This window comes from Phocoena sinus, chromosome 6 (assembly GCF_008692025.1).
Source record: "Phocoena sinus isolate mPhoSin1 chromosome 6, mPhoSin1.pri, whole genome shotgun sequence".
NCBI lineage: Eukaryota > Metazoa > Chordata > Mammalia > Artiodactyla > Phocoenidae > Phocoena > Phocoena sinus.
The window spans coordinates 64716056-65004413 of NC_045768.1; the positions used below are offsets into that span (position 1 = coordinate 64716056).

The window sequence follows — 288358 nt, forward strand, 5'->3', positions numbered from 1 at the left end:
AGGAAGATCAATAAAGCAGTACCTTAAATTTTAAAATATGTCGAATCAGTATTTTCTTTCCCTTAACCAACTGTATTAACAAATAAAAAACCTGAGGGAGACTTGGGGCAAAGACTGGAAAAAGTATCTTGGATGAATTACGTAAACACACAGCTAATACATCAACACACTTATAGCTCTCTAAAATACATTTTTATGTGGTGATTTTTACTAGTGTTTTTTTCAGAAATATTTCCTATAACATACAATTTACCATTTTATAAACATCTTTATTGGAGTATAACTGCTTTACAATGGTGTGTTACTTTCTTTTGTATAACAAAGTGAATCACCTATATGTATACATATATCCCGATATTCCCTCCCTCTTGTGTCTCCCTCCCACTCTCCCTCTCCCACCCCTCTAGGTGGTCAAAAAGCACTGAGCTGATCCCCCTGTGTGATGCAGCTGCTTCCCACTAGCTATTTATTTTACATTTGGTAGTGTATATATATCAGCGCCACTCCCTCACTTCGTCCCAGCTTACCCTTCCCCCTCCCCGTGTCCTCAAGTCCATTCTCTGCGTCTGCGTCTTTATTCCTGTCCTGCTGCTAGGTTCGTCAGAACCTTTTTTTTTTTTTTTAGATTCCATATATATGTGTTAGCATACGGTATTTGTTTTAATCTTTCTGACTTGCTTCACTCTGTATGACAGACTCTAGGTCCATTTACCTCACTACAAATAACTCAATTTCGTTTCCTTTTATGGCTGAGTAATATTCCATTGTATATATGTGCCACATCTTCTTTACCCATTCATCTATTGATGGACACTAAGGTTGCTTCCATGTCCTGGCTATTGTAAGTAGTGCTGCAACGAACATTGTGGTACATGTCTCTTATTGAATTCTGGTTTTCTCAGGGTATATGCCTAGTAGTGGGATTGCTGGGTCGTATGGGAGTTCTATTTTTAGTTTTTTGGTTTGTTTGTTTTTTTGCGGTACGCGGGCCTCTCACTGTTGTGGCATCTCCGTTGCGGAGCACAGGCTCTGGATGCGCAGGCTCAGCGGCCATGGCTCACGGGCCCAGCCGCTCCGTGGCATGTGAGATCTTCCCGGACTGGGGTACGAACCCGTGTCCCCTGCATTGGCAGGCGGACTCTCAACCACTGCGCCACCAGGGAGGCCCTATTTTTAGTTTTTTAAGGAACCTCCATAGTGTTCTCCATAGTGGTCGTATCAAATTACATTCCCACCAACAGTGCAAGAGGGTTCCCTTTTCTCCACACCCTCTCTACCATTTATTGTTTGTAGATTTTTGGATGATGGCCATTCTGACTGGTGTGAGGTGATACCTCATTGTAGTGTTGATTTGCATTTCTCTACCGATTAGTGATGTTGAGCATTCTTTCATGTGTTTGTTAGCCATCTGTATATCTTCTTTGGAGAAATGTCTATTTAAATCTTCGACCCATTTTTGGACTGGGTTGTTTGTTTTTTGATATTGAGCTGCATGAGCTGCTTGTATATTCTGGAGATTAATCCTTTGTCAGTTGCTTCATTTGCAAATATTTTCTCCCATTCTGAGGGTTGTCTTTTCGTCTTGCTTGTGGTTTCCTTTGCTATGCAAAAGCTTTTAAGTTTCATTAGGTCCCATTTGTTTATTTTTGTTTTTATTTCCATTTCTCTAGGAGGTGGGTCAAAAAGGATCTTGCTGTGATTTATGTTAAAGAGTGATCCTCCTATGTTTTCCTCTAAGAGTTTTATAGTGTCTGACCTTACATTTAGGTCTTTAATCCATTTTGAGTTTATATTTGTGTATGGTGTTAGGGAGTGTTCTAATTTCATTCTGTTACATGTAGCTGTCCAGTTTTCCCAGCACTACTTATTGAAGAGGTTGTCTTCTCTCCATTGTATATTCTTGCCTCCTTTATCAAAGATAAGGTGACCATATGTGCATGGCTTTATCTCTGGGTTTTCTATCCTGTTCCATTGATCTATATTTCTGTTTTTGTGCCAGTACCATACTGTCTTGATTAGGGTAGGTTTGTAGTATAGTCTGAAGTCAGGAAGCCTGATTCCTCCAGCTCAGTTTTTCTTTCTCAGTATTGCTTTGGCTATTCAGGGTCTTTTGTATTTCCATACCAATAGTGAATTTTTTTGTTCTAGTTCTGTGAAAAATGCCACTGGTAGTTTGATAGAGAATGCACTGAATCTGTAGACTGCTTTGGGTTATAGTCATTTTCACAATGTTGTTTCTTCCAATCTAAGAACATGGTATATCTCTCCATCTGTTGGTATCATCTTTAATTTCTTTCACCAGTGTCTTATAGTTTTCTCCATTCAGGGCTTTTTTCTCCTTAGGTAGGTTTATTCCTAGGTATTTTATTCTTTTTGTTGCAGTGGTAAAGGGGAGTGTTTCCTTAATTTCCCTCTCATATTTTTCATCATTAGTTTATAGGAATGCAAGAGATTTCTGTGCATTAATTTTGTATCCTGCTACTTTACCAAATTCATTGATTAGCTCTAGTAGTTTTCTGGTAGCATTTTTAGGATCCTATATATATAGTATCATGTCATCTGCAAACAGTGACAGCTTTACTTCTTTTCTGATTTGGATTCCTTTTATTTCTTTTTCTTCTCTGATTGCTGTGGCTAAAACTTCCAAATCTGTGTTGAAAAATAGAGGTGAGAGTGGGCATCCTGGACTTGTTCCTGATTTTAGAGGAAATGGTTTCAGTTTCCCACCACTGAGAATGATGTTGGCTGTGGGTTTGTCATATGTGGCCTTTATTATGTTGAGGTAAGTTCCCTCTATGCCTACTTTCCGGATAATTTTTTATCATAAATGGGTGTTGAATTTTGTTAAAAGCTTTTGCTGCATCTATTGAGATGACCATATGGTTTTTATCCTTCAATTTGTTAATACGGCATATCACATTGATTGATTTGCGTATATTGAAGAATCCTTGCATTCCTGTGATAAACCCCACTTGATCACGGTGTATGATCTTTTTAATGTGCTGTTGGATTCTGTTTGCTAGTATTTTGTTGAGGATTTTTGCATCTATGTTCATCAGTGACACTGGCATGTAGTACTTTCTTTGTGACATCTTTGTCTGGTTTTGGTTTCAGGTTGATGGTGGCCTCGTAGAATGAGTTTGGGAGTGTTCCTCCCTCTGCTATATTTTGGAAGAGTTTGAGAAGAATAGGTGTTAGCTCTTCTCTAAATGTTTGATAGAATTCGTCTGTGAAGCCCTCTGGTCCTGGCCTTTTGTTGGTTGGAAGATTTTTAATCACAGTTTCAATTTTAGGGCTTGTGATTGGTCTGTTCATATCTTCTATTTCTTCCTGGTTCAGGCTTGGAAGGTTGTGCTTTTCTAAGAATTTGTCCATTTCTTCCAGGTTGTCCATTTTATTGGCATAGAGTTGCTTGTAGTAATCTCTCATGATTCTTTGTACTTCTGCAGTGTTCATTGTCACTTCTCCTTTTTCATTTCTAATTCTGTTGATTTGAGTCTCTTCCCTTTTTTTCCTTGATGAATCTGGCTAGTGGTTTATCAATTTTGTTTATCTTCTCAAAGAACCAACTTTTAACTTTACTGAAATTTGCTATTGTTTCCTTCATTTCTTTTTCATTTATTTCTGATCTGATCTTTATGATTTCTTTCCTTCTGCTAACTTTGGGGCTTTTTTGCTCTTCTTTCTCCAATTGCCCTAAGTGTAAGGTTAGTTTATTTGAGATGTTTCTTGTTTCTTGAGGTAGGATTGTATTGCTATAAACTTCCCTCTTAGAACTGCTCATAGCATTTAAATTTTCTTAAATTTACCAAGGCTTGATTTGTGACCCAAGATATGACCTATGCTGGAGAATGTTCCATGAGCACTTGAGAAGAAAGTGTATTCTGTTGTTTTTGGATGGAATGTCCTACAAATATCAATTAAGTCCACCTTGTTTAATGTATCATTTAAAGCTTGTGTTTCCTTATTTATTTTCATTTTGGATAATCTGTCCATTGGTAAAGTGGGGTGTTAAAGCCCCCTACTATGATTTTGTTAGTGTCGATTTCCCCTTTTATGGCTGTTAGCATTTGCCTTATGTATTGAGGTGCTCCTATGTTGGGTGCATAAATATTTACAATTGTTATATCTTCTTCTTGGATTGATCCCTTGACATTATGTAGTGTCCTTCTTCGTGTTTTGTAAGAGTCTTTATCTTAAAGTCTATTTTGTCTGATATGAGAATTGCTACTCCAGCTTTCTTTTGATTTCCATTTGCATGGGATATCCTTTTCCACCCCCTCACTTTCAGTCTTTCTGTGTCCCTAGGTCTGAAATCGGTACCTTGTAGACAGCATATGTGTGGGTCTTGTTTTTGTATCCATTCAGCTAATCTACGTCTTTTGGTTGGAGCATTTAATCCATTTACATTTAAGGTATTTATCGATATGTATGTTCTTATTGTCATTTTCTTAATTGTTGTGGGTTTGTTATTGTCGGTCTTTTCCTTCTCTTGTGTTTCCTGTCTAGAGAAGTTCCTTTAGCATTTGCTGTAAAGCTGGTTTGGTGGTGCTGAATTCTCTTAGCTTTTGCTTGTCTCTAAAGGCTTTAATTTCTTTGTTGAATCTGAATGAGACCCTTGCTGGGTAGAGTACTCTTGGTTGTAGGTTTTTCCCTTTCATCACTTTAAATATGTCCTGTCACTGCCTTCTGGCTTGCAGAATTTCTGCTGAAAGATCAGCTGTTAACCTTATGGGGATTCCCTTGTATGTTATTTGTTACTTTTCCCTTGATGCTTTTAATATTTTTCCTTTGTATTTAATTTTTGATAGTTTGATTAATATGTGTCTTCACATATTTCTCCTTGGATTTATCCTGTATGGGACTCTCTGAGCTTCCTGGACTTGACTATTTTCTTTCCCATATTAGGGAAGTCTTCAATTATAATCTGTTCAAATATTTTCTCAGACCCTTTCTTTTTCTCTTCTTCTTCTGGGACCCCTATAATTCGAATGTTGGTGCATTTAATGTTGTCCCAGAGGTCTCTGAGACCGCCCTCAATTCTTTTCATTGTTTTTCCTTTATTCTGCTCTGCAGTACCTATTTCCACTATTTTATCTTCCAGGTCACTTATCCGTTCTTCTGTCTCAGTTATTCTGCTATTGATTCCTTCTAGAGAATTTTTAAGTTCATTTATTGTGTTGTTCATCATTGTTTGTTTGCTCTTTCATTCTTCTAGGTCCTTGTTAAATGTTTCTTGTATTTTCTCCATTCTATTTCCAAGATTTTGGATCATCTTTACTATCATTACTCTGAATTCTTTTTCAGGTAGATTGCCTATTCCCTCTTCATTTGTTTGGTCTGGTGGGTTTTTACCTTGCTCCTTCACCTGCGGTGTGTTTCTCTGTCTTCTCATTTTGCTTAACTTACTGTGTTTGAGATCTCCATTTCGCAGGCTGCAGGTTCGTAGTTTCTGTTGTTTTTGGTGTCTGCTTCCAGTGGGTTCAGTGGTTGTGTAAGCTTCCTGGTAGAGGGGACTGGTGCCTGTGTTCTGGTGGGTGGGGCTGGATCTTGTTTTTGTGGTGGGCAGGGCCACGTCCGATGGTGTGTTCTGAGGTATCTGTGAACTTATTATGATTTTAGGCAGTCTCTCTGCTAATGTGTGGTGTTGTGTTCCTGTCTTGCTAGTTGTTTGGCATGGGGCATCCAGCACTGGAGCTTGCTGGCTGTTGGGTGGAGCTGGGTCTTAGTGTTGAGATGGAGATCTTTGGGAGAGCTTTCGCTGTTTGATATTATGTGGGGCCGGGAGGTCTCTGGTGGTCCAACATCCTGAGTTCAGCTCTCCCACCTCAGAGGGACACCAGGCCAGAGCACCAAGACCCTGTCAGCCACACGTCTTTTGGGAAGTCTGAAGTCTTCTGCCAGCATTCGGTAGGTGTTCTGTAGGAGTTGTTCCACATGTAGATGTATTTTTGATGTATTTGTGGTGAGGAAGATGATCTCCACGTCTTAGTTCTCTGCCATCTTGAAGGTCCACCTACTGTGATAATGGGCTGATAACGTGGTTTCTCCAATTCCAAGAGAGGCACACTGTGCAGTACTGTAATTCTTTGAAAGTGACAAATATGTGGTGGTGACGGCAGTTCCTGCAGTCACTGTGAGCTGCGGGTGGCTCTGAGGGCAGCAAGGGCATCTCTGGATGCATGCCTCACGCGGTGGTGACCCTTTGGATACAGCCCAGCTGTGCAGTGGCCTAGACCTCAGCGTGGCTGAGGGCTCTGTGCGAGCCTTTACTATTTTAAAGTGTGCACTTCAGTGATGGTTGTGCAACCATCAGCACTATCTAATTCCAGAATATTTCCATTTCCTCAAAAAGGAACCCTGTACCTATAAGCAGTTAGTTCCAATTTCCCCTTCCAACAACCATCTGACAACCACTAATCTACTAATGTGGACATTTCATATAAGCAGAATCACTCAGTATGCAGCCTTGTGTCCATCTTCTTTCACTTACAATAATGTTTTCAAGTATATGGTTAACTTCATCATAATCATCATTGAAAGATATCTTACTTGAATATAATAAAACCATTTGCTCAGAGTGGTAATAAATACATGCGATAATTAGAAGAGATCCAGCCTACAATTTGGAAGACTGTAGCTTTAGTGCTGATCTCTTCCTACTTTTACTTCTGAGGACTTCAGTCTCCTCTCCTATACAAAAGGGATATTAGATGAGATGACATCAAAGGTCTCTCATTTTCATTCCTGTTACTCCAGGAATCTCAAAGACACACAGACACACACTTCTTGTCTTCTTGGAAAAAAATAATTGTTACAAAATTAATTACCTAGATTTGAAAACTTTAGTTCCCAACCTGATCTGGAGACAGAAAATCTGAGACAGCTGCTATCAGTAACACTTTGACCAGATTATATGTTCAGGAAGTTAACACCAGCTTCTTGATCAGTTGAGAAATAAAACAAAAGACAGCCTGAGCTGTTTGTATCAGTGTGGCTTTCCCTCCAGTTCTGAAAAGGGATAATGTAATCAATGATTTCCATCGTGACTTCCTCCCTGATTAAGAAAAAAAGCTCCATGCTTAAAAAGAACTATTAGAAATTTGCATATTTGCACGATGCGTTTATACTTTTACCTTCCTATCTCATTCACTCCACATCTCCAGTATCTAGAACACTATCAGGTACAGGGTTGGCACTTCATATTCAATATTTGTTGAATGGATGGTGGATGGATGGATGGATGGAAGCTGTATAATGAAAGGCTGATCCAAACAGTAAGGATGAAAAATACATGTTGACTTTTCTTCTCCGTTTTTTCTTTCAATGGGTAGAATAAATAAAAAATGTTAAACACTGAAGGGACAGTGATTCAGAACTAGAAATAAGTTTGTTTTATTAATTTTTATACAACACTAGATACAGTATATTTATTAAGCTGCTTTGTCGCAGAAATTAATCAGCACCAGCTTATGGTTTAAATTACACAGAACCATAGTGTTAATGAAAATATGTGCATATTCTTTTTGGCTGTCTTAAAAATAAACACAAACAAAAATGTAAGTAAATGTCACCTACTTCATTTTTACCACTCCTTGGAAGGAGATGAAGTGATTGTCATATGTTTTTTAAGTTTATGCTTAGCAAATATATACTATATATATATATATATATATATATATATATATATATATATATATGTATGTATGTTTTTGTTGAAGACCAACGGTACAAGATTCTGAAAAGCTACACACTATTGAGCTGAGTTAATGCCCTTGGATTAACTGAGACTTTTCCTGAGTCGGTATTCAAGTCTGGGGAGAAGAGTTGGGTGGCATTCAGGTCCTTCTTTCTGATGCTCTCTTTCTCAGCTACAAATCAACTCTCATCTCTTCCTCCACTCTCCCCTTTCTTCTCCTTTCCTATAACCTCCCGTTGCCATTCTACCATCACTCCATTTCCTTCCTTCCCACTCCCACCAGAACCTAAAGGATGACAGTAACCAATCAAGGTGGAAAGAACCATGACCATCATTTACTTCTATTTCCCCATCAGTCAAAGCCCAATCATGAGAAGGAGATGAAGGTCATGATGAATATTGCCCAGCACTTACACTTGCCTGAATTAATGTTTCCATGATCAAGAGTATTTTAAATATTCTTCTAGTATTTCTAGTTGCTATAAAAATCAAAGCAGTGTCTCTTTGTGCTAACATTTGCAATTACATTTAAATATCACTGTCATGGCAGGAATGTAAAATAAAATCTACCATGCTGATCAGGTTCTACATAGTTGCCATGGTTCTGGATTTCCAGTTTTAAATAGTTAATATAGTTCTATAGTTCTAATATATTCCTTATTCCTTGAACTTTTACTTTCCCTCCTAGGATATAGCCCTTTAGGTAAACAACTCTTCATTTCTTTATTCAGCATCCCACCTTTCCACATTGCGGAAGCAAGTGGATCAGAAGGGATTTGAACTGATACAGAGAATGGGTTTTACATCTTTTGGTTAAATACCAGAAACTACTTGTGTCATACAGGAGACCTGTGTATCACAGCAGTCCAGAGCCTACTTGTGATATCTAAGGTAAGGAGCCTCCCGACTCCACAAAGATGTTGGAATTTAATAAGACGTAGAATGTCTAAATCTCATTCCAACATCTTTTTGTAAATATTTCTATTAACCAAAATCTTGATAAATGAGCACAAATGAAACAAGCTTGTCATGTTTTATAACCAGAAACAGGACTGAATTTCTTCAGTCACTTTTAGTTTCTCTCAGGGTATTTTTATAATAAAACCTGCACCAAAACTTTGGTCCACTTAATAACTCCATTTTGATTCAGAAGTGACCCTGGTGCTCATATAGCAAGTCACAAGTGGCATAACCATATTATTCAGGGATTATGAAAAGAGGAAAATTTGAGTAAATTGTTTAGAAATTAATTTTTAAGTTCCTGTAATTAAACCTTGATTTCAGAAGGGAGTCCTTGCAAGGCTGCAACATGCATCACTGCTACAAAATGTTTCACTCAGCAGCCATTATAAATTAATAAGGTACCTTTTCATTACAGAATCAGGTTAACATGGCATTTCTACAAATATTAAATATTTAAGGGCTCAAAACTGTATCAAAATTCTTTCTGAGAAGATAGGCTTTCAAGAGCTCTGTTTTCAGTATTACTTTTCTTTGTTCATCAGCATAGTTCATTGGGACACTTTTGAGAAAGTCACATTTTTCTTCCATATGTTAATCATCATTCATATATGCTTTTTATTCCAAATGTCCTTGAGAAATGCCTGTCAGTACTATAAACATGAATGAAGAGAAAGACTCATGTTACTTCAAATTTCTCATGACCCTGTAAAGCTGGGGAAACCCAATCATTTGCTTTGGAATGGTGCACCATTCTTATTAGAAAAGGAGATCTGTCTTGTGAGTAGTGATGGGTAGACCTCTGAAGGACAGGTAGCCCCTGAATTCTTACCTGAACTAGAGCTTTGCAGATGAGTTTCCATCTGCCAGATTCTTCCATCTAAAGCCTTCCTTTTTCACCACAGAGAATTCTCCTTTTTATCCACAGCCTCTCAGCTTTCACATGTGAAAGGGCTCCAAAGGGACAAAGCAACCCTTTGCAGTTCAACCTTGACTTAATGAACTGGCAGGGTGAGCTTCCCTCAGATTGAAGTAGTAGAAGCACCTGCAATATAGATTTCAGAATGGACTCATTTGAGGTATTGGGACCAAAAGCATCCAAGGACCATGAAATTCGTATTGACTGAAATATGGAGTGAGGTCTCCAGAATAATCAAATCTTGTGCCATATAATACTTGGGGTTTTATTTTGGAAGGTATTGAGATACAAAAATTTTATCTCTTCCTATAAGTAACATTCATTTATCAATCTTCCTGGAACTATTTAACTGTGTTTCTTCTTTACTAGATAGAATCCTTCAAACACTATGATTAAAAAAAAAAAAAAAATGTACCAGTCAGTCATGACACTCTGTTTTCTACTGAGCCATGTGCACAAATCCTGGAAATAAATAGGTAAGAAATCCCAAGTGGGCACCTGTAGGGCCAGTTACATTTAGAGTTTCCTGGAGCACATATAATTGTGAGATCTGCCCTTCTTACAGTCCTTTGTTTGCCATTTTCCTTGTCTTTGAACCAAAACACAGTTCTTGCCAGGCTTTGAACGTTGAGGAGGCCCTCTCCTCCAGTTGGTGAAGGTCACAGGTTCACCGCCGATCCACTCCCAGTGGCCAGCATGCACTTGGTCATTCAAACCTAATGTGAACCAAAGAAGTGTGCCATAGGAGTTTATTACATTTACAATTGGATATCATATCAACCTGCTATTCAAAGTTAAGTAATCACATACAAATGTAGGCCTACGTTCTAAAACAAGGACTAGGACCTGGGAATCCTATAAGACACGAGCGAGAACACAAGGCTTTGGGGTCAGGCAGATTGGAATCCAAATCCTAGCTCCACCACTTGCTAGTTGAACATCTTTGGGCAGGTTATTTAACCTCTCTGAGTTCTCTGAGTTTTAGTTTTCTCAACTCAGAAATGTATATCTAAATATATCCAAGCCTGTTTTGAGGATTAAAACAGATAACTCATATAAAGCTCATGACATATAAGTGTTTAATAAATGGCAATTATTATTCAGAGTATCCTACAGGCAGAACTCCTATCACATTCTTGTCTATTCTTCTTCCTCACGATTTAAATGTCTCGGTTTTCATATTTGAAAGTAGCTTACTAAGTATTATTTTTAGTCTGGAGCTTAAGGTTTTTTCAATCTGCTACAGTTCTAATAAAAAGCAGCTTTTCTCAACTTGTCTCTCTACTCCCACTGGCAGTTTTTTGAAAATTACACTTCAGTGTTGTAAAGCTCTTGTAATTTTTCTTAAAGAAGCATTCCTCCTCCTGTCTTTCAGAATAGAAATAAAAATAATAGCATGAGAAAAGAATCCACTGCAATAGGATGGCCTGGCAGCTCCCAAACCAAATTTGACCATGAAAACAGTCTTTGTTACATAGCATGTAACCCTCTCCCCACTGGTTCTCATTCTATATTTTGGGGTAGAATAAAATGAAGTATTTTTGGTTGGGAATGACTGTCTCCTCTGGACTGTTTCTTTGAATTATTGACCTTGGGTGATGCTATGCCCAAGGACTTTTTGAGGATAGAGCCTTGACATCAGTCATTGTGGACATAGAGAAAATTTATCTTCCAGGCTTAATTTAATACTCTCAGATGATTTCAGAATTAGACGCTCACTGAGTATTACAGAGATTTTGAGAAGCCAAGAGTGCATTTATTATAATTCCCTGAAATACAATACCTTTAAGGAGAGATGGTAAGAATAGTGACTTCAGTGCACCCTGAGAATTCTATTTCTAAACTGGCTTGAAAAGATTTGTATTACTGTTAAAACTGTAGAAAATATTAAAACTTCAGAAAACAAAGGATAAAATTAAGATCATCTATAATTCTTAACTGGAGATACAAAATAAATTTCTAACTTTTTGGCTTATTTATTTTTATGTCTATACATATATGTATATCACACATATATACACTTCTTTTTTATTCTAAATTATTTCATGCTTCATATGGCTGTAGACAGTGCTTTTTCACTTAGCACCTTGCCACAAATGCAGTGCATTACATATTTTATGTACAATATGCATTCAACATTGAATGAATTCATAAACATAAGGTATTTTGTCATGTCTTTAATATTTGATGCCTTACAAAAGCATTAAATATTAACTATTCTTTCATATGGCTATACTATAATTTATTTCACCATCCCCTATTTACAACTGTTTCTAATTTTTTACTTTTAGAAATAACAATTTAAAAATTCTCTTACTTATAAATTGAATCACATTCTACATTATTTCTTGGAGCTAGATGCCTATAAATGAAAGTATTATGTAATTAAGATGAGTTTTAAAAGACAGACTGTCCAACTGTCTAACCATTGCTTATTACTGTAAACCACAATTATTTGGCCTATGGAAGGGAGACGTTCTCTTCGCGTTCTTGCCTTCCCCCTCAGGGCAGCGCGGATACTTGCCTATCCAAAAGGGCTTTCTTCCACTGATGTCCCAAAGCCATTGCATATGCTGCCTGGAGAGGACAGTTACAAGGCTGCCCAGGTGACTAGGTGCAAACACACGAAAATGAGAGTGTCAGTGACAAGGAGTTCAACATTTCTGCTGATATGAAATGCATAATGGAAATCAAAGATAGTTTAAAATAGAAAAAAAGCTATGTATGTAGAAAGAACTTTCCAAGATTTTAATACTCTATTTTTTTATATTAATGAGTATCTGCAGGGTGGGGTAGGTGACAGCAAAGAAAGTGATTTGTATTATAATATCTGGGCTTTAAAGCACAAATTCAATGGGTTTTAAACATCTTTTGAGAAAATCAGCAACTGCTTACTTATATAGATTAATTATTTAATGCCAAAAAATGACTCTTCTCATGGGAAGTTTCTCTCTAAATGGCATAAATTTGGCAATTTCCCAGTTAATTTGGCCAGTAAGGTAACCCAAACTATACGGATAAAATTACTTGAAGACGACATTTTGAGCTTTGCATGTTTAGTCAAATACCCCAATATTTGTGACTCTTTCATCCCACCCAGAGAAACAGGCTCAGCCTCACTGTCAAACCTTCGTATGTTGCGCAGAAGTTAAAGCACCTGTTCTTACAAATATATATAAACATTTTCCCCAAAATATAATTCTATTTTTAATAAGTTTAAGGTATACAGCATAATGACTTGACTTACATATATAGTGAACTTTGATTACCACGATATGTTTAGTTAACACCCATCATTTCATACAGTTACAAAAAAAAAAAAGAAAAGAAAAGAAAAAAATGCTTTTCTCCTTGTGATGAGAACTCTTGGAATTTACTCTCTAAACAACTTTCAAATCTACCACACAGCAGTGTTAACAATAGTCATCATGTTATACAGTACATCCCCTGTATTTACTTATAACTGGAAGTTTATGTCTTTTGATTACCTTCATCTAACTCTCCCACCTCACATCCCTCACCTCTGGTAACCACAAATCTGATCTCTTTTTCTATGACTTTTTGTTTTTAGATTCCACATGTAAGTGAGATCATATAGTATTTGTCTTTCTCTGTCTGACTTATTTCATTTAGCATAATTCCCTCAAGGTCTACTCGTGTTGTACCAATTGGCAGGATTTCCTTATTTTTATGGCTGAATAATATTCCTGTGTGTGCGTGTGTGCGTGTACCACGATTTCATTATCTGTTCGTCTGTTGATGGACACCTGGGTCATTTCCATGTCTTGGCTATTGTAAAAAATGCTGTTATAAACATGGGGGTACAGATACATCTTCGACATAGTATTTTCATTCCCTTCAGACATATTCCCAGAAGAGGAAATGTTGGGTCATATGGTAGTTCAATTTTTAACTTTTGAGGGGCCTCAATACTGTTTTCCATAGTGGCTTCACCATTTTACAATCCTACCAACAGTTTACAAAAGTTTCCTTTTCTCCACATCCTTGCCAGTGTTTATCTCTTGTCTTTCTGATGACAGACACTCTTAACAGGCATAAGAATTCCTTATGAATTATTTTCTCAGCTAGCTGAATTATTCCTATAAGCAATATTTGATTCTATCTAATTCCCCAACAGTGTTCATTAAAAGCTCTTTAAAATGCTTTAAGTAAAAAGCCAATAAATAATTATTTTTTTTCTTTTCTTCTTTTTCTAATACAGAAAGTCTCAAAAGAAACAAACAAAATCACCTTGATCTTCTTGCCTGGTTAATATCTACTGATATTTTAAAAAGCAGGAAACATCATTAGTAATACATACTTGTCACAACTTTAGACTGTTGAATTTTTTTTCATTTTGCCTGTATCTTTCCAAACTTTAGATTCATTTCTCTGCTTTTCCAGATCATGTAGAGTGAACATAATCTAACCTGTCTCTTAATGATTTTTTTCCTACTAGTACAGTAGTTTAGTTTTGTATGATGCAGTGGTGACTTCAGGGCCTTCTGAGATAGGTAGGTTCTTCCCCACTTTTCTGAATGTCCTTGGGCTGCCGGATCTGGGTTGTGTGACTTGGTTCTGACTTACTGTCAGCTCCTATCTGACAGTTACAGTAGATATGATAGCCAATTTTTCTCCCCTCTCTCTCACATCCAATATGGTAATTCTGAGGTGCTGCGGGTTTAGAACATGGAATATGAAATGTGTATAAAATATAGACTGAGGGAGGGCTTGAGGGGCTGCTTCAGTCAATGTGGTGTATTAGACAGAACATGGGACACCTGGGTTCCACTTTCTGCTCTGTCCCCAATTTCCTTATGGATGTAACTTCCGCCTCAATGTCTTTATCAGGAAGGAACAGGTTTTATTCAAGGATATTTAACATCTCCTCCTGCTTTAAGATCCTTGAAACTGTCTTTAAAAGATACTTTGTAAAATCCATTTTAGCTGGTGAAGTACAAGTTTGATTTCCTTTTTGATGCTATGAGAAGCAAAAAGTCCCAAAAGAGCAAGAGGGGAAAACAGCTGTGTTTAGGCTACGTAAAATGTTAGACCATAGTTATTTACAAAAAAAATATTTAGGCATTTGTATGTTGATTATTTTATAAAAATACCTTCATTTTGTTTTATACCCATATACAAATAAAATAGAGAATATTAACTATATAGATATGTATATATTATAGAGATATAAAAATAAAATAGAGACACACACAAATAAAAATCTTTTGACAGCTCTGAAAGTTGAAAGCATTCAAAGTGTAGTATTAAAAACAGAAACCTTAATTTTTTCAGCTACAGAAATAAACATCTACTTCTTTGAAACTTTTTGATTAAATATAGATGTATTTTAGACTAAATCTTTAAGGATAGGTCAGCAGGGGTTCCAGACACTCCTGTGGGAAAGCAAAATGGTTTCATAGATAATGATCTATAATAATAGAATTACCAAATGTACAATGACTGCCTAAGGAAATGAGCAGATGAGATTACAGTATGTAAATTCAAGAAATACCTAATCTAGAAGTCTGGCTCCTCTGGGCCAGAAAAATAATAAAACACCAATGGGGAGCAAAGGAGATTGGAGATAAAGATTGGGTTGAGTTAGCAATCTGATTAAGGACAAAGGATAGAGTAAAATTTGCTGTTCTTCTTGAAACACGGGTGCTGTAAATGACCATATGTAAAGGACCATCAGGTAGCAAGGGAGCCTGAAGAAACATAACCGAGAATTGAAAAATGGTCCCTGAGACCAAACAAAAACACTCTAGATGCATATTAATTCTAATTATAGAATCTAAAACCATCTCCTAAAAATATTCAGGAGAAGGTAAATAGCCAGGTTATAAAATGTTGAAACTATTAATTTTACATCCCAGAGGAATATTTATTTTTCAAGGGAAAGAGGTTGGAGAAGAGGACTAAATGAACCTGAAAAGTAATGGGTGAAGGGAAGCAGAGAGGCCCATAGAATGAATGAAAACATGTTGAATGACAGGGGAGGTCTTGGGGTTCAGAGAAAAATATACTGAGGAGGTGGCCTTGTCATCCAAAAGTGTTCCTCTTAAAATGACTGATCCAAAAGAATGTGCAGATCTTTTATTTTTGTTTTAGTTTGCTTTTAATCTGCTGCTAGGCATTTGCTGGAATGCCTGTAACTAGTATTAACTGTTCTTGGGATCATCATTCTTATTGTCCTTTTGAAATAAAATGCATATTGAAGTATCATACAAAAGCCATCAGGTCAAATATTTTTACCCATTTTTCACTTAAAATTTGAAAATTAGAAGCTTTTTATGATATTTTTAAAATCTCGGGCTTCCCTGGTGGCGCACTGGTTGAGAATCTGCCTGCCAATGCAGGGGCACGGGTTCGAGCCCTGGTCTGGGAAGATCCCACATGCCGCGGAGCAACTGGGCCCGTGAGCCACAACTACTGAGCCTGCGCGTCTGGACCCTGTGCTCGGCAACAAGAGAGGCCGCAACAGTGAGAGGCCAACGTACCACGATGAAGAGTGGCCCCCGCACTGCAATGAAGAGTGACCCACACTTGCCACAACTAGAGAAAGCCCTCGCACAGAAATGAAGACCCAACACAGCCAAAAATAAATAAATAAATTTATTAAAAAAAAAAAAAAAAAGAACAATCTGCCTAACAATAAACTGATTAATTTAGGAAAAAAAAATAAAAATCTCACACCAAATATATTTTATCTCTTACACACCCTGGAATACCGTCAGAAGTGGTATTTGATAAATGCTTTAATTTCTGGACCAATATGGTAAATACATAACATGTAAGTCAAAATAGTTTATATTACTGATAGATACATAATGTCACTCTCTAAAATATGATGGAAAAACTCCAGTTGCCCCCTGAAAACTTTCTCTTGTTCTGAAAGCTGTCTCAGTTTTACATCTAAAAAAAGGTCTCAGTACTACAGTTAAAACAATTCCCTGAAACCAGAGGTTTATAAAATTAACTTCACAATGATATGAAAAAGTTAGTTCTGAAACTGCTTATAACATAATGTTTGATCTGCTATATACGATCACTAATCCTCTTGAATTAATAGGGGAGATAGAAAATTTCCATCACTATTATACTGGATTTTATAATAGTTTACTGCAGAACAAAATACCTATTTATGTATTTCTTAATACCATTATTCTGAGATTATGATCTTCTAGGTTTTTGGTGTCAAAAAACATTTCTTATGAAATAATGGCAATTAAGGTAATATTGTTGATGTCTTCATTTTGACAATCCTGTATTAGTCGCCCAATATCTTTTTTATTTTATTGATCCACCTAATTACCCAAATCTGTTGTATTTCTATACACTAACAACAAAATATCAGAAAGAGAAGCTAAGGCAATAATCCCATTTATTACTGCATCAAAAAGAATAAAATACTTAGGAATACCTAATGAGGCAAAAGACCTGTACTTCGAGAGCTATAAGATGGTGATCAAAGAAACTGAAGATGACAAACAGATGGAAACTTATACTGTGTTCTTGGATTGGAAGAATCAATATTGTTAAAATGACCATACTACCCAAGACAATCTACAGATTCAGTGCAATCCCTATCAAATTACTGACAGTATCTTTCACAGAACTGGAACAAAAAAAAATTTTTTTAATTTGTATGGAAACAAAAAACACTCTGAATAGCCAAAACAATCTTGAGAAAGAAGAATGGAGCTCGAGGAATCACACTTCCTAACTTCAGGCTATACTGCAAAGCTATAGGAATCAAAAGACTATGGTACTGGCACAAAAACAGACACATAGATCAATGCAACAGGATAGAAAGCCCAGAAATAAACCCATGCACTTATGGTCAATTCATCTATGACAAATGAGACAAGAATATACAGTGGAGAAAAGACAGTCTCTTCAATAAGTGCTGGGAAAATCAGACAGCTACCTGTAAAAGAATGAAATTAGAACATTCTCTAACACCATATACAAAAATAAACTCAAAATGGATTAAATATCTAAATGTAAGACTGGATACTACAAAACTCCTAGAGAAAAACATAGACAGAACACTCTTTCACATAAATCGCAGCAATATTTTTTTGGATCTGCCTCCTAGAATAATGGAAACAAAAGCAAAAATAAACAAATGGGACCTAATTAAACTTAAAAGCTTTTGCATGGCAAAGGAAACCATAAACATAATGAAAAGACAACCTATAGAATGGGAGAAGATATTTGCAAATGATGCTACTGACAGGGATTAATTTCCAAAATATATAAAGAGCTTATACAGCTCAGTATCAAAAAAAGCGAAGCAATCCAATTGAAAAATGGGCAGAAACCTAAATAGACATTTCTCCAAAGAAGACATACAGATGGCCAACAGGCACATGAAAAGATGTTCAAGATTGCTAATTATTAGAGAAATGCAAATCAAAACTACACTAAGGTATCACCTCTCACTGGTTAGAATGACCATCACCAAAAAGCTCACAAATAATAAATGCTGGAGAGGGTGGGGAAAAAAGGAACCCTCTTATACTGTTAACAGAAATGTAAATTGGTGCAGCCACTATGGAGGTTCCTTAAAAAACTAAAAATAGAGTTACCATATAACCCAGCAATCCCACTACTGGGCATATATCTGGAAAAGACAAAAACTCTAATGTGAAAAGATTCATGCACCACGGGGTTCACAGTAGCACTATTTACAATAGCAAAGACATGGAAGCATCCTAAATGTGCATCAACAGATGAATGGATAAAGAAGAAATGGTATATATATACAATGGAATATTACTCAGCCATAATAAGGAATGAAATAGTGCCATTTGCAGCAACATGGATACAACTAGAGATTATCATACTAAGTGAAGTAAGACAGAGAAAGACAAATATCATATGATATCACTTACATATGGAATCTGAAAAAAAATGATACAAATGAACTTATTTACAAAACAGAAATAGACTCACAGACAAAGAAAATAAACTCATGGTTACCAAAGGGGAAAAGAGGGGGGGAGGGATAAATCAGGAATTTGGGATTAACAGCTACACACTACTATATATAAAATTGATAAACAATAAGAACCTACTGTATAGCACAGGGAACTATATTCAATATTTTGTAATAACCGATAATGGACAAGAATCTGAAAAAAAGAATATAAATATATATATATATGTAACTTGCTGTACACCTGAAACATTGTAAATCAACTATACTTCCATAAAAAATAAATTTGTAAAATAATATTTCTATATTCTAAAGAAAAAAATTAATTTATCAAGAAAAGAAAATTTGTCTATTCCCTTTTTGATGGAGAAAATATACACAATTCCTATAAATCAATAACAAGAAGACAAATGACCCAAACTACTGTTATTAAAAAGGTTACTAATGAAATTCTTGTCTTTTTAAAACATATATTATTATTTCTTTTGGGTAAATACCTAGGAGTAGAATTGCTAGGTCACAGGGCAGATGCTTGTAACTTTATAAGAAACTGCAAGACAGTTCTACAAAGAGGTTGTACCATTTTACAATTCCACCAACAATAAATGAGAATTCCATTTGCTCTACAACATAGTCTTTGTGATTTTAACTATTCTGGTGGGTGTGAAGTGGTATTTTATTGTGGTTTTAATTTGCATTTCTCTGGCATCTAATGGTGGTGGGCACCTTTTCATGTCTTTATTGACCAACTGTCTCTCTTTACTTGTGAAATCTCAAAGTCAATTGCTATTTTTTTAACATCTTTATTGGAGTATAATTGCTTTACAATGGTGTGTTATTTTCTGCTTTATAACAAAGTGAATACATATACATATATACATGTATCCCCATATCTCTTCCCTCTTGCGTCTCCCTCCCTCCCACCCTCCCTATCCCACCCCTCTAGGTGGTCACAAAGCACAGAGCTGATCTCCCTGTGCTATGTGGCTGCTTCCCACTAGCTATTGGTTTTACATTTGGTAGTGTATAAAAATCTGGTTGTCACTGATTTGTAGGAGATGTTTATATTTTCTGGATCTGAGACCTTTATCAGATACATGATTTGAGATGAGCTTTTCCCAAATGTGGTCTAACCTTTCGTTTTCTTAATAGTGTCTTTAGATGAACATAACTTTTAAAATTTGATGAAGTGCAAAATCTGACTGATATCCACCAGCAATCATGCAACTGATATCCACCAGCAATCCACCACTAGTCTCAATTTCTAGCCATGGAACATATTAGTCTAATTGCATTGCTTTGGATAATATCCAGGGAGGCAAAAAAGGAGGGTCAGAGATAGTTACCTATGCATTTTTAAAGTCTGCCTCAGCTAGATAAATTTTGTTGTCATTATCTGACCATGAGTCATCTTTCATTGAGTGTTCTGTTATCCAATCACCCTTTGTCCAACTCGTCTGGCTTCATAATCATCAATGCCTCTTACATTGTTATAGGCCTGATGCCATAAGACTTTTCATTGCTATATATTTTCAAATCAGTGGGCAGGAATTACTATTTGATAAATATAGAATCTGCAACACTGCTGACTCAGAGAATCTCCTTCTGACTTTCTCCAAAAGTTTAAGATAGAGAGGCTAAAAAATAGAACTGTGATATGGGGATATATGTATACGTATAGCTGATTCATTTTGTTATACAGCAGAAACTAACACAACATTGTAAAGCAATTATACTCCAATAAAGATGTGAAAAAAATAGAACTGTGGCAATGGCACAGTTTTATCATAAAAGAGCTAAGTCAAAATACATTATTAAGGTCAGCCCAAATCCATTCTGAACTACAGAGCTCCCTCCAAAATCCTAAAACAAAGCCAGGTAGATATCAGACACTCAACGCTTGAATGAATGAAGCAACATTACAGTTCCATGAGAAAACAGAGAAACATCAGCAAAGAAACATCAATCAAATGTGAAACAGGGTTTCTTACTGTTCCCTGCAAGCTTGGGCGGCTATGATCCAGGTGCCCTTCTGCTCTGTGATCAAGGAGTGGCAGTAGCCTAAGTGATGGTGCCACCCAGCTGGGCATGATTTATCTTCCACCTGAAAAATAGTGGTCCATGTTCACATTATAACGGTCTTTACAATCTAGAGTCTGTTCTCAGCATAGAGAGTCCTATGAGTCCCCTAATGTGAGTAATTTTGTCACCAGAAAGGAAGTCAGCCTTAACCCCAATCCTCTACTTTGAGAAATGCAATGGCTTTTTATGGAACACACTGGTAAAGTCAGCAGTGTTTTAATTTTACACTTTGACATTATGATAATTGAATAAAATAAGTAAACATCTTTTCAAATTGTATTGCTTAACTAATGTGTCTTGTGATTTTTAAATCACCAACTGGCCATCTTTTCCTCTTCACCTTCGAAGTGTAACAGAGCAGGCCGAGGTAGCAGGAGTGGACAGGGCACTCCCTCTCTCTCAGCTTATCATGAAACATGCTGCAAGTACAGGTACTTGGCTGCTCGGCCTGTGTCCCACCTTGGTGTGAGGGCTCCAAGATTTCCAGGCAATTCCATTGCACTTATACAGCTTTTGGAGGCTTTCTTCAAAGTGGAAGAGTCCCTTTAATTCCAGTGTGCAGTTCTTTGGAAATGAGGGCAAACGGTCCTATAGCAAAGAAAGGTGATTCAGACTTGATGTAAGTTGATCACACTTGTACCTCTTTTAGGTCATCATTTGTTGAGTAGCATTTGTGTTGCATCAACTATCCCCAAGCTTGAAGGCTGTTTTATGACCCAGAACACAGCTTGTTGTAAAGTGAATAGGAAGTGAAGAGATTTTCATACCTGTTGGGGGAAGTGTGAGCCGGTTGTGGATTCCTCCTTATCTGCTTGAGGCAGTTCTGCCACTTTGATTGTCTTTTGTGGATGACTAACAATGGATACTTTGGCCTTACTTTTGTGAGTTGAGGAACTGTCATCCTCCAGTTTCAGGGAAATCATTCCATGATACTTGAGGAAATCAACAAACAACAATAAAGAAAAAATAAACACCATGAGAGCAAACAAAAACATTTGTTGCAAAAATGAGCAATCCAAAAATTGGATCAAAACAAAAAGATAAAAGGTGTATTTTTTTTCCTGACCACCCAAGCTTCTAAAACAAATTTCAAAACATGTTTTTAAGAGAAATACATAAATATAACAGTTATGAAAGGTAGTTTCACTAAATATTTTGTATCCATAAATACAAGACATTTAGCAATTCTCTCAGACTATGCTTACATTGTAGATGATGTCTGTTCCATTTCTATAAACAGAGGATGGATGGACCTGAAATCAAGACAGAACAAAATATGAAAAAAATTGACTTGAATAATAGGGTAAAACCCTTCCAAAAAGATATTTTTAATGACTGAAAAAATTTTAAACATATGTTTTTCTTAAGATTTTCCATGCCTAAATCATTGGAATTTTTATAAAATCACTGGACCTAATGGCACTCTATCAATGTTGACTCATCTATTCTTAGTCCCAGTTAGAGAGAAAAAACATCCTTATTTTTTTGGTACATCTATAGTACACAGAGGTCCAAGAAAACACACACACACACACACACACACACCCATGAGTGTGTGCCTGGTTAGAAAACTAGGCTGATAATGTCAAAGCCATTGTTTCCACACCCAAGTAGATCATTTAATCTCATTCTATTTCAGCGTCACTGGTCATTCCCCATCTGTCTTGATCACAAAAGGAACCAAAGCAGAAATCATATGGATGAGTCAGAATATCTATCACCTCAGTCAGTACAATAATTGAAGTAGGTCAGCATTATGATATTTGTATACAAAAGGCACTTCATGATGCTATAAGGAACCGTGAAAATCACCATGGCCCTCAGTCACTGTGAGAACCAGAACAGCTTCCACAGTGTTTCAGAATACTTATTAAGATCTTTTGATCCTTTCAGTATGCACTCCACACATCAAAACCAAAGAGGTCCCCATCCTTACGCTTTTGCCATTCCCTTGGGTCCTAAGCTTCATGAGAGAAAGATCTTCAGAATCAAAGTCCCGCAGGGTGTCTCCCTTGGCGACTGCTAGCTGCTTGGAAGATGGAAGGGGTCTTCTTTCCGGATGAAAGGAACCAGAAGTGGTGCGTGAGGAAGCCCCTGGGGAGAGCAGGCTCCAAATGCCCTTCTCCCACGCATTGGGCATGTTTGCATTGAAGGCATATGAAGGATGGCACTGTCCTGGAGGCACACAAAATGGCAGGTCAGTTCATTTTACACAAACAGATAAGTGATCACATGGAGAAAGTCCCTGGAGCAGCTTGTCATTAAACCCAGACGGATGATTTTCCCACCAGATGTTGCCTTTCTGCCATTTGCCAGAAACCCCTTTACTCTTCATCAGTGTTCATCCAGAAAGGCTGTGCCCTTCTGCACATCTACAGGGTGACTATAAGTCAAATTGATTTCATGAACCACAGATGAAAATCACTCTCGTGATTTTATAATCATCCCATCTACTTGGGCAATAGCCTCCCTTCATATTATAGAACTCCTCCATATTATCAGGTTTACTCCCTGATCAAGTACCATTGCACAAACACTTTAAAGTGTTCATCCTTTCCCCAATCTCCTAGAGGGAGAAACTGGAATTGTTTGAAGATGTCAGTGAAATCAAGTTAACAGTTATAAAAATGAGCATTTAACTGTTACAGAAAAGATCCAGTAAATCTTAATGGAGCTCCTTTGATTAGAAATATTGCCAATTAGTATGAAAAAAGTCTAAACCTAGCAGCCTCGTCTGGATACTTTACACTTCATGCGTAAAGTGTGTATTTTATGTATTTATGTACTTAATGTGACCAGAAAATTCTACTGAAAAAGAAATGAATTTGGTGAGGTAAGGTGGTATGGGAGAGATGCTATGGTAAAGGAAAGAGGATAGTGTCTGTTTTTATTATAGGATGAGAAAGAGGAGATAATAAATTTCAGGTAAGAAAAACATACGGCCTGTTGGGTGTGACGTGTCAAAATAGGAAGGCGAGACCAAGCATAGTAACTGGACACTTGTCAACTGCTAAATAGACAAATAAGTAGAAGGTATTTGTCAGGAAAAACGTCAGAGCACCAAGACTTTGGGCTGCTCTTTATTTTATTTAGTTCACACGTTGTTCCTTAGCATATACTATCCAGGACCTATTTGGCTGTGCAACCCAAGGTTATTAATTAATATTCTCCAGCTGCTCCTGAATCCCCAAGCCAGCTGCATCTTTCACATCTATTTTTCTCCAATTCCTTCCTCTCAGAATTTTTGGGGTCACGCTACAGTGGGGACTCAGATTTTAGGCATTAAGAGCTCTCTCTAACAGAGGAAGATAATTACAGCCCTATAAACTCTGGGGGGAAAATAATTGTCGATAGATTCTCAGCGACATTGTTCCCCCTTGGTGAGAACAACAAACGGGTGAGGAAAAAAACAACGAAGCTCTGACTTGTTGCTTTTCTCAAACGGTCGTTCTTAGCAGGAGGAAAGCCACATGAAGCAGAAACCAGAATAAAGGGCCTACATCACGACTGAGGTTGCTTTCTTGACAAGAAATTAAGCATTTTGATTTGAAGGTGTTATCAAGCACACTGGCTGTTGAAAGCAAGCAGCTACAGTGCCAGGACTGCTCCTGATTTCAAGATGAGGATCAAAAGAATACCTCCTTTTGAGTCCAAAATTTTCACTGCAGTTTTTGTCTTTGTGCCAAGAACCGCATTCACGGGGGAGTTCAGAATTACTTCAAAGACCTCATCATCTTCCTCTAATCCGTCATAGGTAATTGCTATATTCCACATCTTAGTTGACATTCCTACAAGAAGTAAACATTTTAATTACTCTTTAATTGCTATTTCAATCACCTAGGTGTCAGAGAAATATATTAATTAACATGTCTACAGCTAGACTGCAGTAGCCTGAGTGAGCTATTGTACTGCTACCAACTCGCTGAAGTCGTGCTGTTCTCCTAAATAATATTAAGAGACCACATTTGTTCCTGGACAATGATGTTTCCCTTTAAATGCAAACACTGTAACAAAAAAAGCAAGCTGCATTAGGCAAGGGATGAACAAAAAATGGTGAGCAGTTGAGATCTAAGACAATTTTTTCCTGACCTGCCCCTTCTCTCCTTAAGAATAAACAAGTACTGCAATCTTTAAATCTTAATAGTTTGAAAAACCTTAAGATGTTGATGCAGACAGTCAGAAGTGATTATTGGATGGTACTTCATGCTATTCACAGAAATGATTGATTTCTAACGACAGCTGCTTCCATCGGCTGCCCTACTTCCTGAGATCCTTCTAGCCCACAAATGCTTTTTCTGATGATGTAATACTCAGGAGTTTGATATCCTCCTACAGAGAATTTATAGGCTGGGGGGGTTCTTGAAATAGACGGAGCCAATTTTTTTTTTTTTCTTTCTGTCTGCCCCTGTTCATGGAGTTACAGTCAAGCTTGGTTCACAGTAACTTTGCGAACTTAATGCAAAAGAGCTTTGATGTTACAAACATATCCCCAGCTATCCTGTCACCACCAAGATGGGACACAAAGCAACCCCAAAAACACAAAATATTAAAGTGGGAAGAAACTTCTGAAATTGTCAAATCTTGACCAGTTTCCATGACGTGGATAGCAGGACATCCCCCATGGGTTTATTTAGAAGAGTTGGCAGGAAGGAAAGAAAGTATTGTTTAGGGAAGAAAGATGGCTCAGTTTTAAGGGGAAAAAGATAAACTTATGGTTTAACCTTTGAGGACTAAGTTTTGAAACTTTATTCTGTGTCATTTACTCATTGGCTGTTTGAGTGATTTTATTCCCATAAACCCATCTATATAAGCAGTTAAACATTTTTTTCTAGTCTTCTCATCTGAAAATCGGATTCTTTTCTCCTTGCAGGTTGCTTTCTACAGATTTATGCCTCTCAGTTGTGCTAGCTAGATGATGGTCTCCTTCTTGAAGGTATGTTGCTTATAGAGTTCATCATGGAATCTAAGTCTCATCAATCCCCAACAGAATCCAATGGAAAGAGGAAATTGTTCACTTATCCTACTCTTGCCTGCACTGAGAGAGAAAAATTAAGGGTCTTTGAAATAATTTTATTAAAAAAAATAGGCTGACAGGTAAGTTGTTAAGCTTTCAGTATCCACTGAGTTTTTCTTTTTTTTTGAACTTTTTTTTTTAATGTTTTCAAGTCTCATCCATGTTGTAACATGTATTAGTCCTTCATAGATTTTTTTTTTTTTTTTTGGCTGCGTTGGGTCTTTGTTGCTGCGCGCGGGCTTTCTCTGGTTGCGGCGAGCAGGGGCTGCTCTTCGTTGCAGTGCGTAGGCTTCTCATTGCGGTGGCTTCTCTTGTTGCGGAGCACGGGCTCTAGGAACACAGGCTTCAGTAGTTGTGGCTCGCAGGCTCTACAGCGCAGGCTCAGTAGCTGTGGCGCACGGGCTTAGTTGCTCCGTGGCATGTGGGATCTTCCCAGACCAGGGATTGAACCCGTGTCCCCTGCATGGGCAGATGGATTCTTAACCACTGCGCCACCAGGCAAGTCCTTCCACTGAGTTCTTAAATCAATTACTTTCATAGTCTTTACAAAGACAAAATTTAAGCATTTAATATAAACTACATAATTCCCGCCTCGTGGCTGGATGAATCAGTCCATCAAAATATATATTTTGTATTATGTGCTTGCCTTTGGTGGATGCTAGGGAGAATACTAGAGGTATAACATAAGGAAGCCCTGACATAAAGGAATTTAAAACCTTCTTGAAGAGACAAGATGTAAATACCAGAAAAGTCAATTATTCCAGGTTGTGTATAATTAGCTGTCCAAAGGTACAGAATAGATGGTATAATACATGTATGTGGGCTCCAGAGTTGGAAGGACCTGGGAGGAAATGGGAAAGCAACAGAAGCAAAGTCAGTTAGATAGCAAAGCAGAGACCTTGATCAGGAGGGCTGAGCAGATTACCCGGCTGGAGTAGAGAGGTCACGCCAGGGAAGAGAGGTGGTAGGTATAGCCAGACTGCAGAGAACCCTCAACACTAGGTGGGTCAGACTCAGACTTTAAACCACAGGCAACAGGGAAGGCTCTTGAAAATGGATGTCTTAAAAACATGAACCTGAAAGTGTTATGTGGGAAGATTTAGGGGCCCAGGCAGACAAGCAAAGAGGCTAGAAGTTGGGAATCCACATAGGCAGCTGTTGTAATAAAATGGCATGGAGAGAAAAGAGACTTGACAATGAAGAAGGCATATGAATACTAAGGTTTTAATATTCAGAGAGCTGTTTTGACTCTCAAAGCCCATAAAGTTAAGTGTTATTCAAATAAAAATCCAATACAAAAATTTTTTTTCCTCAAGCCCCAACCATTTGCCTTCTTATTTTAAGAACTGTTTAATAAATTATAGTACCCCTTCCCCCCACTGCCCCACCCACCCCCAAAAAAACCTTAAAGTTTCTGTAAAACCTTATGAAGTAGAACCAGCTGGTTAGAGAAGATCTAGTCCAAGTTTCATTTAAGTACTTTTGATCGGTTTGCTGCATTTCAACTTTGTTTATATGTCTACCAGGTATGCACACAGGACCTCCTTTTTTAGGTTAATGAGATTAGAAATCAGAACTTTCTTAGTTTTTCTTTTTCCTTCCTCTCCAGCCTTCAAGGTGCAAAGTATTTGTGAAATCACGGTGATTATAAACAATTTCAGAAGGCATGAACTGGCCCCCTGTTCCCATGAAACAAAAGGTGCTGAAGAGGAGAGAGAGGTGTCAGGTTATGCAGACATAGCCCACTTTACAGAGTGAGTTAATTCCTGGATATTTTCCTGCAAAACACATTTCACTATCGAAAGACATATTCTCAATGTTTTTCAGCAAATGCCACGTGAGAGAGCTGTTCTTTGGAAAACATTTTGACTCAGGCACAATGAAGTCTCAATTAAGAATGCAGCAAACCTTTGAAGAACACTTATTTTAAAGGAAAACAATCATTTTCTTAAGAATATTTGCACTGTGACTCAAGATTATTCACAATAGCAGAAGGCAAAGTAGTCAGGGTTAGCTTTTGGTTTGGTACAAAGCTGCAAGGCAAGCTTATTTGAGTGTAGCTCACTAGACTGAAAAGTCCCTCAGTTTCTCTTCAGCTCTCTCCAAGAGCTCTCAAACCCTATGATATTCCACTGTCTTTGATTTCTCACTCTCTGTTTCCTCACCAATCATGGAAGCTGCTGTTTTTAAAGAAATGAACAGATTGCTTTGGGTGAAAGGGGTGAGAATGGGGATGAAGACACCAGATCTGAAAGAGGCAAGGATGAACAAGATGGGAGTAAATAAGTATTTACAGGACCTGTGGACACGGGGAATTCTAACATTCTCTAAAGGAAGACATCAGCTTATGAAACAGGTTCTGGCTAATAAGTTCCAAAGCAATGAACACCCAAGTGTTGTTTATTTTTCATTTATAAGCTATATTTATTTATTTTCTTAATATGTCTAAATAGGGACTTCGCTGGTGGTCCAGTGGTTAAGACTTTGTGCTTCCATTGCAGGGGGCACAGGTTCAATCCTTGGTCAGGGAATTAAGATCCCGCATGCCACATGGCATGGACAAAAAATAAGTCTAAATAATCTCTGAAATTATGACGATTTAGACCCTCAGAAGTCTTTAGTATCTACTGGAAGCAGGATGTAAACTATTGAAAGCAAATGGGCATTCCCTCACCCAGTGGGACTTGCAAAAGTTAGCTTCCAGGAGCTCCTCCAGTGTGATATCTTCTAGTTCCTATCAATCCAAACAGAGAACCTAGTGGGCTGCTCAAAATCCACCAAAAGCCAAAATCACTCCTTATCTTGTGACAAACAGACCTCAAATAATAAAGGTGATATATGACAAGGACTCTCGCCTCTTGAAAAGAGGAAAGGCTGGACCTGCCTTAACATGAAGTACATAAAGAGCACAGAGCCAATGCATCAAATCCTTTCATCTTAGGGTTGATCAGAACCAGAGCCTGCAGCAACCTGAGGGTAAACTTCAAATACATAACAGGAATAGCTCTTCTCATCAAGGGTGGTCAGTCTGAGGGACAAAATTATGCAAGTCAGAAACTTAAATATCACAGGAAGGAGGCCAATAACAATATCGGGATTGTTGCATGTCAAATGTAAGGCTCTCTGTTATAGGTTGAGTTGTGTCACTCAAAACTCCCTATGTTTAAGTCCTAACTCTCAGTACCTCAGAATGTGACCTTATTTGGAAATAAGGGCATTACAGATGTGATTCCAATGGAGTCATACTAGAGTAGAGTGGACACCTAGTCTATTATGACTGGTGTCAGTATACAAAGGGGAAATTTGGACACAGACACAAACAAGGAGAACATCCTATGGAGATAAAGGCAGAGATCGGGTGATGCAACAGAAGCCAAGGAAGGCCAGAGACTCCAGCAAAGCACCAGAGCATGGAAGAGAGGCATGGAACAGATTCCCTCTCAGCCCTTAGAAGGAATCAACCCTGCCCACATCATGATCTTGAACTTCTAGCGTTCAGAACTATTAGAAAAATAATTCTTGTTTTGAAGCTACCAGGTTTGTGATACTTTATTAGGGTAGCCCCAGCAAACTAATACAGTCACTAAACATCGTACAACTTGTGGTGAACTGCAGAAAGGCATTTCTTTTCTACATTTAATTTTTTTTTTTTTTTGGTTGTGCTGGGTCTTAGTTGTAGCAGGCGGGCTCCTTAGTTGCGGCTCACCGGCTCCTTAGTTGTGGCATGTGGGCTCCTCAGTTGTGGCATGTGAACTCTTAGTCACGGCATGCATGTAGGATCTAGTTCCCCAATGAGGGATTGAATCCAGGCCCCGCACATTGGGAGCGTGGAGTGCTAACCACTGCGCCACCAGGGAAGTCTCCTCTACGTTTAATATTAAGGTTGTCAGTTTTGGAGTGGTAATGGTATTCAGGCCATTTTGTTTTGCCTTTGCCCAAAACTTCATGTGTCAGTGGCAGACAATGGCTGAAGTCTTGATTGGATGGCCTATTCTCAGAATGCAGAACACCTCCTCTGCAGGGGAGCAGAAAGCCACACACCCTGGCTGCTTCTCAAGGCCTTTTCCTTTTGTCCTTGGACAGGTGATCTAGGTCCATTCCATACCACAGGGAAAGAGAGACAACCATGCAGTGCAGTGAAGGACAGCTACTGGTTCCCATCTACAGAAACCAGGGAAAGGGGGCATGGCTCCCGCCTTGGTGCTTAAGGCACAGTTAGCCAAATGTATGTCTGTCCTGCAGTTTAAGTCCCCTTTCTTCTGCTACCAACTCCCCTAGGAAGTCTTCCAGGATTTTCCTTAGCCAGAACAATGGCACAGCCTTGGGGTCAAAATGTACTCTATTAGTGAGTTGTTTTCATGTCTATATTTCTCACAGGATAGAACATCCTTGAGAACAGGCCCCATGCTTTTATATTCCCTTTTGCACCTAGCAAAATTTTTCCAAACGCTTAAAACAAAACAGGTGTTATCTAATTAAATAATAATTTCCCCTGGAATCTGTTCATATCAGCCTATTCCAAGAGAAATAATTTAGAAATGACCCTTTAGGAATCCACATGACTATAACATTCAAAAAATTTCCATTAAAATATGAGGCAATTACATGATTTCAGCTTTGTGTCAGACCTCTGAATAATTTTTTTAAATGGCATTTTTTCTGGATTTTTGGATGTTTGCCTTAATATTTTATATATTTTATTTGTTATGATCTCTTCTCATTTTAAATAAATACTCACTAGTAATAACATAAAATATGAGGGGCAAAGCCTCAAGTACAAACTCATCTCTCTGGGAGAGGGGTGATCCTGTGCCCTGAGGAGTTTCTAGTTGGCTGAAGTTGCATAATAGTCTGTCTTTTCCACCATCTCCAGACTTTCTTACAAAAACATGAAACAAAGTGTAGACGCAAAACGTACCTGGGTCAAACTGAATCAGCTTAGATGGAGTCATAGTGAAATCCTTTCCAGCTGTAGCTGACACTTGGTTAACCTTAAGAGGGGAAAAACAAAATCTTTTTTTTAATAAAAATAAATATTCTGTAATAGAAAAACATCTAGTCTGATCTCATACTAGACTAGACTCATGCTCTTAAATCTGTTTTTAACATTAAGTGGTTTTTTTATTCTAATACATCATTTTTGACCCATCTTCCTTAAAGTTCTTTTTCCTAGACTAATATCAATGGAAGTAAACATAAAACTTTATTTTTATCTTCTCCTTTATAAATGATTTGGTTATTGGAGAAAGTAATGTTAATTTTAAATAGTATATTTCTCTTTGTTGCAAATATCATTTTATTTCATGGCCTTCCCTCTACCCCAACCAGGTCCTAAAATAATGCCTTGAAGGAAAGGGAGAAGGGCAGTGAAGAGAAGGAAAAGCGGGTACTGCTGACAACCGGGGTGCTGATCTGTCAGCCAGCTTAGAGGTATCCTGCAAGCTCAGGGCACTGAAAGCCTTTAGACCAGATGAACTAAAACAAGTCTGGTCCATTTTTGCATCTGGATGAAACCATTCCTCTTCACAGGCATGAATGAGGGCTCTGTGGGGATGACAGTCCTGGGGAACAGCCACACAAAGGCCATCCACACCCAGAACCAAGGGCTTCAGAAGCTCCTTCAAGTAAGTTGTAAAAAAAAAAAAAAAAAAAAAAAAAATTGGTCCAGTCTAAAGAGACAATTGGCTGACCCCTTTTTCCCATCCCCCAGGGCTAAAGAACAGAGGTGATTTAAGGGCTCTGACATCTCGTGCCCTTAACTTCCCCCAGAGGAGCCTAAATATGTGTGAAGAACACATATTTAGTTTGAAATATGGTTGAAAAGGAGTTTGAAAAAGAAGCTTCAGCTGGTTTGAAAAAGAGGTCCTTGAATGAGATGTTCGGGAAAGTGAGTTACTCTATTCCTTCACTTTCTTACAAAGGGATGAAGGGCACAAGTAAAAACTTGCAAATTCCTATTTCTTTGGCCTCAGACATTATCTGCATTTCTAACCAAAGGCCCTAACATGTGCCAGTGGTCTGCAGTGGAAACATTTTGCTCAAGAAGAGTACTGCCTCCTAAGCTCCCATTTCTTCTTTCTCCACAATGCCAAGGCTCCTCCCCAACAACCTTTCCCTGTGGAAAGGCAGCCCATTGCACACCTGTACCCATCATATGCTGGGAGTTACATTTCCCCATGTGGTTCTTGCACGTGCAATTACCTAGTATTTACCACCACTGAGCTTACAGAATCCTACGTAGGAAAAGGAATGGGCTGAGTCAAGGTGGCTGCAGAAATGAGTCCGGTGCAGGTGTGTGATTCAAACCAGGGCAAACAACGTAGGGTAAGAGTGCTTTCTTCTCCCTCCTCCCAGCCAAGCAGCCAATAGGCTCCAGGCTAAAGCAGCAGGCTGTGCTGTAAGCAGAGTGGTCCCCGAAGGACTCGGGCTGTTGGCGAAAGGCCTGCAGACTCAGCGGGAGCTTCACTGTGTGCACTCAGCTTAAGCAGACAAAAGGTTCCGTCACACCACGTCTGTTGTTTCTACCTGCCGTGGTGAATGGTTCTGTGGCCCCAAACTCCAGACTGGAGCATATGGTGCTTTTCATGGAGGACCAGAAGAATATTAGAAAACCATCCAGGCGGGTTCTTTCTTTTTCCATAAACTATCTACTGGGAAGGTAGAGGGGATACCCAGTTAGTTATCTGATGATTTAACAATAATAAAACACCCCAGATCAGGGGAAAAGACCCTATGCCCACTAGAAAGATAAATACTGAGTCTGGATATAGTAGGATTTATGTGCTCGAGGTTGTGAGGGTGATTTGAACGTATTATTGTAATTGAGACTTAACTGAGATGGCATTTTTTCCCCAGAAGCTAGTATCACTGCTTTTTTCCTTAGATTGAGGAGGGGAGCCTTTCAGGCTCATTCACCAGCATTCGTATGTACAGGATTTTCATGCTCTCGTTCACTTGAAGTGCAATTTTTATAGTGACTCCTAAAAAAATCTTTCAATTCTAGAAGCCATAGGTTGTGCTTCACGGCCCATGGCAGTGTAAAGAAATAGCAGGTGACTAGTCCAAAAATAATTATTGAAAATTCCTTATATTTCAGGGCACCTGTATTGATACATGGTCTCTTAATTTTGCGTGACTTGGGTGAAGCTTACGATAGGTGTGTTCCCTGATTTTTTTCATCCACTGAGACCACAGGAAATGGTCCTGGTGCATACTAAGAGAAAGCCATTTGGGGACTTATATTTGCCTACAACTCTCCTTTCCAAAGCAGAGTTTGGCCCAAGTTCACTAGGTTGGATAGATCTCCCTTGTGAAATCAAACTTCAAGAGTTAAAGACCAGATTTAAAAACTAAAAATGGGTTAGAAACATCCTATCTAGGAGCTAATGCACCTAGATAAGTGATGGAGGGACAAGGAGGTTTTGTACTTAGACTCTCGGGAATAGTGCAACACTCGTGCAGTTTGAAATTTCCTTAGTTACTCTGAATTCTTCTAAAGAAATAATCAAAGGCACCAACCAGCAACCGAGGTTTTAGCTTGAAAATTGACAGACTTGTTACCTTTACACTCACAAAGGCCGAGTCCATGGAATATCCCTTTCTGGTAATTTCCAAGGGCAATATGCCCACATTCTCACAGACCTCATATTCAGTCTGTGACCACTCGATATGAGACCACTTCAGTTCCAAGCTATGCATGTAAGGAAAACAAGAAAGAAAATCATGAGAAATGCATAATGGATGCCCGGGGGGCTCCTCTGCTGGGTAGGAAGCTGAACCACTGGTCCACACTGGGAGACAGAAGTGGTTCATCAACCTACACCAATGCTACAAGCTCCTTACACTTGTTTGGGATGTTTTAGCTCACAAAGAACTTTTACTGTCACTGTCTCATTTATTGCTCTTAACAATGCTGTGATGTAGAGCACGGATAAGAATTCCATTTATAAATGCAGAAATAAGGTTAAACGTCTATCAGAGGTCTTACAATTATTAGTGATAGAAAAGAGACTCCTACTTGCATCTTCAGAAGGGAAAGGAGCAGGTGTTAAGTTCAAGGAGAAGTTCATTTTTGGAAAGGACACTGATATGCAATCTTCTCTCCTATCTTTTGGCCTCCTTCATCGATACAACAAGATCATTTCCAGGCACAGGTCTTCCCTGAACTTGGGTTCAGTTTAATAACAAGATATCTTTGAGGATGTGCCTAAGAGTTAGAATGTGCATGTGTTTTAAAGCAGTATCTGTCCCTCTGTGCGTATAAAAGGGCTATGCTAATATGTACCTTGGATGCAGCTATACAACTGAATAAACTTGCTAAATACAGGGTGGTCTTTTTTCCCACGCTATATTTAGTAAGCCCAACATTTGATGGAAACTGACTTCTTTAATCCTCATGGCATGGAGAGGGACTTTTTCTTTTCTTTTCTTCAGAAAAGAACACTGAGCTTAGAGAGGTTAAATCACTACCTCGAAGGCAAAAAGCTATGACAAAGCTAACAGACAGCAGAGATGGAATCCCCAGTATAAATCTGAAACCAAATGTACTATTCCTTCTCTACCATTCTTCTTCCCAACTGAAGTTCTTCATGACTCTTGCAGTCTGACCTCAAGCAGGGGACTACAATTTTATCTTTACCCTGAAGTGTTTCCCTTTCTGAGGTGAGAAAACTTGAAATGTTTCACCTGAACATTTCTCTTCAAATATGTTCTTACATCCTTTACCCCCTGTAACCTTTCAGCAATAAAGACATAAGCAATCTTCACTATGATCATTTAACCCACTTCCATTGCTTGTGTTTTATTCACTTCCCTTTCAGTCTCCATTCACAAAACCCTCAGTGGTTGCCTTACTATATTCCCAAAGTTTCACTTAGATTCAGGCTCTTTCCTCTAGACCTTTAAAGTTACTTTACAATTTTCTTTTCCTTTCAGAACTAGAAATTCTGGGTGCTACTATGTAGAGCACAGAATTCACAAATTTCACAGGGCTCTCCAGACTTTCCTGTAGATCATTCATATTAGAGAGTAAGTTTATCCTCTAATAATCACTGTATGTCCTTGTACCAGTCATGTGTCACAGTCACATCCTATAGATTAAGTTCACGAGCGAAACAAACTCAGTAGCACTGTCTCCTACTCCACCAACCCTGGGCCAGTGGGACAAGGGGCGTGTGGGAGTGTGGAATGAATTTGTATGAATGTTTATTCAATCAATACACATGAAATTTATTATTATTGGCATGCTGGGCTTCACAAAATTTTGACATGAAAATAGGATCCTTATATTCAATAGTATTCAAAGACCCCTCATGGGTCTTTGATGCAACTGATTTCAAATCAAGAAATAAAAAAATAAGTGACTATGCTTAAAGAATCACAAGATAACAAGCAACAAGGATGTTATAAATGCTAACAGAAATAACACATTGCAAAGAGTTCCTAAAGGATCCAGATAAATGAGAAAGGAGAACAAAATCAGTGAGAGGGATTGGGGGAAAAGACAGAAAGATAAAAGAGGAGGAAAGGGGAACAATGGGAAGGAGTGAAATAGATACACAGGGATGGATTTCAGCTAAGTCTCAGTAAGGTTCAAATGAGTTTCAATGTTCAACCTTCTAAGAATCCATTCATTGCTACTGCTAACCATGACCAGCAAAATTTCAGCAGTGTGGCTCTGCAGGTCCAGGTGACCCCAAGGCCTAAAGTGAAATGTGGTTTGATTGCTGATCTGGATCCATAAGGGGACCATGCAGAGTGCTGTTCAGCTTCAAAGCATTAAGGGTCTTGGTGTCTGGGAAAGTGCATGCATAACCCTGATACACCATTAGAATGCTTCATAATGCTTAGAGGTTAAGACTGTCATTACACAACGTTCTACTTTATTTTCTTAAAACTACTCCCTACAAATAATAAAGATCTATTGAAAAGCCATGAAATTTAAGCCGGGCTATATATTTTCCAGAAAAATACTTAAGTCATGAAGCACTCGCCTACCTAGAGGGTATGTGTGACACATGTTTTGAACGTGTTTTTTGTTTTCTGCAGTATTGTATTGAAGAAGATCTTTCTACACTGAGACTGCAGTTGCTAAAACTCTATACACAAACACCTGAAAGAAAAGAGATGTAGTCAATCATTTGGGAATTCTCCCTGAAAGAAGCCACACAGACGTATGCTTGGTGGTATCATGTAGGTAACCAGGTGCAGGACCCCCATGAAAGAAATGTGGGAAGCTCTGGATTGCGAGGTATCATGCAGACAAGAGTTGGTTCAAATCTTCACATTTTAATGATCCCTCCCTTCTATTATCACAAAGTAAAGCTCACTCTAAGGTCAGAAATTAAGTTTATAGATACACTTTCTGTGAAGCCCACAGGCAATCACTTCAAGTCACTTAGCAGGACACGAGCACTCCTTAAGGCCCTAGGTCACAGCTTCTCAAACATGACACTATCAACATCTGGGACCAGATGATTCTTTGTGGTGGGAGGCTGTCCTGTGCATTGCAAGAAGTTTAGCAGCATCCCTGGCCTCTACTCATGAGATCCACCAGATTTAGCCACACCACTCCCCTCTAGTTACAACAATCTAAACTGTTTCCAGAACTTTCCAAATGTCCCTCATGGGGAAAGTCATCCCCAGGGGAGAAACCTTCCCTAAGTGACTGTGGGGACTCAAAACAATAGAACATTTTATTTAATGTATAAGCTAAATTTTGGTTCCCAACAACTATCGTGAATGAAAGACACGGGATGGAGGAGTAGAAATTAAACGGGATGGGACTTCCAGTCCCTCTCTAAGTCAAGCACGAGAAAATCTGTTTAATCACTCAATTTAAAATCGCAATCCGTCCCCAAAATCCAGTGTCTGTGATCCCCCTTAATCTGACCAACTTTCATTTTCCAAAGTACATATCGTGTATACCATACTATTTAATTTACTTAGGTACCAAGGAACTTAGCTAAGTACTTAGGTACTTAGCTCCAAGTAAACAAGGGTCTTTGGTTCACTGATGTAGCACCAAGTCCCTTCTAGAGTGACTGAGACATAGTAAGAGCTCAATAAGTATTTGTTAAAGGAAATAATGAACCTTGTTTAGCTTCCTGTTTGAAAAGCTCAGTTGACCACTGAAACTTTTGTTCTCCCCAGCCCTATTAACATATTTCACACAGTCTGAAAAAAAAGCTAGACTAGATGATCCTCACATGTTTTTTCTAGCCCTGACTCACTCTGGATTCTTTAGCTCCTATTGGACTAGAGAGAAAGGTGGCATTGGTAAAAGAGCATTCTATCATAAAGCATGATTTCTTGTTTTCTAAGGCCTGTGCATGCTTCTCAACATTAGACAATGTCTAGAGACAGCTTTGTTTTTCACAATGGGAGGAGGGTGGTACTGGTTATTTAGCGGGTAGAGGCCAGGGACGCTGCTAAGCATCCTTCAATGTATAGGACACCCAACTCACCCTCCACCACTGCCCCACAGCAAAGAATTGTCTGGACCAAGTAGTCAATAGTGTTGAAGTAGAGTCAAAAATATATACTTCCTGATATTTTATTTTGTGGCTACTCGGTTCATTTATATGAAGGAACAATGGACCAGAAGAACCAGTTGGGATTAAAACTCTACTTTGGGATATGGGACATTAATCCAGGTTAACAAGGGTGTGTAAAAAAGGTACTTGGCTGCTCTATGCCTCAGTTTCCTCACTTCCCAAAGTGCAATAATAATGAGTCTGTACTTCAGAGAAGTTAAATGAACCTTAATGAATACTCATTAAGTACTTTGAGCTTCTCAGTGAAAGGTTTTATAGTAGCTAAAATTGTGATTAAATTATTCTTATAACTAGATCTTCACTTATAATCAAGTAGCACATGACTTAAGAAAATCGAAATGGTAAAAAATATTTTTCCAAGTGTTCAATCTAAGACATCAACTCAAAGGGGATGCTATTAAGCTCAGTAAAAATGCTATGAACACCTGCACTTTCATATTTGTCTTTCTCACATGATAATGGGGAAACAGTGTTTAGCCAGGAAGCAGCACAGCTGGTACCCCAAACAAGTGCCTTGGAGTCAGACACATCTCACAACCACTTATTAGTGTGTGATTATGGTCAGTTAGTCTCTCTGGACCTCAATTTTCATTATCTTTAAAATGAGGGGAATCATATTCACGTCAAATGATGCAAATGAAAATTTGTTAATATGTATAAAGCACCTGTACACAGTGGGTGTTTAATAAGGGCTATTTCCTTTCCCTTCCTCTGTGGTTTCTTAGATCTAGTCTGGAGATAAATACTTTTAACTTCTGGCTTGCAGGTAACATGAAAGCCGAACCTAACTAAGAGTTTCAAACTCTTCCCCTACAACGTGTTTCATAAAAGCTGCTAAAGCATTGCCAAGTTTGCCTGCTAGAAATTCCTTTTCTTTTTTGATTTCTTTGGCTCTTCTCTTTTAAGGCCAAGGATGAATAACAGAACAGCTAGAATGAGGGTAGCCAAAGGCAGGAGAAGAATCAAAGTGCTTAGAATCATGAAGCAGCTACTGAGTTATGCAGAACTTCAGCAAGGGTCAACTTTTCTTTTGAAGTTCACCTTTTTGCAGTGGGCACAAGAAAGAGGTCAACCCTGAATGCATGTTAAGAAACTGGCTTGGTCAGAAGTCAGCTATATTCTGTGGTCTGCAGAGGTGTTTTATGTGGTCCTGTGTAACTGAGTTTGGGTGGTATGCAGACCACCTTGAGATTCACATCGGACTAGAGAACTGTCGTGGGCGTATGAGTGAATCACGCCAAGGCGTGAGCCGATAAGATGAGCACTCACGTTGAGGTCAGGGTGCACCGTGGCCTCTGCCATTCATTCACTTAGTGACTTCTGGCCAATTAAATGCTTTGAGCCTGACTTCCTTATCACCCTCAGAGGATTGTGTTTTGTAGATTAAATTGGACAACATATGTAAAAGCGCCTAGCACAGTGCCTGAAATTCTGGCACTTAACCAAATCTAAATCTTGATGCAAATTTCCATGGATTTCAGTGTTCTAAAATAACTTCTATTTACAATAAAATGTCTCCCAAATGTATCTCTTGAAAAACTTGTTTCATGAGCTATTCTGGGGTAGGGTGGTCTTGGTTCTATAGTCAAATCAGGTTGAGATATGTTGTATACTATACCCCTCTCTCGAAGATTCCCAGTGCATACAAGCATCTTCGTGACTCTGACATTTGATGCATTAAGCAGCACGCAAGCTAGCTAGCAATAACTTGATTACATTAAGATTTGCAAACACTATTTCTAATGGAATAGAAATAGTGACCCTTCAGGAATGATATTCTATAGAAATGCTGCCATGGCAAAAACTTACTAGCAATCAAGATTCTGGGACAATTCCCCCTGAACATGGGTCCTTCTTGTTCTTTAAAGAGCCTCCATTTTGCTCCAGATTGTACCCACCTGTCTCTTCAGCTGTGTTATAGAAGGTCTCACCCCTTTAAACATGCAGAATATTAATCTATTAATACCGTCTAAGCCAGAAAAGGACACAAAGTTCCACAGCATTTAGCTGATTGATTAACAAGCACATGGATTATTCACTTTGTGAATCAACGCAGAGTCAATTTCTAACTAGAGGTGGGCTTGAGCTGGCCACCAAATGTCTCTGGGATCCTTCTTCAGTCAATTGTTGCCCCCTTGTGAATGAACAACAATAGTAATCACCACCACAGGTCACATTTGTTAATGACTTTAAGTATAGAAGATGCTTACATATGTTTTACCTCATTCGTTCCACTGAAGAAATTGTAGTACTGCCCCCACTTTACAGATGAGATAACTAAGGTAAGTAAGCCTTGACCCAGGTCAGTGGGAGAGCCAAAGCTCAAACCCTGTTCTTTGGCTCTCAGTCCAGTGGTTTATTGTGTATTATCTATCCCATAACCCCCAGTGCCTTAGCCATGGAGTACACACTCATATTGAAATGTAAACGTAATTTAAGGTCTTGAGGAGTAAGTATTCCCCCTTTCTTGTTGCTTTGGTGGCCAAAGACTGGAGAGAAAGAAGGGAGCTGAGTCTGTTGCTTCTTTTCCTATAGGCCGTTTCCGCACACTCATTAAAAGTGGGCAAAAAGTCCTTTAGTGCAGTGAGGAAAACCATGGACTCAAGAACCATACTTTCCGCACCTAAATCTTAGCTCCTTCACTATTTAGGTGTATGAGCTTGGAAAAGTCACTTCCTATCTCCTTTTGCCTCAGACTCTTCACCTGTAAATTCTGGATTATGATAGTACCTAACTTAAAGGTGGTTTTGACGATTGAACGGAGAGCAATGAACTAGAGCAGAAACCTACGTTGTAAATGCCTGTGATTTATAATGTATGTGTAAGTAGCTTCCTGCTGGTTGTCATGGGAAGACACACTGCTCTTCATAACATTTGTTTCCTGCTGGGAAAAAAAAGTTCTTCTTGTTCCAAAAAACATCTACTTACAAACGAGGTTAGGGCCAACTATATCCTTCAAAATGTATACAGATAAGCGCTGAGCAGTTTCCTCCTCCCCCCACCCACTCTAGAGGAGACAACTTAATATATGTCAGATCAAATCAAAGTTATCTGGGATTAACCATCAGTAGGCAGATTTTACATTATATTCCACTGGTTCCAATCATTACAAGCTGAATTAGAAACAACTCCAGTGTAAGTACCTGAAAAAAGGTATCCAGTACCAGTAGGAGCCTATTTTAAAAGCCTCAAGTAAGGCTATAAATTCTGTGAGTCTGCAATAAATTTGAGGATTATTTAAAATCATAAATCATCTTCAAAAACAATGCCCTTGGTAACAATGAGGACTGAAAAGGGTATGTAGGTGAAGCAGTAACAATCTAGCTCTATTTTGGGAAAAAAATTCTCTGGCACCTATGCTGTGTTCTCACGTGGAAGACCAGCAGTCAATATTTGATGAGCAGCAAGTCTGATCAATATTCTGAGGTTTTTTAGTTGAACTATTAAAAAGCAAGTGAGATCAATTTATTAATATTTTTGGAGCAGGATTTTTAAAAAAAATTTCCTTGAAAATTGGAAGACGTTTGTCTGAATTGCAAGTAGGCAATATATTTTCTATAAAGATTGTAATCCCGAGGCAAGAGCATTTTAATGGTAGGGTGGGCAGCTGTTTTACTTTTATAGCGCCATGATTGTATTTTAATGTCAGGGGACAGGACTTCCTTGCTCATACCTATTTCCCAGCTTCTTGTACTGCGCGCCTGGCCTATAGTAGCCACTCGGTAAAAATCCGGACCAGGTACTGCAGGCAATAGAGGTGGGACCCTGGGAACATGTTTCGTTAAAGACGTGTTTTTCTAACAATGACTACAGAGACCTCTGCTGGCAGATATTGGGACTACAATTCAGGATTAGAAAGAAAAAGCAAGAATGAAGGGAGCAGAGGTGAATTTCTCCATTTTTCTTTTCTTCCTTTGTCCATATTCTGTCATAAAAGCCCCGTAAAGGAGCTGTCCTCACTTATGCGACATAGTTTGACTAGGATAAGGTAAATAGTAAAACTAGGATATATGAACAACTTTCCTTTGAGGTGATTGGGAAGGGTATCAAACTTAAAAAGAAAGAAAAAACACTGCACGTGGACAACTGGGCTATGATTAACCTTTCTGTGATCATCTGACAGCTGGTAAGTTACTCAAGGTATACCTTCCAAAAAAGTTTAGAATAGGGACCTGGTGAGTGAAATTACTATGGTCTGTGAATATTGTTAATTTTGAGCGTTTGTTACTCTGGTTATTCTGAAAGACATACACTTTATACAAATTCTAAGTAACACTTAATATCTCCCCAAGTCTGTTTTCCTCTTTGTACTGTCTTCACCTTACCTGTGGTAGGTTTACTGACTTACAAAAGCAGTCACTAGTTATTGCTTGGGTTTTTGGGAAGAGAAGATGTTTTGCTAGCATTTCCTGACTTCCTCATTCTTCCCAGTTCTAGATATTTTAGAGATTTAGATTTAGGAAACTGTGGTTACTAACACGGTCCTAGAGTGACCTCTTGCTGCATGGTTTGTACATGAGCCTACAAGCTCAGTCCTGGATGCCAGTGAATCGTCAAGACAGAAACCTCTGTGGGTGTGAAAGGACATGCATTTGTAAATGCATGCATAAAATGAATGACCCAGTTAAGTTACTGAATTTAACTTTTTAACGTTTCCACATTCTGTGAAGCCACTGGCTTTCCCATTATCAAGCAGTAATAGAAGTTTCCCTCTCCAAAATCAATTCTGTGAGCTTGTGAAATAATCTATCAATTTGTCCTCTTAGATTCTGATTAAAAAATAACATTTCGCTTTCCTAATAAGATACATTCTGGACATTATATGCAGGACTATTGAATAAGCAAAAGAATTTACATTTGAGGAGTGGCAGAGTTCCCCATGGGGTCCATGACTTGAAATTCTATGGTATCTGAATTTACTTCCAAAGATGGGTTTATGATGTAAAGAACGGTCTTACTGTTTAAGTCCTTTTGGCTAAATTTCTCATGGATAAATTCACCTACAAAAAAGAAGAAAATGAGTTTCACTGGTAATCAAACAAAATATTAAGTAAGAGCTGATACAATTTTATGGCTATTTTATTTCAAACTCCTCTTTAAAAATAGCCAAAGTATATTTTTTAAAGAAATTAATAAAATGTAACTATCTTAAAATTCAAATTCAATGAACTTAAATTAGGCTTCCAAATTACTTTGTCTCAGAAATATTGTACCTTAAATATGAAAATAGAGAGGGAGTAGGAAGATATAGTAATAAAATCTAAAATTCTGTGCCATCCTGTTTAGTGACATATTGTGATCATTGTCTTCATAAAGCAGAAATAAGATACAATCCAGAGAAAACTTACACCAAAAAAATTGTTTTTAATGAACTTACATCACCTTGGAATTTATGATAGAAAACAATGAGTCACAAATATGAATTTGGTCCTGACAATGTGTGTTCCTGTCAATATATTACGATCTGGTTATTGAAAAAAAAGTTGTAAACAACACACAACTGTGTATTAGTATTTAGTTCTCTCACTCAAGATGAATTTAGGAAAACTCAGCTTCAAACCCTCTTTAGCAACTATATTGATTTATAAACTGCATCTATCAGGAAGCCCTGGGGAGTGTTTACCAAATGGGCCTGCACTTAATTAAATTACTGTCTAGCATTGCTAGCCACTGGGTATTTTAAAATGAGCAATTACAAGGAGTAAGGAAGGCAGTACCTGTTGTTGTATTCTCCAGATGTCCATGTTGGGGGCCTCGTAAAATCTTAAAGATGATCTGATTGCCATCAGTGTCGGGGTCAGATGCCTTCAACACGTGGGAAGTGATGTAAATCCCATAACAACCATTTTTCAGGAGCCCCACTTGAGAAGGGGAATGCAAATGTGTGATGTGGGGGGCTGCTTTGTCCACCTGGTCCACCTGCATGATCAATAATTACACACAGTGTTATACAAAGGCTTCTCATCCCCAAGCAACACAGGGCTTTAATGGTTCAACGATGACAAACGCTCCTGAATTTCAGATTCCTTATTGGTTAATTTCTGCTGAAAACTATCTTATTCACAATATTCTCAGCAAATATCATAGTGCCTGGAAGAAAGGCCAACTTTCTACTGTAAACTTTGACCCAGCTTTATTTATTTGTCCACGGTCTGACTACCCCATTAGGACCTAAACTCCCTGAGGGCAGATACATGTCTTTTTCTCCCCAACGATTCCCTGCACCTGGCACAATGCCCAGCTATAACAGAAGCTCAAGAAATACTTGTTGATTGAATACATTAAAACTGACCCAAGAATTGTATTGCAAACTTAATATTAGTTCTACAGAAGGATTTCTCCTTTTTCCCAGTGTTTGGTGACTTACAGAAGAAAACGTAAGGTTTTACAAATGCATTGAACATTTTTGTCATGTCTTTGTTAAGATAGCAAAAACGTTGAGTAGAAATAAAAATACCTCAGTAAAAAGAAGTGAAAGGTGCTTATCTATAGGCACTTGCATATTTGTTTTATTGACAGTGAGAACCGGGTAACTAAACAGGTAGACTCAATCTGTAAAGATTGTGATGGGCAACTACTCATGAGTGAAAGAGATATATAGTTTCAAACACTACAAAGGGCCTCATTCAGGTATCCTATGCAGCTCAGTCCCTCTTCAAAATGACTCTTATAGGTTACGGAGGGAACATTTTAGGATGAATTAGCACAATTCATCACTGATACCACAAAAGAGGTACAAGGACACTTGTACTTCCCTTCACTCCTAATCATTCAAATTTTAACTTTATTTACCTTAAATGATCCTCTTATAATTCTACCAAAGAGTGTCAATGATAAGACTATATATATTTTTGTGTATGATCATGTGATAAACTGCTATTCAGCTATTAATAAGAAAAGGAGGCAGGACAAACTAGAAACGAAAAATTCCCACAATTCAACGTTAACTGGTAAAAACCAAAAAACAAAACCCAGCGAGTTGTGTAATAGGAGACAACTACACTACCATTTTTGATCAAAACAAATACATATATATGTTCATACAGACACAGACAAAATTCTGGGAGCATTTACACAAACCTGTTCATTTGTCTTGGGATGAGGAAAAATTACCGCTTCTCCTTTGAGTATTTCTGTATGGAATTTTGTAACAACCAAATTTTTTTTTTCCTTTTAAGTTGTCAAGCTGCTTTTTGATTAAAGAACGTAATCATACCTCATGTTGGTAAATGTTTGAAAAAACAGACATTTTTATATTTTGCTGGTACAAATGCAAATTAGTGAAAATTTTCTGGAGATAAATTAGACGTATATGTATATTAAAAATGCACATATACTGTGATCCAAAATTTTCAGTCTTTGAATGTATCCTACAGAAATACATATGTACACAAATATATATATATGGATGTTGACTAAAATATAATTTGTAATAGCAATTAACAAAAAATTCCATAAAACATGAAAGTCCAACAGAGGATTTATAAAACACCTCTGCCTGAGATTGAGTGCCATGCAGCCTTTAAATATTGTGTTTTCAAGGAAGATTTAATGACATGAGGAAATTTTTATGAGTGGAAACGGGCAATATGCATAACAGTACATATAATATCATCCTTTTTTTATTGCAATTAAAGAATGCAAGGAAGCCACTGACAGCAGTAGGATGATGAAGGGTTATTTTTTGTCCTTTTCTGTAGTTTATGAACTCTTTACAACAGTTATTTTATAAGCTGAAATAGCAACAAACATTTTCAAAAGTTAGTCATTCTCCTCTCCTAAAAAAGTGTGGATGGCACCCTCAGAGCTGTGAGGTTGGGTGGGAGGTGGAGGGTCAAACACTTATCATGGCCATTGGGGGAGAAGCTCCAAGGTGACTAGTAAGAAGGATGGTCAATGTCAAGAGAGGAAAAATACAAATACTTCAAACCATGTAAGTAATCCTCAAAGTTGGTAAATACTTGAGTATAGGGATTTTTTTAATGTTATATTTTCCTTAAAAATAAAAGTATTACAAAATGAATAAATGCCTGTTGTGTTCATTTGTTTTTAAAAAATTGTTAATATCTACACTCTGGTTACATGGTCCCCTGTTGTGTCTTCAGTCCTACTTTGTGTTAAAATCTATTCTAGTCTTATTAAATTTCTAGTTTCTTCAAAAGCAGGTCTTTTGGATCAGTATAACAGAAGCATTTTAAAATATTGGAGTATAAGGCATTCTTTTAAAAAGGCTACATCCTTATGATCACTTGTGTTGGATTTACTAAAAATCATCTCACACTTGCCTAAACCTTAGAAAGCAGTGATGCTGGTCCTTTCTCCCTCACCCCCACTCCCATTGTCTCCTTTTAAGAAAGATTACAGGAATCATTACACCAAGACCACAAATCTTAGTCAGATATCTGGACAAAACTATATTCAAAAAGAAACATGCATCACTATGTTCATAGCAGCACTATTCACAATAGCCAAGACATGGAAACAACCTAAATGTCCATTGACAGATGACACACACACACACAATGGAATACTACTCAGTCACAAAGAAGAACGAAATAATGCCATTTGCAGCAACATGGATGCAACTAGAGATTATCATACTATGTGAAGTAAGTCAGAAAGAGAAAGACAAATACCATATGACATCACTTATATGTGGAATCTAAAATATGACACAAATGAACCTATCTACAAAACAGAACGAGACTCACGGACATAGAGAACAGACTGGTGGTTCCCTAAGGGAGAGGGGCTGGGGGAAGGATGGAGTGGGAGGTTGGGATTAACAGATGTAAGCTATTATATACAGAATGGATAAACAACAAGGTTCTACTGTATAGCACAGAGAACTATATTCAATATTCCATGATAAACTGTAATGGAAAAGAATATTTTAAAAAAGAAGGAATGTAAATATATGTATAACTGAATCACTTTGCTGTACAGCAGTAATTAATACAACACTGTAAATCAACTATACTTCAGTTAAAAAAAAGACTGCAGAATCTTGGTCGGATAGACATGATTTCCTACAAAATGAATGTCAGATTAGTGCCTGCTGGTATCAGTTTTGTGTTTAAATCCAGTAGCTTTGCCCTCAGTTAGCCAGGTTGGGACCCTAACAGTAGTGCACCCATGCTTAGTAGACCTATTTGGACCAATTCATCCCTCAGTGGTGGTTGACGTCTTATTGTCTTGCCAGAAAAAGCTCTTAAAAGCAAGAGACTGAGGAGGTCACTCTCCTGCACTGCTGGAGGGGTGAGTCATTTCCTAAATTGTTTGACTTCTTGGCTCAGAGACACCAGGAAGTTCAGGGGAAATGTGGGAGAAAGTTTGAGGCCTTCCTTGTGAGGTTTTTTGTTCGTTTGCTTGCTTGCTTTTTAACACACAAGGCAAGGAAACCCTTGTACTGTTAATGAAAAACCTTTACAACATGTATTGAATATTTCCCTATCAGTAAATTCTACAACTTCCAAGAGATATCTCTCCTATGATAACCATGTTCTTTAAGATATTATTGGTGTTGGGAGAAACCTGATTTAAGTTCTGGTACTCTCTTCAAACTGTACCCCCTTTTCCCTCTCTGTTCTGGAGTGCAGTGCAGAACTCTTATGCCTTCACTCAGGATTAGTAACTCCTACAAATTTGCAACCAAATAGACCAGAACATTATTCCAGGTTGGGCAGTACAGTGACATTTCTCTACATTGTGTGTGGGGTCAGGGGTCAAGAAAAGGATATTAACAGACTGAAGAGTGGGATGAAACCAACAACAAGTAAAACATAATTTAAAAAGAAACAGAGTAATTTTACTATGTACAAAGTACTTCTTACATCCTGTACCAATATTACCAACACCTTCTCTTTTCTCCTAGTACATCATAATTTCATTCCACTTTCTGGACCTCCCTCATGCCAAAGATTCATCTTGTATCCACTCCATGTGATCATAACTCCCCACCTTCCTCCTCAGATCCCACCTTAGATAAAGACTGTGATGGTTAATTTGATATGTCACCTCATCCGGGTTTGATGTCCAGTTGTTTGGTCAAACACCAGCTAGGTGCTCCTGTGAAGGCATTTTTTGTTTTTTAGATGGGACTAGTATTTCAATCAATTGCCTTTGAGTCAAGCAGATTACCCTCTATAATGTGGGCGGGCCTCATGCAATCACTTAAAGGCCTTAAGAGAAGACTGAAGTCTCTTGAAGAGGAAGGAATTCTGCCTCCCAGAATTACTGCCTTGGGACTCAAGACTGTAACATCAACTCCTGCTGGAATTTTCAGGCTGCTGGCCTGCGCTGCAGATTTTGGATGTGTCAGACCCCACAATTGCGTGAGCCAATTCCTGAACATAAATCAATTGAATCAATCTTTCCCTTTCTCTTTTTCTCCCCCCTCTCTGTCTCATAATCTATATGTATATAAAGTATATACATCCTCTTGGTTCTGTTTCTCTGGAGAACTCTAAGACAGAGATGAAAGAGCAAGGGAAATTTATTATTATTTTACATAATCAGAATGTATCCTGAATTAAGAGACAGATTTACATCTTTTTTTGCTGGTGGTGGAAGTGTGTAGAACAGGGTGAACTATATCCAAGGAGACTGGATTCAAGGCTTTGAGAGCCAGAACATACTTGATGTGTTTTGACTAAAAAAGAAACACACATTATGCCCTCCAAGAACCATCGTAACAGTCAACACAACTGTGGCGGTGTAGTACCACAGAAAGGACACGGTATTGGGGATCAAAAAGACTTGAGATCTTTATGTGTGTTTGACCAAACTTTTGAACTCCTGACCATCTATAAAATGGAGGTAATAAAACTTAGTTCATTGGATTTTTATAAAAATTAAATGAGATTTATGGAAAGCGGGTCCGACCTACAGTTAACACTCCAAAAATTGTAGCTGCTACCGTTATTATCCCCACCATTAATACATGTGTAATATTGATAATGCTTTGTAAGTTTCCATGTGTTTACTTGAAAACCATTAAAATGCCAGTAGATAACACAGACCAAAATGCATCAACATAATAGTGTAGTTAGATGTTGTTACAGTAATCACAAGAGATAGAATATCTGATGTATTTCAGGCAATATGCTAGTACCTTGGATACCTAATCTTATTTAATTCTCACCATAATGCGTAAGGATTGTTTCTCAAAGAAGGCAAAGTAGAATCAGAAGAGTCAAAGAACTCTTTTAAGGTCACACAGCTATTAAAATGTTTAAAACAGAAATTCCAACCTAGGTGTGTCTGACTCCAAAGCCCATGTTCTGTGGTCCTTTCTGTACCACCACTGACTCCAAAGGCCAGTCATTAGCCCGTACACAGGGAGCACGACTGTTTTGTTCGTATTAACATGCCTGGTGCCTTCCTTAGTGCCTGGCACACTGTAGACACACACTACACATGTGAATGAAAGAAAGAAGGAAATAAGGCAACAGTTCTCCTGGAAGTCGTGCTCTCCACATCTCTGGCCAAGGACCATGTATTTGTCATACTTGCCTGGATGGTGAATGAAACAGGTTCCTGCCACCTTCTCCCATCCACAAGAAAGCCTTGGTTTGTCCCATCCGTGGCCACAAAAGTAAAGCGGTCGGTGCGAGAGTGCCCTCCCGAGTGCCTGTAGGTCACATGCCCGCTGTCCACGTCCAGCTGAGTGAAACTGTGTGGAAGCGGCACTGTCCCCCGCAGGTAGAGCTGGCCGTGTCGTGGAAGCTGGGCCAAAAGGAAGGTGAGGTTCTCCGCTGGAGTGTCAGGGTCGGTCAGCTGAAGGAGGTCAGGGGAGAGGAGGCCCGTGGCCCCTTCAGCCAGTCTCAGCCCCTTGTTCCTGGTCACCACGGGTAAGGCTGTGTCCACAGTCTCCAGTGTGATCTCAAACACCCCGGGCTTGGTCTGCAGTCCATTGCTCACGATGAATCTGGCAAAGAGAGGCAAGGCAGCCTTCAACATGGATTCTTGTGTCACCATCTACTGGAATGAAATGATAACAATACACACCTTTACTAAAGGATATGTCGTGTTGGGACGAAAATGAAAACTCAAGGGCGGATCTTTCAGGAGGACACTATTCTATCCATTAAACCAATCACTAGGTAATGCACAAATGGACCATTCTAACTCCCAAAGTATCTTTTCATCAACATTGATGGTAACTCACATGATGGGGCAGAGTATGCCGATGATATTTCTCAGGCTTGTCAGTACTTAGTGTAATTCCTTGCCCCAAATAGGAATTTCACATCCTTTCAGATCCACTGCACTAGTTTGAAGAGTATCCTCGTTTTATATATACAGACTTTTGCAACTGTATTTTTTGGTGAGAATTTAATAAGCTAAACTTTTTTTTTAAACATCTTTATTAGAGTATAATTGCTTTACAATAGCATATTAGTTTCTGCTTTATAACAAAGTGAATCAGCTATACATATACATATACCCCATATCTCCTCCCTCTTGCGTCTCCCTCCCACCCTTCCTATCCCACCCCTCTAGGTGGTCACAAAGCACCAAGCTAATCTCCCTGTGCTATAATAAGCTAAACTCTTAAGACTGATCATTGGAAGCTCATCCAATAAAATGCTGAGTGGGCTAAATTTGGCTAATTCACTCAATTCATATACTTTTCTTTGAGCTTCCACATTTGCCCCTGAAAAGATATGGGGGAGAGCCATTAGACAACGATTATTCCCCTGCTTTAAAGAAAAGAAAATTAGAACACAAGGGTTCAGAAACGTGGCAGATCATAAGGCAGGTAGGAGATAGAGCTGGGACCAGAACCCAGGTTTTCTGACCTCACACCTTTTGCTCTTACAGAGTTTTTAATAAATGCTGGTTTAGCAGTCCACTAAGAAAGAGTTGTGGTGCCTGAGTACCACCGCAGACCTACAAAGAGAAAACTGAAATGATACAAACCCAAGGTGAGCAAAATCTTGCTTACAATCGCAGGTTCTGTGATACCATAATGTGTTTCTGATTATATTGACCACTAAATCACATTCCACCCAGCGCTGCCAATCTCAAAATTAAACTAATTGAAATGATCTTTAGAACATTTCAACATGTAATTTCTATTTGAAGGACAATTGAGACCATCGTGAAATTAAGCCCACAGAATGCACTATTAAAACTCCAACAAGTTAGGAAATCACTACTCAAATGGAACTGACACATTCACCGTAGGCCAAAGAAATGTACTTTGAAATAATCACAGAGTTGTGTCTATTCATTTTTCTCCATGTACCAGGTGCTTGAAATATTCATGGGGGAGAGAGATACTCTTATATTCCATGGATGTAAACAGGTCTAAAACTGTTGCAGTGGCATATAACATTAAATTATATAATAATTTACTTAGGAAGTTCTTTTTCAAAACTAGAGAAGATATGGGGTTTATCTTTACTTTACTAATCTGACAAATGCGACTACCAAGTTTTTCATTCTTTACAAAATGTGTCTTATCCTTCAGGGTTGGAGGGTGGATGCTTTGCTTTTGAACATGAGGGAACCTGAAACCAGGTTGTGTGGGCGTCATGTATCAGCCAGCCTGCCCGAGGCGAAGGACTCAGGGAAAAAAAGCAGCTGAACAAAAAGTAAAGGATGAGTTTGGCTGATACAGATTTTGCTTTGAAGGCTAGGCTAAAATTTTTGAGCTTTCTAATTATCTAGTTGATAAGACTGCCTACAAGGAAAATAGGATGTGATGCATAGAAATTCTTGTCTAAAAAGTTAAAACTGCTAAGTGAAGTACTACAGATAAAGCACATTTTTGACATTTCACACACCTTGTCTTGTAAAGAATATAACCTGGTTTTGTCCACAGCATTATTTTTACAGTTTGGAAAAGAATACTGAATTAACTTTAGAATTGTAGATTGAGCAAAATCACATAGCTTCCTTAAAACAAAACAATACATTTGGATAAATATATTCTAAGCAAAGAGGGCAATTTCATTGCTGGATCATGAAGTGTTTGCAAAATTCATTATTTTTTTAAAAAAGGAAAAAAAGCACACCTAGAAAAAAATTTGTGTGTGTACTTCAACTTTTTACTTACTAGTCACCTTGACAGGTTCAAAGATCAAGCGATATACATTTTTTAGGTACAAAAATCATGGTCTGTTTCTCAGGGGAAGCTTTTCGTGGAATTATGCCTTTATTCCACTGTTTTCCTGTTAACTTTTTCATGTTTCCTCCCTGGAGCCTATCATCTGACCAGAGGTAAAATAAGGAGACTAGGCATTCCCTCAGGGCCTCCAATTTCTCCTTTTTTCACTTAACCCCTCCAGAAACACATTTCATGCTTCCAACTTTGCCCTCTTTCACAATAAAGTGGCTGCCTATTCCCTACCAGATCCCTATATCAACACATGCTCTTGTGGAGAGTTTTAAATTAGCCGTTTAGAGTTGAGCAAAAATTTAAGCCAGAGGACATGTATTTCTAGTATTAGCATTAATTGTGGAATTAAAGTCTTTGTGCCCCGTTAAAAGCAGGTCAAATACTGGTGGAGAAGGAAGAAGAAGGAAGGGGAGAGGCAGCCATCAGGGGCAAGGAGGTGAAGGGGGAGGCCCAGCGACTGCCACAGGCTCATCAGAGGCAGTCATTTTGAGTATCAGATTCTGACTTTCTTCTCTGGAGACTGAATTCCAAAAATGCCCAACAAGCTCCTCCAAGCTCAGTCTCAAGGTGGCCGCATTTATCCGTGTGTGTGTGACCCGTGTGGGGGGCACTGAAGTTTTCTCCTGATCCAGGTGGTCCATCGCAGACTCCTCCCTGCCTCTGACGGGCATTTGACCATGTCGGAAATCGGCAGCCTGCCATCAGACAGATGGGAATGAGGGCGAGCGGGAGAGGGACCATGTAAGAGTAAGAAATATGTTTACTGAGGCCAGCGTTCCCAGCTGGGACCCCAAGGCAGCTGTCTGCACTGACTGAAAGCTAAGAAGCCAGTGGTGAAAAGGACACAATGTCTCAACAGGACTGGATCACACACATCATTCCACCTTCACCAGTAACAATGCAAACTACTCACAGGCAGAGAACATTATCAGAGAGAGAGAGAGACAGGGAGGATGGTCATGGTTGGTTTCCCAGTAAAAAAAAAAAAAGCCCAGCAGAACCAGTGAGACAGGGTCAGTGCTTCGTGTCTGCAAAGGTTGACCAGATGATCTTACAAATGCTGCACTACCACCCCCTCAAAAGAAACCTTCCAAACATATTTTCAAGTTCTGAAACAATAGTGCCATTGCTGTTATGGCATCCACTCCAAGCTTTAGAAGCTGGTGGTATCGAGGTAGCAGCTCCTTCTGTGGGTCCCATTTCCTTTATTACCTCCCCCTCCCTTGAGAAGAGACATAGCCAAGATGACCACTGTCTCATGAAATTTGGGGAATGACTCTTAGATTTGTCTGGGGTGCCTGCCTGGTCTGATTTCACCATTACCATGGTGCTTTCAAGCTTTCTGCATTTCCTGGCAATAGAGTTGGCTGAAGAATCTGCCATCTGTCATGGCATTTAAAAGATAAAAATGGAATCATAAATAGAGCCAGTTCTTCAGAAAAAAAAAAAAAAAAAAGTCCAGCCGGCATGTCAAAATGGAGGACATTAGCATGTTCTTTTAGTCCCCGGCTGCTAGCAGCTGAAGTCAGCTTGCTAATCACTTGGTGTCATCTGTCCCAGAATGCGATGCCAAATCTTTCTTCCAGGCCAGCAGCACCAAACAATACAGGAGAAATTTATGATTCACAAAATAGTTTTGCAGAAGGTAAAAATCTGACCATGAAACTCCCCCGTTTAATTAATGCTGCCATAGCTTACATTAAAAAGAGAAGGGGGAAAATTCTCTGCGGCAGAATTTATCTCTTCTACCCAGCCAAATTCCTTGCCAGATTTAACAGCAAGCAACATAAATTTAGGTGATTAGATTGGTTGCATATATTTAATTTTTAAAAAGCACCATAATCACACTTTCATTAAAACAGGCTTTCAGCTTTGGTTGAGCGCCACTTGACAAACAACACAGCAGTTGAGATGATTGGGTTAGTGAAATGACAAGATTAAAAGGAGGGTCTTCAGCAGATGCTAGGCTCTTCCACTATAAATATGTAAAACTGCTGGCCAAACATCAGAATGACACATTGAGAAGGTTCCTTCCCACAAGTACAAATTGTCCACAAATTTTTGGTACAATCAGGTATAATGGAAAGACCTCTCCAAAATGAGATCTCAGCCCAAGTTCAGCTCTGATACTTACTTATGTCAATTTAGGTGACTTTCTTTGTCTCTTGGAAACTCAGTTTTCTCATCCATAAAATGGGAGCAAGACACCTCTCTCAAGGTGGTGGTGTAAGGCTTAAGGGAAATGATATACATACAAAAAAGGGTCTAGAACATTGCCTGACGCATTACAGGTGTTCAAGCAATACTAGCTTTCCTATATATAAATGAAGGGATTGGATTAAATCAATGCTTTTCAACCCTTGTTGTTTGTTTACTGTCTCTCTATGGACCTGTTCCCTAATCTTAAGTCATTCAAACACCATCATCACAATTGTTGCCATTTTCTAGTATTACCTGTACTCTTATTACCTACTGTTTTGTTTTATATCAACTCACTTTTCTGCTTAAGTAAACGTACTTGAAAAGAAACCTTTTAAATACTAAAAGCTCAAAGTTTTCACTCATAAAAACTTAACCACTACAAATACTATAAGAATAAATACAGGAAAACAAACTGTTTTTCATTCTAGCTAGATATTGTTGGCCAATGGCTTGGAGCCTGAGGCCTGTACACTCTTTGCTAAAAATGGAAAACAGTTAATATTGAAGAGCTGCTAAGTACATATGAGCACAGGCCTGAGACTTCCTTCTAGAAACAGAAGGATAGAGAGAATTAAAAGGGAGTAGTTTCCCACTCTTGAATCCCTATTATTTATTGTCTCCTTCCTGTACCAGCCCACATCATTCTGCATCTTTGTATCATTGATGGTACTAATCACTCATTTTAGGAACTAGAACCACAGATTTTTTGCTAAAAGAAAACCTTGCCCAGAAGCTCAGTGTGCAAAACAAACTAAAAGTCAAACCACCAAAAAACTAAACCAAACAAAGTTATCTCAGAAAACTGGGATGTGAGCTGCAGAGTCCCACCAACTCAGCCCCTTCATTTTCTGTCTCTGGGAGGCCCTCAGAAGCCTCCTGTAAATCTTCAAACTCCTCAGAACATACTTGGAACAGTGGACTGGACCGGACTGGAGATGGCTAGTCCCAATAGCATCAGAATCACCTAGAGAGCTTTTAAAAATACAGATTCCTGGGCCTGAAACTGAACTTACCAAAGTCGCCTCTCTGCGGTAAGGCCCAAGAATTTGAATTTTTTTAAACCTCTCAGGTAAGTCTCTTCAGAATCTAGAAAGTTAGACATTCCTGGGGTGAATGATTTCTAAAACACCATCTAGTATGACTCTCTACGCATGTGAATTAGGAAACTGTTATGGTATCACCAAGCCTCACATCAGGGATTTTGTTTTTCATTTTCAGCTCATCACTACCATCTGCTTAAGACCTCATTGTTATTTCTCAACATCTTTACATGTTCATTCTTTGGCTTCACCCGTAGGATCTCTGGTTTCTCCAATACAGTCATTAATGTCTTCAACAGACTCTCCCATAGGCGTTGACGGGGGGAAGCAGGAATGGACAGGAAGAAGAAGTCCCAGAAATGGGTATCAAACGAAAAGCCCTGAATCTGGTATACCTAGGTTAAGCCAAGAAGCATCCACCCTCCATTAACAAACAGGAAAAAAAGAATCATCATTGCTCTTTATACCTTCTTTCCTCCAAGATTAATCTTAGTGGTGTAAAGAATGGAGAGAAAAAAATGGGGCCAAGGAAAGAATATAGTAAACAATGGTAACAACAAGAATGACAACAACAATAGTAACAGTAAAAATAGAAACCAATATTTATCTTGTTCTTCCTACGTGCCATGTATTGCTTTCAGTACTTTATGTACACAAGCCCATTTAAACCCCTCAGCAACTCTCTGAGGCAGCTAATACGAGCATCATTCCTTTTCATGGAAGAGTTAATGAGAGCGCAGGAGAATGTGTGACTTGAGGAGAACCAGAGATGTGATGTAATGAAGGCAGGAACTGACCCCAGGCCTATGCCTTCCCAAGCCAAAGAACCAGTGGGAAAAGTATTCCCCACTTCTGATGTTTCAGTTAATACTGAGCAACACTCAAGCACTGAATTGGTTATTGAGAGAGTGACCGACCAAATGCTTATCTGATTGTTAAGAACACTTGTCAAGGGAAAAAAGAAGGTATTAGTTCAAACTCCCCTGGATTTTTTTGTTTAACAGTTCAACTATCCAAATCATCTTTTCAAATCATCATTCCAAATGCCAAAAAGGGAAGCAAAATCATCTTTACTGACATTTAAACACTGTTTATCATAGCAGACATATTGAATTTAGATAGATAAGATATATGATAGAGGAAAGTGGTATTTGGACACGGGTATATCAGTGTAATTGATAGTTTATGGGAGCCGTTCAAATAACACAGGAGTCTGCGACATTTATGTTATTTTATAGCATTCTTTTGAAGGTTGTTTTCTGACATGGTAAAAATTATACTGGAGGCCAGAAGTCCTACGTGTATGGAAAATGAATCAATGCTCTCAGAGCTTCCTTTTTTTTTTTTTTCTGGTACTCGGGCCTCTCCCGTTGCGGAGCACAGGCTCCGGATGCGCAGGCTCAGCGGCCACGGCCCACGGGCCCAGCCACTCCGCGGCATGTGGGATCTTCCCGGACCGGGGCACGAACCCGTGTCCCCTGCATCGGCAGGCGGACTCTCAACCACTGCGCCACCAGGGAAGCCCCACGGCCTCCTTCTTAATTGGTAAAATTCAGGGTTAGATGTGTACCATGGTCCCCCAAAGGCTAGTCTAAGATTTCCGGGTTCTCATCCCAGCCCTGAGGTCCTTGGGGAAACTCAAGTTCAGCCAGCTTTGAAAACTGCTAAATGATAGATCCTCTGCAGTTTTTCTTGCTTTCTGTGACTGGAAACAGATTTCAGTACTTTAAATGAATGTAGACCTTCATTAATGTTGTATCTTTGCCTTTTCAACAGATTGTTATTCCTTCCAGTGATTTATTTGATATAGAATCCTTGAACAGGTGCACAGCCCCCAATTATAACACGGTTTCTATGGGGAAATACGATCCATTTTATGGCAACATGATTTATGATGTAGTTACCAGAACACATTGTGTCAAAAGGCACTGTCTGCTTATGCCAAATGTTTACTAGCAAATTCCTTTCCCTCAGATAGAAAAACATACTCAAAAAGAGGTAAATTACTTTTCCACAGCTCTCATTAGCGGGGATCCTCAGGTCTTCACATGTCTCTTCATGGAACAGCTTGCACTGAGATCTGCTGAGGTGTTTATTTTTAAACAACGAGCCCTAATTTTTTGGCTGGCTGCTGTCATTTTAATTGTGCACCTTTCCCTTTCTTCCATCGAGGGAGTGGATGAAGAGCATACTTACACCAGAGCTGGAAAAGGACCCATTTTTTTCCCTCCTTTGTCTTTCTAAGCACTAATCCAAAGAAGGAGTTCTGAAAAGTTTCCTCGGGGCTCACCTGAACGTGTCTCTGTGGGCAGCTGCCGTGCTCTTATGTACGTAGCAGACTCTCTGTCCTGCTATGTCCATTTGGCTGAAGCTTGTAATGGGGACCCCAGGATAGTGGACGTATTCGACCTGGCCATATCGCGGTGGGGAGGTGATGACGTAGAGAAGTTCCTCAGGCTTGCCTGTTCCATCCACAGCAAGGAGGGTGGTGGTCATCAGGAAACCTCTGTCACCTTTAGACACCGAAAGTGGTTTTGCCCGGATGACAATATCACCTGCGTGGCAGAAGAGGTTGTGGTCAAGAACCAAATTTTTAAAAATAAAATGTCCAAGGTGAAGGTAAAAAGCAAAGGTCAAACTGTGCAGAAGTCAAAAGTAATATGACATAGCAAGATTCCTATAACAAGGATTAATAAAAGAATTCAGCCAAAGACACGAGCAGATATCACAAAGAAGCATAACAATATGGCCAACAAAGGCACAAAAGACGCTCAGTCTCATGAATAGTCACAGAAATATAAATCAAGATCACAGTAAGTTGTCATCTTGTAACCCTCTGATTGGCAAGGATGTAGGAGCCTGATGATACCAAGTGTTGAAGAGGACGTAGGATCTTGCATAAGAGTCTGGTAGGAGGGTAAACTGGTACACAATCTGGAATTATTTTGTAAAGAGTTGGATACTCACCTATGCCTTGACCCAGGGATTCCACTCCAGCTGCATGCTGGAGAGAAACACATGCACTTGTACCCAGGAGATCTGTGCTAGAATGGTTGTAACTGAGAACAATGGAGACAACCCAAATGCCTTCTCAAAAGGTGAATGTATAAACAAACTGTGGTCTATTCATACAACTGAATTTTGTGCAGTAGCAAAACAGATGCACTAGAGCTATATGCAACCACACAAGATGTAGCTTATTAACATTTATTAGCTGAGTGAGCAAGTCCCAGAAAACTATAAACAAAAGTAAGAAAATTAACACAAAATTCAGGATGGTGGTTCTCACTGGAGGTTGGAAAGAGCACATAGGTAGATGTTTGATACTGTTAATATTCCAGTCCTTGTATGTGTGGTGGCTACATAGGTGTTCTTATGTTTAAAAGACTGTATGAATGAGTGTCTGAATGAGCAAAGGAGAAGAGGATCACACACACACAAAGGATACAGTGTTTCACAAACTAAGGATTATAATCCAATTTTGCTCACTTGAGGTTCATTAAAAAAATGATCACAACTAAAATACTATAGAGTTTCTACTTTGTACAGTTACAGGGTTAAGGTATTGTCATATTTCTCAGGCTATAAATGAGGAAACTAAGGTGTAGAAATGTTAACCAACTTGCTAATGATTACACAATTATGAAAGGTGGAGCTTGAATATCTGACCCAAGAGCACAAACTCAAACATTTTATTATTTTGCTTCCTTTCTTTAGTATATAAGGAATTCTTGAAAATTAACACTAAAACGGTGAATATCCAAAAGGAAATGTGTGTAAAATACATGCCAAGTCATTTCTGAATTAAAAATACAGTCAATAAAATCTTGAAAAGATATTTAGTCCTATAAGGAAACAAAACATCAAGGAGGTATAATTTTACCCCAGTGTTTCTCAATGAGGGACAATTTTGCCCCCCAGGGGACATTTAGCAACGTCTGGAGACATTTTGGTTATCCTATCTGAGACGTGCTACTGGCTTCCAGTGGGTAGAGACCAGAGATGCTGCTAAAAATCTGATAATGCACAACAAAGACTTATGCTTTCCAAAATGTCAATATTGCCGAGACAGGGAAACCCTGTTTTAGATGATCAAATTGGTCTTTTTGTATACTATGCTTTTAACTCAAAATGCTATGCAACTTATGTCCAACCTAAGAATCAATGACCAACCTAATTTTAAATCAAAACCTGAGCCCCAGATTCTTCAGAGGGAGTCAAGATGAATATATCAAGGAAGTAAGAAGAATGAACAAGGCTGGGGAAACAAAAATCATGCACAGGAGGTTTCACCAGGAGCAGAAGATACAGCTGAGTGGAGGAAGAGCATCTAGGTTTTGCCTGAACCCAACTTTCCAGCACTGTAATGACAGAGTATGGATCAGGGTCAACTATAGACAATGTCCTTCTCAACTTCTCCCAAAGATGTCCATGTCATTTTTGCCACTGCACATATCAGAAGACACAGCACAGTGGGAAGGCATAATGTTATTTATAATAGCTCCCAAATGGAAATAACCCAAGTGTTCAATATGCTAATATTAGTGTTGATTTAGTCTAACAATTCAGTATAGTTTCATTTAGAGATGAACAATTATGGCTATAAAGTTCTGAGAAAACTGATGCTAAGGAAGGGAGGAGGGAGCAAGAAGGGAGGGAGAGAGGAAGGAAAGAGAGAGAGAGAAAGAAAAGAAGGAAGGAAGGAAGGAAGGAGGGAAGGAAGGACAGCAACAGTGAAGGAGGAGGGGAAGGAGAGAACACTGTACAGAGATAAAACACCACTACGTTTAAAAAAGAAAAGAAATTATGAACTTCTGAAAATGTTAACAGGTTAATGTATCTACCTGATGTAAGTTTTCACAAATACTTTTAGAAAATAATCACGTGTCAATTGTAGCAGAGACTAGTGAGGCACTCACCAGCCTCAATGCCTTTTCTTCCTGGATGCACTGCTCCAGTTTCTACTGCCCAGACTCCTTAATGTGGCCCGTGACTGCAGTTCAGCCACAGGTACCCTACCTCCAAGCCTATCCCATGAAATTCTCTCATTATCCTCCATATCTCACTCTCAAAGTGACTCCGAGGACTTCCGAGACAAACGATCCCCTAGCTGGAAAGAATCCCCAGGTGGCTGCTTGGAACAGAATTCTCCTCCAGCATGCTCGGGAATGCATCTCGGTAAGGCAATGACAGGATAACCTGCCCTAATACATTAGGTGCATTTTACTTGTATTACGTTTTGCCTGGACAGATACTTATGATGAATGCAGTCTTACTTTTGCAGAGAGAAATAAATGTGTACAGTAACACGTAGCTTATCTGAGAGTCACTTATTAGACATCTTCAAGGAAACAAGCAAATAAACATCTGAAAATCAATCAAGCTAGCTTAAAATTTGTCTTAAAAAAATTCAGAACTGTAATTTTACCATACATATGAAGTAAGACTTTTACTGTACCTAAGCATCCAATTTAATTTAGCTCTGAGCTTCCTGGCAGCCAAGGCAAAAAAGAAAGCACTCTGTCAATCAAGCACATACTGAGGACCTAAGACTATGCTTGGTCCTAGGAATATACAGATCCTGGACTATACAGATGAATGAGATAGGATCTTTACCCTCCTCACATAAGCTCTAAGGAAAAGTATGGGGTAGTGAGTGACATGTTGGGAATCAAGGGCTTACACTCTCCCTTGCCGAGATTCCTTTCCAGTATTTTTTTTTTTCAATCTCTTCCTTCTGCCATTTATGTGCTGCTGAGTCCTATCATGCAAATGGTCTTTAATTAATTCAAGAAGATAATTATCTTACAGCATTCTCCCTTGTCCCTGAAGAGTATTGTCAGCACTTCCAAAGTGAACAGAGAAACAACCTCCAACCTTTACAATGACAAAATTCCTTCCTATTATTCTTTTATTTTAAGACACATTTATTTGTATTTCCTTTATTATTGTTGTATTGAAAATATTTTTCCTTTCAAACTCTGTTTTCAAGTAATAACTCAATCCCTGAAGATAAAACTAGAGTCATCACATTGATTTGGTAAAATTTTACTTAAAGCTTAAAACCCTGACAGTTAAAGTAGCTTGTGCAGCCTGTGGGCAAGGCTGGGTTTTTAATAGGCTTTTTGAAATACTGAAAATAACAAATGAATTGGCTACCCTCATAAACCTCACAGATCACAGGCAAAGCAAGTGAGGAGTCAAAGGATCAAATCATAAATGATGGAATTTCAAGATAGAGGATGGAAGGAAGAAAGGAAAGGAGGGAAGGAGAAAGGGTGGGAGAGAGGGAAGGAGGGAGGGAGGGAGAGAGGAAGAGAGGGAGGGGAAAAGCTTTAAGGGCTTACACCTGCTCACTTCTGGTTGTAAAAGTTGGTTCCAATAATAGAAATGCTTTACCTTTTCCCATATCCTTGATGGTGATGTGACAATTAAATGCAGGGGACCTATTGTCACCATCCCAGAGGTAGAAGGTGAAGCTGTCTCGGTTCTGGGAATCCACTGAGCCCGTGTGTGTGTATCTCAGCAAGTTCAGATCCACTTCTTCCTGAGTGCATTTCATGCCAGGATGGAGAGGGACCCAGTCCCTCCCTATCTGAAAGGTGTCAGAATTAGTCAGCTGCCCAGGGTTTTTTTCCCCCCACGTTGTGTCAGTGGACATCTTCCATATCCTCTGAAAACTTCCAATATAAATGATATTTCAGGAAAACTCTAGATTTAATTTTTTGCCATTCTGCATCATATTTTCCATTTAAAGAAATATATTAAAACAATTTCAGGCCTTGGGGAAAAAACGAGCTTTAACCAAAGGATTTTTGACAAAGTCATGTGGCAATTCAACTGCAGTGCTATTTCCAAGGTATTTAACACAAGCAATCATAGCTGATTAAGTATTTCAATTATTGAGAGCAGGTGGGTAATCGAGCTGTTGGAATTGATTCTTTAAAAATTAAATGTGTCTCATTTGGGGTTTCCTTTTTTGTTTTTAGTTCTTATCATTGTACAACTAATAAAACCTATTATTTCAAACTGGTTTGTCACTGGGCTTATCTGAAGTAGATAAAACATAAATAGAATGGGTGTATTTACTGTCCACAGTTTTAGGCTTCCAAAAGACCAAAAATGATCAAAGTCCCTATCACTCCCTACATTTATACCCTGAGTCAGCACGAAAACAACTGCAAATATCATATATGTGTTATGTATCATGCTCTTCTAATAATAAGCTGGCATTAGTTAAGCATATATTCTGTACAGAACTCAGTGCAGAAATTGTGGCATTTTCAATTAAAAGAGGTCGTTATGCTGAGGGAGAGCTGACAACTGAGACTATTAGAAAATACAATAATAATAAATCTGTCTCATTAATAATTCTACTGTTTTCTCTTAAAAATGCATAGCTTTCCCTAAGAAGGGCTCATAAAAGTCATTTGAAGTAATTCAAGCAAAATGTCGTCTTAAAAGTTTACTATATGATATTATCTTGTGCTTTTCCTGTCTGGTTTAAGAGACTATAACAGAAATTTAAACGATTTTTAAAAAATTTCCTTTGTCACATTATTCCACATGCCTTCTCTCCCCTCACTGTGTTACCACTTCCCTTTGTCATTCTATTTGATAAAGTTCCCTCCTCTTTAATGTTTGTGCCCATCTGATGTTTGCACACAGGTATGTTCTGCCCCAGTGCTCACTGGGTGAAAGTTAATTATATTATAATAATTAAGCACATTCTTTGTCTGCATCATAAGATCTGTTTGTAAATTTATTTTTAAAAACAGATTCTCTTTCAGGTTTTAAACCAAACAGTCTGCAATTCTATTTAATGTTTTTCTTTATAATCTCTTCCCAGAAAGTAAATACAGAAGATGATATCTTTTGCTCTCTGTCATCTCCATCTAATTCCCCACTTGCATTCCCAAGTGTGAGCTCTGACTTAACAAAATCATTTGCAAGCCCCAAAAGAGAAGGAAAATAAGATTCAGTCTCAAGGTGGGGAAAACGCAGGAAAGTCAACCAGAAAACCAGGATGCGTGAGAAAGTCCAGGAGGCCTGGTCCCTGGTCTTGGAGAGACTTGGAAAGGCCCTAGAGAGCTGGGAGAGAACTCGCTGGCGCCATATTGGGAACATGGACCCATCTGGATTTTCTCATAACCAAAACACTTCAGTTCCCATGTCACCCAAATGTGTGAGCTGTCACTGCATTTCTGCTTCATTACTCTTTGAAATGAAATAAGGACACAGCTGCACCTCAATTTAAATCTGTGATTGCTCTTCACTTTGATTCTCTATGGTGCCCACAATCTAAGACAATCAAGCTGCTCTACACAGAATGAATCCTTGCTGCTTTTCTCAGGCTGTACCTACATTACATTAAAAGTTAAGCATTCAGTCAAATAATCACATTGGAGATGGCTGGTGGTTACTGTTGCTAGCCTTAATCCACCATTCAAACAGACATTTTGATGGAATACTCAAGTGACCTTCTCAAGTGGCTGATCTATAATTTGTATTGGGTTGATTCTTGGACATCACACACACAAAGTCTGAATCAGACTGGTGAGCACCATTTGTGAAAAGACTACCTTTTCTCCATTGCATTACCTCGGCTGCTTTGTCAAAAATCAGTTGACTACACTTGTGTGGCTCTATTTCTGGGCTCTCTATTCTGTTCCATTGATCTGTTTGTTTATTCTTGTACCAAACCAACACTGTCTGGATTACTGTAGTTGTATATTAGTCTTGAAGTCAGGGAGTGTCAGCCCTTCAATTTCATTCTTCTATATTGTGTTAGATATTCTGGGTATTTTGCCTCTCTAGATAAACTTTAGAATCAGTTTGTTGATACCCATAACAACTGCTCTAAAAAATAAAGTCTATCAGTAACTAGAGAACTTGCTTTACCCCAGTAACTCCCTATGCTCCAACTTAGGTACAGTCCCAATGGGGAAGGAGCAATGATGAACCTTAATTTTGGTTGAATTTACCCTGAATTGAGGAAGTAAATTTAGAATAGTGTGAGTTCTCCCCAAACTAGGAAAATTAAATTTTCTACCTCTGAGCAAAATATGGCTATTACAGAATAAATTCAGTTATAGGAATCTGTGCATTTAGAAAATTTATACCTGTTACATTCATTTTGAAAAATAAAAGTAAAAAGGCCACTAACCTTAAGCTGAAGTTGCCCATTTTGGGGAAGACTTTCAAATACGTAGTAAATCTTCTCCCTGGGGGAGTCTTCATCTATGGCTGAGAGAACTGCACTAGAAATAATACGAGTTTCACCCATATTCACTGTAATTTCAGCTTTCCTGTAAAAAGGAAGATGTCTGGGTTGATATAAAAAATAGAAGACAACACCTTAGGAGGGGACACTCATGATGACTATTACAGCATTCAACCTTAAAAAATTAAGAAATGATATTCAATATCCAAAGTACTGAAAATGATGAGTCAGATTTGTAAAATATGCTTTCATTTCACCTTACATGGGAAAGTCCTAAGGACAATTAGTCAGCAACAATGAGTATGGCATGAGGTAATTACATACTTCTGTCTACTTGTATAGAACTTTATAATTTTCTGTTAAAATTTATTTTATAAACTGACTTTGTTTCCAAAATTTTATCTGATACAACAACAGCACCATGAAGTAAGTAGGCTAGGTATTATTGTTCTAATTTTACAGACAGGAACTTAAAGAAATGAAATGACTTATTCACGGGTGTTCTGGTACCCTTTATGATAGACCATTATGAACTTGGTGATATTTAGATAATCTGTAGCCCTCTACATTACTCTCCTCCTTGGTGATGTTCTGGGTAACTAGTGTTCTCTTCACAGTAATTCATCTTTTCCAAATGCTACAGCTGCCCGGTCAGCTCCTGGCATCTTGAAGAGAAGGCTGGGACAGAGAGCAGGTGCTGCTTCTACCATAAATGCTGCTGCTATGGGTTTTGTGTCTCCTGTAAAGGGCTGCTGCTTTCACAGCGAATATGGCTGTTTTCTCTGGTCCTACCAAAGAGAAGAAGAGATTTCTTTTCACCTGTGTTTCTAGCTCTTGGTTTTGGTCATCACACATGGCCTGTGTCCAACTTGACACTTTGTTTCTGAGAAAAACTGGGAAGTTTCCTTGGGATTTAGATTAAGGACATTTGTGTAGCATCAACTGGTCATTCTCAACAGCCTTCCACTCCTCTGCTGACAAGCCATAGCCCAAGCACCTCAGTTCTAACCTCTTTTACTAGGTTTTTCTTGCCTACTCATAACTGACATCTTCCCTGGCCATAGGAGATGACTTTTGTCCACCTCTTTACTAGAGAATATTAATCCTATCATTTTAGAAGGCTAAAATGATGGTTTAGGGCTTATGGAGATTAGTGGTGGGCATTTTTTTTTTTTTTGGGTCGTGCCACATGGCTTGTGGGATCTTAATTCCCTAAACAAGGATCGAACCCGGGCCCCTGGCAGTCAGAGCATGGAGTCCTCACCACTGGACCGCCAGGGAATTCCCAGTAGTGCTTTTTTTTTTTTTAAAACACATGACTGTGTGGAAAGGTCTCTCTTTTTTTTTTTTTTAATATTTATTTATTTGGCTGTGCCGGGTCTTAGTGGTGGCACACGGGATCTTTGTTGCCACAGGCAGGATCTTTAGTTGCCGCATGCGGGATCTAGTTGCTCCCTGACCAGGGATTGAACCTGGGCCCCTTGTTTTGGAAGCACAGAGTCTTAACCGCTGGACCACGAGGGAAGTCCCCCCAGTGGTGCTTTTAATATAGAAACAGATGAATCAAAACAGGAAGCCAATACAATGAAGATGATAAGGAGTCTGGTAGAAAGAAAGGGTCAGAATTAAATTTCAGAGGGTCCAAGAGAGAAGAAAGTATGTCATAGTCTGAGTTACCCTGAAAGGGACAAAGATCTTGGTGCAGGTAATTTATTTGGGAAGTGATCTCAGGAACAAGCGAGAGGGAGGGAGGAGTGAGGAAGGAAAGGAGGAAAAGGCAACGAAGGGTGTAGTTACTGCTATGGGGCTCAATCCTGCTGGGGATCCTTTGAAGAGCCATGTAGAATATGCCTCAAATTATGCTTCAGAAGGATAGGAGGCTGGGATACTTATCTTCTCCACTACCTTTCAGAGGTGGAGGGTTGCCCTCAAAGTATTCTCCCCTGTGCCTGGACATGGGCTGAATGAGCCACTGCTACTTCAGAGAAAGCCCAGAGGCAAAAAAGCAGAGCACTACAGTCACTTAGATGGGGCACAGACAGCGTGTAGGGTACGTTCCGTCATAGCTGCAACTAGAATCAGAGGTGGGCTAAGGGGGTGTAACCCCAGGAGCCAAAAGCACAGCATCTAAAAGGAATATCAAAGGAATGGTGTCAGATGACCTAGCAAGGTCCAGCAAGATGAGAAGAGCCATTAGATATGGTGGGAAATCCAAGGGTAACTTTTAAGGGAGGCTGGAGAGTGGGCAGGAATAGAGGAAGCAAACACGAGCTATTCCTCCAAATAGTTTGGCACTGAAATAAATGAGGGACTGGGTCATCGTTGTAGTTTTAGAATGAGAATACCTGCTTGGAAAAACGCTAATAACTGACACTTTTGAGAACTTAATAGGTATAGTCTCTGAAGTACCTTTACATATTTTAATTCCTTTAATCCTTTCAACAACCACATGAAGAGGATACTGCTATTATCGCCATTTACAAAGAAGTTGACAAAGAGGTAGTGAGAGGTTAAGTAACACTTTCAAGGTCACACCACTGATAAGTGGCTGAACCAAGGCAGTCTGGCTCCAGAATCTGCTCCCTTCACCACTAACTATATCCCTGTGTCTTATTAGCAGAAGGAATGAAAAGAGAGAGATGGAAGATGCGGTAGGGAAAAAATAATGGAGCAAGTTCTGGGAGAAGGCGAGAGGTGATATGCCCAAGGACACATATGGAAGGGAAAGAAGAAAAGGAAAAAAGAAAAGAAAGAAGAAGGAGGAATTTCGAGGCAAAGTTAGAGGAGCTTTGGTGATTCTGTAGATGAAGCTATGCCAGGAAGTTTAATAGCAAGAACATAGCAAGAAATAGTAAATCAGATAGGACTGAATGAGTGCCTTGTTAAGTTATTTTACCTTTCTGGTCTCAGTTGTCTCAGTGAGGATAACGACACCTACTTCACACAGTTTTGGTGAGGACTTAAGGAACAACTATATGTGAAAGGAGCCAACATACTGCCACATAGTAAGCACTTTATAAACACCAGTTTTCACCTCTCTCCCTCCTTTTTAGGTAAAATGAGGTCATCAGAAAGGAGGTTTCATAATACCACAATATCCTTCATATTTTCATTTTTATAAATCAAGATTTACCAATCCAAGATTCCAGCTAGAGAATAAGGAAATAGAAATTTCTATTGAATACTCCTTGTGAAACTGATATCTGAGATGCAATCCTCCAAAGAACTATCTCCAGTATTTCCCATAATGCTTTCCAAGGGCCTTGGTGGCCCATAGGGAACAGCAGGAGAATTGGCAGAATAAGGAAGGGATTTGTTTAAGGTCCTGTTTTCTGCAAAGTGGACGAGACTTTGGGAGTTTACACACTTCAGGAAATTGTTCACTTCCTGATAAAGGCTTGGACTGTCTACTCAATGCCCCTCACTGCTACACCATTAAAATGGTCAAAGAGGTACCAAGAAGCACACAGTTCTCTCCATCCAGCACCTGAGAAGAGTCGGACTTCCTAAAGTTCTAACCTTGGACAGTTCTGTACAGTTTCCAATAATAAGAGAAATGGCTAGAGCTATAGAAATATAACTGATGAAGACTCTGTACCCTATGACCAAACTCTGATCAGCTACAGAGGGAGACACCGAGAAAGTCTGCAATTAGTAATATCAGTACAGAATTTTTAAAAAGTGATCATTTTGACAACAGATGGCAAGGGGGCATTGATCCCTATGGAACACAGTAGAGGACTGGAGGACAATGAAACACCAAGATGATGACAGAAGTGTCAATGATATATTTCCCTCAGTCACTCTTAGTTCAAAGTTTGACCAAATCCACAGTGAGGACTGTCTGCAGTTAATATTACCACACTTTAATTGAATCTATGTATTAATTACACTCTGATATGTGTGCATGCATGTGTTTAAATATTTAGTACACTGTTCATTCTATATTGTATGTTTGGTTATTTTGAATTATTGACAACTAAATAAAACTTTTAGAGGAAAATCAAGTAACTGAAAGGTGGAGAAACCATAATTTTAAAAGATACATGCATCCCAGTGTTCACTGCAGCACTATTTACAACAGCCAGGACATGGAAGCAACCTAAAAGTCCATTAACAGAGGAATGGATAAAGAAGATGTGGTACATATATAAAATGGAATATTACTCAGCCATAAAAAGAAACAAAATAGTGCCATTTGCAGAGATGTGGACAGACCTAGAAACTGCCATACAGAGTGAAGTAAGCCAGAAAGAGAAAAAAACAAAGTATAATGTTGCTTATATGTGGAATCTAGAAAAATGGTACAGATGAACTTATTTACAAAGCAGAAATAGAGACACAGATGTAGAGAACAAACTTATGGATATCAAGGAGGGAAGGGGGAGTGGGATGAATTGAGGGATTGGGATTGATATATATACACTACTATATATAAAATAGATAACTAATGAGAACCTACTGTATAGCACAGGGAACTCTACCCAATTCTCTGTGGTGACCTAAATGGGAAGGAAATCTTAAAAAGGGGGCATGTATGTACACATATAACTGATTCACCTTGCTGTACAGCAGAAACACAACATTGTAAAGCAACTATACTCCAATAAAAATTAATTTTTAAAAGGATAATTTGAGAATTGTTAAGGAGAAGTTATATTAACTAATATTTGCACCAAAGGTTCTAGGTGCCTGATTAGGTGGGGCAAGTTGTAACAGGCAGGAGCTGTCAAAGACTTGTTTCTCTCTTGAGGACACACATTCCCTTTGCATCTAGTCTTCCAGACCTCAGAATTTTATACAGAATTTGAAAGGGACTCTTTTCAGGTAGCTTACTTGCTCAGCACTGGTTTCTCATCATTAACTGGGGTGACCTCTACAGAAATGGTTTTAAGTATCTTATGTTTCCCATCTGACAACTGGATTGTAAAGTCATCAGCAAGGCTCTCTGAGTCATCATGCAAATACATCAACCTCATTCCTGGAAAAAGGGAAAAAAGAGAGAAAGTAAATCTTTTTTATGATCGAACCACTTCAAAGCACGTCACAGATAATTTGTTTTAACCTCCAAGGCATTGGTATTAGCATTAGCTCATTAATCAATACAATAAGGTTGCATTGATAAATGCATAAACCAAACTGTTTTATGAAGTAAGAGCACCCCTCCTCGTTCAATAAAAGTTCCTATTTAAATAAGTTAGTATTTGATAAGGGTCTTATTTACAATCAGTGAGAAAGGATATATAATTTAATAAACTGCAGGAGAACAATGGTGACAGAGTGTTCAAATGAAACAGAAAATTAGTTCATTACATAGAGAAATTCATAGTTAGATCCCTACCTCAAGCCAACAACCAAAATAAACTCTAGATGAATCAAAACTTAATTATAAAACTATTTTTAAAAACCTATGTAACATTTATATGCAAATGCAAGAGACCCAGAACAGCTAAAACAGTCTTGGGAAAAAAAAAACAAAGTTGGAGGACTCACATTTTCCATTTTCAAAACTTACTGCAAAGTACAGTAATCAAGATAGGGTAGTACTGGCACAGAATAGATACAGATGAATCTAATAGAAGAGAGCTCAGAAATGAGCTCATACATATCTGATCAACTGATTTTCATCAAGGGCACCAAGACCATTCAATGGGGAAAGAGTAGTCTTTCAATAAATAGTGCTGGGACAACTGGATATCCATAGGCCAAAAAAATGAGATTGGATCCCTACTTCACACTATATACAAAAATTAACTGAAAATGGGTCATAGACCTAAACAGCAAGAGCTAAGCTAGAAAAACTGTTCAAAGAAAACATTTGTGACTTTGGGTTAGGCAATGGTTTTGTAGATAAGACACCAAAAGCACAAGTGACAAAACAAAACGACAACAAAAACATAGATAATTTGAACTCCAAAGGAAACCATCAAGGGAGCAACATGACAACCCACAGAACTGGAGAAAATATTTACAAATCATATACCTGATAAGGGAGGATCTAGTATCCAGAATGTATTAAGAACTCTAACAACTCAATAGTAAAAGACAACCCAGTTACAAAATGGGCAAAGGATCTGTGTAGACATTTTTCCAAAGAAGATATATAAATAGCCAAAAAACCTATGAAAAGATGCTCAACACCACTAGCTATTAGGGAAATGGAAATCAAAACCACAATGAGATAGTACTTCACACACACACACTAGGATGGCTATAATTAAAAAGACAGACAATAACAAACGTTGGTGAGGATGTGGAGAAAATGGATTTCTTATACGTTGCCGGTAGAAATGTAAAATGATACAGCTATTTTGGAAAACAGTTTGGCAGTTCCTCATAATGTTAAACAGAGTTACATATGACCCAGCAATTCCACTCCTAGATATATAGCCAAGAGAAATGAAAATATAGTATATACCCATACAAAAAACTTGTACATGAATGTTTATAAACGCATCATTCATAATAGTCAAAAAAGTGGAAGTGACCCTAATGTCCATCAACTGATGAATGGATAAATAAATTGTGGTATGTCCATACAATGGAATATTATTTGGCAATAAAAAGGAATGGAGTACTGACTCATGCTACAATATGGGTGAACGTTGAAAACATTATGCTAAATAAAACAAACCAGTTACAAAAGATCACATATTCCATTTATATGGTTTCACTTATGTAAAATGTTCAGAACAGACAAATCTGTAGAGGCAAAAATAGTTTAGTGGTTGCCTGGGGTTTGGGGGAGGGAGGGATGAGAGTGACTGCTAATGTGTATGGTATTACTTTTTTGGGGTAACAAAAATGTTCTAAAATCGACTGTGATGATGAATACACTAAAACCCACTGAATTATACACTTCAAATTGATGAATATTATGGCCCATGAGTTATATTTCAGTAAAGCTGTTTTAAAAGATTTGGAAGAAAATACAAATAAATATCTTATTCCTGGATGTAGAAGATCTTCCTAATATAAAAACAAAAGAAAAATACATAAAGAAAAGTAACAATAAATTTTACTACCTACAATTTTGACTTCTGTATTTAAAAACATGAATTAAAGGCAAATAAAACATGGAAAAACTTATTGTAATGTGACAAAAATACAAAGCCTCAGTATTTACCAATCCCTTATTAATCAATACGAATTGATGGAAAAATGGGCAATGGACATTATTGGGAAATTCACAAAAGATGAAACATACATATCTGGTCAATAAACATGAAAATATGTTCAATCTCACTCAATCTAAGAACTTCAAATCAAGATAACAATGAGAGACTATTAATTGACCACCAAGTTTGCAAAGGTTTTTAAAAATAATATCCATTATTGATTAGGACAAAAGGCATACCCAGGCACGTGGTAGCAATGGCATTCTTTTTCCCAAAAAGTATTATAAATGCTGAATTTTCTGTACCAAGCAATCTCATTATAAAAATTTATTCAAAAGAAATATTAAGAGATGGGCACCAAGATTTATGTTACATAAATATATGTAAAATATGTTTATTGATACGTAACTTATAATATCAAAATATGAAGTTATCTGCATATTTAAAAATAGGAGATAGTTGTATAAAATTACATTGCAGTATGTCCATATAATGAAACACTGTAATTATCACAAAGCATGTTCTCAATATTTAAAAGGTAAAAAGATGCTTATAATAATTGATAAGAAAAAAACAGATTACATAATATGGTAGTTTTTAAGTTCTGTATGTTTGGTGGAGGCAGAGGTTAGAATATACTAAAGTTTTTTTTTTTTAATGTAACCATAAATGAACCAAAAATAAAATACAGGTGAAAATCTAATCTCTGAGAATGTCACCAAAATATTAATTTAGATGAAAATTTTTTTCTTCAAAATGATCGTGTAGTGCAAACTTCACACAATATGCATACAATACTTATTTAACTTAATAATAAACAATGAATATTATTTTTTTTAAACTGACTTTTAAAAATTTTATTTATTTTATTTTATTTATTTTTGGCTGCATTGGGTCTTCATTGCTGCATGCAGGCTTTCTCTAGTTGCGGCAAGCAGGGGCTACCCTTCGTTGTGGTGCATGGGCTTCTCATTGCAGTGGCTTCTCTGTTGCAGAGCACAGGCTCTAGGTGCACAGGCTTCAGTAGCTGTGGCATGCAGGCTCAGTAGCTGTGGCACATGGACTCAGTTGCTCCGTGGCATGTGGGATCTTCCCAGACCAGGGATCGAACCCATGTCCCCTGCATTGGCAGGCAGATTCTTAACTAGTGCGCCACCAGGGAAGTGCCAAAAAACTGACTTTCCTGAGAGTAAAATTTGATTTATTTCTTTTTCCTTGGCCTTAAATTTGAAAAAAATATTGTAACAATATATTGTATTATTTCCTACACAGGGTTATTCATTTGGTAATACCATCATTTAAGCTCTGGAATTTCTTTCTTTGCAATTGATAAAACTGAGAAGTATGTTAATTAGCTTTTTCAATTCAAACATGATATGATATTGTGCAACTATTGCAAAATAAACTTTGGGGCAGGGAGCTCTAGTTGGGGAAAGGAAAAATTTAAAGACAGAAAAAAATGTGGAACAAGTGCTAGATAAATCAAACACAGAGAAGGAAGAGTTTGGAGTGTGCAGGTGGGATCCACAGGGAGGTCGATAGTGAACTGGTTCTGAAGGCTGGTACTGGGTGGCCAGGGGAAGGAGAGGGAAGGACCCCTCAGGCAGGGTAAACAGAGTACATGAAGGCAGGGCAGGAAGGAGAATGCAAGTAGGCAGTGATTCTAGAGCCAACACACTTTTCTCAAATATTTAAAAGCATTTATACATATATGTTAAATGGGATAAGATCAATTTTTCAGAAAGAGTAATGAAAGAATAATTCAGGCTGCTATTCCAATGTGTCATTTCCTTAAAGCGCAAATTATCTCCTCAGAGAATAAAGAGTTATTATATTTGTTCTATATTTGTTTCAAATATGGATGTTTGGGCAGACAAATCTCTTCAATTTAGTTCCACGATCTCAATAGTTTTAAAAAGAAATTTTTTTTATTATGACATTAAAAGCTTGGGGTAGGGCTTCCCTGGTGGCGCAGTGGTTGAGAGTCCGCCTGCTGATGCAGGGGACACGGGTTCGTGCCCCGGTCCGGGAAGATCCCACATGCCGCGGAGCGGCTGGGCCTGTGAGCCACGGCCGCTGAGCCTGCGTGTCTGGAGCCTGCGCTCTGCAACAGGAGAGGCCGCAACAGTGAGAGGCCCGCGTACCGCAAAAAAAAAAAAAAGCTTGGGGTAAACTACCAAAAATCACAAATACCATTTTTATTGATGCTCGAAAAGTTAAGGAAAACATATTATTTCTTTTTCAATTACCCACTATCTCTAGCTGGGGCTTCATGCCCTGCATTAATCCAGAGCCCAGAGAAAACCCTTGAGGGATAATGAATGTAGGTGAATGCCATTTCTTCACTTCCTCTTTCTGTGATTTATTATTATCTTTCCTGGGTTAAATTATTAAATCAACAACAAATTGAAATGAAGCGTGATATACCATTCTTGAGAAGTTCCATAGAAAAGTTGTAAACAAGTTCATGCTTCTGGCCAGGGTTGGGTGATTGCTTATGCTGAGGCAAGTCTTTGCTAAACACCCCGTTGATGAGGAGGCCATGACGTGGCTTCTGAGTGACGCTGAACAGCAAGGGGTCCTTGGGAATGTCCCGGTCAACAGCATTAATGAAGGAAGAATCCAGTTCTCTCATCTGACCCTCACACACCTAAACAAAAACAGGAAAGTCAGCTGCATGCTAAATAAAACCTGTCTTTTTTTTGGCAAACTGCTCAAAAAATAATTTTAACATATCCTATATAATTTTAAGATACCCATGCAAATTTTCCATGAGATGTGTGTGTAATGAGTCCTAAAAAGAAATTGCTGGTTCAACATGACCTTTGAAGACAAGAACAAATCTATTAATCTTTCTCACATTTTCCTTTTGAAGATGTCAAAGCACTTTATTTACATGAAGGACTAAAGGAGAGATACATAGAATCTCATATATATATTTCATAATTCAAAGGTTGGGGGAAAAAGCAACCAAAAGGATGCTTGCTTTCTGGAAGTCACCAGGTATAGACCCTGCCTTCAGATCCTAACCTGTTATTTTAATCTCCTGGACCTTGTTGCTTTCATAATTCTTACGTTTCTGTTTTAGAAATGGCACAAATATTTGCTATGCACACTGCGGGTATTAGGTGTTTTTAACTTCTGTCATTGTAGTAAAACCTTCTATATTTCAATTATAGTCAACAACAGTTAAGAGGATGCTTCTGGATGCACGATAGAATATATTTTAATTCTGGGTCCCTCATCTCTTCCCAGTCTTCACACCTCTAATCTTCCTGAACGACCCTGCACCCCACTTCAGGTTTCATAATCCTTTAAGCATAAAGAGAACTGAATGTTTTTCATTTCATGGAGGATCTAGTTATTTAAAACCATCAGTACCATTAGTACCACTGACACGGTGCTTAGTCATCTTTATCTTCTTTTTCTCATAGCAAGGGAACAAAGAAGTATTTCTGTTTCCTATTGTGAAATATAGCAAGATCTAAATAATATGAGTGTATAAGTTTAACATGTGCTTATTGGGCATTTGCAGTTCACTGGATGCTGTGGGAATACGAATACTCTAAAGCATCAAAGTCAGATGAGAATGTGACGGCCTGTCCATCAATAACTATAACACAAGGAAGAAAATATCTGTGCTACTAAATATGGATAAACAAGAAGTGCAAAAGAGTGGAGGAGCCCAGGAATGTCTTCGTGGCTGAGTGGACATTTTAGCTTTGAAGAAGACATACGGTTTAGATTTGTGAAAATGGCCTTTCCCTTCAGCCTCTCTTAAGGACTTTGAAGAGAGCCTTTCTGCAACCACTCTTCCTTGAACGTGCATAAAAAAGAATCATAATATCTGATATTTGGGCTAAAATTATGCTGGTTTTCTTATTAAAAACTGAGATGGCATCATAATTTAATACACAATGATAGAATTAGGGAATCATCTTTGATGATAATTTGCCTTTTTCTCCAAAAACTTTCATAAAGCAACTTAAAAAGATGTTCTAATTATCTGTCTTTATAAAGCTTGGGGCTCCTGGAATCACTGTATGGCAACTTTTCTTATTTACAAAATGCTAAATTCATTCAAAGATGACTGGGAAATTTTATTGAAAAAATGTGGGATTCTTTTTTGCACATTCAATTGTTTATTGAGATTATAAAAAATAGGTTTAGATCAAGAGACATAAAATACAGAAACTCACTAGTAGACAGCTTTGAAATGGATTATAATAACAAACTAAAACCTCAATTTTCTCTTTGCAAGTTGCAGCACAACTTGATGGAAGCCCAGCTAGCTACAAAATAAATACACTTTTTCACAAGAAGGCAAAATAAATATGACTATTTTAAAAAATCACTTGAAGCTTAAAGCCAGCTCTGCCAATAACACATGGGGCTCCATATTTGTTACTCTTCAACAGCTTCTCTAAGGAATGCACAGAAAAAAAAAAAGCACGATTGCTTTCAGAGAAGAGCAAGAGACAAATTCCCAGTGGCCTAATTATTTCAGAAACCCCAGTCCTAGACAGATACAAGACAATAGAGGTAGGTATAGAAGGAATCATCTGTAATTCTTTTCTCTCTCTCATAATTACTGAAGTGCTCTCTGGAGAAATCCATGTGCCAACAGAAGAGGAAAAGCAGGAACTGGCTCTTAAGTCTCATCCTGAGGTGGCTTTCATATACCATTAAGATTCAGTAGAAAATTAAAATCAAATAAAGACTTTTGCATTTAGAGTTTGATGATTTTTAGTGCAAAATAAGGCAAGATAATGGTTTCAAAATAGATAATATGTGCTTTGGTCAATGTCTGAAAAAAGATGACAAACATAACAAGACTAATACGAATGACACCTATTTATTAAGGGTTTTCTATGTGCCTGGCCATCATGATTGCCATGGCTACCCTAAACGAAGATTTGATACACGTTTTGCAGATGAGCAAACAGAAACAAAGAGAAATAACTTACCCAGGACCCTACAACTAGTAAACAGCTACACCAAGTCCCTCTTACTCCAAAGCCTGTGCTCATTCATTTAATCAGGATTTGCTATGTGCATGTCTGTTTTAAATAACTGTATAAACATTAGAACTGTTTAAAAAGGATTATATGCTGATATGAAAATATTTACAATATACGTAATTAAGGTTTTTTTTTTAAAGTAGAGTAGGGTATAGTATGATCCCTGATTTGTAGGTAAAAACATACAGAAAAATTCATATACACACACGTATCACTGGCATGTGCACAAATTATTTCCGTGGAAATTAATTACTAAGACCTCCACTGATGGGGAGTGACTATGGGTAGGGGCTGTTGAAGAGGGAGAATTTCATATTTCACTGTGTATGTTTCTCAACATTCTAACTTATTTAACCATAGATATTTATTATTATTTTTTAAGACAACAGTTGTTGTCTCAGCAGTGATATGCTGGGCCATTTTAAGTATATGTCTGAATTTTTAAATAAAACTAACAAATATTATTATGTAATATAAAGACATTTTCAAACTGCATAAAAATAATGGTCCAAATTGTATTTTTTCATTTCATGTATCTTTATAAATAGCTGTATAAAAAAAGATGCCTGTGATTCATGAATTAAGAGCCCTTGCTATTATAGCACTGGTTAAGAGGGCACTCTGTGGAATCAGAGCACCTGGGTGCAAATCCCCTACTTGCTACTTACTTCCAAGCTCTGTGATCTTGGGCCACTAACTTAACCTCTTAAGCCTCATTTTTTGCAGTTATTAAATGGCAATAATAATGCCACCACTCTAAAAGCCTATTGCGAGGATTCAATATGAATACATGTAAAGGGTTTGGAATAATACCTACAACCTAGTAAGTACTACATTCTCTATATATGCAACTATAATTGTAACCATACAATTGTTATATGTTAGCAATTATTATTATCATTACCAACATCACTATTATTAGAAAAATACTTTTCAAGTGATTGCATTACATAACAGGTTACTGCCTTCTCTACTTCTCATCAACTTCAAGTGTTAAGTGCACATAGACTAATGTAAATGGGTTAGGTGAAAATAAAAATTAGAAAATGATAAAAGAGAAATCGAAAATTCTGATATCTTTCTTACAGTAACATTCCGCACTATAAAATCAGGAGCTTCATCATTTGTGGGGTTGATTATAATGTAAAATGGTATCTCCAAGGAGCGTCGTTTCCCATCAGTGACATACACCATGAACTGGTCGGCTGTTGGTTCCATCCTCAGATGCCTGGACTGCACATAGTTAATGTGTAAAGCCTTCATGTCTTTCCACTGAAACGAAGCTAGAGCACACCAAGATGGAGCACATAAATAAGAAAAACGTATTTTTCCAAGTTACTGGTCCTTAATCCTTAATCCGATAGCCTATTTCTCAGCAGAGGAAATAAGAGGTCATAGCAGTTGACCTAACAATCAGCTTCAGGGGCTGCTATAATCACTATAACCATCAACGTAAAAACAGATATCCATAAATTATAAGGAACAATTAAAATTTTCATGGAGAACGGAAGGGCAATAACTGCTAACTAGGATTATAGGGATTTCATGACCATTCTTTATATACTTGGAATGAATGTCAGAGAGACTTTCCTTCCCTTGATTAAAACCAGTGTTCCTGTGTGAGCAGTTCTTGTCATGCTTGGACAAGAAAGGAACCATCTCTTTCATATAAAGGCAAAACAAGAGTCCATCAATCATCTGCCTACTTGACTACATATCAACTGGTAGGAATGAATGGAATTAACTGACCTGTTATTTTGGTATTCTGACATTGCCTTAAATCAAAAGATTAAAATGCTCTGTGTTGTGTATGAGTCACAGGAGAAACTGCATAAACTCTAATGCAATTAATCTTCCTTTCTTCCGACTTTATTGAGATATAATGCACATATCATTGTGTGAGTTTAAGGTGTATGACGTGTTGATTTGAAACATTCTATACCACAAAGTGTTTATCACAATAAGGTTAATTAACATATCATTCACCTCATATAATTACTATTTTGCTGTTGTTATGATGAGAACATCAAAGCTCTACTCTCAAAGCAACTTTCAAGTGTACAATAAGTATTGTTAATTATAGTCATCTTGCTATACCTTAGATACCCAGAATTTATTCATTTTATAACTGAAAGTTTGTAGCCTTCAACCGGCATCTCCTGCATCTCCTCACCCTTACCCTCGGCACCTGGCAACCACTATTGTACTCTCTGTTTCTATGAGTTCAATATTTTTAGATTCCACATATAAGTGAGACCGTACAGTATTGGTCTTTATCTGTCTGATGAATTTCACTTACTATAATGCTCTCAGAGGTCCATCCATGTTGTTGCAAATGGCAGCATTTCTTTCTTTTTCATGGCTGAATAATATCCTAATGTATGTGTGTGTGTGTGTGTGTGTGTGTGTATACACCACATTTTCTTTGTCCATTCATCCATCAATGGACATTAGGTTGTTTCCATATGTTAGCTATTATGAATTATCCTGTAATGAATATGGGAGTGCAGATATGTCTTTGATATCCTGTTTTCATTCTCTTTGGATATACACCCAGAAGTGGAATTGCTGAATCATACGGAAGTTCTATTTTTAATTTTTTGAGGAACTTCCATAGTGATTGTACCAATTTACATTCCCAACTAATGGTGCACCAGAGTTCCCTTTTCTCCATGTCCTCGCCAGCATTTGTTATCTCTTACCATTTTGATAATAGCCATTCTAACAGGTGGGAGATGATACATCATTGTGGTTTTAACTGGCATTTCCCTGATGATTAGTGATGATGAACACCTTTCCATGTACCTGTTCCACCATTTGTACATCTTCTCCAGAAAAATGTTTACTCAAGTCCTCTACCCATTTTTCAATCACATTGTTTGGGCTTTTTGTATTGAGTTGTATGAGTAATTTATATATATTAGATATTAATCTCCTACCAGATATATGGTTTGCAAATATTTTCTCCCTTTCTACAGGTAACTTTTTCATTTTGTTGATTGTTTCTCTTTCTGTGCAGAAGCATTTTAGTTTAATGTATTCCCAACTTGTTGATTTTTGCTCTTTTGCCATTGCTTTTGGTGTCAAATTCAAAAAATCATCATCAAGACCCATGTCAAGGTGCTTACTGCCTATGTTGTCTTCTAGGAGTTTTATGGTTTCATGTCTTATGTTCAAGTCTTTAATCCATTTTGAGCTAATTTTTGTTGTGTCATAAGATAGTAGTCCAGTTTTATTCTTTTGCATGTGGCTGTCCATTTTTCCCAACACCACTTCTCAAAGAGACTGTGCTTTGCCCATTGTATATTCTTGGCTCCTTCATTAAAAATTAATTGACCATATATGCATTGGTTTACTTCTAGGCTCTCTATTCTGTTCTATTGATCTATGTGTTTGTTTTTATGCTAATACCATACTGCTTTGATTACGATAGCTTTGTAATAATAGCTTGAAATCAGGAGGTGTGATGCCTCCAGCTTTGTTCTTCTTTCTCAAGATGGCTTTGGCTATCTGAGGTCTTTTGTGGTTCCATACAAATTTTAGGATTGTTTGTTCTATTTCTGTAAAAAATGCCATTGGGATTTTGATAGGGATTGCACTGAATCTATAGATAGCTTTGGGTGGTATGGACATTTTAACAATATTAACTCTTTCAATCCATGAACATGGGATGTCTTTACATTTGTGTCTTCTTCAGTGTCTTTCATCAAGACATCAATTCTATGTCTTACGGTTCTTGGCATATAAATCTTTCACTTCCTTGGTTAAAATTATTCCTAAATATATTATTGTTTTTAATGCTATTATAAATGAGATTGTTTTCTCTATTTCTTTTTCGGATAGCTTATTGTTCATGTATAGGAATACAACTGATGTTTGTATGTTGATTTTGTACCCTGAAACTTTATTGAATTTGTTGATTAGTTCTAACAGTTTTTGGTGAAGTCTTTAGGAATTTCTATATATCATATCATCAGCAAACAGAAACATTTTACTTCTTCCTTTCTGATTTGACACCCTTTATTTCTTTTTCTTGCCTAATTGCTCTGGCTATGACTTTCAGTACTATACTGAATAGGCATGATGAGGGTGGGCACCTCTGTCTTGTTCCTTATCTTAGAGGGAAAATTTTCAACCTTTCACTGTTGACTATGATGCCAGCTGTGGTGTTGCATATACAGGCTTTATTATGTTGAGGTATGTTCCTTCTATACACAATTTGTTGAGAGTTTTTAATCTTAAAAGGATGTAGAAATTTGTTAAATGTTTGTTTCTGCACCTATAGAGATGATCATAGGATTTTTGTCTTTCATTCTATCAATGTGGTGTATCACATTTATTGATTTGCATATGCTGAACTACCCTTGCATCACAGATATAAATCCCACTTGATCATGGTGTGTGATCCTTTTAATGTGCTGTTGAATTCAGTTTGTTATTGTTTTGTGGAAAAGTTTTGCATCTATATTCATCAAAGATACTGATTTGTAGTTTTCTTTTCTTGTAGTATCTTTATCTGTCTTCGGTATCAGGGTAATGCTAGCCTTGTAAAATGAGTTTGGAAGCGTTCCCTCCTCTTCCTTTTTTTTGGAAGAGTTTGAGAAAAATGAGTGCTAACTCTTCTTTAAATGTTTGGTAGAAATCACCTGTGAAGCCATCTGATCTTGGGCTTTTCTTACTTGGGAGGTTTTGGATTACTGATTAAATCTATTTACTGATTATTGGTCTGTTCAGATTTTTAATTTCTTCATGATCCAGACTTGGTAAGTTTTATGTTCCTATGTTGTCCAATTTGTCGGTGTGTAATTGTTCAGAGTAGTCTCTTATGATCCTCTGTATTTCTGTATTAGTTGTAATGTTTCCTCCTTCATTTCAGATTTTATTTGAGTTTTCTTTTCTTCTTGTTAAGTCTAGCTAAAAGTATGCCAATTTCATTTATCTTTTAAAAAAATCAATTCAGTTTCATTAATCTCTTCTATTTTTCCGTTCTCTGTTTCTGCTCTGGTCTTTGTTATCACCTTCTTTCTGCTAAACCTGGGCTTAGTTTGTTTTTGTTTTTCTAGTTCTAGTTGATTTACTTTTTTAATGTAGCATTTATCACCATAAAATTTTCCTCTTAGCACTGCTTTTGCTGCATCCCATATATTTTAGCGTGTTGTGTTTCCATTTTTATTTAAGATTTTTAAATTTCTTTTTTAAATTTAATCTTTGACCCATTGGTTGTTCAGAAGTGTGTTGCTTAATTTTCACATATTTGTGGATTTTCTAGTTACCTCCTGTTATTGATTTTAATTTCATACCATTGCGGTCAAAAAAGATACTTGGTACAATTTCAATCTTTTTAAATTGCTAAGACTTGTTTGTTGACTCATCACATGATCTATCCTGGAGAATGTTTCATGTGCACTTGAGAAGAATGTTTATTCTGCTTTTGTTGGATGGAATGTACGTATATGTCTGTTAAGTTCATTTGGTCTAACATATAGTTCAAGTCTAATGTTTCCTTATTGATTTTCCATCTGGATGATCTATCCATTGCTGAAATTGGGGTACTGAGGTCCCTACTATTATTGTATTGTTGTGTATTATCCTCTTCAAATCTATTAGTATTTGCTTCATGTATTTCGGTGCTCCAATGTTGTGTGCATATACATTTACAGCTATTATATCCTCTTGATGAATTAAGACTTTATCATTATGTAATGACCTTCTTTGTCTCTTGTTACAGTTTTGACTTAAAGTCTCTTTTGTCTGTTATAAGTATATCTACCCTTGCTCTCTTTTGGTTTCCATTTGCATGGAATATCTTTTTCCTTCCCTTCATTTTAAGCCTATGTATGTCCTTGAAGCTAAAGTGAGTTTCTTGTAGGCAGCATGTAGTTGGGTCTTTTATTTTTCTATCCATTCAGTCACTCTATTAATGCAATTAATCTTAAACCCAGATTCTCTCATATTTAAGATAGATATACCCCAAAAGGTGCTTAGAGAATAACTCTAAAGTGGTGCCTTTGGACAATTGTGTTTTTGGTGTCTGTTTTTGTTTTGGTTGTTTTCTTTTTGCCTGAAATACCAGAGATATTTCAGTATCTGAGAGGCATTTTGATTTCAAAATTAATGTCACTACCTTCAACATTCCCATGGTATGTTTCCTAATTTTTTTCTGCCCATATCTTTTAAAAGTGTTAAAAAAAAACTGTGAGAATGAGACCAGTGAGCCCCACCAGATTTATTCTATCACAGAATTCTGTGTTGCTATCAGGGCCTTTAAAAACATTATTTCTTCAATATTTATTCTTATATTTTTCATAAGTGAAATCTCCATTTATTTTGAAGTAAACTCCCATACATGGGGACATTTTAAATGAAAAATTAGAAAAAACAATAATACTCAAAAGCATTGGTAATAATAATAATTCCTTGAGTATATACAGTACTTTGAACATTTCTGAAGTCCTAACCCAGTTATTAAACATGATCTAACCAATCAGTCACAAACATAGGCTAATTATTGCTGGACACAAACCCATGACTTACCTATGCTGATGCCCATATTGCTTTTTTCAAAACCTGCAGAAGGTAATGTGTTTTCAAGGTAGCCGAACTGGGGAGGAGCAACCAAAACAAATTCCAAGTCATCTGCTGCAGTGTCGGCATCAGTGGCAGACAAATGGTTAACAGTAAGGGCTGCTGAGAAACCCTCATCTACAAAGAACATGGTACCTGCATACAAATAATAACACAATTATGACTTAGCATGAAATCCTCTAATCAAAATAGTGAGAACAAAAGGGAGTGATTGAAATTCCAATTCATAGAAGCATCCTACATGCAGATATACTTCCATGGGAGATATTCATTTCCTTTGGCATAATTCTCCTTACAGTGAATACATTCAGGGGTAATGGGGGGAATTTAATTTGACTTAACGGAATTATATTTTTTTCTTGTATAAGCAAGCCAGACAATAATAGAAAGACAACAGAAATACTAAATGCTTCAGTACAGCCCTTTAGTCACTCTCAAGGAACTCTGATTTCCCTTGTGTCTATAGAAGTGACAAATGAAACTAAGAATTGCCAAAATGTTTTAATAAGTCACTAAATGTGGTTTATGTACTCTTCAAGATCAGTTGTTGCCTCTGTTTGTCAGAGCGTTAACTGCCTGAGAACTATTATGAATTGCTCATAATGAACATTTTTTCATGCCTTGGTGCTTAATTATTCTGCAGGGATAATGCTTCCTCCCCAGAACATTGCTTAGGAGATACTTTGCAAATTACAATAACATTCATACATATGTCTGCATTTTTTTTTGAGACACAGAACATATACACAATGCCTATGAAGAGATGACTTTCTAAAAAGCAAATAAGGTCAACTATATATAAATGGTCTCAGTAATATACTCATTCAATTCTAATAGAAATTATTATGGATAAAATAAATTATTGGCTCTCCAGCAGGCAAATGATATTTTCCCATGTGAAATAAAACCAGAATATCTGAGGATTGCAATGTTGTCTTCATTCCCAAGTGTGTGCACACACACAGACACAGATACACACACACATACACACACACACACACACACACACACACTTGCATTCTCTCTCCACACGGATTTATCTAAATAGTTTTTTAACATCTTTATTGGAGTATAATTGCTTTACAATGGTGTGTTAGTTTCTGTGCTATAACAAAGTGTATCAGCTATACATATACATATATACCCGGATCCCCTCCCTCTGTGTCTCCCTCCCACCCTCCCTATCGCACCCCTCTAAGTGGTCACAAAGCACTGAGCTGATCTCCCTGTGCTATGCAGCTGCTTCCCACTAGCTATCTATTTTGTCTGGTATTAGAATTGCTACACCAGCTTTCTTTTGATTTCCATTTGCATAGAATAACTTTTTCCATCCCCTCACTTTCAGTCTGTATGTGTCCCTAGGTCTGAAGTGGGTCTCTTGTAGACAGCATTTATATGGGACTTGTTTTTGTATCCATTCAGCCAGTCTATGTCTTTTGGTTGGAGCATTTAACCCATTTACATTTAAGGTAATTATCGATATGTATGTTCCTATTGCCATTTTCTTAATTGTTTTGGGTTTGTTATAGTACGTCTTTTCCTTCTCTTGTGCTTCCTGCCTAGAGAAGTTCCTTTAGCACTTGTTGTAAAGCTGGTTTGGTGGTGCTGAATTCTCTTAGCTTTTGCTTGTCTCTAAAGGTTTTAATTTCTCCATCAAATCTGAATGAGATCCTTGCTGGGTAGAGTAATCTTGGTTGTAGATTTTTCTCTTTCATCACTTTACATATGTCCTGTTACTCCGTTCTGGCTTGCAGAGTTTCTGCTGAAAGATCAGCTGTTAACCTTATAGGGATTCCCTTGTATGTTATTTGTTGCTTTTCCCTTGATGCTTTTAATATTTTTTCTTTGTATTTAATTTTTGATAGCTTGATTAATATGTCTCTTGACATGTTTCTCCTTGGATTTATCCTGTATGGGACTCTCTGTGCTTCCTGGACTTGATTGACTATTTCCTTTCCCATATTAGGGAAGTTTTCTACTATAATCTCCTCAAATATTTTCTGACCCTTTTTTTTTTCTCTTCTTCTTCTGGGACCCCTATAATTCGAATGTTTGTGCATTTAATGTTTTCCCAAGGTCTCTGAGACTGTCCTCAATTCTTTTCATTCTTTTTTCTTTATTCTGTTCTGCAGTAGTTATTTCTACTATTTTATCTTCCAGGTCACGTATCTGTTCTTATGCCTCAGTTATTCTGCTATTGATTCCTTCCAGGGAATTTTTACTTTCATTTATTGTGTTGTTCATCATTGTTTGTTTGCTCTTTAGTTCTTCTATGTCCTTGTGAAACGTTTCTTGTATTTTCTCCATTCTATTTCCTAGATTTTGGATATCTTTACTATCATTATTCTGAATTCTTTTTCAGGTAGATTGCCTATTTCTTCCTCATTTGTTTGGTCTGGTGGGTTTTTACCTTGCTCCTTCATCTGCTGTGTGTTCTCTGTCTCCTCTTTTTACTTAACTTATTTTGTTTGGGGTCTCCTTTTCGCAGGCTGCAGGTTCGTAATTCCCGTTGCTTTTGGTGTCTGCTCCTGGTGGCTAAGGTTGGTTCAGTGGGTTGTGTAGGCTTCCTGGTGGAGAGGACTGGTGCCTGTGTTCTGGTGGATGATAGTGGATCTTGTCTTTCTGGTGGGCAGGACCGCATCCGGTGGTGTGTTTTTGGGTGTCTGTGACCTTATTATGATGTTAGGCAGCCCCTCTGCTAATGGGTGGGGTTGTGTTCCTGTCTTGCTAGTTGTTTGGCATGGTGTATCCAGCACTGTAGCTTGCTGGTGTTGAGTGGAACTAGGTCTTAGCATTGAGATGGAGATGTTTGGGAGGGCTTTCACCATTTGATAGTACATGGAGCCAGGAGGTCTCTGGTGGACCAATGTCCTGAACTCAGCTCTCCCACCTCAGAGGCTCAGGCCTGACACCTGGCTGGAGCACCAAGACCCTGTCAGCCACACGGCTCAGAAGAAAAGGGACCAAAAAAAAAAAAAAAGAAAGAAAGAAAGAAAGAAAATAATAAAATAAAAAATATTATATTATTACAAATTAAAAAAGTAATAAAAAGAAAGAAGAGAGCACCCAAATCTCAAAACAAATCCACCAATGATAACAAGTGCTAAAAACTATGCAAAAAAAAAAACAAAAAAACAAAAAAAAAACAGACAGACAGACCCTAGGACAAATGGTAAAAGCAAAGCTATAGAGACAAAAGCTATAGAGACAAAATCACAGAAAGAAGCATACACTCACAAAAAGAGAAAAAGGAAAAAAAAAAATATATGTGTGTATATATATAAGAGGGAAAGAGCAACCAAATCAATAAACAAATCTACCAATGATAATAAGCTCTAAATACTTAACTAAGATAAACATAAAACCAGAAACAAATTAGATGCAGAAAGCAAACCCCAAGTCTACAGTTGCTCACAACATCCACTGCCTCAATTTTGGGATGATCTGTTGTCTGTTCAGGTATTCCACAGATGCAGGGTACATCAAGTTGGTTGTGGAGATTTAATCTGCTGCTCCTGAGGCTGCTGGGAGAGATTTCCCTTTCTCTTCTTTGTTCGCACAGCTCCTGGGGTTCAGCTTTGGATTTGGCCCCGCCTCTGCGTGTAGGTCGCCTGAGGGCATCTTTTGGGAAGTCTGCGTTCTTCTGCCAGCATTCAGTAGGTTTTCTATAGGAGTTGTTCCACATGTAGATGTATTCCCAAAGTATTTGTGGGGAGGAAGGTGATCTCCATGTCTTACTCCTCCACCATCTTGAAGGTCCCTCAGATTTATCTAAATTTTTAAACAAGTAAACTCTTTTGCCCTGTAATCTTTCATAGATCAGGGGGTTTCCACAAATTGGTATTGAGGCAATTATTGGAAGCAATTCTGTATTATGGTTTTCTATTTTGACTATATGTAAAGTGCATCACTTCACTGGACCATGGGTATGACACTAGGTGAAATAATAGAACTTTAAAAGAAAAAATTGTCACCTATTGCAATTGAAGGTGATTGGTTGTCCACCGGATACACTGTGATGTTGAGATCATACACTGGAAAGGACTCACGACGAGGAACAGATGGATGAGGTCCATTCACAAAAGGGCCAGCTTCTGTGTCCGAAACTACCAACGTTATGGTGTCAAAACAAGGCACCAGGCCAATCTCACCACCTGGAAGACACAACTAGAGTTTAAGCCTGACTTTTAAAAACACAGAATACCAAGAGGAAACCCACTCACACTTGCTCTACAAGCATAAAATGGCAAGGGAAGGAACTTACGTGGTTAAAAGGTACAACTCAATTTTATCTATGCAATTAAATAGAGTCATAAAAATAACACAAAAATGCTTGCCCATCTGTTGCCTCTGGTGAAATCCCTGCCAGCCATCTATCACCAGATGGAGGGGCAAAACAGGACTAACAAGGGTCTGACAGTTCATAAATGAATAAGGGATAGACATGAAGCTTGACTCGTGATGGCTTTACTCTTCTCTCATAATTATTAGTATTAGGACCAACCTCAGGGAAAACAGAAGGCACCCTTTTCCCTCTGGTAATTGTCTTCCCATTTGCATTAACCACCTTAAATGAACAACCATTCACTACAGAAGAAGCAGAATAGGTGAAATACAAATATAATCCACATTTTTGTGATTTGTTTCAGTATTTTCCTCATTACATAATAGCCAAGATGTTAGCAAAATAGCAACAGCACCTGGAAAAGAAGTGGCATTTATTTTCATTTTCTGTTTACTCTTTAGAGCTTACAGCTATGGGATTCAAAATGGCCCCAACTTAGGCAAGGAGAGGAAGAAGGAAGAAAACGTCAGGACTAGATAGTTTACCAGTAAACAGAACAATCTGCTCTTGGATTACTAACTAACAGCACAGAGGTGGGAATGCTTGCTGTCCAGGGGACAGGAAAGTTCTGCAGATATGCTTTTGATAATTCTCAGGCATCACTCTGAAAGTGCCAAGAGGGAAGCAATTATGTGTGAAGTTCTGATGAGTCTAAGACACGAAAGATCAGGGATGTCTTCTCTTTTCACAAGACACATTGGTTAAATCTACAGAGCATTGTGTTTGGCATTATTCTACCTGTTTGAAAAAAATGACAAGGAAAAGCTCGAGATGATATTATTAAGCAACGAAATGATTAAAGGATGAGATAACTGGATTTATTTTTTAAAAACAGTGAAATTGAGAGAACTAAAACTAAACAATCTGCCTTCAACTTCAGGAAAATTTAAAAAAAAAGACACGTCTCATCTATTCATAATTATAAAAAACAAACTGGCATAAAGTTTGTTTATTCATCATTCACTTGATAAATATATACTTAATGCCTGTTATATGAAAATTAGTGTTCTGGCTGCCTCAGCAGAGAAAAAGGCAGACGTGTTGAAAACGTCAAAAGACAGTTCAAAAGAATGTCAAATGTCCAAAGACCTACTATGTGTCAGGAGCTGACACAGTCTAATGGTAGAGAAAGAAATGCAGTTCAGTTAGAACATCACAGATATGTGTATGTATTAAGTGGAACCATATGAAATTGCTACTATTAAGCCATTTTTTACCTATTAAATGGAAAATTCATCTATCTCAGCCTGATTATGTACCAGGTGCTGAGGGTGAATGAGGATGAGAATATTGGCTGATGATGGCATAGGGGGCAAGGCACACACACCAGAGAAAGTCAGAGAAGTCTTTTCAGATGGCCTTGCTGGCTTTGTACTGAGCATTAAAGGATGAGTAGTTTATAAGGCAGATAAGGCAGAGAATTGGGAGATGAGGAGAGAGGGCGTGTAGGGAGAGGGAGCCAGAAGAGAAGTAGAAAAATCTAGGAAATGAAAACAGCTTAATCAAAAAAGCAAACATAGTACATTCAATAACTGTAATTTCAATGTAATGGAAGCATAGGATACATTTACAGAAAGAGCTAGAAAATTTGGCTGAGGGTTAAACCACTAAAAAGGCTACAGCATTGGTGGAAGAATTCTTTACCTTGAAATGAAATACAGTCTAAAGATATAATTTATACTTAAAATAGTTAACTGTACTGCTATTTGAAAAAAAAATTTTTAATGACCTCATATATAATGTTTGGAGAATAGAAAATTAATAATGTAATTTTATATCATAAAATATTATTCAATTAGTAAAACATGTTTACAATAATTATATAAAATTTACTAAATATTTTAATAAACATTTTTAGGTGATTATCTAAATGAATAAAGGAATCTACAAAACTGCACACATAACAAGATTGCAACTATGTTAAAAATTATGATTATAAAAAAGAAAATACTGTAACACTGAAATGTTAACAGTGATTCTCTTTGAAAGGTAAATAAGGTAATTTTTTCAAAACTTCGTTATATTTTTTCATGTTCTCTGCAATGAGCGTGTACTGTTTTCATAATCGTAGAAATAAGATAAAATAAATCAATCGATGAAGTAAAATAATGGTGACACAATTGTTCTCTGGTAATCTTTATAACCAACGTATGGAGGAAAGAGCGGGGCCACTGAAACTTTAGATCCTAGAGTACTGAAGTTCTCTTTACTCATCCTAGAAGAGCAGTAAATTACTACCAACTGAGTAACTGAGTGAACATTACAAGAAAACATAATATTCAAATAACAAAACACCTTTTTGAATACAGTATTTCTGTTAATTAATTAATTTATTTTAACATCTTTATTGGAGTATAATTGCTTTATAATGTTGTGTCAGTTTCTGCTGTACAACACAGTGAATCAGCTATATGCATACGTATATCCCCTCCCTCTTATGTCTCCCTCCCAACCTCCTTATCCCACCCCTCTAGGTGACCGCAAAGCACTGAGCTGATCTCCCTGTGCCATGCAGTTGCTGCTCACTAGCTATGTATTTGGTAATGTGTGTATATCAGTGCTACTCTCTCACTTCGTCCCAGCTTACCCTTCTCCCTCCCCATGTCCTCAAGTTCATTCTCTACATCTGCGTCTTTATTCCTGTCCTGCCCTAGGTTCCTCTGAACTTTTTTTTTTTTTGATTCCATATATATGTGTTAGCATACGGTATTTGCTTTTTTCTTTCTGACTTACTTCACTGTATGACAGACTCTAGGTCCATTCACTCACCACAAATAACTCAATTTCATTTCTTTTTATGGCTGAGTAATATTCCATCATATATATGTGCCACATTTTCTTTATCCATTTATCTGTCAGTGGACACTTAGGTTGCTTCCATGTGCTGGCTATTGTAAATAGTGCTGCAATGAACATTTTGGTACATGACTCTTTTTGAATTATGGTTTTCTCAGGGTATATGCCCAGTAGTGGTATTGCTGGGTCATATGGTAGTTCTGTTTTTAGTTTCTTAAGGAACCTCCATACTGTTCTCCATGGCTGTATCAATTTACATTCCCACCAACAGTGCAAGAGGGTTCCCCTTTCTCCACACCCTCTCCACCATTTATTGTTTATAAATTTTTTGATAATGGCCATTCTGACTGGTGTGAGGTGATACCTCATTGCAGTTTTGATTTGCATTTCTCTAATAATTAGTGATGTTGAGCAGCTTTTCATGTGCTTCTTGGCCATCTGTATGTCTTCTTTGCAGAAATGTCTATTTAGGTCTTCTGCCCATTTTTGGATTGGGTTGTTTGTTTCTTTAATATTGAGCTGCATGAGCTATTTATATATTTTGGAGATTAATCCTTTGTTGATTCGTTTGCAAATATTTTCTCCCATTCTGAGGGTTGTCTTTTCGTCTTGTTTATGGTTTCCTTTGGTGTGCAAAAGCTTTCAAGTTTCATTAGGTCCCATTTGTTTTTTGTTTTTATTTCCATTTCTCTAGGAGGTGGGTCAAACAGGATCTTGCTGTGATTTATGTCATAGAGTGTTCTGCCTGTTTTCCTCTAAAAGTTTTATAGTGTCCGGTCTTACATTTAGGTCTCTAATCCATTTTGACTTTATTTTTGTGTATGGTGTTAGGGAATGTTCTAATTTCATTCTTTTACATGTAGTTGTCCAGTTTTCCCAGCACCACTTATTGAAGAGACTGTCTTTTCTCCATTGTATATCCTTGCCTCCTTGGTCATAGATTAGTTGACCATAGGTGCGTGGGTTTATCTCTGGGCTTTCTATCCTATTCCATTGATCTATATTTCTGTTTTTGTGCCAGTACCATACTGTCTTGATTACTGTAGCTTTGCAGTACAGTCTGAAGTCAGGAAGACTGATTCCTCCAGCTCCGTTTTTCTTTCTCAAGATTGCTTTGGCTATTCGGGGTCTTTTGTGTTTCCATACAAATTGTGAAATTTTTGTTCTAGTTCTGTGAAAAATGTCATTGGTAGTTTGAAAGGGATTGCACTGATCCTGTAGATTGCTTTGGGTAATAGAGTCATTTTCACAATGTTGATTCTTCCAATCCAAGAATATGGTATATCTCTCCACTGTTTGTATCATCTTTAATTTCTTTAATCAGTGTTTGATAGTTTTCTGCATACAGGTCTTCTCTCTCCTTAGGTAGGTTTATTCCTAGGTATTTTATTCTTTTTGTTGTAATGGTCAATGGGAGTGTCCTTAATTTCTCTTTCAGATTTTTCATCATTAATTTATAGGAATGCAAGAGATTTCTGTGCATTAATTTTGTATCCTGCTACTTTACCAAATTCATTGATTAGCTCTAGTAGTTTTCTAGTAGCATCTTTAGGATTCTCTATGTATAGTATCATGTCATTTGCAAACAGTGACAGTTTTACTTCTTCCTTTCCGATTTGGATTCCTTCTATTTCTTTTTCTTCTCTATTGCTGTGACCAAAACTATGTTGAATAATAGTTGTGAGAGTGCACAACCTTGTCTTGTTCCTGATCTTAGTGGAAATCTTTTCAGTTTTTCACCACTGAGAACGATGTTGGCTATGGGTCTGTCATATATGGCCTTTATTATGTTGAGGTAGTTCCCTCTATGACTACTTTCTGGAGAGTTTTTATCATAAATGGGTGTTGAATTTTGTCAAAAGCTTTTTATGCATGTATTGGGATTATCATATGGCTTTTATCCTTCAATTTGTTAATGTGGTGTATCACATTGATTGATTTGTGTATAATGAAGAATCCTTGCATTCCTGGGATAAACTCCACTCGATCATGGTGTACGATCCTTTTAATGTGCTGCTGGATTCTGTTTGCTAGTATTTTGTTGAGGATTTTTGCATCTGTGTTCATCAGTGATATTGGCCTGTAGTTTCCTTTGTGACATCTTTGTCTGGTTTTGGTATCAGAGTGATGGTGGCCTCATAGAATGAGTTTAGGAGTGTTCCTCCCTCTGCTATACTTTAGAAGAGTTTGAGAAGGATAGGTGTCAGCTCTTCTGTAAATGTTTGATAAAAATCGCCTGTGAAGCCACCTGGTCCTGGGCTTTTGTTTTTTGGAAGATTTTTAATCACAGTTTCAAATTCAGTGCTTGTGACTGGTCTGTTTATATTTTCTATTTCTTCCTGGTTCAGTCTCGGAAGGTTGTGCTTTTCTATGAATTTGTCCATTTCTTCCAGGTTGTCCATTTTATTGGCATATAGCTGCCTGTAGTAATCTCTCATGATTCTTCTGTATTTCTGCAGTGTCAGTTGTCACTTCTCCTTTTTCATTTCTAATTCTATTGATTTGAGTCCTCTCCCTTTTTTTCTTGATGAGTCTAGTGAGTGGTTTATCAATTTTGTTTATCTTCTCAAAGAACCAGCTTTTAGTTTTATTGATGTTTGATATTGTTTCCTTCATTTCTTTTTCATTTATTTCTGATCTGATCTTTATGATTTCTTTCCTTGTGCTAACTTTGGGGAGTTTTTTGTTCTTCTTCCTCTATTTGCTTTAGGTGTAAGGTTAGGTGGTTTATTTGAAATGTTTCTTGTTCCTTGAGGTAGGATTTTTTTGCTATAAACTTCCCTCTTAGAACTGCTTTTGCTGTATCCCATAGGTTTTGGGTCTTCGTGTTTTCATTGTCATTTTTTCTAGGTATTTTTTGATTTCCTCTTTGAATTCTTCAGTGGTCTCTTGGTTATTTAGTAGTGTATTGTTTAGCCTCCATGCATTTGTATTATTTACAGATTTTTTCCTATAATTGATATCTAGTCTCAGAGCACTGTGGGCAGAAAAGATACTTGATAGGATTTCAATTTTCTTAAATTTACCAAGGCTTGATTTGTGACCCAAGATATGGTCTATCCTGGAGAACATTCCATGAGCACTTGAGAAGAAAGTGTATTCTGTTGTTTGGGGATGGAATGTCCTATAAATATCAATTAAGTCCATCTTGTTTAATGTCATTTAAAGCTTGTGCTTCCTTATTTATTTTCATTTTGGATGATCTGTCCACTGGTGAAAGTGAGGTGTTAAAGTCCCCTACTATGATTGTGTTACTGTCAATTTCCCCTTCTATGGCTGTTAGCATTTGCCTAAGGTACTGAGGTGCTCCTATGTTGGGTGCATAAATATTTACAATTGTTATTTCTTCTTCCTGGATTGATCCCTTGATCATTATGTAGTCTCCTTCTTTGTCTTTTTTTTTTTTTTTTTTTTTTTTTTTTGATGGGTGGTGCTCTATTCCTGTCTTACTGGTTGTTTGGCCTGAGATGTCCAGCAGTGGAGTTTGCAGGCAGGCAGATAGAGCTTGATCTTGGTGCTCAGATGAGGTCCTCCAGGAGGCCTCACTCAGATTGATATTCCCTGGGGTGTGAGGTTCTCTGTTAGTCCAGCAATTTGTACTCGGAGCTCCCACCACAGGAGCTCGGGCCCAACCTCCGGCCTGGGAACCAAAATCTCACAAGCTTCATGGCACAGTAAAAAAAAAAAAAAAAAAAAAAAAGGAGCAGTACAATATCAAAGAATAAAAAACGAAATAAAATTGGAATGATAAAAAATGTATTAGGAAAAATAAAACTATAATCGAAACACCTGCAACAAGGTAAAATAAAACCACAACAGAAAAAAGAAAAAAAGGTGGGGGGGAACGAGCCAAAAGGAGAGAACAATAACAAAATATAAAGCATAAAATAAAATTAGAATAAAAGATTTACTAGGAAAAATAAAAATATAAAAGAATCAACAACAATGAATCAACATCGTAAAACAGAACCCCAATCTAAAAGAGAAAAAAAGCCTTGGCTATGGGGGTGGAGTTTAGGTGGGGGTGGAACTTAGGCAGGGGAGTGGTTTGGGGGGGGTGGGACCTAGGCGGGTGGGTGGGTGGGTGACGTTTGAGTGTGGGGTGGGGCCTAGGCTCAGGGCCCACGTAGCCAGAAAAGGCCCTAGGGGCAGGGCCTAGGCAGGGAGACATTCAGGCATGGGGCGGGGCCTCTGCTTAGGACCTGCTCGGAAGGGGAGAGGCAGCACATGAAAAGGAGGGCCTCTGGAGTGTGGAGTTCTGGAGTTTGGAGGTAAGGCCCTGGGGCAGGGTGTGTGGGTGGAGTTTAGAACCAGCGCGTTGAGGGGGTCTCCGAGTGCAGAGGTGGGGCCCTGGGTGGGGGGTGTAGAGGCGGGGCTTGGGCTCTGAGCAGCAGGAGGGAGGCTCTGAGGGCAGAGGATTAGGCCCAAGAGCCCAGTAGGCTCCCCGGTGCCTAAGTGGACAGGGAAAGCACTGGCTCCATTCCCTTCCATTCCTCCATTCCCCTCCCCCACCATCTCCCCCAGGGTCTCCCACATTGCCGCTGGACCCCTAACTGTGGGTGGGTCCCACTGGGTGTAAGAACTCCTCCCCTCCCCCAGCTGCCCCTCAGGGCTGCCGATCCCACTTTTGCTCCCCCTTCCCTCCCTCCCAGTCCCTCAGGACCTGCACAGCTGGAGGGGGCCTCAGGTGGGCAGAGGATCAGGCCCCGGATCTCAGCAGGTTCCTGGGGGCCCAAGTGGGCAGGGGAAACCTGGCCACGCTCCCTTTTGATCCTCTGCCCTCCCAATGGTCCCCCAATTTTCCCCTTCAGGCATGGGATCCCTTCCCCTCCCCCAGCCACCCTTCAGCAGGGGCTCCAGTCCCATCCCGCCTCCACTTCTTCTCCCCCTTCACTTCCCCCATACCTCGCGTCCTACCCAGTCACTGGGGGTTCCTCCCATCCCCTTAGGTTTCCGTGGTCCCACTGGTGCCTAGTAGGTGCCCTAGTTGTGAGGAGACGCGAATTCAGCGTCCTCCTAGTATGCCATCTTGACTCTGCCCCTCTGTTAATTTATTAACAAAAAAGTCTATCTGAAACGATTTGCCCCAGTGTCCCACTAGGTCTTATGAAAAAAATGTGTCAACACTCTCTTCTATGGCCACCACACTAGAAGAGAGTTATACATATGTACAACTGTTGCTTAACGTCTGGAACAAAGCGCAGGAAGAGAAGACAGATTCATCTCACCACTAATTTATCTATGCTGTGTGAGCCTGCCAAAGATGTTAAAATTATGTAAAAATCAACAATCACTGGTCTTTGGATCACTTTTCTGCTAGTCTGAGAACTACTGGGGAAATTAAAAAGAAGCACCTAGCTGTAAACTCTTGAGAGACATTGAGAGACATCGAACAAGTGGGCTAAGCTCCTCAGGACAAGGAAAGAGCCAATGAAACCTTTCCTAAGACTTAACATAAAGAAGAAGATAAGGAGATAGCATTTAAAGAAAAAAGATGTTTAGTTGAGTGATTAAGACCTGGTATCCCAATGAATCACTGTTTTTTAAAGTACACATAAAAATATTATTTCAAAATGTTTTCTCCCATGTCCAAATGAATCCTTTGCTATCTCAATCCCCCTCCTTGAATTCCCTCCCACCTCCCTGCTTGTATTCTCTCTCTGTCTCTTCAAATAAGAAAATGATTTGAATTCTGATACCTCTTATTTCTTGTATCACTCACCTGGCCTCCCACACCCAATCATACTTCCCCCATGGAATTTCCAGGTTAGAGAGGCATATGGATGAGTAAACGTGAAATTGTAATGGAGTGTGATAAAACTTAGGTAGAGGAAGTAGATGTATTATTACTGAGGAAGTGCCCCCAACCCAGAAATCAGATGTGGGAGGGGTGGTGATGTGGTAACGGGCAGATGTGTCACGCTGTCATCTTTACATGGGAATAATGTGTCTGTCTTACTCCTTTAAATCAAAAGTCCTTCATAGTAGGGTTTGGGTTATACTTCCTTTGTAAAGCCACAGTGCCTACTACTGTGCCTCGCAGACATCAGATGTTGAATTCACATCTTCTTTACATGAACATTTTACATAAGGAACAAATGCCATCCGGATAACAATATAATGCAATGCCAGAAATGTAACTACAGTGCTAATAAACTAGCATTTACTGTATCTCTCATCTATGTCCACCACTGTCATGTGCTGTGGACAAGCTACACAAAAGTGTAAGACACGATCTTTGCTTTTCAAGAACTCAAAGGTCAGACCGGTTTCTTCTTAGGAGCTAGCTGATAATCAGGAAACTTTTACAGTTAATAAGATAATTATCTTAGGGAGCCTACTTCAGGCATTTCTGTTATGATTTAGGGAGCCAGAAGCTGAGATGGTCAAATAATCTTCTTCATATTGACCAAAATAGGAATGAGGACAAGCCAGGGTGAATTGACGGTCTATGTGGAAGCATCAGGAGCAGAGCAGCAATAACACTTGATCTTTCTCAACTCTGTGAAATTCACTATATTACTGAGATCAAGAAATACTTCTGAATATGGTGATCATACTTGAAAATGGGAGATGGGCTGCCACTCTTTTAATGGAAGCAAGCATTAAGACTGTTAGATTATCAGAGCCCACAGCAAGGAGTGGGCTAAGACTCTGTCATGTTGCAGCATCCCCACTCTCAGACTAGTCACAGTACTGTCACTTACCTGTGTGTTTGTACGTCACAGCCCCTGCCATAACATCTCCCTGAGAAAACTGACGCACTGTGACCCCAGCTTTCCTCACTGTCCCACGCTGAGGTTCTCGAACAATCATGAACATCAGTTTCATATCATCACTGTCCACATCAGTAGCAAAAATGTATTCAGAGGTAATGACCACCTCTTCGCCCTCTGAGCAGTGCATCATGGGAATGAGGTCTGCCTTTAGGACCGGTGGCTCATCATTTACAGGCAACACCTAAGCAGGAAAAAAAATGCATGTTTTCAAGAAAAAAGAGCAATGACAAATTGCCCAACTGGTAACTCATAGCTCATAACTGGAATGACAGGCATTTTCAATCTTCCAGACACGTGAAACAATAGCCATGGAATTTGGCCAAGCCATCTGTATCTGTTAACTTTCCCCATATGAACCAACTTGCAAGAAATGACCCACATGAGAGACATTTTAGGTAGGAATGGGAGAGTATGGTTATGGTTTGGGACTCAAAGCTCTCGTTTGTTTCAAGACAGACAAAATATAAATGTGATATAAAGCATCCTTCACCCAAGCCCCTATCCTCCTTTGCTAAATTTACCCATATTCTACAGGAAATCTAGTCCTTGTGGTCTGAGCATTTACATTTACCACATCAAAGTTATTTATATTTCAAATTACTTGATGATTACAAGGCTTTCCTCTACTCTCAACTTCCTGCCACCCAGGAAGTTTCTTTGGACTTATAATAGCAGCAGCTGCATTTCAAACATTTTGAGTTAAATCTGAAACCCCACAGCCATTAAATCAATGCCAGTTTTCAACTTGATAAAACATTTTTCTCTCACTGTCATGAAAATAAATTTCCAAGTAGAAAGGGAAAAAAAGCAACATTGGATCACACTGGCTGTCCAAATTTTAAAAGATTTTGTAGAAATGTGAAAAAGTATGTCTTCTAAACAGGAATGAAGGACAGTCCTCCTCTGAGTTCACGACCACAACTCGGTGTGTGCTGCACATTTATTTATCAAGTCTGGCCTGTGAATACCGTCACCCCTACATTTCCTTGCCCCACTCTTTAGCCTATGTGATCTTTTTCAAACGTGGCTTTCATCAAGTCATCACACTGTGGGAACCTTCAATGGCTTCCCAGAGCTTCTCCTAGGATGTCTTCGGCTTCATCTCATGCTATGGGGTTCCTTTGCCACTCCTGTCCATTTCTACCCCCAAGACACTGTGTTCCACACATGTCATGCCTTTGCCCCGTCTTTGCATCTTCTGTCTGTCCCTTGCCTGGTATGTTCTCCCGTAGCTCTTTGCTTGGCTACCTCCTTCTTCAGGTTACATATGGATTCCTCCAGGAAAACTTCTTGACAACTCAGACTCACTTAGAAACTTGCCTTGTTTACTCTCTTTTAGTACCCTGTTCACTTGTAGAACACATCCACATTTTAACTAATTATTTCAGTGATAATCTGTTTAAAGCCTGCCTTCATCCCTTGCCCATAACTCTAAAAGAAGAGGAAGTTTATTTATCTTGTTCATCAACACAGCCCAAGAATTTAGCATAGGACCTGGCATATAGCAGGCACTTATTAAGTATTTATGGAATAAACGAATGAATGAATGTAACTACGTATATATGCCCTGGTTACCCTACTGTTTCAACAGGCTAACAACTCAACAACAAATATACATGAAATTATGAAGACCCCTTCCTTTAACAGGTAGAGAGATGGGGTGATGGAAACCCAGGTTTATTTATTTAACTAAAGATAGAAAAGTATGCAATGCTCTATTCCATTTTCTATTGACTTATTAGGAAACAATATCTTTGTTCAAGTCCTCTGCGTAGATTCAGTGAAGACCTTCTTTCTTATTGTTCTTGACTCCATCTGATCAATCTCACCAATTCATGCATGATCATCACCTTGCAGCAGTTCACAAAATATCCTCAGCTTTCAAATGCATAAAAAGTCCAAAGGCAATAGAATTAAAAACATTCCTCCTGAATGAAAAAAAAAATCACACATAATTGTCTAAAACTTTCCTGAAGCTCTGATTGGTTTCCAAAGGCTATGCCCTTTTGTCTCAAAAGTAATAATACACAAATTCTTTTCCCCAAATTCACTGCTTAGGGTCATTAATGAGAAGACGGTCATGGACAGAAGACAGAGTTGGGGTTTTCACCATAAATTTGCTTTTCAGGAAAAAAAATTAACTCAGCAAAGCTTTCTTTATATGTAAAAGTCTGCCAATAAAGAAAACTCTCCTTTTTGAGGCTGAAATAACGTACTGCTTTTCATCTAGATACAAGACCATCATTAGAACTAACTGGAAAAAAATGAAAAGAAGTGGCTATGCACTGTGACTGGCATGGATAAGTGCTCAGGAAATGTTAGCGAGCATGGTAATTACAATCACCTGTTAATTTAGATCTGGGCAGTGGTGAGGAGGAAAGAACGCTGGCCTGAGTACCAGAGTGGAGATGCCAGCCCAGGTCTACATGGTCAAGTTAATGGCTTTGGACAAGTCATTGAACCTTCTCAGACCTTTGCTATAGGATGGGGATAATTCCTTTTCTGTGTACTTCTTAAAACACTAGAATGATGTGATCATTCTTAATTATTAACTGTAAAATATCTTACAAACACGTTATTATGACCATTAATAATAATTTCATACTACAAAGAACTGACAGAATTGAAACAGAAATAGAATTTGGTACGGTAAGAATAATTAGTGGATCTTCAGGAAGTGTGGTAAGTCTTCTGCTGACCCTCCTTTGTCACTAACTATAAATACCTGCAAATCCTATGAGTTATGCTTGTGGACATGGATGGTCACCCAACAGAGAAACTCGGGGGTTCCCATCAGGCCTTTGAGCATGTACACAACCTTTATGTGCAGATTTTCCTTCATTTGTCAAAAGGGGGAAAATTATCATCTCAAACAGGCCAGGGATATATAGTACAGGAATTCACAAAGGGTCACATCGCACATATAGATATGGCTCCTTGCACACAACAGGGAAAAAGCCCAGCAATGCTAGCCTAACCTGTCCAACTGCTAAATAAATATTTCTGGGTGTTACAGATCAAAAATATCAGAAATAATTTATACATGGAAATGACTGCTTTTTAAATTAAGTCTCTGGGTTTGAGGTCAGAGTAGTTCTACCTTTAAACTGATTGGCACAAGAAACTCATATGCCCATTTCACCAATATAACTTTGCTCTCTATTACCTGTCCTGACATAATCAAAGATGTAAGCAGACACCTTCTTGCTTTGAAGTCCATGTGCTTCAGTTTCTATCAGAGACCCCAAGAGGCTTCCATCCAAACTAGAAGGTTTGTTTCTATATGAACCATGGAGCAAACTTACTACGTACCTCAATGTATAGCACACATTCTGCTGCATTTATGCCATCTGTGACCTCCAGTAGTATGTCATCCTGAAGTATCTCAGATCCATCATGCTGATACCTGTGGGGATGACAGCTGTCACTAACCTCTCAAGGCCACTGTGAGAGTGCACTGAGATTCCTGTCACAAGAGCTTTTCCATGGTTTTGGCCATATGTTCAACAAATAAATAAATAACCAAAACCCCAGCATAATCATGAAGTCACATATGTAACTACCATACTCAAGTATCCTTAAATGTAAAATTGCTCCACCCTGGAAAAATGTGTTTATGCATTCATAACTTGTCCCCAAATCAAAAAGCAGCTCTTCAAACTGTCACTGTAAAAATGGGAACCAGTGGGTGTAGCTCCGCCTACTTAACCGAAAACACTGCCGGGGCAAAGGGGACACTGAGACTGAGCAGTGACAGGTAAAAGTGGGACACTACGTGGATTTTGGTAATTCTCCCTCCTCCCCCACTTTTAAGGTTATTCCTTCTGCCTGTGCTCTGGATTGATTCAGCTCTGCCCTAAAACTTTATCTAGGGATTATTCATTGCCTCTCTCCTGCCACTTCCCCCTTGCCATTTACTAACTCTTTTCCTCTGAACCTATAAAGATTCTTGAATTTCTCTAGACTTAAAAGTATTTTTGGGGGACTTCCCTGGTGGCACAGTGGTTAAGAATCCACCTGCCACTGCAGGAGACACAGGTTCAATCCCTGGTCTGGGAAGATCCCACATGCCACGGAGCAACTAAGCCCATATGCCACAACGATTAAGGTGCGCTCTAGAGCCTGCAAGCCACAACTACTGAGCCCACGTGCCACAACTACTGAAGCCCGTGCACCTACAGCCCATGCTCCACAAGAGAAGCCACCTCTCGCCGCAACGAGAGAAAGCCCACATGCAGCAGTGAAGACCCAACGCAGCCAAAACTAAATAAATAAATTTACAAAAAATGTATATATATATTTTTTCTTGGTCTTGCCTTGACCCTATTTCCTTTTAATTCTCAGTCAAGTTTCTTAAATGAATTGTCTAATTCTAGACTTTCCATTTACTCTTCAGTCCACTGTAGTGATACACAGTAAGTTCTAAATAATTGTTGAATAGAGTCAAATTTTTAGCTTATCAGTGATCCGTTCAAGACACTGAGTTATGGAAATAAGTTCTAGGAAATGAAATTAAAAGTTGCTTTAGGGCTTCTCTGGTGGCGCAGTGGTTGAGAGTCCGCCTGCCGATGCAGGGGACACGGGTTCATGCCCCGGTCCGGGAGGATCCCACATGCCGCGGAGCGGCTGGGCCCGTGAGCCATGGCCGCTGAGCCTGCGCACGCGGAGCCCATGCTCTGCAACGGGAGATGCCACAGCAGTGAGAGGCCCGCGAACCGCAAAAAAAAAGTTGCTTTAAAAATTGTATTGTATATTGAACATATGTAACGTTTACATATGAAAAAATTCCAGGGCTAAAAGGTGTTTTACTCAGGACTAGACTCACCCATACACTAGCTAGGGATTCGATTCCAGTGGTGGAGAAAGCCCACCTCCTACTCCCAGTTTCCCTCCCAACACTGCCTCCTATGCTTTATTTTGTCATATTCCCTGTTATCTTCATCGAAAGTGGATTGATATGTGATAATGTGCTAATTCAAATATACTTACCATGCTAATGCCTCTAAAAGGGCCAAATAGGTCTAGGAGTACACATCCAAATGCATGGCTATAGAACCAAACAGAACTTCTTTCAAAACCAGAGTCCTGCACACACTAGCTAAGTGACCTTAACCTCTTCGTGTCTTAGTTATTTCAACTATAATATGAGAATAGAACCATCTACCTTGTCAGGTTTGATTGCTGTGAAGTTTAATGAAAAAAAACCATAATTCCAAGTCTCTAGAAGAATGCTTGAAATATACGTGCTGGCAAACACTGGTACTTTTTTTTTTTCTATCCATTGTCCATTCCCTACTAAGAATTACCTAAACAAAGCTCTCTTTCTAACAGGTAGGAAAGAGCTGAGATCTTGGGGGAAAAAGGAAATTTTAATGAGGATAAGAGTAGTGAAAAGAGGGTAAGATATTGGAAACTGTAAACAGTGTAACTAAACTGTTGGATGAAAATGATCTTCCTGTACACAAATCCTCCTTCCCCATCAATTTCTAAATGTAGAACTAAGCATTTGATGCCTAATACCTTCTACTACACTTTATCAAAAAGGACAAATTTCCCATTTATAACTTGAACTTGTACAAGTGAGAAATTAACCAGTATGTTTGTCTACCTGACCACTGCTTTTGAGTATCTTGCATTGTTTTACAGAGAAGATGTTTTACTAGATTTTAAAGAAAAAGTTTCTTAACATAACTGCATTAGGTAGAAGAAATGAAAGTCCTCAAGGTGAGGGGAACTACTGTAGGACCATGAGACAGGGATTACTCCACCCCTGACTGTAAGAGACCCAAGTACTCTTCCATATCCTACCTACCCAACCTACCCTACTTATTTGCCCTCAAATCCCCTCCCTGGTAGAATGGATTAAAAATTCACACCAAAGACTTCGATCAACCGAATTCTATCCCAGAGTTGCCAGGGTTAAGAAATTGGCTTTTCTTGAAACCAAGTTCAATTATGTAGATTAGCCTTATAGATTATTTCAGACTCTATTCATCTAGTTTGATTGTTACCCCTTGTGATATGTGCAGTTGCAGCAAATTTAATATTCATGGTAATCGAATTTTTGTTGCTCAAATATTCATAATGTCATTCCTACCAGTACAGCAAGCCAGAGGGAAAGAAAATGCCTTGGGGGGAAACTAAAAGGATTGTCATTTCTAATTTTCAACTGACCCTGGAAAAGTATTAGGTGGCATGTTGCTACCCCTGAAAGAACTGGACAAACTTCTTACACTGCCTCACAACTGATTCAGACGGGAGCCAAAGCATGTAAAACAAAGAAGCCAGGAAATGTTCTGACCTAACTTTTAAGGCCTGAAGGTCTCCCCAAGAAAATATGGCCCCTGTGTTTAGAGGAAATCCATTAAGCTCCACCCTTCCGTGCTGAGGCTGTCTCTGCAGGGAGAGGTGGATGTTGTCCAGTTTGGTGTCCACGTCAGAAACCAGGACATGCTCTGTGCTGATGACACACTGACTTCCCTCAGCCACTCTCAGAGGGTTGGTAAATACCTAGAAAGAAGGAAGGAAACATTTAAAGCCTTGTTCCATGAGGTGTACCTGAAGACAGAGCTCATGAAACCAACAGAAAACTTCCAGCACCATTTTCACATGTCAATCAAACTTTCAAGAATGTGCTAAAGGGAACAAGTTCATAGCTGAACATCCTGGCTGAAAAGTATTTTTTACTAAATGCTTCCAATTCTAAACATTGATGGACACAAAGAAACAAGGCAGATCTAGAAACCTGAAAGCATCTGCATTTCACTGATCTCAGACCCTGTAGAGTAGAAGCAGCAGTCAGATTTACCATCACTGGTGCTAAATTGAGAAAATAATAACATTCCTCATCGTGTCCACACCTACCATTGCTCGGCACATATGTACCTTAATCTACAAAATGAACAAAACCTACATCAAATTCCCCTAGAGAAAGAATCCATCTCTTTTTACACCCTAAAAATTCTTAAAGACTCGGGAAATTGGAGCTTTTAAGCATCAGGGTAGTGAGTGTTTTAGATATGGAAGTAGAACAGGGAAATTAAAGACTAGAAATTGAAGATTTCATAGGAAATAGATTTATTCAAGCATTAGACTTAAATATTAAAGCCATAAAGATAATTTTCTCTAACAGAAAAACTCACCGCTCAATAAAAATTTACTTGAAAGTAAAAAGCAAGTTAGAAGGGCTTGGGCTATTTTTTCATCACATTGGGAGTTGGCAAGAAGTGTTCCATGGTCAAACACATCTAGAAAATAGTCACATACGGTATCTTCACCTTGGAGGTTTATAAGATTCGTAAGTGTATTCAGCACTCTGAGACCCTACAGTAGGAAAATCTGCTAACTTTGTTTAACCTATCATTTTCTCACATTTGTTTTACTACACAGAAGCAAAAACAGGGAGATACAGTTGGGCTACCAAGTCATGGGCTCTGAAGGCTCCTCACACACGATCTGGGGTGAGCGCTCTGCTAACGTGAGGACACAGGGTTCTCCGAGGAAGCAGCTACTCTCTTCAGAGCAGCTGCCACTCCTAGAAAGGAGAGCACTCCCCAAGGCAAGAGCTGGTAAAGAGGACGGAGGCCCGAGAAATGGGCAGAGGAAAGGGAAGTGAGCAAGAAATCACAGCCTCCACCCAGAGCCCTGCTCCATCCTCCCACCCACCAGGGCACAGCCGCCCCAAGGGCAGCTCCTTGGATCATGGAAATGATGAGACCATGCTCCCTGGGACAGCTGCCTTGTATTCTGTAATAAACTACTTCTGCCAGCAAAGGACGACCTAAAGTAAGAGCCTTTTCTCCCTACAGCCACTCACCCGCACCCTTCCTAAGTGCCTTACTCTGATTCTGCCAAACCTACATTTTCACTGTTTGTAGGAGAAAGAAATAAATGGAGTTCTTATTTAAAGAGGATTATTACCACTGAAATATGGTCCATGTCCGCCAACCTCATTTTGTCCTGAGTTGCATCGATTAATATCCCAAGATGCTAAGTTTCAAGGAATATACTTTGCCTCATTAGACGATTTTTAAATATATATGTATTTCAGGACAACTTTAAAAAACTAAAAGCTAATTTGCCCCCCCCCCCATTAATTATTCACTTTCTAGTCCCTGCCTGAACCCAGTGCTTGGATTTCTGGAACTTCAGGTCAGCATGGTGTCAAGATCCCCTAACGGTTATCACTTAGCCCAGCGATAACTGGATTTTCACACCAGGAACCACTCCCATGACTAGGTTCACTGAAGCCACTCATTTAATTTTATTTCTACTATTCTCAGTTCTCTACAGTACTATTTCATTTGTCCCATCCACTGTAGAAAAAAGAAGCCACTAAGCCTCCTGAGCCCCAAGTCCTCGTAACTATTCCATTTACCTTCAAATGATGGAGGTAACTATTCACTTCACCCTTTCTGGTTTTTACCACAGATCATCTTTCTCTATCAAGAGGCTGGACAGCTTGGCATAAAAAACTGTTTCTCTGTGATTGTTCTATAACACACATTAGCTTCTTTAGATGCTGGGCTATTTCAGGGCATGTATCTCATACATAGAAAAGGATGGTCTGAATAAAATCTAATCAAATTAAGAGACATTCTGGGCTTCCCTGGTGGCGCAGTGGTTGAGAGTCCGCCTGCCGATGCAGGGGATACAGGTTTGTGCCCCGGTCCGGGAAGATCCCACATGCTGTGGAGCGGCTGGGCCCATTAGCCATGGCCGCTGAGCCTGCGCGTCCGGAGCCTGTGCTCCGCAACGGGACAGGCCACAACAGTGAGAGGCCCGCGTACCGCAAAAAACAAATAAAAAAATAAAAAATTAAGAGACATTCTAAACTATTTTTTATACAGGGAACATGATCTGGTCCCTGACAGGGAAGGAGGCAAAGAACATAGTTTACGTTCCTTTTTTGTGAGCTCTTGGGCCCATCTTCTACCAAATATTGCAAGCTCAGAGGCTGGCGGGGTCAAGCCAGTGATGTAAATGGGTGTCTTGAGTTGGGTGGGGACTTGGGTGACTGGGGAATGTGCCCTGTTCAGCTGCTGCAGGGTGAGGGTAGGGAAGTGGACTCAGTGTTGCCAGAGCTTCCAAATTTTCAAGAGAAGCCAGAAATCCAAACTTGATACAAAACCTCCTGATGTTTAAGTGTTGGCAACTCATTATTTTCAAATATTATTTAGACTCATCAAAACAGTTGTGTGGTTTGGGTAAGCCCCTTGGTCCTGCAGGGTGAGACCTCTGCTCCACAACTTTGGGCAGCTGTAGAGATGGTGAGGAGAGCAAAGGAAAAGGAGCATCCATGCTTTCCTGGCCATATTCCAGGTGGCTGCCTGGGAAGGTGGCCTCTTTCCTTAGGGATGAGACACATGTGAGTTCTAGTCCCCTCGGGTTCCTAATGAATGGGTAATCACACTTTCCGCTTTTGAGGGAAAAAGCAAACCTAGGAATAGCCACCCTCATTAACTTTAGTGCTCTGATGGGGAGGGAGCAGGTAGGGAACAAATTCTCACCATGAATCCCAGCCTCGCAGATAAGATGCACAAGGTAGCATCGCCTTTGTAGTTTGATTTATAATGAGAGACCCAAGTGCTTTAAAGCTTTACACAAACACTGGGGAGTGGAACAGCATAGGATACAAGGGTCCATCTTAATTCATTTTAGAAAATTAAAGAGCTTATTTAGATGACAGAACAGCATAGCTGGCCTGCGGAGAGAGCAAATAAGCCTATCTGGTTGCTAAGAGACTCCTAATTTAATCCCCTTCACCTGATCAACACATGAAACTCGGCAGAAAGGAAAGAGATTTTGATAAAGCTTTGAAAATAATGCCAAATTCAGCAACTAGAAAATCTCATCTTTTAGATAGAAAGTGCCATAGGAGGTGAAGGACTCCCCCTCCCCATGCTTTCTTTTCCTACACTGTAGCTGGAAAATAAAAAAGTTCTTTGAAAGAGCCTAAAGAGAAGTTAGCATTTTGAGTAAGTCTTTCAAAATCTTTCTTCCCTTAGGTCTTCCCCGCCTTTTCATCCTTCACATCAAGCATTACGCCTACCTCAGGGACCTGATTGTCCACCGGAAGAATCGTGATGTTAAAGCAGATCCCGAACAAAGTGCCACCGTGCTGGTTACTGACGGAAAAGGCAAACTGGACGTGTCGGGGGTGGGGGCCTATATCTTGCATGGGTGGCATGTAGGCCACTTTCATATAGTTCACAGCATGCTGCAAAGCAAATGAAGACGGACATGTGGGTGCCAATTTCCCAGGATGAGAGACATTTAGAGACCTAAGTCTAAGATACCCGTCTCATTCACTGATAGGGAACACTGTAAATGCCACCATCATTCATTTGAAGATCATAAAAAGCTCTATCTTACAAATCGCATTTTCTAAAAGCAGGAGGGAAAAGAACAAAGAAATTAAGTGACTACGTCAAGTGCTTGAAGCCAGGCAACTCTGTGAAAGACAGGAGACTTGCATTTTAACCCAGCTCTGCCACAAAGTAGCTGTGTGATATTGGTCAAGCTACTTAAACTTGCGAGGTCTCTGTTTCCTTACCTACAAAATGAAAAAAATAATAGTACTTAGCACATAGGTTGACATACTCATTTAATAACACCTCTAACTACAGTGAGATTCAGCAGCTCAGGGGTAGCTGCTGCCTAAGCCCTCATCATTACTGTGCCTCTAGTCAGGTCTGCAGAGCAGAGGCCACAGGAGCAGGGAGAGGGCTAATGAAGGACTTTGGAAAGCAGTAGATAGCATGCGCTGACTTATGTCCCCCACAAAAAAAAGATACGTTGAAGTCCTAACCCCCAGTACCTCAGCATGTGACCTTACTTGGAAACAGGGTTGTTGCAGATGTAATTAGTTAAGGTAAGGCCATACTGGAGTAGGGTGGGCCCTTAATCCAATATAACTCGTTCCTTATAAGAAGAGAGAGACTCAGGGAGAACACAGCCATGGCGTGACAGAGGCAGAGTGGAGTGATGATCTACCAGTCAAGGAATGTCAGATTGCCAGCAAACCACTAGACGATGGAAAGAGGTAAGGTAAGACCCCACTTCTCCCCGACCAAACAGGGTTTTGGAGGATGGTGGCCCTCCTGAGACCTTGGTTTCAGACTTCTAGCCTTCTAGCCTCTAGTTTCAGAACTGTAAGACAATACATCTCTGTTCTTTTAAGCCACCTAGTTTGTGGTACTGGGCTATAGCAGCCCTAGGAAACTAAGATGGTAGGATATTGGATGAACTTTGATGGAGTAAAAACATATGCACCAGGTCCCTAAATCAGAGCCCTAAGCCAGGGACCTAAACTGATGCAAAAGACTGTGTTGAACTATAACAAGATTTTACAATCATATCCAGCTTGATCAGTATTTTCAAATGTTACATGTCACTTGCTTAATGACATCAAGTATTTGTTGCTTGTGACATATGTCAAAGGTCAATACTCTCAAGTGCAATGTTAGGAGCACCGTACCTTCTCAGAGGACACTTCCATCATGTTTTTCAACATCTGAGCATAGCATCATACCTGAGTGAATGACTTCAACCCTGAAGCTGCAGGGTTTTTGGTTAGCCTTGGTATGCTGTCTACCATGAATAATTTCCCAGCATCCAAGTGTCTAAATAAAAATACAAGAGAACACATCAGCTAACTTTCCCAGTAAGAAAAATTAAATCAAATAGTAGCCCACAACCAAATTTTTTGAAGCTAAAAGTACTCACTGTAGGAAGAAATCAAATGTTCCATCTTTATATTCTCTCTTTATATCAAGGCGGGGGGAGGTTCTAGCCTTAAGTCTAGTATCATGAATGCCATTCTCATCATGACTGCAGAAAGTATGTACAGAATTTCTGCTCTGACATGATGAAAGGGAATCTAACTACAATAAGATGTAGTTAGATACTCATCCTAAAAACGTTTCCTCACTATCCTTTGGTAGATAATACAAATCTAAGGTATATTCATGATATTTTCTGGATTGGAATCAGAGAATATGACCACTTTTGTGGGCTGCAATATCTAAAAATAAAGCGATGAAGACTCAGTACATTTTACTAAAGAGAAAAAAAGTATTCTCTTTAGAAAAAGGGATTAAAGACTGTTTTAAGCCTCCCTAAGCTGAAGACACTACAAGCTGCAGGCCACTTGCCAATTAATATAGCTTTTGAAGGGAGGTATGAGACAAGTTTGAGATTAGAATAAATGCTGAATTGAATATAAGTTCATGTGTGACCAACAAAGCAAGTGAACCACAGTAGTATACACTGACACTTTCAACTCAATTCTAGAACGCAACCCTCAACTAATAGCCCAGGTGATGACTCTTCGTAGAGATACCTGCGGCTAGAGGAGAAAAATGGAGGAGTGGTTACTGTGTAGAGCAGCTCCCTGTCATATGATTCTGTATCTACAAAATGTAGATGTTTCTTAGTGATATACGCCACCTCCGTTTCCTTAACAACCAAATGTCGAGAAACTCCAGGAACCTCTTTTGGAAGCTGGTCATCTACTGGAGTGATATGGATTGTCACCACCTGGAAAGAAATTATCTTTACCATTAATTTGAAATACCAAAAAGACACCAAAGAAAGCCACCCCACTATCATCCAGTCACAGTTATGATTTTCAAAACCTGCCATTTTGTAAAACACTTCCAGTGAAAAGATTGGGGAGTTATCAGGAACGTGAAAAATGGAACATTCTCCACCCATTTTTCATTCTAACTTAAGAATATGATTATCACAATTATAGTTAATGCAGTCATGAGTGCTATAGAATAGGCATATAATACACAAAATATGTTCCTGGTTTTACTTCTACACCTCCCTTTACCAGCAACCTGGGCTTTCTCTTCCTCTTTCCACTCAGTTATAGATCCTGGAAACCTCGACATTACTTTTGGTTGCTCTTTCTCTACCCACATATAACACATCACCAAGTCCCAGAGTTTGTACTTAAAAAATTTTCTAAACAGTGACCACACCCTAGTCCCACAGCTGTCATTCACACTGTTCCTGACTTTACTCCAGTTTTCATAATTTCCTTACATCATCACAACGCTTTCCATCAGCCCTAACTCCAATAACTCATTTTGACTTTTCATACCTCTGGTGTTATCTTTTAAAAAATACAAGTCAAATCAGGTTATTCACTTCCTCAAAAATCTATAAAAAGATACAAATGAAGTTATCGACAAAACAGAAATAGACCCACAGACATAGAAAACAAATTTATGGTTACCAAAGGGGAAAGGCAGGGGAGGGATACATTAGGAGGCTGGGATTAACACATACACACTACTATATATAAAATAGATAACCAACAAGGACCTACTGTATCACACAGGGAACTACACTCACTATTTTGCAATAACCTCTACGGGAAAAGAATCTAAAAAAGGATATATATATATATATATATATATATATATATATATATGAATAACTGAATCACTGTGCTGTACCCCTGAAACTAACACACTGTAAGTCAACCATACTTCAATAAAATTTTTTTTTTTTTCAATAAAATTTTTTAAAAAAGAAAGTTAAAATAAAAATCTTAACCCCCCCAGGAGGGATAGAATTATTCAAACTCCTTAGCATGGTATTCAAGACCCCTCACAGTTTAAACACACTCTTTATTTCAACTTTATCTTTTATGACCTTTCAACATTAATCCAGCATCCTGATTGCACTCAGTGGACCCAGACCTAGTCCTCAAACATGCCTCTATGCTCTGAATCCTGTTGTTCCTTCAGTCTGGAATGGTTTTCTCCTGCTCTCTCCAGCAACCTGAGTCTTTCTTACCCTTGAAGGTTCTTCTTGAAACGTTCTCCAGTTTCTCAGTTGGAATTAATTTTTCCTGAATTTTGGTTATCCCTTGATAAACATCATTATTTCACTGTCTTGTATTATTAGTTAGTAGTTTACATGTAAATCTCTCCTAGACTGAAAGTTCCACGAGGAGGATCATAGTATAGTGCAAACCACATGGAATTTGGCAGTGAACAGACAGTTAAAGTCCTGGGTAAACCACTTAGTAGCTGTTACTGATCTTGAACAGGTTCACTCAACTTTTTTGAGTGTCAATTTTCCTATCTGTAAATTAAGCATAATATCAACAACCTCACAGAATTTTATGAGGATCAAATATTACCATGAAGATAAAATGTCTGGCATATATTATGTGCTCAACAAATACTTTGTTCATTTCTATAGCTCCACCATATCTGGCACGGTATTTTGTAGGTAGGAGGCACTTTATAGGTGTTTCCTCACTGAATGAGTCAACATGCCCTGTTTGTGATGTTAAGAATTTTCTCAAACATTCATAGGTTTGGATCTTGCAAGAGGGAAAGGAGACTTTGCCAAACAGCTTTTTACCATCACATTTATTTTTTTTTTACAATAATCCATGATTGGCTGGAAGAAAGCAATTACTCTCTCTTGAAATGGTACATTTGCTTGGCATCGTGAGTCGTTGCACAGCCTGATGCATGAAAGTATTCTGACTCTGGTTTTGATTTATTTTAATATTGTCACGGAAGTACAGATCAGCAATGCCAATTTTTTCTAAGATAATGGTGTTCACAATAACCAATTTGAAAATGAAGAGAATTTCTTTTTTAAGTTAACATACAAAGCAAAAACTAAAACATGGTTAAGCTTTTGCTATGATACAAAAAAGACTGGAACATCAGCTCAGCCACCTACAAACTTTGCTGCCTGGGACAAATAATTTAACCCTTTTGGGGCTCAGTTTTTCTCTCTTTACACTGGGAATAATAAGGATGACTATTATAGTGAAGTGCTGTCAGGATCAAATGAGATAGCTGATAGCACAGTGAGTACCTGGTAGTAGGTGCTCAATAAATTAATTCCGTCTCCATCCTTCATTACTTTTACAAAAGCATACAGCATATTTACTATTCCATTATGAAGCATTTCATTAATTAGAAACTAAACTCAGTAATCAAAACAAAGGAACACAATGACAGTCATTTCTCCAGTTCCTGGAATCTGTGTCATGATTTTTTTCCAGTTACAGTTTTTTGCTAATCTCTAAAGTTCAGAAATTCTCTATGGGACATCCCAGCCATGGTGTGGATCAGTGAAGCTCCATTTAATTGAAAAACTAGATTTAATAAGGAAACAATAGTTATTGTGCCTTCAAAGAGACCATTTTCTATGCTAATTTATTCTCCAGTGTGTTCTTTGTGCAAAAAGAATGTACAAGCATGCTTTTCTATACCCCAGTAGTAATTCATGGTGGGCACATTTTTCAACATGCTTTCTGATCGCTTAAGTTGATGTGACTTTACGTATTTATGCATGTCCAAATAATTATTGTGTCTGCGTTCTGCAGGCGAGAAAGATCCTATTTTAACAAACTCCATAGAGAAAGTGTTCTCATTTTTACTGAAATTTGGTTGTAAAAAAGACCTAATTAAATATCCATTCCCACAAAGTGGAAAACTAGGGCCCATACTAGGCACTGGGCTCTTGCTTGTTGCCTTCCTCTACATGCATCCAGTCTACTTATGGCCACAAGCACCCACAGACAGATCTGCAGGGAACTGGCACATAAAGTAATAAATCAGTATATAAAATGACAACCACTAAACTTGACCCTCAGAATACAGCTCACAATATGATACTCCACTGGCTACTATCTGCCTTCCTTGTAGACCTGGGTTCTTGATCCCTTCTCTGCACTGAGCTTTGCTTTCTGCCTGATTCCTTCTTTTGCATCTTCCTTTGAGATGATCCAGTGCTATTTCTCACCCCCAGGAGTTATTTCCAATGCTAGTTTTGCCCACTCCCCTTTCCGGTCTGACTTCTGATAAATGCCCACTCTGGGTGCCTGTTCTCTCCTCTGGTCATGTTGCACTCCTTCCTCCCACTTTGCCCCCAGGCCTTTGTGGCATCTGCTCCTTTCTTCCTGTTTCTTAGTCCTCTTTCTCCATTTCTCTTCTATCCTCAGGTTTCGCTCTCCATTTACTGCTAACGTTACTCTATTTTTCTTTTTTTTCCTTTTTCTGGTCAGGACTACTTTACATACAATGAACTCCATTCAGTTTAAGTATATAATTTGATGAGTTTTGACAATCTTATATACCTGTCAAGGCACCACCATGGTTAAGATACAGAATATTTTCTATGGATTTACTGGTATTTTTGGTTGGTTTGTTTGATAGTATTTCATCGTATAGATATAGTTTTTTAAACCAGTCTTCTGTTAATAAGCACTTGGGTAGTGATACAAACAATTCTGTAATAACCTAAGAAAATATTTTTTAAAAGCAAATTGAGGGCTTCCCTGGTGGTGCAGTGGTTGAGAGTCCGCCTGCCGATGCAGGGGACACGGGTTCGTGCCCCGGTCCGGGAGGATCCCACGTGCCGCGGAGCGGCTGGGCCCGTGAGCCATGGCCGCTGGGCCTGCGCGTCCGGAGCCTGTGCTCCACAACGGGAGAGGCCACAGCAGTGAGAGGCCTGCGTACCGCAAAAAAAAAAAAAAAAAAAAAAAAAAAAGCAAATTGAGTAGGTGAGGCTTTATTTGATGACAGTCATGACAACCAAGGTAGAAAGAGAGGGGGGTTCTTGCTAACATCTTGTAGATGTGCAGGTAGATCTCTCAGTAGGAGTATCTAGATGGAAAAGATGAGAAGTAAGAAGCATCTCCACTTATGTAACTTCCTTCCTGTTTTAAATAGATTCTCACCTGAGATCTTTGATTTCTGCCCCTATGAAAGGAGGTTTTCTCACAGTATGGCCAAAACAATCCTGGGCCTGAGTTTAATCTTCAGTGACTGGGGAACCTTCTGATCACAAAAGCTCCCATCAAGTAACCATTTCATCTGTACTTGTAGTTGAACAGCTGAAAGTTACAGATTTTGTTGAATATTTTAAATACATTTATATTTGTAAGACATGACTGGATACTCATCCACATTGAAGATGCAGTCATCAAACAGACCAGCTGATCATTTGAGTCCCTTAAAAATTGGAGCTTCAGTGATGATATCAGGGTTTTACAACACAGTAATTCTTAACAGCGCACACACATACAAAATATTTGTTTTGTTGTTATGCACACAACTAATTCCTGAAAACTCTGAAAACTAAAGCTTTACACTTATTACTTCCGCATCTTACTCCTTCCCCAGTCCCTGCCACATGTCTGGGTCTTCTTATTTCCCCCTCATTTCAATAAAAGTTAAAAGAACCAGAGTTTATTCTGGAACCAACACACATTTCTGGAGGTTCTACTCTGAGTCAGATACCAAGATCTAAAGGCAGAGAGATGAATAAATCAGGATCCCTGTCATAAATGAGCTCACAGTTGATCCAATAAAATAATGGCCTCACATAGTAATTTGATATCAGATTATATAAAAGGACCAGATGCTCAAGCCTGGGGAAACAGGTATGGAATAGGAGCATCAGAGGATGATTCCTGGAGCAGGTGATTCTATAGCTGAGTGCCAGTCCACAGTCTGAATGAGCTAAAGCTGCCACACATCAGAAGAGGGAGAGCTGGGAAAAAATGGACACTAGATGTACTCTACTAAACATACTGCTACTCCAACAATGAGTTTTAATTGTCCTCAATGAAAAGGCTGTGGCTGGGCTTCCCTGGTGGCGCAGTGGTTGTGAGTCTACCTGCCGATGCAGGGGACACGGGTTCGTGCCCCAGTCCGGGAAGATCCCACATGCCACAGAGCACCTGGGCCCGTGAGCCATGGCCGCTGAGCCTGTGTCCGGAGCCTGTGCTCCGCAACGGGAGTGGCCACAACAGTGAAAGGCCCTCGTACAGAAAAAAAAAAAAAAAAAAAGGATGTGGCTAATCTCGTCTATTCTTAAGAGACCATATGACAGATGTGGAGGATAATCTAGTCCAAAACGGATGAAGGCTGAGACTAAAGCAATGACGGTGGGGTGGGGAAGTAGAGACAGATGAGAGCAATTTCTCAAGTAGATTTATTAAGATTAGCTGACCAACTGGTTATGCAGATACGCGAGAGAAAGGGGGTAGGGATGACTTCAAAGATTCTAGTTATAGTGGTTTCATGCAAATTTTCAGGGAAATATGCTAAATGTCTTGTGAACATGTTGAGTTTAAACTGAATGCAGAGGTCTGCCGGAGCCAACGAGAACAGCCACCCGACTTCACCGCCACCTGGAGACGGCTGGCTGCAGCCGCCCACCAGCCAGAGGGGGCACCTTCAAGATGGCGGAGGAGTAAGACATGCAGATCACCTTCCTCCCGACAAATACATCAAACTACATCCACATGTGGAACAACTCCTACAGAACAGCTACTGAACACTGGGAGAAGACTTCAGACTTCCCAAAAGGCAAGAACCTCCCCACGTACCTGGCCATGTGGCCGACAGGATATGGGTACTCTGGCCGGCTGCCACCCTTAGCATCTGAGGTGGGAGAGCCAAGTTCAGGACACTTGTCCACCAGAGGCCTCCAGGCCCCACATAATATCAAACAGCGAAAGCTCTCCCAGATATCTCCATCTCAACGCTAAGACCCAGCTCCACTCAATGACAGGCAAGCTGCAGTGCTGGACACCCTATGCCAAACAACTAGCAAGACAAGAACACAATGCCACCCATTAGCAGAGAGGCTGCCTAAAATCATAATAAGGTCACAGACACCCCAAAACACACCACCAGACACAGTCCTGCCCACCAGAAAGACAAGATCCAGAGTCATCCACCAGAACATAGGCACCAGTCCCCTCCACCAGGAAGACTACACAACCCACTGAACCAACCTTAGTCACTGGGGGCAGACACCAAAAACAACAGGAACTACGAACCTGCAGCCTGCAAAAAGGAGACCCCAAACACAGTAAGTTAAGCAAAATGAGAAGACAGAGAAACACACAGCAGATGAAGGAGCAAGGTAAAAACCCACCAGACCAAACAAATGAGGAGGAAATAGGCAGTCTACCTGAAAAAGAATTCAGAATAATGATAGTAAAGATGATCCAAAATCTTGGAAATAGAATGGAGAAAATACAAGAAACGTTTAACAAGGACCTAGAAGAACTAATGAGCAAACAAACAGTGATGAAAAACACAATAAATGAACTTAAAAATTCTCTAGAAGGAATCAATAGCAGAATAACTGAGGCAGAAGAACGGATAAGTGACCTGGAAGATAAAATAGTAGAAATAGCTACTGCAGAGCAGAATAAAGAAAAAAGAATGAAAAGAATTGAGGACAGGCTCAGAGACCTCTGGGACAATATTAAGTGCACCAACATTCGAATGATAGGGGTCCCAGAAGAAGAAGAGAAAAAGAGAGTGTATGAGAAAATATTTGAAGAGTTTATAGTTGAAAACTTCCCTAATATGGGAAGGAAATAGTCAATCAAGTTCAGGAAGCAGAGAGTCCCATACAGGATAAATCCAAGGAGAAACATGTCAAGAGACATATTAATCAAACTATCAAAAATTAAATACAAAGAAGAAATAATAAAAGCAGCAAGAGAAAAGCAACAAATAACATACAAGGGAATCCCCATAAGGTTAACAGCTGATCTTTCAGCAGAAATTCTGCAAGCCAGAAGGGAGTGGCAGGACATTTTTAAAGTGATGAAAGAGAAAAAGCTACAACCAAGATTACTCTACCCAACAAGGATCTCATTCAGGTTCGGAGAAATTAAAACCTTTACAGACAAGCAAAAGCTAAGAGAATTCAGCACCACCAAACCAGCTTTACAACAAATGCTAAAGAAACTTCTCTAGGCAGGAAACACAAGAGAAGGAAAAGACTTACAATAACAAACCCAAAACAATTAAGAAAATGGTAATAGGAACATATGTATCGATAATAACCACTTAAATGTAAATGGAATAAATGCTCCAACCAAAAGATACAGACTGGCTGAATGGATACAAAAAGAAGGCCTGTGTATATGCTGTCTACAAGACACTTCAGACCTAGGGACACATACAGACTGAAAGTGAGGGGATGGAAAAAGATATTCCATGCAAATGGATATCAAAAGAAAGCTGGAGTAGCAATTCTTGTATCAGACAAAATAGACTTTAAAACAAAGACTATTACAAGAAGTAAAGAAGGACACTACATAATGATCAAGGGATCAATCCAAGAAGAAGATATAACAATTGTAAATATTTATGCACCCAAAAAAGGAGCACATCAATACATAAGGCAAATGCTAACAGCCATAAAAGGGGAAATCAACAGTAACACAATCATAGAAGGGGACTTCAACACCCCACTTTCACCAATGGACAGATCATCCAAAATGAAACTAAATAAGGAAACACAAGCTTTAAATGATACGTTAAACAAGATGGACTTAGTTGATTTTTATAGGACATTCCATCCAAAAACAGCAGATTACACTTTCTTCTCAAGTGCTCCTGGAACATTCTCCAGGATAGATATATCTTGGGTCACAAATCAAGCCTTGGTAAATTTAAGAAAATTGAAATCGTATCAAGTATCTTTTCCGACCACAACTCTGTGAGACTAGATATCAATTACAGGAAAAAAATCTGTAAAAAGTACAAACACATGGAGGCTAAACAAGCCTAAACAATACGCTACTAGATAACCAAGAGATCACTGCAGAAATCAAAGAGGAAATCACAAAATGCCTAGAAACAAATGAAAATGAAAACATGACGACCCAAAACCTATGTGATGAGCAAAAGCAGTTCTAACAGGGAAGTTTTTAGCAATACAATACTCCCTCAAGAAACAAGAAACATCTCAAATAAACAACCTAACCTTACACCAAAAGCAATGAGAGAAAGAAGAACAAAAAAACCCCAAAGTTAGCAGAAGGAAAGAAATCATAAAGATCAAATCAGAAATAAATGAAAAAGAAATGAAGGAAACAATAACAAAGATCAATAAAACTAAAAGCTGGTTCTTTGAGAAGATAAACAAAATTGATAAACCATTAGCCAGAGTCATAAGAAAAAAAGGGAGAAGACGCAAATCAATAGAATTAGAAATGAAAAAGGAGAAGTAACAACTGATGCTGCAGAAATGCAAAGGATGATGAGAGATTATTACAAGCAACTATATGCCAATAAAAGGCAGCCTCTTCAATACGTAGTGCCGGGAAAACTGGACAGCTACAGTAAAAGAATGAAATTAGAACACTTCCTAACACCATACACAAAAAATAAACTCAAAATGGATTAAAGACCTAAATGTAAGGCCAGACACTATAAAACTCTTAGAGGAAAACATAGGCAGAATACTCTATGACATAAATCACAGGAAGATTCTTTTTGACCCACCTCCTAGAGAAATGGAAATAAAAACAAATAAAAACAAAAATAAACAAATGGGACCTAATGAAACTTAAAAGCTTTTGCACAGCAAAGGAAACCATAACCTGACAAAAAGACAATCCTCGAATGGGAGAAAATATTTGCAAATGAAGCAATTGACAAAGGATTAATCTCCAAAATATATAAGCAGCTCATGCAGCTCAATATCAAAAAAAAACAACCCAATCCAAAAATGGGCAGAAGGGCTTCCCTGGTGGTGCAGTGGTTGAGACTCTGCCTGCCGATGCAGGGGACGCAGGTTTGTGCCCCGGTCCAGGAAGATCCCACATGCCGCAGAGCGGCTGGGCCCGTGAGCCATGGCCGCTGAGCCTGCGCATCCCGAGCCTGTGCTCCGCAACGGGAGAGGCCACAACAGTGAGAGGCCCGCGTACCGAAAAAAAAAAAAAAAAAAAAAAAAATCAAAATTGGGCAGAAGACTTAAATAGACATTTCTCCAAAGAAGATTTACAGATTGCCAACAAATATATGAAAGGATACTCAACATCACTAATCATTAGAGAAATGCAAATCAAAACTACAATGAGGTATCACCTCACACCAGTCAGAATGGCCATCCTCAAAAAATCTATAAACAATAAATGCTGGAGAGGGTGTGGAGAAAAGGGAACCCTCTTGCACTGTTGGTGGGAATGTAAATTGATACAGCCACTATGGAGAACAGTATGGAGGTTCCTCAAAATCTAAAAATAGAACTACCATATGATCCAGCAATCCCACTACTGGGCATATAGCCTGAGAAAGCCATAACTCAAAAAGAGTCATGTACCACAATGTTCATTGCAGCTCTATTTACAATAGCCAGGACATGGAAGCAACCTAAGTGTCCATCAACAGATGAATGGATAAAGAAGATGTTGCACATAAATACAATGGAATATTACTCCGCCATAAAAAGAAATGAAATTGAGTTATTTGTAGTGAGGTGGATGGACCTAGAGACTGTCATATAGAGTGAAGTAAGTCAGAACGAGAAAAACAAATACCATATGTTAACACATATATATGGACTGTAAAAAAAAAAAGGTTCTGAAGAACTTAGGGGCAGGACAGGAATAAAGATGCAGATGTAGAGAATGGACTTGAGGACATGGGGAGGGGGAAGGGTAAGCTGGGACAAAGTGAGAGAGTAGCACTGACATATATACACTACCAAATGTAAAATAGATAGCTAGTGGGAAGCAGCCGCATAGCACAGGGAGATCAGCTCAGTGCTTTGTGTCCACCTAGAGGGGTGGTATAGAGAGGGTGGGAGGGAAACGTAAGAGTGTGGGGATATGCGGATATATGTATACGTATAGCTGATTCACTTTGTTATAGAGCAGAAACTAACACACCACTGTAAAGCAATTATACTTCAATAAAGATGTTAAAAAATAAATAAATCTTCCAAATAGAAAAAATAAATAAAATGAATGTAGAGATGTCAGGTAGAGATGTTGGTATACAACTCTGAGCTGGAGAATATTTAGGAGTCAAAAAATAGGCGGTACATGAAAACAGAGCAAAAGTCTTTCTGTTTCTCTGTTTCTCTCTCTCACTCTCCCTCTCTCCCTCCCTCCTTTTCCCCTCCCTCCCACTCCCCATCCTCCCTTTCTTTCTCTCTCTCTCCACCCTTCCCTTCTTTCTTCCCTCCCTCCCCCTCAACATAGATTAAGAAGATGAATAAAAGTAGAGAAAAATATAATTATGACTTCTTTAGAAGCCCATCCATCATGGGGAATAACTGGATCTATAGAATTCAGCCTGACATATTTGCCAAGATTTAAAAATAATTTTATTTCAATAAAGTTTTCATTACTGTGGTCTTTACTGTAGAGGAAACTGACATCTATGTTTGCGGGTATGAAAAATATGACCTATAAAATATACAATAGCATAAAAGGTAAAAGGAATCCTGAATTTTCTGTTTTTAAAAAGGCCTATAGTTTGCTAAAAACGATACAGTATTCTAGTCAGAAACATAGCTCAGTTTGAGTGGATACAACAAAAGATTTAGAAATAAATCCTATTAATAGTTTCCATTTTGGATTATCAAATCATCTAAGGTCTCAAGCAAAAATGTAATCTAGAAATGGCATAATTTTACGCATTGATGAAAAGAGGAGGCTGTTATTTATAAAGGAATTGATTTCTTTTCAGTCAATGAGCAGGTGAATTGAGAATTTTCTGATTCATTTTCCATTCCCTCTTAATAGGAACACCTACTTCCTTCAGTTTCTGGGCTCTAAACGTCATGCTTCCATTTGTTACCTTTATCTTGGCAGACAGATGAATAGCTCAATCATCTATGCATTGGCTAATGTCAGTGACCATGACACTATGAGATGATATTATATAACCAATAGGGACACTATATGTAGTGGGTACCACTTATTTTCAGAAGCCTTTTTTTCCATCCTTACCACCAATCATCCTCTTCTTGCAAGGAGTCTACCCCTTTAGAGTTGCCCAGACCCTTCCTCATCTGTAATTTGTATAGGATGATGGCTCCTTAAGCCTATTTTTGTATTCTATATATTTAAATAATATCCTTGAGTGGTAGTAAAACTCTTAGTTCTTCAAAAGCAATGATAAATAATAGCTGATATATTTATTGAGTACTTACTATGTGCCAGAAAGTTCTCAATACTTACATGTATTACGTCACTTACCCTCACAATCACTTTATAAGGATGTTGTTTTACAGATAAAGAAACTGAGTCACAGGTCAGTTAATGTCAAGAACAGGACAAAAACAAAGACAGTCTAACTACAGAGCCTATGTTTTAACCACAACACACAAAATAAGCCAGTGGGTTTTTTTGTTGTTATTGTTATGAAGCAAGCAAATTTTGTGAGGTGCTCTTTATAGAAGGGTCGGATGGTTAAATAACCTTGGAAACACTGCATTCATGGTAATTTACATAACTCTGTGGAAAAGTAAGAGAGCAATTATGTTGCAAAGAAACTGACTTAATTTTGCTTACTCCATTGCTTCTCAAACTTGGAGCTTTGAAATCTGTTTTCCTGTAGTTTCTAATTACATCTTCTAGAACTGATATCTGTGGACAAGACTTTGGGAAAGAGTTCAGAGATGGACTCTTACCTGTGGCTCTGAGAGATTTGGAGGTTCATGGCTGTCCCACAGGACAAATTCAAATGAATCTTCAAAGATTTCTCCACCAAAATGACGATAGTAAATGATGCCATTGAACAGATCCATCTGAAGGAAGCCAGGGACAGGATAGCCTATTGGGTCCACAAAATATCACATACCTTTGTAACAGTCTGCCAGGTGTTGGGGTATAATGATATTGGATTTATCTCCAGAAGTTTTCTCAGTCTAGTATGTTGTATGTACCCAAGGAATCCTTTTTTTAAATTGAAGTATAGTTGATTTACAATACTGTGTTAGTTTCAGGTATACAGCAAAGGAATTCAGACATATATATAGAGAGAGATAGATAGATAGATATAGATACAGATATATCCAGATTCTTTTCCACTAAATATTATTAGAAGATACTGAATATAGTTCACTGTGTTATACAGTAAATCCTTATTGCTTATCTATTTTATGTATAGTAGTTCGTCCACGGAATCATTATTAAATGCTTTTATCAAAGCTTATAAATAATAAAGCAGAAAAATTAAAGTTACTACATCTGCCTTAATATATAGAAAAATTAGCATTAGAAAAATATTTTCAAGAAATAGTCTTAACATCAGCCAAGATGGCAGAGGAGAAAGACCCTGAGCTCACCTCCTCTCATGGGCACACCAAAACCACAACTGTCTGCGGAACAGCCATCAGTGAAAAAGGCCAGAACCTACCAGAGGAGAGCTTCTACAACTAAAGATATAAGGAAGGAACAACAAGATGGGTAGGAGGGGCAAAGTCACAAAATAGTCAAGTCCCATACCGCAGGGTGGGCAATCCACAAACAAGAAAATAATGACAACTGCAGAGTCTCTCAAAGGACTAAGAGGTCCAAGCCCCAGCCCAGGGGTCCTGCACTTGGGAAGGTGAGCCTCCAGGGCATATGGCTTTGAAGGCCAGTGGGGTGACTTTTGGGAGTCCCAGAGGGCTGGGGGAAATAGAGACTTCACTCTTAAAGGGTACATAAAGAATCTCTCATGCTCCAGGACCCAGGGAAGAAGCAGTAATTTGATAGAAGCCTGGGTGAGAATCACTTGCTGATCTAGGAGAATCTTCTGGAGAGACAAGAGGCAACTGCAGCTCACCCTAGGGACATAGACACTGGCAACAGCCATTTTGGGAACTTGTTCTACCACATGGATACTGGCACTGGCAAATGCCATTGTGGAATCTTCTCTTTAGCTTATTAGGGTGAAGACCCAGCCCCGACACAGCCCACAGGCCTGTAGACTCCAGTGCTGGGATGCCTCAGGCCAAGCAACTAACTGGGTGGGGACACAGCTTTACCCACCAGCAGACAGGCTGTCATAAGACCTCCTGCATGAACAGCTGCTTCTGGACGTTGCCCTGTCCACCAGAGAGCTCAGGATCCAGCTGCACCCACCACTGGGCAGGTACCAGCTCCAGAATAGCCTGGGCCCCAGCCCCACTCTCCAGGGAGCCTGCGCTAGCCTCGAGACTAGTTTCATCCACCAAGGGGCAGACACTAGCTGAAAGAAAGCCACAGATATACAGCCTGCAGACATGACCTGCCCACTAATAGGCCAAAACCTGCACGGGGACCAACTGGACCATGGTCCTGCCTACTAGCAGACCAACAGAAGCTTTAGGACTCCCTGGACCCTGCACCCAACTGTGTCAGGAAGTAGTCCCACCCACCAGTAATCCAAAACCAGCTCTAGGACCCCTGCAAGCAGACTCCAGGACCTGGCTCTGCCCACCAGTAGGCCAGCATTAGCACCAGGACCTGGTTCAACACACCAGTGGGTGGGTAACAGCCCTGGAGTCTCCTGGACCTTGACTCAACCCAACAATGAGCCAGCACTAGCCCCAGTGCCCCCTGGGGTTCTGTAGTCAGCACCACCTTGTGACCCGGTCCCACCAACCAGCAGTCAGCAACCTCTACACAAGGCAGGGCCTGGCAACCAACTGGACAGGGGGCAAATCAACCCTACAAGACTGCCTACATAGTCAGCCCACCACAAGAGAAGGACACACTCAGTCCTCATTGGGGGAACCCCTAGAGCATATAGCTCAGGTGATGAGAGGGGGATGTGCTGCTGGGACACACAGGATGTCTCCTTCAAAAGGCTACTTCTCCAAGATTGGGAAATGTAACTAACCTACCAGATACATAAAAATAAAAACAGCAACCTAGGCAAAATAAGGCAACAAAGGAACAGACGTGTTTCTAACAAACAAGATAAAACCTCAGAAGAAGAACTAAGTGAAGCGGAGATAGGCAATCTACCTGAGAAAGAGATAAGGGTAGTGTGATGATAAAGATGATCAAAGAACCCAAGAAAAGAATGGATGCATAGAACAAGAAGTTAGAAGCTTTTTAACAAAGAGTTAGAAAATATGAAGAACAACCAAACAGAGATGAAGAATACAATAACTGAAATGAAAAATACAGTACAAGGACTCAACAGTAGACTAAATGATACAGAGGAAATGACTAGGAAGCTGGAAGACAGAGTAGTGGAAATCACTGATGCTGAACAGACAAAAGAACAAAGAATGAAAAGAAATGAGGACAGCTTAAGAGACCTCTGGGACAACCTCAAGCACACTAATATTCACATTATAGGGGTCCCAGAAGGAAAAGAAACAGAGAACCTATCAACATATTTGCAGACATAATAGATGAAAACTTCCCTAACCTGGTAAAGGAAACAGATATCTAAGTGTAGGGAGTACAGAGAGTCCTATACAGGATTAATTCAAAGAGGAACACACCAAGATATACTGTAATTAAAATGGCAAAATTGGGACTTCTGGTGGTCCAGTGGTAAAGAATCAGCCTTCCAATGCAGGGGATGCGGGTTCGATCCCTGGTTGGGGAACTAACATCCCACACACCACGGGGCAACCAAGCCCACACACAACAACTACAGAGCCCATGTACCCTCTAGCCCACTTGCCACAACTAGAGAGAGAAAACCCACATGCCACAACTAGAGGGAAGCCCGAGCACTGCAACGAAGAGACCGCGCGCCATAATTAAAAGATCCAGAGTGCCTCAACAAGGATCCCGTGTGCTGCAACTAAGACCTGACGCAGCCAAAAAAACTAATAATGATAAGGAAAATAAGTAAATAAAATAAATATTTTTAAAACTATAAAATAAAAATAAAATGGCATAATTAAAGATAGAGAGAGAATATTAAAAATGGCAAGGGAAAAGCAACAAGTAACATACAAGGGAACACCCATAAGGCTATCACCCGAATTTCAACAGAAATTCTGCAGGCCAGAGGGAGTGGCACGATATATTTAAAGTGATGCAAAGGAAAAACCTACAACTAAGAATATTCTACCCAGCAAGGCTCATGTTCAGATTTGATGGAGAGATCAATAGCTTTACAGACAAGCAAAAGCTAAAAGAGTTCAGCTTAACAAGAAATGTTGAAGGACTTCTCTAAGAGAAAAAGAAAATACCACAACTAGAAACGTGAAAACTGCAAAAGCAAAATGCTCATCGGTAAAGGCAAACACACAATATAAAGGTAGTAAACCATCCACACACACAGATAGGAGGAAGATTAAAAGACAAAAGTAGTAAAATCATCCACATCCACAATAAGCAGTTAAGGGATATACAAAAAATTAGATGTACTATATGACATCAAAAACAGTAGCTGTAGGGGAGGAGAGTACAAATGCAGAGTTGTTAAAATGTATCTGAAATTAAGAAACTAATGAAAGAAATTGAAAACAACACAAACAGATGGAAAGATATACACTGTTCATGTACTGGAAGAATTAAAATTATTATAACGACCATACTACCCAAGACAACATACAGATTCAATGCAATCCCTATTAAAATATCAACGGCACTTTTCACATAACTAGAACAAATAATTTTAAAATTTGTATGGAAACACAAAAGACCCTGAAGTGCCAAAGCAATCTTGAGAAAGAAGAACAGAGCTGGGAGGAACCACACTCCCTGACTTCAGACTGTACCACAGAGCTACAATAATCAAAACAGTATGATACTGGCATACAGCAGACACATAGATCAATAGAACAAAATAGAGAACCAGAGATAAACCCATGCATTTATGTTCAATTAATCTACGACAAAGGAGACAAGAATATACAATGGAGAAAAGACAGTCTCTTTTCCTAATCACAAATGGTGCTGGGAAAACTGGACAGCTACATGTAAAAGAATGAAATTAGAACATTCTCTAACACCATATAAACAAAATAAACTCAAAGTGGATTAAAGACCTAAATGTAAGATCTGAAACCATAAAACTCCTACAAGAAAACAAAGGCAGAACACACTTTGACTTAATTTATAGCGATTTTTTTGGATCTGTCTCCTAAAGCAAAAGAAACAAAAGCACAAATAAACAAATGGGACCTAGTTAAACTTAAAAGCTTTTGCACATCAACAAAACAAAAAGACAACCTATTGAATGGGAGAAAATATTGCAAATGATATGACCAATAAGGGGTTAATATCCAAAATATACAAACAGCTCATATAACTCAACAGCAAAAAAACAAACAACCTGATTAAGAAATGGCAGAAGAACTGAGTAACCATTTTTCCAAAGACATACAGATTGCCAACAAGCACATGAAGATGCTCAACATCACTAATCATCAGAGAATTGCAAATGAGATATCACTTCACACCTGTCAGAATGGCTATCATTGAAAAGAACATAAATAACAAATATTGGCAAGGATGTGGGGAAAATGGAACCTTGTACACTGTTGGTGGGAATGTAAATTGGTGAGCCTTTGTGGAAAACAGTATGGAGGTTTCTTAAAAGACTAAACATAGAACTACCATATGTCCCAGCAATTCACTCCTAGATATATGACTGAAAAAAATGAAAACACTAATTTGAAAAGATATATGCACCCCAATGTTCATTGCAGCACTATTTACAATAGCCAATACATGGAAGCAACCCAAGTGTCCATCAACAAATGAATGGACAAAGAAGATGTGGTGTGTATACACACACACACACACACACACACACACACATATATACATACAATGGAATACTACTCAGCCATTAAAAAGAATGAAAGTTTGCAACAATGTGGATGGACTTAGAGGGTATTATGCTAAATGAAATGTCAGAGAAAGACAAATAATGTATGATATCACTAACACATGGAATCTAAAAAATACAACAAACTAGTGAATATAACAAAAAAGAAACAGACTCACAGATATAGAGAACAAACTAGTGGCTACCCATGGGGAGAGTGAAGGGGGAGGAGCGATATAGGCATATAGGATTAAGAGGTTCCAACTACTATGTATAAAATAAATAAGCTTCAAGATATGTTGTACAACATGGGAAATATAGCCAATATTTTATAATAACAATAAATGGATTATAACATTTAAAAATTGTGAATCACTATGTTATACACCTGAAACATATAATATTGTACATCAACTATATCTCAATTTTTAAATAATTAATTAATTAAAAATAAAATTAAATGTTTAAAAAAAGAAACAGTCTTAAGTAAAACTGCTTGATACCTATTTTGTCAAGCTCCTGACCTACCTACTTCAAAAAGTAGTTATGAAATTATTCTAACAAAATGTAAATAAATGTTATTCATGAAATTTCTTTATCAATAATCTAGAATAGGTCAAACATATCTCTTCAACCTTATTTGTTCTCTTACCTTGCACAGCAGACTAAGTTTTTCACAGTGTAATGGTTATCTTGAGGCCCAGCTCTGGAACTTTCTAGATTCCATATGGATAGATCAACTTAACCTAAATCTCAGGCTTCCCATCTACGAAATGGTAATAATAATAATAGAATCTTACCTCATAAACCTGATGCCTCCCTTAGCACAAATTCTAACACAAATGATCTTAACTGCCCAGAACTTACCTATCAGTCCTGGTGCTGGCTTCTTCATAATCTCTCCAGCCTGCGGGGGTTTCGTGATATTAAAGAAGATGTAGTCATCACTGGAGTCCATGTCTGAAGCTCTCAGCTTGGAACCCTGGATCAGTATGGTCTGCCCCTCCTCCAGTTCAATCACAACATTGGTTATGAGGAATGGTGGACTATCATCTTTGGGCAAGATGTTGATGGGAAACTTATGTCGGATGCTGTGTTGGCCGTCAAATATCCTGAAGACCACAAAGTCTTTGGTGGAGTCACTGTCATCATGATGATATTGAACGACTCCAGCCTGAAGGTCAGCCACGGTGAAGAGAAACCCCTTCCCCCCTGATGGAAAGAACAGAGGTGGAGCGGAATGAAAAAGGTGTGGAGGCAGCAGGTTAGTGAAAGCAGCACTGCAGGAGAGGGTGTGAAATGGAAAGTGGTGCAGCCAATGCTTCCCTCGCCTGGAAAAACCATAGATTGTTTAGTGGGTTCTGGGGCTCCAAAGACCTGGTTTTGAATACTGGCTGTAATACTTATTAGCTGGGTGGACTTGGGCAAGGTATTTAATTTATTTGAGACTCATCTATAAAACAGAGATAATAATACCTACCTAACATTCCCTCTTAAGGATGAGAGAACTCAAACAACAGTGTACCTACAATAAGTATTACTTGCTCTTCGACTCATTATCATCATCTGACAGCACTTCTTAGAGTCGTGGTCTCGAACTAGCAGCATCAGCACCATCTGGGAAGTCATTATAAATGCAGGTTCTCAGGTCCTACCCCAGACCTACTGAATTAGAAATTCTGCTGGTGGGTCCCAGCAATTTATGTTTTACCAAGCCCTTCAGGAGTCTAATGCATGCTAAAGTTTGAGAATCACTAGCTTAATGAGCAAGAGCTAGAGCTCTGGTAGCAAATGGCCTGGGTTTGAATCCCAGCTCGGCCATTTTCCAGACAGACAAGTCAACTTCTCTAAGTCTCAGGTTCCCATTTGCAAAGTGAGTGTAATAATAGTACCTTGCTTCATAAAGCTGATGTGAGATAAAGTATGTAGAATGCTTTGTACGATCTGGCACAGAGTAAATGCTTAATGAATGTTTACACTATTTTCTTCCTCTGAGCCAGAACATCATTGCATTATGGGCTATGACTCTCCACTTCATTTCTATAGTACTGATAAACATAGCTTCACTCTGCACAAACTATTACAGTTCTTGATGGCAGGTGTCCTATTTCTTTCCCCACTCCATATGGTTTTATGGATTAAACATGAGTATAATGAACACTATGAGTTACTTGCCCAACAGGAACTTTCTGTTTCTTCCTCAGTACAAGAATCCTAGTTTTATTTAGAATGGTAATATGACTATTTAAAAATACTCAGGTTCCCAGACTCTGTTGCACCTAGGGGGATAGTATGTAACTTGATGAGAGATATAATCAGACTTCATTGTATCAGGCTCCTAGGAAAAGTTGTAAAATAGAGCAAACTTAGATGGCCTAATTTTTTTTATTGTTCCTTCTCTTTCTTCCTTCCCCTAACACTGATTAAAAGCCTAGAGGTGTAGGCACCATCCTGTGACCACTGACAGAGCAGAAAAGAGCCGCTGGCATCATGGATACAGAATACCTACCTCCGTGCAACTTGTCACAAGGAGAGAGTGACTCCTGAATTTTTAAGCTGCTGTAGTTGTGTTTTCCTTACATGCAGTTGAACATCCATCCTAACTAATACATCCAGCTTAAGCTAAACTCTCATTGTCTTGGGATTAGGCAAGAGAATTTATCATTTTATTTTTGATTTTATTTTTTTCAGAATTTCCTAATCACAAACAATGATAAATAAGAGCTCTCTTTCTACTTTGCAGTTTGGTAAACTAAGAGGATAATAGAATTAAATCCTCTGAGCTCATTACAAGAAATGGACTATATTATCATTAAGTATGGATATTTTTATTAGGGCCATTACCTTGTTAACTACCATCCGTATAACTATAAATTCATTTCTTTTAAACCACAGCAACTGCTACTAATAACATAATAGCATAATTATTACTAATTAAAAAACATAAGTTTTTCTGTTTTTCACTGCATTTCTCTGAAGCAGAGAAATGAAAAGGAAATATTTTGTCTTTGAACTGGGATAAGATAATCAGTTAAGGAGTATATTTAGAAGGAGCCCTACATGGCTCCAGAAAGCAAATCTGAGATTTAAACAATGACCCAAGTACAAAAGACCATTCATAAAATGTCATCCATTGATTTGAGCATCCTAATACAAAAGCCAATGGTTTCAAGATCTCCGGATCTGGAGCTTATGATAATTCATTTAGAAATGAAGCTCAAGAGATACTACACATATCCTGTTAAATATGATTTGCTTTTGGAGAAAATACTTCTTGGGTTTTTTTCTAAGTTACAAAGTTTGTTCATTCACCTCTCAGAGTAAGCTGTCCGTGCTGCAGGCCATCCACAATGACTACCTGGACAGCATGAATGTCATCATTGTCAACAATCTGAAACTGTTCCCAAGTGATGGCCCGAGACTGTCCCTCTAGGAGATTCAGACCTACAAGAGAAAGCACAAAAAGTGTCCTGGAAAGTTCTATGACATGCCAAGATGCCTACTTTAAGACAAGATTAAAGAATTTTCACTCACAAAACTAGGTAAAAACTGTATCTTCAAAAGCTTCTCAAGAAACTGGAATTTAGTGTTTATTTTAAGTAATATTTTTACTATTAGTACTATTGACTCCAACCTGACAACTGGTTCCTTATGACATATCCTTTAGAGGCATGATGGTGCCAAAAATAAATATTAGAAGGAAATAACAGATGTTATGCTCACAGTGGTCTCTAGTTCAAAAAGGTCCACAAGGAATTTTTCAAAGGCTGCATTCACATATTTCAAGTGGGCAAGAGTCAGAAGTGCTTTTACACATAAATTATAAGAGCATAAGTATCCCACGGGATACAGAATTCAAGTGGTTAAATACACAAATACAGTCACTGTGCTAGGGAATATTTAATGATGTTAGACAGGAAAGGTCTGACACTTTATAATGAGGGCTGTGTTTTAATCTAGACTCTAATAAGGAAGGGACTTTTATAACTAAAGAAATTAAAAATAAAACCTTCTCCTTGGACCCAGCACGCTGGAGGGAAAATGGGGAGAGAATGCGTGCATCTCAGAGCAAGAATACAGGTTCCAGACTGAACACTGCCGTTAGAGACAGGCAGCATCATCAACCATTCCCATTACCCAGTAGAGCTGGGGGCCAACAGACTGAAGAGACTCGCGAAAAGGAGAAAGCCTTTTAAAGAAGCAAGGTGATGAAATTTAAAGGCAGTGCACTGGTGGACCCAGTTAATGCTTCCCCTCAAATCTACCCAGCTCCCCTTCCTCCTGATGCTGACCATGTGCCTGCTTTCTAGCTGCAGCAGCTCCAATAGGCTTCCCACAGTCCCCACATTGTAAAGCCCTGGCTGCCACCACTGCCTCATCTTCTGATGTTGCTGCCCTCAACTGCCCACCAGACGAGGTTTTGGCGTGACCTTCCCTGTGACCATGGCCAGGTCCCACACCATGGGACTCAAGGAGTTTGTACAGTGCTATTAAGAAGAGCCAGGTAACACGACCTAGGCATGTGGGGAGTTAACATTCAGTGAGGCAAACTGACCAGGGTGAGAGAGGAGATGGAAGGAGCTGACATGTGTTTGTTCACACTTTCTCAACCCCACCCCTGACTCTTCCCACACAGAGTGGGTTCATCTCCTACTGGAGATATCAGCACTATCGAGCAATCAGCTTTATTTTCTTGTAAACCTATGACCAGCTCAGTCACACCACCTTTTTATTTGCTGCCCCCAAACCCCCAACTTCCCTTCCCCTTACTCTAGTTTTCAGTAAAGCGTTAGCGCATGTAATCTGCCTAAGGGGCTGTTTGCTATGGTACCTGGGCTAAGACATATGGCATATTGAAAGAAAGAGAGAAAGAAAGGAAGGAAGGAAGGAAGGAAGGAAGGAAGGAAGGAAGGAAGGAAGGAAGGGAGGAAGGGAGGAAGGGAGGGAGGGAGGGAGGGAGGGAGGGAGGGAGGGAGGGAGGGAGGGAGGAGGTAGTAGCGGGGAGAGAAATAAGGATGGGTAGAAGGAAGGGAAGCAGGGAAAGAGGGAGAGAGGGAGGACAAGCACATATAAAGAATCTCTGCGACTGGTAATAAGGGTTTTGAAGCCAAGAGTGCACAGTACAGCACAGGACAAGGCATCATGGGATGCAGGAGAGGAGCAAGTGAGAACACTAGAAATTTATACAGCAAGACAGTAATGGTGGTTATGTCTTCGTGGTGGAGTAATGAGTGATTTTATTCACCCACTATTATTTCATTCATTTATTCATTACTATCAACTCATTATTATTTATCCTACTTATTGTGCTTTCCAAGTTTTCAATGATGAACTTAAGTTCATAATAAATAAAATTTCATTTAAAAAAGAATTCTGGTGTCCAAACTAGTCAAAACCAGATTTGGAGCTCTTAACAAGCCTGGTTTCACAGATCACATACACATATGCAGACCATTAAGCCTCTACACTCAAGCAATAATGTAATTAATATTTGATTATTACTAAACTTTAGATCACTAATTCATTCTTTTCTCTCATTATCCCTCAAACAGAGGTAGAGTAGTACAGAGAGCCAGATTATAAATCAAGGATGCCCAACCAACGTTGTCCATCTCTACTGAAACTCACATACATACAAATACACACACATGGTATGTTACCCATATGCAAGCACACACACATACACACACACAAGCACAAGAGGTAATCGGTTTAAGCTGCCACCTGAGTATTTAAATCACACAGACATTTTCTGTGTTAACTGAACCTACCAACACTGTTTATAAGTATGTTTTGAATGCTCTTGATGGTATTAATGGGAAAGGAAAAAAAATCATTTACATTTCACATTTACATTTTATCTAAATATATACATTGCATTTTAAATCTACTCAGGAATGAGAGGCAGTGCAAAGCCTTCTCTTAAAAGAAATAAAGCAGGAGGAGGTCAAGATGGCAGAGTAGGAAGATGCAGAATTCACCTCCTGTCCTCCTCCCACCCCTGTGAATGCATCAAAAATACATCTACATGTGGAGCAATTCTCACTGGAAATGGACTGGAGACTGACAGAAAGACCCTTATGCAACCAAGGCTATAAGAAAGATCCACATGGAGTTGGGTAGGAAAGGAAGAGAATCAATCAGGTTGGAACCTGCACCCCTAGGAGGGGACACAGAAGAGGAGGGGGATTACAAGGGTGGAGATATCCCTGGGGAGTGGCTTGAACCATATACTGGGTCCCCCAGCCCTGGGGTCCAACAGTGGGAGGACGAGTGCCCTTAGAAGGTTTGAAAACCAATAGGACTGACAACAGGGCTGTAAGAAATCTAGACTCTGCTCATGAAGAACACACACATTCTCGCTCACTCCCATGACAAGAGAGAGAAAGCAGATTGAAACTGCCCAGGACTCTGGCTGGTTTCCCACAACTGCCTCAGTGCGTGCCCTGGCCCATGCCAGGCACCCTTTCCAACCCCTCTTGCTCTGAGGCACAGTTCCCCACTAGAACCAGGGCTGCCACAGCTGAGGAGAGAGCACAGTTGCGGGGGAGGGAGCTGGCTTGAGCCCAACCCAGGGTTTCTGCTCCAGCTCCAGGGTGGTGTTGGCCACTGAGCAGAGGAGAAGCTCCCACTCACACCTGGCTCTGGCTCTAGCTCCTCCATCTCCAGCCCCAACCCCTACAAAGTTGATAGCTGCCAGCACGCTCTGGGGAAAGACATGACTTATGTTCACACCAGATCAAGCTCTCGTGTGAAATCCACTGGGAACACACAGACTGTACAGGGATGCTCTCACACAAGGACACACATTCAAGACCAGGATAGGTAACTTTTACCTAATTTTATAGAGACAGAGAAAGTTAACCAAAACAAAAAGACAGGATCTTATTTCAAATGAAAGAAGGAAAAAAACCTGAAAAACCATCCAGTGAAACAGAGATGAATTAATTACCAGAAGAAGAGTTTAAAGATTAGTAATAAGAATGTTAACTGAACTAGGGAATAGATGAACTAGAAAATATGAAAAAAAAAACAGTCTAAACTGAATATACAATAACTGAAACGAAAAACATACTAGAAATAATTAATGACAGACTAAGTGATACAGAGGAACACATAGTGTTCTGGAAGATAGAATAATGGAAAACATCCAATCAGATAAGCAAAAAGAGAAACAAATTTTTAAAAATGAAAACAGTTTAAGGGACGGTTGGAACAACATCAAACATAATAACATTCACATTACATGGGTCCTAGAAGGAGAAGAGAGAAAAAAAAGGGGTCAAAATTTATTTGATGGAATTATAGCTGAAAACTTCCCAAACCTGAAGAAGAAAACAGATATCCAGGTACAGGAAGCATAGAGCATCCCAAACAAGATGAAATCAGAGAACCACACCAAAACATATCGTAATTAAAATGGCAAAAGTTAAAGATAAAAGAGAATTCTAAAGGTAGCAAAAGAAAAACAAAGAATCACATACAAGGGAACCCCCATAAGGCTACCAATGGATTTTTCTGAAGAAATTTTGCAGGCCAAAAGGAAGTGGCATGATATATTTAAAGTGCTGAAAGGGGAAAAACCTACAACCTAGGATATTCTATCCAGCAAGATTATCATTCAGAATTGAAGGAGGGATAAAGAACTTCTCAGATAAGCAAAAACTAAGAGTACATCAACACTAAACCAATTCTAAAAGAAATGTTAACGGTTCTTCTCTAAGTGGAAAAGAACAGGCTACAACAAGAAGTAAGAATCTGTAGGAAAGGAAAAATCCCACTAGTAAAAGCAAATATATAGTAAAGGAACACAAGCATACCACTAAAGAAAATCATCAAACACAAGGGAAGCAACTAAAAGAAGAAAAGAACAGAGAGGAACAACAAAAAGAATCAGGAAACAAGTAACGAAGTGGCAATAAGTACATACCTATCAATAATCACTGTAAACGCCAGTGGACTTAATGTTTCAATGAAAAGACATAGGATGGCTGATTGGATTAAAAAAAAACACACACACAATAAAACCCAAGATCCATCCATGTGGTGCTTACAAGCGGTCCACTTCAGAGCTAAAAACACACAGACTGAAAGTGAGGTGATGGAAAAAAGATCTTCATGGAAATGACAAGAAAGCAGGGGGTAGGCATACCCATATCACACAAAATAGACTTTGAAACAAAGTCTTACCAAAAGACAAAATGGGCATTATATAATGATAAAGGGAAAAACAGAAGAAAAGGATATAACATTTGTTAACAAATATGCCTAATATAGGGGCAACTAAGTATATAAAGCAAATAGTAACAGACATCAAGAGAGAAACTGACAATGATACAATAATATCAGGGGAATTTAACACCTCACTTACATCAATGGACAGATCATCCAGACATAAAGTCAACAAGGAAATAATAGTCTTAAATGACACTTTAGACCAGTTGGACTTAACAGATACCTACAGGATATGTCATCCAAAAACAGCAGAATACACATTCTTTTCAAGTGTACAGAGAATGTTTTTCCAGGATAGATCACATGGTAGGCTACAAAACAAGTCTCAGAACATTTAAGAGGAGAGAAATGATATCAAGCATTTTTCCAACTACAATGGTATGACCAGAAATCAATTGCAGGAAGAAAAATGAGAAAAACACAAACACGTGGAGACTAAAAAACATGCTACTAAAAAAACCAATGGGTCAATGAAGAAATCAAAGAGAAAATCAGGAAATACTTTGAGAGAAATGAAAAAAAAAAATAAACCCACAACTTTCCAAAATCTATGTAACACAGAAAAAGCAGTTCTAAGAGGGAAGTTTACAGCAATACAGGCCTACCCTAAGAAACAAGAAAAATCTTAAAAAACAACCTACCCTACTACCTAAAGGAATCAGAAAGAGAAGAACAAAGTAAGCCCAAAGTCAGCAGAAGGAAGAAAATTATAAAGATCAAAGAGGAAATAAATAAAAATAGAGACAAAAAAAAAAAAAATAGAAAAAAAATCAATGGAACCAAAATCTGTTTTTTTGAAAGGTTAAACAAAAACAATAATCCTGCATCCAGGTTCATCAAGAAAAATAGAGAGGACTCAAATAAACAAAGTAAGAAATGAAAGAGGAGAAATAATTGATATCACAGAGAAAAAAATCATAAGAGAATAATACAAACAGTTATATGTGAACAAATTGCACAACCCAGAGGAAAAGGATAAATTTCTAGAAACATACACTCTTCCAAGACTGGATCAGGAAGAAATAGACAATCTGAACAAATTGTGCACCAGTAGTGAAACTGAATTAGTAATAAAAAAAAATTTTTTTAAGTAATAAAAAAAAACTGCGAGCAAACAAAAGCCCAGGATTGACAGCTTCACTGGGTAATTCTCCCAAACATATATAAAAAAACAGCTAATACCTATCTTTCTCAAACTATTTCTAAAAAATTGAAACAGAGAGAACTCTCCCAAATTAACTCTACAAGGCCACCATTAACCTGATACCAAAACTAGACAAAATTACCAGCCAATATCTCTGATGAATATAGAGGCAAAATTCCTCAACAAAATATTAGCAAACCCAAATCAACAATATATTAAAAGGATCATACAACATTATCAAGTAGAATTTATTTCAGGTAAGCGAGGATGGTTCAAGATCCACAAATCAATCAACATGATACACCACATTAACAAAAGGAAGGATAAAAATCCCATGATCATCTCAATAAGTGCAAAAAAAGGATCTGATAAAATTCAAAACCTTTTCATGACGAAAATTCTTAACAAAGTTGGCATAGAGGGAACATATGTCAACATAATAAAGGCCACTTATGACACATCCACAGCTAACATCATACTAAACAGCAAAAAGCTGAAAGGCTTCTTGCTAAACTCAGGAACAAAACTAGGATGCCCACTCTCTCTACTTCTATTTAACACAGTAATGAAAGTCCTAGCCACAGCATCCAGACAAGAAAAAGAAATAAAAGGCATCCAACTGGAAGGGAAGAAGTAAAATTGTCACTATTGGGTTTCCCTGGTGGTGCAGTGGTTGAGAGTGTGCCTGCCGATGCAGGGGACACGGGTTCGTGCCCGGTCTGGGAAGATCCCACATGACGCGGAGTGGCTGGGCCCGTGAGCCATGGCTGCTGGGCCTGCGCTTCAGGAGCCTGTGCTCTGCAACGGGAGAGGCCACAGCAGTGAGAGGCCCACGTACAGCAAAAAAACAAACAAACAAAAAAACTGTCACTATTTGCAGATGACATGATACTATATATAGAAAACCTTAAAGCCTCCACCAAAAAACTATTAGAACTAATAAGTGAACTCGGTAAAGCTGCAGGATACAAGATTAATATACAGAAATCTGTTGCTTTTCTATAAGCTAATAATGACAATCATAAAGAGAAAACAATCCTTTTTAAAACTGCATCAAAAAGAATAAGATACCTAGGAATAAACTTAACAAAGAAGGTGAAAGACCTGTACTCTGAAAACTACAGAAAGCTGAAAGAAACTGAAGATGATACAAAGAAATGGAAAGATAGCCCATGTTCATGAATTGGAAAAATTAATATTGTTAAAATGTCCATACTACTCAAAGCAGTCTACAGATTTAACATAATCCCTATCAAAATATCCATGACATTTTTCACACTAGAACAAATTATCCTAAAATTAACATAAAAGACCCAGAATTGCCAAAGCAATCTTGAGAAAAAAGAACAAAGCTGGAGGTATCATGCCCCCTGACTTCAGACTATACTACAAAGCTATAGTAATCAAAACAGTATGACACTGGCACATAAACAGACACATAGATCAATGGAACAGAATAGGAAGTCCAGAAATAAACCCACACACTTACAGTCAATTAATCCATGACAAAGGAGGTAAGAATATACAATGGAAAAAAGAAGTGGTGCTAGGAAAACTGGACAGCTATATGTAAAAGGATGAAATTAGGACATTCTCTAACGCCATACACAAAAATAAACTCAAAATGGATCAAAGACCTAAATTTAAGGCTGGACAATATAAAACTGTTGGAGGAAAACACAGGCAGAACACTCTTTGACATAAATCACAGCAATATCTTCTTTGATCCACCTCCTAGAGTAAAGAGAATAAAAACAAAAACAAATGGGACCTAATTAAACTCAAAAGCTTATGCACAGCAAAGGAAACCATCAACAAAATGAAAAGACAGCCCATAGAATGGGATAAAATATTTGCAAATGATGCAACTGACAAGGGATTAATCTACAAATATACACAAATAGCTCACATAGCTCTATGTCAAAAAACAAACAACCCAATCAAAAACTGGGCATTAGATCTAAATAGACACCTCTCCAAAGAAGACATAAAGATGGTCAATAGGCACATGAAAATTATCACTAATTATCAGAGAAATGCAAATCAGAACTACAATGATGTATCACCTCACACTCGTCAGAATGGCTGTTATCAAAAAGTTTACAAACAATAAGGCTAGAGGGGGTGTGGAGAAAAGGGAACCCTCTTGCACTGTTGGTGGGAATGTAAATTGGTACAACCACTATGGAGAACAGTAAGGAGGTTCCTTAAAAAACTATAAATAGAACTACCATATGATCCAGCAATCCCACACCTGGGCATATATCCAGAGAAAACCATAATCTGAAAGGATACATGCACCCCAATGTTTACTGCAACACTACTTATAATAGCCAAGACATGGAAGTAATCTAAATATCCACTGACAGAGGAATGGATAAGAAGATGTGGTACATATATACAATGGATATTACTCAGCCAGAAAAAAGAATGAAATGATGCCATTTGCAGCAACATGGATGGACCTAAATATTACCATACTAAGTGAAGTAAGTCAGACAGAGAAAGACAAATATGATATCACTCATGTGGAATCTAATTTTTAAAAATGATACAAATGAACTTATTTACAAAACAGAAACAGACTTACAGATATTGAAAACAAACTTATGGTTACCAAAGGAGAAAGAAGGGGGGAAGGATTAAATCAGGAGCTTGGGATTAACATACACACACTACTATATATAAGATAGATAACCAACAAGGACCTACTATATAGCACAGGGAACTCTTCTCAATATTATGTGTTAACCTATATGAGAAAAGAACCTGAAAAAGAATGAATATATGTATAACTGAGTCATTTTGCTGTACACCTGAAACTAACACAACACTGTAAATCAACTATACTGCAATAAATTTTTTTGAAAAAAATAAATGTAAGTAAATAAATAAATAAATAATGAGGATGTGGTAAGACCGCACCACTCTTTTCACATCTTTGGTGCTGGTTCTAATACCTGAGGTTCCCCCAAGGAATGTAGTATTGCTTTTGATTATTTTTTTAGGCAAGTGAAATACCACATGCTTCCTTTGGTCTTTTAGACCATAATAGCCTTTACTGTAAGAGTCTGGGAGCTAAAGTGAGGATTCTACTATCTGCTGAGGGTCGCTATTTAAACTACCACACAGAAAATAGAAAATAAACCGTGAGTGATAATCAGGGTTCCACTGAGACCGCTGAGAGATATCCTGGTTAAAAATCCATTTATCTCCTAAATGCAGGCTCCGTGAACTCCCACTACAATGGCATCCCGTGTCCCCAGGTACCAGTGTTGTTGCAAAGTCACTGTTCAATAATTCCTAGAAGTTTGAGGTAGTTGCCTAGCCTCAGTGCGCAGTGTCCATGAAAAATGTCTACAGGTCCCACTGGGGAAGGGGAGTCCCCTTATATGTTTGTGATATTACTGAAGTGTCTTCCTCAAATGTGCCTGCCTCCTTTTCAAAGGGCTCTGTATCAGTCTAGAGATTGAAGGAACAGTAACAGTTCCCTATACCACTGGCTCAATTCAGGCAAAGTCCTACAGTAAACCAGGCCCCTACACATAAAGAGAATGAAATTATAACAATATCTCATGTCATATACAAAAATTAACTCAGAATGGATTAAAGACCTAAATGTAAGACTGGAAACCATAAAGCTCCCAGAAGGAAACATAGCAGAACACTCTTTGACATAAATCATAGCAATATTTTTTTGGATCTTTCTCCTAAGGCAACAGATACAAAAGCAAAAATAAACAAATGATATCTAATCAAACGTAAAAGCTTTTGCACAGCAAAGGAAACCATCAACAAAATGAAAAGACAACTTACTGAATATCCAAATATATAAACAGCTCACATAACTCAACAGCAGAAAACCAAACAATCTGATTTTAAAATGGTCAGAAGGAGGAGCTTCAAGATGGAGGAAGAGTAAAACGTGGAGATCACCTTCCTCCCCACAGATACATCAGAAATACATCTACATGTGGAACAACTCCACAGAACACCTGCTGAACGCGGCAGAAGACCTCAGACCTCCCAAAAGGCAGAAACTCCCCACGTACCTGGGTAGGGAAAAAGGAAAAACAGAGACAAAAGAATAGGGACGGGACCTGCACCAGTGGGAGGGAGCTGTGAAGGAGGAAAGGTTTCCACACACCAGGAAGCTCCTTCGCTGATGGAGACTGTGGGTGGCGGACGGGGGAAGCTTCCGAGCTGCGGAGAAGAGCACAGCAACAGGGGTGCAGAGGCCAAAGCGGAGAGATTCCCACACAGAGGATCGGTGTCGACCAACACTCACCAGCCCGAGAGGCTTGTCTGCTCACCCGCCGAGGCGGGTGGGGCTGGGAACTGAGGCTCGGGCTTCAGTCGAATCCCAGGGAGAGGACTGGAGTTGGCGGCGTGAACACAGCCTGAAGGGGGCTAGTGCCCCACAGCCAGCCGGGAGGGAGTCCAGGAGAAAGTCTGAACCTGCTGAAGAGGCAAGAGACTTTTTCTTGCCTCTTTCTTTCCTGGCGTGCGAGGAGAGGAGATTCAGAGCGCCGCTTAAAAGAGCCGCAGAGAGGGGCGCGAGTCGCGGCTAAAAGCGCGGACCCCAGAGACGGGCATGAGAAGCTAAGGCTCCTGCTGCCGACACCAAGAAGCCTGTGTGCCAGCACAGGTCACTCTCCACACCTCCCCTCCTGGGAGCCTCTGCAGCCCGCCACTGCCAGGGTCCTGTGATCCAGGCACAACTTCCCCGGGAAAACACACGGCGCGCTTCCGGGTGGTGCAATGTCACACCGGCCTCTGCTGCCGCAGGCTCGCCCCGCATCCGTACCCCTCCCTCCCCCCGGCCTGAGTGAGCCAGAGCCCCCGAATCAGCAGCTCCTTTAACCCCGTCCTGTCTGAGCGAAGAACAGACGCCCTCAGGCGACCTACACGCAGAGGCGGGGCCAAATCCAAAGCTGAACCCCAGGAGCTGTGCAAACAAAGAAAAGAAAGGGAAATCTCTCCCAGCAGCCTCAGGAGCAGCGGATTAAATCTCCACAGTCAACTTGATGTACGCTGCATCTGTGGAATACCTGAATAGACAATGAATCATCCCAAATTGAGGAGGTGGACTTTGGGAGCAACAATATATATATATTTTTCCCTTTTCCTCTTTTTCTGAGTGTGTATGTGCATGCTTCTGTGTGTGATTTTGTCTGTATAGCTTTATGTTTACCATTTGTCCTAGGGTTCTGTCAGTCCGTTTTTTTTGTTGTTTTTTTTTTTTAGTATAGTTTTTAGTACTTGCTATCATTGGTGGATTTGTTTTTTTGTTTTTTGTTTTTTTTTTTGTTTTTTTTTTTTTGCGCTACACGGGCCTCTCACTGTTGTGGCCTCTCCCGTTGCGGAGCACAGGCTCCGGATGCGCAGGCTCAGCGGCCATGGCTCACAGGCCCAGCCGCTCCGCGGCATGTGGGATCTTCCCAGACCGGGGCACGAACCCGTGTCCCCTGCAACGGCAGGCGGACTCTCAACCACTGCGCCACCAGGGAAGCCCCGGATTTGTTTTTTGGTTTGGTTGCTATCTACCTTCCTTTTTAATACTTAAAAAAATTTTTTTAATAATAACTTTTTATTTTAAAAACTTTATTTCATTTTTTCTTTGTTTCTTTTATTCTCCTCCCTTCTATTCTGAACGTGTGGATGACAGGCTCTTGGTGCTCCAGCCAGGCTTCAGGGCTGTGCCTCAGAGAAGGGAGAGCCAAGTTCAGGATATTGGTCCACAAGAGACCTCCCAGCTCCACATAATATCAAACGGCGAGAATCTCCCAGAGATCTCCATCTCAACGCAAAGACCCAGCTCCACTCAACGACCAGCAACCTACAGTGCTGGACACCCTATGCCCAACAACTAGCAAGACAGGAACACAAAACACCCCATTAGCAGAGAGGCTGCCTAAAATCATAAAAAGGCCACAGACACCCCAAAACAAACCACCAGATGAGGACCTGCCCACCAGAAACACAAGATCCAGCCTCATCCACCAGAACACAGGCACTAGTCCCCTCCACCAGGAAGCCTACACAACCCACTAAACCAACATTAGCTACTGTGGGCAGACACCAAAAACAACGGGAACTACGAACCTGCAGCCTGCAAAAAGGAGACCCCAAACACAGTAAGTTAAGCAAAATGAGAAGACAGAGAAACACACAGCAGATGAAGGAGCAAGGTAAAAACCCACCAGACCAAACAAATGAAGAGGAAATAGGCAGTCTACCTGAAAAAGAATTCATCATAATGATAGTAAAGATATCCAAATTCGTGGAAATAGAATGGAGAAAATACAAGAAACGTTTAACAAGGACCTAGAAGAACTAAAGAGCAAACAAACGGTGATGAACAACACAATAAATGAAATTAAAAATTCTCTAGAAGGGATCAATAGCAGAATAACTGAGGCGGAAGAACGGATACGTGACCTGGAAGATAAAATAGTGGAAATAACTACTGCAGAGCAGAATAAAGAAAAAAGAATGGAAAGAATTGAGGACAGTCTCAAGAGACCTCTGCAACAACATTAAACACACCAACATTCGAATTATAGGGGTCCCAGAGAAGAAGAGAAAAAGAAAGGGACTGAGAAAATATTTGAAGAGATTATAGTTGAAAACTTCCCTAATATGGGAAAGGAAATAGTCAAGTCCAGGAAGCACGGAGAGTCCCATACATGATAAATCCAAAGAGAAACACACCAAGACTTATACAAATCAAACTATCAAAAATTAAATACAAAGAAAAAATATTAAAAGCAGCAAGGGAAAAACAACAAATAACACACAAGGGAATCCCCATAACGTTAACAGCTGATCTTTCAGCAGAAATTCTGCAAGCCAGAAGGGAGTGGCAGGACATATTTAAAGTGATGAAGGGGAAAAACCTAAAACCAAGATTACTCTACCCAACAAGGATCTCTTTACAGACAAGCAAAGGCTAAGAGAATTCAGCACCACCAAACCAGCTTTACAACAAATGCTAAAGGAACCTCTCTAGGCAGGAAACACAAGAGAAGGAAAAGACCTACAATACCAAACCCAAACAATTAAGAAAATTGTAATAGGAACATACATATCGATAATTACCTTAAATGTAAATGGATTAAATGCTCCAACTAAAGACACTGACTGGCTGAATGGATACACAAACGAGACCCATATATATGCTATCTAGAAAACACCCACTTCAGACCTAGGGACACATACAGACTGAAAGTAAGGGGATGGAAAATGATATTCCATGCAAATGGAAATCAAAAGCTGGAGTAGCAATTCTCATATCAGACAAAATAGACTTTAAAACAACGACTATTACAAGAAGTAAAGAAGGACACTACATAATGATCAAGGGATCAATCCAAGAAGAAGAAATAACAATTGTAAATATTGATGCACCCAACACAGGAGCACCTCAATACATAAGGCAAATACAGCTAAAAAAGGGGAAATGGACAGTAACACAATCATAGTAGGGTATTTTAACTGCCCACTTTCAGCAATGGATTGATCATCCAAAATGAAAATTAACAAGGAAACACAAGCTTTAAATGATACATTAAACAAGATGGACTTAGTTGATATTTACAGGACATTCCATTCCAAAACAACAGAATACACTTTCTTCTCAAGTGCTCATGGAACACTCCCCAGGATAGATCATATCTTGGGTCACAAATCAAGCCTTGGTAAATTTAAGAAAACTGAAATGAGACTAGATATCAATTATAGGAAAAAATCTGTAAAAAATACAAACACATGGAGGCTAAACAATACACTGCTTAATAACAAAGACATCACTGAAGAAATCAAAGAGGAAATCAAAAAACACCTAGAAACTAATGACAATGAAAACACGATGAAACAAAACCTATGGGATGCAGCAAAACTAGTTCTAACAGGGAAGATTATAGCAATACAATCCTACTTTAAGAAACAAGAGACATCTCAAATAAACAATCTAAACTTACACTTATACCAACTAGAGAAAGAAGAACAAAACACCCCAAAGTTAGCAGAAGGAAAGAAATCATAAAGATCAGATCAGAAATAAATGAAAAAGAAATGAAGTAATCGAGAGCAAAGATCAATAAAACTAAAAGCAGGTTCTTTGAGAAGGTAAACAATATTGATAACCCGTTAGCCAGACTCATCAAGAAAAAAAGGGAGAAGACTCAAAATCAACAAATTAGAAATGAAAAAGGAGAAGTAACAACTGACACTGCAGAAATACAAAGGATCATGAGAGATTACTCCAAGCAACTATATGCCAATAAAATGGACAACCTGGAAGAAATGGACAAATTCTTAGACGTGTACAACCTTCAGAGACTGAACCAGGAAGAAACAGAAAATATAAACAGACCAATCACAAGTGCTGAAATTGAAACTGTGATTAAAAATCTTCCAACAAACAAAGCCCAGGACCAGATGGCTTCAAAGGCGAATTCTATCAAATATTTAAAGAAGAGCTAACACCTATCCTTCTCAAACTCTTCCAAAATATAGCAGAGGGAGGAACACTCCCAAACTCATTCTACGAGGCCACCATCACCCTGATACCAAAACCAGACAAAGATGTCACAAAGAAAGAAAACTACAGGCCAATATCACTGATGAACATAGATGCAAAAATCCTCAACAAAATACTAACAAATAGAATCCAATAGCACATTAAAAGGATCATACACGATGATCAACTGGGGTTTACCCCAGGAATGCAAGGATTCTTAAATATACCCCTATCAATCAATGTGATACACCATACTAGCAAATTGACAGAGAAAAACCATCTTATCATCTCAATAGATGCAGAGAAAGCTTTCGACAAAATTCAACACCCATTTATGGTAAAAACCCTGCAGAAACTAGGAATAGAGGGAACTTACCTCAACATAATAAAGGCCATATATGACAAACCCACAGGCAACATCATCCTCAATGGTGAAAAACTGAAATCATTTCCACTAAGATCAGGAACAAGACAAGGTTGCCCACTCTCACCACTCTTATTCAACATAGTTTTGGAAGTCTTAGCCACAGCAATCAGAGAAGAAAAAGGAATCCAAATCGGAAAAGAAGAAGTTAAGCTCTCACTGCAGATGACGTGATACTATACATAGAGAATCATAAAGATGCTACCAGAAAACTACTAATGCTAATCAATGAATTTGGTAAAGTAGCAGGATACAAAATCAATGCACAGAAATCTCTTGCATTCTTATACACTAATGATGAAAAATCTGAAAGTGAAATTAAGAAAATACTCCCATTTACCATTGCAACAAAAAGAATAAAATATCTAGGAATGAACCTACCTAAGGAGACAACAGACCTGTATGCAGAAAAGTATAAGACACTGATGAAAGAAATTAAACATGATACCAGCAGATGGAGAGATATACCATGTTCTTAGATTGGAAGAATCAACATTGTGAAAATGACTGTATTACCCAAAGCAATCTACAGATGCAATGCAATCCCTATCAAACTACCACTGGCATTTTTCACAGAACTAGAACAAAAAATTTCACAATTTGTATGGAAACAAAAAAGACCCCGAATAGCCAAAGCAATCTTGAGAAAGAAAAACAGAGCTGGAGGAATCAGTCTTCCTGACTTCAGACTATACTACAAACCTACCCTAATCAAGACAGTATGGTACTGGCACAAAAACAGAAATATACATCAATGGAACAGGATAGAAAGCCCAGAGGTAAATCCACGTACATATGGTCACCTTGTCTTTGATAAAAGAGGCAAGAATATACAGTGGAGAAAAGACAGCCTCTTCAATAAGTGGTGCTGGGAAAACTGGACAGCTACATGTAAAAGAATGAACACTCGCTAACACCATACACAAAAATAAGCTCAAAATGGATTAAAGACCTAAATGTAAGGCCAGACAATATGAAACTCTTAGAGGAAAACATAGGCAGAACACTCTATGACATAAATCACAGCAAGATCCTTTTTGACCCACCTCCTAGAGAAATGGAAATAAAAACAAAAATAAACAAATGGGACCTAATGAAACTTAAAACCTTTCCACAGCAAAGGAAACCATAAAAAAGATGAAAAGACAGTCCTCAGAATGGGAGAAAATATTTGCCAATGAAGCAACTGACAAAGGATTAATCTCCAAAATTTACAAGCAGCTCATGCACCTCAATATCACAAAAACAAACAACCCAATCCAAAAATGGGCAGAAGACCTAAATAGACATTTTTCCAAGGAAGATATACAGATTGCCAACAAACACAGGAAAGAATGCTCAACATCATTAATCATTAGAGAAATGCAAATCAAAACTACAATGAGATATCATCTCACACCAGTCAGAATGGCCATCATCCAAAAATCTACAAACAATAAATGGTGGAGAGGGTGTGGAGAAAAGGGAACCCTCCTGCACTCTTGGTGGGAATGTAAATTGATACAGCCACTATGGACAACAGTATGGAGGTTCCTTAAAAAACTAAAAACAGAACTACCATACGACCCAGCAATCCCACTACTGGGCATATACCCTGAGAAAACCATAATTCAAAAAGAGTCATGTACCACAATGTTCACTGCAGCTCTATTTACAATAGCCAGGACATGGAAGCAACCTATGTGTCCATCCACAGATGAATGGATAAAGAATATGTGGCACATATATACAATGGAATATTACTCAGCCATCGTACAGAGTGAAGTAAGTCAGAAAGAGAAAAACAAATACCATATGCTAACACATATATATTGAATCTAAAAAAAAAAAAAGCATGAAGAACCTAGGGGCAAGACAGGAATAAAGAGGCAGACCTACTAGAGAATGGACTTGAGGATATGGGGTGGGGGAAGGGTAAGCTGGGAGAAAGTGAGAGAGTGGCATGGACATATGTACACTACCAAATGTAAAATAGATAGCTAGTGGGAAGCAGCCACATAGCACAGGGAAATCAGCTCGCTGCTTTGTGACCACCTAGAGGAGTGGGATTGGGAGGGAGGGAGATGCAAGAGGGAAGAGATATGGGGATATATGCATATGTATAACTGATTCACTTTGTTATAAAGCTGAAACTAACACAGTACTGTAAAGCAATTATATTCCAATAAAGATGTTAAAAAAAAAATGGTCAGAAGACCTGAATTAACATTTTTCCCAAGAAGACATACAGATGGCAATCAGGCACATGAAAAGATGCTCAACATTGCTAGTCATCAGAGAAATGCATATCAAAACCCCAATGATATATCACTTCACACCTGTCAGAATGACTATCATTCAAAAACAATGCAAATAACAAATGTTGGCAAGGATGTGGCGAAAAGAGAACACTCTGTGGGAATGTAAATTGGTGTGGCCACCGAGGAAAACAGTATGGAGGTTTCTCAAAACACTAAAAAATAAAACTGCCATGTGACCCAGCAAACACACTACTTGGGTATACCTGAATAAAACAAAAATGCTAATTGGAAAAGATACATGTGCCCCAATGTTCATAGCAACATTATTTACAATAGCCACTATATGAAAGCAACCCAAGTGTCCATTAACAGATGAATGGGTAAAGAAGATGTGGTTTATGTATACAATGGAATATTACTCAGCCATAATAAAGAATGAGATTCTGACATTTGCCACAAGTGGATGGACTTAGAGCATATTGTGCTTAGTGAAATAAGTCACAGGGAGACAAATACTCAATGTTATCACTTATATGTGGAGTCTAAAAAATAAATGAATATGAAGAAACAGAAACAGACTCACAGATATATAGAACTACGGGTTACCAGTGGGGAAAGGGAAGCAGGGAGGGGCAAGATAGGGAGAGGGGATTAAGAGGTACAAACTACTATGTGTAAAATAAATAAGGTACAAGAATATATTGTACAGCCTAGGGAATACAGCCAATACTTTATAATAACTTTAAATGGAGTATAATATATAAAAATATTGAATCACTATGCTGTACACCTGAAACTAATATAAAATTGTAAGTCAGTTACACAATTTAAAAAAATAAAACGAAGCAATTTAAACTCTTATTTATGCATTTTCATTTCCATGCAACCCAACTTAACAATAAGACAATGGATTACAGTCTACGCCTTCCTTCGATGCTTCTGAACAATTTTGAGTTGGAGACCTTTTCTCTCCCAGTCCAGCTATGCTCAATATCACAAATCGTCACTTTTTTGCCTCAATCAGTGGAAAGGGATCTTTGGCTTATCTCCTCTAAAGGAAAGAACTCAGTTTCAGGACACAAGAATCCTGGATTTAAATTTCTCACCCTGACAGCAAAAACAAAACCAAAAAAATAACTATCTGATACCCTTAACCTGTCTGATTTCAGTTGCCTCATGTGTAAAATGGGAATAAAGCTACCTTTTTTTCCTGACCCATATACTTTCTTGCCTTCCCTTCAAGGCTATGTTGCTTGACTCCTATATTGCACTCTACCTGTGTTCCAGGACACTCTCGGGGCATTTGTGTCTGCTGTTCTGATGGAGATGTGGACAGTAATAGGTGCACTCCTTTCAAAGAAGAAGTCATATACTTCCAACTCCACCTGTAAACAAACAATTGCATATGAACCACACATTGACCATTTATAATATAAAATACCATTATTTCTGGGCTATACACCACGGATGGAGGCAAAACTGATTCAGGTTTCTGCTGTTGCCTGATCTCATTTTTGACAACCTAATCTCACTTTTTCAGGCTGTAGGTCTTGTTCCTTAGTTTATCAATGTTTTTAACTTTTCCTCTCTGTGAAAGAAGTTCTTAACCCACAATAAGCAAATATGCTAGACATGTTTCCCTGCATTTGCTCAGAAGACTATGTCAGTCCAGCATCAGACTACTAGAGCCTCTCTCAAAGCAGTGGTTCTCCACTGGCGGAGCCTCTTCAATGACTCTATGAATACCAAATAGGCTAGCAGCTTTGTCTCTCTTCCTTCTTACCTCATAATGTCTCCTCTCAGAATGGCTGCTGTTTGGTGGCTGATAGGCAATTTGCATGTCACTTAGGTCTTTCCAGCTGAAGGAGGACACCGGTCTGGTGTGATCCCACAGGTGAGTCACATAGCCTTGGAGCGGGGCTTTAGTAATGTTGAACACCAGCAAGGGTTTGGGGGTCTCATCCTCTTCACAGTCCAGAACTGATGTAGTCAAAGAGGTCAGGATGAACTGATCCACTTCCAGAATAAACATGGCCATGAATGCAGCCCTCGGAATCTGATTAGGGATGCCAGCTCTGATATAGACGGGTAACCACACACTCTCTGACTTTTGAAGGAGAAAGAAAAGATGAAGGGGGAAACAATATAAATGATGTTATAAAATCAGGGTGAATAGTATGATATTTAACACAAATTTCCTTCACGCCAGCCTAAATATGTGTCTTTTACTGGTGGAGCACACAGAGAACTAATGCTGGGCTCATACCTTAGGAATCTCAGTGGCCAGAGGCAGAAGAATAATGGTATCTGTGCTGGGATCAGTCTCTAGTCCCTGTTTGCGGCAGGAAGGAATATACGAGTGCTCTCTTGTGGAGCAAATGGGACAGAGGGTTGGTCTAGGGTCATCCTGGACCCTGACCTTTAGGGTGCCTCTGTGAGAAATCGAAGAATCTGAGCAGAAAGAACCTGGAAGTGGAAATCATATCCTAGGAGTGTCAGGAGGAACTGCAATTGACCAATAAGGCTAGAAATATACTCTCCCAAGATGAGAGGCCTTCGCAGTGGGGGATCTCCAGAGGAACCATGAAATTGCCCAGAGACTAAGAAGCAGCTTGAAACATCTGCCAGACTCAGAGAGCATGAAGTCATATTCCATCAGTGCCTGATCCAATAAGACCTCTCTCTCCAAACTTCTCCAAACCACCCACCCCCCAGCCTGGAAATTCAGAAACTAGTCAGCAAGGCTCAAAGAAAGAGAAAAACAGAAGAAGACAACCCCACCCCCTTCTCACTGCATGATTTATAAAGACAAAGGAGTGATGCTGAGACAGCACAGAGTTTACACTACTTAGTCTTCACGAGCCATTGAAAAACATTTGAAGATTTACAATTTAAACAAGAATGGGGAAATTACAGTATGAAAGGACTGGTGCCGAACAATAAGACCTATTAAACCTAGAGTTAAGCCTAAATAAATGTTATCTGAAACATACTAACAAAATGGATACAAATGTCAAAAGAGTGTACTTGAAATAAAAGATGATGCAAGCAATCATAAGGTATAAAAATGATAAACTGGAACTAAAGTTGCAGATTATATTAACCAAGTCTGCCGGTGAGTAATTGCAGTGAGAAAGGATAAATAGGATCAATCCTCATAATATATAGGAAGGAGGCAAAAGACTTCATTTTTTACTTTAAATGTTAAAAATATAGGTTAAAGAATTTTTTAAATTTAGAAATAAATTTTAAAGTGGGATAAAGATTTTTCAAATAAGTAAAGATAAAGTCTGAGAAAATATAAACTAGAGTGCAAGATAATTTCTTTTAACTAGCAAGAAAGCAGAAAACAAGATGATAGGAAAAAACCCACAGATATCCATTATTACAGAAATATAGCCTATATTCTCTTGTTCAAGACAAATATTCTGAAATTTAAATATCCAATTATATCTGCCTTACCAGAAAGGCACTTAAAATTATATACAAAGATTAAAAGTAAAAGGATGATCCTAACTTATCATGTAAAGTTTGCAGTTGTAACCTTAAGAATTTCAAAGAGAGATGAATTCAAGGCAAGAAATATTAAAAAGGACAGTGTGGGCAGTTGACAGTGATAAAATGTACAAGACAAAGATTCTTATAAGCATCACTATATTTAATACTATTCTGGCCAAACCAGTGGAGAAAAGAGTAGAAAAAAGAGGAATAATTATTGAAAAAGAAAGGAAAAAATTATCATCATTAGTGAAAGATGTAATTATGGTCTTTAAATGCCCAAAGAATTGAAAAAATTTTAGAATACTTGAATTCAAGAAAGAAGCCAGACAAAAGAAGATTAGTCTAAGAAATAGCTCTCCTATCTATCATCGGTAACCAATGAGAAGAAATAGTGGAGGAAAAGAAGACTAGTCATAATAATTTTACAAAAACAAATTGTCTAGGACTGGACTTAAGTGTGCACAACTGACATGAAGAAAACTACAAACTTTACAGAAACATATCAAATATCATTTGTCTCGATGAAGTTAGATAACTTTTGTCTGGATGAGACAACTCAATATGGAAATGTTCCAATATTCCAATTCTTCCCAAAATAATTTATAGTTTTAATCCAATCCTGATAAAAAATATTTAGGGGCTTTTTAAAAAAACTAACATAAATATTTAATTACTTGCCTAGAAATAAGAATAGGTGAGAATGGATAAGAAAATTTTGAAGAGGAAGGACTCATGGCTATGAGGAAGGACTTGCCTATAAAATTTTAAAGTCTATTATATAGACCTTTTATATTTAGAATAATATGGTACTGGCACAAGAATAGGTAGGCAAATCTAAGGAACAAAAGAGCTAGCCTTGAAATAGACACATAATATCTTTCTATACAACAGAAGACTCATCTAAAAACATGTCCATTATTCAACAAATAGTGTTGAAAATTTTGGCTACTTGGAAAAAACTGTTCTGTGTTTCACAATATGATAAAATTCATTTCAGGCAGAATAAAAAGGCAAATATAAACAGGAAAATGTTTTTAAATCTATAAGAAATTACGGGTGAACAGTCATTTAGTCACTTGATGAGGAAGGACTATACCAGCATAAAAATTAAAAAATAGCAAGATACAAAACTTCAAATATAGTATAAATTCAGTTCCATAAACTAACTCTGGTGTGCAAGCCTCCCCACTCACTCTGTGTGTGTGTTTGTGTATGTGTGTGTAAGGGTGTATATATATAAAAATGGTGGAAATACCCCTAGTTTTGTTTTCTTATTTTTCTTTCTGTGCTTTTAAAAAAAAATCCTCTGCTGTTGAGCATATTACTTTTATATCTGTTTGTGACATGCCAAATTGACTATGGAATAGGTTAATTCTAAATAATACAGGAAGGTCATTTTAAAGGGGAAACTCCTAATAAAACTGATCTGAAAACATAAAACCCCTTATCAATATACAGAGGAAAAAGAAGAAAAATCAATTAGGAAGAAAAATGGCTCTAATTTTTTTTTACAGATACAAAAAAGCATTAAAAGGGAAAGGAGTTTGACCTCAAAACAAACAGAAGACACATACTAGTCGTTAAGAGACGTAGAGTTTAGTCTTGACTCAGCCAGGCATGTATAGTCAAGGTTCGCGAGGTTCACAATTTCTCTGGCTACCACTATAAAACAAGGGGCTTGGGCTAAGCCAATTATTTCCAAACCTGGCTGATGATCAGTTTTTTCACTAGCAAAATATGTATAGAGGTTATTACGTGTCCAACTTTGTGCCAAGTGCTTTGTAAGCATTATCTCATTTAATCCTCTCAATAAGAAGTACTACCATGCCCATTTTAAGATTTTTAAAATGAGGCATAAAGTACAAAGTCACACAGCTAGTTAACATTTGAACCCAGGCAACCTGGGCCCAAAGTCATGCTCTTAACTGTTAATGTTAGACTCAAATCTATTCTTTCAAAGCTCCCCAAGTGATTTACCTGATCAGTTTGACCAGACTACCTCACGGTTTTTCCAAATCTCAATTATAAAATTCTATAATCCTGTTTTACTCATTTCCTTATCATTCCGTGTTTTATTAATTCCTGTGGTAATAATGTTCAATATTTGACTGGGTCTGTTAGGAGAAATCCTAGTGAGAAGTCAGCCTGTGAAAGACGGAGGTCTTCCACAAATGTCATCTCAGATCATCTTAAATCAGCACAAAATCTGAGCTGTTTCAGCAGGTACATAATCACCCCAGCTTCCCAAATAAACAAGTTACAGCATACATGAATTAAGAGAACAGCATGTCAAATCTCTTATATAGGCTGATTTCACTTTCTGTCATCGTTTCCATGGGAAGAGATCAAAGGAAAGAAAGGGCAGGAGAATGTAAAAGAGATTGGAAGATGCAGGAAGCCCTTGGGGGGCTGTCTCCTTGACAACCCGGTCCTCCAACTCGAAGTCTGAAAGAGTGAAAATGATATCATCTGCTACAGCCATAAAAGTAGGACTGAGCTCCCCCTCTCTCCCAGATTCCTGTGGCCTTGCAGAGTGGGTGGGTGGACCCTCTGATTTCCTCTAACAGATGAAAGGAGGTTCTAATAAAGGAGTAAATGAAGCATCAAAGAGTAGGAGTTACAAACGCAGAAATGGGAATCTGAAGAATACTGAAGGGAACGGGAGAAGAAAGTTAGCATGTAACCTGACCCACGTCCTTTCTAAGCTGCTTCAGTGATGATAGAGCTACAAGAGAGCCAGAGAAGGGAAACTATGTACTGATATTATATACAAAAGCTACTGTTTCAAGCACGTACTGGCAGAACAAGTCTGCAGTTCGCTGAGCTGTTCTACCCACAACCATACAGGAACCAGCACGAGCGCCCCCGTGGAACTGACTTTCTTGCTGTGGATCAGCTGGGGACACAGACACATAACCCCACAGACTCTACCTTGTATATGATTTTACTCCTGCTATCTGTGAGGTCCAGTCGGATGGAAATGTAATCAATGTGCGGAGAAGGGGGACTCAGATGTTGATATCGAAGCCCCGACAGCAAGAACTCCTCACAGCTCACTTTGAGACTTCCTATTTTCTTCAGTCCCAGGGGACATCTGCCACCAGGACACTTCAGTTCTGTTCCCAGTTCTAGAATGTACAGCAGTGAATTAAGAGAGTCACTTGTACATTAATGATTCTAAAGTTTAAAAACCCATCCTCCCTCCCATGGGTACTCATTCCCTCTCACTGCCCAAAGACTACTCACATGTACCCTCCAATCATTCACTGAGTAGGTTGTCATTTTCTTGAAAACCTGTCATTGCCTTTACTGAAAAGAACAGTTGACCAATTATCCAATCAGGTTCTTAACCACCAAAAGTGACCAAGAGAAAAAATATATAAAATGCATTTTCTGGTGCTGGACCATCTTTGACTAATAGGCTCATTGTAGGCCTTCCACTGTCCTGCTCTGGTCTTCCTTTACAGCATCCACTTCCATGGTACCATCATGCCATCTCTGCTAGAATATTCTACTCACTGAAATTCACTCCCCTTTGTGCTTGTCACACACTCAAATCCTGAAAACCTTTTCAGGTCGACTTAATCTTTCTACTAAACCTTTCTTCAAATATTCATTGACCACCTGAGCCAACCTGCTGTCTCCCACTGAAAACCACAGTCATCTCTCCAATACATAGTCTTTTGTCTCTGTCCAACTGCATTTTTCACTCCTGCACAGTATATGATACTCACAGGCCACTTATTTTTCTAGTGGCCTTTTGCACATTTCCCTGATGTACAAAATGGGTATCCTACTTCCTACCCTGTGAAGGCTGTGAAGACCAAATGAGATAACTTATTGTACATGCTTTCAGCTATAAATTTCTGTCCAAATTCAAGGTATTACTGTGATCATGATTTTCCCTTATATTTTTTGCTCTTCCCACAGTGCCTAGAACACTATTATGCATCTAGGAGGTGCCCAAAATGTGATAATTAAATGAATAACAGAAAGAACGTTATCCATTAACTTTTCCTGATTTAAACCATGGCTGCTGCCCACCAGCTCTACCTCAAACCTGCTCCAAGTCTAGTAATACTTAGTAAATTCACCAGCTACTTTTGCTACCACTGCCATTGCTACCTACTATTTTTTTTTTGTTTTTTTTTTTTTTTGCGGTACGCGGGCCTCTTACTGTTGTGGCCTCTCCCGTTGCGGAGCACAGACTCCGGACGCGCAGGCTCGGCGGCCATGACTTACGGGCCCAGCCGCTCCGCGGCATGTGGGATCCTCCCGGACCGGGGCACGAACCTGTGTCCCCTGCATCGGCAGGCGGACTGTCAACCACTGCGCCACCAGGGAAGCCCTGCTACCTACTATTAATAATAACAGCTGACAGTTACTGAGCACTTGCTATGAGCCAGATACTGTGTTAAGCACTTTGTGTGTGTGTGTGTGATCTCATTCACTCCCATCTTTATACAATCCTATGGAACAGCCACTATCCTTGTCTGTTTTACAGAGACTTAGGTTAAATAATTCGCCTAAAAGCACACAGGGAATAAATAGCAGAGGCAGTTTTCAAGCCCGGGTTTTTCCAATTCCAAAGTCTACACTCTTAACCACTAACTTACATTTTTCAACCAGCTACAAATTATATTAAGTAAAAATCTTTGTCATGGTAGAAGATGACCATTTACAGATCTGTCAGCTTTAGTAACATCCAGATAAGTATTAAAACATATCATACGAGACTCAGGGAAAAAACTGTGTGGCTGATCTCCACGAGGTTCTTCCGGCCAGGGCTCCACCACAACCAGCTGGCCATGAGCTGGCAGCCGAGTTCCCACAGGGTCCAGCCTGACTGTACACTCCAGACTAGCCGTCCTCTCATAATCAAACCTGAGCAGGTTTTTATCAATGGCTCGGGACAGGCCATAGAATTCAGACACCTCCAGTACATTGTCACTCATATGGATGATGTTACAGTCTGGTTCCAGGAGATAGACCCGCAGGATAAAGGTTTCCGTGAAGGTGTCTGTCTCAGTCAATCTGTGGACAGAACAGAGCAAAGGCAATATTATTGGTGCCCAGGTACTTCCGATATTGTGTACTAACTTGGCTGGAAGCTTAAAGATTGGCTTTCACACAATCAGTGTATCAGGTAGAGTGTGGATTTTATTTTATACTCTACTCCCAACCTCTCTCTTCTTTTCCCTTCTTCTCCTTACCTTGGTGACAACTCCTTTTTCTGTTACTTCCCTTTCCAATGACCCTTCTTTTAACACCTTCTCTCATATCCATCATTGATACTGGTACTTAATGACCGCTATGAGCTCAGAGTCCCTTCTCTAGCATGTGTGCAACTTAAGAATATCCAGCATGTATAATTTATGGATTGACTTTTAATTCAGGAGTGAGGGGGTGAGGGGTTTCTGAAGCATCAAGGCCTTTTTGCTCTTCAGAAATGCCACTACATGAATAGTAATTTACAGTCTAGTTGGGGTGCTCTGCTCAGCGCCTGGCATATAAAGGGTATTCAGTGATGGTATTACCTCTATTCCTTTCATTCCCTTAATGACTATGTTTTCTGGATACTTACAGAGACTAGCAGATATGGGTTGTCACTCTTTACTGAAGGGAGAAAATTAATGGGTGATGGGTACGTATCAATAATGCAGCTCCTAACTGATGTGCATTCACGATGGCCCGGGCAGATACTAAACTCTTTATGAAGAGTATATCATTCAGTCTTCACAGGAATCTATCATAAGTGTTATTAATCCCATTTTACAGATAAGGAAACAGGCACAGGGAGGTCAAGTAGCTTGCCAAAAGGGCTAGAGACAAGGTAAGAGGGTAATAAACATGCTCTCTGGTTTTCTGCCTCCAACTCCTCTGAATATTCTATTCTAAATCCTCAAGACCAGGGAACTTGACAGGTCCTCTAACTCTGCCCTTCATGTGTGCTCCTCTACCCTCCCCATCCCTCAGAAACTCAAGGAAGAAAGAAGTAGGAACAGCTAGAATTCATTAGCTTTTCCAGCCCTTCCCAGCAAGCTCTTTGAAGCTAATTTGTTTTTTAACTTTAAAGTCTTAGGAAAATCAAACAGCCTTGTATGCTGATTGCATCGCTTCCTAAGGAACCCTTTGGTGCCATCGCATTTCCTGAGCACAGCATTTGGTGCACCCCTCTCTTTCGGCACTTGTCATTCTGAATCACAGTTAGCGACCCATCTTTTGCATGAGACCATGAGAACCAGTCTATGTCTCCTCATGTTTTTGTTTCCTAAGTCTAGCATGGGCCTAACCTATAGCAGATGATCATAAGTGTTTATAGGATGATTCACTGTGCTACAAAACTCTAAACTCATATTAGTCTACTACTTAAGGGAAATTCATGCTGCCGTATTTTAGCCAAATACTCTTAAAAGCAACAAAAACCAAGTAAAAAACTATATAAGGCCTACTCCACCTACACTGAATTCTCAGTTGCTTCTATAAAGTGAGCAATACCATAACCATGAGCTTATAATTTTTTTAACATCTTTATTGGAGTATAATTGCTTTACAATGGTGTGTTAGTTTCTGCTGTATAACAAAGTGAATCAGCTATACGTTTACATATATCCCCATATCCCCTCCCTCTTGAGTCTCCCTCCCACCCTCCCTACCCCACCCCTCTAGGTGGTCACAAAGCACCAAGCTGATCTCCCTGTGCTATGTAATTTTAAATTAACTTTTTATTTAGATATAATTCACAGACCCTAAAATTTACCTTTTTAAAGTTTATAATTCAGTGGTTTCTAGTATATTCATAAGGTTATGCAACCATCATGCTCCCTAATTCCAGAACATTTTTATGACCCCCCCACCATAAAAATCCACACCCATGAGCATTCACTCCCCATTCACCCCTTCCTCAACAGCTGGCAACCACTAATCCACTTTGTCTTTATGGATTTGCCTTTTCTAGGCATATCATATACATGAAATTACACAATATGTGACCTTTTGTGTCAGACTTCTTTCACTTAGCATAATGTTTTCAAGGTTCATCCATGTTGTAGCATGCATCAGTACTTCATTCCTTTTTATGGCTGAATAATATTCCATTGTATGGATATACCACATCATGTTTACACATGCATCAGATTGTTTCAACTTTTTGGCATTTATGAAACATGCTGCAGTGAACATTTGTGTATAAATTTTTGTGTAAACATATCTTTTATTTCTCTTATGTATATATGTATATTTAGGAGTAGAACTGCTGGGTCATATGGTCACTTTGTCCAACTCTATAATTGATTTTTTGAACCTTTTTAAAATATAATATGTTGAAAAATAGAAGATATTTTTCTAATAATAAGCAGTTGATAATCAAAAAGAAGATTCTAATAAATAAGCAGTTGATAATCAAAAAGAAGAATTTCATTCACTTTTGGAATATATTTTCCTCCTAATTCTCATTAAAAATTTGTAGTTTATAATCTCCATTTTTTATCATAAGTGGGGAATTAAATGACCAGAGATACCCATACAAGAACTCTAAAGGGAAACAGGAGAGGGCTAATAATTTGCCACAGAAATGCCCCAAGGAAGATGATATAAATAAAAGTAACTGAAAGGTTGCTACAATTCTTGCCTCACCCACTCAGGTCTCCAGTTCCTACTGCAAATTACTTGTATGAAATCTAGTAACTCCCATCATAATGATATCTATCCAAAGAAAAAGAAGTACACAGATTGGTTATCTGCTAAGGAATGAACAATGCTTCTATGCTGCTTACCTGTAAAGTCTAAGCTTCACTGTGTCTTCATCAAGAATTGGGCAACCGTTGTGAGTATACTTAACTTCATTGGGAAGGAAATGGCAGTCAAAGACCTAGTTCACATGAAGAAATGGATACACATCTGTGAGAAAACTGGTACATTTTAAAATTTTTCCAGCAGTAAAGTACTGCCTGAAGAAATTATGGTCTCTTAGCATTGTGTGTGTGTGTGTGTGTGTGTGTGTGTGTGTGTGTGTGTGTGTTTTAACCATCACCACCTCTACCCACCCCCATGCCTATGACCATCCTGCTTATATAGCTGTGTTTTGCTTTGAGAATATCTAAATTATGAAAATCCAAGCAGATCAGGCAGATAAATTAAGCAGTGATTATCTCTAAATAACTATCTTTTTCCAGTGTATAGTACATTTAAAATATGGTTCCATTTTTCAAAATGTTATTTACCAACACCATAGCAACTGAGTCAGAGAGGTCTACCTCTGTGTATGTAGAAACAGGCATGCATTACCCCATATACAAACACGCTGTATTAGCTCTGTATTTTTTTCTTCTCCTTTTATTGCTTTCCTTTCCGAATAGTGTTTTTATATTTAAAAATGAAGCCACTTACTACAGACACTATTGTGGTCGATCAGAGCCAAACACGACCCACAGATATTTCTCACTTACTTGCAAAAGACTGCTTTTATTAGTAATGTAATAGCAGAAATGACTGATGAGACAAATAACAATGTCAAGGCAATTTTCTCTATTCAAACAAAATTATAATTAACTGTATCACCTCACTCAGAACTACTAAGGATTGCTAATTGTTATATTCTGGGAGTCATAGTTTTTAAAAGAAGAGTTTTCTCTTCCATTCACACCATGACTCTCATTATGCCCGATCTGACTTGGTAGAGTTCTAAGAAATACCCTCGAGGTATTCACATATCATCATTGTTGAGTTCATGCTATTTAGCCTGTACCTTGTTACAGCCTCAAACATTTACAAACAACATAATCCTCCCTGAGAAGACTTTCTCACTAATACAAATGATCGTTTCCTACAGACATCTTTGGTTCCTCTTTTTAATTGACAACAAGGAAGGAGATAAAGGAAAGACCTTTCCCATATCATTGACAGATAGTCACTGTAACAAAGAGACAATCTGCTTTGTTAAAAGAAACATCTGTTTTATGTTTCATAATATGTTTTCCTTTTATAAAAGGCGACAACCATAATTCCATAAATTTACTAACTAAAACAAAGGAGAGCTAAATCCTTTTCTAATTACTGTCTAGCTTTGTTTTTTTCCACTTCAACTGCTTTTCAATTACAATTTATAATTAAATTGTCACACATTCCTAACTCATTACTCACTTTAATGACAGCAAACTGGTTCAAACTAGAGGTATTTTCTTACTTCTGCATTTCCTATTCAAAAGAGTGAGCTCAGTGCTAAACGGGGGTGCTTTTCCACCCAGGAAATTTCTTGCTTTGGGTCAGGGGTGAGAAGTACTGTGAGTGGGTAACTCTTGTCCTAAAACATGAGGAAAACATATTGCCATCAACCTTCTCTAATTGACTATCTCGAGAAGGTTATCGAGACAGAAGGTACTCGTGTGCACCAAGTGAAATCCCTTTCCAAATAACCAATAGGAAAATGAACCTGTTGGTCCTATGACAAACTTCAGTAATGGAATGAAAACACTGACTGAACAGATGTTAAACAAAACATTTTCTGTACAACTCACATGAAACGGTTCATTACACAGCAGGGTGCTGTTAATACTGTCATCTCGCTAGGAATGGGCCCAAATAAGCCTGCTTTCAACTTACTAGTAAGCTCTATTAAAGAGTAATGTTTAGGATGTGTGTGTGTGTGTGTGTGTGTGTGTGTGTGTGTGTGTGTGTGTCTGTGTGTGCATAGTTGGCTTGGCAATGCTTGGCTGTGTTTAATTTCAAAAACTCCATAAGAAATCAATCCCTGGGGAGAACTACATCAACCTGAATTTACAGCTACATATTTGCAAAAAAGCAGTTTTCACTTAGGGATTTTGTTTTTGTTGAAATTATCATAATGAAAAAATAGGATCACCAAGTGGTTTGAGAAACAGTTTTCCGGACATACAGATTGCACGATAGTACCCAGTTCTCATATTTGACCAAAAGGCAACGAAACTCCACATTTTAATGGACTCCTTTCCACAGAATAACTGTTAGCAGCTATATTTACTTTAGATGATATAAATCTGTTTGAGATGTCAGATGTACCTCTGGATAGACATACACTAAACAGTATCTTTTAATCAGCACATTAGAGGACCCTTTGGGGATGTTTGGAGCCCTGCCCCTTTGCCTTGCAATGCAGACTTCCCTAAATCAGACAGATATGTTGTTTCTGTTCCACATTGTCTTTCTAGTAATGGATTTTTGCCAGAAAATCAGAGAAAGTTTGAAAATGAGACAACTTAGAGATCTATCACAACACTTGATCCTTGTGACCAAATAAATGTTTTACCTAGTTCTAGTCATGTGGATCCCTTTTTGCTCTCCAGTGCCTCAGAGCTGGCCACATAGTGAAGACTATTAAAATATCACTGAAAATGATGATATTTTTCATTACTCTCATAGAAAGTGCTATATGAAGCACTTCAGAAGTCATAGGCTATTTGGGATGGGGAGAGGATATCCCCAGAGGCTGGTTTAAGTAACAGGAGATCTTCCCCAAAATGCTTTCTAAGGAGGGAGAAGCTGGTGAATAGTAGGCCTTTGGTTTTGCATGCTTGGGGCCAGAGCTTAATACAGCTGGACCATAGATTACCCCAGTGCGCTACAAGGAGGAATTTTTCCTCTCTTCTTATCTCACAAAATATATTCAGCCTTACTTCTAAATAAATGTTGCACACATTTTTTTAATATGTTGATTGGAAGGGTTACCAAATTATCAGTTCATCAGTCTTTATAAGGCATCCACCTTTTTCCATATAGCCCTGGGTCTCTGCTCTATCAGGGATCCCAGACATCTAGGATTCGGGTCCTATTTTGCTGCTCCCCAAAACTCCAAGGATTTGCTTTTGACCCCCGTGCCTGTAGTTAGGGCCTGCTGCTGAGCCTATTCGTGTCACCTACTCATCGCATTTAGTGCATTGGGGCTCCAGACATGAGCTATCCCAGGCGTCTCCTTTATCCCTAACTTATAGGTGCCAATCAAACACACTTTCCAGCATAAGTTATGTTGGGTGAAAGTGGGGAGATGTTGCACTTACCACACAAATGGGAAAACCAGGGTGACCTGGGTCCATGAGCACATACTAACATTTTTTAGATGCCCATCTGAAGCTCATTGACTGACAAAAGAAAAACTCACAGGAAACCGGAGGGAGACATTTAGTCACAGTCACATGAGCCATACTCCCAATGTGAGAGCCTGCCATAGCATTCTGATGTGTTTCAGAATCAGACTATAACTGTAATGGAAGTAAAGGAAATGTCTAGAGATGTCAACTTGAGCTAGCATCTATCTCAGTCTCTTTAGTTCATCTTTATGATATCTAACACCACTTTTGAATAAGCCGATAGAATAGTTTTTTAGCCAAATAGAGAGGAAGAACATTAATGCTCACAGTTCAGCAAACAGAAATGCTGTATTTTGCTAGGAGCAGCAGCCATACCCAGCATTGAATATTCTGAAAACTGTTTGCCTTGAGAAGAAAGTTAAACCACAGTAGGAACAAGTAATAAGACCAGAAGCAATTTTCTATTGTGTATAAAGATAAGCTCTTTAAGCAAATGTATGATAATACAGACTTTCCTAAACCCAATGAATTAGAGGGTAACTCCACCCTACAAAAGGATTGAGCACAGAACACCCTTAAATGACAAGGTCTCCATGGTAGTGATTAAAGGGAAAAAAAAAATTTTATGAAGACATTTTTGAAGAACATTTAAAATGAAGTGTCTTCATGTATCGTTTCCAGATCTCTTCCCTTACTCAAGGGAACGTTCAAGGGATGGTAATAGATTAAAACGTCTTCGTGTTTAACTTCTGCTATTCTGCAGTCACAAATGTGTCCTAAAGATGTCCTGAAACCCTGATATCTTAACCAAAGGCACTCTGGCCATGGGTGAGATAATTTGGGGGCAGGAATAGTCCCATAAAGACTGACCATATCACACCACACAGGAGACTGCCCACTCCAACCCGTTTTCATTCTCTCTCCCTCTCGTTTACTTCTCTCTCTCTCTCTCTCTCCCCCTCGCTCTGTTTTTTTCTCTCTCTCCCCTAAGATTCTCATAGAGTGGCCATGCACCTAAAATAAGATGTGATTCCCTTACCATTATGCCTTTTCCTGGCTGATTAGCTGTTTTATAAGGTCAAAGAGCTGGTAATATTTACACAAGATTTCGTCAATAAGAGAAGATAAATTGGAAAGACTTGTCAATTTGGTGCATTACTAATTTTAAAAATGCATCCATCCATATCTGTTCGAACCAGCCTTCCTCCAGAGGGGTTGACATAAATAGGAGTAACTCCTGTTGGTTTCAAGGCTGTAATCCACAGTCACCCAAGAACATTCAAAAAACACGTTTGACCAATCTCAAATCATTACCTCGTACACCTGAAACTAACATTATATGTCATTATACCTCAAAAAAAAATTTTTTAACAGGTTTCACCTTGCATAGAAAAAACAGTGCAGTATTATGCCCGCTAACTGCAACTCCACCGTTTCAAATTTGAACACCTTACAACACTCACCTCTGGTAGCTTGAAGGAAGAGCTTGATCTCTCTCTCTCTCTCTCTCTCCCTCCCTCCCTCCGTCCCTCCCTTTCCCTCCCTCCCTTTCCCTCCCTCCCTCTCTCTCCCCCCCCCCAACATTATCACACACTCTCATTCATACACACTACTAAATAGCAAATCTCAGATATGACCTACCTGTGGAGTGAGTTTCCCAACCCTCTGGGTTATTGGTTCATTCATCACAACTTCCACTTTGCAGGCATCTTTCTCTTTGGGGATGGCGAACTTCAGGTCATCCTGAGACAGGAAGGCGGAGCTGCCCTTCATCACCCTGACCCCTCGGTTAACACGGATGAGGGTGGGGCTGGCCCAGCCCGGGAGCAGCCTGAGCAGCAGCAGCAGGGCACCGAGCCCACCCCAGCGTAGAGAGCTCATGCCGACAGGGGCCAACTCGTTTCCATCCAGCAGTGAAATCCCTTCAACAAAGGAGGGCTTCTGTGCCTTCTCCGGGGCTGTCAGCTCATAGTCCAAGGGGCAGGGCAAGGGGTCCCGACAATGTGCCCCAAGATCTTAACACGTCCCTTTCATTTCAAACTCAGACAAGGAGGTCTTTCAGGCAGTCCCAGAGCTTTTAATAAAACTCGCTGATCACTCCTGACAACGCCCGGCAAGATTAATGTGCCTCCCAAGTGCTTTTTTAATCCTGCAAATGGGACGAGGAGTTGGAGGAAAGTGAGAGAGAAACAAAAAGGTTTATGTGGCTTATTCAAAAGACCCCCACCGACAAAGGAATCTTTCAACCAGCCTGTAATTTCAGCCAAATTAAAAACAAATAAACTAACTTGACCTCCAGGGGCAACTGAAAGGCAATGCAGCCATTTCATTCCCCGGCGGTAACTCCTGCTTCCGGACTCAACGGGTCCCAACCGGGACGTCAGTTGTGTGGTCCGGCAGGAGGCAGCCCGCCTCACAGCCACGGGCAGCGTTTGCTCCTCTGCGTTCAGAGAAAGTTGTTGAACTCTTTGCTTTTGTCTTCTCACTTGATAAATGAGGACTGTAACCTCATTTGTGCAAGAGAGCTGATAGAATTACTTGCCCACTGTTTGAAAACATGATTAATTCTAAATCAGTGCAACCCGCTCAAAAAAAAAAAAAAAAGGCTTAATAATTTGTCACATGGGCACAATTTTGACTTTGCTGGGCAATGAAGACACCTAAGAAACGCTTGAGTGGAAACTGGAGAAAAGATATTTTTTCTAAGTTATCATTTGGGGTTTTGTTTAGGTATAACAAGGGCCAGGAATCCAGTAACGTAGCTTCAACATACACAGCTAATGACACGGCAGATGTACATGCATTCATACATCATCTGCAATGCTAATTACATAGAAAGTATAGAATTTGCACAAGTGGATTTTTTTTTTCTATTTTAACCACTTAGAATTTCATGATTATTTCTCTGTGTCCCATAAGAACAGAAATGATTTTATCCAAAGTGCAAGGTATTGAAATATATCTTTAATTCCAAGATATGATTAGGTGAACCAATCATATCCACGATTAGTTATCCATGATAGACCATAATGGTGGTTTATTACGCCCATTGGAAGGTCTTGCATTTTCATGATTTTAATGATTTCTGCACACGGATGCTGAAATGTTTGTCAGAAGGTGTAGACAGAAATGCCACTATTGCCCACCTCTAATATATTAAGGGAAGGCTCATTCTCTTGTCCCTGTTTGAAACCTTTCACTTTTGAGACAGTGCATGACATGTCACCTAACACCTGGGGGCGGGCGGGTGCACACTTCACAGAACAGCCTGTTTTTTATGGTGTCGGTCCCCAAATAAAACAGTCCCATCCTCCCACTGACCATGTTGCCCACGCTCAGGCTGAATTAGGTTGGCTTGTTTGGGCAAGAATGCAAACCTGCTTGTTGAACTTTCACAACTTGTCTCCATTCACCTTTGGCATCTAAGATCATTCAAAAAAGCAGCGCTTTCACAAAGAAGAGAAGCAGCAGGGTGGGTAGGCATCACCCAAAACTGAGAGATAAGAGAAAAAACTTGGCTTTCTGAGATTTCAATGAATTAAATTAACCCATAAAGGCTGCAAGGACTCTATACTCTCAGGCATTCTTCTCATCTCCCTTCTTCTCCTTTGCTGCTTCTTCCTAGAATCCCTGACTTTTTTCATGTTGGGGAGCCTAGGGTCCAGTCCTGGGACCTGTTTTTTGTCTACCCTCACTCCCTAGCGACCTCGTTCTTCCTTTTTTCTCATGGATTTATCTTTATGCTTCTCTCCCTCTTGTTACCCAGACTGAGGAGGCTGCCCTGCACATAAAAAAGAGAGCCACACCTCAGGCTAGCAGAGCTGTGAGCCAGAAGGAGCCTGGGTGTTTGGGACATTTGCAAAGTGAAGTCACCACACCAGCCCACTCTGCCAGAATTTTACATGGCAGAGAATGTAAACTTCTTTCCTGCTTAACCTACTGTTAAACAGGAAAGACGGCATTTTTTTCTACACCTTCTGACAAATATTTCAGTAGCCATGTGCAGAAATCATTAAAATCATGAAAATGCAAGACCTTCCAATGGGCATAATAAACCAGTATAACTTTGCACTGTTAATAACTACCTTATTCTTCAATTTTTTTGTTAATTTTGTTTAGTCACAAATCAGGTAAATATTTTAACTTCTTACCTACAGCATATGGGGAAATAGCTCATTCTCTAATTATAGCATAGTAAGTCCTTAATGAGCAGATAAGGTCAAAGACCAAGACTCTAATGTTCATCTACCAGGAAGAAACAAGAGAGAAAGAAAAGGAAATCTATTTCTGTGGCTTCCCGTGCCACAGTGATGTGGGAAGGGAAGACCTGCATCTGAAGACCTGGATTCTAACCCTGGTTTTTCTGAACATCTGTTTTCTCTTTCAAAAATGGGGCCATCCATCTTGCCTGTTCCAGTTCCCTTGTGAGGCCAAACGAAATAGTCCATGTGGAAATATTTTCTTAACTACAAAGCCCCATATAAATGTAATGTTATTATTACAAAATATGTCAAAGGAAGAAGAGGGTAAAGCTTGTCTCGAGAAAAACAGAATGGCAGGACCTGGTCCTGGATGAAGGGGGCAGAATTAGGTTCAGTAAAAGTCAAAGTGTGTTTTAATGACATTCAAAATTTCTCTTTTTCTTCCTCACAGTCTTAAAACAGGAGGTCGAAGTAAGGAACTGAATGCTAATATTTCAGAAACAACCTGAAGCAACACTGCTGGGAGGTAAACAGTGCAAGAGTAACAATTTCTAAGTACGAAATCAAACAAAACTCAGCCTTCAATCAACTGGGCTACCAAATTAGGTGCCATAAAGATCAAAAAGAGTATGCTTTATTTGTGTTTTATTTACATTCTAATTTTGCGCTTGCATTTTTCTGTTGGTGTTAGGAAATGCCAAGTATGTAGACATTCCATGGAAAATATTGCTCTGATTTTTCACATGAAGAAGGTGGCAGTGGAGGGGAAAGAGAAAAGGATTTGGATGAACAGAGAGGGAAAAGGCAAAACAAAAAAAACAAAAACCACACAGAACAACAGCAATGGAAATCAGGATTCTAAGTCAAACAAGATTTCAGATGATGATGGATTTTTTATCTCCACCAAAGAAGATGACAGAATTGTCTTGTTTCTGGTTCAAAATTACAATGTCCAGAGGCAGCCAACATTTACTTGACAACACCCTAGTGGGAAACCTAACACATCTTGAGAACTCTGTTTGCTTAATCCCAACATAGGGCCAAGTCAGATCCTCAGAATCCAGCTGTCTGTAGCTTGCTCTCATCACTGATGTGGGCAGCCACAGCGTCAGCAGAATCAGTGGGAGCTTTGGAAGGGGAAGTAGAAAGGTGGCCAGATTCTACAAGGGAGCTTGTAAACCAACTGACTTTTAGCCACATGGGACTTAATTTGATGCTGCAATAGAAACAAATCCTGTCTGCTTGCTCGTGTGATTCAGCTGCTTCTCAGCATTTCACAATCCTCACGTCATCCTGCAAATCAGTTATGCTCTTACAGGCCATTTCCCACCCTTGCCCTTTTTCTTCATGTGGAAATCATGTATTCGAAGGATATCTCTACAAGCCAGCAAAAATGTGAAAAGCTGTTTTGGAAAGTGGAAAACCATCCTGCTCCGAGTTCTTCCTTATAAAAATTCAAAAAGTTTTCTTTCTTAGTAAATTTCTTTCTTTCTTAGTAAATTCCTGAACAGAAGAAAATGATTCAGTAACATTTCATCTGGTAGAGCTGAGCTGGTTTTCATTTCATAATTACACGTTCAGTTTAACCACAGGAGGATGTATTCTCCATGCTGATATAAACATGGTACTCCTGTCGTTTATCTTAGGTAATCTGTGCACAGCAGGAAAAGCAGGATCCCAGCTGTCCTCCCAGGCTCTCTCTGCAATGGAACTTCTTGATGGTCAATGTTAACGATGTGCCCTGAACAGAATCATATTTACTATTGTTCCTCTGTGGAATTTTACAATGGAAGCTACATGACACAAGAGAAGCACCTTCCCCATCCTGCACCCAGCACAGATATCAAGATATCAATAATCAGACTTCCCTGGTGGCGCAGTGGTTAAGAATCCACCCACCAATGCAGGAGACACGGGTTCAAGCCCTGGTCCAGGAAGACCCCACATGCCACGGAGCAACTAAGCGTGTGCACCACAACTACTAAAGCCCACGTGCCTACAGCCCGCGAGCCACAACTACTGAAGCCCGTGCACCTAGAGCCCGTGCTCCGCAACAAGAGAAGCCACCGCCATGAGAAGCCCACGCACCACAGCAAGAGTAGTCCCCGCTCGCCGCAACTAGAGAAAGCCCGCGCGCAGCAACAAAGACCCAACACAGCCAAAATTTAATTAATTAATTAATTTTAAAAAACAAAAGATATCAATAATCTATCATAACCTTTTGCTGGCTTGCTCTGCTATTTGCAGAACTCCTACTGGTCTGATACTCTTCTCAGCACTCCAGGTAGTTATTACCAATCAACCAAAGAGGATGTAAACAATGGAACATTTTATCTTCCCTGTGCTTGAAGCTATTACCTCATGACTCACAGCTTCAGATCCTACAAGTACCCTATAGTCTTTAAGAAAGAAAATAAACTAATAGAGAAGTGGCATTTTGAGTAAAAAAAAAAGTAGCCAACTCAGGATCAACCCATTCCCACCCACTCAAACAGAGAGATTGTGATATCCTTGACTAGACTGTTACCAGTCTAGTCTAGAAAGCCCGTGAAGATTTTCTGACTTGTATTCTACATTAAAATCTTTAAAATACCAGTCAGAAGAAACATAGAAGCCATCGTGGAATTACTTATAATGAATTTTTTAAATCATCATGACTTTCACTCAAATTGATTTCCAAAATAATTCATATGAATCAAATGTAAAAGTTTCAGGCATAAACTCATGGCTGCATATAATTATCCATAAAATAACTGAAATGATTCTGAATCATATGTGACATAAATTGATTCACCCAAGAGCAATGAACTGAAAATGAGGAGAACTGTCCTCTAAGGGAACAACTAACTGTCTAAACTCAGAGAAAGTGGCTCTCTTCTTTGTGTAGTAGTTGAGGAAATTAAGACTTAGATTTTACCACGGACTTCAGATCCACTGCCTCCTCTGACTTTCCTTCCCTGAGAGAGACAGAGAAGTCTAACTGCACCTTGTCATAAGCAACAAGGAGTCAGGCTAAGGCTGGCCCAAGGTCACAGCCGGAAGCAGCACAGCCTGGGAGAAGCAGGTCTCTGGCACCCTGGGGAAGGGCTCTGTCCTCCTCTATGCTGACAGTCTCACTGCAAAAGCAGCCCTGGGAACACACAAATACAAACCAGGTTCTTCTCTTTCAAGAAGCTCATCACCTCTTATGGAGCTTTAATTGTTCAATGCCCCCCACAGGGGTGGAGAATCCGTGGCGACCTTACCCAACACAGGATTTCCGGGGAGAATAGAAACGTGGAGAAGAAAAAAATAGCTTGTGACTTCTAAGATTGACTTTCCTTAACAATTTATAGTACAGTTGTCCCTCAGTATCCACAGGGGTTGGGTCCAGTAACCCCTCAACCCTCCACAGATACCAAACGCCACGATGATGCTCAAGTCCTTTATATAAAGTGGCGAAGTGTTTACGTATAACCTATGAACATCTTCCCACACACTTTAAATCATCTCTAGATTACTTATAATACCTAATACAATGTAAATGCTATGTAAATAGTTGTAAATACAAGGTAAATGCTGTGTAAATAGTTGCCAGGCAAATTCAAGTTTTGCTTTTTGGAACTTTCTGGAGTTTTTTTTCCAAATATTTTCAATCGTAATTGGCTGAATCCACGGATGTAGAATGCACAGATATGGAAGGCTGACTGTATCTTCCTTTTCTCATTTTATGTCTACTAGTACTTTTTACTTACTGTATACAGGTACTGGGCTATATTCTTTATATATTTGTTTTCATTTATTTCTCACAACAAACCTATAAAGCAGTTTCTATTATTATTCTGATTTTATAGATAAACAGTGACCTAAGGAAGTGACATCGTAATTATCATAAAAACGAACATTTATTAAGTGCTTACTATGGATTAGGCGTTGTTCAAAGGACTTTACATACATTACCTTGTTTAATTCCTATAACGGTTTTAGGAAGTAGGCAGTGATTTTACAGATTTGGAAAATGAGGTACAAAGAGGTTTAAGTTACCTGCCTAAAGTCATCAACTTGACTCCAGAGTCTTATAACCCATATTTGCCAACCCCAGGACCTGTGCATTTAACTGCTATATTATACCACTTTGCATTACAACAAAATCATATACTCTTTGCAATTCCTTCACTATCCCTGGAGTCTTTTTCCTACAGTATGCAAACACTTAACAACTTCCTTTATGGTCCCAGACAGCAACTGACGGCTGTTGGCAGGAGTTAAAGTATTACTGGAGGTGGTCTTCCCTAGTGGCTCAGTGGTTAAGAATCCACCTGCCAATGCAGGGGACATGGATTCGATCCCTGGTCTGGGAAGATCCCACATGCTGTGGAGCAACAAAGCCCGTGAGCCACAAATACTGAGCCTACTCTCTAGAGCCTACGAGCCACAACTACTGAGCCCGCATGCCACAACTACTTAAGCCCACGCACCTAGAGCCCATGCTCCGCAACAAGAGAAGCCACCACAATGAGAAGCCCGTGCACCACACCAAGAGTAGTCCCCACTCACCGCAACTACAGAAAGCCTGCACGCAGCAACAAAGACCCAATGCAGGCAAAATAAATAAATAAAATAAATTATAAAAAAAAATATTTCAGTGGAGGCAATGTTCTCTCAAGGAAGTAGCTGTTACTTTAAGAACATATAATTAATGCAGATATCTTGCCTACCAGCATCTGAGTGCTCCAACTTCTTACACTACAAGCACAGTTTAAAGGCCTCAAGGCAAACAAGCCACTTCAAAATTCCAGTCTATTAAATTAATAAAATACATGTTGATTTTGTTTATAACATTCTGCTTCCTTCACTCTGAAACTTTTTCTAAAATGTAATCTAAATCACAGATGTGTGGTTTAGGAGAAAACTCAGAAATCAACTAGTCCATATCCTTCATTTTATCTATTTACCTGTTTTTTTCTGAAAATAACTTCCTTTTATGTGTATAAAAGAAATGCATGCTCATTAACTAAAGGATAAAAATATAAAAACATAAAGAAAAGGAAAAAATTACACTTTCCCAACACCCAAAGAAAATGCCCTTCGGTTTTCTTAAGTATGTATATGTATCTACAGTTTTTAAACTTAATTAGAACCGCACTACAAAAAGAGTAGTGTACCATTCTTTTCCAGTTACATAACATTCTATTCTAACCATTTTCCGTATTATTAAACATCCCTTGTGATCTTACTTTTCATCTGTGCACTACATCCTCTACATGGATTTCTAGAGTCATTCCATTGTTGTGTTGAACTAGTTACTATGTCAATAGATTGTGATGAAAAAATCCTTCATTAAATCAGCTTATTTTTCTAGTTATTTCCTTCTGATAGTTTTTTGGAAGTGGAATCATAAGATCAAAGGGTATAAAACTTATTTTGAGGCTCTTGATGCATGCTACTTGGAAAGATGGTACTAATTTACACCCTAATTTTAACTCTGTGGAGAGAAAGTGTCCCTCAGGCTGTACCATCTAGGGCAAGATTGCAAAGATGAATCTTTGACCACCACACAAACTCATTAGAAGGTCTCCTTTCCTAGATTTTTCAACACTTCAATGTCTATCTGGCTGATAAAGGCCACATTTTGCAAACTATGTTTTTTTTAAAATGCACATGTTGGAGACGTTAAAAAGTTTTCTGCATAAGCCTTCTATATCCAAATATATGTGAAGCACAGAATGCCAAAATCTTCTTTTAAAGATTTACAATGTAATATTAGCTTACTAAAGGCTCTAAGAATTCCTGCAGAAAGAAAACCTTTAAGCCCAAAGTTTGCAAACTTATAGAAAACCATTTTTTTTAATTAAAAAACCCAGAAAGTGCAAAGGTAGTCCTGCTTGAGGAAGCTTCTCTGTCACCTCATCCTGAAGACAAACTCTAAATGCAGAGTGCACTATAAACTGATTTTTTTTTTAACATCTATAAAGCAGAAACTAAACTGATTTTTAAATGTGGGTTTATGTGGCTACAGGTTTCATTCTATTTTCTTTTGCTGCAGTACTGTCTAGAGAATTTGGAAGATCAGCTAATTAACGCCAGGAGGAGGCCTTGATGTGCTGGTATGGTGTTATAGGCTGAATTTTGTTCCCCCAAAATTCATATATTGAATTCCTAACCCCCAGTACCTCAGAATGTTACTATATTTAGAGAGAGAGTCTGTAAGAAGGAAAATTAAAATTAAAATGAGGTCATTAGGGTGGGCACATCTAAGCACATTGTTCTTGTGACTATTAACTACTAATCCTCATCAAACATTTTCTTTTCCCCTTTCCCATTATATACCTCGTCTTGACCAACTATCCTATCTCCTTAAAACGCTGTCTCTACCCACTCCTTCACCAGCCTTGTATTTCCTAAAAGGACCCTTGATTTTGATTGCCCCCAGTCCACTGAAACAGCTGTCTCAAAGGCTGCCAGTGACCTCCTAACTGTTACAGCAAATTGAACTTTTCTCCAACAATCCTCTCTGATCTCTATAGCGCCCAACAATGCGCTACACCCACACTTTCTGCACAATTCCTTCTCCCCTAGTTTATGGACTCAGTATACTCCCCGCTTCTCCTTCTACCTCACCAATGCTTCTTTCTCTTTCATCTTCTCTTCCTTTTCTTTCCAACCTCTGTTTTCTCCTCTCTTGGTCACGCTGTATCATTGAAAATATGACATTTTTAAAAAATCTGACCTCAACTGGCTTCTCACTACATATCCACTCCCATGGTCTTTGGCCATCACCTCTAGGCTCATGTAGCCCCAAACCACAGCCCTCTCTCTCCCGTAACCTCAGTTACACATTCACAGTGACCTGCTTGACACTTCCCACCTGTAAGCCCCTGCTCATGTCTGCCCCCTGCATGTCTTTGCTTCCATCCTTATTAAAATCTTTCTCACATATCAATGCCTTGTGAAATGCCTCCTCCAAGATGCCCTAAGACCTGATCATTCCATTTGGTTTCTGCGATTGCAGAAAAGTCACATTTTACTGAAACCCATCATGGGGCATTTGTCATATCCTACATGATGGTGTGACTATGTGTTTTGAAGGCAGGAGGACAGAACTGTCTGTTGCATGTGATACACATTCAACACATGTATCAATAAATGAAATCAGCAATGATAGTTGAACTGTGCTTTTAGCATTCTTGTCAAAACAAGACTATCAACACACATTAACATCTTTGAGCTCTTCTCATTTATACCTGGACATTTCTGGGAGTAACATCTTGAGTGGTGCCCATAGCTCCATTTTTGGCTCCTTCTGGTTAAACAATTTTCCAAATTCCTAAACAAAGATATAGAAACAAGCTTATCTGATTCACAGACAGCAAAAATCCAGGAAGGTTAACTGTTACCACTGAGGGCATAATCAAGATCGACGTCCTGGATAATGGAGGTTGGAATGATGGGCTGAAGCCAGCAAGTTCACTTTCAACAAGCACAAACATATAAATTTACATCCCAAAAAAAATCAATTGTAAATATATGGGAAAGAGAAGATTTACTTGGGCAGTAATTTATGAAAAAAAAGAAAATTGTCTTCAAACACCTGCAGGAGGAGTGACTTTATTCTGTGGTTCCCATGTGCAGAAACAGGGAGGATGGGTGAATCTCAGCTTCCCTTCAGAAAGAACTTTCCTTCAGAGCTGTCCAGTAATGGTGAGGGCTGAGGTATAGACACAGGAAGGGGTCTTTGTCTCAGGGAGGGAGTGTGGATTAGGTGTTTTCTGGGGTCCCTTTTAACTGTGAGACTGGATTTCCCTGTATGGTTGTCCCCTGCCACCTCTCCAGCCTCTTCTCACACGACTCTCCTCCTTGCCATGGACAAGCTAGTCACTCAGGTCTTCGTTCCTTCCTTAAACTCGCGGCACTGCCCATGCTAGGCCTTTACATGTTTCATCCATGTTGTCCCACCTGCCATGAATGCCCTTTTCCCCTCTCCCACCTACCACTCCATTTGGCTAAATTCTACCCATCCTTCAGGTCTCAACCTCCCAGACCAGTTTTAACCGCTTGCATAGAATCCTGCAATACCCCTTACCACATGTTGCACACCTACAGGCATTTAAATGTTTATTTGCAGTCATTTATACATGTCTGCCTTTGACCTTAGTCTGTAAGCTTCTTGAAGATAACAACCATAATTGTTCTGCTCACTCAAACATCTCCAGTCCTGGTCACAGGGCTTGGCACAGAGAAGATCAATACGTTATCAGTTGAGAGACTGGCTTACCCCAATGCAAACTTTGGACTTAAAAGAAAAACTGGTAGAAGAGTGAGAGACAGAGAGAGACAGAGACAGAGAAGGAGAGCGAGAGCTCACGCCACATGCTTGAATGGCTGTGTCTTTCCACTTGGTGATAGGTCATAGGCTGACCATGGGGCAATTGCAGAGTTTCAAAATCTCAGACAAATACTTTCCCCTGAGGTTAGGCCGCTTGCTACAGTGGTGAAAAATCCCAAGAGAAACAAAATGATTCTTCTCCTCAGATATTTACGTGCAATGGCTATACAAGTCTCCAGTTCTGAAGGGTCAGGAAGAAAAGGACAGAATGATATTCACATTGCCTTTGTTTTCTCCTTAACAAATCCCTTTGGTAGTGTGTGAGCTCAGGGATTTGTTTCATGCTTCCACTTAATCTGGAAGAAGGAATCAAGGGAGTATGAATAAGCAGAGGAAGTGGTGGATGGAGATCTATCCTGCCCAGTCCCTGAGGTCTGGAAGAAAGTTCTATTTCCCATTTCCCTTTTCTTTTCACCTATAAATTGCCTGGCTCACCACGTTTGATTCTTTCTAGTCTTCACACCTGTTAGTCCTCTCCTAAAGAAGAAATATTTATTGAGAACTTATCGTATGTCATGCACCATGCTGGGTGCTTTCCAAATGTCTTTTAGCCCTTCCAAACACCTGGTGAGGTAAGTATCAATGTATTTGTTTTACTCCCAAGGAAACTGGTAAGTAATTTGGCCAACATCACAGAACCAAAGAACATCACAGCCTAGGGTTGGAACCCAGTTGAAATTTATTCAAAGGCCATTCTTTTTTTCTACTACACCACCCTCTGATTCAATGTTTGATAGGGCTCTCCTATCAACACTACCTTCTGGTTTCAAAACAATCGCTAATGCCTATTTGACAAACTATTTCATCCTACCACGTTATAACAAAAGAGAAGATTTATATAAAACAGAACTAAAGCACTGCTTTTCTGTTGTTGCTGTGTTGTTTTTATGAGACGAATCACTTTCCCAGAAAGAAAAAAGGAAATCTAGGCAATGAACAGGATTTGATAGGAAACAACTTTTAAACATTTGGATGAATCCTCATCTGGGAATTCTGATCCTTTCTGAAATTATCCTAACTACTTAATGATTTTGGCTTATATCAATAATTTATAAGAAATATATCAATAATTATCAATAATTTATTAAGAATTTTTGTGCTAACAAGAAATGTAGACTTTGTAATGAAAATACCATGGCATTGAGTGTGACCTCATGAGGCAAAGCCCTGGTTTATTTATTGTAAGAGAAGGATTCAGAGAGCATCTATAAGGACTGAGCAGCTGGTAACACTTGATAGTATGCAGAGATGGGATCCCAGGGAAGTGGACTGCGCTAGTGGAAGGACTTGGAGCTTAGTGAGTCCTGGAGTGTTACCTGCCCGCGTCTCTACGGAAGCCAGACAGGAAGGTTTCAAGGATAAAATTGAGAGTGAAGAGTGACAAACAATCTTAGCAGCTTTTGATGACGCACCAAAGGAGTATTTTGACGCCGTATCAGCAAATCCAGAAATAGGGAGGGATAAAAGGGAAACCAAAGTCTATTCTGCCATCTCCATTAAGCTTACCAATGAGAAGCCAAGAACGTTTTGTCAAAAATATCCTAACTTTGCAAGATCCCTGTACTCTGTCCTCCAGTGAGCACTTTCCCATCCAAACACAGTATCTTCAGACAGCTGGAGGCTATGTTTGTCAGAAAAATACATAGATCACAGCTATATTTTGATATTCTTATCTTGATGGCCAAGTTTTAGAACCCTTTGAAATGTTGCCTCAGTCACTGCAGTAAGAGAAACTCGAGTACAGACAAAAGGCGAGATTTCATTAGGGAGTTGTTTTTTTTTTTCCTCCAGCCCCTCAAAGGTCTCTGTTTGAGCCTCTCACCTAGTCGTACAAAAGCTATTAAATCACTTGAATGAAAGGGTCAGGGAGCAAGCTGTGCAAGTATGGAAGCCAGCAAGCCCTGTTCAGACCACCCAGCTCTCCAAAGGGGAGCAACACCAGATTCAGACAAGATAAGAGGCTGCCATCCCATGTAACCTGGCCCAGGGAAAAAGCCTTTCTAGAGAGTTACAGGATCCCATTGTGTGGAATGACTGTGTGCTCTGAAAGGTGGCATTTGTCTAACTCACTAGATCAGTGGTCTTGGTTCTTTGTGAGAGAAAAAAAAACTTAAAGGGTATTTTTTTTAATTTTTAAGAAAAACTGTAAGCCAAATCTTTGGGCCTGCTCTCAAAGCAAACAGTGAAACTGAGCTATATCCATCAATGTCAGAATGTCAGAGCTAGAAAGATATCAAAACTCACTGAATTCAACGCTTTTGTTATATTAACAGAGGAAGAGAAGGTTAGCAAGAATAGGTGATTCCAAAAGACTACGTATTACATGACTGCATTTATACGAAAAGTCAAGGATAGGTAAATCTATAGAGACAGAAAATAGATTAATTAGGGGTTGCCTAGGGGAGGGGGTGGGGAGGAATGGGGAGTGACTGTTAATATAGGGTTTCTTCCTGGAGTGACAAAAATGTTCAAAACAAATTGTGGTGATGGTTGCACAACTTTGTGAATATACAAAAACCACTGAATTGTACATTTTATAATGAATTTCATGGTGAATTTCATGGCATAGAAATTATATCTCAATAAAGATGTTGTAAAATGTGAAAAAATAAATAAAAAGAATAGGTGATTCATCCAAGATTGGTTAGCAACACCTAAGATGTGAAACACCAAGAAGACAGAGTCTATCCATATTATACACACGGATCTTTCTAAGTCCTTGGCACTAACACAGAGCCTGCCATGTAGCAGGCACCTACAAATATTTGGAATGAGGAGAGGGGAAAAAAGGAAGGGGCACTGGTGACCACATCCTATTTTCTTTTTACTATAAATATACAAGCCATTCAATGTCATCGGGGATGGGGATGGAGGCTGAGTTCTTACTGTCATATGCTGTCAAACGAGGACCTCAACACGATGGAGGTATCATTTCCTATTTCTCCCGATCCTTGTGGGTTGGTCCCATCAAAACAAATTTCTAGGAATTAAACTGCTCCTGAACGGTCCCCAGAAATAATCCAGCTCAGTTCAGCCCAACTCAGCCCCAGGAGCACAGTATCCCCTGCAAGTTGATAAAGAATTAAGAATACCCTTGGGTTTAAAGTTCCCAAGACAAACATAGGTTATCCATGCAGAGCAGGTCAGACCACATAGCCACATGGAATTGGGGTACCTTTCCCTGACTCCCTTTCTCACTCATGGGAATGGAGAGGCAGGATGGAAAGGGGGAGCAAAGGAAAAAAAAAAAAAAAAAAAAGAGTTTGGTGGGAGAGCTGGTTAAAAGTTCTGGTTTGCCGGCCAAGCATGCCAAACCATGCTTCATGTAACTTATGTTCAACATCAGCTCAAACTCAAGTTTATTATTTAGGTATGAGGTTTAACATTAACCAAGGACGTGACAAGAATTTAATTGCCAAGGACGGACGATGCAGAGCACTGCTCATCCAAGTGTGATCACGCCTGCAGCAGAATCACCTGGGTAAATTCTCGGCTCTACCCAAAATGTAAACTCTTCTCGGGGTGTGGCCTAAGCACCTGCCTTACACCAAGCACCCAAGTGGTTCTTAGGTACACTGGGTTATGAGGACCTCGGATGGAGAGAAAGAGGAAGAGTAGTTAACATTTTCTTAGTGTTATGCTGAAGGCACTTGTATCACACGAAGGCAGGGGACTAAGAAGCAAATCTTCAAGCTTTAACCGGAGCAGCGGATGGTGGTATCAGTTTTGTGGAGCAGAAACCTGAAAAGCATTTGGATCCCTAGCTCTGGTCTGTGAAACAGTCCTGAAAAGGTTAATCTCTCCAGCAAGATTCCCAGGCCATAAACTCCAACCAGTCCTCGGAAATGCTCTTTTGAAGCTTTCTAATTCACACCACACAAGAAGACTGCACACAATCGTTTAAAAAAAAAAAACAGAAACAAAAATTAAATGCCTTGAAAATTATTTGGGGGATCCAGATGACAACTAAAGGAAACTATTTACTACAGCACCAAAGTCTCTGGACCAAATCCGAGGAATGAGAAGAAAGAGCTTAAAAATCAGTCAGAAACTTCAGAACAATGTGATTTCGTTACCTCTCCAACACCGGCTCTCATCCCCATAAAAACAGAAACCATGCTTTAAGAAATACATATCCAAAGATAACTAAACTAAAGCAAAGGTATCCAAAAATCACCTCCTCCAAATTTCTATATCTTTATACCATGAGAATATTATCTATTTTGTTAATTTTGGCATCTTTTCTTTTTGCCATTTCATTTCGCTGAAAAGAAATATTCTGATTTGAGGGGGACAATTACAGAATGTAAAAATGTTTATTTCACCGGTGGGGATGGATTCAGAAGAGAGTTATAAAGTTGTGTTACATAATAAAGAGCCTCCCACTTGGGGCATATGGCTTTTTAACACCGCAATTTGCCACCTTGGGAGTTTACATGAGAATTAAACTTTTGCAAGCAGACTCGAGTGAAGCTACCACACAGATAACCTCTGAGGCATTCTAGCTGAACATTCACAGTCAAGATGAGAGGAAATACATAAAGCAGATACTTACAGGTAGTGGTTTTCCTTGCCAAGCCAAAGAGCTAGAAACCATTGGCGCAGGCAGGCAGGATAAGAGTCACTGACCCGGTAATCTCTGGTTTAAAGGACTTTGAGAGGAAGGGGGAGGAAAAACAGCCCAGGGAGGAAAGAGAGCTGAAATTCCAGTCTTTCAGGTCAGCTGAGTTTTAGCTTTCTTTGTACTAAAAATCCATTAACCCACCCAACAAGAAAATAGAAAACTGAAGGTCACATACACACTCCACTGTCTTTGCTGGTCTTCTCCGGGGCTGCAGCTTCTGCGGCTTTGAAAACTTCCCGATTGCCAAGCTCAGGGCTCCCTGGGAGAAGGGCATGATCAAGGATGCCTGCAACTGCTTGCAGGGAGCCCGACCTCCCTGGCAGAGAGCCAAGCTCTCCAGTCCCTTCTGCTGGCTGGATCCGCAGGGACAAAACTGAGCTTTCGTTAATAAGGTTGGTTGCGTCTCTTCCTAGTCTCTCCCCAGCTTCCTTTCTCACTATGAGTTCTGTACTAACTGCTCCGCCACTGGCTGAGCTGAAGCTGCCTCTCCCGCCCTCAGTGCACAGGCACACGCGCTCACAGACACACACATTGGCACACACCCACACCCCATACACACAATCACCCAAACACACCACACACGGGCATCCACACACGTGCACGCACACACCCACATACAAACGAGTTCACAGGCACACGTGTGCATACCCTCACACCCATGTGCGTGCAAACACACATACACGTAGGTGCACACACACATTGCTTATACCCACCCACACTCATACTCACACAAGTTTTTTTCCAGAAACTTCAAACTCTTCCTGAACCTTTCTTGGAACAAATTCCCATCCTGAAAGATTTTTATTCAACTTCAGACAAGATGTCCAGCATTCAGAAGGGAGGAGAGAGGAGACCTGGCCCCTCTGAAATTTGGTCACAGCCTTTAAAGGAAAAGAGGAGATTCTAGGGGGCTGTTTTTAAGTACCACCTTAGTTCTTCAGTTTATAAGGCTTTTAATATGTCTGGTTCTTTTTTAAAAATCCAGAAAAACTCTATTAATCTCATTTCATTTGCATATAGTTTATGACCCCACTGATTCAGCTCTATCACAGGTCAAGACATGTCCTCTCAGCACAGATTCATTCAGTGAAACTGGGTAGGATTCCGTGGGTGGCTGAAAGTCTTGTTCCTTAACAACTGCATAATAAAATGCTTTCCTGTATTTCATCTCCACCAGAAAAAATAATAATAATGGCATAGTATCTGGGCTAACTTTTAAACTGACCATAAATAGAGAAGTAGGAGTATTATCTTGCTTTGGGGAAAATGTTTATATCGAGACACGTCTGGCTATTCTAAACCTTAACCAGAAGTACAAGGCACTGTAAATCCAATTCAGCCTAGATTGTGGTTTCCCTTAACAAGGTCACTACATACTACCCTCTCTCTTGGAAAAAATGAGAGGAAGAGAAAAGAAAATGGAAAAGAAAGGGAAGCAGATTATGTGAAGAAGGAATAAAGCAAAGAAAAATATGAAAAAATTCAAAAGGAGAGAGAAAACAATTATTTCATTTTAAAACATGCTTTATAGATACTTTAGCAAGGAAAGATACATATACACTTACTCAAAGTCACAAGAAATTTAAAATCTTCAAGAATCTCTTGATTCATTCCATTTGCTCGAAGAATAATGGGTGAAACCTCTCCAAGAATCACTAGGTTCTTTATAAGTAAACAAACACGATTTACTAAACACACAAAATATAGTGACAGTGTATGATTCATGTACTGATCTTGAAAAATAAGAAATAAAGCCTTAATGATAACAGGAAACACAGTGTGACAGATAATCTTTTCTCAGATAAAATTTAAAAATTTCCCAGCTTGTGAGAAGCAAGAGGAACGACAATCCTGCAGCCTGTGGAATAAAAACCACATTCACAGAAAGACAGACAAGATGAAAAGGCAGAGGGCTATGTACCAGATGAAGGAACAAGATAAAATGTACCAGATGAAGAAACAAGATAAAACCCCAGAAAAACAACTAAATGAAGTGGAGATAGGCAATCTTCCAGAAAGAGAATTCAAAATAATGATAGTGAAGATGATCCAGGACCTTGGAAAAAGAATGCAGGCAAGGATTGAGAAGATGCAAGAGATGTTTAACAAAGAGCTAGAAGAATTAAAAAACAAACAAGCAGAGATAAACAATACAATAACTAAAATGAAAAATACACTAGAAGGAATCAATAGCAGAATAACTGAGGCAGAAGAACGGATAAGTGACCTGGAAGACAGAATGGTGGAATTCACTGCTGCGGAAGAGAATAAAGAAAAAAGAATGCAAAGAATGAAGACAGCCTAAGAGACCTCTGGGACAACATTAAATGCAACAACATTCGCATTATAGGAGTCCCAGAAGAAGAAGAAAGAGAGAAAGGACCAGAGAAAATATTTGAAGAGATTATAGTCAAAAACTTCTCTAACATGGGAAAGGAAATAGCCACCCAAGTCCAGGAAGTGCAGTGAGTCCCATACAGGATAAACCCAGAGAAACACACCGAGACACATAGTAATCAAACTGGCAAAAATTAAAGACAAAGAAAAATTATTGAAAGCAGCAAGGGAAAAATGACAAATAACATACAAGGGAACTCCCATAAGGTTAACAGTTGATTTCTCAGCAGAAACTCTACAAGCCAGAAGGGAATGGCATGGTATAATTAAAGTGATGAAAGGGAAGAACCTACAACCAGATTACTCTACCCGGCAAGGATGTCATTCAGATTTGATGGAGAAATCAAAAGCTTTACAGACAAGCAAAAGCTAAGAAAATTCAGCACCACCAAACCAGCTCTACAACAAATGCTAAAGGAACTTCTCTAAGTGGGAAACACAAGAAAAGAAAACGACCTATAAAAACAAACCCAAAACAATTAAGAAAATGGTCATACGAACATACATATCGATAATTACCTTAAACGTGAATGGATTAAATGCTCCAACCAAAAGACACAGGCTTGCTGAATGGATACAAAAACAAGACCCATATATATGCTGTCTACAAGACACCCACTTCATACCTAGGGACACATACAGACTGAAGTAAGGGGATGGAAAAAGATATTCCATGCAAATGGAAATCAAAAGAAAGCTGGAGTAGCAATACTCATATCAAATAAAATAGACTTTAAAATAAAGAATGTTACAAGAGACAAGGAAGGACACTACATAATGATCAAGGGATCAATCCAGGAAGAAGATATAACAATTATAAATATATATGCACCCATCATAGGACCACCTCAATACATAAGGCAACTGCTAACAGCTGTAAAAGAGGAAATTGACAGTAACACAATAATAGTGGGGGACTTTAACACCTCACTTACACCAATGGACAGACCATCCAAACAGAAAATTAATAAGGAAACACAAGCTTTAAATGACACAACAGACCAGATAGATTTAATTGATATTTATAGGACATTCCATCCAAAAACAGCAGATTATACTTTATTCTCAGGTGCACACAGAACATTCTCCAGGATAGATCATATCCTGGGTCACAAATCAAGCCTCAGTAAATTTAAGAAAACTGAAATCATATCAAGCATCTTTTCGAACCACAATACTATGAGATTAGAAATCAATTACGGGGAAAAAACGTAAAAAGCACAAACATGTGGAGGCTAAACAATATGCTACTAAATAACCAAGAGATCACTGAAGAAATCAAAGAGGAAATCAAAAAATACCTAGAGACAAATGACAATGAAAACACGACAATCCAAAACCTATGGGATGCAGCAAAAGCAGTTCTAAGAGGGACTTTTATAGCTATACAGGCCTACCTCAAGAAACAAGAAAAATCTCATATAAACAATCTAATGCTACAACTAAAGGAAATAAAGAAAGAAGAACAAACAAAACCCAAAGTTAGCAGAAGGAACGAAACCATGAAGATCAGAGCAGAAATAAATGAAACAGAAACAAAGAAAACAATAGGAAAGATCAATAAAACTAAAAGCTGGTTCTTTGAGAAGATAAACAAAATTGATAAACCATTAGCTAGAACGATCAAGAAAAACAGGGAGAGGACTCAAATCAACAAAATTAGAAATGAAAAAGGAGAAGTTACAACAGACACTGCAGAAATACAAAGCATCCTAAGAGACTACTACAGGCAATTCTATGCCAATAAAATGGAAAACCTGGAAGAAATGGACAAATTCTTAGAAAGGTATAACCTTCCAAGACTGAACCAGAAAGAAATAGAAAATATGAACAGACCAATCACAAGTAATGTAATTGAAACTGTGATTAAAAATCTTCCAACAACTGAAAGTCCAGGATCAGATGGCTTCACAGGTGAATTCTGTCAAACATTTAGAGAAGAGCTAACACTCACCCTTCTCAAACTCTTCCAAAAAACTGCAGAGGAAGGAACATTCCCAAACTCATTCTATGAGGCCACCATCACCCTGATACCAAAACCAGACAAAGATACACAAAAAAAGAAAACTACAGACCAATATCAGTGATGAATATAGATGCAAAAATCCTCAACAAAATACTAGCAAACAGAATCCAACAACACATTAAAAGGATCTTACACCATGATTAAGTGGGATTTATCCCAGGGATGCAAGGATTCTTCAATATATGCAAATCAATCAATGTGATACACCATATTAACAAACTGAAGAATAAAAACCATACGATCATCTCAATAGACGCAGAAAAAGCTTTTGACAAAATTCAACACCCATTTATGATAAAAACTCTCCAGAAAGTGGGCATAGAGGGAACCTACCTCAACATAATAAAGGCCATATATGACAAACCCACAGCCAACATCATTCTCAACGCTGAAAAACTGAAAGCATTTCCTCTAAGATCAGGAACAAGACAAGGACGTCCACTCTCACCACTATTATTCAACTTAGTTTTGGAAGTCCTAGCCACGGCAATCAGAGAAGAAAAAGAAATCAAAGGAACACAAATTGGAAAAGAAGAAGTAAAACTGTCACTGTTTGCAGATGACATGATACTATACATAGAGAATCCTAAAGATGCCACCAGAAAACTACTAGAGCTAATCAATGAATTTGGTAAAGTAGCAGAATACAAAATTAATTCACAGAAATCTCTTGCATTCCTATACACTAATGATGAAAAATCTGAAAGAGAAATTAAGGAAACACTCCCATTTACCATTGCAACAAAAAGATTAAAATACATAAGAATAAACCTACCTAAGGAGACAAAAGACCTGAATGCAGAAAACTATCAGACACTGATGAAAGAAATTAAAGATGACACCAACAGATGGAGAGATATACCATGTTCTTGGATTGGAAGAATCAATATTGTGAAAATGACTATACTACCCAAAGCAATCAACAGATTCAATGCAAGCCCTATCAAATTACCAATGGCATGTTTTTCAGAACTAGAACAGAAAATCTTAAAATTCGTATGGAGACACAAAAGACCCCGAATAGCCAAAGCAGTGTTGAGGGAAAAAACAGAGCTGGAGGAATCAGACTTCCTGAGTTCAGACTATACTACAAAGCTACAGTAATCAAGACAATATGGTACTGGCACAAAAACAGAAATACAGATCAATGGAACAGGATAGAAAGCCCAGAGATAAACCCACGCACCTATGGTCAACTAATCTATGACAAAGGAGGCAAGGATATACAATGGAGAAAAGACAGTGTCTTCAATAAGTGGTGCTGGAAAAACTGGACAGCTACATGTAAAAGAATGAAATTAGAACACTCTCTAACACCACACACAAAAATAAACTCAAAATGGATTAGAGACCTCAGTGCAAGACCAGGCACCATAACACTCTTAGAGGAAAACATAGGAAGAACACTCTTTGACATAAATCACAGCAAGATATTTTTTGATCCACCTCCTAGAGTAATGGAAATAAAAACAAAAATAAACAAATGGGACCTAATGAAACTTAAAAGCATTTGCACAGCAAAGGAAACCATAAACAAGGTGAAAAGACAACCCTCAGAATGGGAGAAAATATCTGCAAACGAATCAACCGACAAAGGATTAATCTCCAAAATATATAAACAGCTCATGCTGCTCAATATTAAAAAAAACAAACAACCCAATCCAAAAATGGGCAGAAGACCTAAATAGACATTTCTCCAAAAAAGACATGCAGATGGCCAAGAGGCACATGAAAAGTTGCTCAACATCATTAATTGTTAGAGAAATGCAAATCAAAACTACAATGAGGTACCACCTCACACCAGTTAGAATGGGTATCATCAGAAAATCTACAAACAATAAATACTGGAGAGGGTGTGGAGAAAAGGGAACCCTCTTGCACTGTTGGTGGGATATAAACTGACACAGCCACTATGGACAACAGTATGAAGGTTCCTTTAAAAACTAAAAATAGAATTACCATATGACCCAGCAATCCTACTACTGGGCATATACCCTGAGAAAACCAAATTCAAATTCAAAAAGACATATGCACCCCAATGTTCATTGCAGCGCTATTTACAATAGCCAGGTCATGGAAGCAACCTAAATGCCCATCAACAGACGAATGGATAAAAAAGAGGTGGTACATATATACAACGGAATATTACTCAGCCATAAAAATGAATGAAATTGGGTCATTTGTAGAGACATGGATGCATCTAGAGACTGTCATACAGAGTGAAGTAAGTCACAAAGAGAAAAACAAATATTGTATATTAACGCATATATGTGGAACCCAGAAAATGGTACAGATGAACCAGTTTGCAGAGCAGAAACAGAGACACAGAAGTAGAGAAAATACATATGGACACCAAGGGGGGAAAGCTGTGTGGGGGGTGGAGGGGGATGAATTGGGAGATTGAGATGGACATGCATACACTGATGTGTATAAAATGGATGACTAATACGAACCTGCTGTATAAAAAAATAAATTTAATTTAATTTAAAAAATAGAACATGTCACGGGGTAAGGAAGTTAATTATCTAAAGTTCAGCATAGCTTTAATTTCTTTTCTTCCAAGTAAAATTCTATTTTATTTATTTCAAAATTTTATTATAGTATGTTAATTTTTGTTCTATCTTTTTATCTGCAAATAAATATTCTATGTCTAGAATAAAGCTAAAAAAAAAAAATTTCCCAGCTTATGAACATCTCACCTGAAAAGAAATGAAGATGATTCTAGATGCTATTAGTTGAGACACAAAACTTTTGTTTTTTTTTGCTGTACTTGGGCCTTTCACTGTTGTGGCCTCTCCCGTTGCGGAGCACAGGCTCCGGACGCGCAGGCTCAGTGGCCATGGCTCACGGGCCCAGCCGCTCTGCGGCATGTGGGATCTTCCCGGACCAGGGCATGAAACCGTGTCCCCTGCATTGGCAGGAAGCCCCACAAAACTCTTTTGATAAAGGAATGATAGGGCTTCCCTGGTGGCGCAGTGGCTGAGAGTCTGCCTGCTGATGCAGCGGACACAGGTTCGTGCCCCGGTCCGGGAAGATCCCACATGCGGCAGAGCGGCTGGGCCCGTGAGCCATGGCCACTGAGCCTGCGCGTCCGGAGCCTGTGCTCCGCAACGGGAGAGGCCACAACAGTGAAAGGCCCAAGTACCGAAAATAAACAAAAAACAACAACAACAAAAAAAAAAGGAATGATAGTAGTTAGTTGCATTGATGTGCTTCTTCTAACATCTGGGCTAAATAAAGTTTATGGATTCATCTAGAAACAGAAATAAATGTTTCATGCCACTTCTATGGGGAAAAATAACTTCAGCATTCTAAGCAAAAAAAAAAACCCCAAAACTTAAATTGCAACATGTTTCAAAATATCTGCAAGAAATGTAATTTTCATTAAGTTAATTATATACATGATGCTTGGCCTAACTTTGTGCTGAACATATTCTAGAATAAACAGAGCTAGACTTAGGTTAGCCCAAATATCTTGAAATCTGAAGTGCCTGCTTATATAAATACAGTCTTTCTCTTATATCTTCCACAGATGGATAGAGGCTGTTGAAATAATACAATTATCAACTTTACTAAAGTAATCTTTAAACAAGTTGAAATGCAAAGCCAGAATATTTTAAAAGAGCTAGCCATAGAAACAACAAAGAATTCTTTCCCTAAAAGCATGTACTGTTGAACTTAGTGCTGAAATGAAACACATTTTAAAGAAATCATTCTATTTCTAACCTTAGGGTTGACATGATATGAAAAATATAAAATGTCATGTGTTGGAGATGACCATACCTTTTTGGATTGTAAACATGAATGATTTTGTTGAACTGCTGTAGAATATAGCATTCTGTAAGGAGCACAACCAACACCTTCACCAAAAGCCCATATAAAAATATTAGGACTGGGTCTATTAAATGTTGTTGACAGCACCAAGCACAGAGGTGTTATCCAACACATTGTGAAGATGGTTTTCTACTGAATCTATAAAACCCGATGGCTATGGGAAGCAATGCTGAAACAAAGAAGACTATTGGCCGGGAGTGGAAGGGCTCACACTTTAAATAGATCAACTTAAAACAAATAAGTAAACATTGTAAATCAACTATACTCCAATAAAAAATTTTTTTAGAAGTCAGTGAAATTAAAGTAAGATCAACACCCCTGTGTACCAGAACAGAAACACAACCCAGCGAGTGTTTAGAGACAGAGACTTGCAGACCTCAAATTTCAGGGTGGCTAGGGGATAACAGGGAATGAAACAAACCCCAGCAAGGAAGGAAGAAGAGCCATGCACTCTGTTTGAAATTTGAGAAGTATAGACCAAGATCACTTTTTTAAACATAAGTGCAAAATTCTAAATAACACATTTGCAAATCTAATCTACCTATGTGTTGTTAAATATATTGTACCCAAATAGGGTTTATTTCATGATTGCAAGGATGGTTCAAAAATAAAAACATCTAGCAGTTTAATATATTGAAGAAGATAAAAAGCCATCTGATCATCTTAAAAAATGCAGAAAAGTGGTATTCAGTAAAAGTCAACACTGATTCACTAAACACAAACCAAAAAACACTATTAGCCAGCTAAGAATAGAATGGAAATCTTTTTACCAAATCAAAGGCCTCTATCAGAAATTTCATCCTTAATGGTAAATTTTTAGTAACCACTAAAGAGGGAAGAGGACAAAAATGCCTGCTATAATGCCCACAGTTCAATATTGGATAGGAGACCCTAGCCAATACAATAAGTCAAGAAAAAAAAAAATGAGGCATGAGGATTGGAAAGGAAGAAAATAAACCTTATATTTCTAAAACAAGACTTTATTTTTTAAAAATCTAAAAGATATTTATAAAAGATTTCTAAAAGAATCTCCTTATAAGATATATTAAAGAAATCTTCTGAATGAGGGTACCGGAAGAGAGTGTCCTGACAGGAGAGACACTGAAAGGACAGCCTTTTCCAAATACACACATGTACACACTCAGCAGTACAGCTGTTGATAACAAAGAAATCCTTCTCCTAGCACTTTGTTTTATGTCTGGAGCCAATGGTCCAGCTGGAGATCTGAAAGAATGAAAGATTCAGGTTCTTTCATTTTATGAGGACTCATACTCAGATTACATGTGCTTCATGGAATCTATTTGAGAAAATGTTTCCCATCCTCCATATTCAAGGCTATTGCTTGTGGAAATGGAAACTTTAGACTAAAAATTTTACTCATCGCATTATCATTTCCACATTTGTCCACTAAATTGAGACAGGAATCACAATAAACTGACTCATTTCATTCCAGTGTGCTGCATTTTTCTCATTAATAATTAACTTGAACACAGCTTCAAATGCTAGCATTAAACTAAACAGACATCAGGGAACTATATTCAATATCCTGTGATAAACCATAATGGAAAAGAATATTTAAAAAGAATGTATATATGTGTATAACTGAGTCACTTTGCTGTACAGCAGAGATTGGCAGAACATTGTAAATCAAATATACTTTAATAAGAAAAAAAGTAAACAGACATTAGGATTACCACACATACATCAAAAACATGAAAAAATCATCAAGAATCCTTTTTATCTCCACCTTTTACAGCAAAGGGGCAAATGCACCAAAAGCAGCAGAAACAATTTAATTTTAAGATGTTTTACATTTCACTATCTTTGTGAGATTTGGGAGTGATTTGCTCTTTACAAGCTTAGCACCAAGAACAATTTTATATTTCCAAGCATAACTCAAGCAGTTGGGAGTCTCTGCTTACTGATTCTGAAAAAAAGTCTAACTCCACTGTCTCAAAAGACAATGTATTTTGTAACATAGAGAGTCAAAATAGGGCTTCCCTGTTGGCGCAGTGGTTGAGAGTCTGCCTGCCGATGCAGGGGACACGGGTCCGTGCCCCGGTCCGGGAAGATCCCACATGCCGCAGAGCGGCTGGGCCCGTGAGCCATGGCCGCTGAGCCTGCGCGTCCAGAGCCTGTGTTCCACAACGAGAGAGGCCACAACAGCGAGAGGCCCACGTACCGCAAAAAAAAAAAAAAAAAAAGTCAAAAAAACCCAGTTATTACATTTAAAAAATTCATGGCAGCTTAGTCTAAGCGGGGTAAACTGAAAGTAACAAAACACACCCACAGGCAAAAGATGATTTTCTCATCTTAGGAGTAAACGGCACAAATCTACTAACTAAATCCAAGACTTGTTTAGAAAGATGAGGCTAACGTCACACAAATATGTCTCACAGAAATCAGAACATGCTGATCTGTTAAATTCTCTTCAACAAGAGTTACTGTATCTTGGTATAAGGTAGGCAGCGTGCTAATCTTCGGAGGAACAGAGATGAGTAGGACCTAGCATCTGCTCTCAAAAACCTTACAATGCAGTTGGAAAAACAAAACTATATAGAGATGTTATATACTGAGATATGATTAAGGATCACTAATAATTATTGAACATGTATCCCTAACGTACATTTTTACTTACATGCATTTATTAATTCATTTAATCTAGACAATTCTCTAATACCTTGAATGGATCTAGGGGCTCAACAGGACAAGGTAGAGTGGGGAAAGATTTTCTGAATGGGAACAAGGAATAGGGATGGGGAAGCAGCTGGGCAGGACAGTCAGGCACCATGAGAGACATCCGTTTCAATCTTTGAGGCAATAGGAGCCCTTTCTTATTGAAATATTTCTGACATATAATGCAGCGTAAATTGAAGGTGTACAACATGTTAATTTGTTAGACTTATATATTGTAATATGATTGCTATTGTAGTGATAATTAGCACCGCTATCACTTCATATAATTATCTTTTCCTTTTAGCGGCTGGAATAATTAAGTTCTAGTCTCTTAGCAAGTTTGATGGTTGTAATACAAAATTATTTTCTCTTTTGACTACATTGTACACTAGATCTCTAGGGCTTAAAAAAGAAGTGAGTAATCAAGCCATGAAAAGACAGGGAAGAAATTTAAGTTCATGATTCTAAGTGAAAGAAGCCATTCTGAAAGGCTACATACTGTATCATTCCGACTGCAGGACGTCTGCAAAAGGCCAAATTATGGAGACAATAAAAAATAAGGGGATAGGGAAAAGGAGGGATAAATAAGTAGAACACAGAAAATTTTTAAGGCAACAAAACTACTCTGTATGGTAGATAGATGTCTTTATAAATTTGTCCAAACCCATAGAACATACAACACCAAGAGTGAACCTTGTGGGACTTCCCTGGTGGTCCAGTGATAAAGAATCCGTCTTCCAATGTAGGGGATACAGATTCAATCCCTGGTAAGGGAACTAAGATCCCACATGCCGCGGTGCAACTAAGCCTGCACGCCGCAACTACTGAGCTTGTGTGCCTCAATAAGAGAGCCCGAGTTCTGCAAACTACAGAGCCCATACACTCTGGAACCTACGCACCCAACTAGAGAAGTAGCCCGCGCACCGCAACAAAAGATTCCTCATGCCTCAACGAAGATCTCACATGCTGCAACTAAGACCTGATGCAGCCAAAAGTAAATTAAATAAATAAATAAATAATAAATAAATCTTTAAAAAAAAAGAGTGAAACTTAACATAGACTATAGACTCTGGGTGATACTGATACCACTCTGGTGAGGGATATTTATAATGGGGGAGGCTATGCATGTGTTGGGGCAGTAGGTATAAGGAAAATCACTGTACCTTCCACTCAATTTTGTTGTGAACCTAAAACTTCTTTAAAAAATAAAATCTAATAAGCATATTTTTAAAATTCAAAAGTGTCGGAAAAAAAATGGTACCTCTGGTCACAATCCCCAGAGAATCTCTCAAGGAGGAAAGAAAGTCTTTAAGAATTACACATGGAGAAATTGGAACCCTTATGCACTGTTGACGGGATTGTAAAATGATGCAACCACTATAGAAAACAGCATGGAGGTTCTTCAAAAAAGTTAACCAGGGCTTCCCTGGTGGCGCATGCCGCAGAGCGGCTGGGCCCGTGAGCCATGGCCGCTGAGCCTGCGCATCCCGGAGCCTGTGCTCCTCAACGGGAGAGGCTACAACAGTGAGAGGCCCGCGTACCGAAAAAAATAAAAACAAAAACAAAAATGTTAGTCATAGAGTTAACACATGGTCCAGCAATCCCACCTCTAGATATATACCCCCCCCCAAAAAAATGAAAGCAGGATCTCTAAGAGATATTTGCACATGTGTATTCATACCAGTACTATTCACAGTTGCCAAGAAGTGGAAACAACCAAAATGACCACCCATATATAGTAAAGTACATTCACCTTAAGTACAGAGCATGATGAATTTACATGCTCACATTCACTCATGTAACTACCACCCAGATCAAGTCAGAGAACATTTTCAGCACTCTCAATGGTTCCCTCATTTCCCTGTCCAGTCAACACCCTCCTCCCCAACTCAGAGGTGTCCACTATTCTGGCCTCAATCACTATAGATGAGTTTTGCCATTTCTTGAACTTTGTATACATGGAATCATATAGTGTATGTTATCTTGTGTCTGGTTTCTTTCACTCAGCATAAGTTCTGTGACATTCATCCATGTTTTTCACCAATAGTTTCTCTTTTTTTATTACGGTATATTATAGCATTGTATGAATATTCAACAATTTATTTATTTCTCTTTTTTGGGCTGTTTCCAGGCTGGGACCATTATGAATAAAGTTACTGTGAACACTCTTGTACCTGTTTTTGGTGGACCTATGTACTAATTTCTCTTGGGTATATTTCAGGTCTGAAATTGCTATGTCATAAAGTACTATGTATATTTTAGCTACAATATTTTAAGCAGAATTTTAAATAATAATATTAACTTCCAAGTCCAGTCAAACCTAACCTGACTTTAAATTCTGTGGATTCCGCACAATGCTATTCACTCCCTAAAAATTTGTTCAGAGTCTGCTACATATCAGGAACATAGCAGTGAAAGAGGCAGATGTGAGCCCTGCCTTCATGAAGCTCACCATCTGGTGGGTGGTGAACAGTGAACTAGAAATTAGAACATGATGGGTATTATGAAGGGGGAAGTGCAAGGCACTATGGGAGCATACAAACAAGGGGTCTGACTGGTCTGAAGCCGGGGGCATTTCCCTGCTTCTACTAAAAGAGTTCCAACAGAGTTAAGAATGAGTTGTGATATAAGCGCTAAATCAGGTGTCAGAAGATCAGGTTCTATTGTAGTTTTCCCATCAGGCAGCTGTGTGACTTGAGGCAAATCTCTTACCTGCCTGGGTCTCACTCACAATAATAATACCATTTTACATTTGTATCAAAGTAAATTGTTCCTCTTAAATTGTTTGGATAAATAAGTCTATAATCTAGTCACCAGTTATACAAAAAGCCACTAGAGAAATAAGTCAGAGAAGTACTGATAGTTCTCTGACAATAAAAAGATAGTTTTAATTCCTTTATGTACAAGTGAAGTACAGAAAACTCAGTTCCCCGAAAACAAATTAGTATGTTTAGCTATAAGAATAATTGTTAAGGGTTAGCTAACATTACAGTGGTAATCACTCCACAAAACACAAACGTACCAAGTCAACCCATTGTACACAAACTTACAGTGTTATATCTCAATTACCTCTCAATTTTTAAAAAGAATAATTGTTAAATTCATAGGAGATTATCATTAACGGGTCTTTAAACAGCAGCCTAGAAAAAATGTTTTTGATTACTAAATCAGATTCAGGTATCATGTTAATAGGATTTACCCTCATCACAACACAGGAAGAACGTATGTTTTTAAGTATCTTCTAAACCAGCAGTCTCAAAAGTAGCCAGGAATACCTGGAGGTTCCCAAGATCATTTCAGGGCCTCTATGATATCAAAATTATTTTTATAATATTAAGACATTCTCTTCCTTATTCATTCACATTCTCTCATGAGTATAAAACATAGTTTTCCAGAGGCTATGTGTTGTTGCAAGAGATTGAATGCAGAAGCAGCTGTGAAAATCCAGCTGTTCTGCATTGTCAGACATTAAAGTGATTTGCAAAACTGTAAACCACCACCACTTTTTCAGGGTTTTTTTGCTTTCAAAAATATAGTTATTTTCCACCAAAATATTTATTTATGTTAACATATAATAAATTTATTGTTGTTCCTTTGAAATTAATAGGTATTTAAATATTTCTCAGTTTTAATCTCTAATATACTAAATATAGGTATGACTCAAATAAATGAAAGCTCTTTAGGACCTTCAATAATTTTTTTAAATATTTATTTATTTTGGCTGCCCCAGGTCACCTGGGAATCTTCGTTGCAGCATGCAGAATCTTTTAGTTGTAGCATGCGGACTCTTAGTTGCAGCATGCATGTGAGATCTAGTTCCCTGACCAGGGATCAAACCCGGACCCCCTGCATTGGGAGTGTGGAGTCTTACCCACTGGACCACGAGGGAAGTCCCAGGACCTTCAATAATTTTTTGAGCGTGTAAAGCAACCCCGAGACCAAAAAGTTTGAGAACTATTGATCTAAGCCAATGTCTTGCAAACATTCCCAATCTCCTTATGTAACAAGTCCTGGATCAACAGCCTGGCTTTAGCTGTGATTACATTAGCCAACATTGAATCAAAGAAAACAGGGCTTCGGCAAAGCAAGGAATAAATTAAAGAATATAGAGTTTATACTTTCTCCTCAAAGAATATTGGGCATATATTTTTTCCTGTCTCCATAAATAGTGTATGGTTCATGATTCCACATTTACATTCATGATTTTATTTAATCCTCAAAACTTTGAGGTTAATAGAGAAGGCATTATCCTTCCAATTTTACTGATGATGAAACTGACCTAGAGAAATTCATGATGGATCCATGGCCGTGAGTCCAACTGGCTGGACTGGGATTGGAATGTAGATGTTTATGATTCCCAATCTAGTGTGCTTTCCATGTAACAGAAGGAAAGAACTGTATCTGAATATTCTCCAAATAATCAAGATCACCTTTTCTCTAAAACCTACCTTTACCAAACCTGAAAGTATCTTCAAAGATGCGAATTATCTGGAAGTATCTTTATCTTTCAAGGGTAAAAAAAAAAATCAGATGTCCATTTTGTCTTTGCATTCACTACAAGTAAGTATGGTATAATTTGGGTTAGAAGCAAATATATATCTTCTGAGACAGACTACATGTTAAGCTTATATATTGGATAAAAAGAATGCAAGCTGTCTCTTTAACACAGCAAACTGATAACAGTTAAATACCTTATGAAAACCAAGTGAGTTTTTAAATTTAAAAAGTCAGATTTTGCAATTATTTTCTAAAATCAGCCATTGGTTGTTTTGTGATATACTGATAATTTCATTTTTTCTCTAATGTTCTGCATAGTTTGATGGATTTTCCCCTATAATATGATTAATTTCCTAAGCGAATGATTAAGTGATGCCTGATGCTTCTGTTTCTACTTGAGATTAATGGCGTGTCAACTTCTAATTTAAGGAATCAACAAAAAAGGGCGTATAAATAGAAAAATTTAATCCTCTTTGCTGACTAAGGTTGTCTGGCTTTAAGCAGACAAGGATCTTACTTTCAATTTGAGGTTAGGTGAACAAGAGATTCAAATCATGAAGACAAGTTCTATTATTTCTATATTCACAGGAATACCAATAAATTGAAGAGACTGAACCCGGTAGAGCCAGGAGAATCTTTAACATAGGTAAACGACAAGGTTGATAGAAAGGCTTCAAATATTCTTAAATATAAAAGAATTTTAACATTTTTTCTTTCATTATTCCATATTTTGTAAAATTTCTTCTAATTAAGCTTCATAATCATTAAGATTTTTTTTCTTTTTTTAAACTTTTTATTTTATGTTGGAGCATAGCCGATTAACAATGTTGTGATAGTTTCAGGTGCACAGCAAAGCAACTCAGCCATACGTATACGTGTATCCATTCTCCCCCCAAATCCCATCCCATCCAGGATGCCACATAACATTGAGCAGTTCCCTGTGCTATACAGTAGGTCCTGGTTGGTAATCCATTTTAAATATAGTAGTGTGTACATGTCCATCCCAAACTCCCTAACTATCCTTACTCCCCACCCTTTCCCCCTGGTAACCATAAGTTCATCCTCTAAATCTGTGAGTCTGTTTCTCTTTTGTAAATAAGTTCATTTGTATCATTTCTTTTTAGATTCCGCATATAAGGGATATCATATGATATTCCTCTTTCTCTGCCTGACTTACTTCACTCAGTATGACAATCTCTAGGTCCATCCATGTTACTGCAAATGGCATTATTTCATTCTTTTTAATGGCTGAGTAATATTCCATCGTATATATATATATATATACCACATCATCTTTATCCATTCCTCTGTCAATGGACATTTAGGTTGCTTCCATGTCCTGGCTATTGTAAACAGTGCTGCAATGAACACTGGGGTACATGTATCCTTTCAGATCATGTTTTTCTCCAGATATATGCCCAGGGGTAGGATTGCAGGGTCATATGGTAGCTCTATTTTTAGTTAAGGAACCTCCATACTGTTCTCCATAGTGGCTGTACCAAGTTACATTCCCACCAACAGTGTAGGAGGGTTCCCTTCTCTCCACATCCTCTCCAGCATTTATTCTTTGTGGGTTTTTTGATGATAACCAATTTGATTGGTGTGAGGTGATATCTCGTTGTAGTTTTAATTTGCATTCTCTAATAATTAGTAATGTTGAACATCTTTTCATGTGCCTCTTGGTTATCTGTATGTCTTGTTTGGAGAAATGTCTATTTAGGTCTCCTGCCCGTTTTTTGATTGGGTTGTTTGTTTTGATGATATTAAGCCTCATGAGCTGTTTGTAAATTTTGGAGACCAATCCCCTGTCAGTCACATCATTTGCAAATATTTTCTCCCAATCTGTGGGTTGTCTTTTTATTTTGTTTATGGTTTCCTTTGCTGTGCAAAAGCTTTTGAGTTTAATTAGGTCCCATTAGTTTATTTTTGTTTGTATTTGCATTATTCTGGGAGACAGATCACAAAAGGTATTGCTGCAATTTATGTCAGAGAGTGTTCTGCCTATGTTTTCCTCTAGGAGTTTTATAGTGTCTGGTCTCACATTTAGGTCTTTAATCCATTTTGAGCTTATTTTTGTGTATCGTGTTAAAGAATGATCTAATTTCATTTTCTTACATGTAGCTGTCCAGTCTTCCCAGATGCTGATGAAAGAAATCGAAGAAGGCACAAACAGTTGGAAAGATATACCATGTTCATGGATTGGAAGAATCAATATTGTCATGACTATACTACCCAAGGCAACGTACAGATTCAGTGCAATCCCTATCAAGTTACCAATGGCATTTTTCACAGAACTAGAACAAAAAAATCTTAAAATTTGTATGGAAACAAAAAGGAAACTGAATAGCCAAAGCAATCTTGAGAAAGAAAAACAGAGCTGGAGGAATCAGGCTCCCTGACTTCAGACTATACTACAAAGCTATAGTCATCAGAACAGTATGGTACTGGCATAAAAATATAGATCAATGGAACAGGATAGAAAGCCCAGAAATAAACCCACGCAGCTATGGTCAATTAATCTATGACAAAGGAAGCAAGACTACACAATGGTGGAAAGACAGTCTCTTCAATTTTAACACTTATCAACGAATTATCAATCACTTTTAAAATATGTCAATACCTTGGACTAACATGGAGCTTTTCTGACTTCTCCAAATAAATGTCAAACATGTGAAGTGTGAATTTCCAACTTTTATATTAGAAAAAATTCAGATGGTATTAGTCATCTTGGTATTATAATTAAAATTGGAATTAGAAGAAGGAGTGGGGTTTGAGGGCTGGAATGGAAAGTGAGGTAATAATTTTTCTTTTGAAACTACTTTCTCAAATTTGACTAGAGTAATCCCAAACTATCCCCATCATGATTACAATGGAAGATGACGAATTTGCCAAATTTTGGTGCTTTGGAGCTGTTTTTATAACAGAATGATGCAACACTCAACTTGCCAAGAACAAAACAAGAGGGTGGGAAGGGAGAAACCCCTCAGTCTCTTAATGAAGTGATCTTATATTTGCAAGGGAATGGCCGGTCAACACCAAGTTGTACTCTCCCCCAAGCAAGTCACAACATTTCAGAAGTAATTTAGTTTCAGCAAAAATAATCATAAATTCCCTTCCTCGAAAGGCCAACCACCACAGTCACCAGTTGGGCCACTTGATCACTGGGGAATTTGAAGATAATGCAAGTTTTGAAACTGTGAACTACACTGCTTTTGCACACTCCCCAAACTACCACCATAATGAAATGCTCCTGGATATTTAGTGAGAGAGGCAATTCATAGAGACGCTGATGAAATTTTCCATCTCTTTCCATAGCTTCCCACAAAGAGAGGCCCTTCACCTTGGTATTTTCAGGTATCACTGAGTTTATTTCGACATTTAAAACAAGTTATCATCAGTGTAGATTAATGGCACCCTATTCCACAGACTGAAAAGGGAATTCAAAAAAGAGGCACTATCCAAAGAGGGATGGAATTTCTTTTTCAAACCAAGTTCCATTTCTACGCCTATGCATCAGTGCATATTTCTGGCACACTGTCTTACCACTCTACCTTAGAAGTTTGTAGCATGTGTTTTCAAATTATTCACTAGTATGCATAAATATTAATCAAATAGATTATTTCCCTTAATATTAGACTTAATTTCAATGTGTAACATAAATCTGGGCCAGGTAAATATCCTCTGACATTTGTGGCAGATTCTGCTCCATAGGCTAAGGCTTTGGGGGCATATTTTGTGAGGGGCTAGTAGCATCTGCTAATTATCAAGAAGCAAGGGAATGTATTTTATGATGGCTGTTTACTGGAAAGATAAATAGAAACTTAATTTTTCAACATCCATTCCCTTGAAACCTTAAATTAAGAGCACTTTTACAACTGATAATCCAGCTTTACAATGATAACCTAGTGATAGGGGAAATATTTTTTTTTCCCAGCCACCTAAAAATAGACAATCGCCTTTTGAAGAGGTCTTTTGGTGGTGGAATATATTACACATTTTTTTCAATCTAACCCCAAGGCAATGTTGATTTACAGAAACTTGAAATGGCCATATCTTTTCTAACATGTTTGATTCCTAAGCAATCTAAGTACCATTTTACAGCATTTTTAGATACAAACAAAGCTGTTGGTTTTGTTACTTTCAGAATCAAATCAAATCAATGTTCTCCTATCTAAAAGTCTTAGGTCAGCATCAAATTAGCAAGAAGTTGTTTTTTGGTGGTCTCTCTCCTGGGCAAGTGCAGGAAGATAATTAAACATTTAGGATGTGGTCATCCGACCTGCAGACCTTTGGTTCAGTGCATTATTAAACTGCAATCACTGGAGTCATGGATCCTGATACCAGGACAACTTTTAACCTCCCAGATAATTCACTTTCTGAGTTACACTTTGGCAATATTCTCCCCCTGACTCAGATTAAGAGACACTGCCTATAAGCTTACAGTACCCACTATTTTATTTATTATAAGATTGTAACTGAAAACATTGTCAACTGCATGATAAATTTTTAAACTAATATTTATAAAGCATTCAGTAAGTTACCAAGCATTTTTCCCACATTACTTAAACTTCCCAAAAACACTATGAGGTAGGTGGTTTTATTCTTATTTTGCCAGTAGAAAACAAAAGCTTAGAAAAGTCCAATAACTTGCCCAAAGTGAGAAGCTAGTAGATGAGAGAATCAAGATTTGAACCCGTGCCTATCTGATGCCAAAAACCTATTGTCCTCATGGGGAATCTATCTCAAGTCTAGTCACCTGTGAAGCTAATTTTCCTTGGTGACAGCATGATTTTCCTTGTGAATATAGAAACCATACAATCTACATTGGTCCCATTATTACTTTGGCCTACTAAGCTCATCTTTTTTTTTTTTTAATTATTTCATTGGGGTTCTTTTTTGGTAATTCTTAGGAAAATGTCAAGCAATAAGCAGAAGTATAAAATGGAAAGTTTTAAAAACTAACAAAATTCTACCACTCAGAAACAGTTTAATTCCTAAAAATAAGCTCCTTCTAAAGGAGGATAATTGATAATATGCAATGTTGGTGAGGACAGACAAAAGAGACATATTTATATCCTGCTAGTGAAAGAGAAAGGGGGAAAAATCTTTCTGGAAAGCCTCTGGCAGCTAACAAAAGAGTTTTTAAAATGTCTGTCCCTTTGACTTTGCAATATTACTCCCTGTCCTACACAATCAGGAAGAGGGACAGAAATTTATATTACTTTTTATAAACTATTTTATAAATTTATAAGCAAGATGTTACTTATAAAAGAATTTAAAAAGTAGAGACAACATAAACATTCAAAATTAGAAAAGATTTTCACTGTGAAATATACAAACAATAAAATATCACACATCATTAAAAATCAAATTACTCATAATTTAAGTGAAAAAGCAAAATTATTTTGTAATATTATTTTAATAAAACTAGCTACTGCAACAGTAAATATCTGTATATTGATATTAGTAGTAGTAATATTAATGTATCAATGCTATTATCAACATAGTAAATACATATGTTGATCAAATACTAATATAATATTGATATCAAGTGTTTTGATATATGTTGATATTAAGATTGATAGTGACTATCAATTGCTATATTAATAAAATATTAATATGGTGATATTATATTCATTTTAGTTTAATAATATCTAGCAATTAATTGAGTTTTCCCCTCTATGCCAGGCCCTGTGTTAAAATGCTTTTATAGATTATTCTATTTAGTCCTTATAAAAATAGTATAGGTACTCTTATTCTGTCTTTAACTTTAATAACTATTTTGAAATAACTTTGCACTTAAAGAAAACTTTCATGAATATTACAAAGAACACTTCTATACCCTTCACTTGGATTTACCAATTAACATTTTGCCACGTTTGCTTTATCTTTCTCTTTTTGTCTCTCTCTCCATAGGCACATATACATTTTCTGAACAACTTGAGTAAGTTGCATACATCATGCCCCCTTACTCCTAAGCACTTCACTGTGTGTTTCCTTACAACAGGCATTTTGTTTCATACCCACAGTATAATGATCAAGTCAGAAAATTTCACATTCATACTATACACTATATTGTCCCCATAATGTCCTACATAGCCCTTTTTTTTTTTTTTTCAGATCCAGGATCCAATCCACGATCACTCACTGCATTCAGATGTCTGGACCAAAGAGTTAGTCTCGTTTGATCTGAAGCGGCTCCTCAACTTTTGTTTTTCATGACATGGACATGTTTTAAGTGCATGGGCCATGTATTGTGTAGATTTCCCCACAATTTGTTTTTCTTTCATGTTTGGCAAGAATGCTATATATGTGATATTGTGTCCTCAGTGCATCACATCAGGAGGTACATGACGTCCATTTATCACATAATTGGAGATGTTAAATAAGGCTGAAACCATCAGGTAGTGTCAGCCAGATTTCTCCACTATAGTTACCTTTCTTTTTAGGGGGATTCTTTGAGAGTATGTATATATGCATCACCTCAACAAACTTTCACCTACTATTGTAATATTTATAGATATTTGTCTGAATCAGTTTTTACTATAATGGTCATAAAACAGTGAGCTACCTCCATCATTCCTGGCTTTCTCATTTAATGAAGAGATTTGCTTTTTCTTTTACTTATTTATTTATTGTCTCTATGGACTCACAATCTATATTTTATTCAATGAATTATAATCCATTGCTCTCATTATTTTCTTTTTTCATAGCTCTTATGATGGTTAATTTTCATTTCAGTTTGACTCAGCCACAGGGTGCTCACATATTTGGTTAAACATTATTCTGGGTGTTTCTGGGAGGGTGTTTTTAGATGTAATTAACATTTAAATCAGTAGACTGAGTAAAGCAGATTGCCCTCCATAATGTGAGCGGGCCACCTCCCATCACTTCAAGGCCTGAATAGGATAAAAATGCTGACCCTTTCCCAGGTAAGGAGAATAATTCCTGCCTGGTGGTCTTCAAACTGGGATATCATCTTTTTATTGCCTTTGGATTCGAACTGAAACACTGTCTATTCCTCGGTCTCAAGCCTGCCAGCCATTGGACTGGAACTACACCTCAGCTCCCCTGAATCTCCAGCTTGCTCACTCACTCTGCACATCTTGGGACTTGCCAGCCTCCATAATCACATGAGCTAATTCTTTACAGTAAATATACTACCAAATATATTCTTAAATTCCTTCTAATAAATATACAAAATTTTATATTATATAAATATATAAATCCTATTGGTTCTGTTTCTCTGGGGAACCCTGAGTAATACAAGTTCCCATTATTCCTTAAGTACATCCTTACTTTTTAGACAAAAATATGTCCCATGCCCTGTTTCTCTTCCCTGGCCCTGGAATTGGCCATTAATTCAAGAAGCACTAACTATTTTTAATGTGGTATGATATCTGAAAACCAAAATCTGTTGGGGGCAGGGGTTGCTTCTAAGTCTATTCAGTGTGTATTTAAGAAATGCGTGTGTATACATTCACATATGTGTGTATCTACATATGTATAAATATACACTATTTATATATGTCTATATAAATAGCATGAGTATATATAAATACGTAAGTATATATAAATACACTTACATATGTATAATATGTATGTATGTATGATTACATACATTTGTATTCCCTCCAGAATTCTTATGTTGAAACCTAATGCCCAAAGTGATGATAGAAGTGGGGCCTTTGAGAGGTACTCAGATCATGAGGGTGAGGCTCTCATGAATGGGATTAGTGCTTTATAAAAGAGGCCCCACAGAGCTCCCTAGTCCATTCCGCTATGTGAGATTAAAGTCAGATGACAGCTGTCTATGAGGATGCGGTTCTCACCAGACACTGACTCTGCTGACTCCTTGATCTTGGACTTCCCAGCCTCTGGAACTGTAAGAAAGAAATTTCTGATGTTTACAAACCACCTACTCTATGGTAATTTTTTATAGCGGTCTAACAGACTTCAACAACACATATGTATATGTATAGATATATAGACATTCCTACTGATACCTCTAATTGCAGTCCAACACCAATCACCACAGTGTTCTTCCCAGCCTTCCCCTGTTCCGTACATGTATCCCTCTTCCCCAACTGTGAGAAGTCTGGCTGCCAGCATCATCAATATATTTTACTCAACTGCTCAGTCCTACCATATACAGAAAGTAATTTCAGAATTGCTAAACCCATACAATGCAAAAAAAAAAGTAACCTAATAAATATAGTTCAAAAATGTCTTTGGGGGCTTCCCTGGTGGTGCAGTGGTTAAGAATCTGCCTGCCAATGCAGGAGACATGGGTTCGAGCCCTGGTAGGGGAAGATCCCACATGCCGCGGAGCAACCAAGCTTGTGTGCCACAACTACTGAGCCCACATGCCACAACTACTGAAGCCCGCGCACCTAGAGCCTGCGCTCCACAACAAGAGAAGCCACCTAAATGAGAAGCCTGCGCACTGGAATGAAGAGTAGCCCCCACTCGCCACAACTAGAGAAAGCCCACAAGCAGCAACAAAGACCCAACACAGCCAAAAATAAATAAATAAATGTATAAAAGAAAAAAAATGTCTTTTGACTAACAATAGCCAAAATACCATGTTCAAAGTTACTCGATTTAGCTCTTCTTCACCCTTCTAAGTGGTTATATTAATTTATTGAAAATTGCGTTCATCTACTTCTGTTTATATTCCACTTTAAGGTTATTTTCCCCTACATTCTTGTTGATTCAAATTTTTTGAGGGTGAAATAACATCAGCATGATGCCCAAAATCAAAACTACACAAGAGAATATACTCAAAGAAGTGTCACTCACTGTCCTGTACTTTCTACTCTGTCCCCACCCGCCCCCGTAGGTAATCAGTCTCATTAGTTTCCAATTTATCCTTCTTGCAATGTATATTTTATTATTACCTACGTTTCTTACACAAAGGTAGTATACTGTATACATAGTATTCCCTTGCCTTTTGTGTCTTTCACAAGACATTACTTCATTTCTGTTTATGGAGTTATTTATCCTTTTCTCTTAGACTCGCATGGTTCCTCTTAATTTAAATGTTTCATAGTTTATTCAATAAACATTTCCTACATCTGAGGATTTAGCTTATTTTCAATATTTTGCAATCATGAATAATGTTGCAATGAGTAATCTTGTGCATGTATATTTCATATTGTGAAGATACATCTTCAGAGTAAATTCTTCGCAGTAGGACTATTGGATCAAAATGTAAACATATATGTAGTCTGTTTAAGAATTGCCAAATTCCTCTCTGTAAGGGTGTGCAGTATCTGAGAGTGCCTGTTTGTCCCCTACCGCACTGACAAAGTGTGTTGTCAAGGCTTAAACTTTTTGCCATTAATTTGCATTTATCTTATTGAAGATAAGAGAAATTGAATGTTTTTTCATATGTTCAGTAGCCATTTTTATCTGTTTTTTGGTGAGTTATCATTCATGTCTTTTCCCATTTTTCTATCAGGTTTTTGTTATCCTCCCTCTTTAACATACGAGGCTACAGACTCAGGAAGAGAAGTAACCCAGGGCCATACATGTAGGAGTCGCTGGAGCTGAAACTGGATGTTGACTATATAAGGGACAAAGTTACACAAATTATTTTTGTTGTTTTTGGATCTTTAGACTTAATTCTCCAAATTTTCTGCCACAGTAAACATACATTAATTTGACAATTAAAAGTGAAAATAAACTAAGGTTTAAATATTTTAAAAAAGAAAGAAGGAGAAGAAAAACCAGCTGCTCCTTAAGTCACAACAACTTTCAACAGTCTGCCAGGATAATCTGTACCTCCAAGGTGGGAACAGCCAGGTTTGCAGGCTGCCAGCTACCAGAGGCTGCAGGAGTTTGCCATATTTGTGTTTATTTTAAATGAAAAGGTAAAAACATCGGGAGAAATAGGAAGAAAATATTGAGATGGTGACATCTGAGAAGACTGAGACTGCATATTGAGGCCAAACAGCAAATGGGGAACAAAGGCACGTCTTCTAAAATCAACAGCTTGAGATTCATAAGAGAAGCAAGAGAAAAGGAGGAGAGGCAGCTTACCAATAAGACATAAATCTCAGAGATGGTTTCAGGGTCTCAGAGGTGACGAGGGTGAAGTGGTCAGCACAGAGAAGAATGTAAAAGTAACACAGTCAGTCTGCTACCTCGAAGAACTGAGGAATGGCAAAGTCTGACACGGTGAGCTATAAATTAATTCTTCTGCTAAGCAGTGGTCCTCAGCCCTAACAGCAGATTAACGCCACCAGAGGAACATCTAAAACATACAGAAGACTGGGCCCCGTCTTCGGAAAATTAAAGAGGAATCTCAGGGATGGGCTGCTGGCATCTTTTTAAGAACCAAAGGTCTAGCCAATGTATAATGCAAGAGGGACCTTCTTGAACGTCTTCAGACTTTCTTTCAAGGTTTAGAGAAAGAGGTCAGCTCTATATTTAATTCAACAAGTCTACTCAACAGTGCCTATAAAGAGATCATATTACCATCATCTTCTTCATTGTCACCACCACCACCACCACTACCACTACACAAACACCACCGTCATCATCATCATAGCTCCCATTTAGTGAATCCCTACTGTGCCCCAGATCCTATGCCAGGTACTTTACACTCTTCACATATATTCTAATCTTCATAGCAACTCTTCAGGGAAGGTATTATCATTTTTATTTTAAAGCTGATGAAACTAAAGTTCAGAGAGATTGAAAGATTTACTCAAGTCAGGTCTTGGCATATTTTCCATTCCATTCAGTATTGTGATTGCACCATGTTGTTCCATGTTTGTCAACTTCACCAACTATACTTACTTTATAATACAATTCCATTCTTAGATAGACTCCCAAGAGAACTGAGTGCCTGTATCTAAAAAAACATTTGCGCAAGAATGTTCATAGCAACCAGAGCAATTCTATCCATAATAGCCCCAAAGTAGAAACAACACTAAAGTCCATTAGCAGAAGAAAGGATAAACAAATTGTGGGATATCCACACCCTGAAAAACTACTCAGCTATTAAAAGGAACAAACTTCCAAACTGATATACACAACAACATGGAAAAATTTCAAAGACATTTCAAAGAAAATAAGACAGATACAAAAGACCACATATTGTGTGATTCCATTTATATGAATTTTGAAAGACAAAATTAATTCATGGTGCCAGAAATCGAAGAGTGGTTACACTTGCGGGGGAGGGGTTTATGTGGTCACATAGGTGTGTACATATGTAAAAGTTCATTGTTAGGCATTTGAGATCTGTGCATTTTATTGTATGTAAAAGAGACCTCAATCAAGTACTGTAATTACAAAAATAAATAAAAGGAAACTCACTCAAGGCACAAAGCTAGCAGTTGAGCCAACACAAGAGAACCCAGGCTTGTCTGAGACAAAGTCTAAGAGCTATAAATAGGACCACTTTCCTTCTAGCTGTGTATTAACTGCTTCCATTCAAGTCTCACAGTTATTCAAAAGAACTCATAATAGCCCAAATGCCTAATCTTAGGAGAATGATTAAGTAAATTATGGTATGCCCACATAATCAAATATAATTCAGCCACTGAATGACGATTATGAAGATTTTAAAGCAATAAAAACAAATGCTTATGATATAATATATGTGAAATAAAGCAGAATATTGAACTATATCTATCTAAATGATTATAATTATGTAAGCATTAGGAATGTTAATAACTAAGAGCTAGATGGGAATGTTAAAAACTCTTGATCTGTTGTAATTGAGAGACTGTGGCTGATTTTTGGGTATTCGATTATCATTATTGTTACAGTATTGTCTTGACAATGAATTATAAAGGACACAATATATATAAAATCTTTAAAATCATTATGCAACGTATTTCCAATTAAATGAATCTAACAGTTTCTATCTAGAATCCACCCTATTATTATGATCCAGAATTATGCTGGAGGGTGAGTGGGGCTGTTAAATTGGTCTGATTCTTCTAGTAACTGAAGTTTCTTGGGTGCGACCAGTTTTAGAGCCAGTCCTCCCTAATTTGAAAATTAATGATGACGTAACATATAACTACATGTAACTGAAAAGTAAAAACAAAGAAATAAGAATAAAGTATTTTAAAGGGGCTATTTGAAAAGCCAACTCTAGTATATTAAAGAATATGAATATGAATTTTTGATAAGGAATACCAGTATGAGTCATTATTTGTTGCTTGCAGCTGTGGTCTGTTAGAGCACAATGCCCATTCCAGGTTGTTTTGTACTAGCTCAATTTTTTATTTGTGTGTTATTCAAGAGAAGCACAATATGTCTGTATTGTTAGTTTAAAACAATGGCATACACTTTGGGTTAAGTATGGCAGATTGGCACACATTGGCACACATAATACATTTTTCTTTGCTTCTTTCCCAAATCCTATAAAAATGTCAATAAAAGTATTAAGTGGCACAAGTCCACTCAGCCAAACAGAATAGTAAGATGACAGCAGATGAGTCTATCAACTGATGAATGGATAAACAAAATGTGCCACAGCCATACAATTGAATAGTATTCAGCCATAAAAATAATGAAATGCTAATCCATGCTACAACATGGGTGACCCTTGAAAACTTAACACTAAGCGAGAGAAGCCAGTCACAGAAATCACATATTTTATGATTCCATTTACATGAAATATCTAAAAAGGTACATCCATAGTGACCAAAAGCAGATTAGTGGCTGCCAGGGGCTGGGTGGTTATGGGGGAAATGGGGAATGACTTAATGGGTACGGAGTTTCTCTGAGGGATGATAAAAATATTTTGAACTAGATGGAGGTGGTGGTCACACAACATTGTGAATGTACAAAATACCAATGAATTATATACTTTTAAATGGTTACTTTGATGTTATGTGAATTTTATCTCACTTTTTTAAAGATGACACCAGATGAGAGATGAATACAAAATCTAGAAGATGGCAAATAAATGGACAAATGACAATTGACTTACAGAGTAAATGAAAACTTACATGTGCGATGTAGGAGGTTTCTTCTCTAGGGAAAATTAACAGCTGAGTAAAAAATAACTACCCATGAAGTCTTAGCACCTTCTTACCTGTCAATAAACCATAGACAGAACTGACCTTTAGATGCCTCACTCTTAAATATGAATGAAATTGATAGCCAAAAATCCACAAGACATTTGAGGAAATATTACACCCATGAAATAAGAACACAATGCCATATTTTAAAGAGTATTAAGAAAGCAAGAAGTAATATTGGAAACTAAATATATGACAGGAGAAATTAAAATTTCAAAAGAAGGTTTAGAAAATATAATTGAGAATAAGAAAGACAGAAGGTAGAACACAAAGACAGATGAGGAAAATAGGAGAGAGGAGGTAAGTAAAGAGTCAATCCAACTAGTTAGTGTTCAGAAAAAGAATAAAGATAGAGGTGGGGGTGGGTAGACTGAATAAAGACCCACAAAGACATCCAGGTCCTCATTCCTGGAACCTGTGAATGAATTGCCTTATATGGGAACAGAGACTTTGCAAGTGTGATTAAATTCAGAATTTTGAAACAGAGAGATTATCCAGGTGAGTCCTAAATGCAATCACGAAAGCTCTTATAAGAGGGAGGCAAAGGAAGAATAGACACAGAAAAGGAGCAGGTGACATGACCACAGACGCAGACACTGGAATCATGTGGCCACAAACCAAGGGATACCTCTTTCCCCTTTGGAACTGGGGATATATGGGATGATTTTTGTCTTTTCTTTGGGGGATTTTCTTGGTTTGTTTTGTTTGCGTGTTTCTTTTTTTTTTTTTTTCTTTTAATGCCATCAGTAGAAGAATCCCTGAAAAAGTTTAATACAATTTTTGTGGGTTCATCAGAGCCCTTCTGACTTGCTAAGCTTTTACCTACCCTTTATGTCATCCTCTCACTCAGTTTTGCACTAACCCTTTTTTTTTTTTTTTTTTTTTTTTGCGGTAGGCAGGCCTCTCACTGTTGTGGCCTCTCCCGTTGCAGAGCACAGGCTCTGGATGCACAGGCTCAGCGGCCATGGCTCACGGGCGCAGCCGCTCCGTGGCATGTGGGATCTTCCCGGACCGGGGCACAAACCCGTGTCCCCTGCATCGGCAGGCAGACTCTCAACCACTGCGCCACCAGGGAAGCCCTGCACTAACTCTTTTCTACACTACAAATCTGTTACAACACCTACGATTTGCTAGATAGCTTCTAGTGTTATAGAGGGTATAGCAGTGCAGCCTCCAAAATTGCTCAACACACGTAGAGATCTCTAGCTTAATGATAATCCTAACTATTTTCTACTTATTGAGTTAGCACTGGCAAGCATTATCTACATGTTTTAATAATTTTTACTGGAAAACACCTATAATAAAACTAGAAACCAGTCAATATTTTTCACGCAATACAAATGAAATTATTCTTCCCATGGTTAAGTTAGTAACAATTGTCTATTTCAACAAGTATAAAGAAATTGGAGCAAAAATAGCTTGTTCAGTCAGTTAGAGCCAGTTCTGCACACAAATTGAAAGAATCATTAGTGGCGCTTATTAAATATGTAGTTCATGAGTTATAGACTCTAAAAATCTCTTTCTGATGGAGACAACAACAAAAACTCGTAAGCATGTAGCCAAGGATTGCAATTCAATCTCTATATACCATAAACCTGAGTCGTGTATGTAATTACACAGAAGGAATTACACAGACAGTTTCAAAGACTTTTTACCCATGATAATGGATGTGATCTGAGCTTACAATCCTTTTCATGACATGCAGGGTTTCATTGCTTCCAGGAGCTTGTACGCTCCTGTTTTATCATTCAGTGAGAAAATCTAAAAACAAAAAACTAAGATATACCAACTGAACACCTGAATGAGAGATAGCCAGAGTCTCTCCCATCGCATACAATTTCCCATAGTAATTGGAGTTTGCGGGCACTCAGAACTGCTAGCATTTGATGGAATCTGGGTGGATACTTTTCATTGTAAAACAGAGTCTGCAAACTGAGTTAGAAAACATATGAAAAAGGAAATGGAGACTTGCCAGAAATCCCCACTTCACTCAATATGTATTTCTATTTGTAAATATGCATGTCCACCTTCTTCCAGGAAGAACTGAATGAATCCTTGACATTTCTCCATCTGTACCAAGCAGTTCGTTCTTAGTTCTTTGCACAACCTGCAAATATTTACTTTTATCCCTAACCCAGGGAAAAGCAACAATATCTAAATCTTCAAGAAGTTTAATATTTTGGAAGAAAGGGTTTTGCCTTTCTAAATAAAAAAATGCAGAGAATGAAAACGTTTGGAGAGGTGAGGAGTATCGGAGATGTTGGCTGCTGTAGTGAAAAGAAAAAAACTTTGAAGAAATCAGGAAAGTAATAAGAGCCATTATTAAGATGTGTACAAGATCCTTATAAATCTAATGTGTAGGATCTATTTCCAAACAAAATGTACTGTAGATTCTATACATGATTAGATCATAACTGCATTGTGTTTCCCAAGAAAAGTTTTTAAAACAACGATCCCTGTCAACTAAGATAACATGACTTTAATTTCCCTATAATTGCTAATTTTGGACTAATATTTTATAATGCTACGTATTTTGTTTAGTCTTTCCTTAAAATCACATATTCATATGGCTTTCTCTCCAATTAAGTTATATAAGTCTTGATATCAGAGGCTACGTTATTCTTTCTATATTTACCATACATAGTCTCTGGAACAATGCCGTTCATACTGCATGCACTTAATAAACAGTATTAAATAAATTTTGTAGACATAGTTGATCTTAAATAATCAACAGCAAAACCAAATCAGGACTTTCTGAATGTCTCCAATATATTAGAATACACTTCTGAGTGTATGTGTGCATGTATGTGTGTGTGTCTGTCTGTCTGTGTGTATATATATATGTATATACTTTTGTGAATATTATAACATCTTTGACAAAGGTCCTTTGCTTTTTCAACTTTAAGATGAGGAAAGTAATTATAATAGTAGCTATAATATAGAATAGTTGTGAAAGCAAACCAGATAATGAGCGTAAAAATGATCAGGAAAAAAGTCACAATACCATATAAATGTAATAATTGTATTTAAAAGATAGTGTTAATGATTGACAATATTCATTAATGAAAGGTTTTATAAAAATATTATCTCTAATTTCACGTTTCTTCATCTGTCACCTGTTATACTTTTTCAAATCCTAGAGTCTATAGTATTCTTTCCGTCTAATAATGAACTTTATAAAAGGAAAAACAAAAAACGGTCCCTGGGAATTAGTAAAAATTCCTGAGAGATCTTCAGACCTCCAAAGGCTGTGGAAATGGTGGTGTCCAAACCTGTATTTTGAAGGAGTAAAAGGGAACCAAGTAGTACCTGGATTATAGGTGGAGCAGAGAGAAAATTACACTAAGGTGTGATGAAATGAAATTATTTTAAAGCAGGACAAGAGCATTTTTAAACATGAAATCCTCTCTCTGCCCATTTGAGCCACTACCCCTTGCCCTTTAGTGTGCAGTGTGCATCTGATTATACATTAACTAGATCCCCTTAGGAGGCACAGGGAAGTCTACTCGCCAAAAACAAAAGCAGTTTCCTCCTGACACCAGCAAGGTAGCTCCTTAAGAGAAGACATTCCTGTCTCAATCCTGTAAGGGGTCACAATAACCCACTACTTGCCTTGTTGGACTACGCAAACTGTCAATATGTTACTCTGGTATATAACCCTTTGTCTCCAAAACTCATAGAACTGTGCCTTGACCTTCAACAGTAAGAATAGTCCTCAGAGTTTTCTGAATGACCATCTCCTGGATTATAACTCTCCGGTTGGCTCAAATAAAACTTTCCATTACTTTCTTAGGTTGACTATGATTAATTTTTTTGTGTGTTCAGGTGTATACATATAAATTCACAGTATGCTGAGGAAAACAGGAAGGACCAGGGGAGGGTGGAGATATCTAGCAGCCATGAGCTGGTGGTGGGATGCGCTAGGCTGGATGGTGGCAGAGGGGCTGGCCTCTCATTTGTCCTCAGGAGCCCTCTGCGACTGTCCCATAGCCTTCTGATGGGGGCCTGGAACTCAGACTGGAGCACGCATTCTCTGTGCCCCATCACCTGAGACAGCAATGCACGTCAGATGATGCAGAACGTTGGCTGGTTTCTTCTGCCTTTTAGTGAGTCCCGGGGCTTTTGTTTTGTGTGGGGTCAGGGTCTTCCTTCTGTCTTGCTACTGAATTCAGTGGCATTCCATGTTTGAAAAAGACCATGACACCAATCAGGTAGAGGAACTCTAGGTCCATCTCACAGAAGAGACTGACTCTTGCTTCTTTTTCTCTCCCTTCACGTTTTTCTAAATCAATCATTGAAACAGAATGACATCAGGAATGGGAACTCCAGGGAAAGATGAGGACATCTAGTCAAGGAGAATAGCTGGGAAAAGGCAATGGGGACCAGGGCTTCTTTCCAAAGCTCACAGACCATCCACCTGCATGTGGCAGAGGGCTCCAGAGTAACCCCAAACACTGTGATTCAGGGGCCATTGAACGGCTTATTAGGAGAGTTCAGAACACCTGAGGTGAACGGGTCCTCAAAATGGCTCATCAGCCATCTTCTCATCTTAGGTGTCTGTGAGCCAAGCCTCCCCATTTTGTTAGAGCTGATCTGTGAGCAATGCTGAGCCCCTGAGATCAGATACTACTCCACCTGTGCTAAGAAAGTAGAATCCTATAGAAAGGAACATACATGTTGCTGAAGACCTGAGATTCTATCTTTCTCTGGTAGAGGACCACTCTCTGAAATACCAATCAGGACCACATGCAGAAAACCCTTCTTCATTTGAATTTTCCAGGAAGGTCAGTAGAAAATATTTTTATCCACTTTAACAATGAATAGCATGGAAAGAGTCGCAATTAAATCAATGCAGAAAGTCACATAATTCATTAATGAACATCACATCATTCATTCCATAATGAATGTCTTCTACCTGCTTAGAAAGAGGAGAGTGAATAATGGGTCCCAGCCTCTCATTTTCTTTGTCTTTCAGCATCAATGTAGAGGCAGGAAGAACAAAATGGGAACTTTAAAAGGTAAGGTTCTACTATCCAACCCCTGTCTCTAACAGGGTTATCTTTCATCTCTCCTTTCCATGAGGTCCCAGGGCCACCATGGCTGAAGATGTCAATTCCTAGAGCTGGTCCTTAAAAAGCAGAGCCTTTCAAGGAGAGGCACATAGGAAGGAAAGCACAACCTGACACCCAGGTCCTGCCAGAGTCTCCAGCAAAGAGTAAATTTTACAATAGCACGAGGCATTTGTTTCACAGGTTTCATCCTTAGATGAAAGAGAAGTGACAAGAAGACCTACAGCTCAAAGACTAAACAACGGCCATCTCTGTGCCCAGCCCAGGCCCACTAGATATTGGAGTTGCCTCTGTGGGCCAAGGGAATATTGAAACTCACAAAGAACAAGCCTACCTATGGCCAGATCCTAAGGAAGAAAGTGGCACTTGTGTGTGTGTGTGTGTGAAGATAACACAAGGAAAGAGAGTTCTTCCTTGAGTGAACTGGAGCACCCAGCAGAGCCAAATATACAAATTCCTGCAATGACAGGGCTCCTTCCTTCCCTGAGCAAAGGTAGGGTTCAGGGCCACATCCTGCAACCTAAGGGTCTGAGTGCACCAAGCATAATGCTGATCACAGAGAGAGGCAGAAAACCACACGGCATGAGCATCTACGTTTGAAACAACCCTCTTCCATGCTCCCTGGGACCCTATGTCCCCAGCTAAGCCTTGACAGCCTAGACCAGGGATGCCCAAGCCATAATGCCACACTCACCAGAGCCCCAGACTCTGTCTCTTGGGTGAGTCAGCAAATTCTCCTCCAACCCCTACCTGTAGCAAAAGTTTCTTCAAAGAAATGCAATTAGAGAAAATGAATTTGTTCTCACATTACCACATCCTCTTCAGAGGAAGGTCTCTGTTTCTCCTAACCAGCAATATTTATTCCCAAACCTGTTTGTTCCAAATGAAAAGTGGTGTCCTCTGTGGCATGTTTTGGGGAAAGTTTAGGGAATCCGAGGAACGGGCTTAGAGAAAAACAAAGGCTCTTGCTTCAACTGTTACTGAGAGCCCACTTTAGCTTCTCAAAGGTGACCAAGTTCAGGAAGGGAGTTTGACCGCGGCACTGCACACACGCCACCATCCTGGCTTCCTTCCTTTGTAACCGTGAAGATATCCCATTTTCAAAATTTGTAATTATAATACTGCTATTAAAAAACATACATATGCACAAACACCCTACTTTACAAACATTCAGAGGTTTAAGCAATGAGAAAATTCACTGAAGACCAAGCCCCAGGACCTGAACCAATCAATCGTTCCTCTGTTCCCTCGTTGTCTTGAACATTACACAGCTATGGGGTGGAGTGAGTGGGGTTACACAGGCATCAGAGGACCAAGGATTACCAACTCAGCCTCCAGGAAACTTCACACACCCTAAAAATGGACTGGAAGTTTGGGAGTTGTGAGGCCCTGAGTTCAGAAGGGTAAGGAGAAATCCCAGTGACCTTGAGTCATCTGATGGAGAATAGCTTCCACCTGCTCCCAGGAACCCTTTCCATTCCTGATGGAGGCTGGAGAAATGAGCACTGTTCCCCAGTTCTTAGTTTACCCTTAATGAAAGGGTATAGCTGATGCCACCTCACCTGTCCTCCAGCTTCTGGGGATTTCAGCTCAAAGGAAACACACTCAAAGTGAATTGTAAAGGGGGGAAAATGCAAAAAATAGAAAACCCAGAGAGATGTCCAACAACAATAATTAGAGGAGACAGAGGGAAGAAAACACTAAAAAAAAAAAAATAGGATTTTTTTCCCCAAGTCCACGTACAAAATAATGACAAATCTTCTGGAAAGAGGCAGAGAAGTTGACACCCAATGTTGTAGAGGTGAGGAAGGAGGAAAAACAGTGAAACTATCCAGAGTGAGATAGTGAGATGTCTTCTGACCGCGAATCGCTGAGGTAACAAGCCAACAGCTAATATAATAGCAAAAGCAGTTTCTAAAGAAAGACTGACTAATAAATTAAAGAAAGGGACTGGAAAAAGTAAGTGAAATATAATTACCTGTGCTCCTCCTCTTTTTTGTTGTACCATTTCTTCTAGTTCAGGGAGCTAGACAAGAACTGCTATTTTAATAAAGTTCGCCTGAGTTTCCTGCCAATTAAAGCCTTGTGACCTTCACCAGAGCTTAAAATATTCTCCAAAACATTTGGCCTTTATAAGGGCTTCAGATGGATTATAAAGCAAATCACGTGTCCCATTTCATACTCAATCACAACTCACACAGGCCTTCTAACAGGCATTAAATCATAGTATCAATATTTTGGGAACTTCTGATTGGAAACAGTCATTTTGACATCTTGCCTGGGGCCAGGACAGGGTACCCACACCCTGTAGAGTCTGACTACTTGCTCCTTTTAACTGCTTCAGGGGGTGTGATTTCTTTATTCTCCACCTGGAGATACAGCATTTCCTCCATTAGGATCCACTGCCAGAAGATTCTCTGTAATGCTTGTCTTCTGCTCTTAATATTCTAGTATTTCTCATTAGTGAGTTTCTCTACCACCCTCAGAGAAGGAGTTCCCCCACCAGGAAAGAAGGAAGCTGTGAATAATGGGGATGGAGATTTTGGAAGGAACATAGAAACTGGGGACCAAAATATGTCTGGAAGTAAGTGGGTTGGGTTTCCTTCTTGTTCTCTAGAAGCCCAGCATTCACCCCCCTTCCACCCCAGGATTTCTCTGTTTTGTATTTTTCTGTTTATTCCTATTTCTCCCATCCAAGTGCAAGTACCCAGTGTCCACGGTAAATACATGTTACACGTGTACTGATGTGCCTGATGAGGAGAACTTAAACTCCTTTGTTATGGTAGGGAAATGACTGGGTTTTGCTGGGTAGTTTTGGTTTCCAGAGGTGGAAAGGATAACTCATTTCAGAGTAGAGATCCTTTTATCAGGGCCAGATACCAGAATGATCCATTGGTCACAGTGTTCTGGCTGGGAACATGGAAGCAGCCTTTGGGATTGAACCAGACCTCCAGCTCTGTCTCTTCAGACAGAGGGACCAGGATGCTCTCCTCAAATTACCGATGCCTCAGCCTTGCCTCCTGCGCTAGTGGGAAAACAGAAACCAACAGACAAGCCTTCCGACGTGCTTTCACCACCAAATCCCTGGCTCGTTCAAGACTGTGGCTCCCCTTTGTTAACTGCTTCCTGTTAAGAGAGACTATCAAAGGCCACTTCGCACTGTGGGCCAGGATCCCACCCCCCTCTCCCCCTCAAGGACTTCACTTTTTCACTTTGCTGCACCCCATCCAGCAGTATCCTCCTCTTACCTTTCCATAAGATCATTCCCATAGCATCCTCCATGCTCTAGTGCAGTAGTCCCCAACTTTTTGGCACCAGGGGCCAGTCTCGTGGAAGACAATTTTTCCATGGACCGGGGTGGGGGAATAGTTCAGGCGATAATGCGAGCGTGGGGGGCGGCAGATGAAGCGTCACTCGCTGGCCCACCAGTCACCTCCTGCTGTGCGGTCCAGATCCTAACAGGCCACAGACCTGCACCAGTCTGCGGCCTGAGGACTTGGGAACCCCTTCTCTACTGAGTTCAAAACACATACAAAACAAACTGCCCTTGACCTCACAGTCCCCTAAGCACATCAGCTGTTCTCCTTCACAGCCGAGACTCTCAGAAATGTTGCCTACAAAACTTCTCTGAACTTCCTTACCTCAACTTACTCTTCAGCCCTCTCCAAGATACCAGAAGTCACCAAAGCCCTCCATTCTGTCTAGTCCAATGAACAACTGTCTTCTTAAAAAGTCACACTCTCCTTCACTTTCTCCCACTTTCTTCTGTTCTCCTCCTACCTCTGTGTTTGTTTCTCATTCTACTGTGCTGGTCCCACCTCCTCTACCCTAACCGTATAACAGCTGGAATGGCTCAGGGCTCAGCCCTGTGCTCCCTTCTCCTCTTGAACCATCCTCTGTGCGTAGGTGATTCCATCCAGTTTCTTGACTTTAAATAAATATACTGATGACGCCTAAATATCTATCTCTAGTCCTGATTCTCCGGACTCCAGAGTCATTCACAAGTGATCATTTAACATTTCCACTGGCATAAGAGAGATCTCAAACTTGAGATCTACAAAACAGAACTCCTGATTCTCCAATTCTTCCCCCAACACTCACCTAAGCAAGTCACTCCCCAGCCTTTTCTGTCTCAGCAAATTCTCCCCAATCTTCCCAGTTTCTCAAGCCTGAAAACTGGTTTTCCCATCTTCCCATATCTAACTCAACACCATACCACATTGATTCAGTATCCAAAACATATTTCGAATCTGTCCAGTTCTTTCCATCTTACAGCCTGTAAATAATCTTCCTGCATTCACTCCTGTCTCCTCCAATCCACCTTCCACACATCAGCCAGGTTAGTCCGTTTAAAAAATTATCTGACTTTGACAGTCTCCTGCTCCCCCTTGTATTCTACATAGAATATAAATTCCTTAACATAGCCCAAAGGCCTTCGTGATGTGGTCCCATCTACCCTTCCCATCACTCCTGCAGTCCAGCCCCACTGGTGAGCTGGAACCCATGGACTGACTGCCCACTGACGGGAGCCCACTCCCGTTGAGCATGCCTCCCTGCAACGCATGTCAGGAAAGCTAAGGACGGCAGCTCCTGGATCCCCTTTGCTGCTAGAAACCAGCATGTGATTTCATTGTGCCAATCACAAGCACTTGTGTGAGACTGGACCTGAGGGCCCAGTTAAGCAGGGGAGGGGCAGAGGATGAGGCATCCCTTTTGCTGGTACAAACTGGGCCAGAATCAGCACAGTTCTGCAGTCACTGGCTTCCAGATTTTAGTTGCTGCTGCAGGAGCAGTTTTCCTAATCTCAGAAGTAACACTGTGGTTCTGGGGGTAAGAGGCTGTCTCTGCAAGCTTGGCCGGGACTCTAAGCCCAGGAGCTTCCCTTTCAGCTCCTTCAGGGATTTTGTAAACCACTGAGTACCTGGTAAATCTCTCCTTCCTCAAACTAGCTAAGGTGGTTTCTGTTGTCTGCAACTGAGCCCTAACAGATGGACTGGCCAACTTTTCCTTATTTAGCTGAACCAAGATCATGGCTTAGAATGTGAGCTTGTAATCATCCTGGTTCCAGGACTTACATACTATATGACCTTGGATAAGATACTTCATCTCTTTAGCCTCAGTTTTCTCATTTGTAGAACAGGAATAAAAATAGCATCTACCCCAGAGGGCATGTGAGGCTGAAATGAGATAACACTGGTAAAGCACTTGGTATAGTAGCTGGCACACAAATCAGAGTTCACTAAATGTTAGCTTTTATAATTACTATAGTTATTATTATTATTTCCTTACGCTGGGCCTTCAGATTTGCCCTTATGCCTGGATTATGCTGCCTGCTCCACATTCAACTGACTTCTACTCAACCTTCAAGTTTTAGCTTATATATCACTTATTCAAAAGTTACTTCCTGGCCCATGTGAATTAGGCCTATTCTCCTGGTTTTCTCTCAAAAAAATGGCATTTTTCCCTCTTGGAGAAGTCATCAAATTTTTCATATATATATATATATATGCAAATTTATGGATTTAATCCTAACCTCCCCCACAGAGCTACAAGTTCCAGGAAAGCAGGTCTGCCCCATCACATAGCAGGCAACCAGCATTTTGCTTGACACACAAATGAGCTCAATAAACGTTTCTCAAATGGGACCAGTGACCTATTCATCTGGTGGCAAGTATCACAGAAGTTGCTGAACATGTGTAGAGCTGTGTCACCAACAGATTCTAAGGGAGGGAGCCCAGGCCTGCTTTGGCATAAACCAGCTCACTTAATGAGTTTGGGAGATCATATGTAAGTTTTCTTTATAATATTAAGTTATATATTGATAGCACTCTACAGTTTTCCAAGCCCTTTTAAATGTATCAATTCTTTTAATCTTCACAACAACCCAATTGTCTTTTTTTTTTTTTTTTTTTTTTTGCGGTACGCGGGCCTCTCACTGTAGTGGCCTCTCCTGTTGCGGAGCACAGGCTCCGGACGCGCAGGCTCAGCGGCCATGGCTCACGGGCCCAGCCACTCTGCGGCATGTGGGATCTTCCCAGACTGGGGCACGAACCCGCGTCCCCTGAATCGGCAGGCGGAGTCTCAACCACTGCACCACCAGGGAAGCCCCCCAACTGTCTTTTTATCCCATTTACAGAAAAGGAAATGCTGTCTTCAAGGTGTCTACAACATCACACAGACAGGAAGAAACACGTTTCATGAATCATTGACTGGTAGACATGAGTTCCAGCCCTGGCTTTGCCACTTTTTTGCTGTGTGGACTTGAATAAATTGCTCAGTCTCTCTGAGATGACTTCGTCTTCTGTGAAAAGGTAATAATAGTCCGTGTGTTGTTGGGAAGATTACACATATAACAGCTGAGATGGGCACTGGGTAAGTAACAGATAACCCAGATGTTATTACCAGCAGCAGTATCATTGTTAAATCACTCAGCTTTACTAAGGTGGTGAATCAGCCTTCTCCCTCAGACCCTTGGATTCTTGACCAGTGAAATCTTAGAATTACATATGAATCAAAGCTGCAGCATGAATTCCACCTTCCACTGTATTAACTGAGGGATTTAATAGCCCATATATCAGCCACAGATGGACAAATTACCATTCACACAGGCTTGCTCCATCTCTGCAATCAGATTGTAACTCCTTGATCACAGAGAATAGAGCTTCCTTTTTCTAGAGTGCTTTGGATATAGGTTTTGATTATTTATCAGTAGATGAGTAAGAAGCAAAAAAAAAACAAACCTATGGACAGAAAGTCCAAAGTGTTTCAAGAAACTGAAACTGGGGCTTCCCTGATGGCACAGTGGTTGAGAGTCCGCCTGCCGATGCAGGGGACACGGGTTCGTGCCCCGGTCCGGGAAGATCCCACATGCCGCGGAGCGGCTGGGCCCGTGAGCCACGGCCGCTGAGCCTGCGCATCCGGAGGCTGTGTTCCACAACAGGAGAGGCCACAACAGTGAGGGGCCCGCGTACCGCAAAAAAAAAAAAAAAGAAACTGAAACTGGTATTTCAGAACAAATTCTGCAAAGTAAATGATCCAGATCAGAGCCAAAGGTTCCTGGCCCTACTCTTAGAACTTTTTTAAACCTTAGGCCAGAAAAACCAAACAGTCCTGCATCCTATTTCTGGGAGGAAATCAACTCTGATGAGCAGACTGTTAAGCAGAGCGCCACAAACATCAGTCATGGTTTTTGCTGTTGTTCCAACTGACCTGGTTAGGCCATCATGGAGCAGGTATGACTCTGTCACAGGGAATCAATGAAGTGAGGACAGATGGTAATAATCAGGAGACCAGGTGACAGGGGTGAGTACTGATGTTCATGTTTCCAGCATCCTTTAGATGCCATATGCTAAAACCACAACTAAATTGCATAAAACCAATGCTTTTCAAAGGGATTATAAGGGTTCCCAGTTCTTTCTCAGGGCTATGACCTCAACATCTTGAATACCCATATTAAAAAGGATCCCTGGTTTTAATCCTTTGAGAATGACCACATCATTTCCTGTTTGCAACGCAACTGAGCACAGTGAATGAGATTCAGACCTCTGGCTCCCGCAGGACAGCAGCTCTCATGTCTTGACTGACCCTCTCATTGAGGTCCCTGGCCACTGCGTTTCCCCACTGACAAGGGAAAACCCCTTGCTTGCAGTACAAATGCTGCTCAGATATGGTGAGGCTCTAAAAAGCAGCGAATGTGTGCCCAAACCATAAATGACAAGAAGCCAAGCTTATTAGTAAGTCTCTGTGGTATTGCTTTAGAACTTCATATCTTAATCATAAAAGTAACAGCTGCTATGCCAGGAAAACAGCTAATATGTCTTGAAACAATATAGCCAATATTTATTTAACACTTAAATTTTGCCAAGCACTCTGCTAGATTTTGGAGAAATTAGCTCCTCAATCTTCACCACAGCCAGGTGAAGTAGGTACCATAATTATGCCCATTTCACAGATGATAAATAAAGGCTCAGAGAAGTTAAGTAACTTCTATGTGGTCACACAGCTAGTTAGCAGCAAAAAGAACACTCAGTTCAACTTGACCTGAAAACCATGCTTAGTGTAGCGCTATACAAGGTCCTGTCACTCCCCTGGGCCAGCTGTCCCTAAAGTCAGCTCTAAGGGGATCACATTCCTCTTGTCCTTTCATCCTTCAGGTATCAACTTAGAAGTCCCCTCCTCCAGGAGTCCCCCTTGATTCCCTACTTGCTTTAGGTTTCCTCATGTACTCCTATAGTGTACCTGAGCAGGACCATATGGGGCCTTTCCAGGACAGATCCCCTCGCCCATACCCTCTGCTGTAGCTCCTCTCTGAAGTACCTAGATAATAGTATCTGATGCACATTTCCTGAGTTGTTTTACAGATGCTAAAACCACCACCAAATGGAAGAAATTAACTACTTGATGACCATGAACATGTAGCCCCCAGACCTAAGGACTGATGTTAACCCTATGACACCACCCTGTTACCTCACCATCAACCAATCAGAGAATTGTGCACAAGTTGATGACTTACCCTGGGACTCCCCTCTCTCACCTTGTCTTTAAAAATGCTTTCCTGAAACCCATCAGGGAGTTTGAGTGTTCTGAGCACTAGCTGCCCCGGACTCCTTGCTTGGTGCCTGCAGTAAACGCTGCACTTTCCTTCACCACAACCTGGCGTCAGCAGATTGGCTTTACTGCACACAGGGGAGCGAACCCAAGTTTGGTTCAGCACTCAATACCTCTTCCTCACAGCACCTCTTGTAACATCTGATCTCTCCCACTAGACTGGAGGCTTGGGGAGGGCAGGGGCCAGGTCTGTCCTGTTCATGGTTAGAACCCCAGTGGGTAAGAGAGTGTCTTGCACCTCATAGGCACCCAAAAGATATTTGTGGGATTTATGGATTCATGAATAAAGATGACACTCCACAGTGGTTCTTTTTATAAGGTGAGAGCAGGGGCTCTCACTGCTTCTCTACAGAATTTCCTCTGTGCGGGGAATCAGGAAAGCATGTGAACCTGGAGGCATGCTTTTTGAAAATGCTGTAAATCCCCTAACAATGCTGATCCTTCAGTTTTAAAGGAGCTCAAATTTCTTTGTGGTATGTGAAAGCCAGTTATGTCAAACATACCACAAGGCAATTATTTTTTAGCTCTCTTGTAGTGGCCACAGAGGGAAAGGAAGTTTGGTGTGCTAACACACATTCACAAAGATAAATCTTTAGTATATTAAGTCATGTTACTGTCAAAAACAATCATTGCGTTAAATGACAGCACTTGGGAAAAGCATGGTCTTGCCTCTTTACCGCTAAGCAGAACCAGCTCCAGGATGTGTGGAATGCAGTTACAAAATGAAAATGTGGGTCCCTTTATTCAAAAATTATTAATAATTTCAAGACAGTGACAACAGGGCATCAGACTAAGTCCAGGTTTCTGGGCAAATTCACAGGACTTCCACCCACAAGGTCAATCCTGCGACTGACATCTTCAGAATTCTTTCTGAGTTCTTCACTTCTTATTTATTTCACTGCATTCTCATTAATGCATGAGGTAGATACTTATAAAAACTAGACATTTAGGCATCAAACAAAGAAAGGTTTTGCTCTAAGTGAATGTTGGAAAGGGACTGACAGAAGGACCAGAAGAGGAAGAGAGAGAGAAGATGGAGAAGAGGAGCCAGAGGTACCTGTGCCACTCTGACCAATCCCCAAGGCGGGCGGGGGGGGGGCAATATAGAGGCAGAGGTCCAAACTATTACGTATAAAATGAACTACAAGGATATATTGTACAGCACAGAGAATGTAGCCAATATTTTATAATAACTATAAAATGGAGTATATAACCTTTCAAACTTGTGAATCACTATATTGTATACCTGCAACTTATATAATATTATACATCAACTACAATTCAATTTTAAATATATTAAAAAATAAAAATAAGTAAAACTCAGCTGGACCTTTCTTTTTTTGCCCTTTGATAGGGAAAGAGGGATTGAGGTAGAGTAAATGGTTTCAGATAGTGTAACCCAAGGAAATAATTATCAGCCCAGCACGGAGGATTATAAATATTATTAATCTTCTCTCTCTGTTTCTCATGAAGCAAGACTATTGAAAGTCACAGATACTCTCCCCAGTAGTTGTACCAGTAGTTTTTTCAGCCTACGATCTGACTAAACTTCGATACCTAACAGTAGTCTGCAGCCACCCTAGCATTTGGCGTGGGTGCTTGAGGATCAGATGAGTAGAAAATGAAGGAAACCAAAAGCTACTTCTCTCTGACCACCATTTCACTCTTCTTACAGCTGCATAAGCTCTTTCTCCTCCAATGAAGCCATAAACTGTAGGTCTGAGCAGGGCCAGGGAGAGAATTCATCCTTTCCAGGGCACTGCACTTTTAATTAAAAGCTCCAGATTTGGCAGAAGCCTTTAAGTACTTGAAAAAAAAAAAAAAGAAAGGAAATATTTCAAAACAAGGCTCAGTCTCATTTGTCATGAGATTTACATAGACTCATAAAGTTTAACTAAAGAGCAGTCATTAATAAAACTCATGTGGTATTACTCAAGGTCTCTAACCGCGGGCACTGGCCTGGACTCCTATGTTAATAAGACGGAGCAGAATCAACCATCAACTAAAGTGTTGCTTCCTCACTTACAGAATGATTTCAGTAAAAGAATATGAGACTACTTTTTTCTTAGGGTTTTTTTTTTTTGAGACTGCTTTTTAATTGCAAAGAGTTACTTTTAGCTTTTAGGTTAAAAAATTATTAGGAATGGAAAAATCCCACAAAGATTAAAATCCTAGTTTCACTGCTTCTTTGCTTTATGACTTTGGGTAAGTTACTTCACCTCTCTAAGCCTCAGTTTCCTCAACAGTAAAAATGACATAATAATTAAAATAGTATAACAGCACCCCCCAGGAGTGTCATAAGGATTACATATGATAATTATGTAAAACATGATAATTATGTAAAACATTTTGTATGGTAGCTGGTACATAAAAATCACTGAATAGCTATCTGTTATAGACATTACTATGACACTAAGGTTTCAACTTACAATTTCAAGGTTGGTTAATGGTCTCAAAGGTAATACTTTCCTCATTGTTAACATAATCTTGTTGCCTAGAACTCAGAAAAGTACCAGTCAGTAGTAGACACTTAGGGCTTCCCTGGTGGCACAGTGGTTGAGAGTCCACCTGACGATGCAGGGGACACGGGTTCGTGCCCCGGTCCAGGAAGATCCCACATGCCGCGGAGCGGCTAGGCCCGTGAGCCATGGCCGCTGAGCCTGCGCATCCGGAGCCTGTGCTCCGCAATGTGGAGAGGCCGTAACAGTGAGGCCCGCGTACCGCAAAAAAAAAAATAGTGGACACTTAATAAACATTTGTTGAATAAATGATTCACTGAAAATCAGTCTCTGTTTTCAACACTAGATTTCAAGCTTCACTGAGATTGGGACCAAGAATTAACCATCCATCTATTTTTTCAAAACATATTTATTAGGCTTCTATTGTGTTCCAGGTATTTTGCCCATGTAGGATCTATTTCAGACAAAGCAGAAGTTCAATAAAATTTATTTAAAAGAACTCTTGATCCTGGCCCTAAAAGTCAATTGCAACACAATGGTCAGTTCAGTGAACCTTTAAAAAGCCCTGTTGTGCTCTCTTACATGTAGCCCATTGTTTCCTGGAATTCTTTATTCCAAAGAAACCAAAAGTCTGTAAAGAAGCATATGAAACAACTAGTTTTCCCCAGGAACATGGCTCCTGGATTAAGTACCATGTCAAAAGTAAATAGATGCTCCTGAGGGTAGAGGTGTTTTGTTTTGGTTTTTAATTTTGTTTGTCTCTTTTTTAAAGATAAATGAATGGATGGAAATACACACATACACAGATCCCGAAGGCCATACTTACTCAGGATCCCTTCCCAAACCTCTCTGAACTCTAAAGGTCTAAGAAAAGGGCTCTTACTCTACAGAGCAAAGTGAATTTTAATAGTTGCTGTTCTCATCCTCATGCACGGAAGCAACTACCCAGTAAACGAGATAAGAGGAAAGGAGACTGCTCAACTCCACTTCTGCTATAAACTCAACTCTGCCTCCAGTGACCTCCCATGAGATGCCATTGCATCAGAACCAGAAATGTGCTCAGAAGCAGCTCCCAATCACCCAAAATGCTTTCTGAACAGAGGAGGCATAAAGAAATTAATTTTGCAATGAATACACTCCTTGAGAATAAACAGCCTGCCACAAAATACAGCACATAGTACAGTCAACCCTCAATATCCATGGGCAATTGGTCCCAGGACTCCCGTGGATACCAAAGTCCACAGATGCTCAAGTTCCTTATATAAAATGGCATAGCATTTGCATAATAACCTAGGTGCATCCTCCCATATACTTTAGATCATCTCTAGATTATTTATAATACCTAATACAATGTAAATGTTATGTAAATAGTTGAAAATACAATGTAAATATCATGTAAATAATTACCAGCATGCAGTAAACTCAAGTTTTGCTTTTTGGAATTTTCTGTAATTTTTTTTAATGAATATTTTCTATCCATGGTTGCTTGAATCCATGGATGAAGGATCTGGGAATATGAAGGGCTGATTGTAAATACTTGATACATAGTGTGTTGGGGTTTTTTTTGCTGCATTGGATCTTCATTGTAGTGCACAGGCTTCTCATTGCAATGGCTTCTCTTGTTGAGGAGCACGGGCTCTAGGCTCAAGGGCTTCAGTAGTTGCAGCACGCAGTCTCAGTAGTTGTGGCATGCAGCCTTCAGTAGTTGTGGTGCACAGGCTCAGTAGTTGTGGCACGTGGGCTCAGTAATTGTGGCGCATGGGCTTAGCTGCTCCACAGCACATGGGATCTTTCCGGACCAGGGCTCTAACCCGTGTCCCCTGCATTGGCAGGCGGATTCTTAACCACTGCGCCACGAGGGAAGTCCCAATACTTGATACATATTCATTGACTGAATGAATGACCAGTCATAATGGAGATTTTTCTGGTCTTCTGGGCAGTAGTCCAATCTTTAGTAGCTATTGAGTTATATCAAAGCCTCCAATCTCTTTCATTTCTTTTTTGTTCTTTTTTTTAAACAAACTATAGTATTTTGCAGTAATCACATATACATTCTGGCCATTTCAATTAGAAGGCTTAGAATTAGAATGTCAAAATATATGCCTGGGCTTCCCTGGTGGCGCAGTGGTTGAGAGTCCACCTGCTGACGCAGGGGACAAGGGTTCGTGCCCCGGTCTGGGAAGATCCTACATGCCGCGGAGCAGCTGGGCCCGTGAGCCATGGCCGCTGAGCCTGCGCGTCCGGAGCCTGTGCTCCGCAACAGCAGAGGCCACAACAGTGAGAGGCCCGCGTGCTGCAAAAAAAAAAAAATATATGCCTGACTTAACCAGGCTTAGCTCTGGTCTGGACATAACAGAGTTATCAAGGCAGTTGCTGTCTGTGAGGCATTGGTGGGCTTTCGCTTGTCAGACTCTTACAGCTCTTTAATGAAAAATCACACAGATAAGGTAAGTCTCTCCATCTAACTGCAAATGAGGAAAGGCCATGTAACGGTCTTTCCAGACTCTTCAAATAAAATATTTTTTAAATAAACACACTAGCTATTCTTCACATGGTATATGCAAACCTTACTATATTTAAGAATTCCAGAAAATAACATGGTACTGGAATAACATGATAGGCTATAAAATGTGGGTGTGTCATATTCTCTGATTTGCTTTAAGGTGTTAGTAAAACATCATCAGAATGAATCCAGGGGTGCAACATTGCCCTCATTACTTTGGTGTCGGTTTCGTTCATTTTTCTAGGCCAAGTGGGTACAAAATAAAAGGCAAACACAAAGCAGATATTTTTCTCTTCAGTTTAAACCAGCAACTTGTGCCTCCCTTTGGAAAGAAAATAAAATGATATTTTTAAACTTCTGAATAAAGAGACCAGTTTTTCTGCATATAGAGCATGTTTAGTGAGAACCCTGCAAAGGAGAAAAGTTCTAGAGACCGTGCTTTTTGTGTCTAGTGGAATTATTTTAATAGCTTCCAGGATTGGTTTAACAAACGGTTTCATGGTCTCTAAATAGCTAAGTGTGTTTGGGAGGTAAATACACACACAGACACACACACAAAAGAAGAGAGGAAAATTCCACAAAAGGCAGCATTGTATGGTATAAGCTACATGGAGGTCAGAATCAGAACTCTGGATTCAAATCCATACTCTGACACCTCCCGGCCATGTGGCCTCAGGCACACCTTACACACTCTTGGAACGTCCTTTCCGCTATAAAAAACAAAACGTGGATAGCAGTACCTAGAATGTAGGGCAGGGGTTTTCAAAATGCAATTTGCTACACATTAGCAGGTCATAACACCAGTTTGAGTTACAATCAACATTTTAACCAAATGAAATGGTATAGAATAGAAAATATCAAGGCTTCATTTCATGGCATAAGGGTCAGTATTGTTTCCTGAAATTTTTGCTTTAACTTCATATATAATTATGTTACATATGTACACACACATAATTCAAATGTATTTCTTGCTAAGGGTCACAGGCAAATGTTTAAAAATAACTCTTGTATGTATTTCACATTGATTAGAAAGAGGGTATGTGTAATGAAAATACCTAGCATGTAGTAGACGGCCTGTTATTATTGGTGGTTTCCTTTCCAAGGAGAAACTACCAAATGTGGGCAAATTCGGTACAAAATCACCATTTGTTGTGGACTGAATGTCTGTGTACCCCTGCCCCCCACAAAATTCATTGTTAAAATCCTAAACTCCAGTGTGATCGTATTAGCAAGGGGGGGCTTTGCGAGGGAATGAGATCATGAGAGCAACACCCTCATGAATGGAAAAGGAACCCCAGAAATCTCACTCGCCGCCTTCCATCATGGGAAGATGCAATGAGAAAATGACAGACTGCCACCCGGAAGAGGGGTCTCACCAAAACCCAGCCATGCTGGCACCCTGATCTCAAACTTCCAGCCTCCAAAACTGTGAGAAATAAATTTCTGTTGTTTATAAACCACTCAGTCCTTGAACTAAGACACCATTTGTTATGTACATGCCCAGTGTTTCTCATTTTCTTCCCCTTTAGCACAATATGAAGCTTTTAGCATTTTCTTAAAACTAACTTCTATGAGACATGACACACCAAATTTTCAGAGAGACCTCTAAGATTATCGAGGAGGAGAGTTCATAGAATAAAACTCCTTGCATTGAGAAAACAGTCGCCTGCCATTTACTGTAGATGATTATTAAGAGAAAATCAGCTCTTGGGAGTTTGTCTTCACTAATTTTCTGGATGTTAGCTTTCCTTCTTTGCAAAGAAAAGCAGCATCCACAACAGAAAGGTGTTCAATGAAGTCCTTTTAGGAAGCAGGCTCTGTAACTATCCCCTTTTTACAATTCTGTGAGGTATGTACTATTTTTGCCTTCGTACTCATGAAGAAACAGAAGCTCAGAGTAGGTGAGTAACCTTCCCAAAGTCACTCAGCTAGTGTGTAATAGAGCCTGGACTGGAACCCAGGTCTGAATCCAAAGACCACGCCTTTCTCATCCACCAGGTAATGGCCATGACCCCACATTTTCCAAAGCAATTGATTATTCCCTTTCACTCCCAGAGAAAGATGGCTTTTACCCACTGGAGTGAAGCAGTGGAGGCCAGATTTCTACCTATACTGTTATTTGTACCAGTAATGGAATCACTTATTCTCCATCAGGAAAAATAACCCACCCATTTTATGAACAGCTATTAGGACTTCACTTATTCCTAAACATATGAAGACTCTGCTTTCCCAGGCTTCTCATCCTTCCTATGGGTGAACCAGGAAATTCCCATGTTTACTCCCAACTAAAGTATTAAACTGAGATTTAAAGAATGGAGAAACCAAAGACCTCATGTACGTGCGCACGCGTGCGCGCGCGCGCACACACACACACACACACACACACACACACACACCACGCTTCCCCCATTAGTTCTTCTCAAAGTGCTACCCCAGGGGCATAAAGAAAGTCTCCATCGTTATCTCTCATTTGGCAAGGGCTTGACTGGACTGTCTTTTCTAGACAAAAGCCAGACCAGGCAATGCACAGAATGGAAATGTCTGTAAAAACCTGTGTCTGGAAAATAAAGTATTCTTATCACTGAAATGTTAGGGGATGAAAAATCCTCACTTAGCTCAAAATACCAGAAAATAAAACACAACTGGATTCTCAAACAGCTCAGCATGAAGCACTGCCCTAAATAAATATTATAAATGAATAAGGCTTGTCCCACATCTGAATCTAGGGAGGAAAACATGAATTTTACCAGTAGGGTCAGATACATTTGGTATCTTCAGCAGGAAGTGGGTGAGTTTATCTCCCTAACCTCGCATTTGCACTTTTCTTGGTCACAGATACTTCTGACTTCAGCATTTCTCTTCCCCTCCTTCTATCAAAACCAACTCTCAAAGAAAATACCTTTGTTCATTTGTTCCCAGTAAGGTAAATATCAATGGTATGACTCAATAGGCTACCTATTCTAGGAGCTTCTAATTTATAATCAGGGACAGTACAGCAAATATTTTTAACTGCTTCCTAATTTTTTTTCCTTTATGGAGAAGCTAGTTTTTCTTCCTGATCCCCTTTTACCATAAAAGCTAAACAAGCCATGTGGCTAGGAAGGAGGAGAAAATGAGAGAGGCAAAGTTCCAGCCTATCAGGGAGGAGAGGCACAAAAATATCCACCCTTCCTGGATCGAGGAGGAGATGGAATATAGAGGGAAACTGAGGTACAGCAAGGAGGTTAAGCTCCAGATAGCTTTTTCTCTTCCACCAGCTACTTCAAAGATGAGGCAACTTCAGAAACATCCAGAAAACTGGGGCTAGTGGCCCATCTTACCCAAGCATTGTGTTGGAGAGGCCATAGTCCAGTGATGGACCTTAACCTTCAACTATGCATAAAATACACTGTAGTAAGCTGGTTCTTTGAGAAGATAAATAAGACTCAAATCAATAAAATTAGAAATGAAAAAGAAGTTGCAACTGACACCACAGAAATACAAAGGCTCATAAGAGACAACTACAAGCGACAATATGCCAATAGAATGGACAACCTAGAAGAAATGGACAAATTCTTAGAAAGATACAACCTTCCAAGACTGAACAGGAAGAAATAGAAAATATGAACAGACAAATCACTAGTACTGAAATTGAAACAATGATTAAAAAACTTCCAACAAACAAAAGTCCAGGACCAGGTGGCTTCACAGGTGAATTCTATGCAACATTCAGAGAAGAGTTAACACCTATTCTTCTGAAACTCTTCCAAAAAATTGCAGGGTAAGGAACACCCTCAAGCTCATCCTATGAGGCCACCATCACCTTGATACCAAAACCCAACAAAGATACCACAAAAAAAGAAAATTACAGGCCAATATCACTGATGAACATGGGCATAAAAACACTCAACAAAATGCTAGCAAACAGAATCCAACAGCACATTAAAAGGATCATACACCATGATCAAGTGGGATTTATCCCAGGGATGCATGGATTCTTCAATATCAGCAAATCAATCAGTGTGATACACCACATTAACAAACTGAAGAATAGAAACCATCATATGATCATCTCAATAGATACACAAAAAGCTTCTGACAACATTCAACACCCATTTATGATAGAAGCTCTCCAGAAAGTGGGACCAGAGAGAACTTATCTCAACATGATTAAGGCCATACATGACAAACACACTGCTGACATCATTCTCAATGGTGAAAAGCTGAAAGCATTCCCTCTAAAATCAGGAACAAGGCAAGGATGTCCATTGTCACCACCTTTATTCAACATAGTGTTGGAAGTCCTAGCTATGGCAATCAGAGAAGAAAAAGAAATAAAAGGAATACAAATTAAAAAAAAGAAGTAAAACTGTCACTGTTTGCAGATGACATGACACTATACATAGAAAATCCTAAAAACGCTACCAGGAAACTAATAGAGCTCATCAAGGAATGTGGCAAAGTTGCAGGATACAAAATTCATACGTAGAAATCTCTTGCATTCCTATACACTTTTGTTCTGATCTCTGAACAAAAGATCAGAAAGAGAAATTAAGGAAACAATCCCACTTACCACTGCAGCAAGAAGAATAAAGTAACTTACAGCCACCCTGACTGCAACCAGTTTGTTGAGCAGTCTCAATCGTCTAGCAGTATTCACAAGAAAGAGATCAATTTCTTCCATTAGATACCCCCTGATTGTGCTGTGCCCCCTTTCCCACCGAGTTGTAGGTCCCTTGGTGACATCTGGGACAGATTCTATACCTTCCCAGTTGCTCTCAGTTGTCAGAACTTCTTCCCAGTATGCAAAGCCTAATCCTATTCTCAAACTTACACCAATTGGATTGAATTCCAAAAATGTTATATGTGGCTCCTGCTGTGATGAATGCAAAGAACTCAGAGATGGCTAAGTCATGATTATGATCCTTACGGTAACTCAGGGTAACGCTGAAGAAGATAGACAAGGAAACTGTGAAAATCTCAGCTGCAGAAGCTGTGTTCAAGATGCAGAGCTTGGGTAGGCAGGTGGGATGATTAGCTCCTTAGAAGGGGGACGGCAAGTAAGAGGGGACTGAGCTGAAGGAAAGGTTTAGGCAGGCGTTCACAAAGAGAAAGACATTCCAGGCAGAGTTCGTCAGACAACAAAACTGCTCTGAGCATTAAGTTCCAATAACTCTTTAGAGCAGCTCAGGAAAACAGAAGGAGCAATGTCTCAAAAGCCATTTTGAGAGGAGGCAGAAAGAGTCCTCAACTGATTATTTCTTACATGGACTCCCTCAACAGCATGGAGAAGTGAAACTCAAAGAAGGAACTTCAGCCGGGAACTAGGTGAAGGGAATTTAAGTGCTTTGTTTTCAGGCAACCTCATTGGATTCTAGGAAACATGTGGGAGACCTCTCTCTCTCTCTCTCTCACTAGTCACTCATCTTAATTTCGCTTTCAGGAGGAACAGAACCACAAATGAGGTAAAATAAATAAATAAAAGTGCTCTCTGGTGAGTGCTAGAAAGGCATTTGTTCAAGCTTGCTTCAAAATATAATGAGCATTAAGCCCATGTGACTCCATGACTAATTCAAGCGTGGAGACAGTTACTTCTGTCCTTTTTCAAATCCATTTCTGGAGGCTGAGATGCTCAAGGTCATTGGTGAAGAATGTTTGCCTGATGTGTTACATGGTTAAGTGCTTAAAAACTTTGAAAATTCTTTCCAGTCTGACCAGTTGATTGGTAACTATGATTATTGATGAGATAGAAGTGAATTTCCAGATTATGTATTTCTTTGGTAACAATTCTCATTAATTAACATTTATGGGCAATTCTTACATCATCTGCTAGATATAATTGAGAACTTTATTAGCCCTAAACACTAATAATGTCTTATTTAGTTTTATGTGACAATAAAGATTATAAGAATGACATTTTTCTCTGAATTAGAATCTCCATTTGTCACGTGTTCTTTAATGCGGGTATTTATGTGCATTTGAGCTTTTTACTGTCTGTCTCCTCCCATTGGAATGTGGTCTGGGGGGTCTCATCTGCTCTCACTCCATCTCCATCATTTAGAACAGTGCCTGGTCTGTAGTAGAAGCTCAATAAACACCTGTATTTCACCAAAAGAACAGCTATAATAGAAATATAAGTTGAGCTATGAAGTCAAACCTGATGCAAATCTTACTTCCACCGTTAGCTAGTTGTGTAAACTTGGGTGAGCAAGTCACTTAATATCTGGGAGCCTCAGTTTCCTCATCTTTATTGTGGAATAAAATACTTCACTGGCCAATTTATCATTACCTGAAATCATGAACATGAAAAGTCTTGGCACAAATGTAGGGGATCAATAAATACTAGTGGAAGAGAAAGCTTAAGCAGTACTAAATCTGTTGTTACTGAGATAACAGCGCAAGGATTTCAATAGGCTAACAATTTAACAAGAGGAAACCTTTAGCTAATACTGTGATTGGAACAGTAGATCTCAAACTTTGGTGTGCTTGGGAATCTGGCTAAAATGCAGATCCCTGAGCTCTACCCATGAAGGTATGGATTCGTTAGGACTGGCATGGAGCCTGGGGCTCTGCATTTCTAATACGCTCCTTGGGTCATTTGATGCAGGGGGGTCTATAGATCACACTTGGACAAATATGATACTAAGGGCAGCAGCATAATTTAATCTGAAATTAGATTAAGAAGTTGATAGCTCTAGTTAACTTCCACCATAAAATAAGGAGGGCCAGGGGGTAGGAGGTAGATGGAAAGTGAGCAGGAAAGTTTTCAACCAATCCCCTACAACTGACTAGAGTTGTAGGATTCTGGCTGAATGGCAGGATAACTCAAAGAATGAAAACATCTGTGCTGCTGGGGTTATGACTGACCCCAAATATTTCTAAGTGTTTTGATGTTAGAAAAGGCCAGAATGTATTTTTCTCTCCCTCTGTTTGTGCTGTTACTGCCACAGACAAGCCTTAAAGCCATGTTTATTTCAAAACAAATATAATCCATATGTTTGTCTTGTTCAGACTTCAGTCAAAAATAGTTTGCCTGTTAATCTATAAGCAAGAGAAACACTTAACCAAGAAAACTGCAAAGAAGAATTAATCTATCTTTGGTAAGTATATTTTAACAATAAATATTTAGAATTGAAGACAGGAGGCCTAAAATGGGGAAAACAGGAAAAAGAAGGCTGCAATTCAAAAGCAGTTAAGGAGCGTTTTTTTCTATTGCTGCTTAATGTTTAGTTCGGTTCAAAGCAAACATTCCCAAGTATTTTGAACTCTTAATTTACTGCTCTAGTGCATCCATCCTTTCACTGGGGGCATATATAAAGGGCACATTTTAACCAAGGGTAAATTACTTTTGATACTTCATCAGGATAGTTGGATTGCTTTAAGCTCTTTTTTAAAAGATCAACTTTTTCATGCAAGACACTTGCCTTTAATCATAAACAAGCTACAGTGCTATGTATGTTTATTTCTTGAGGATGAGGTAAATGCATTAGGAAGTAGGGCAGCTTTCCTGTCCTGTGGCTCCGAATTTAGTCACTACTTTTATAAAGTCCTTTTCACAATCAAAGCTGACATTCTAAGAGCTTTATAGACCAAAGATAACCAAATTATTTTTGTCACCAGGGACACAATGAGTACTTGCCCATTGCCCAAAGTGGAGTGGTCATCTATCAAATCCTAGACTAGAAGAAAACCCGCCCCCTGATATACTGTCCGGCCTGCCTTGAGGAGGACAGGGCAATGTACTGGGGACAGAAAAGGTTTTCATGCCAAGGTGCTGGGTGGAAATCTTGACTCCGCTCTTGTCTCCAATGAAGTTCTTAATCTCTTCAAGGCTCATCTATAATATGGGGTGACAATGCCTTGTAGAGTTATTCTAAGTGGTAAAACAGATAATATAGAGAGCAGTGGCATACCAAAGGGGTACTGGGAGATGTGCACCCAGGTGCAAGTCAAAAGGGGGTACATTATCTGCAGAGAATTTTAAAACAATAATAAAACCGACTAAAATTTACTTGCTTTTTATTATTATAATCCACAGACAACCCTAAAGAAGCTCAGTGATCAGCTACTTCTCTCACCCAGGCAGGCAACTCCCACTGTGCTCCTCCCCCACCTTGGTACGCAACTGGCTTAGTGACTGGTGCATTATAGGACCTCAGGAAATGCTATTCCTTTCTTGGTGGAAATGGGCCAAATCTGTGAAAATAGATGTATCTTAAGGAAAGAGCCTCTGAGCAAGAATCCTACTAGAGCTCAACTGAGCCTCAGTTAAGGACAGTGAAAAATGACATTTACAGGATTTTATAAATATGATTTCTGTAATCCAAGTGTTGACTACCTTTGCATGTTGTCTCTATTTTCACCCTACACTTCTCCTAACTCCTTTAAAATATAGAGACTTCCACCCACAGGCATCAGTAAGCAATATGGAATTTATGACTTCTTGGGGGAGATGGAGATTGTTTTTATCACACACAAAGTATTTCTCTCCAAAAATCCCCATCCTACATCTCCATTTCTCCAAAATGTATCCTCAGCTACCATCCAAAGGGTTGCCTCTCTCTCTAGCTTTCCCCATGTAGACTTCAAATCGCCTCAAGCTGTAGCACCTGGCTGTGATCTTTCCTCTGGACCTCCCCGCATCTCTCTCTTGTTTTAACCAGATCCTTCGTACTATCTTCATGTGTGAAAAGACCAGCAAACATCAGATCCTTCAGTCACCAAGCGTTAAATTGAGTTAATAGTATATAACAATAGTAACAACAACAACAACAAAATCTTGCTTTTTTCTTCCTCACAAAATTTTCTTGTGGAAATTTTTACATTCTGCCTTTGTGGTCATTAACAACCAGAACTAACCTCCTGATAAAATGTCACACCATTAATTCTAAAATAAATCACCCAGTTGGGTTTTAATTAATAAAATTATTTCAAAACGTCCAGTAAAAAAAGCCTCATGAGTGTTAAGAATCATACTGATATTTACAAATTCTCTGCTTTTTACACACATCTTCTCAAAAGACAACCCCAAGAAAAATTAAAAACTTAAGCCTATTAAAGTATAACTTCTAATTCTTTATTAACTATCATCAAAGTATAGTTGATTTACAACATCATATTAATTTCAGATGCTTTTATTTCTTAAAAAAACTTCACAAAAGCATACCCATTGATGAAATGGAACAGCATAATAATAGACTGGAAAAAAAAGATGAGGTAATCATTGCAGAGGTCATTTAGTCTAACTCTCTTACTTTACAGAGTCAGGGTTCAGGGTGGCAAACAGCAGAAACTACTTAAGCAGAAAAGTTGTTGGAAACAACAAGTACTGGAGAGCTCACAGAATCAACATGAAGACTGAAAAACAAAGCTGAAACAATGGTCAGGAACCAAGGAAGGTAGCCAAGTGAGACACAGCCAGATTCATTCCACAGGAACTGTTTTGGACTCTACCACTGGGGGTGCCAACACTGAACACTCATCATTACACCCCGGGACTCTTACCTCCACTACCATATGAAAAATCTCTGGCTGTCCCTGCATCTCTGTGCTACGCCTGGAAGAGTCAAAGTCCTAGGCAGGAGTGGCCAACTGAATTAATCCAGGGTCACATTGCTATGGAGCCATAACTCCCTCACCCTAACAGCTTACATATGCATGAATGTCACAGTGGCACCTGCAGGTATCCCAGGTAAGAGTGTGAGACAATCTCCAGTGTGAGGAGTAAGAGGCACGTGCCTGAGGCCCAGGTTGAGGCACTGTCAGGTTGTAACTGCATGATGCTGGTCACTGCCCACACACATCTGGTGATCTTATTCTACAGTGGTCAATGAGGCGGAGAGGATTTAAAGTATAAACAAGAAAGCCCTGTATATTTTGGGACTTTGTTTCCTACCCTTTGACACACAATTGTCTCACAACCAACACATAAGTGTATTACCAAAGCATCCATGGTGTTCATTACTTCCTGCACCTCAGGTCTTACCAGTATGACGTCATCAGTGTAGTGGGCATACCATAACATCTTGTTGAAACGTGGGAATGGCCAAGGTCCCAAGACCACTGTGGAGTGGCATAAAGTCATGAAGTTGGTATCACGTGATGTGATTTAGGCAGTTTATTGTTTTTCCAGTTGGAAGCAAATGTTTCCTGATATTTTCTACTAATTGAATACTGGAGAGAAATGCCAGTTCAATTGTTAAATCCAGTAGCCAAGACAGAATCAATTTGTTCCAGGTAAGGAAACTATATTCAGGATGCAGTTGAAGTCATCTCTTAATTAAGATTAAGAAAATCCATTGTTAGTCTCCAAAATCCTTCTGTCTGTGGCACTGGCCATTATATTCAGGATGCAGTTGAAGTCATCTCTTAATTAAGATTAAGAAAATCCATTGTTAGTCTCCAAAATCCTTCTGTCTGTGGCATTGGCCAAACAGGAGATTTAAAATGTGGATGTGGACCAAAGAAAATATACAAATTCAGTACAATCCCTATTGAATTACCAATGGCATTTTTCACAGACTGGGAAGAAAAAAAATTTTAATTTGTATGGAAACACAAAAGATGCTGAAGAGCCAAAGCAATCCTGAGGAAGGAAAATGGAGCTGGAGGAATCAGGCTCCCTGATTTCAGACTACACCACAAAGCTCAATCAATCAAAACAGTATGGTACTGGTGCAAAAACAGAAATATATATAATGGAACAGGAGAGAAAGCCCACAAATAAACTCACACACCTATGGTCGATTAATATATGACAAAGAGGCACGAATATACAATGGAGGAAAGACAGCCTCTTCAATAAGTGGTGCTGGGAAAACTGGACAGATACATGTAAAAGAATGAAATTAGAACATTCTCTAACACCATACACAAAAATAAACTCAAAATGGGTCAAAGACCTAAATGTAAGGCTGGACCATATAAAACTGTTGGAGGAAAACACAAGCAGAACACTCTTTGACATAAATCACAGCAATATCTTCTTTGATCCATCTCCTAGAGTAATGAGAATAAAAAAAACAACAAATGGGACCTAATTAAACTCAAAAGCTTAGGCACAGCAAAGGAAACCATCAACAAAATGAAAAGACAGCCCACAGAATGGGAGAAAATATTTGCAAATGATGTGACCAACAAGGGATTAATCTCCAAAATACACAAATAGCTCACACAGCTCTATATCAAGAAAACAAACAACCCAATTAAAAAATGGGTGGAAGATCTAAATAGACACCTCTCCAAACAAGACATAAAGATGGCCAATAGGCACATGAAAAGATCCTCAACATCACTATTTATCAGAGAAATGCAAATCAAAACTACAATGAGGTATCACCTCACACTGCTCAGAATGGCCGTTACCAAAAAGTCTACAAACAATAAATGCTGGAGAGGGTATGGAGAAAAGGGAACCCTCCTACACTGTTGGTGGGAACGTAAATTGGTACAACCACTATGAAGAACAGTATGGAGGTTCCTTAAAAAACTATAAATAGAACTACCATATGATCCAGCAATCTCACACCTGGGCATATATCCAGAGAAAACCATAATCTGAAAGGATACATGCACCCCAGTGTTCATTGCAACACTACTTATAATAGCCAAGACATGGAAGTTACCTAAATGTCCACTGACAGAGGAATGGATAAAGAAGATGTGGTACATATATGCAATGGAATATTATTCAGACAGAAAAAAGAATGAAATGATGCCATCTGCAGCAACATGGATGGACCTAGAGATTATCATACTAAGTGAAGTAAGTCAGACAAAGACAAATATCATATGATATCAATCATATGTGGAATCTAATTTTTAGAAATGATTCAAATGGGGCTTCCCAGGTGGCACAGTGATTGAGAGTCTGCCTGCCAATGCAGGGGACACAGGTTCGTGCCCTGGTCTGGGAGGATCCCACACGCTGTGGAGCGGCTAGGCCTGTGAGCCATGGCCACTGAGCCTGCGCGTCTGGAGCCTGTGCTCCGCAATGGGAGAGGCCACAACAGTGAGAAGCCCGCGTACCGCAAAAAAAAAACAAAAAAAAACCTTAAAAATGATTCAAATGAACTTATTTACAAAACAGAAACAGACTTACAGATATTGAAAACAAATTTACGGTTACCAAAGGGGAAACATGCAGCGGGGGAGGGTTAAATCAGGAGCTTGGGATTAACATACACACACTACTATATATAAGATAGATAACCAACAAGGACCTACTGTATAGCACAGGGAACTCTTTTTAATATTATGTGTTAACCTATATGAGAAAAGAACCTGAAAAAGAATGAATATATGTATAACTGAATCATTTTGCTGTACACCTGAAACTAACACAACACTGTAAATCAACTATACTGCAATAAATTTTTTTGAAAAAAATAAATGTAAGTAAGTAAATAAATAAAAAATGAGGATGTGGTAAGACCGCACCACTCTTTTCACATCTTTGGTGCTGGTTCTAATACCTGAGGTTCCCCCAAGGAATGTAGTATTGCTTTTGATTTATTATTTTTTTAGGCAAGTGAAATACCACATGCTTCCTTTGGTCTTTTAGACCATAATAGCCTTTACTGTAAGAGTCTGGGAGCTAAAGTGAGGATTCTACTATCTGCTGAGGGTCGCTATTTAAACTACCACACAGAAAATAGAAAATAAACCGTGAGTGATAATCAGGGTTCCACTGAGACCGCTGAGAGATATCCTGGTTAAAAATCCATTTATCTCCTAAACGCAGACTCCGTGAACTCCCGCTACAATGGCATCCTGTGTCTCCAGGTACCAGTGTTGTTGCAAAGTCGGTGTTCAGTAATTCCTAGAAGTTTGAGGTAGTTGCCTAGCCTCAGTGTGCAGTGACCATGAAAAATGTCTACAGGTCCCACTGGGGAAGGGGAGTCCCCTTATGTGCCTGTGATATTACTGAAATGTCTTCCTCAGGTGTGCCTGCCTCCTTTTCAAAGGGCTCTGGGTCTATAAAGTAAGTCAGTCTAGAGATTGAGGGAACAGTAACAGTTCCCTATACCATTGGCTCGATTCAGGCAAAGTCCTACAGTAAATCAGGCCCCAATTTTTCAACTTATACTGAGCATATCTTGGTTGCCTGCCTCTCAACTTAAATCTTTAGGACTCCATGATCAGTCACTTTAAAAGACCCTTGTGTAAACAAAACAAAATATGACAAAAAGATCATGATATTTCATACCAGAATATTTCCTCAAGCCATCCTAAAAACAAAGGACGTTATCTAACACCACCACAATACCGTTATCACATCTACCAAAACTAATAAAAACTCCTTAATATCATCTAATACCTATTATAGTTTCCTCTGCTTATGCTCAGAATATCCTTTTACATTTGGTTTGTTTATTATATTATATGGTATTATAGTACATTGAACTATATTACATGTTATATTAAAATATGTAGACTTCTGGTTTCAGATTAGAGATGTAAAGAGCTGGAAAAAGTGTCACGCACACACAACAACAACAAAAAAGCTGAGTTGCAAATGACCTATTTTTCTTGAACTCATGCAACAACTGAGATCACAGGGCAAAAGAGTAATGTGAAATCTGAGCAAAACAGGTACCAGGAGGGAGAAAGAGACCTCCAGCATTTGCTTACATGGGGTAGATGCCATCAGAAGGTATATAAGTCAGTAAGAAGTTTCAGCTAGAAACAAAGAATAAAAACAAATATCTATGAGCCCATTCTGATACATATAAATGACTGAACAAGTGAACAAATCCGGGAGAAGGATCAGATCTTCCTTACCATAGAATTCCAAGTAATAAACATAGTAATGAAGGTTATAATAAATCACCTTAGAACACTACAGTAAAAATTATTGCAGGTAAGATTCACTAATGAAGGCTAAAATTATGAGGAAAACTTTATAGAGAAATGAGACATTTTACATAGCCTTAAAGGATTATACCCAAAATATTTATTACTGTGGAGATTTTAACACATGTCCACCAATTCTTTGAGAATCTGCCCTTTAAGAGGTGGAGTTTAATTCCTCTCCACTTGAGAAAAGGCTGTACTTAGTGACTGACTTCTAAAGAACAGAGTGTGGAAAGAGTAATATAATAACATTACAGTGGACATGCCTAGAAGACACCACCTCAACCAAATGATCAAAGTTTTCATCAACAGTAAAAAGTCATGTTGATATTATATACCTGTGATGTGCAACGACAAGAGTGGTATCTTCTCCAAAAACTCCTTAACTCCAGTCTAATCATGAGAAAACATCAGACAAAGCCAAACTGAGGGGCAGTCTAAAAAATATTGGATCAGGCACTTCCCTGGTGGCGCAGTGGTTAAGAATCCACCTGCCAATGCAGGGGACATGGGTTCAAGCCTTGGTCCAAGAAGACCCCACATGCTGCAGAGCAACTAAACCCATGCACTGCAACTACTGAGCCCACGTGCTGCAACTACTGAAGCCCGTGCACCTAGAGCCGGGGCTCCAAAACAGGGGAAGCCACCAAAATGAGAAGCCTGCACACCACAACTAGAGAAAGCCCGTGCGCAGCAACGAAGACCCAACACAGCCAAAAAAAAAATAAAAATTTTTTAAAAATACATGACCAACTGTGAAAGACGAATACCATATGGTATCACTTGTATGTGGAATCTAAAATATGATACAGGGCTTCCCTGGTGGCGCAGTGGTTGAGAGTCCGCCTGCCGATGCAGGGGACACGGGTTCGTGCCCCGGTCCGGGAAGATCCCACATCCCGCAGAGCGGCTGGGCTCGTGAGCCATGGCCACTGAGCCTGCGCGTCCGGAGCTTGTGCTCCGCAATGGGAGAGGCCACAACAGTGAGAGGTCTACGTACCACAAAAAATAAATAAATAAATAAATAAAATAAAATATGATACAAATGAACTTATTTACAAAACAGAAAGAGACTCACAGACATAGAAAAGAAACTTATGGTTACCGAAGGGGAAAGTGGGTGAGGGAGGGATAAATTAAGAGTCTGGGATTACCAGATACACACTACTATATATAAAATAGATTAACAACAAGGTCCTACTGTATAGCACAGGGAACTATATTCAATATCTTATAATAAACTATAATGGAAAAGAATATGAAACACTTTGCTGTACACCTGAAATTAATACAACACTGTAAATTAACTATACTTCCATTTTTTTTAATGTTTTAAAAAACCAAAAAACCTGACCAATACTCTTCAAAAGTGTCAGGGCCATAAAAAATAAATAAACAAACAAGGAAAAGGCAAGAAACTCTCCTAGACCGGAAAGGAGACAAAAAAGACGTGGCAAGTAAATGCAATGTGGTGTTCTGGAAGAGAAAAAGGGCTTTAGCTGTGGAATGACTGATGACATCCAGATAAAGTCTGTAATTTAGCTACTAGTAGCAGTGCACCGAATTAATCTCCTAGTTTTCATGACTGTACCTGATTATATAAGATGTTCACATCAGGGGACACTCCTAAAATTAGGATGACCAAACAGTCTCCACTTGCCTTTAAGGGCTCTAGGACCCCAAAAGAGCTATGCCAAAGAACAGAAGTACTGGGAACTGCTTCAGAGACCACATAAGTATATTAAAGATAGGTCTTCAAAGCAGAAACATTTCCATAGAATAAAACAACAAGGACCAGGTATTTATGACTCCTCAAATTCTAAATGGTGCTTTTTTTCATATACTCCAACATTACATTCAGTAATACTGAGTTTTCCACAATATGGCAAGATCACCATAAGCCCTACTGGGTTTTATTGACCCTTTCAACAATTGAAAACTATAACTCTGAGCAATACATCCCACATCGGTTCTCTAGGTACTAACAATAGAAAAATTGGAAAATGGATATGAGCAAACTGAAGAAAATTTAAATCATCACTTATGTTTTTTCATATTAACAACAGTCATTCAACATCATCGTTTTTCTGACTTCATTTAAGCTATTAAAATTTGGCTGAATTCAGAGGCAGAATATAATGTTTTAATGGTCAGTGTATTGATAATGACACCACTTAAAATGGTTGATTATAGTCACAGCCAAAGTAATACTTCTAAGAGCAGAAATAAAATTCTGCTAAGTACCTAATTAAGCCGAGTTTTAATGATCTCTCAGGGTCTTCTCCAAGGCCTCCTTTGCACAATTTTCCCCACTCATGTTAACTCCACCCCTAACCCAGGAAATCCTGTGCCAGAGAAGTGTCACTAAGGAATTAAAGAGGAAAAAATAAAGAATTTATGGCAAAGAGCTACATGCTAAATTACTATACTCAATCAGATAATTAAATCTCAGCTGCCTGCACAAGGTAAGGCCCAAATAAACATGTGTTGACCTATAAGTGAATAACTGAGGAAGGCAAGAAGGAAAACCACAACTTGCATTTGGCTACACAACTTGAAAAATTCAAGGGAAAAGGAGAAAAAAACAATAGTTTCAGTATTTCTCTATCAGACTGTGGTGGAAAGTTACACATGGGACACTATATGTACTCCATTTTGACTTTTAAAATGTAGATTTTTCTTAATTACCAGATAACAATATCAGTAGTAATGAGTTTACTCAAAATTAAAACAAAGACAAGGCATATCTACAAGGGAAGCTTATGGAAATGATGGTGTCTCTTGTTGAGTGCACCCTTAGAAGCACATGCTCTGTTGGACAAATCATGACCAATTTTTCATGCTATCTCAAGCATATTGGGTTGAGTCATTGATATTCTACATAGATATAATTAACTGGGGATATAGGAGTCATCAAATAATATAAACTCAGGGCTTCCCTGGTGGTGCAGTGGTTGAGAGTCTGCCTGCCGATGCAGGGGACGCAGGTTCGTGCCCCGGTCCGGGAGGATCCCACATGCCGCGGAGTGGCTGGGCCCGTGAGCCATGGCCACTGAGCCTGCGCGTCCAGAGCCTGTGCTCCGCAATGGGAGAGGCCACAGCAGTGAGAGGTCCACGTACCGCAGAAAAAAAAAAAAAAACAAAAAAAACTTATGTTGGAAATAGCCTTACAACTTGATCATTCCAGTGTCCCAACTGAGGGATCCACTTAATACAATCCCAGAAGATGGTACTCATGGAAGTCTCTGGCAGAAAAAGAAAAGTGTATTAAGGATTAGCAGGCTGGAAAGATCTTGAGATGGTATAAATTGAGTTCATTTCCTATTTTCCCTGAAGGAACCAACAGAGAGAACAGTTATGGGAATGAAATTCACATAGAGAAAGATTTTTTTTTTTTTTTTTTTTTGGCGGTACGCGGGCCTGTCACTGTTGTGGCCTCTCCCGTTGCGGAGCACAGGCTCTGGAGGCGCAGGCTCAGTGGCCATGGCTCATGGGCCTAGCCACTTCGCAGTATGTGGTATCTCCCCGGACCGGGGCGCAAACCCATGTCCCCTGCATCGGCAGGCAGGCTCTCAATCACTGCGCCACCAGGGAAGCCCACACAGAAAGATTTTTAAGGAAAATTGGAACACTATTCAGCCTTGAGAAAAGACAATGACAGTGAACTTCATGAGGTTTTGTTCTGTCTTTCTCTCAGGGTCTGACCAGTTTTCTAAATACCCACAGAAGTCCACAAAAGGAAAAAATTTTTAATGATAAGCCTTTTCATTCTATTTAAATTATAAAGCAGAGAAATGCCCTAAAAGGGAAAAGGGAAAATGTTACAACGGACTCCTGAGGTAATGTGGCTAAACGCACTCTTTGGAGATGTTCGAAAATTGGACTGACTTAAGTATAGCCTGAGGGCAAGAAGGTCTGCCTGACCTCTCCAAGACCCCAGTTGCCCACTATCAAACACACTGCATCAGTGCTCTCATGGCGTCTTTCTTGTGCCTGTGGAAGAATTCAGGAAGTTCAGTGACTTTTGAGGTCAAATTTAAGGAGTCCAAGAATTCTACAGCTTTGCCAAGAACCTCAGAGTTTATTGTTGGTTTTTAAGGAGAAAGTGTTCTGGTGAAGGCTCAAGTTTCAAGACATTTCTGTAAACTTTTGTATTCCTTTCCTGTTAGGTGTGAAATTTGATTTTAACCTGTCTACAAACTAACAAGTTACCCTGCTACCATTTCCGTGGATGCTAGCAAAAGACACGAGATATCTGGTTAGAGAAAAGGGACTTTACTCATGGCACAGCAAGCAGTGTGAGCATTAGTATGTCTGCATCACTTCCACTTGGCTTCCAAATAGAGGTAACACGGAGGCCAGATGGGTGCCCACACAGAGTGGGTAGCAGGCACTCCTCTACAGGAGAAGAACACTGAGCTCCAGGAACCTACCACGTCATAGGAAGCAATAACCAAGCCTGCTTCGTCCCAGAGGGAGATTTTACTTCATGCTTCAAGCCTGTTCCCTGCAAACACCGTCCTGAGCAATGGCCTGGGTATAAAGTGATGCTGGCCTTACATTCTTGGCATGCTCAGCAAAGATGCATAGGAGTACAGGATGCCTATGGAAGACTGTCTCTCCCATTACTTCCTCTCACTATTCCATTCTCTCACCCGATCCTCCTGAAACTGTAGGAAAAAGAAAACTCTACTGAATAGACTCAGACCCCTTCCCCCAGCCTAACTCATCACATCTTTGAAGTCTGCAGCCTGCAAAGAATCCCTCAAACTCAGAGGTTCTTGCACCATTTCAGATATGAGAAATGGGTCATCATGTCACAGGATCTCTTCTATGACCACGGAGGAGGAAAGGTGGCTGTCTTTCCTTCTCTTGGCTTCCTTAAAGACTAGCTGCCTACAGATTTAACCTGCTCCTCTTCTGGTGTCTAACTTTTATCTCTCCCCTGTTGTCCTCACAGAACTAGAAACATCTTACACCTCCATATACAGATCCTCCAAAAGATCTATTTCCTCAGACTGTCATTCATCATCAAGACACTGTATCTACAGGCATACCTGAGAAAGATGAATTTGAGTAAGCAAAACAGTGAATTATTAAAGCATTATGGTTTCACCTCAGAATCAATAGTGGACCAATGCATCCCATTTTCTGCCAGGTTCATCTTTATACCACTGTTTACAACAGCCATGACCAATGATGTTCACATCTTGGGTCAAGAAAGATTCCCACCTGCCAGCCACAATGCCAACCTCTTTTTCTTCACCCAGGAAAGCATAATGAAAGCAAGTGAAAGTGAGGTCATTACAGAGAAAATTTTGAATTCATTTTCATCTATTTGGTTAGAAATTAAATCATTTGCAAGCTTGATCACTTTAACTACTAATCATGCTACTGTTAAACAGTTGGCATCCATGCAAATGGAAATCGGAAGCTGGAGTAGCAATACTCATATCAGACAAAATAGACTTTCAAGACTGTTACAAGAGACAAGGAAGGACACTACATAATGATCAAGGGATCAATCCAAGAAGAAGATATAACAATTGTAAATATGTATACATCCAGCATAGGAGTATCTCAGTATATAAGGCAAATGCAAACAACCATGAAAGGGGAAACTGACAGTAACATAATAACAGTGGGGGACTTTAACACCCCACTTATACCAATGGACAGATCATCCAGACAGAAAATTAATAAGGAAACACAAGCCTTAAATGACACATTAGACCAGACAGACTTAATTGCTATTTATAGGACATTCCATCCGAAAGCAGCAGATTACACTTTCTTCTCAAGTGCACACAGAATATTCTCCAGGATAGACCACATCCTGGGTCACAAATCAAGCCTTGATAAATTTAAGAAAACTGAAATCATATCAAACATCTATTCCAACCGCAACACTATGAGATTAGAAATCAATTACAGGAAAAAAACTGTAAAATATACAAACACATGGAGGCTAAACAACATGTTAACTAAATAATCAATGGATCACTGACGAAATCAAAGAGGAAATCAAAAAATATTCAGAGACAAATGACAGTGAAAACACGACAATCCAAACCCTATGGGAGGCAGCAAAAGCAGTTCTAAGAGGGAGGTTTATAGCAATACAGTCCTACCTAGAGAAACAAGATAAATCTCAAATAAACAACCTATCCTTACACCTAAAGCAACTAGAGAAAGAAGAACAAACAAAACCCAAAGTTCAACAGTTGGCAGTGCAGCTCACAGGTGATGGCAGGCAGCGCAGCAGTGAACACTGACCTGCAATTAAGAACCACTGAAACCTTAGGAGTGTATCCAACGTACTTTTTTATAAAAAACATTTCCTCCCTGGATCAGTTTTGGTCTCAGCATTTTTAGGTTATTTTGAGGAAAGTATCAAGAAACTGTACCTGAGATTAAGTTTTAGGGGCACTTCAAGTATTGCTAAGAGAAGGGTTTAATTCTATTACCTTGTCTCACACACACACACAGAGGACATTGTCTTGTGTAACCCTTATGCTTGAAAAAGAGACAGTTTATCACCTTTGCTTGGTTTCTCCAACAACCAAGATACTTGTGCAATGCCTGTGGGGAAATGGAGGAGGGGTAACCCCAGGGGCAGACCCTCCTACACAAAATTTTTTGAAAGATGTCAGTTCAGCAAATGATAGGCCCACTACTTCTCCTGGCTCTATATTGGGAAGCCCCCAAGTTTAGTCACTCAGGTGCCAAAGAGGCGGTCTCTGTGCCCAGAGGCACAAGGTACGTAGGCCGATTGACTGTCTCTGTTTCTCCCTCTCTCTCCATAACTAATGATCTTTGATCTCTCTGATTTTAATATTCCCAGACCACACTCATTATTTATGGGTTATGTAGAGGTAGGAGAGAGAACTGGTAGCATTTTCATGAGAAGAAATCTCCCACCGTGGGAGCTCCAGGGGTTTATGCTGCCATTTACCAGGATCTCACCACACACAGGCACTATGCTAAGTGTTCTGTCAGCTTGGATTTCTTTAGTTATCACAACAGTCCTCTGAATGTTTCCCAACAGATGAAGAATCAGATGCTGAGAGGGTTCAATGCTTTGGCCATGGACTCGAGTGTCAGGCTCCAGAGCCCATGCTCTGTCCGCGGACTATGCTACAACAGGTCCAAAGGTGGCCTAAGAGCCATTTTCTAGAACTTGGACTGTTACCTCATGGAGGCATTATTTATTTGTTCTTTCTGCTAAGGCTCAAACAAAAGAAAGTAAGCTTAAATTACGTGGAAAGAGTTTGGGTAGACAAGTTAATACTGATCCACTGAAACAGGGGGCTGGAAAAAGGGTGAATGCTCCATCCTTAAGAGCATCTATAAGGGCAACAGCAAGAGCCCATCTTGATTTGCTTAAGAAAAACAGAGGAAATCTTTTTTCTTTCAAGGTTGACCGATCCAGAGAGAAAAACTGAATCAAGGGAATACTAATCGCCGAGATTTATTTAATGTAGTGCTTTTCCTGTGCCAGACTTTATTCAAGTGCTTTATATTAGGTAATAAAACTAAGATCAGAAAAAGTGGAGCACAATTTTTTCCTTGGAAAAATAAACACTTTCCTCAAACTATTTTTAAAATTACAAACAGTAAAATTCTTTTTCACAATTACCATCAAAACAATACTTCAGCTCCATGAAGTTAAAAAGTTGGCAGTTAAAAACCGGGGAGGCGTGGAGAAGAAAGGGGAAGTCATAAGAGAGAGAGGCAAAGGGCAGCAGCAGTGAGGGAGTGGGGGAGAAGGAGGATATAGGAAAAAAGGAGAAACACATTTAAAGGTGGGAGAAGGGGAGAAAAGAGAAAGAATCGAAAGGAGAGAACAAGAGAAAAAAACTGAGAAGCAGACAAAAAGAGGAAAAGATAAAGGAAAGGCAAACCTAGGAAGATCATTTTTACGTCACACTCTGCTATTCAGTTAGGTTGTGAGTGGACTTTAGGCCAAAATATCCATAGGTTATCTCCCTTTAAGATGCCTAGTGAACTGTTGAACCATTGTTCACAGGTCTCCAATGTCTCTTATTATGTTTTCAGAGTCTCGGCTCCAAGTGATGTAACTACAGTTGCAGGTAGCCAGGGACTACCATTTTCACACTGAACAAAACCAAAATGAAAGCGAAATTGACACTCAAATCCAAAGCAACTTCAATGCCATCCTACAACGCAGATTGGACTATGTCATTTACACCTGAGCTCAAGGCCAAAGAATAAAATTAAATGAAATCTACCCAGAAGCATAATATAACCATGACACAATCTCAACCGACAAAAAGGATATTCTTGGCTAGACTCTAGATTTCTTCCCTTTCTGGAGCAACTCTTTGCTACAGCTGTTCCTCAAGTTAGTCATTATCTATTTATCTTCCTTCTGGTCAATATGGCCAGGCTCATCACCTCCTTAAAGAAATTCCCTGAGGTGTTTACTACATCAGAACAATACGTCAAGTGGCTCTCCTCACCTCAATTCATCTTCACTCTCCATTCATCACCATTTTCCACCCTAGGTCAAGGGATGAGGAAAAGTAGCACATTTTTCCAGTTAAATTGAAAAATGTCCAAGTTTCATAAGTCTCTGCCGGCAACTTCACAGATCTGTAAAACACAGAATGGAATTCTGAAGGCAGAGTGAAGCTGTTTGGGAACAGTTGGAAAGTCACCACATGTTGCTGTGACGAAGAATCTAAAATGCTTTCTTCTAAATGTGCATGTGATTAGATCTTGGGGAACTACTCTATCATGATCATAATGGGGTTTTCTTTTCCCTCGCAAACTTGCATTTTTCCTGCTCAATCTATTTGACGAAATGAATTTCATATGTGTAATCAAAGCATTATGCATGTCACTGTGCTTGGAGTTAACTAGAGCAATTTCTGTTAAAATTTACCCCATGGTAAAATAATCTTTGAAAACAATTTCATGGAAGAGACTTTTTAAAGTTACTATTTTAAACGTAACCATGCACCTTTACTTTAGCTGCAGTATTTTTTCTCTTGGACCAAACGGGTATCCTTAGACTCAACATGTCTTTACGGGACTTCCCTCATGGCACAGTGGTTAAGAATCCGCCTGCCAATGCCGGGGACATGGGTTCAAGCCCGGGTCCATGAAGATCCCACATGCCGCAGAGCAACTAAGCCCGTGCGCCACAACTACTGAGCCTGTGCTCTAGAGCCCACAAGCCACAACTACTGAAGCCCGTGCGCCTAGAGCCTGTGGTCTGCCACAAGAGAAGCCACCACAACGAGAAGCCCATGCACAGCAACGAATAGTAGCCCCCCACTCTCCAGCACTAGAGAAAGCCTGTGCACAGCAACGAAGACCCAACACAGCCAAAAATTAATTAAGTAATTTTTTAAAAACATGTCTTTACCTCAGTGTAAGAATTACATTTTGGTTCTTAAGCAATAATTAGAAGGTTAGGGAAATTTTTAAACTTCAAAACCTCCTGCAAAGAAAGGAATTCTTACTTACTTATTTATTGGCTGCGTCAGGTCTTCGTTGTTGCACGCAGGCTTTCTCTAGTTGCAGCGAGCGGGGGCCACTCCTCCCTGCGGTGTGCGGGCTTCTCATTGCAGTGGTTTCTCTTGTGCGGAGCACAGGCTCTAGGCATGTGGGCCTCAGTAGTTGTGGCACGCAGGCTCAGCAGTTGTGGCTCACTAGCTCTAGAGTGCAGGATCCAGAGTTGTGACGCACGGGCTTCACTGCTCTGCGGAACGTGGGATCCTCCTGGACCAGGTCTTCAACCCATTTTCCCCGCACTGGCAGGCAGATTCCCAACCACTGTGCCACCAGGGAAGCCCAGGAATTCTTAAAAATATGATTAAAAGTGAAAAATTGGAAATAACGTCAATAATATTCATTCATTCAATCATTCAACAAATATTTATTGAGGACCTACCTTATGCTAGCCTTGCCACAGTACTTGGAACAGGACCCATCTCATGAAGCTCATATCCTAGAGAAACAGGAAAGTGGTTACATAAATTACAGTATATTCAAAGAGCTGGAATACTGTATGGTCCTATAAATGATGTGGTACAAGCATATTTATTAACTAAAATAATGTTCACAGTATAGTAGTCAAAAGTTTACAAAGATTACAGTATGCTGATTTTTATTTAATATACATAGTAATATAAAGCTAACAATTCATATTTCACTATAGGTGGGCACTTTTCTAAGTACTTCACACAAATTATTTCATTTTATCCTCTTTACAATTCTGTGCAGAGTTTGGGGTTAGTATCAGTATTAACCCCATTTTAAAGATGAGGGGATGGCAACTGAGGCACAGAGATATTAATTAGCTTTCCTAAAGTCACACAGCTTGTTAGTGAAGGAAATGGAGTTTAAACCCAGGTAGTTTGGCTCTGGAGATTCACACTTGGATCACCATGCTCTTCTGACTCATGTGTGCTTGGGCTCACACTGTGTGGGTTCAAATCCAGGCTAAGCTACTTGTCAGTCATGTGATCCTGAGCAAGTCATTTAACCTTCCTAAGCCTCAGTGTCTTCCATCCTGAAATGGAGAAAATAATAGTTGCCCTCTCACACAGTGTTAACATGTGGATTGAGTGAGAAAATCCATATTAAGTGTTTAGTACAATGCCTGGCACACACAGTGAGGACTCAATAAATATTCTTCTTCACCATCTTCTTCTTCAAATTCTGGAAGAATGTATGCCCACATATTAACAGTGGCAATTTCTGGGAAGTGTAATTACAGAACACTTAACTTTTATTCTTTTTATTTAACAGTATTTTCTACTTTTTTCATAATATATACGTACTGTGTGATTAACAAACTATTGGATATAAAGTAAAATTCATATTTCTCAATTGTAGCATCCTACAAATATAATTTCTGCAATGAGAGGAATAACAATGCTCAACTTTTATCGAGCACATTCTATGTATCAGGCATCACTGGGGGTAAAGAAAACATAAAAATGAATAAGACCCAGAGGGAGCTCCGACAGAGCTTGCAGTAGAGTAGGCAAAAAAAAAGAAAGTATAGAGGGAGAACTGTCAGGACGACAAGCGACGATCCTGAGAGAGACACAGGCATGATGCTAGAGACTGGGAACCTGCCCAAGAAGAAAGAGAAGACTTCACACTGAAGGGGATGGCAGTATGAGTCCCCAGGGCTCAGAAAACGTGTCCTCCAACTTCTCAGAGGGAAACGATAAATTAAAAGTATAGTATGATAAAATGTCAGAGGTAATGAAATCACCTGCATAGATTGTAAGCCATGAGTCACTTATGCTTTGGTTCATCTGGGACTTCAAACTTATATCTAAGGATTCTGTGTACTTCTCCCCTTGACAACCAACTCACCTCGCATCAGGCTTACAAGTGGCCTTTAGCTGAAGTCCTAAGAATGAGTAGGAACATTCCAAGCAGATAAGTGGGGCTGGGAGTGGAGGGGACTTTTCTGGACAAACTCACTGAAGGTGGGAGCAATGACAGAAAGTTGTTAGAGAAAAGGTTTGGGGACAAGGAGAAGCCTGACTCACGGGAGGTGTCTGTGCATGAGCAGGACTGGTGGGAAATGAAGTGACAGGCCTTATTTGAATTCTCAGAAAACCACAAGTGAGAGAAGGTAGGGCTTTGAAAGAGAGAAGAGTCCTGTGTTGAATTTTGCACCGATGGGAACATGAGCTGGTAGAACACAGATTATATGTTTCATTTTCATGCCCTTACCACGCCCTGAGAGACCAGTATTAATCAGAAACTCATCTTCTGATCGGAAAGAGTTGGAGGGTTTGAGCTAAGTCTAAGGGTAAAAGATTGATTACCAGGGCAGATATCAATTTTGGATGTTACTTAGATGCTGCTGCTCATAGACTCTTCTGCTTCCAATTCTTGGAGAAAATTTCTTTTAATAAAACAAAACTTTCACACTCTCTTAACAAATTAAACATAAAACCTCCAAAGTTGTCAACTGAGAAAATAATCTCAACACAGGGACAAGATTGGGAACCACATGAAAGACTTGATACAAATCGCAAAGATAAATGGGAGCACTGCCCAAAGTAAAATGTGTGAAAGTCATAAGCAGGTAATTTACACACATACACAAAGTAAAAACAGGTAATAAACAAGAAAAGACTGCTACTCTCCTCAGTAATATAAACAATGCAAAAGATACAACAATGAAGTATCATTGTTTTCTATCCAAGTAAAAAATACTTTAAAAATTTTAGGGCTTCCCTGGTGGCGCAGTGGTTGGTAGTCCGCCTGCCAATGCAGGGGACACGGGTTCGTGCCCCGGTCCGGGAAGATCCCACATACAGCGGAGCAGCTGGGCCCGTGAGCCATGGTCGCTGAGCCTGCGCGTCCACAGCCTGTGCTCCGCAACAGGAGAGGCCACAACAGTAAGAGGCCCGCATACCACAAAAAAAAAAAAAAAAAAAAAAAAAAAATTTTAACAGCCAAGAGTAATGTTAAGAGAAACTTTACAGAACAGTTTGATAATATGCATCAAAAAATATGCATACACTTTGAACAAACAGGTGGTTGCCAGAGGGGAGGGGATTGAGGGGAGAAAAGAAATAGGTGAGGGAAATTAAGAGGTACAAACTTCCAGTCGTAAAATAAATGAGTTACGGGTATGTACAGCGTGGGGAATATAGTCAATAAATATGTAGTATCTTTGTATGGTGACATACTATAACTAGACATAATGGTGATCATTTTGAAATTTGATCATTAGAAATATCAAATCACTATGTTATGTAACAGGAACTAACACAGTGTTGCAGGTCAATTATATTTCAAAAACAAACTATAGAAAAAGAGATCAGATTTGTGGTTACCAGAAATCAGGGGGTTGAGGGAGGAGGAATTGGATGAAGGCAGTCAAAAGGTACAAACTTCCAGTTATAAGATAAATAAGTACTAGGAATATAATGTACAACATGATAAATATAATTAACACTGCTTTCATATATGTTGTATATGAAAATTAAGAACAAATCCTAAGGGTTCTTATAATAAGAAAATTTTTTTTCTATTTCTTTAATTTTGTATCTGTATGAGATGAAAGATGTTCACTAAACTCACTGTGATAATAATTTCATGATGTATGTAAGTCAAATCATTGTGCTGGACACCTTAAACTTATACAATGCTGTATGTCAATCATATCTCAATAAAACTGGAAGGGGAAAAAATATGTGCATACACTGTCACCCAACATTTGCACTTCTAGGAATGTATTATAAGGAAATAGATAGGATATACACAAAAATTTATGGCAGAGATACTCACTACAAAGCTATTCAAAAAAAGAAAATTTAGAAACAGTCTAAAGGTCTAACGATCAATAATTAGTTGAATAAATTATATTATTTTTAACTTTTTATTTTAAAATAATTTTACACTTATCAAAAAGTGTTTAGCGGTACAAAGAGGTGTTTATAATAATTCTGGAACAAATTCAAACTGAACTCATAAAACCTAGGAAGGCATTTTGGTGGGTGCTTTCTGAGTAGCCAAAGGGGAGTTTGTCTGACAATTCTGAGTCTTTTGTGGGGAGGATATGGACAAAGTACACTTCTGTGCAAGCTCAGAAACCCAACAGTCATTTTGACTTTGACCAGGCTAATGTAGGACTGTAAGCTCCCATATTGCTGATGGCTTGGTTACAAAATTGCAATACTAATTCTCCATCCCCTGTGTATGGTGCTGCCTGTAGAGGACAGTTAGAAAAACCTAAATGACTAAAATAACATTCAGAGATCTTGAAAAGTACAAACCAGTGACAATCAATTCCCAGGAAAATTCTAGAACTGACTGCTACTCAGAATTTAGAAAATTTTCGTAAAGAAAAGAGCAACACCATGAGACAATGTAGGCTCACAAAAACTGAGTCCAGCCAGATTAACCTCTTTGAATTTTTTGTCAAAGGGCCCCAAGATTCATAGAACAAGAAAACATCATAGACTAAATCTAGATCTCATCCAAGTACTTTATGTCTTTTTTGATGTCTGTGACCAGCAGCAATTCTGTCCAATGACTTACTAAAGCACTTATAATTTATTAAATGCATTTATATAGATGTAGCGTTCACTACCATCTTTTTATTCCTTCCATAATGCCTGCACATAGTGGGCACTTAGTGTTTGCTGAATTGATAAATAAATGATGCTACATTTTAATTTTCTTTAGAGAGTCTGGTAAACTTTTCAGTGGAAGGTTAGTTTTTAGAGAACAGGTCCTAAAGATAAATATGAACAAATGGCTCTGATTTTCTTTAGCAGAGGAGGGACAAATAGATTTTTCCTTTCAAGGTCCTAGATGAGAACAAACCATATTTCACTGGGTCAGCCGAGGGGAGGAATCCATCTGTTGATGTTTATAAAACAAACACTTGGGGTTCCATTAGATTCTATCAGTTCACAATTATTACCCTCTGCACGCCTCTTCCCAGTCCCCAAACCTGAGTGGTGGTGACCCAGCTCACTTTCCCCAATGTCCTTGGAAGTCACTTTTTCAGGATAATGAAATGTAGCATGATTTGAGCTATAAAAAAAAAAAAAGTAAGGGAGCTGAGGGAGACACATATGATCAGCTTGGGGCTCACGAACACACAAAGAAATGTCCTGCCCTTACTTAGAAAACCAGCTGGGTGAGGTTTTCCTCATTTGCTTATGCTTTTATGGATTGAAATTAAGTATATGTTCACATTCTAGAATGTTACCATTTCAATAATTCCAACTCTGTTCCAGACATCAGAAGTCCTGATTTTCCAACTGCCTTCCTGGTGCTTAAAAAATTTGTAGGAGTTGAGCTTTAAAAAAAAAAAAAGAAAAAGAAAAGAAAGAATTCAGGTCTTTAAAGGAAACAGCTCATCTTCCCAAATGTTTAAGTTAGAACATAAATTACAGGTAACTCCCACCATAAACACAGCTGCACTCTCTCTCTCATGACATTAAAGACAAACACTCTTCCATCAGGATCTCAGGAAGAGCAGCAGAGATCTCCCTTTGTGGGGAGCAAATGAAAACAGTCCTGTTGGCATCCCCAGAATGCAGTGCGTTTGAAGATGTGGGCAAACAAACTCCTCCCTCCCATCCACTCTCTCTGGCTTTGAGAGAAGTAGGAACGTTTCCTTTAAAGAGCTTTGACATGAAAGGCAAGGCTTTCCAGCTGGAATGGGAGCCTGTGTGTCAATGACAAACACATGCACTGAATGTCAACAACACAACAGTTTGAAACATTACAGAAAGCGCCTCAGATGACTCTGTTCACTGTGGGCCTGACTGGCCGTGCTGTTGAGACATAATTATAAGGGGCCCAAAGGCACAGCTCCAGAGCTGGGCCCCATATGAGGAGAGACTGGGCTGAGCTAGGATAAAGAGGCAACAGACTAAGTAACTCATTTTTTTGATAACCTCACTGTCACTGAGATAGCCTCCAAGCATCTAAGGGCAATTAAAATTTAAATGAAGAGAAAATATTTTGTATTTATTCATTTTTTTAAAAAGATTTTTTGATGTGGTCCATTTTTTAAAGTCTTTATTGTATTTGTTACAATATTGCTTCTGTTTTATGTTTTGATTTTTTTGCCACGAGGCATGTGGTATCTTAGCTCCCCAATCAGGGATCAGACCCACACCCCCTGCACTGGAAGGCAAAGTCTTAACCACTGGACCACCAGGGAAGTCCCTTGTATTTATTTTTTAATAAAACTCTGGCTTCGATATCTCTCAGTGCAAGAGCTAGAAATAGAAAGAGGGAAGGGGAATAGAGGAAAGAGCAGGAGAAAAGAGAGGTAAAGAGTAGGCAAACCTCCTACCAAATCTTGGATTAGAACCACAGAATTGTAGATCTGGATGGAACGTTCATGATGGAACCCTGTGTTTCTTAAGTCTAGCTGTACCTCAGAATTACCAGGGGAGCTTAAGAAAAAATGAGTGAGATAAGATACGTGATAGGTACGTAGGTAGGTTGATGATAGATGGATGGATAGACAGATAAATAATGATGACAGACAGATAGGCAGTCCCCCCATTTTCCACCTTGAGATTCTGAAGGACTTGAGCTAGAGTAGAGCTAGGGCATGGATATATTTTAAGTTCCTGAGCAGAGGATTCTCTGGTAATTTCAGGGTTGATAAACACTAATTACCAAAAAAAAAGGGTGTTCATGGCTAGGATAGCAGAGATTTAAGGTGCTCTGGAATCACAGACAAGGAATCCCTAACCCGGTTTGACAGGCTAGAAGGAAGTTGTGACGTGCTGACTAAATTGAACCCTAGACAAGTTGTCAGTCAAAAACAGAGAGAGACAGAAATAAAACCATACAGGTAGATGAGGCATATGTAACATGCTAAGGAGTTTGGCAATTATCCAAAGGCAGCTGGGAGTGGTGGCAAGACTTTCAATATGGAATGTCATGAACATCTGTTGTGTTCGCCTGCCAAGGCTCCCTTCTCCCCTTCAGCTGATAACAGAACCCATTCATGGGGTTTGGGTGGAGCTGACTCTGTCCTCCAAGCCCAGTTCTACCCAAAGAAAGGCCTGCATGACTCAAGCTTCAGTGATTTGTTGACGTACAGACCCATGACTCTTCTTGGGACCTGTTCTGCCAAAACCATGTGGGAAGATGTCCTGCTTTTGCTGGGCTGTGCAGCTGGTAGAGTCTGAGTCCTGGGCTCCCAGTGGCCAACATACCCAGCATGTATATTGGAAACCCTACATCACGCTGAGCCTTTAATCAGACCCATCTTTTGGACTTCCGAATGATGTAGCCCAATAAATCCCTACATCATTTGTTTAATACAGTTTGAATTGGGTTTCACTCACTTGCAAGCAAAAAAACCTAATACAAGACCACTATTTTAGAAAAAACAAGCCAGCTGCAAGGAAGAGAATGATATACAAGTTCAGGGCTACCAGAGTCACCTAAGTGAGAAATAACAAGGGCCTGAGCTAGGTGTGGGGATGGTGAAGATGTGATGAGAGAGAGAGACAGAGACAGAGAGAGAGACCAAGTGAGAGACAAGAGGGAGGGAGGGAGAGAACTGCCTCACCACGATGTTTGGGGGTTGATTAATGGAAAGGAAACAAGATGTGATGGATTTATGCAAGTGTCCCTTTAATGCTTACTGTATATAAAATGGGCATAACACCTCATGAGGAAGGATTTAATGAGCCCGTACATATAAAAAATATGCTTCCATAGCCACTGTGTAAAAGATAACTTGAGTTATGATGGATAATATATCCATCATATTATGTTATGATGGTTATGATGGATAATATATCCATCATGTTAGTGTCTTTGGTTCTGCAGACAGTTTCCCAGTCATTTTTTATTCAAGTATTGTTTGGTGTATTTTTGAGGCATGCTGCAAAAAAAGCTAGTGAAATGGGAATTCAGCTAATGAACTTTTCAGGAAGAAATACTTTTTTCATATCTGCCAGTAAGATTATCTCTTCACATATTGTGAAAAGATATTAAAAATGATTTCATAACTTAGAGGAAAAATTTTATATTAATAATTTTTAAAATAATTGTATTAACTGAAGGTATAAAGTAATATCCAAGGATAAAAGAATCAAGCTTGATGAAAACAAATCATGCGTTTCTAGAGATTCCTGTACAACTCACTTCAAAAATATGAAGAAAAAGACCATTCTTGTCTGTCCTGAGATGAATTTACTAACAGAAAATTAATGGACACCAGTACTGAAAATTATAGAAAGAGGCCAACCTGAGGTGTGAATAGTCCATTTAAATTTTTGAGGAGTTAAGAGAAGTCTATGTCAGTGCAATGCAAGCAATGAGGCATGATTGACACAATTAGAAAGACAATGACTCAGAGAGCCCCAAGAGATCCAAGACTGTGCACCAAGGCAATAACATCAGAACTGGGGCCTGGAAAATCAAATCTTCAGTTTTAAATAACAAGTTCCTACAAGCTCAATAGGCTTACTCTGCTGTTCAAGAAAAGCGAGAAGTCACCTGAGGCTGACAGGAATAATGAAACACTGCAACACGGTACAGCAAATGTTTTCTTCAGCATAAGCCCAGACATCTCCATCGTGGTCCTTGATCATCAGCATGGAGCATTCAGGGTGATTTATGCAGGAAAATCCAGAATCTTCTCATCTATTTTGTCCCATGCATCCTCTGTTATTCAGTAAGATATTGTCAGCCACCTTCTGGATATGACTGGTAATCCCTCATAAACTGCAAGTGTGTTTACAATGTATAGATGTATTACAAACAAACAAAAACAACTCCGAGCCTTAGCTAGATCCACCAGGTTTGGGTCATGCCAACTATATTTCCACTTGGGGAAATTTTGTATTATCTCTTGACTGGTTTCATGATCTCTTTTTCATCATTACATGATATTCTAATTGTCATAGCCCTTCTATTAATTGTAGCTTCTATATGCAATGATCATGAATTAGAATCCTTCCGGGTTCATAAAAACCCTGACCCATACAGTTGTAGGACAGCTTAGCCCAACCTTCCTTCTAGGGTAGGAATCCTTCCCCCAACACTGTCAAGTGATTTCTCTGCCTTGTTTAAATACTTGCAAAGGTAGGAAACTCTCCCACCTATGCTATATTCTGATGCCTACTTTACGTTTTCCCTTCTGTAGAATAAACTCCATTGCTTCTTCCTAGGAAGCAACTATCTCGGGTACTTCTGTCATCCTCTCCCATAAGCTGCTGCATAAAGAAGTGCTCTTCGAATCTCCCCCAGCACAGAGGTCAGCTTGTTTTGTCATAGGTATAACTTTCAATATGCAGCCAGATGCCCTTAGATTGCTGAAGCTGATCCCTCAGAGTCTCCACTTCCTAAGGATCAAATGAGCCAGGGTTCTTTCCAGCTTTCTCCAGAAATTCCCCATGAACTGCTACAAAGGTTGCCTATTTTTCTCACTTCTCTCACTAGATTGAAATTTCTTCTCTCCTTACTTAGACTCAGATTCTACGAGCCAGAGTCAGTAAAGGTGTCTCTTCACTGTAGATTCTATAATTTTCACCTTAACTCATGTAGTATTCATAGAAGCACCAGTTTTTAGCCAGAGATGACTTGATAATCACCTGGTGCTTTGGTTCTTCAAACTTCTGTGGAGCCCTTTGACGTCATGTATAATTTCAGAGTTTCAGAGTTGAAGGACACTCCCTTGGGGAGATCCCTCGGTAAGAATTGCTGATCCAGACCAAGCTTTACACTTGGAAGATAAGAAAGTAAGGAACATAGAAGACAAATCATTTGTCTGAGATCTTAGAGCTTAACACTGTTAAAGCTTGCATTAAACCCCAAGTTTCCTGATTCCTGGTCTGGAGCCCTTTCTACCACCTCATGTTGTTGCTTATGTTGGGTGCTAAATTATTAAAAATTGCACAGAAAGTGGGATTGCAATTCAGTAGCAAGAAAGGCCTCAGCAAATCCTATGAGGATCTCAGGTGCTGGGGTGGCCATTCATAGTTGTCCTGAGTTGAGGAGGGGGATGATAGAGGGTGAGATGGGGAACCTGAACCTTTATATTCCCACACTAACCAGCCAATAGACGTGGACTGCTCAGAACACATGTGACCTTGGGCCAGGAAGATCTCTTCAGGGCCTCCGTTGAGAGTTACCTGCCATCAACTCTCCCAGCAGGATAGTGGAATGAGTACCTTTGACCTAGAGAGGGAGGAATCTGGATAGGGCACCATCACATCCACTACAGTGGGCATGAGAACACTTGCAACCGGCCTCCTATTCCTTCTCAAATAACCTCAAATTTTTTTTTTTTTTTTTTGCGGTACGCGGGCCTCTCACTGTTGTGGCCTCTCCCGTTGCGGAGCAACAGGCTCTGGATGCGCAGGCTCAGCGGCCATGGCTCACGGGCCCAGCCGCTCTGCGGCATGTGGGATCTTCCCGGACCGGGGCACAAACCCACATCCCCTGCATCGGCAGGCGGACTCTCAACCACTGCGCCACCAGGGAAGCCCCAACCCTCAAATTTTTAAGGTAACATTTTCCTCTCTCTCTTTCTTCCTTCTTGGAAGAACTAAAATCAGCCCACAGATCATCAAGAGCAGAAAGAATGCAGCTACGATGCCCCCAAACATATCTGTGCTAGACTAAGGACTCCTAAACACTGTAATGACAATTGACCTTGACAAAATGGGGAAAGTCCTTTTCCTAAAATAGTCCCTGGGGGATCCCAAAAGTAACGGGATGAAATTGATTGAGCAATGCACCGTTTCGCTTTATAGGCTTTCCATTTGTCATACAAATTATAATGAGTACTTATTTCTTGACTTACATTTCGGCCTTCACACAGTTTGCAGCTCCTGCCATGTTTACATGCACCATCTGGAAGAGCTAATGAGCCAAGGAGCTCCAGAAATTACAACTTGCTTTGACTAAACCTGGAAGATTTTTACTGGCAATAAAATGATTTTAGTTTCTTTTCTTTCTGGATTTGCAAGGGGATTAAAACTTGAGTCTCACCGACTGTAGGGCAGAAATATGCAAAGCTAGTTTTAATGGAGTGAAGCTGAAGGCAGCTGGCATCCCTAATCAATTCAGAATAATTTAGCCATTAGAGTAATAGTCATGATAGAACGTCTCTTCTGACACCGGAAATTTTTAAATTACCTAGCCTATACGCAGAGGTCTCAGTGGGTCTCAGAGGGCAGAAAAGGAAACACTAAATGACATAGAGTCTAAGAATGTGGACTCTGCCCCCCCCCCCACACCATGGGCTTGGACCCAGCTCTGTCACTTAGTATTGGTATGACTCTAGACAAGTTACTTAACCTCCTTAGAGATCAGATGCCTTGTATATAAAGCAGGAATAATGAAAGGAACTATATGATGGGTTATTTTTAGAATTAAATGAGATAATGCAAATAAATTAAATTAAACTGTTAAGGCAAGACATTAAAGAATCACTCAGTAATTGTTGGCAGTTATTAAATATTTCCTGTCTTTAGATAGTTTACCAAACAAAAAAAGTATAATACAAATTCTTCTTTCAAAGGCAATTTAGTCTCTCTTGGTCAAATATGCCCAGTGTAGAGGGAAACTAGATATACCATGGATGGATTAAATACATCCATAATTAAGTCCAACCACTCATTTTGTTCCATGCTGAGTGTGAAGGTCTTCAGGGTTAGCCCTGATCTAGGAGGCTAAGTCCAAAGGGACTCTAGGAAATATAAATGGGTATACAGACGGGGCCAAATACTTGAAAGACATTTCACATTCTAGTCTTCAAAAAAGTTAAATTTAGAAAAGGAAAGAAGTGACTATTCTAATCACTTCTGTTGCCATAGCAAACATCTCCCCCACTGGCAAAGTGAAGGAATGAGGCAAATATTAGGTCTACCCACTAAATCCAAAAAGATGTCGTTATAGTCCAAAAAAGGCTCTTCTAAAAATAACATACTTAATTTGGCATTAATTAATGTAATTTTTATAGTTTTTATAAAATGATATTTTTATTTATGATTATAAAACAAAAAAATTGCATACTGTAGAAAATACATTAAAGTTTTGAGGAAGATAATAAAAATCACCCAAATGCTACAATTTAGAGATTAAATACTTAACATATTGATAGGTTTCCTTTCAGGTTTTTCTCCCTTATGTACAAACAGAAGGGGTTTTTTTTTTAGAATTGTGGTCATACTGTCTATTCAGTATTTGACTCTGCTTTTTTCATTTACTAATTCACGTAAACACTTTCCAGCATTTTTACCTATTTCTTGAAGACGTGACTTTTAAAACTTTGTGATAGGGCTTCCCTGGTGGTGCAGTGGTTGAGAGTTCGCCTGCCGATGCAGGGGACACAGGTTCATGCCCCGGTCTGGGAAGATCCCACATGCCGCGGAGCGGCTGGGCCCGTGAGCCATGGCCGCTGGGCCTGTGCGTCCGGAGCCTGTGCTCTGCAACGGGAGAGGCCACAACAGTGAGAGGCCCGTGTACTGAAAAAAAAAAAAAAAAAACCATGATATTTCCTTACATAGATTCCTCCTATAAATCATTAGTGTTTAATTTTTTACGCTAAAAAATGAAGCTGCAGGGCTTTCCCTGGTGGCACAGTGGTTGAGAATCCGCCTGCCAATGCAGGAGACATGGGTTCGATCCCTGGTCTGGGAAGATCCCACATGCTGCAAAGCAATTATGCCCTGTGCACTACAACTACTGAGCCTGTGTTCTAGAGCCCGTGAGCCACAACTACCAAGCTCGCTTGCTGCAACTACTGAAACCCGCGTGCCTAGAGCCCGTGCTCTGCAACAAGAGAAGCCACCGCAATGAGAAGCCCACACACAGCAACGAAGATGCAACACAGCCAAAGATAAATAAATAAAATAAATTTATTTTTTAAAAATGAAGCTGCAATAAACATTTTGCACATTAATCTCTGTCCAAATATGATTTTTTTAAAGGATGCCTAGAAGTGGAATTACTGCAAAGACTGTATTTTTAAGTCAATTATTGCCCATCAGTTGCTTTCCACAAAGATGATACCAACTTTCATTCCCACTGGCAATGTATGAGTACCCACCTTACCAAACTTTTGCCTATACCGAATTTCAAAACTTGTAAAATTGGAAGAGTATTAATACTAAATAATTGATTCTTGGCAATAAGACTATTTTAATTATCTAAATTAAATTTTGAAAGTTAATTCATGATGTTTGGATCAAAGTTAGTTATATTTGCTATTATGGTCACTCTCGTGGTTGAATTATCTGCATATTCCTTCATCTTTTGCCACCATTAGTAGTTTACGAGCCTCTAGAGGGCAGCAAAGGGTTTTATGTACCTCCCACAACAGTGTCTGTACACAGTTTATGATCAACAATGATTTGTGAAATGGAAATGATTGAGCTATCTAGCCTTTACGATGACTTCAGCCCATCTTGTGAAAGGGGGAGATACAGATTACAAAACCCAGAAATGTCTATCTCCCCATCACCACAGTCTGACTTGATCAGAGAAATATAAAACAAACTACAGAAAATCAGCCGTAGAGTGATAACACTGACACATCTTAGCTAGAAAAATAGCTTTCAAACTTCTTTTGACCATAGCTCACAATAAGAAAAACACACCATGACTCAGCACACATACATATATAGAGATAGATAGTTAAAATAAATATTGCTTCTCTTGTTAACCTGTGATGCCCACTGGTGTTTTCTACTCTATTTCAATTTTTAAAGAATGATCATCACAACTTACAAAACTATTTCACAATTATTCAGTTTGGAAAACAGTTCAGTAGAGCAAGATTAGAATTGGCTACCAGTTGCATGGCAGCCTCGCAGGCTGTCAGCTTCCATACCTTTCAGGGGTTGGGAAGACTTTTCTTGACCCTCCACTGCTCCTTCCCACATGAGCAAGTCTGTGGAAGCTGCCTCCACCCTGTGTGGTCCCACTGGTGTACCCTTGTTTCCTTAGACCACAGATCCAGGGAACAATTGGTAATCTGTACTAGTATGGTAGTCTGGTTTGTGATTCAAAGCAGTCCAATGAGAAGAAATCCTTAACTGTTAAATGCAAAACTTCAGTGATGAGCATGAATGACAACTTATAATCAATTGAAGTGATGAAAACCTTAGGAAAGAGGCATAGATTTCACGTCAAAACCTCAGATTCAGTTAATTAGTTCACTCTAGAGATCAGAGCACCTCAGAAGTATGAGATCCCAGCTTTATCAGATACCAAATGTCAGTGTCTAAAGGTTGACAAAGACCACAGCACCCTTCACTGGGTTCCAGAAGCTGCCTCTTTCTTTTTTTTTTTTTTGCTGTACATGGGCCTCTCACTGCCGTGGCCTCTCCCGTTGCGGAGCACAGGCTCCGGACGCGTAGGTTCAGCGGCCATGGCTCACGTGCCCAGCCACTCTGCGGCATGTGGAATCCCCCCGGTCCAGTCCAGGGCACGAACACGTGTCCCCTGCATCGGCAGGCGGACTCTCAACCACTGCGCCACCAGGGAAGCCCAGAAGCTGCCTCTTTCTTAAAAGCTCTAGCAAACATTCTCTGACTCTGAGATTCATAAGCAATCAACCACTCTTCTCATTTCCAGAAACTAGAGTTCCAAATTATGGCATTTCTGATGAAGACAGCAAATGAGGCAATTCTTGATAGGATAAAGGGAGAAATGGTAAACACTTATAAGGATGCAAGTTCCCCTTCACAAACACCTCAAATCTAGCTCTTTTACCACTAGATGAAGCTCTAAATTGATGCAAAAGGTGAAATCATCACTTTGCCTTTGTGTTACAGTGAATCTTCTTCTGGGGATAAAGCTTTAAGATAAATATAAAAGCCAAAAAAAAAAAAAGTTTAATATAACTACCCTAACAAAAGGCAAGAATCCAAGTAAATCCACATGTTTCCTTTTACTCATAGCTAGCTAAACAGTTATTCTGTCCCAGACACCATATTAAAAGCTTTATAAGCATTATCTAAGTCTCATAATTCTATGAGATCAATCTCACTTTCCAGATAAAGGAGATTAGACACAGTAAATGCAAATATTTTGTCATTGGAAGAGGCCATTTGTCCTCAAACACCCATTATCCTCTTCTTGTTTTAGAAACAAACATCCGAGTTTAGCCTGGCACATAGCCACGTGACTAAAGAAAACATTTCCCAACTCCTTCTGTATAGCCATTGTCTTAGCCTGGGTTGCTTTAACAAAATACCATGGACTTAAACAACAGAAATTTATTTCTCACAATTTTGGAGACTAAGAAGTCCAAGATCAGAGCCCTCTTCCTGGCTTGCAGACTGCTATCTTGTATCCTTACAGAGCAGAGAGAGAGCAAGCTCTCTGGTTTGTTTTTTTGTTTGTTTGTTTGCGGTATGCGGGCCTCTCACTGCTGTGGCCTCTCCCGTTGCGGAGCACAGGCTCCGGACGCGCAGGCTCAGCAGCCATGGCTCACGGGCCCAGCCGCTCCGCAGCATGTGGGATCTTCCTGGACCGGGGCACGAACCCATGTCCCCTGCATCGGCAGGCGGACTCTCAACCACTGTGCCACCAGGGAAGCCCTGGTCTCTTTTTTTAAGGGCACTAATTCCATCAGGAGAACCCCACCTTCATGACCTCATTTAAACCTAATTAATTCATAAGGAATTAACCTAATTAACTAATTAATGGGAGTTAACCTAATTAACTCCCATTGGGAGTTAGGGCTCAACATACGAATTTTGGATGGATATAAACATAAAACAACAGCCATGCAATTAAATCCTGGGCAACAAGCTCTGAGTTAAAGTGATGTGTAATTTCTAGGTTGTTCCATTAAAAGGGACATGCCCTCCCACTTTTCTTCCCTTCCCACTGGCCAGGATGCAGATTTGGCAACAGGAGCTGGTTCAACCATCTTGAACCACAAAACAGAAGCTGTATACTGAAGATGGCAGAACAACAAGAAACCAGATACCATGAAGTTGTCACATCAACTCTAAAGCATGTACTGTGTTATGTGAGAGAGATAGAAGCTTCTCTCCTACTGAAGCCACTGTACTCTGTGCTTTGCTACAACAGCTGAATCCGTGTTTTAACTAATTCATTATCCAGGTCACATCCTCAATACATAACACAGCCTGCTATTTGAACCCAAATCTGTGTGAATTCAGTTTCTTACCATGCAGTAGTGCCTGCAAAAACCAAAAGAGGAAAGTATACCAAAAGGAGGTCAAGCTGGCATCCAAAGAAAGTGACAAATGCAAACTAATTTTAGCTCTTTGATGCCTGCAGCAAGCCTGTACCACTTCACATTGGAAGGTCAGGCCTCCGGATCTTGAAAGGAAACACCAATAAACAGCTGGAAGGAAGGCCGGCCTTCCATCAGCCTCGACTATGCAAGCGCAAGTCTGACAGTTGCAGATAAGGGCTGGATTCAGGTTTGCTGTAGAAAGCAGCCATCATAAACAATCCATGGAGATAACACCGTGTCAGTGACACTTCCCAGCTGAAGTCCCATGTGGCAGCACCAAAGTGCTTTGGTTGTGGCCACCTCTCACCCCACTCACCAAGAGTGTTTCTAACAGCCAATCCCAGTAGCACCCTGGAGCCTGAAACTGAAGAGTTGTCCGTCCAAAATCTATGCTTTGAAAGAATCAGGGCTGGCCTGTCTCAAGGACATAACAAAGCAAGCCACCCTCCTCCTCAGCAGGAAAGCCTTGCTTTCCATCACAAAGCTGATTTGGGGACAGTCATTTGATTTGGCCAAAACAAACGAAAACCAAATCATCTGCTTTCAGACCTGAAAGATTTTCAAATCCAGCAACCAGGCACTCTTCCCATTTTTTTACATCAATGCCTCTACCTGTGCCCTCATCCCCTCCCCACCACCTTGTAACCTGGAAACCCTGTGAGAAATCACTTTTATATAAATATGGGGATTTTGAAGAAATGGTATGAATTTCTTTTGTTTCTCTGAACCTGAAGGAATCACTAAAATCAGATGGACCCAAATGTCAGAACTTGGGGCCACATCTCACAGTCAAACAACAAGGCTTCCAAACCAAATCAGCCCAGCTGTTTGTCCCTGTGGAAGAATGTAGGCCAAGGATGGTTTCCAGCCTGCCTGTGGGCAGAAGCAGAAATCCAACACCCCAGAGAAAGACACAATTCCCTGTAAACAAAGAAGGGAAGAACTGTTTATTGCAGCCACTGAAGTCTTTTAATATCAGGCTCCAAGTATGTCAAGCACACCAAACAAATTTAGCTTCACCACCTGTTCCGGAAAAGAAACGCCCATGCCAAAATCCCCCCAAAAGCGCATAGATATTCTCAGTGTGGATTAGTTGGGAGTCTTTTCAAATATGTTCTATATTAGAGTTTGTAAACTGGGCACTTGACGTACACCACATGGCTGCCGTGTAAGACACGTGAAGTTTTTGCTTTGAGCCTAAAAAATCAAACTCCTTTACCCCACAGTTTTTAGACAACCTTTGACAAAATGGTAAGAAGTCCTAAAAAAGCGCCAACAAACCTACCCTGGGTGTGACTCTGAGTTGGGGTCATGGGGAATAAAAAAAAGGGGCCTATGTTCTTACTGGAGGGAAAAGACACAAACCTGAAAAATTCCACTGTTCAAGAGATGCTCCAGGAGAGTGTGGTTAATTGTCCAAAAGGTGGGCTAGATGGCAATTGATAAAACAGAGATGTGTAAATATGTCAGTGCCAAGAGGTATAAAATGCCACACTATGGGCAGGGAACAGGAAAAGTAACACCTCTGTTAAACCATTAATAAAATTGTCCAACTGGAAGAAAATATTTGCAGGCGATGTAACCAATAAGGGCTTAATTTCCAAAATATGCAAACAGCTCATATAACTCAGTAACAAAAAATGAAACAACCCAATCAAAAAATGGGCAGAAAAATTGAAACCAAAATAAAGTGCTACTTCTCACCCACTAGGGTGGCTATAATCAAAAGGACCAATAATAAGTGTTCATGAGGATGTGGAAAAATTGGAATTCTCATATATTGCTGGTGAGAATGTAAAATGGTACAGCCACTTTAGGAAACACTTTGGAAGTTTCTCAAAAATTAAACATGGAGCTACCATACGACCCACGAGTTCCATTCCTATGTACAATCATCCTTCTATATTCACGGGGGATTGGTTCCAGGACCCCTGCTGATACCAAACTCCTCAGATGTTCAAGTTGCTTTTATAAAAAGGTGTAGTATTTCCATATAACCTATGCATACCCCCTTGTATACTTTCTTTTGTTGTTGTCCTTATTGTTGCGGTACACGGGTCTCTCACTGTTGCGGAGCACAGGCTCCAGACGCGCAGGCTCAGCGGCCATGGCTCACGGGCCCAGCCGCTCCGCAGCATGTGGGATCTTCCCAGACCGGGGCACGAACCCGTGTCCCCTGCATCGGCAGGCGGACTCTCAACCACTGCGCCACCAGGGAAGCCCCCCGCCTTGTATACTTTAAATCATCTCTAGATTACTTATAATACCCAGTACAATGTGTTATATAAATAGTTCTGGTGTGCTGCAAATTCAAGTTTTTCTTTTTGGAACTTTCTGGAATTAAAAAATATTTTTGATCCATGGTTGCTTGAATCCACAGGTATGGATCCCATGGATATGGAGAGCCAACTGTATATATTCAAAAGAAATAAAAACATGTCCACACAAAACCTTGTACATGAATGTTTGTAGCAGCATTATTCATAAGATCCCCAAAGCAGAAACAGCCCAATGTCCATCAATTGATGAATGGGTAAACAAAATGTAGTATATCCATTAAAATGGAATATTATTCAGCAATAAAAAAAATGAAGTATGGATTCTACAACAACATTCAACAGTATATCATACTGTTGAAGTATGCTACAACATAGATGAACCTTGAAAACATTATTCTAAGCAACAGAATACTGTCACAAAAGACCATATATTATTATGATTCCATTTGCATGAAGTATTCAAAATAGGCAAATCCACTGAAACAGAACGTAGGTTAGTGTTTACTAGAGGTTGAGGGGGAGTGACTGCTAATGGGTTTGGGGTTTCTTTTTTGGAGTAATGAAAATATTCTCACATTAGATATCGGTGATGGTTGCACAACTGTGAATATACTAAACTTCACTGAACAGTACTCTTTAAAGGGATGAATTTTATGCAAGGTGAATTATATCTCAATTAAGCTGATATATGTCATAATATCATATGTATGTGTACACACACACAGTTGAAGATATGAGGTGGAGGTAGCCTGTGTTTGAGTATGCAACAATAATTGAAACTAATTTATTAGTTACTAATAAATTTCTTCTATTTAAAAAAACAAAAAATGGGCAGAAGACCTAAACAGACATTTCCCCAAAGAAGACATGCAGATGGCCAACAGGCACATGAAAAGACACTCAACATCACTAATTATCAGAAAAATGCAAATCAAAACTACGAGGTATCACCTCACCCTGGTCAGAATGGCCATCATCAAAAACTCTACAAATAATAAATGCTGCAGAGGGTGTGGAGAAAAGAGAACCCTCCTACACTGTTGGTGGGACTATAAGTTGATGCAGCCACTACAGAGAAGAGAATGCAGCTTCCTTAAAAAACTTAAAATAGAGCTACCATAAGATCCAGCATCCCACTCCTGGGAATAACTGGAGAAAACTCTAATTCAAAAAGATACACAACCCCAATGTACATAGCAGCACTAGTTACAATAGCCAAGACATGGAAGCAACCTAAATGTCCATCGACAGATGAATGGATAAAGAATATGTGGTACGTGCATACAATGGAATATTACTCAGCCATAAAGAAGGAAATAATGGCATTTGCAGCAACATGGATGGACATAGAGATTATCATACTAAGTGAAGTAACTCAGAGAAAGCAAATATATCACCTACATGTGGAATCAAAAATACGATATTTTGAATTTATTTAAAAACAGAAGCAGATGCACATAGAAAAGAAACTTACGGTTACCAAAGGGAAAATGGGGTGGGGGGGAGGGATAAATTAGGAGTTTGGGATTAACAGATACATACTAATTTATATAAAATAGAAAAACAAGGTCCTACTGTAGAGCACAGGGAACTATATTCAATATCTTAAACTATAATGGAAAAGAATATGAAAGAGAATATATATATATTTAACTGAGTCACTTTGCTATACACCACAACATTGTAAATCAACTATACTTCAATTTTAAAAGTAAACAAATAAAATAAACGGTCCAAAAAAAAAAGCGCAAACATAAAAATATAGTTCCACTCAACATTTACTTCAGAACAGCTTCTCATCTACGGGTTCTGACTGATTGAGATAATGTCTTAAGTGTTTAGGAAAATGCCAGGCACCTGCTGAACTTTCAACACACTTGTTTTAAATTGATGTATAATTGATTTACAATATTATATTGGTTTCAGGTTAATGTGGTTTTTGTTGAGAGGAAACTGTGCTCCCACGTACTTGTTCCAATCACAGACCTGCTGAACTTGGAAGCCTTCCTTGGCCACCACTCCCCTCCCCAAGCAGTGTTAGGAACTACCCTGCTGGTGTCCCCACTGCAGAGTCTTACACACACAGAGCTCCTCCTATGATTCAGGAGTAATTTAAAGGTAAGGCACATAGACTCTTCATCTGTGCATCTAATGTCCAATTTGAAGCATGTCTGATAAACAAGTGAGCCCTAAGTGCTAGAAGGAAAGAAGGCAGGAAAGCAGACCTGTGGAAGCATCTGAGCCCCAATCTCATCAGCCTATGGACACACCCGAGGTCTCACCAACACCAACATAATTGTCCCTTGGTATCAATGGGGGAAATGGTCCCAGGACCCCCTCAGATACCAAACTCTGCTGGATGCTCAAGTCCCTTATATAAAATGGCATAATATTTGCATATCAACTACACACATCCTCCTGTATACCCCAAATCATCTCTAGATTACTTAGAATACCTCCTACAATGTAAATGCCACGTAAATAGTTGCCGGCACCTGGCAAACTCAAGTTTTGCTTTTTGGAACTTTCTAGAGTTTTTTTTCCTCTAATATTTTCCATCCCCAGTTGCTTGAATCCTCGGATGCTGAGCCCGCAGATATGAGGACGAGAGAGGGAGGGCCTACCGTACCTCAGCCTGGAGGGCAATACGCCTACTAGCAGCGCCGCTGGGGCATAATCTAATTCCTTGCAAAGTTCCTTGGAAGTCTTTCTGCAGTTCTCCAGACAGCATCTCCCGTGTGCTCGCAAGTCAGTTCTGACTACCACTTCTCTTTCTCCTCGGTCAATCTAAGGCCACGCCTTCCCCCGTGACAGCTCAGCTGTACCACTGTATTGGGAACAGCCCCCTCCGCTCAGGTTCTCCAATATGGCTGCATGGAAACAGCTAATCTCTGAAGCACTGTAAAGGCCAAGGTGGGCTCCCTCTCCACCACATGGTCATGAATTGGGGCTGAGATGGGGGCAGGCTAAAGGGTCGGGTGAAACGGGTTTTTCAGGTAACACACAGCGTCCATTTCTCAGCTTTCTCTCTAGGGTGCCCGCGGGAAGTCAGAGTACCAGAGCTGGGATGGGTATAAGGGCCAGCTCCAAAGCCCCAAGCTGCTTGCCAAGTCTGAACTGGGGGGTCAGTCCCCTTCATCCTCCACAAAAAACTCTCTCTGAGTGGCCCTCCCTCCGGGGATTTTTATTGATTAGGCCCTGGAGACACATTGCTCACAGCCTATCAGCTGTTCAATCAATAGCCTGTGAAAATGTTGAGACCTAACACAGACCCAAAGAAAGTATTTGTTTGTCCCAAAATATTTTTTAAACCATGCAAAAATTTAACATGAATATTCAACTAAAATGTTTACCAAATATAACATTACATCAACTCAAATACTATTTCCACATGAAGACATTTATCATAGAATATAGGTAAGTTTTCACTTATTAGAATGATATGGGATAGGTTCTCCAAAAGTAAGAGCTCTGACACACTACTATATATAAAGTAGATAACTAATAAGAACCTACTGTATAGCATGGGGAACTCTACTCAATACTCTATAATGGCCTATACGGGAAAAGAATCTAAAAGGAGTGGATATATGTATATGTATAACTGGTTCACTTTGCTGTACACCCAAAACTAACACAGCATTGTAAATCAACTATACTCCAGTTAAACTTTTTTTTTTAAAGTAAGAGCTCTGAGAGCCTCTGAAGGTCAAAACTGTCTATCTGAAGGTCAAAATAGGCATCCCTCCCTGCCATCTGATTCCTCTGACCATCTCCAGCGTCCTCAGTCTAGCAGAATTGTCTAAAAAGACTGAAACTCAATTGTAGGTACACGTCAACCCTTTTAAATAGGAAAAAAATTTGTGACAGAAATATCTGAATATACACAAAAGAATACACAAGCAGAAGAGGCTTCCTCACTTTGATAAATAATTGAAGGTGATATTTTTTTTTTGCGGTACACGGGCCTCTCACTTCTGCGGCCCCTCCCGCCGCAGAGCACAGGCTCCGGACGTGCAGGCTCAGAGGCCATGGCTCACAGGCACAGCCGCTCCGCGGCATGTGGGATCATTCCCGGACCGGGGCACGAACCCGTGTCCCCTGCATCGGTAGGCGGACTCCCAACCACTGCACCACCAGGGAAGCCCCTGAAGGTGATCTTTGATGGCACCGGCGCCTTTACTGAGACTTCAGCAACCACACGGAATAAGCTTCACAACCCTGTTCCTCTTGAAGAAAAAAATAAGTTTTTTAAGTGGATTTCCTTTCAAGGTGGGCTGGCAATTCAGCAGACACAGGCAAGTAAAACTCTTACAGAGCAAAGATCATTTTTATTTTAATCCATGTATACGAAACAAAGTGAAGTTCTTCAAAAATTTTTTTTTCCTTCGCATCATTCTCATTGAAAAAGTTAAAAATTGTTGTCCCTCTTTCTGCTGAGAAAGAACTGTAAGCACGTGGAAGCCAATGAAGAACTCTGCAACTTGTGAAATGGATTGTTAGTTAAACAATTTCATCCGTCTTTGTTCTTCATGTACAGTCATACCTGGGCGGCTCCTTCCTCTCCGTGAGGCAAAATCCAGCCGCTTCCACCTAGAACCCAATCAAAGCAACCTTTCCTAGCTGACCTCAACTGTGAGTGTTCCCCAAGAAATTCTCCTCTGCCATGGATCTCATCTTCTTATTTTCTTCACCCTCATTCAACCCATTCCCACAAACCCTTTTCCTCACCTGATAAGCCCAACCGCTCCTGCTGGGGCACAGGTAAAGGTCCAGTCCCCTCACACACGCTTTCATTCTCACTAAACCCTAACAACCTGCCCTTCTCCAAAATGCTGTAACAGAGCTTTACCCCACAATTTCATCCCTAAATTTATGCTCTTTCATATTATCTAAAAATTATTTCTATTTTATGTCTTATTTCACTAATAAGATTCCCAGCTTCCCCAAAGGAAAGAATTGTGACTCATGCAACTTTTCTCTCCACCACAGTGTGAAGCACCTAGTAAACATTAAGTGCCTATTACCTTAATTTGCTTTGAAATGTTAGATCTAATGTGAGAACTGTCATTTCGGCTCTTTGTATGTTCACCAAATGGAATTTCATAACCTCATATGGAGAAATGTAGGTGGGTGAGGTTGTGACACGACAGTATAGCGGTATCTTTTCATCATAGTCAGTTTGACACATTTGCTTTAAAATAAACTATCACTGCCATTTTGACCAGTTCACTGACTGGAACCACAGAGAACTATACCAATTTATGGGCTGATATACAAGTATATCTTTGTGTTTTCCAATGAGCAAACATTGAGTTTTCCTTTTTGTTCTCCATGTCAATATTGACGAACATACTCCTAGCATTCAGTTCAGTGTACTACGAAAACAGAAAGGAAGCATTTTAAAATTTATCATTCGTGAAATTAAAGGTAACAAGGTAGGAAAAAATGTATCATTTTAGCAGTTTTACCATACCTTTGTAGGAATGGAATAGTCTCTGAGAAACTTTAGTGAGCACTTGCAGTGTTGAGACAGTAAGGATCTAGCTGTCAGAGAAGACCTCTAAACTGCTCTGAGGAAACAGAAAAGGATTTTCTTTGTTGTTCTAGAATGAGTGGGGGGAGGAGAGGAGAGAAAGAAAGGAAAAGAGAGCAGAACCAGGAGAATACCTCGGGATAAAGCCCTTTCCCCCTTTTCCATATGGAGCGAGCCAAAAGATGACCCAAGAGGAGGGACCCAAAAGGATTTTGGAGAATTTATTATAGACTTTTAATGTGAAATATGACCCCAAGTCCATATGTCATCCATATCTTCTACCCAACTATTCAATTAATTCTCTGCAGAACTCGATCTTTACAAAACTCAATCTCTCCACAACTCAATCTTTTCTCAACTCAATCTCTACCAAGATCAGATTCTTTTCAACTCAGTCTCCACTCAGTTAATACCCGAATCAGCTCAAACTCAACCTAATTCAAACTCTACTCAAGTAAATCTCTTCAGCTGAGTTCCCTAAACTAAACTGAATTCTGTGTGCTGTGTATGAGGGTAGCTTTTGGAATCTGAAGCGACCTGCATTTCACATCTAGGCTGTTTCAGCGTAGGTCACAAAAAACACAAATGCACTTGTCAGAGGAGATGATCAGGTTGTGAGTTCCTTCTGAATTTCCAGAAATCTTGCTGAGGATGGATTTCTACAGATTCTGGTTTTGAGGCATTCAAGTAAGCTTATTAGACATAAAAGGAGAAAGGGCTCCCAGTTGATGTGAGAGTTACACATATTTCTTAAGTCTTTGAATATGCATATGTAGACCACATGAAAGTAGGAAAAATCCTTTAGAACTGCTCAAGTCCAAGGTGATGTTTAATGTTGTCTATATTTCTGGGAAAATCATTTCTAGCTAAGAAGGAACTCTTTACACCAAAAGAAATAGAGATCACCTGTGCAAAATCTGTTATCACCATGCAATACCATGGTGCAACATGGGAAGAACAAAGAACTCAGAACCCAGAGGCAGAGCCCTGAAGTTACCCAGAATGCACAGGTTGGAGAGCAAGACTATGACACTGAGCAAACAGAAAAATAAGTCATTATCAGGTAGTCAGTGAAAGCACTGTACAAAGCACATTGTGGATAGCAAACCTCCTTAGAAAGCCCATTCATGAAGTATTTATTATTTAAAAGGCTTTTAAAGGGTACATCTGGCACAAAAGGGTGGAATGAAGAACAGCAATTATCTACCACCTTTTGAAATGCCACTAAAATAAATTAAAATAATTAAAAATGCATATTGCATAAGGACAAAGAAAAAACAGGGAGGAGACAACTGCCAATGAATGACATCAACAAATTTTCAAAGATGGAAAGCAGATAGGGGAGTACTAACAACTCTAGCAAAGGGAAGTAATCCAGTCTAAAAGACAGAGAAAAATTATTTTTTAAAAAACAAACAAAGCCAAATCACCTGCAATACCATGGAAAGGCTCATGAGTAGATGCACCAGGAATCAGAAAGTAAGAGGAGGCCTAGGAATGAAGACCTGTATCCAACAGTAGGAAGTGATCAAATGCTAAGGGCTCTTTCCCTTCCCTCAGTTCCTTGCAGCCAGGCCACTGGCCTTCTCCCCATTGCTTAGGAGACTGGAAATTTACCCTTTGGAAAAAATGGGCCAGGAACACTCAAAAATATTAGGTAGTGGGGAGTTGACCTGAAGCATGGAGCTCAAAATAGGGGATTAAGGAAAGCCTTCACAGTAAATATTGGGTCTACAACTCCTTACCCTTCTGCTGGGAACCATATACCCTATAGGAAAGATATCAACATGTTCCAGTTTCAAGAAATTGAACAGCATGAGAGGGGGGAAACTCTACAGGTATTAATATTGAATGTCTTAATGAAAAAGTCAGATCACAGCCTAAAGACCACATACTCCACCACCAACTTCCAATTTGCTTTCAAGTGATTATTGTTTTAATGAGAAGATAGATAAAGATCCCCAAATATTTGAGCAAAATTGGTCACCTTATACTACCTTATTATAAGCTGCAGTAATATTCACATAGGATAGACATACAAAACAACAAAACAGAAACAGATTTTTGACAAACCTCATTTAATGACAAGGTTATTCTCTAAGGAAAGAAGAGTCTTATCAACAAACAGTACTGGAACAATAGGATACTCATATGGGAAAAACATTAACTTCATGCTACACACAAAATTAACTCATAAAGGCTAAAACCATAAAACTTCTAGAAGAAAATATAGAAAAAAATTCCCACCACCTTGGAGTATGCAAAATTTTTTCTTACACGAAACATAAAAAATACCCACTTTAAAAGAAAAGAAATTGATAATTTACATTTAAAGTTTTAATTTTTAAATTTTTTCTTTTTAAAAGACAGATTTAAAAACGAAAAGGTCAGCCACAGTTTGGGAGAAAATATACAAAGGATTTGTATCCAGAAAAGAACTCTTACTCCTCAATTGTAGGAAAAACAACCCAATTTTTTAAAAATAGCAAAATACTTTAATAGATAATTTACCAAAAAAAGATAAACAAATGACAAATAAGCATATGAAAATAGCTTCAATATCATTAGTCATAAAGAATTGCAAATTAAAATCTCTGAGATACCACTACATACCCACTAGAGTGGCTAAATTTTTTAAAAATAACAATAGCAAAGGCTGACAAGAATATACAGCAACTGGAACTCTTCTGTATTGCTGCTGAGGTTATAAAATGGCACAACGGCTTGGCAGGTAACCATACACTTCTTAAAGTTAATCATACAGTTACCAAAGGACCCAGCAATTGCTTCCTAAGTACTTCTTCAAGATAAATAAAAACATATATTTATACAAAAATATGCGTGTGAATTTTATTATAGCTCTGTTCATTATAGTTCCAAGCTGGAATACCTCTATTACCTGAATGCCCATGGATAAATGGATAAATAAAGGTGGCATGTCTATATAGACTATTCAGCAATAAAAAGGAATAGATACAACATGGATAAATTTTCAAAACTTTATGCAGAAGAAAAGAAGTTAGACATAGAAGACTATGTAACATATGAGTCCACTTATATGAAATTCAACTATAGGCAAAATCCAGGGCTTCCCTCGTGGTGTAGTGGTTAAGAATCCACCTGCCAGTGTAGGGGACATGGCTTCGAGCCCTGGTCCGGGAAGATCCCACATGTCACAGGGCAACTAAGCCAATGCGCCACAACTACTGAGCCTGCACTCTAGAGCCCGTGAGATGCAACTACTGAGCCTGCGCTATAGAGCTCACGAGCCACAATTGCTGAAGCCCGTGCAGCACCTATAGTCTGTGCTCCACAACAGGAGAAACCACTGCGAGAAGTCCGCGCACCGCGACAAACAGTAGCCCCCGCTCACCACAACTAGAGAAAGCCCATGCGCAGCAACGAAGACCCAACGCAGCCAAAAATAAATAATTTTTAAAAAACATTAATCCATAGTGACAAAGAAAATCAGTGGAAAGAGGGGGGCAGATTGACTCAAAGAAGTATGAAGGAATTTGGGGGGGGTGATGAAAATGTTATAAATCTGGATTATAGTGATGGTTACCCAGGTGTATACATTTGTCAAAACTCATCAAACTATAAAATTTACAATAAATACATTTTATTGTATGGAAGTTATACCTTAGTAAAGTTGATTTTTTTTAAGAAATCTCTTGACATCATCTTCTCCTGCAACAAACCTATTTCCTTTCTCCAATTCTTAGCAGCCCATTTCAAGTCAGCCTTAAGATCACACCACACCACCAAAACTCTTCTTATTAGATCACTGATGACTTCAAGTTTCCTAACTTGATTGTCAGTTTTATACAGTTTCTCATGTCCTTCTTTTTGGTATGCTTAGAGTCACCCTTCTTTCTTTCTTGGTTCTCTTCCTAACTCACTACCCGTTTCTCATTTGTCTATTTTACTGGTTTCTTCTCGTCTTTCCAACATCTACTTGGAATTTCCCCATGCTCAGTAATCCTCTGTTCTTTCTTTACATTCATTTGCTAGGTGATCCCAATTCAGCCCCTGGCTTTAAATATTACATGTAAATATTACATGTAAATATTTTGGGATGATTCTCAAAGCTGTATCATTATCCCAGACCTCTGGAGAGCTCTTCCTGAACTCCAGATTCACATACCAGCTGCTACTTGCCATTCTACATGAATGTCTAAGAGGTATCTCAAACTCAGAATGCCTGTGGTAGGTTGAATAAGGACCTGTAAAGATATCCAGGTCCTAATTCCTGACACTAGTAAATGCTACCGTGTATGGAAAAAGGAACCTTGAAGATGTTCAAGATCTCGAGATGGGGAGATTATCCTGGATTATCCAAATTGGCCCTAAATGTGATCACAGATATCATTATAAGAGGGAAGTAGAGGAAGACTTCACTACAAAAGAAGAAGGAATGAGATATTCACCCATGATGACTGAAGATGCCAGGCTGCTGGCTTTGAAGATGGAAGAAAAAGCTACAAGCCAAGGAATGCAAGGACTGCCATTCTAGTTGCTGGACAAGTCAAGGAAACAGAATCTCCCTTAGAGCCTCTGGAGAAAGTGTGTGCAGCCCTGCCCACACCTTGATTGCAGCCCAAGAAAACTGATCTCGGACTTCTGACCTCCAGAACCCTAAGAAAGCTGTGTTGTTTTAAGCCACTAAATTTGTGATAATGTGTTACAGCAACAATAGGAAACTAACACAACCCCCTAAAGTGAACTCCCAATCCCTCTCCTCCAAATCCTCATACATACATATTCTTATTCTCAGTAAGTAGCTCAGACCAAAACAATCTGGGATATACATGCTATGAGAGCAGGGACTCTGTTTTATGCACTACTACATCTCTAAGCAAAAATAACGCCAAACGCATAGTAGATACTCATGCGGAAACAGATTATAAGATCAATATAAAACTATCCTCGGGACTTCCCTGGTGGCGCAGTGGTTAATAATCCGCCTGCCAATGCGGGGAACACAGGTTCGAGCCCTGGTCCAGGAAGATCCCACATGCCGCAGAGCAACTAAGCCCATGCGCCACAACTACTGAGCCTGTGCTCTAGAGCCCACGAGCCACAACTACTGAGCCCGCGCACCTAGAGGCCACTCTCGCAACAAGAGAAGCCACCGCAATGGGAAGCCCACACACCACAACGAAGAGTTGCTCACCACAACTAGAGAAAGCCCGTGCGCAGCAACGAAGACCCAATGCACAGGGAGATCAACTTGGTGCTTTGTGACCACCTAGAGGGGTGGGATAGGGAGGGTGGGAGGGAGGGAGACGCAAGAGGGAAGAGATATGGGAACATGTATATGTATAACAGATTCACTTAGTTATAAAGCAGAAACTAACACACCATTGTAAAGCAATTATACTCCAATAAACATGTAAAAAAAAAAACCAATGCAGCCAAAAATAAATTAATCAATTAATTAATTTTTAAAAAACTATCCTAAGGTTAAAGGTAGATAGTACATCCATGAAACAGGAATGAAAAATACAGTATTAAAAATCAAAGCAAAGACCTCTTTGAAATAGAAAATATCTTGGCTGAAATTTTTTAAAATTCGATAAATAAGAGTTGGAAAAGTAGAATGAAAAAGCCGAGGATAATAGTATAGAAGAAAATTAGTATTGACTCTTACTTCTAGCCAAAATTAGAATTGAGATCCCTGATCCAATTAACAGAAGTTCCAGACAGAGAGAACAGAAAAAGAAATGCTAAAGAAATAAAATTAAAGAATTTTCCAAAACTGAAGGACATGGGTCTTCGTGCCGGAAAAAACCCACAAGTGCACATAAAGTGAATTATAAAAAACCAACATAAAAGCACATTACCGGCTTGTGCAGAGGCGTCGGGAGCCAGCGCGGCAAGGACCATGTTGCTTCCGAACATCCTGCTCACTGGTACACCAGGGGTTGGAAAAACCACACTAGGCAAAGAACTTGCATCAAGATCAGGACTGAAATACGTTAATGTGGGTGATTCAGCAAGAAGGGCAGTTATATGATGGCTATGATGAAGAGTATGATTGTCCCATTTTAGATGAAGACAGAGTAGCTGATGAGTTAGAAAACCAAATGAGTGAAGGTGGAGTTATTGTTGATTACCATGGTTGTGATTTCTTCCCTGAATGCTGGTTTCATATAGTATTTGTGCTGAAAACAGATAACAGTGTTTTGTACAACAGACTTGAAACTAGGGGTTATAATCAGAAGAAACTAAAAGACAATATTCAATGTGAAATTTTTCAAGTTCTTTATGAAGAAGCCTTGGGATCCTACAAGGAAGAAATAGTGCATCAGTTGCCGAGCAATGAACCAGAAGATCTAGAGGATAATATCAATCAGATATTGAAATGGATAGAGCAGTGGGTCAAAGATCATCGCTCTTGACTTAACAAGAATGCCACTTTACAATCACTCTTGATACCTCTCTGCTGACATCATATAAATTGTTCAATTATCAGTATCAGTACAACTTTCTTATTGAAATTGTGCTGTTGGACTCATAGGTGGATAGTATAAAGGTTTATGTTTAGTTTTTTTTCTCCATGAGAAAGCTAAACAATCTCAAGTATAATGAATAGTAGTATTAAGGATTGAGAGTTAAAACTGTAATTGTTTAATGCTTCAGTTGCTAAAGAATAAATCTGATCAAATGGTTGGATATCTTTTATTACAGAAGAAACTGAAGATGATCTCTTAAAATAAAACTTAGACTAAAAAAAAAAAAAGCACATTACCATGAAATTTTAGAATACCAAAGATAAAAAGAAAATTCTAAGGAATTACATAGATTTAACAACAACAATAATAATCCATTTACAAAGAAAATGGGAATTGGAATAGCATCTGATTTCTTAACAGATTAATAAAATTAGATTATCTTCCTAAGGGAATAGAGCTTTTTTCACCAAAGGAAAATAGCATGTAAATATGTGAGGTGATGGATGTGTTAATTAACTCAGTGGGGGGAAATCCAATCACAACATATACATATCAACTCATCACTTTGTACACTTTAAATATCTTACAATTTTATTTGTCAATTATACCTCAATAAAGCTAGAGGAAAAAAAAAATGACTAGGTTATCAAAGACAGTAAACAAGGCCTTCAAAATTCTGGCAGATGGGGACAGAATTTTAAACCAAGCCAAATTATTAATTAATCAAGGTGTGGGATAGAATAAAGACATTTTCAGACTGCCCAAGAACTCAAAAAAATCAAGGGATGGAAAAGGCAAGGGATCTGGAAAACGGGGTCCTAAAACCAGAGAAGTCTCACAATAATTCCTGTGTTGCTGGCCCACAACAAAAACACAGAGCAAATTCTCCAGGGCTGAGGAGGAATCAGAGGTCTGGGGAGGAATCAGAGGTCTGGGGAAAATGGGGTGGTGGGTGGGAAGAGGGAATGGGACCCATAGATTTTTCTTTTTGCAAAACTGGTTTGAGTGTTTTAAAAAATGTTGATAGGTGTTTGACAAGTCTGTTGAAGCATTTGGAAAACAAAGTATCAATGCATACACAGAAAACTAAGGCAATGAAAAAATAAGGCAATTATTAACATCAGGATTAAAAAGTCATACATGAAAGGAAATGCAATCATCAAACATTACTTGCTTCTGCACTGGACAACTGATATAGTCATAATAATGCAAACACTGAGCATTAATTTAACCCAAAATCTAGACATAACTAGATTATGAGGAAGGAGACAGGAGCAGAACAAGCAGTGGGGATGGAGGAAAAAGAAAGAGTTAAAACTTCATCCACTATAAGAGAATAATGTCTAAAATTGATTTAAAAATATACATCAGTATGAGCATATTAATTGGAAATATTATAATAAATACTAAAGGCAACAGCTAAAAGAGTTTAATGTGACCACTTTCAAAGAGGCTGGGACAGAGTGTGAGAGGAAGGGAAGAGGGGAGAGCTTTTTCTTTATAAGTTTTTAGTCCTATTTCATTATGTTTATATATGCACATGGATTATTTTGATACAATAATGCTGAAGTCAAAACTAATCAAACTAAATCAAGGGCTCTGAGTGAGTATAGATATAAAGAATTTCCCACAGATGGTCATAAGAGCTGTGACACAAAAGAGTGACACCCCTCAGTCACCTAAAGCAAGCTGGAACCACCAGAATAAGGACAGCCAGAGAAAAAGGAACACAGACATGACAGAGACCACTTTCTCAACACATCTGATTCAGAGTTTTTATCAATCCCTTTGTGAGAAGGAAATTGGAAAGGACATATATTGTTTTTCATTTTTTTGCACATCAGGTTTTTATGGCCTCTTCCACAGTGTAGGTACAATTATTCTCAACAAACGTGCTCATCACCCTCAGCAAGTCCTGAGGTCAAGGCCCCGTCACATATGTCACAGATAGAAATCTGCACTGGCTGGAACCAAGGGGCAAGTTGAAGGAAAGAGTTCCTCTGAGAGAATGCTAATATGAACTGACTCTTTGTTTTAACTATTCAAACACCACACGCACGCACGCAAGCACGCACGCACGCCCCACAGTGTGTTCTTGGGAGGAAATTTTTTAAACTATTCTCTTCTGGCTTCATTTACTCAGCATTTGCTGTTCCTCTCTCCCTCCCTTCTCTTTTTGGTTGATGCACAACTTTTTAATTGGACATTCACTTCCATCTTAACTAGAACAATGAAGTGTAAATTGCCTTGTTTGAGCTGAGTAAAAGGCACAGAACGCTCTAGTCCGTAGCATGACTTGGAGCAACAAATTATGATGATGCCAAAACTCACTACAAAAGCAATTAACCACACCAGAAAACTGCTCTAATTTAAAGGATCTTGCTGCATTGGAACTTCTGAATGGGAAGGCCACATATGTTACTGCTATCTAGCTACATCTTCATAAACATATTTTCCTTTTGCTTTTTAATTTTCACAAACATATTTTCATTGCTGAAACAGCCTCACTGCCTTGAGGGTCTGTCATCTAATAGTCCCTAAAATAAACTTTGACTTTGAAAAAAACAACATGTTGCAAAACAATGCACAGTTACTCTTTAAAAAAATCAAATTATGCTCAAAGAGTTGCTTGTGTAACCCAGAAGCAGTGGGGATTCAGGAATTAAATGATAAACCCAGTGTGGGAGCCCAGCAAACCCTAGCTAGAAAGAAAATAGGGCGATACAAAGCTCTCATGAGGTAAATGCCATCTGAACAGCACAAGACTGCAAAAGACAATGCACAGAACTAACAACTCAGGGCCCATGGCAGGACCCCAGAACAGACCTTACCCTGTTACCACAGGCTCTGAAATAAGACCAAAAGAGGAGGTTTTAAATGCTTTAAGTCACTGAATCATCATTAAAATAAATATATGGCCTTCCACAATTTCTCTGAAGAGCACAATGCATATTTAGAAGTACACATTTCAGTTCACTTACTAAAATTCAGTTTTATTTCCTTATAATGCACTTGTTTTGTACATGTACATGAAGATAGTTGGAGGGAAAGATGACACTAGGGATTGGATGATCCAAGGAAAACTTCCCACTGGAAGTAAAATTCACACTGGTGAACCAAAGTTCTGGAGGAACACAACAAGAAAAAGGGAGTGCACTTATTTTCCAAGTAAGATGCCTTAGTAACTAGCAACAAATAAGGTATGAATGCAGAGGAGGAGTCGTCTTAAGTAAGTGCAATGCCTGTGTCATTATTCCAGAAATGTCTAGGTACCGAATGTACCAGTGTTATGTACCAACTTCTCCACTGTTTAAAGCAACCAACTCTCAAGTTTTCTTGTTAAAGAGAAAACGAATTCTGAACAATATGTCCAGTTTTTTCATGTCTTTGTTTTCAATTAGCAGTCTACCCTTGTGTTTTTTAAAACATTCTCTCCTTCTCACTGTTTTTAATGATAAACATCCCTATACAAAATCTCGGCAGCAGCCCCATCTTGGGAAAATTAAAATTCCATACCAAAATTGAAAAACAGAATCATGATTTTTCCCTAAATCCTTGAAAAAAACGTGATAAAGGAGAGCTTTGTTTTGATATCTTCTGATCTTCTAAGCTCCTGAGGTCTGGAAAATGGAATCACTTAAATAACAACTCAGATTGTTTCCCCTTACAAAACAGAATAATAGTGGGAACATTTTTGTGACTCCAAGGAAACAAATGTTTCTAATTAGTGAACAAGATCAGCAGAGGTAGCAGCTCCCGGCATCTGTGCCTCTCATGAGGGATACTGTCCTGTCAAGCAAAGCAACAAAATTGCCTGAATTCTGTTTGTGAAGGTTGCCACCTACCGAAGAACATGCAGTATTACATCTGGCTTCAAGGGAGAAATAATGGGGAACAAGGAAAAAGCAGTTGGTGATCCTGTAACCGGGTGAGACTCCTATGCAAAAGAAGGAAAGAGGGGGGCATGGCAGTGACTTGGCAGGCTACAGCTGTGGGTACAGGATGGGTCAATCTGGAAGGCTAGTGTGGGGTAGGTGCTTACTGGACCTGCAAAGGGTCATGCATGGGAGTGAGGGGTGTATGTAAAGTAGAAGGAATAGTTTGGGGACAGAAAGATGACAAAAGCTATGACAGGACAGGGTCCAGGGAGGAGATAAGCCTAGCTGTGGCAGAGTGTTTGCACTGGGAACTTGCAGGAAATGAGATTCAATACCAAAGGTCTTGGATTGATGCCTTGAGACTTTTCCCCAAAGGCAGAAAGAAACCCCTGAAGTTTTATCAAGGCCTCAGCAAATGACACTCAATTAAGAACTTTATGGATGCAACTGTCATGTCTGCCTCTGCCACCGCAGGCTCCCCCCGGCATCCATACCCCTCCCTCCCCCCAGCCTGAGTGAGCCAGAGCCCCTGAATCAGCTGCTCCTTTAACCCCGTCCTGTCTGAGCAAAGAACAGACGCCCTCAGGCGACCTACATGCAGAGGTGGGGCCAAATCCAAAGCTGAACCCCAGGAGCTGTGCGAACAAACAATAGAAAGGGAAATCTCTCCCAGCAGCCTCAGGAGCAGCGGATTAAATCTCCACAGTCAACTTGATGCACCCTGCATCTGTGGAATACATGAATAGACAACGAATCATCCCAAATTGAGGAGGTGGACTTTGGGAGCAACGATATATATTTTTTTCCCCTTTTTTTCTTTTGGTGAGTGCGTATGTGTATGTTTCTGTGTGTCATTTTGTCTGTATAGCTTTGCTTTTACCATTTGTCCTAGGGTTCGGTCTGTCGGGGTTTTTTGTGTGTTTGTTTTTTTATTTTTTAGTACAGTTTTTAGCACGTGTTATCATTGGTGGACTTTTTTTTTTTTTTTTTGGTTTGGTTGCTCTCTTCTTTCTTTTTTAATATTACTTTAAAAAAATTTTAAATAACTATTCTTATATTTTATTTTAATAACTTTATTTTGTTCTTCTTTCTTTCTTTCTTTCTTTTCTCCCTTTTATTCTGATTTGTGTGTATGACAGGCTTTTGGTGCTCCAGCCAAGCATCATGGCTGTGCCTCTGAGGTGGGAGAGCCAAATTCAGGGCACTGCTCCACAAGAGACCTCCCAGCTCCACGTAATATCAAACGGCAAAAATCTCCCAGAGATCTCCATCTCAACGCCAAGACCCAGCTCCACTCAACGACCAGCAACCTACAGTGCTGGACACCCTATGCCAAACAACTAGCAAGACAGGAACACTCATTAGCAGAGAGGCTGCCTAAAATCATAAAAAGGCCACAGACACCCCAAAACACACCACCAGACGTGGACCTGCCCACCAAAAAGACAAGATCCAGCCTCATCCACCAGAACACAGGCACTAGTCCCCTCCACCAGGAAGCCTACACAACCCACTGAATCAACCTTAGCCACTGGGGACAGACACCAAAAACAATGGGAACTATGAACCTGCAGCCTGCGAAAAGGAGACCCCAAACACAGTAAGTTAAGCAAAACGAGAAGACAGAGAAACTCACAGCAGATAAAGGACCAAGGTAAAAACTCACCAGACCTAACAAATGAAGAGGAAATAGGCAATCTACATGAAAAAGAATTCATCATAATGATAGTAAAGATATCCAAATTCGTGGAAATAGCATGGAGAAAATACAAGAAACGTCTAACAAGGACCTAGAAGAACTAAAGAGCAAACAGTGATGAACAACACAAAAAATGAAATTAAAAATACTCTAGCAGGGATCAATAGCAGAATAACTAAGGCAGAAGAACAGGTAAGTGACCTGGAAGATAAAATAATGGAAATAACTACTACAGAGCACAATAAAGAAAAAAGAATGAAAAGAATTGAAGACAGTCTCAGAAACCTCTGGGACAACATTAAATGCACCAACATTCGAACTATAGGGGTCCCAGAAGAGGAAGAGAAAAAGAAAGAGACTCAGAAAATATTTGAAGAGATTATAGTTGAAAACTTCCCTAATATGGGAAAGGAAATAGTTAATCAAATCCAAGAAGCACAGAGAGTCCCATACAGGATAAATCCAAGGAGAAACATGCCAAGACACATATTAATCAAACTATCAAAAATTAAATACAAAAAAAAATATTAAAAGCATCAAGGGAAAAACAAAAAATAACACACAAGGGAATCCCAATAAGGTTAACAGGTGATCTTTCAGCAGAAACTCTGCAAGTCAGAAGGGAGTGGCAGGACATATTTAAAGGGATGAAAGAGAAAAAGCTACAACCAAGATTACTCTACCCAGCAAGGATCTAATTCAGATTCGACAGAGAAATTAAAACCTTTACAGACAAGCAAAAGCTAAGAGAATTCAGCGCCACCAAACCAGCTTTACAACAAATGCTAAAGGGACTTCTCTAGGCAGGAAACACAAGAGAAGGAAAAGACCTACAATACCAAACACAAAACAATTAAGAAAATGGTAATAGGAACACACACATCGATAATTACCTTAAATATAACTGGATTAAATGCTCCAACCAAAAGACATAGAAGGCTGAATGGATACAAAATCAAGACCCATATATATGCTGTCTACAAAAGACCCACTTCAGACCTAGGGACACATACAGACTGAAAGTGAGGGGTTGGAAAAAGATATTCCATGCAAATGGAAATCAAAAGAAAGCTGGAGTAGCAATACTCATATCATACAAAATAGACTTTAAAACAAGGACCATTACAAGAGACAAAGAAGGACACTCCATAATGATCAAGGGATCAATCCAATAAGAAGATATAACAATTGTAAATATTTATGCACCCAACATAGAAGCACCTCAATACATAAGGCAAATACTAACAGCCATAAAAGGGGAAATCGAGAGTAACACATTCATAGTAGGGGACTTCAACACCTCACTTTCACCAATGGACAGATCATCCAAAATGAAAATAAATAAGGAAACACAAGCTTCAAATGATACATTAAACAAGATGGACTTAATTGATATTTATAGGACATTCCATCCCAAAACAACAGAATACACATTCTTCTCAAGTGCTCATGGAACATTCTCCAGGAAAGATCATATACTGGGTCACAAATCAAGCCTTGGTAAATTTAAGAAAATTGAAATCATATCAAGTATCTTTTCCAACCACAATGCTATGAGACTAGATATCAATTACAGGAAAAAATCTGTAAAAAATACAAACACATGGAGGCTAAATAATACACTACTTAATAACCAAGAGATCACTGAAGAAATCAAAAAGGAAACAAAAAAATACCTAGAAACAAATGACACTGAAAACACGACAACACAAAACCTATGGGATGCAGCAAAAGCAGTTCTAAGAGGGAAATTTATAGCAATACAATCCTACCTTAAGAAACGAGAAAAATCTCTAATAAACAACCTAACCTTACACCTAAAGCAATTAGAGAAAGAAGAACAAAAAAAAAAAAACCCAAAGTTAGCAGAAGGAAAGAAATCATAAAGGTCAGATCAAAAATAAATGAGGGCTTCCCTGGTGGCGCAGTGGTTGAGAGTCTGCCTGCCGATGCAGGGGACACAGGTTCGTGCCCCGGTCCAGGAAGATCCCACATGCCGCAGAGCAGCTGGGCCCATGAGCCATGGCCACTAAGCCTACACGTCCGGCCGGAGCTTGTGCTCCGCAATGGGAGCAGCCACAGCAGTGAGAGGCCCGCGTACAGCAAAAAAAATAAAATAAAAAAATAAATAAATGAAAAAGAAATGAAGGAAACGATAGCAAAGATCAATAAAACTAAAACCTGGTTCCTTGAGGAAATAAACAAAATTGATAAACCATTAGATAGACTCATCAAGAAAAACACGGAGAAGACTCAAATCAATAGAATTAGAAATGAAAAAGGAGAAGTAACAACAGACACTGCGGAAATACAAAAGATCATGAGAGATTACTACAAGCAACTTTATGCCAATAAAATGGACAACCTGGAAGAAATGGACAAATTCTTAGAAATGCACAACCTTCCGAGACTGAACCAGGAAGAAATAAAAAATATAAACAGACCCATCACAGGCACTGAAATTGAAACTGTGATTAAAAATCTTCCAACAAACAAAAGCCCAGGACCAGATGGCTTCACAGGTGAATTCTATCAAACATTTAGAAAAGAGCTAACACCTATCCTTCTCAAACACTTCCAAAATATAGCAGAGGGAGGAACACTCCCAAACTCATTCTATGTGGCCACCATCACCCTGATACCAAAACTAGACAAAGATGTCACAAAGAAAGAAAACTACAGGCCAATATCATTGATGAACATAGATGCAAAAATCCTCAACAAAATACTAGCAAACAATCCAACAGCACATTAAAAGGATCATACACCATGATCAAGTGGGGTTTATGCCAGGAATGCAAAGATTCTTCAATACACGCAAATCAAACAATGTGATAAATCATACTAACAAACTGAAGGAGGAAAACCATATGATCATCTCAATAGATGCAAAGAAAGCTTTTGACAAAATTCAACACCCATTTATGATAACAACCCTCCATAAAGTAGGTATAGAGGGAACTTTCCTCAACATAATAAAGGACATATATGACAAACCCACAGCCAACATTGTTCTCAATGGTGAAAAACTGAAACCATTTCCACTAAGATAAGGAACAAGACAAGGTTGCCCACTCTCACCACTATTATTCAACATAGTTTTGGAAGTTTTAGCCACAGCAATCAGAGGAGAAAAAGAAATAAAAGGAATCCAAATTGGAAACAAAGAAGTAAAGCTGTCACTGTTTGCAGATGACATGATACTATATATATAGGATCCTAAAGATGCTACCAGAAAACTACTAGAGCTAATCAATGAATTTGGTAAAATACCAGGGTACAAAATTCATGCACAGAAATCTCTTGCATTCCTATATATTAATGATGAAAAATCTGAAAGTGAAATTAAGAAAACACTCCCACTTACCACTGCAAGAAAAAGAATAAAATATCTAGGAATAAACCTACCTAAGTAGAAAAAAGACCTGCATGCAGAAAACTATAAGACACTGATGAAAGAAATTAAAGATGAAAAAAAAAAGAAATTAAAGATGATACAAACAGATGGAGAGATATACCATGTTCTTGGATTGGAAGAATCAACATTGTGAAAATGACTATACTACCCAAAG

At 39.1% G+C, this 288358-nt stretch overlaps 2 protein-coding genes across 14 annotated transcripts; one reads left to right on the top strand and one right to left on the bottom strand.

The window, feature by feature from the left end:
• Positions 1-7371: 7371 nt before the first annotated feature.
• FREM1 (FRAS1 related extracellular matrix 1) lies at positions 7372-178712 on the bottom strand. 13 transcript variants are annotated; one of them, XR_004350496.1, is made up of 38 exons: positions 178192-178712; positions 162711-163218; positions 157785-157879; positions 154742-155043; positions 152941-153137; positions 148292-148615; positions 147785-147893; positions 129254-129385; positions 126809-127153; positions 120861-121003; positions 108757-108953; positions 107947-108037; positions 106465-106632; positions 102715-102923; positions 99726-99819; positions 96342-96594; positions 86468-86647; positions 82443-82628; positions 76995-77191; positions 73315-73537; positions 68606-68750; positions 63713-63854; positions 60946-61141; positions 56837-57101; positions 48691-49105; positions 42894-43095; positions 42032-42176; positions 33182-33311; positions 30540-30612; positions 24246-24395; positions 22544-22782; positions 21813-21860; positions 21375-21539; positions 21067-21195; positions 20517-20629; positions 12103-12188; positions 9492-10294; positions 7372-9312 (listed from the first exon to the last, which is right to left on the bottom strand). XR_004350496.1 is itself a non-coding variant. In XM_032635997.1 (37 exons), the coding sequence occupies exons 2-37, from the start codon at positions 162948-162950 to the stop codon at positions 10095-10097; spliced, it is 6528 nt and encodes a 2175-aa protein (XP_032491888.1). In that variant the 5' UTR covers positions 162951-163218; positions 178192-178712; the 3' UTR covers positions 7372-10094. The 13 variants fall into 13 exon arrangements, 12 of the variants coding, with proteins under 12 accessions (XP_032491888.1, XP_032491889.1, XP_032491890.1 ...); XM_032635997.1 differs by having other exon boundaries at positions 7372-10294; XM_032635998.1 differs by having other exon boundaries at positions 7372-10294; positions 178436-178646.
• A 99919-nt stretch (positions 178713-278631) lies between these two features.
• Positions 278632-279155, top strand: LOC116755779 (adenylate kinase isoenzyme 6-like). The gene is given in 2 exon segments (XM_032635696.1): positions 278632-278757; positions 278759-279155. Coding segments are annotated over 2 exon segments (516 nt in total). The 5' UTR covers positions 278632-278638.
• The last annotated feature ends 9203 nt before the right edge of the window (positions 279156-288358 follow it).

Coding starts and splice junctions, on each gene's coding strand:
- FREM1 (XM_032635997.1), bottom strand. CDS start 162,950: ATGAGCTCTCTACGCTGGGGTGGGCTCGGTGCCCTGCTGCTGCTGCTC. Junction 43,096..48,690: donor CTGTTTCATTCACCATCCAG/GCAAGTATGACA, acceptor TTGATCATGCAG/GTGGACCAGGTGGACAAAGC. Junction 33,312..42,031: donor AACTCTGCCACTCCTCAAAT/GTAAATTCTTTT, acceptor TTACATGCATAG/CTTGGAACTGAAGTGGTCTC.